The sequence below is a fragment of the Microtus oregoni genome, unplaced genomic scaffold, assembly GCF_018167655.1.
Source record: "Microtus oregoni isolate MIOR12 unplaced genomic scaffold, Mior012 000016F_ref0000370, whole genome shotgun sequence".
Taxonomy (NCBI): domain Eukaryota; kingdom Metazoa; phylum Chordata; class Mammalia; order Rodentia; family Cricetidae; genus Microtus; species Microtus oregoni.
The window spans coordinates 14,264,403-14,497,122 of NW_024543075.1; the positions used below are offsets into that span (position 1 = coordinate 14,264,403).

Here is a 232,720-nt window from a genome sequence, read left to right on the forward strand (position 1 = left end):
AGCATCTTTAGTTGCCTGAGTAGCTCCTGGGGGCACATTCTTTTCTGGGGTGCTCCTTGGATTGGGAGCCTGGGAGTGCAGTAAAAGAGGATCCAAGGCCGCTCACAGCTGATCCTGTCAGTTATGGCTCAGCTGGGCAGGAGCTGGTGCTCCGTGGTTTGTGCTTTATGGGAGGTTATAGCTGCTCACAAAGCCCTCCACAGACCCAAGTGCTCTGTAGAGTGGGTGGAGGCAGAATCCAGAGGGCGGGGGTCGAGGAGGCAGGCAGATTCAGAGACGCCGCCGGTGTGCTCAGATGCGTAGAATTAAAAGAAGCACGGATTTGAAGTGGGGTCCAAAAATCTTCTGTTGCTTTCTGTCATCCAAGCTTATGAGAACAGGTCAGGGAGTAATGCTCAGTGGCAGAGCTTAGTGACAGAGGACACAGGCTGAGGGCACAGGCAGGGGTTATGAGCCCAGCTCAGGATCTGCCCACTCTCCTAGTGTGTGGCCAGGTGGAAGCAGGCTTCAAGTGGACGTGCAGGGCTTACAGGGGCCGGAGGAGAGTCTGTGCTCCTGGCTAGGATGTGGCTTTCTCTACACTCCAGAAGCAAAGCATTATTGGATTAATTTTTCTTTTATAAATCCAATACACAGAGGAGACAAATTCAGAGGCAGGAAAACTCGGAGGGAAAGGAATTGAGACCAGAGCCCTAGACAGCCTCAGGCTCGCTGCATAGCTCAGCTAGGCCTGGACTCCTCCTGTTCCTACCTCTCAAGTTTGGGGGTGGGTTATAGGTATGTACCACCATGCCTGGCTGCCAAATTACTTTGACAGTAAAAGTAATTTGAATTCCATGGCCAAAAGTAACCTTTATTAATACTACATCAATAGCCATGTTATGTATACACATTTTCCCTCACATTCCTGTGTATTATTGATAATGGTGACACTGTTTCTTTCTTTTTCTTTTTTCCTTTTTTTTTTTTTTTTTTTTTTTTTTTTTTGGTTTTCTGAGACAGGGTTTCTCTGTAGCTTTGGAGCCTGTCCTGGAACTTGCTCTTGTAGACCAAGCTGGCCTCAAACTCACAGAGATCCACCTGCCTCTGCCTCCTGTGTTGGGATTAAAGGCATGTGCCTCCACTGTCCAGCTGATACTGTGTTTCTTGATGTGGGGGAAAGTGATGGATAGTGTAACCAGGCACTCCGACAAGACATTAGTGTCTCCGAGTGCAAGACCTACAACCAGGCCGTGTTCTTTTGCCGGGGAACAAGCTACACGGCCTCTTCTGGAGCCTTACCTACTCCCCCATCACAGTTCACAGTCTGCTCTCTGACCTTGAGTCCTTCGGCTGCTTCCCTCCCAGCCCAGGGCCAAGGTCACGGTGTGACTGAGTGATCTCTGTGTGTGTAAGGAAGTGCCTCACAAAAGCTCTGAAGGACTGATCTGCCCTCTTTATGTTACTTCTTCCCCTTTGCCCCAAATTTTCCCACATGTAAGTTTTCTCTGGAATGGAGAGTATTATTGGAAATAAAGGAACCCGAACTCTCCTGACAATCTCACCTATCCTCTGGGTACCTACCACTTCTGGGACATTACTGGCTAAGAGAAAAAAATCCTTGAGCACCTCCTAGTGGCCACACCGGGGAAGTGTCCCATGGCACAATCCCTCACCACCCCTGAGCGCTCAACCTTTGGCCTTGGCTGTGTCGATCACTTTCTGTAACAACTAAACTCAAGGACTCAGAGCCTTCAGCTCACCCCTAGAGTCCTCAGTGTGCATATTCCACAGATTTCTCAGGAGCTGAGCAGCACGTACGCCAACAACAAAAACAAACGCACATAAATGGAAAAAGCTCTAATGCCCCTCCCTGGAAATTCTTTTTGGTGGTATCCACTTTCTGGGGATGACAACGACCCACCCCTAGGAGAGGGAAAAAGAAGAGCAGGATGCATAACTAGCATTCCAGCTTTGGGCAAATGTCCAGGGGCTGCTTTTTGTCTCACCTGGCATATCCTAGCTCCTGAGGGATTGATGGCAAAGAGCCAGCGCACCTGCCATGCTGCAGAGACACAGGTGAGCGGCTACTACAGAGAGCAGGGCAGCTCCCATGATGGGGGTGATGGGGAAGCTGTGTGCACACGCTCAGGCAAAGGTACATCACTAGAAACAGGCAGTGAGGCCCGAGAACTACTGCTGAAGCTTGTTGGTGAAGGATTTCCCACATAGAGCCAGTCTATGAAGACAGAGAGGTGGCTGTTCATGCAAGTGAATACACATGTGCTGTGCATACACCCCTCCACCCTCCACATATGTGAAATACACATGTACATACACACCCTCTGCATCCCAAATGATACATATATGAATACACATGTGCTGTGCACACACCCTCTCCACCCCCACATATATGATTACACATGTACATACACATCCTCTGCATCCCACACAATATATATATGAATACACATGTGCTGTGCACACACCCTCTCCATCCCCACATATATGAATACACATGTACATACACACCCTCTGCATCCCACACAATACATATATGAATACACATGTGCTGTGCACACGCCCCTCTCCACCCCCACATATATGAATACACATGTGCTGTGCACACACCCTCTCTACCCCCACATATATGAATACACATGTGCTGTGCACACACCCTCTCCACCCCCACATATATGAATACACACGTGCTGTGCACATGCCCCTCTCCACCCCCACATATATGAATACACATGTGCTGTGCACACACCCCCTCTCCACCCCCACATATGTGAATACACATGTACATACACACCCTCTCCACCCCCACATATATGAATACACATGTGCTGTGCACACACCCTCTCCATCCCCACATATATGAATACACATGTATATACACACCCTCTGCATCCCACACAATACATATATGAATACACATGTGCTGTGCACACATTCCCTCTCCACTCCCCCACACATACATATATGAATAAACATGTATGCACACACATACCCTTTCCACCCCCCCCCCAACATATATGCACCTAAACTAAAACATGGAGAGGGAAGCACAGCCCCGTCAAAGCAGTAAATAAACCTCCAACGACACCATAAAAAAAGTCAGATGAATTATCTCATAAGAAATTAAAAAGAATCCTCTTAGAACAGGTGTGTCGGAGGCAGGCCTGTTCTCCCAACACTGGGAAGTAGAGGCAGTAGTTCAAGGCCATTCTTGATCATACAGGGAGCTTGAGACCAGTCTATCATAAACAAGCAATCAAGCAAGCGACTGACAGTAGCTCAATATGCCTCCAGGGAACACAGACAGCTGAGCTTGTAGAATAGCCTCTTATACCAGAAGACATGCTGAGGCAGGAGGATCATAAGTTCCCTCTAGGAAGCGGAGACAGAAGCAAGGTGGTGGTGGCCACCTTTGCCCCTATCTTCAGTCTCATTCCTCTGGGTTGTCTTGACGCAGTCCTTCAGCATGGCAAAGGAGAAGACAGGTGGCTGGAAGCATGCCGTTCAGTCCCGCAGGCAGGTAGGGGAGGAGCAAGCACAGCTGTTTCCTGCAGCCTCTCTCGGTCAGCTCAGCATCCCAGCAGGCAACCCCAGTGAAGAGAGGTGACCAAGTGCAAAATAAGCCTGGAGCAAGGAGCAGTCCAGGGGTTGGCCCATATGCCCCATAGGGTGTATTATGCACTGAAGGCCAGGGAGCAGTTAGGTATGGTACTGTCCTAGTTAGGGGTTTCTACTGCTCTGACGAAACACCATGAGCAAAGCAAACCAAAGAGAAAAGGGTTTATTTGGCTTACACGTCACATCATAGTCTTTCATTGAAGGAAATCAAGACTTGGACTCAAACAAGGCAGGAACCTGGAGGCAAGAACTGATGCAGAGATCATGGAGGGGTACTGCTTACTGGCTTGCTCCTCACGGTTTGCTCAGCCTGCTTTCCTATAGAACCCGGGACCACCAGCCCAGGGATGGCACCACCTACGATAGACTGGGCACTCCCACATCAATCACTAAGAAAATGCTCTACACACTTGCCTGCAGCTGGATCTCGTGGAGGCATTTTCTTAATTGTGCTTCCCTCCTCCCAGATGACTCCAGCTTGTGTCAAGTTGACGTAAAACTAAGCAGCACAGGCACCAACTCTGGGAGGTTTCTAAGCAATAAACCTCCTGCACTTTCAAAGGTACAGACCAGAGTCCAGTCTCCAGCACCGCATAGAACAGGGCACTGTGGTACATGTAACCCAGCACTTGGAAGGTAGACACTGGAAGATCAGAAGTCAAGGTCATCCTTGGCTACACAATAAATCTGAGGCTAACCTGAACTATATGAGACTGTCTCAAAAAAAAAAAAAAGAAAAATAATAAAAAGGAAGGAATGGGGGGGGGGAGCAATTTCAATGTGGTTTCTTGGCTGTTGGGAGAAGCAACAGGACAGCCCTAGATCTCACAAGTAGACCTTGGCTATAAACAATGCCACAGGACATCAACATTGGACAGGCCCCCTGGATTGTGGTGAATCAAAAAGAACCGAGAACACTCTGTAAGCATGCCTGACACAGGCAAACCTGAAACTCATCTGAACCACAGCAAGGATCAAATGTCTCAGTCCTGGCTTCTGCCTCCCTCTTCCTATGTCTTCTGTGTCTTTTAAAAGATGCCTTGCAGCTCCTCCTGGTGGACTTCCTACTCCACTGCAAGCACAATCAATTTGCCCAACCCCACTCAATTGGGCAGAGGAGGCCCTGTGTATACGGGCATATAAATGGTATACAAATCAGACATTCACCAGCAAGAAATCACGAAGAAGTTTATTTTGAAACACTTGTTTGTTAGACATAGTTCACCGTTTATTAAGGATGAAAGCAAGTTTGCACACTGGTGAGAAGGCACACTTACTTATTTTCACATAAAAATGAGATCTTGGTTTAATACTTGATACTGCACGATTTAAAGTATCTCCAATGTTTTTCAGAGTTGGCCAATATTTAGATTTTATAATCACCAATGCGGAGAACACACCTTCACATGAATACACAGTATAAAATGTCAAAAGGTACAATGGCCTTTACAAGAAATTGTTGGAAATTCTGCCCATCCCCAGTTAGACACTTCCTCCAACAAGGCCACACCTCCTAAGAGTGGCACTCCCTGTGGGCCAATGCAGGTTATTTTCATTCAAACCGTACCACCATAGACTTTCTGTGTAAGCTTATCTGAAAGAACACAGAATCACACAGTGGCCTCCATCAGCTCCCAGAGTTTCAAAGCAGGGCTCAAAAGTAGAGCGGGTCTACTAAAAGGAAGAGGAAATAAAATACAAAGACGTAGGAAGCTAGACAAGGCATGATGACCTCAGCACTCAAGAGGTTAAGGTCAAGGAGTTCAAGGTCATGTTAATCTATGCGGCGAGTGGGATGTTAGCCACACCCTGTCTCCAAAATAAGATCTTGCAGCAAAGAAAAAAAAAAGCCCCTCTGGAAAAATGAACACATAGCTCCCATCTACAGGGGAAGCAAAAGACAAGCTCAAGAATGAACCTGTTTTTTCTGTCCGAGGTATCACTCCAAAGCAAAGGAGATCATGGTCTGTTATTTGATGTTCCAAGGGCCCCAGAAGAGATGTACCAACCCTATATCGGTGATAAACAATCCTAGGAAAAGGATGGAGATAAAGGAAAACACGAGAAGGAGACACTGTCCACAAGCTACAGAGAAACCTGATGCAACGGAGACTTGCCCATCCAAGAAGAGGAAAGAACAAGGAAGATGAACAGGCAGAAGAAGAAGCTGATTTTGGTGATGTGTTTTTCTTATCTGTAAAATACGGACTCTCCTTGCATATCCTTTTGGAGAAAAAAAAAGTGAGGCTGTCAGGAACACACGAATCAGTAGCTTTTCTGTTGCTGCGATGAAGCACCATGACCAAAATGAACTTAAGAGTTTATCCTGGTTTACCATTCCAGGGGGATGAGCATCCATCATGGTGGGAGACACAGATACAAGCAGCAGGCACAGGGAGCTGAGAAACACATCTTGAAGCCACAAGCACAGGGCAGAGAGTGAAACTGAAGTGGGCTAAGGTTTACCTGAAGCTCATTCCCAGGATGAACTTCCTCCAGGAAGACTGAATTTTATCATAACCTCTTCAAGCAGCGCCACCAGCTGGGGACCAAGTATTCAGATGCCTGAGCCTATGGGGGACGTTTTTCATTCAAAACACATCCACGCTCTGTCCTGATACTGACCTGGCTGTCCAGTGTAGGGCCATAAACCCCACAAAGTTTCCAGCAGGCTCCTGTCCACACACAGCAACACTGTCAGTCATCTCGGATGAAGCTCCTATGGAAGGATCATTCCGTGACTTGAACAACACCGTGTCATCATCCACACCGAAGGAGGCCACTGTTCCGGTGACATTCTAGACCAGTGGTTCTCAACCTGGGGGTTGCAACCCCTTCCCAGGGGTGGCCTAAGACCATCGGAAAACACAGATATATATATTATGATTCACCATATGGTGAATGGAAATAATTTAATGGTTGGGGTCACCACAATGTGAGAAACTGTATTAAAGGGTGACAGCATTAGTAAGCTTGAGAACCACTGTTCTAGACAGCTTGGTATTATATAATTATATTATTACACATATTATACTATCTATATTATATATAATGCCGAGCTGTCTAGAACAGCATATATATATATATATATATAATCAAAAAATATTTTACTAAGAAAAAAGAGTTTACATGAGAGTCACATCACAGTATTACATGGAAAAAAGTTAATAAGCTGGAACATAGACCCCTGAGGCTGGGTGGATAATGGATAAACACATAAACAGGTGAAGTATCTTAAAAGTAGCACAGTGAAAAAAAAAACTAGGTAAATATTTCATATGCCAAGAAAGAAAATCACAACACGTGTAGTTTCTTGGTTTGGGGATGAGGATGCTTTCCTTGCCTGTATTAGACATCTTTTTAGATGAAAATATTTTATTAAATGGTGCAAATAGAAGAGAAAGCAGGAGAGGTGAGGATCCTGGAAAGGAACAGATATATGTGACCAGAGCAAGCGAGGACTCTGGGTCCTCCCTGGCAGGGTCGGGCAGTAAGCGCTGGGCAGTTCCCTGTCCTTACTCCGTGACGCCAGAGCTCTGCCAATGGAGCCTGCATACAGAGGAAATGAAATAAAAACTCAGAGGGACCTAAAGATGTGGTTGGTCCATTGCTACCAGGCCCACGGCCCACCAGGCAAATGGACCAACCATGAGTGAGTCTGTGTCCCTCTCCTGCTCCTGGGAGGCCGAGTTTCATCCACCTTATAAGTCACAGTGGAGACTTCTACTCCATCTTCTCTGCCAGACACTCTGACAGCAATGGGGACCTCTACAATGAGTGACTCATAGCTACTGTGCCTGAGGGAGAAGGGGGACAGTTAAGCTGAGACACAGGCGCTCGGGTCTGTCTTTTACACTCAACTCACACCACACATTCTGCCGGTGCATATGTCCCAGTGGGTACCGGCTCTTACGGTCAGTCCCAATGACCTACCTGCGTCTGACCCCCGGGACCCCCACAGTGAAAGGAGAGAACTGATACCTGCAGGTCATCCCTAAGCCTCCACGTGTGACGCAGTGAGTACCCAAAGATGTCCTCTGGCCTCACCTACACACTGATACATGGCGTAATAAAGAAAATTAATCCATGCATACTCTCTAGTCCCCGCTCCCTGTGAATACGGCCTTCCCTAGATATGGCTTTTGCGGATGTAACTGTGGATCCCAAGATGAGATCACCCTGGATTGGCAATAGGTTCTCAGTCTAACCATGGTATCCTTACACAGGACTGGACATGGAGGCACAGACTGTAAGCCCAGCTAAGTCTGAGGCTCAAGCGGAAGAACTGTAAATTCAAGAGCTGCCTGGACTGCAGAATGCGTCCAAGGCCAGTTTGAGCAACCTTGTCTCAAAATAAGAAAAAGGCCTGGAGTGAGAACACTTACTACAATGGAGTCTTTGAGACATAGAAACACAAAAGGTCGAGAAGGTGATGTGAACTGAGGGGTTGGAGTGTTGCCAAGGATACGGCAAGCTGGGGGAGGAATGGAATGGGTCCTCCTCACGGGCCCCGACCTCATCTTGACTTGGAACCTCTGTAGTTCTCAGCTGCTATGTTTGTAGGAATTTGTGCCAGCAGCCCAGAAAACCAACTCCTTTCCACCTCCTCCATATCTCCCCATCTTATCCTTTACCATAGGTCTCCTTGTAGGTCACAGGTCGAGGTTGGGGCATCCGGGAACCTGGCTGCGACTAGTCGGGTTGCTAAGTGGCGAATTACCTCTCTCCCACCAGGGAGGAGTGGGTCGTGTTTCAGGGTTGGTCATGCACCCAGGGGCGGGGAAGAAAGTCTGGCAGCTTTCCACTTCCTTCACACAATAATAAAAGGAAACAGATTTTTGCCTAATGGCTGAGGCTTTGTAAAAATGAAATCTAAGCTAATCCAATAAATCCACTTAATTATTTAAGCCCAAGTCAATATTTCTCATTTGCTTCCTCTTACAAACCCAGACATGATAATGAAGGAAACGCTATTTAAATCAGCGGAGAAAGGAAGGGGGCCCAGACAGAGGCAGAGACCAAACCTAATATGACTTAATGGAGGCAAGAAAGGACTCAGCCACTCCCAGAAAATAATTCACAGCCACACTTGCTGCTAAGACTCAAAGAAAAAAATTTATTTACAATAGAGAATTTTATTTGAAACATGCATTTTTTTTTAAAAAAAAAAAAACAAAAAAACCAACCAGCAAATGTGGATCAATTGTACACTCTTTAAGGCAAGAGTCCCTATGCAGGCTGCATATGTTCATGTCACATCAGATGCTGCTCACCAAAGGACAAGGCCAAGGTCAGCAATTTGTCTTTTTTATAAGAGAATCTGACACTCTCCCTGATACAGGAACTCTGAGGTCAACTTGCTATGAATTATACTAGAAAATGCAAACAGATAGCAAGGAATCCCGGTAGGTCTCGGCACTGCATACGGTCAAACCAACCTTACTTAGAAAGGAACACAGTAGTGCATATAAAGTGAGAAGAGAGCCTGTCCACGGAATCGGAAGGGCGACAGTGTGCCGACGGTCGTATTGCACGCAACGGCCAAGTCCAAGCACTTGGTTCCAAGTTAGCTTTTCCCCATTTTGGCAATCAGTTCGTCACAAATCTTGGTGAGTTCTTCTATCTCTTTGTTCTGAAAATGAAAGATGAGAGAGGGGTTCTGAAATAATACACGCGCAAGCAACAGAAATGGACATATGCATACCAGAAAGGAAAAGAAGACAACCAGGTGTGATGGCGCACACCTTTAATCCCAGCACTTGTTAAAGAGAGGCAAGCGGATCTCTGTGAGTTTGAGACCAGCCGGATCTACTTGGTGAGTCCCAGGCTACCAAGCCAGTCACGGGGCTGGGGCTATGACTCGGTCGTCAAAGTGCTTGTGTTCTAAACTGAAGGGTCTGAATTCAAACCCCAGGACCCATTTTTTAAAAATATTTATTTATTTTTATGCATACAATATTCTGTCTGCATGTCTGCACGCCAGAAGAGGGCACCAGACCTCATTACAGATGGTTGTGAGCCACCATGTGGTTGCTGGGAATTGAACTCAGGACCTTTGGAAGAGCAGGCAATGCTCTTTAACCTCTCAGCCATCTCTCCAGCCCCAGGGACCCATTTTTTTTTTTTTTAAAGCAAGCCAGGTGTGGCAGTGCACACCTATAAACCCAGCACATGAGAGGCAGACAGAGGAGGATCCCCTAGGCCAATGATCAACCCTGTCTCAAAAGGAGAGGTGGAGAGAGTAACTAGAGAAACCAGGAAAGTAAAAAGGGATCGTGGTTGAGGGGGCCTGGAGAGGGGAACAGCAGGGTTCAGAGGTCCCTCAGAGGTTGAAGGTGAATTCCTATCCTGAAGACACCACTCGCTTCAGACACAGGTCTCGTGAGATTCGAGGTGATCTAACTTGAGAGCCTCCTTGCTGCTTGGTCTGGTTTCCCTAGCACCAGAGAGTGCTGCGTAAGCCACCAAGGGAGGGGGGTAATCAATAGTTCTTTCCGGCTATGACACCTATGAATCACAATGATCAGTTGAGCAAGATGTCCCTTGGGCTGCAGCAGTGGCACTCATCTTGATAGTAACCAACAGTTCTCTAAATGGACTAAGGTCTCAATAGGAGTGACATCATGCCTGGTACTGGAAACCTAGCCAATGACAAGGGAGCTACACCCATGATACCCCAACTATGTGGCCAATAAAACTCAAACAATGACAATATCAGACATTTTAACACGAAAGGGGGATGTCTCAAGGGGCCCACCCCTCGACAAACATCTACAGGAACTCACAACTGCTGAAAAAAGAATTAGCTTCTCCCATGGATAAGCCCCCTTAACTGGTTACCCAATACAAAGTACATACAAGCAACAAAAAGAAAGTACATATATACACCAAAAAGAAAAGAAAAGAAGGCCAGGAGTAGTGGTGCAGATTCCTTCTGTAACACATTGTTCCCATTGGTTGATAATTAATGCTGCTTTGACCTATATATAGCTAGGCAGGAAATCCAAACAGATATAGAGGGGAAGAAGGGTGGGGGCCAAGAGGAATGCGAGACCCAAGAAAAGAGATGCCAGCAGCAGCTAAGGAGGAAGATGCTAGAACAGAGGTAACACCATGGCCACATGGCGATACACAGATTAGTAAAAAACAAAGAGCTAGCCAGTAACAAGCCTGAACCATTGGCAAAGCAATTATATTTAATATTAGCCTCTGATTATTTCATAAGTGGCTGTGGGGACTGATGGGCGGGAGAGAAACCAGTCCCGCAGGACTAGGCAGGACCAGGCGAGACAGAGAAAAACATTTAGCTACAAGGTGTGGCGGGGCATGCCTTTACTCCCAGCACTCGCCAAGCAGAGGCAAGAGGATCTTGATGAATCTGAGGCCAGCCTGACCTACATAGTGAGTCCCAGGTCACCAAGGTCACACTGAGACCTTGCCCCAACAACAACTATTACCAGTCAATCAGAGGCAACACTGGTCTCCTCGTGGGGGACAGCACCTACCCAGTCTCTCGGTCTCCCTTAAGGCTACCTAAAGTAATCAGAGGAAATAACTGGAAGCGGACAGAGTTTACAACCTAGCTATGATGTAGCTGGGGAGCTTGGGCAAGTTGCACAGCCATCCTGAACCCTGGCTTCCTTATCTTTAATACGTAGGTGAGGATGAGAGGAGGTAAAAAGTGTGGAGTTGTGTAAATGGGAAGACTCAGTGAGTAGACCACAGTGGAGGGTGGCTGAGGTCTAGGGTGAGAAAGAACTGGCATTGGTTCACCGCTTTCCTGACAAAGACCAACTTGGAAGAACACTAACGTTACTTAAAAGATGCCCAGTAGGTGGTGTGGTGGTACAGGTGTCCTGGAGGAGTCAGGGCAGAGGAAGGCAACTTCTTCCCTGCAGAAGCCACCCTTGGCCCGTCCTTGAAGCTCAATCAAAGGCAGCTACACACATGGGCACAGATATCAGGGCAGCAGTTCCTGTCCTGTAGGAAGGGGATCCAGCTGGGAGACAGCCCGCAGATATGGCTCTCCATGAAGGCTGGAGCTACCAGCAGCCCAAGGCTGTCTTTGCTCATGCACAAGTGCCCAGTGGCCCTCCCTGAGGACGGAAAACCTGCATCTAATGCAGCTAGTTTTCTTTTGAGAAGCTGAGGAAGGCTGGCCTCCACCAGCCCATTTCTTAGAACCTCCTGCAGCACTGTCCCAGCTCAGTTCATGGCTGTCCCTGGGTTAGGACTCCAGCATTCCACACCACAGTCTGTGCTTATGCAGGGGAGAAACCTGAGCTGCCGGGAAGGGGGGGGCGGTAAGGAGAGGGAGGAAGCCCTGTCTTCCAGCAGCCAGGCCATGGCCCACCTCCTGCCAAAAAAGTAAACCTTAGGCCTCAGCCCACACAAGTGCTGAAAGCCCTGGCCACTACCTCCCACCCTGATGGTCACGAATGCCTATCTTCATCTTGTGAATATCACATGCCAATCACCAAGCTAAAACCATCCCAGATACCATGGCACCCCTCAGTTCTCACACTGGCCCTTCAAAGGAAGACATTGTCATGCCATTTTTCAGAGAGGAAACTGAGCTTCAGAGAGGTTAAGTGCTGTGCATAAGAGATTACACAGCCAGTCAAACAGAAACAGATGTGGCCAGCCTGGAACACAGATTCAAGTTGTGTTTGCAGCTGTGTAGCTTTGTTGTCATGTCCATTAGACTTAAAGGGCAGCAGTTCACGGCGGAAGCCCTGGAGATCTTCAGCTACCCCTGGGGCAAACTGCCCCCTCATGGGGCCCAGCATCTTCACCCCCACCTGCCCTGGTGAATGTTTTTGAGACTCTTGTTTTGTTACATGTATCTATAAGCCTTGTTTGTTACATGTATCTGCTGCCCTTTAGGTGCAAACACCATGATTAATGCCTTCCTCCAGGAGCTTAGTTCAGAATGTAATTACATTTGCAGATATATCTTGTCTTTGCTGTTATCCAAAACCACGCCATTCCCTTGTTTGCATCTGTGTATTTCTACCAGAAAACACAGCACCACCACTTTCGTTTGCAGTTCTGATCAGGCCAAGGGCCTTGGAGACATCCACCCTGGCGTCTGCCTCAGGAACTAACACAATGTGGCGATCTAAAAGCATCTCAAATGGATTCTATACAGTGGGAACACCCATAACTTCCCGGACACACAGACTGGCTGGGGAATGCGGTCTTTATTTTAAAGGAACATTCCGCTTCTGTAAAAACATCCAAAGACTCATCGGTAACCCCACAATGATGCTCGGTTGATTGTCGAAGAGTGAACCGATGCGTGGGTTTGCAGCTGTGTCCTGTCTTTATGGTGACTGCTGTGGACAACCAGCAGAGCCCAGAAGTCCCAGGCGGCTGCAGGAGCTGGCATACGGCACTGGTCTAGCATTTTCTTTCTAAAACATAATTCTTGTGGTTGACAGCCAGTAGTTCTCTGCATCCTCTAGAGATGGGGCTAAATAGGATTTCACAAGTGTGTTCTCTTTCTTTTTTTTAAGTGGGGTAGGGTTAGTATCACACTTGACGTCAGGGGAATTCTCTCATCTAAAGCATTCTCAGGACTAAAGGGGACCAAGGAAATGAGATGGCGAGCGAGGCTCGCCAAGGTTGTACGGCTGGTGGGAGTGTGCGAGCAGCTGGCCTACTTCATCACCAGGCTCTCTCTCTGACAGCACCTAGCAGGACAGAGCCAGTACTTACCAGGGCAAAGGTTACTGAAATTCACCTAGACACCCTGCCCCCTTTGGACCACATGGAACTGGAATGTTCCTGGGATGGCAGAGGTCTTCACCGGGATATCTGGGGAAACTCATCCAGTAGGCTAAGCACCAACACTGGAAAACAGGAAACCTAGGCACAGTGGCCTCAGGAGGCCCACCCACTGATCACACACCCAGAGGACATCTGAACATGCCTGGCCCTGCTGTTGCCCATCCTGTCAGGGGACTAGTGGGCTCCTCACCTACTCCCTAGGAAGAATGATAGTTGAAGAGATTCAAGGGCAATAGGGCAATGCCTGGCTTGCCAACAGTGTTTGACAAATACTTCACAATGCCGTGGAAGAATGAGACGTGGAAAAACACCATATGGGCTGCCATCCCAGAAAGGAAAAAAAAAAAAAAAAAAACTGGACCTAATACAGGTATGGTCATAGGCATGAGTTTACAGAAAGGAAAAAAAAAAAAAACTGGACCTAATACAGGTATGGTCATAGGCATGAGTTTACATGGAAGCTGCTCTGGCTTTGCTTTGGTTGCTCCCAACTTCCCAGCCTTCATTACCAGATAGACTGGCAAGAGCCAGCGAGTGGACTCACAGCTATGGGTACCTGACCCGGACCCTCTTACCTTCTGCTCCAGCGTCCTTTCTAACGCGTCCACTCGCAGCTGCTCCTTCCGCAGGCTGGCCTGGTAGGCTGCTTGTTCTTGCTGGGCTTTGCCTCGAACCTGGGCAATCTCTGCATTGGCCCTGTTAGAACAAGGAGCACTGTAGGTGATTTTTTTCATGGACCCCTCTCTCCTCCTACGTCCGAATAGAGACCTAGGTCTGAGTCCAGCCCCGCTAAATAGAGCCTGAAACATAGGCACACTAAGAATCCCACCCTTGTCATGATGTGTAAGAGCTTTGGGTGCCCCCGACATTACAACAGAATCCTTCGCTTATCTCAGCGGGCAGTGGTTGAATGAGTGCTTAGCCCAAGTCATAACGATTAGCTACCCCTTTGCCAGCCAATGTCAGAGTGCTGCTGGAGCGCCTGGCCTACGTGAATAGTGAGTTACCTGTCCAGCTTCTCCTCCGCGTGCACCTTCAGGGCCTGGTACCTCTGCTCTTCTTTCTTCACTCGGGATAGATACTCCTGTGCGCATTTCTTCAGCACCTCTTCATTCTGGTATTGGCAGGGCCACAAGAAGAAACACTGAGGGGCACACCAGAGCATCCCCAACAGCCAAATCTGACTCCTTAAACCTCCGCAGAGGTCCTGTTCACATCCTGGCTCAGGATGGGCTTCCTGGATTCTCACCCCTCCTGCCACCCCCTCGCACCCTCAACCGTTGTTGCTTCCCCACCCCTACCCCTACTCTGCCTGGCTCGGCAGACCTACCTTGCGGAAGCCTTCCAGGACCTCCTTCATCTTCTCGTATCTCCTGAAGAGGTCAGCCAGAGACTTTTCCACAGAGTTCAGGTCAGCCAGGGCTTGCTCCTTCTCGAGGACCAGCTGCTGCACAGTTTGGTGGGAGACCGATTTCTCTCTCTGTTCATCCTCTGGCAGGAGAGACAGAAGTCAGACAGTGCAAACTACGTCTACTCAAGCACAATGTAAGTGTTTCCTTGGAAGGAGCCCTCCCTCCCAGAGGGTTCCAATGGGACAAAACTCACAGACCTGATAACAAAGACTTGGGGCTGTGGTACATCGTGTGGGGTAGGTCAAAGTCAATCTTTAACCTGCTCAGTGTGGCCTCTTGCACATCTACAATGGAGACCCTGCCAGTCTACTTTTCCTCCACGAAGCCGATCCACACTGAGTCAGACAGAACACATTACTAACTGTATTTCTGGGAAGATGATTGAAGGGGCTGTGGTGGACCCTAGGGGTAACTCTCCCTAAATGGTATCAAGGCCTGGACTCTCGGCAAACCAAAGCAGTATCTGCAAAGTTCATTTCTCAGCAAGGCAGAGCAGTTCCACTTGGGTCCAGTTCAGTTACTGGTACCAGCCTGAGCAACAGCTGTTCCCGCCCATCCCTCTGGCCCTCAGCCACCCCACAATGACGTCAGATGTCTCTACACTATGGGACAAACCGTCTCTGACATGAATGCGGCTTCCAACCTGTGTACCAGCCTTTAGCCTGGGTGCAGATAGAGTAGGCAAGGCACGCCTCACTTTCCTGGTGACAGCTGACTTTATGACACCCCCTAGCCTCCACCCGCAGCACCAAGAGCTCCCAGGAGAAAACAGGCAGCCTAGCAGATCTTTGTCACTCCCAGGTCACCTGGGAGGGTGCTACCTACTGCCCAGGAATGGCTGAGAGCTGGCTATACAGCTGCAGCAGCTGCCGGCGCTAACTGCAGGTGAGGCTATCGCCCTCTGCTCAGAATCCGTCTGTAAAAACCTCCTATTGGATCGAGAATAAAACCTAGGCTGCACTCCACATGCCTACTCTGGCCCTGACAGCCCTACTACCTCAGGCAGCTACTGCCCCGGAGCGCAGGAGTCCTGGGAAACTCCCAAGGGTTCCCCATTCACTGGTCTCGGATTTCTCACCACTTCCTGTCCATCTGTCATGTGAAAAGACATGCCTGTGTCTGCATGTGTGCTTGGGCCTCTTGTGGGTTCTGGTTCTGTTATACTCCAACTTTCCCCACTGCAGGCTTGGGACACAAGGCTTCCCGCTGCCTCTTACAATGGTAATTTTGGCAGGTTGGTCAGACTGAGAAATACACAGATGAGCACAGCTGGATGTGCTTGTGAATGAATCTGAAGGACACTTGGATCATGAGGACCTTGACCTTGCAAATGCATTCATGATGTGGCGGTGTTAGACGTGGCAGAAAGTAGGAGGTGGGGGCAAGGCTGGGGGAAGTAGGTCACGGAGGCTAAGTCCAGGACTGGTCATGCCCTTGCTTCTTCCTGTCTGCCAAAATATGAACTGCATGCCCTCACCACCACGATGGATGGATTGTTCGGAAACTGTTAGGCAAACAGCAAAATCTTCCCTTCAGTTGAGCCTGCCTGTCAGGTGTCTGGGAGAAGCAATGACAAAGGAACACAGCCTCCGAAAGTAACCTGGCCACTCTCCTCAGGCGCTGACAGTGGGAGCACACAAAAGCCCTCCATACAAGTGATGCCGCCACATGATCCACATGGGGTACAAACAAGGCTAGCCGCACAGTGACCTGTACAAGGTTTTCTTGTCTCCATCTTACAGCAGGCGAAAAGAGGGTTTGGACAACAGTGTCGGTTCACGGAGACACAGCATAGCCCAGGCTCAGATCCAAAGACAAAAGCATAACCATGACTCAATTCCACCTGAACCTCCTGCAACAATGGACCTGGACGGTTCCCACCCGGACCAGCAAGTGCAGATTTGAGCTATTTGCCCTTCCGTTTCTGATAGGTCAGCATCTTGCTGTGTCTTAAGTTTGGCATAGCACTGCTGTGTGTATTGGTAGGGTCACGGGCTGAATTTTAGCTCCAAGCCTGACAGAAACATGTTGGAAAGCTCTGCTATTTTGTGGTTCCCAAGCCTTGCATACAAATCAAGGTGGCTGTCAGATGCGAGCATGCATTAACACCAGCAGGAGGACTATTCAAACAGACGTGTCCATACTGCTTTTGGACCCAGCAGGTCAGAGCAGGGCCTGGAGTCTGCACAAGTAACAAGAGACTCAGATGTAGCTGGCCCAGGGCCCTGCCTGGAAAACCACTGGCCTACGAGATGCCTAACGTTCCTCCAGCCCACCCCAGTCACCCCAGGGTTCTTAGTATTTGCAGCAGCAGCCCGAAGCTACCAAGGGAAGTGGCTTTGGAATCTAACAGACCAGATTTGAACCCCAACTCTAATACTTCTTTGCTGTGTGACCTTGGGTGGGGTTTTCAAACTCACTGAGTCTCCTAGCCAGAATCAGGAGATGCATTTGGGGAGACTAAAAAAGAGAAGGAATACAAAGATCTTGGCACCCAGGAATTGTCTGGAATCAGTGACCTGTTATCAATAGCATATCCCTGTCCCTAGAAACATCACCCCCGACTCGGTGGGACAGTGTGTCACAATGACCTGGGAAGCACTGCCTTTTAAATACAGAGAACTTTCTAACGCGAGTGATCTACTTGCTACATCCACACTCCTAAAAGAGAGCATTTGCGAGTGCCACTAGCTTTTCCCGTCCGGATTTTAGCTGTTTCCTTTATTCCCAGCATGGCGTACAGTGTCCATTCTGAGCTGATCTGTGGTCACGGATACATTTCACCAGATGGGCTGAAGGAGCCATTTATCAGAGTCCATCCGATTTCCTGCATCTAAGATGTCGCCTAACCTCAGCTTTCCTTCTGTCACTTTTAAAAATAGAATTGCCCAGTTCCCAGGAGAGCCAGGCAATGGCAACGCAGCACAAATCTTCTGCGTGACCAATGAAGCTAGGCTCTTAAAGTCAGGAAATCAGGGTCAGCCCAAGACACACTGCACTCACAACCCTGCTACGGCTTTCTGGCATTTGCAGGCAAATCCCTAGTAAATCGGATGGGGGATGCAGCGAGTAAACAAAGCAAAAATAACCAAACCAGAAAAACAAAACACAAAGGGTCGCGGTGGGTAGGGGTCAGACGGGGTGGGGATGGGGAGCATTTACTTACCGGGCTTGCCTGCTTGTTTTGCAAGCAAAGGGGAAGAAGCAACAGAAAATGGAAGCAAAACAGATAATCAGGGCAGTTGTTAGGAAAGCAGAAACAAAAAAATCGCAACAATCTGGAATGCAGAAAGCACAGGGGTTCCTTTTGGTCCTAAATTCCAAGGCACCAGTACTGAGTTTTTAACAAGGCACACTTTCTTCAGAGGAGCTGGTGAGGCGGGATGAGGAGGGAGGGCTTAGCATGGCTCAGAGGAACCGCGGTCTACTTCGGAACACTTCCACATTCACTCTGGCCCTACACTGCTGAGCTCTCAGGCCCGGGTTCTCCTTGCTAGGCAGATGGAATGAAAACAGGATGGAAACACGGGATCCAGATGAGACCCGGGGGTGTTTCTTTAAGTGAAGACATTCGCTTTCCTAGACTGCAAGCTGGTCCACTCACCTTCCTAGTCACGTCACACAGGCTGTCTATGTGGACCCGGAAATATCTAGTGGTCTCACCCAGTGATCCTCCATAGTAACTGACATACAATGTTTCCCGACTAGAAGCTTTGGAAAGTCGATGAGGAAGAGGCTGGCAAGTAGAGCTAGTGACTACACACAGTAGGGCTGTTCTCCAAGTGAAGATGCTCCCAAGCTGGGGATGTGGACAGCAGTCTCTTTGAGCCATTCTGAGGGTTCTCTTGGGAAAACTGTTCTAGAGTCTAAATAGGAAATACACCATGCCCCTGATACCCACTTCTCTGATTGTCGAAGGCAGAAATGTTCTAACTTCTGACAGCTGCAGTTTACCCAAGAAGCAGGCACTGGCATCTAGTAACCTATTACCACAAAGGCAGACTGCCCTGGGGTCAGCCAGAGAAGCCCTTTAAGCTTGTAGTCCCCCAGGGTGGACTCCTGCTTCTCTCCAAGTCCCCAGCTGCATGCAACAAGCTGGCTGTGGCAGCATTCCCTCAGGAGCCAAAGCTCCTCAACACCACACCTGCATCTCAAGGACACTCGCGCCCCAAGGGTCTGATAACCCTTTCAGCGCTGAGATAAACAGGCTTCCTCTCTGGTGCTTTTGTCAGCACTTGCAGACCCCAGAGTTTATCTCTCATCCATGTGCTCACACATTTCCTTCTGATGTAATGCACCCACATCGACAGGGCTGCATGAGCCTCGGGGCTCCAGGTGAAGTCTTCACTAATGTGAGCCACAGCTGCACTCCTGAGAGTGGGAGCCACCCAGCCACTGGCCTTCCTGGTACTTCAAGGATGACTGTGCTGTTTATTTTGAAATAAGTTACAGAAGGAACTCAGAAAGCCAAACATTTGCTAGGGGTTCTCCTAGGGGACCTGTCCATGCATGTCCAGCATGAGCACTGGGTTGACAGTGATTTGAGTGTTTACCCCATAAATCCTTAGGCGGGTAAAATTATTTTAAAAAATGGATTATCACGAATCTAAGCAAATAAACAGATAGCTAGACATAAATCAACATGAACACCAGTTCCCCAAGACTATTACTATAAAAAAACTGGACTTTGGATTGTCTCCAAGATATTCATTACAGAGAGAGAGGGTAGGAGGAAGGGTGGAAGAAAGGGAAGGAGGGAGGGAGGAAAAAGGGGAGGAAGGAAAGGAGGAAGGGGGGGAGGAAGGAAGGAAAGAGGAAGGGAGGGAGGGAAGGAGAAAGAAAGCAAACTCAGTCATTGTGTATCACTTGCTAATGGGGGTCTTTCTTTCTTTGCAGACCTAAGCATCTGTCAGCTCTGGCTGCCAGGGATGCAGTGTTCTGATGGAGGTGTCCTATCTCAGCGAGAGCTGGGATTGGCTAACAGGGTTCGCCAGCCACAGAGGAAGGGTATTGGGTAGGGAGTTGCCACAGGTTCCATTCTAGCCCTAAATCCGTTAGTTAATGTATATGGATATTTAATCATTTGATTCTAAGCTAAGTTAGGGTTTAGGGGTTTTAATTCTATGCTTTTCTGCAAGCAAAATCCAAAACTTCCACCCATCCCAGGGGCCAAACTGAGACTCTGTCCTGACATGGTAGAGTACCCCGGCTGGGCAAGTGAGGGCTACGGAGACACTGGGTAGCATGAAGCCCATTTTTGTGGGTATCTTCAGGGTACAGTCATAAGTACAGCTGCTTTTAGAGGAGCTGGCCCTGAGCCTTGCACCACCCAATCCCCACCCCCACTGTCCTCCCCGCTCCCCACAGTTGGGCCTGATCACCCCGGTCCCGACACCCACCGATCATCTGTGCGATGGTCTTCTCATATTCAGCCACGATTTTCCTGGAAGAAAGGCAGAGGCACGCTGAGCTGTGGTAACGGGACGGTGCCGATCTCCACCCCACAGGTAAGGCTCGCACCCTCTGTACTCTTCCTTTCACTCATCAGGTTTGCTCTCCTGGCACACAGCCCTCAATCCAGCACACTGCTCAAGCCCTGCAGCATCTCCACGGCCCACTAAGTGGAACAAAGGCCCCACCTTCCACCTCATGACTGGAGCCTTCAACACCCAGGTCTCACTGCCTCCACCAGCTTGATCACCTTCTAGGCAGCTCACGGACAGTGGCTTAACATGGACAGACAAGCTCTTCCTTGATCTCAGGTCAAGTGTAGCCCAGGTTGTCTACTTCCTTCTTCTATTTCAGCCACACAGAATCTGTTTCTCAGGGTCTAATTCAAATGTTTTCCTCTTCAGGAAGCTGTTCCTGATTTCTCTGGGTGTTCCCTCTTGAAGTTCCCTAACATTCTCTCTGTATTGTCTCTTCTGATGGAGTGCGTGTGCTCCCCAAAGTAAAAATGATGCTACTTGTTATTCCCTTGTGTTTTTAAATTAAAAATAATAATAATAATTTTTTTTGAAAGGTGGATTGGTGAGACGGATCTGCACTATAACGCTGGCTGGCCTGGAACGCATATGGATCAGGCTGACCCTGAACGCACAGATATCTGCTTGCCTCTGCCTTCCAAGTGCTGGGATTAAAAGTGTGAGCCACCACGCCTGGCAACTTCCCCGGATGAATAGTGAGGAGGCGAAAGCAGCCCTCTGCAAGAACAGTCCTCTGAGGACACAGGGTTCACCTGGTCAATCTAGTCATCAGGAAAGTGGAAGCAGGAAGCAGGGGGGAGAGTGGGAGAGTGGGAAGAAGTACCGGGAAGTAACAGGAAACAGTGGGAAGTACCGGGAAGGAGTGGGAAGTACTAGGAAGTACTGGGAAGTAGAAAACAGCAGGAAGTACTGGGAAGCTGCAGGAAGCAGCGGGAAGTACTGGGAAGCAGCGGGAAGTACTGGGAAGCTGCAGGAAGTACTGGGAAGCAGCAGGAAGCAGTGGGAAGTACTGGGAAGCAGCGGGAAGTACCGGGAAGCAGCGGGAAGTACTGAGAAGCAGCAGGAAGCAGCAGGAAGCAGCAGGAAGCAGCGGGAAGAACTAGAGTTAGAATGAGGTTTCAGGAAGATGTGATGATGACCTGGAAACAGGCTGTGATCATCCAGGTTAGTGGTTCTCAATCTGTGAGTCACCACCTGTTTGGGGTTCGTGTATCAGATATTTATTACTATTCACAACAGTAGCAAAATTACAGTTATGAAGTAGCAATGAAATAACTTTACGGTTGGGGTCAGCACCACATGAGGCGCTGTATTGAAGGGCTGCAGCTTTAGGAAGGCTGAGAACCACTGCTCTGTGTGTTTTGCTTGCTGCTGGAAAGGTACACAGGAACGCAAGCTGACTGGAATCAGGGGAGACACTTTCACTGTCTACACACTTATCTGACTGGATTCTTTATCTCATGAACAGTGTTATTCTAAAAACATGTGTAGAAGCTAAAGAGACAGCTCAGCAGTTAGGAGCTTATGTTACTCCAGAAGAGCCAAGTTCAGTTTCTAGAACCCATATCGGGTAGTTCTCAGCTATGCGCCAACTTTGGGGAGGGATTTGATTCCTCTGCTTCCAAGGGCATCTGTATTCATAGGCACAAACACCACACAGAGATACACATAATTATGAATAATGAGTTGGGCATCGGCGGTGAACACCTTTAATCCCAGCACTTGGGAGGCAGAGGTAGGCAGATCTCTGTGACTTCAAGGCCAGCCTGATCTACAGAGTGAGTTCCAGGACAGCCAGGCCTACACAGAGAAACCCAGTCTCAATAAAATAAAATAAAATAAAATAATTAAAAGAAAATCTCTTAAAAACTCCCATGTGAAAATATGAGCCTTGAATAATAACAAAAAATTAGATTCTTCTATAGGAGACCCTGCCGGAGGTGGGGACACCTCAGCATTAATTATCATGAAGTCACAGCAGGAAGTTGCGCTCCACTGACCTCATTTCCATCACTTCCCGCCTGCTTTCTTCATATTTGTCCCTCCACTCGGAGACTTCTCTCTCCTTGGAGATAACCTAAGATCAGGGAGAGAAGACAGGCAGAGCCCAGATGAGCGTATTCAGTTCCGACCAAATCCAGGACACATCATACACACACGGGATGAAAATATCTCACATAGATCCAAGATTCCATCCAGGGAATTCTCCAAGCAGGAGAAATAAAGATTACCTAAGGACCACGGGGACGGGGTACCATGATGAGGTATCGTTTACAGCACCTGTTAGCATGGTAACCAGGCAGACCGGAACCCACGTGTGCTACCTAGCCAGCTTGCGGTGTTTAGAGGACGGTCTGTCTCCAAAGGGCAGCTTCATGGGTAAATACAGCTATTGACAGATAGTAGACTCAGGCCCTGTCCCAGCGTCAAGAATATGGATGGCGGGGGCTGGAGAGATGGCTCAGAGGTTAAGGGCACTGACTGCTCTTCCTGAGGTCCTGAGTTCAATTCCCAGCAACCACGTGGCGGCTCACAGCCATCTGTAATGAGATCTGGTGCCCTCTCTGGCGAGTAAGCATATATGAAGACAGAACACTGTATACATAAAAAAAAAAAAAAAAAAAGAATATGGATGGCCCTTGACACCACCAGTCTCATACCTCTGCTCTGGCAACTTGGAGTGCAGAGTCCAGGTCTGGCTGCTGGAACAGAAGGCCCGGAGGTTTTTCCACCTCGGTGGGCCCGATGCGAGAGTACAAGGCAGTTTTGGAGATGGAGACATCCGGTGGGTGAGCAGCTTCCCTCTGTGGGTGGTTTTGGTTTTCATTAAAGAGAGAAAGAAACAGGACAGTCACCACTAACGGCACGACAGACAGGGTTGCACGCACGCAACCGCTCGGCTGTATGGTTTTGAAACAAAGGGCGTTGGAGGCATGAGAAAATGCAAAGACTCACGGATGGGGGTAATGCCAGGCCCAGGGGATGGAAAGCCTTCATGTTGCACATATGCAGGCACACAACGGGGCTAATGAGATGGCAGCCTCTGTAACTAGGAGCCCTGGGGGCTCAGTCTGTCTGTGGTCTGCTTATCGCAACCATTTATCAGATGCCGAGCCAACTAGGCACTGTAAGCAAAGACCAGCCATTGTTCTGTGGGCCCCACTTCCAAAATAAAGTCTTGCTGGAGACTGATTCTGAATGCTGCTGGTCCATATTGCCTGGTTTTGAATAGCTGAAGATTAGATCATTTTTGTGACCTGCCCACATTTAAATTTGGTTTTCATATGGCTCAGTTTACAAAGATGTTATCTGCCCAAAATTTGAAGCCTACTAGTGTATCAGTTTTGTCTGGGTTTGGGAGATGCTGCCATTAGGTCTGCTCTATAACGGCGAAGGGGAAAGCTGGGGTCAACGACAATATCTATCTGTGTTTCCTAACGAAGTCTACAGCAAACAATGTGATCGATGCCCTACCCCACCACCCAATTGATAAAAAGGGGTACATGGCTATTCTTCCTTTATGTAGAACATTAACCAAGTTGCAACACAGTGTTAGGAGCATTGTCAACCAGCATGGCCAGGCTTCTCAGCCTATCTCCACGCAACAAAAACATCCAATCAACCACTCAGTCCTATGCATTAACCTCCTGGTGCTGGCATGGCTCCTGAAGCTTCCGCCCTTGTTACAATACAGATCAGTGTTGCAATGGGAGGCGAAGGTGGCCTAATGGGCAGAGCGGGACAGCTCCATCCTTGGAGAACCGGGAGGAAGAACTGAGCACTAAACATAACACCTCAGTTTTATAGACAGGGGCGAGGAGACAGGAGGGTGAGGGCTGAAGTGCACAGAGAAGACGAGCACTTCAGTGGGCATGGGAAGGGGTGGAGCTGAAGGTCCAGCGGCAGAATGCTCATAAACACAGGAATTGCTAGCCCTACCGCTCCTCACTAGAGTACCAGGGCTAAGGGCCTAAAAAGGGAGATAGAAAAGGCAGGTAGAAGAGCAATGGATAGGACTGGAGGTGACAATTTAGAACCATTAGTGTTCACATGCAAGGTGCACACAACAGTTTAGTTATCCTGGAAAAACACCTGCTGGGCCTGCTCATCATCCCTGCCTGCCCTGGAGATCTTGAGCTAACCCTCAAGTGACTCACTGACCCGCCCTACCCTCAAGACTTTGGGCTTATCCTCAAATGGCACTCACGGACCACCTGATTCTCACTGCTCATGACTGTCCTGAAATCCCTGGACTCACGGTCAAGTGAGTCACATGATCAGCCGTCAGAGCTAGCACACAGACCTGGTCAACCAGAACAGATTCCGTTCACATGTCAGATGGGATGCCACAAATGCCTTTCTCAGTTTCTGGCCCCACAGAAGTCTGTTTCTAGGACATCTACCTAGAGCACAAGCTACCAGCCCCTGGCGGCAGGGCAGAGGCTCTGCGTGAAGGGTTTAGCTCTGTTCTTGGAAAGATGCTGCTTCACTGAGGGAAACGTCCCAGTAGTAACCAGAAAAGCACAGCCCAAAACCACCACTCAGTAATTGCAGTTAGAAAGCTCACAAACACAAGATTATACAGAGAACTTGAAAAGAAAAAACAAACTCTATTCTCTTCACTTTTAAATGTGCTCTTTAAAAAAATGGAGCTAGGAGGAGGCTAAAGAGATGGCTCAGTGGTAAAGAGCACTAGCTGCTCTTCCAGAGGATTCAGGTTCAATTCCCAGCACCCGTATGTTGGTTCACTTTGTAATTCCAATCCCAGAGGATTTGACACCCTCTTCTGGCCTCTATGGGCACTAGGTATACACATGGTGCACATACAATCAGGCAGATGAAAAACCCATAAAGTACATTTTTTAAAATCTGAGAAAAAAATAAATAAAATTTCAAAGTGAATAGGATGTTGGAGCTGTTAAACTCAGTCTGGAACTTCTGAAGACAGATGTGAGAGGCTGGGCCTAAAGATTTTTCCAAATGAGATTCAATTCTACCTCAGAGCAAAGCAGCTCCTAGCAGTGCAAGAGAAAAAGAATTAAATAATGAAAATGAATTTCATATCACACAGGGCAGGAGCTAAATATGACCAAGGGGCACATTAGAGACGGTCAACATGCCTGATGTCCTTTGTAAAACAAGGAAGGGGTGAACAAATAAACAGATTTCTAAACGGGTGCAGGAGTCAGAACCCAGGCGCCACCCTTCATCCACAACCACTCGGCCTCTTCAAGCAGGGAGTGAACAGTTTCGGGACCACCTCGACTCCCCGCCTCCTCCAGTTATCTGTGGGATGATGAACTCCAGGACCCACACCTCGGGTCTTCCTTTCAAGCCACACATGTTTCCAAGTGAAAGTAAAGGTTTGCCTCTCGCTAATATTTTAGGATCAGTTATTTTTATACCCAGCGCCGTTTCTCTCGCAGTTAGACCTGCTGCTTCACGCAGCCCCAAACGCCAGCAGTTCCAAAGGCACAGATCTTCACTACCACCTTCAACCCTCTATGCTGCCTTGAGTGCTGGAAACGGTGAAGTTCCTCAGGCCACTATCTCCCTTTCAGATTCCTGTGCCACACGCTCAGGCCTATGGTCCTTGCCTTAGGGTTTGGGGGCAGGACATCGTCATCATGGCACTGTCCCCAGAGGAGCAGGAGGCAAGCTCGGGTCTGAGACTTCAGGGCCACATAGGTGAAGTCAGGCACCAGGAAAGCCAAGCTAAGACTTGAGGTCTCAAGGAGGTATCTGGGCCATGCGGCACCATCCAAGCAGGAGAAGGACCTCGGCCGGATGTTAGGCATCCAAATCAGACAGCAGGCGGTTTCCAAGTGCAGGCGTTGCAAGCCCAGATGAGACCCTTGAAGACTTGGCCACACACTTCAGTCCCGCTTCGTGGAAGGCATCATCACTAGATACCACGTAGCTGTGCCTGCCCATCACGTCACGACTCAGCCCCCCAGGCTAAAGTACAGGCTCCAACCACAGATTCTGAAGATGGAGAGCAAACCAAAGCCCCTCGACTAGTCCTCTGTCTTCTTTGGACTATTTTGTGGCTTCCCGGGATGTGTCCCAACTTTGGACTAAGCATCGAATGGTGGAGGAAGGAGTGACTTCTGTGAGATGAGATGCCCGTGAATGATGCTGGTATCCTTGACAACAATACACGCCCCACTCTTGCTCCAGCTCCTATCAACCCTAGGCACCTGCTCACCTAAGCCACGCCCTCCGTGTGGGGACTGTTCCCAATCTAAAGCTTGCCGTTTGGATGATCATGTTCCTAAGTTGCCTGAACACATCTTTCCGTCTTCCAACTCCATCTTGGCCCCCTTATCCAGGCCAACTGGTCTAGAGCTTATAATCAGTTTGTCATGCATGCAAAATTTGCTAGTATGCCTGCCTACCCATACCTTGGAAGGCCAGAGACAGGACTTGCTGGGCATTGAACTCAGGGCTGCTGCATTACGTACTGAGAGGGCTTACTACTCAGACTCATTCCTTGGAAGACTAATAGACACAAGTGGGAGAAACAGAATAAGAAAACCACAGCCCTGAGAAAGTGGGAGGGGGAGTTACTGTGTGAAAATAATTTTTTTTTTTCAATCATAAAGTAGGACGGGGTGTGTGAACATGACTTTGAGAAGGGGAGAGAGGCAATCCAGGAGGCGCTGGAAGGGCAAACATATTCAAAATACATTGTATGCATGTGTGACATTCTCAAAGAATATTTTTAAAATAATAAAAAGTAAAAAGAAAGCAAGCCACGGCCCGACACCATCCCCAGCTCCTAGGGACATTACCCCGTTTCTCACTGATTCTGAGCAGGACATAGACTGCTCGCTGCAGTTCTATGGAGGCTGACCCAGCACCATCTACCTCAAAGATGCTCTCAATTTTCATCCCCTCGAAATTATGCCCTTCCTCCTAAGTGATTCCATTTTTTGTGATCCATGATTTTTTTTGGGGGGGGTGGGTGGGTGTCTTTTGTTTGTTTTGTTTTTCGAGACAGGGTTTCTCTGTGTTGCCGTGGGTGTCCTGGAACTTGCTCTGCAGACCAGGCTGGCCTCGAACTCAGAGTGAGTAATGGTTTAGAGAGGTGTGCCAGGAAAATGGGACTTCATCACCCATGTCTGAGACTCCAGGGCAGAGAGGGGCCACCAAGCAGACACCGGAAAGAAGGTCACAAGGGAAATCCCCAGAGTGAGGTCAACAGATCCCCCAGGGGGCTGGCTGGTTCCAGTCAGAGCATCTATTTTCCATGTTCTGTGATCTCCAGGTGTTTTCCAAAAGTGATACATATTATTATAGGAAATGTCCCCGCCCCCAAGGTGGCGCCAGCTCTCACTTCTGAAGGACAGCAGGGTGGAAAGGGCTTTCTTCCTCTCAGCCTGCAGTCTGTGTGGCGGTGCCATCTAAAGCAAAACCAGAACACACGTTCTGAGGCTGCCAGAGACAGGACGTCAGCTCTTAGCTTCTGAAAGCCAGCTCTGGCATCTTCGTAGGAGGCAGGGTACTCTCCTTCTAGAAGGTTTTGTACTTGGCCGGAACTACTTATCAGAATATGTCCAATTCTACTTTAATATTCTCCGGGGCATACACCGTATGTACAATGGTCAAACTTTTTTTAAATTTATTTATTTTTATTTTATGTGTATTGGTGTTTTGCCTGCATGTGTGTCTCTGTGAGGGTGTCAGATCTTGGAGTTACAAACAGTTGTGAGCTGCCCTGTGGATGCTGGAAATTGAACCCCGGGTCGTCTGGAAGAACTGTTAATGCTTGCAACCTCTGAGCCATCTCTCCAGCCCCCACAGCAGCCAAACTTTAGGCAATTCACTTTATCCTAAAGTTATTCTGCAAAGATCAAGAAATAAATCTGGCAGGGCTGGGTTGTGGGCTGGTGGGGAGCAGGGTCCTTGGCGCTTGCTTTCTGAAAATCTCCCTTCCATGGCAGTTCAGCTCAAGTTTATACTTTGGCAACAAGAACAAAGACGCCTCTGAGTTTTGTTTCTTGTCCCTGCCCTGTGTTCCACTGTTCCCAGTCTGGACATCCACACTATGACCACCTCCAGTCTCCAGGAGGGGACCCAATTAGGGCTCTAGCTAGGGAGATCTATGTGTAGGCACTTGGGATTTCTGTTCCTATTCCACAGTTGGGAGAGCCTCACAAATGATCTGCTCTACGAGATAGAGATGAACAAGCCGGTCCATTGGTGACCCCGGTTCTGGCCCCCACAGGCTGGCGAACTCTGGACATGCGGCCCCGATTCTCAATCAGACTTAGCTCTGCTCTCCCAGGAGAAGCGCTGTGGAAGATCTGAACGGCAAACAGAAGCCAAGTGCTAGCTCATAGCAGCCCCTTTTGCTAACGGCACACCAGCATGTTGGATGTGCAGGTGCAAGGCTACCGTCCACAAACCTGGTCTTCCCCACCACAGGCAAACCAGCCTCATCTCAGAGACCGGAAAACTGAGGCTCAACAAGGTTCACTAACTCATTCAAGGCTCAAACTACAGAACAAAGAGGGATTCTGCTCTGGTCCAACATCAAATTCACCGGGCTGGTCAAACTCAGGGTGGGCAGAGAGTGGGACTGAGGTCACAGTTCACTGGCAGCTTGAGGGTGAGATGCCACCTACATGTCATCACCGTACTGCTAGGAATGATTACCCTAGGTCTAGAAGCAGAGGGAAGACCCTGAATGTTTCATCAACGTCACATTCCACACAAAAATCAAGGGCTGGCATGCTCAGGTCTGCAAACCAAACAGCCTGCTACCCCTTCTGTGAAGAAACATAAAAAGCATCTTCCTGGGATAGGCGGCTTCTCTGCGTGCTGCCATTCTGTATTAGCAACAGAGTGACGGGGAGGAGCCTCTGTGGAGAGGGTGTGCCCCGCAGCCCGAGATGTCAAAGAACTGCGTCTCTTTGTTCTCCATTCAATGTCTGGAGCAAGTCTTGCTCTCACTTCCTACTTATCACCTCTTAGTAAAGTTAGATAGAAACTTCCAGAAGACAGGAAAGTTACAAATTATCCCACAGAGACAAAGGGCATCGAATGTCGAGGGGGATTCTCTTCCGGTCCTGGTGAACTAACCAGTTTTACATATAACTAGCCTGCCATGTAACGTGCTCAAAGCCTTTTTTATTCTCTGTGCTCTCTAGGGGCTTCTCCCACTCTCCTCTGCCCGGCTGCACTCCCTCAGCTCCACACACAAGCTCAGGGTGTGTTTGCGCAAGAGTCACACTTCAGAGAAATCACACTCCACGGGACACCCACAATGCCCGCCTGGCCAGTGGTTAGCAAAGCAGCCCTGGGACCTGGCGGCACACACAGCATTCCCAGAAGGCAGTGCACTGCAGCGGCAAACGGATACCTTGGCGTCCTGGCGGCTGCGGGAAGCCAGGGCGATCTGCCTGGCCAGCTTCAGGGCTTCTATTCGCATGATGGCAAACTCTAACTCCTCCTGCCCGAGGGGTAGGGGGTGAGCAGACCATAGGGAAAGGCATCAAGACAGACAGAAGGTTTTCCACATCCAGGAATGAATGTGCCACATAAATGCATATGACAGCGATCGTGGGAAAACATACGCTCAGCTTTCTCTCACAACCAGCACCTCAGCAGATCATGAAACAGGGGTTTCATTTCCTTTTTGGGGAAAAAAAAAAAACCACCAACAACAAAACCCCACCCCTTTGAAGGTGTGTCAAGAAAAACCATGCAGTCGGATGTAAACCGATTTTCCAAACAGGATGGCAGTTTTTACTCTACGCCAGTTTTTGATTTCTTTCCTTTTGTTTTTTTTAAACGTTGACCAGCACTTGCTGTCAACAGCCAGGCATCTCTCAAGAGGCCTACTAACAATCTCTCTAGGTTGGCCTCACTTCCTAGGCCAAGGGGATTGCAAATTAAGCTGTTAAATTTCCGCAATAGAGATAATTATTTTGTATTCCAGAAATAAGATGGAGTCCAGATGTTGTCTCAATGGGAATCTGGGATTGTCTTATGTATTTAGACAGCTTGGCCTGACCTGATACCTTTGGTGTAGTGAATAAATCATAAACACGGCCTGTGGGGCTATCAATACATCAGAGAAATGACTATTGGGGCCAATTTCACAATAGAAATAGAAACAGTACGTTCAGTACGTAATCACACAATGTGTAGAATTCTGGCATCCCGGCTCTAACACACACATATACCAGTGTCTGAGATGAAATACTTCAACAGGACATTCCCAGTACCGCCTCATTAAGTTCTGCCTCAGCTCAGAATTTGGCTTGGGGGTTCATTTTCTACTGAGGTTTAGACAAACTCCCAAAAGGTCACATACGGGCTACAAACCTGAAGTTTCTGAGCAAATACTGGGGGGTTCTTTTCTGCTAAGTCAGGCTCCAGATAGTCAAGTGCACCACAGAGAGAGGCAGGATGGGCCAGCCTGCTGAGGAGGGCATCTGCAGACGCAAAGGCACCCTCCGGAGCTGTCTGAAGGCCGGCGGAGAGGAAGATGGAAAATAGAGGAGAGTAGAAAGATATTGATTTCAAGCAAGGACCACACACCCACACACTGCGCATTGCTGCATTAAAGCTAAAGAGAACATCAATTAGTGGCCAATACTCAGATTGCCATTTGGACTGAGACTGGCAGGCCCCGCTCCTCCTCCCAAAAGCTGAGCCTCAGGAGCCCTCCCCTGGTCAAAGTCACCTTGTGTCCGAGTCAGAGCAGTGGAAGTCGCATAACCATTGCTTTTTTTTTTTAATCTGAAAATCTCCACGAGTGGGGGGCAAACTAGTTGACGGGTTTTCCAATGCCAACATAGGTTCATCAAAGAAATAGCACCAAGGATAAATATCAAAGAAAGTAAAGTTTGAGGAAAAGGCCATTTTTAGTAGTGAAAAGATGATTTCAAACAAAAAGGTAACTCCACGTAGATTAGAAAAACTTCCAAATAGGAGGGCAACTTTGCAGGGGATGAACCACGGCCAAGTCTGCCACAGGATATATATGCGAGATCGATTCACATCTAGACCCTTTAGCTGTTCACTAATTGTGTTTCCAGTATTCAACCCAGCGTTCAACTGCCATAGGCATAGGAGGTGCTCTGGGAATGTCTGTAGCATGAGACAGATCAAATTGCCTAATATAGAACAATGCACCAAATCGAACAGTTTCAAACTTGCATGAAGATTGCTAGGAGGAAGGCAAAAGAAAAAAAAAATATAATCGAGCCAGCTTGGTTTGTTTAAGACACGTGGAAGACTCTCACACGGATATTACACACTCTAGGGAGAGCACACGTAACATGCAGGGACTGGGGACAATGAGGCCTCATCTCAGGGCCCAGGTCCTGCAAGGCTTCAGGAGGGTTTGGACGAGGAGACACTGAAGTCCCGGACCATGAGCAAGAGAAATTCGCCCAGGATACACGCAGCTGATCCCCAAAGGAGGATGATCCTTCCTCTACCCTTCCTTGTTTTTCTATACAAGCTAGAGAGGCTGAGCACAGCTTCAGCTTGTCTGTCAGACAAGTTCCAAGGAGGAAAAATGGAAAATACACCTGAGCAAAATAAAGCAGTTGACTGAGAACCGCACGGCCACCATGGGAAAAAATGAAGGCCTTTCCCTCGCTGTGAATGCAGGGTCTCACAGGCTGACTGACCACTGTGGTCCAGAGTCAGAGTAGGGCCCACAACCAAGTGAGGAGTGACCTCATCAGAGGGTGGAGCCACAGAGCCCCTCAGGCAACACTTACAATCTCAATGGCCTCTGTGGGGGTGCCCAAGGCCATGGCTTCCAGCTCCTTCTGGGAGGATTTCTCTGGCACCTGCAAGAGAGGCTCCTGGTTGGAGACCAGGCCTCGTGTGACAGGATGCTGGAGTTTTGTTGCAGCGTTCACAAGGGCTTCAGTCTCCTCAAAACTTGACCTGAGGAAAAGAAGTCAGTCATTAGAATCGTCTCCTTGGAGACTCACAGAAGTCTCTTAGGAAGCTCTCAACATCCCACAAAATCGTCCCTTCCAAGTCTATGTCCAAGGAAAGACAAAGGCCTGGACCTCAGTAGCCATCCACCTAGAGGCAGGCTATGGTCCAGCCATGTTTAAGGGCCAACTGACAAGGGAAGGACACAATATAGATGCCTTTGGCATGGGGACTGAGCTCTGGAGTTTAGGGACCAGCCACTTGTGTGTTCTGTTGGAAGGAGGCTGGGTATCCCTCCCGCTTTCCTTCTTTAGAAAATGGAGACAGGCACCTTTGAGAAGATAAAGTCAGATGCTACATGAATACAAAGCATTCCATACAGTGCCTGCCACACGGGGCCACTCCTGGAGAGATGGCATCACTGTCCTAACACCTGCCATCTGGACAGAGTTGGGTGTGCGAGGCCCACAGTAAGTCTGAGAGACCAAAGCATGAGCTTCCAGTCCTGCTCAGCACAGAGCAAGCATCCAGGGATGGATGGGATGACCTAAATAATGGAGCAATGCCGTATATTTTCCCAATCAAAGGTTATGCCATTCAGAATGTGGACACTGGCACAGGCAAACATTAATATCCGTGTCAATAAGAAATGTCTGCCATGCACGGTACATATGCTAGGCACTCTGATACCAGCTCTCCATACATCAGGCTCCTGGAAGCCAGGTTCTCCTTATGCCTGCCACTTAACCGCCCTGGGGACAGACAGTCCTTTTTAATCTCCCCAAATCCCTAGAGGTCACTTTATTCCCCTCACTTTACACAGGGAAACTGAGGCATAGGACACCCAAGAAACTCCCACCAGATACAGAGCTGGGACTTAAGTTTTCAGTGTTGTAGCAATATTGGAATATTGTAGAAATATTGGATAGATGACCAAGTGGAGTTGAATATATGAACATTGTGTGTGTGTGTCTGTCTGTCTGTCTACTAGAGGGTACTGCCAGTCAGCCGCTTCACCTTCATTCAAAGGGCCCTCAGAAATAGCAGCAATGCATCTGTGCCCTTGTGGACAGACCAAGTTAGGGGCTACCTGCAGACATGCAATGGAATAAAGTCAGACTAACAGTGGGAAGAGAGACAAGGACTTGGGGGCCTCTGGCCTAAGCCACAACTCTCTCATCATAGAAGTCATACCCCGAACATGGAGTTGGGGAATCCGACATCCGGACCGGAGGAGACTTGACGGGGCTCTCCTGCGAAGTGTCAAACATAAGGTACAAAGCCTGCTTCTTCGGAGTGTCATCTTCCTGCTGCAAGAAGCAAAGTCACACGTCCATTAGCTGGGCACAGTGGCCTAAGAATGCCACCCAAGTGAAGAGAGCACTCACTGACAAGAAACAAGCAAGCCTTCAGTTTTCTCTCACTCCCGGAAGAGAGAAGAAAGCAGGAAGTAACCAGGAGAGGGCCAGGAGGTTGGGAGAGTGGGACCTGTGGAGATCTAAGGTGGGAATAGCCCGCTGGTGCTGCTATGTGCCCTCTCCCAGCAGTGTTGAGGATGCAGAGTTACCCAGCCACGCTCTCAGTCCTCACAAAGGAGTGGGGGATGACAGCATGCTGACCCCAGTGATGAGCGCCACCACTGAGGCCCTGTGGTGGTCTGAATGAGATGTCCCCCATAGTCATGGGCACTTAAATCCTTGGCCTCCACATGATTTGTGTTTGGAAGGTTTAGGAGGTGTGGCCTTGCTGGAGGAAGCTGTGTTACTGGAGGCGGGCTCTAAGAGTTTAAACTCCTATATCCTCTTGCTTGTGGTTCAAGACGTGCCTCGGCTCTGCTAGTGCGGACTCTTACTCCTCTGGAACCATAAGCCCAAATTGCTCGTGGTGTTCCATCAAAGCAGCAGAAAAGCAACTAAGACAGACCTCAAAGAGACAAGGCAATGGGCTTGGCCACAAACGACAAAGAGTCATTCTTCTTGGCTGGTCAGGAGGGTCATGAACAGAGGCTATGGGGGCTGCGGCGGCCTCAGAACCTGAGAGCCCATCCATGATCAAGACCAAGAGGAGAGCGCAGGTGGATCTGGGCGCAGACTATACAATCAATGTGCGGCTCAAAGGGAGCAAGAGTTACCGGTAGGGTGGTCAGACTAGAGTCCCAAGACCTGGGGCGATGAGTCTAGGAACGGGGACTGGCGTTCCTATGTAATGGGACAAGTCTGAAGGACCCTGTGCAGCCTCGCTGGAAACCCCACAGAAGCTGCTAGGCCAGGGTAGAGGAGGAACTCACGGGTAAGGAGGAGCCAAGCTTTTCCATGTATTCGATTTCATAGGAGTTTCTGTAGTCCAGTTCTGCAAACGAAACGGCGAGATGAGTACCAGGGCGACTGAAGGACCTGGCAGGGGGTGTGCTGAGTTTCGGGGGACCCAGCCCCCCGCGAGACACAGCTCAGCTATCATCAGTCAGTCTGTGAGCATCCTCCTGGTGGGAGCTATTGCCCTTAGGAATATGAATGAGCCCCAAGGAAATGAAGCCACGTGTCCACAACACACAGGTCTGCAATGGGGGACCCATGCACTTCTATTGTGTTCAGACTGGAGGGGATAGGAGTTTGGGGGAATGTTTTTTCCCTAACTCTCAAGGGCTGCACACATAGGAGATGACAGAGCACAGTGACATCTTGGAACTGTATTGCACCCGTCCCTCTCTGTGAATTTAGTACCCCCAGGACAGGCAACACTTCTCCAGGGTTGCTTCATCAGCTGGTCATTTCCCTCAGTTCTACTGGTAGTTTCGGGGCTGAGATCTGATGTCTTTGAGGTTTTAGGGATCTCTCTTGAGGTCCTGTGATCACAGTTATTAAGGAGAGTACGTGGGTTCAATGCCTGCCTGAGTTATAGAGTTAGGTTCAAAGGTAGCCTGGGCAACATAATGAGGAGACTTTTGTCTAAAAGTGGGAAAAATTAAGAGGGGGGATGTCGTTTCAGTGGGAGCGCTTGACTGGAATGTACAGCGCCCTAGGTACCATTCCTAGTAGAGAGAGGGAGGAAGGGAGGAGGGAGGGAGGAATAAATACTTCTCATCTGCTTTAAATTCTGACCCCCTGAGAGCAGGCACGCAGATAAAGTCAGGTAGCACCCTCTCACACCAGGCCACATGCAGGTGGCAGGCTAGGAACAGTTCCACCATTAGCACCAAGTAGCACTTGTCTTCACAACTTCGGGGGGGGGGGGGCTGAGGCACTGAAGGATAGGGCTACTTCACACTGAAGAGGTCCACAGTTATGTTTAAAGGATCCTCTTGTATCCAAGGACCACTTGGGAGAATGATCTCATCCCGTGGCATCACAGAGCCAAGAGCAATGGACTGAACTGCTCTGTGCCTGCTGATTCAACAAAACGAAACTCGAGGCGCCACCCTGTCCTGGGTGACATGAGAGTGTGACGGGAAGCCCTGCAGTTGGTCATACACTCCGAAGAACGACGGCCAGACTTACTGTCGCTCAACCTAACATGTCTCTTTAAACCCAAGCGATGTTTAAGGGGAGATGGACAGAGAGCCCTGGAGGAGGACGAGGAGACTACGCTCACCTTCTCCTGCCCCCTTCTCAGTCTCTGTCATGAGACAGCCTTGGGCGCCCACCCAGGCAGACAGCCTGCTCGCTGCTGGATGTGGGCAGAAGGGGCAGATGCAGTTGTGTGTAGCGAGGCCAAGTGACTATGCAGATTTGTGGGTCTAAAAACAATTGTACAGGGCGGTAGAGATGGCTCAGGGGTTAAGAATAGGCACAGCTCTCCCAGAGGACGGGATTCAGTTCCCAGGACCTGCACAGAATGGCTCACAACCACCAGAAACTCCAGCTCTTTAGATCAAATGTCCTCTGGACTCTAAGGACACCCATAAACACATGATGCAGAGAAGCTCATGTAAGCACCCATGCACACGAGGGCAGGGAGCCTGGTCTCCTCTCATCAAACACCATGTAAAGAGGAAGCCAAGCAGGCGCCCACGCAGATCACCTCAGGCCTTCTCAGTGTGCAGCCTCTGTTTCCTGTCTTAAAGTGGGGAACTACAGGATCTGGCACAGAGCTCAGAGGAAATGAAGCCCTGTATGCAAAATGACAGTCCCCACTTTCCTCTCCTCTCCTATAGAATTACCACGGCTGTGCATGTGTGTTCAAATAGTAATTATGACGTCCAACCCAACGCTTCCTTTTCCTGTGGTAACTTCTGAGGGATGAAGTCTCGCCTGCAGCTGCAGCCCTGAGCTGACTCACTCTGAGGACCATATCAGCGCCCGCTGATGTCTGCTGTGCTGGACTTGTCCTTACTAAGAGAACAAGAGGGAAGACCCAACGAGAGGCTTCTCCATCCAGAGCGTTACAGAAGTGGTAATAGCAAAGCCAATGCCCCCTAAAGCCATAATGTCTTCATGTGGGTGGGTGGATTCTCCAACATTCAAATCTTTACTGTCATTTCCTAAGGAGGCAGATTTCAGAGTTTTGTCTCGAAGTTAAAACTATCATATGCCTATTTTCAGAATTCTCTCTCTCTCTCTCTGTGTGTGTGTGTGTGTGTGTATATATGTGTGTATGAATAGTCTACATGTATGAATGTGGGTGTTTGCACACCACAGTGCATGCACAGCTGTCAAAGGGCAACCTTGCCATTCTTTGCCCTCCACTTGTCTGAGATGGGCTTTCTTGTTTTGTCTTGTTTCTTCAGATAAATGTGGCAGGCTAGCTGGCCACGGAGCCTCTGGAGAGTCTCCTGTCCCTGCCCATAGCTCCCTGTACTGCACACGTCAGGCTTTTGACAGGGATTCTTGGGGTTCAACCTCAGGGTCTCACACTGGCACAGTAAGCACCTTTACTCCCCAAGTCAGCTCACTAAGCCCTCCCTATTTGCTGGATTTTTGCAGAAACAGTTGTCAGAAAGTTTAGTGACTGTGTTAGCACATGTCAACACACACATTCCCAGATCAAATGTGTTTAATTCTCAGTACAAGCCCAAGCTTGTTTCTATATGCTTTTTCTGGTGTTCAGATTTGTTTGTTTGGTTTTTAATCTAGCTTTGGACTCAAGAGAGGTGGGCCAGCAGGGAACTGGAAATGATATCAGGTGGGAAGTGAGATGCCTGTGTCCAAATGTCCTCGCTGCTTCTGGGACATTAGGCTTCTCTGGTCCCTACACTTTATGCAGTGATGGCTGCTGCATAGTTCAAACTGACTGAGCCGATGCTCAGCTGTTTATGTACCCTGGCCTTGCGTTCCTTTTATCTCAAACCCATCTTTAGCACCTACGATGTTCAAAGTAGTTAGTGTGGCATGGAAAGGAATCAGAATTGTTGCCTTCAGTAAACAAACAGCCCAGTAATGAACAAGAAATGCACACACATCTTCATCATGGTGCTAAGAGCCCCCAAATCAAGCATTAAAGGCAAGCAGGGAAAGGAGTGGATATCCAGGCAAAGGTTGAGACAGGCAAAGGTGGGAAAGGGAGAGTGAGCTTCTGGTTCTCCTGTTTCTATCTTCCAGACTGCTGGGATTATAGGTGTGTGCCACTTACACCTCGTACTTACACAGTGGGGAGTTTCATGCACGCACATGACCAACTGAGTACACCCCAGCCCTAAGATAGATGAATTACTCAAGTCAAACAACCAGAGAGGAAGCAGAAACTGAATACACAGCACAAAGGAAGACACTGAGATACAAGTGCTTGGGATCTTCCCAAATCAATCAAGTCCTCATTAGCAAGCCTGGGGAAAACCTCTGGCTCCAGGCTTGGTTAAACTGTGTGACCATATTGTCTGACCAATCTGTGGGGGATATGAACAGTGATGACACCAAAAGACCCACAGGCGGGTTGACCTACAGTCAAAGTTCTATGCGACCAACGTTCCTTTGGAGCTGTGTCTTTCAAAACTACAGAAGGTATCAGAAGTCATCAGCCAAGAACAAGCAAGTGAGGTTTCAGGATCTGGGTTAGAGGGGATTAGTCTGGTTCTCAGCAGGCATCATGTGGTCAAGGGGCAGCAGCTCTCAAGCCTTAGCTTTGCATACAGCAGGAGGAGTACAGGCTGTCACACGGTAATGGTTACCTGGCTGGCAAGTATCTTTCCTGGCTCTCTGCCCCCTAGCGACAGTATTCTCCAAGGCAAGGTGTGGGTCGGGCTGGCCACCGAGTTGCTTACCCTCCGAGGGCGAATTGAATTTGGTCTCATTTACAAAGTTAGACAGATCCGAGGGCTGTGGGAAGTCCTGTTTGTCAGCATCCAAGTCCACTGTCATACACGTCCACTTCTGGCTGGTGACGGCCAGTTTCTCCTCGTCTGTGGCATGGACCACCGCAGAGATTGCTGGGGCTGCTTCCGGCGTGGCAGCTGGAGTGGAGTCCTGCGAGGAGAGGGGACAGTCTCTTCTTTGATCCAGTCTCAGAATCCATGCCCCTCAAATCAGGGAAACCCCTCCACTTGTCTCCCCAGGACTCTGACCCACAGTGTCCCCAGAGGAAACATTCCCCTATTGATCTCCTTTATTGGTGATTGATTTTAGAGAGTGACCATGGCTTTACCAAAATTAATTAATTAAAAAGAAAGCTAGACATGGTAACTCCTGTCTGTAAACCCTAATTAGGCAGGAGGATTGCTGGGAGTGTGAGGCCAGAATGGGCAAGGATGTAAGACCCTTTCTCCAAGGACTGGGCATGTGGCTTAATGGTATGCTACTTCCTTAACTTGTATGTGCACAGTCCTGGGCTCAATACTCAGCACTGAAAAACAACAACAAAAAGCCTCAGTGTGGTGGTTCACCCCTGAGATCCCAACATTCAAGAGACTGAGGCCTGCCTGGGCTATGTAGTAAGTACCAGGCTAACCTGAACTAGTGTGAGACCCTGTCTCAAAACAAAACAATACAGGCTGGAGAGATGGCTCAGAAGTTAAGAGCCCTGGTTGCTCTTCCAGAGGTCCTAAATTTAATTCCCAGTACCCACCTGGTGGCTCATAACCATCTATAATGAGATCTGGTGTCCTCTTTTGGCATGCAGGCATATATGCAGGCAGAACACTTTATGAATAATAAATAAATCTGTTATAGGATAATGCTCTTGTACCCTGCAAAGATTTATCACTAATATTGGTTTAATAAAGTGCTGATTGGGCAGTAGCCAGGCAGGAAATATAGGGGGGGTCAACCAGACTAGGAGAATTCTGGGAAGAGGAAAGGCTCAGTCTACAGTTACCAGCCAGATGCAGAGGAAGCAAGATGAGAGTGCCTCACTGAGTAAGGTACCAAGCCACATGGCTAAACATAAATAAGAATTATGGGTTAATTTAAAATGTAAGAGCTAGTTCATAATAAGCCTGAGCTAACAAGCCAAGCAGTTTATTATTTTTCTAAGCCTCTATGTGTTTTGTTGGGACTGGGCAGGACAAAAACTTTTGTCTACATAAATCTTTTAAAAAACAAACAAAAACAATAAATAAGTCTCTGTCTTGATTATCTGAGACACCCCAGTCAGTTTTACAGTTGTGCCATCAGCACTATCTAACAGTCCTCCCACCAGTTCTTATGAGAAGAAGGGGGTTTTACTGACACTATACAGTGAGAACCCAGGAGAGAGTTACAGCTGGACCTGAAGTCTCCTATTCCTGGAGCTAAGGTCCTAGTATGTTCTTTCACTTCCACCTGGTCAGCAACTGAAGCTGGTTTGAATATGAAGATCAACTTGTCTTATAACCCAGAATGGCAAGCCTACCTGAGGATTACCTTCCTCAGGAAGGATGAGGGTTATAAGGCATGGTATGAGCGTGTTAGAAATACCACTAAGAGGGAGATAGACTCATAATGAATTCAAGCCCCCACTTCTTTTTCTTAGAGATTTATTTTGTGTATATAAGGGTTTTGCCTGTGTGTCTATATGTGCATCATGTTGTACAGTACCCACAGAGGCCAGAAGAGGGTGCTAGAATCCTCGTACAAACAGTTGTGAACCACCATGTGGGTGCTGGGAACTGAACTTGGATCCTCAGCAAGAGCAGCAAATACCTTTAATCACTGAACCAGCTCTCTAAGCCCAAGCTTCTTAAGAGTAAACGTCCCTCAGCTTCCTACTGTATGGCATAATTTGGTGCTCTTTATACATAATGAGTCTCCACCCCTTTTCTCACTCTGTGTCCATTGATCTCAACTTGATGCAAGTTCTCAGCAGGTTAAATGGTCAGAAAAGACAAAAGAATTCCCGCTATAAAATCTAGCCCTCATTTTCAATTAATTCCTCTCAGCACACACCTTGATCTCTATCAAAGTGATGTGGATCAAAACACTCCATGCCATAAAGAGAAAAAAAGGAAAACTCTTTCTCCCTGTTTTTTGGTTTGCATGTATGCATGTGTGCATGGCTCATGTGCATCTGTGCAGGAGTGTGTGTGTGTGTGTGTACAGACAAAGCAGCATAAACTTCCTGGTTAGCAGTGTAATACTCAAGGGATCAAGGGAGTGCTGTACCTGAGAAGGCGGATCAGACAGAGGGGACCTCTTTGGTGACTTCTTCACCCTAAAAGTGTCACTGTAAATAAAACGGAAAATGTAAACACGGGGTCACAGATCATTCCCAAGCACCCGGCAACCACCCAGCCCTCCCGCCTACCCAAAAGCTCATTCTGACTTTTTAGCCGGTATTATTTTTGCCCCATCAAGCCAGAGACCTTTAACAAGAAGCCACTTTGGAGAGCTGACCCAGAAAAATGCAGCTAAATTTAACTAACCGTTCTTACTATCACGCAGCAAAGTTGTGGTGAGGAGAATCATTTCTGAGCCAGCTAAGGCTGGGGGAAGGGCTGCAGGCTCATGACTAATTAACAGATTCAATTTTCACATGGGCAAGGAGACACGGCTCTTAATGAACAGCCAGCCGAGCCTACATGGAAACAGAAAGTTCTGGATCCTGTGGGGATGCAGGAGCCCTTTGTGCTCACAGGAACACGGAGCCCAGTGGGTTCTTCTGCTCTGGAAGCCTGAGTGGGGTTCTGACTGAGGAGGAGTCTTCCCTGGCTGTGGGTAACGGACACAACTCCATCCTCTTGTCTCCCCTTCACGTAAGGTGATGGAGGTGGGGACGAGTTTGAGCATAAATAGTACTATTTGGTCCATTAGTCAGCATATTCTTGGGGTCATAATCAAAAGTGAAAGCCCTCAACCTGCAAACTGGTGTCCAGCTCTCCCCACTACGGTTTTAGAACCAGGCAAAGCTAAAGCTTAGGTGTGGAAGAGGCAGGGTCCCTCAATTAAAATCCCACCACCCTCCTCTGTTTTCCCTGTTAACTGAGTGGATAGAGAAATCTGATACCCAAGTTCCTTCCTTGTGCTCTCAAATACAACACTCCAACAATGGCATTTGATCATAAAAAAAGTACCATAAATGGTTTTTTATAGCATTTATGGCATTTGCCATCAAAAACAGTCCAGTCCCAACATAAGGCATATATTTATTCATGCATATAAATATATAGTTGTTTTATAGTTGCTAAATGACTTGAAAATACTAAAAGCGGCTGCTTGGGTAAGACAGAATTGGGAGCCTCCATGCTCTCCTGAAGGCTGCCAGAAGCCTGGGTCCAGGTCAGCTTCCCCGTTAAAAGCAGGGAGAAGGCACCATAGATTCAGAGCCCCGAGCTGTGCCCTGGCTAGGGTACGGAGCACCAGAGGCATACGGGTGACCAGTGCATTGATGCATGGCAGAGATGCCCATGGATAAGACATGTTGGCATCCAGTCTAGACGTAAGTAACCGAGAATATGAACCAAAGCACTCTGGCAACGGTTCTCAGCCATGAGTTCCACTCTGAGTGGATCCCACATTCCCTCCGGTTTCTACAAGCACGGATTTGGAAGAGCCCAAATGGTAGTGCCTCGCCATAACAAGAAACAGCCTCAGCAGTCTCTGCCCCAGGCTTCAACGCAACGCTAAATATGAAAGCATCCTGCTACTGAATGGATCACCCACCAGCCCAATTGGTAACAAAAGAATGGAATCGGGTGTTAAAAACCAATATATGGGTTTCAGAAGAAGATACAGGGCGTGGGGTGGGGGGGCGACAGGCAGGGGAAGGCTTCCATTTCAGACAGACAAGCAGGCAGCTGTTGGCTAACCAAGCAGTCTCGTGCTAATCATGATGAAACAGATAAGTAACCTTGACTGCAGGGGAGCCCTGACCCATCACTGCCAAGATCTACACAGAAATACAGCAGCCACCACAGAGAAGAAAGGAAAAGGGTTGCGAGCAGAAGCCCCACATTGGATGCAAGAGGCAGATTGTATTAAATTTACTTACAACAGAGAACACACAGACATCACATCTTCAACCATCCTAAGACAAAAAGACAAAGAAGAGAGACAGACAGAAGGAACTGACAAAAAGATAAAAAGATAAATCTGCAGACACCGGGCACTAGTGGGTTAGGATGTGGCAACCATCCATAGCGGATTCTGCTCCAGGGTGCACAGTCCAGCCTTCTGGGAAAGGGTTGTTGCCTTCCTCTCTAGCTTCTAACCACCCAGAGGGTTGGTACCTAAAAGCTCTGCCTCCACAGGAGAGTCTTCCAAACCAACAGACCCATATGTACTAAGGGTGACAGCGAGACACAGGGTCAGCTTCCCCAACCTTCTTAGCTCTGATGAACAAAGGGGAAAAAAAAAAAACGACTAGGGATGTACTATACTATCTTGGGTCAGAAGAAGGGAGTGCCTACCAGGTGACTCTTTCTAAAGATGAGAAGTTATGGCTTTGAAGTGTAAGCATTGCTGGGTCTTAGTCCACTCTCCCCACCCCTATACAGGGTTTCTCTGTGTAATAGCCCTGGCTGTTCTGGAACTCACTCTGTAGACCAGGCTGATCTCAAATTTAAAGATCTGCCTGCCTCTGCCTCCCAAGTGCTGGGATTGAAGGCGCGCACTACCATCACCTGGTTAATACTCCACTCTTAAAATAAATTTCTACATGGATTTGGGTGAGTGGGTAGGTAGGGAGGACCTGGGAAGAGTTGGGGGAGAGGAACCGTGAACAGAATATATTGTACGAGGAGAAAAAAAAAATCTATTTTCAGTAAAAGTTAAAATTAGTTTTAAAAATAAGGTTCTAGGGCTGGAGAGATGGCTCAGTGGTTAAGAGCATTGCCTGCTCTTCCAAAGGTTCTGAGTTCAATTCCCAGCAACCACATGGTGGCTCACAACCATCTGTAATGAGGTCTGGTGCCCTCTTCTGGCCTGCAGACATACACACAGAATATTGTATACATAATAAATAAATAAATATTTAAAAAAAATAAGGTTCTAATATGAATCTTATAGAATCTCTATGAAGGGTCTGGTTGGGGAACAGAGCTAAAAACAAGTTCATGTTTGGAGCCAGACTGGCCTTCAGTTACTGTAAGATAGTGACCGAACAACTTAAGGCCAAAGCAGAACCTGGATTATTCTCAGATAGCCAATGCAGGTGGGTCACCCTGTGTTAGTAGACCCAGAGGGTCCAGCCTGGCATGGGAGGCTGAGTCTCCCAACTGATTAAATCACACTGATGTTTCCCAAGAGAGCCAGGATGTCTGTAGCAACTGGACACATGGTCCTTGGCTTATAGATCCTCAGGAATGGACCTATAGTTGACAAAGTTGGACTTCTCAGGATGAGTGCTGGGCACCAACACAAAACAGCTAGGGACAATCGTTGGCAAGTGTTTGTGGGCAAAAGCCATTCTTCCTAGGGATTATAGGGCTTACTTCCCCCATCCAGGTCCCACCAATCTCTTCAGGTCTTATAGATACTTTCAAGTCTTATTTGAAAAAGATGTCCAACGGAAAGGCAACAAAGGGCCCATTTTTAAAAATAGGCTCATTGGAGGGCAAGCAGCAGCTCTCCTTCTGGGGCCTCCTGCAGCCTGTTGCCCTATGTGGCCCCTGAGTTAAAGAGACATCAGCAGGTAGAAACAAATGCTGTAGATTCAGAAGGGTGTATATCCCAACTAATCCAAAGGCAACGCCTATGCTAACCAGGGAAGAGTTCAGCCACCAACAGGAGGGTAGCCAGGCCTGCTGCTTCTCTACGGAATTTCCCATATTCCCCTGGAGTTGAAAGGTCAGCATTAGCTAAACATAAAACTTCAAGTCCCTGATTTATTAAGGTGAAAGATCAAGGACTTCGTGGGTTCAGGGATAAGGAGATGATACAGCCACAGAGGCTACAGAAAGGAAGTGTGTATCCTGCCTGCTTGGAGAAACAGCCACAAAAAATGGTGTCATCACAGCGACAAGGGGCAGGATGAGGGCAGCTGGGGCTTTCCCAGGCACAGACAGGACCAGAAGTCACAGCAATGCACACCCACTCTGAATCCTTGCCACCTCCCTCCTTGAACTTACGTCTTCAGGGGCGTCTTCTTCTTCTTGGCGGGCTTATTCAACCCATCCCCGTCCACTTCAGCGGTGCTGGCTGGGATCTCAAAAGAGGCTGGGGATTTAGAAGGTGAGCTGGGGGTCTTAGAGGATGTCTTAAAGGGGTCAAGGGACTCTTCACAGGCATCAGGGTCAAAGTTGTACGACTGTTGGGGTAGTTTGGGAGAGTCTTGCATTTTTGAGGTGGAGGAGAAAGGGTTAAAGTTGGGGTCATCCCACTTGTCTATATCAAAGGTGTAGGTACCTTTCGCAATAGGGATGTCATTGGGTTCAGTAGGGGACCTTGGAGGTGAGGCAGGAGTGTTGTCAAGTTTCTCAGGGGTCTTTTTCATCTTTGGCCTCCTTAGGGGCATTTTGGCAGCTGGCTTCTTGCCTATCTTTTTGGTGGGAGGGGCGTTTTCCTGCTGACTGTCCCAGTTACTCTTGTCCTCAGAGTAGTCAAACTCCAGCCTCACTGAGAGTCCTTTGGCAGGGAAGTCCCCCTGCCCCCCACTTTCTGATAGGGTCACCTCCACTGCCTCAGGGGCTGTGGTAAGAGGCACTGATTTCCTCCCCACAGGGGGTGAGTTCTGCACTCTGCCACCTCCAGAAACCGGAGGGTTGACGTCTTCTTCTGCCCTCTCCAAAGTCAAAGGACAGGTGGCTGTGGGCACAGGGGTGGGCTCCAGGGGTGTCTCTTCTGACAAGGTACACCCAGTGCTCTCGGGTGTGGCCGGCTCCGTCTTTGTCTCTGGCGCAAGGTGTTCCTCACTGGGGACTGGACTCTCTTCACCTGGCTCCTGCTGGGTCTCCTTCACTGGAGGGGTGTCTGTGGGTTTCTTAGCGGCCTGCTTCTTTTTCAAGGAAGGCGGCCGTGTTTTTTTAGTTCTCTTAAGGGTGCTGGACGCACTGTTGGATCCAGTACCACACACATCTGTGGCAAGGGCCCCAGCTTCGGGGCTGCCCGGGCAGGAAGCACCGTCAAAATCGCTGGCTTGCAGGCTGAGCGAGCGGGACAGCGTGGACTTGGAAGGGGGCACGGATTCGGTGGATTTCCTCCGCGTGCTCACCTTACACTCCTGACCCTTGTAGTCGGCAGAGCATGGCTCCAGGCTCTGAAAGTTGTCCACCAGCTCGATGCTGTCGAAGTCTAAGTTGTAAGTTCCGCTGCTGGCTATCGGCTTGTCTTCATCGAACACCGCCGAGGAGGAGTGCGGAGGACGGAAAGGGCTTCCTTCCACGGACTCGCTGCGAGGGCCATCGGGAACCACAGGCGGCTCAGAACTGCATCCTGAGGAAACAGAGACAAAGCGGTCACCTAAAGACATGGGACACTTGAGGGCACTTCTCACACTGTACCAGATGCCCACTCTGCGGAGCAGAGGTTGATAAACTCCGAAAACGGGCATCCCGTATGGGCAACAAATCCTGGTTTCATTGCAGCACTGACTCCAGACCCTGGGCAGGTTTCCCTGGGTTCCCTCATTGGTATAATGGGAGCCAATCAGAAAAGAGATAAAGGCTTGCTGTAGGTCATTGTCCTCATAGCCTATCAGCCATTACCATGGCCACCAAAGCATCTGTTGACTCCTACTTACAAGAGACTCTCAAGATCAAGCCTGATGACAGTCCTCATGAAGAAGGGTGTGCAGAGGGTCACTAGACCCTAACTTGAGAGTCCCATCACTCCTTCCTATAAACACTCAAGCTGGGTATGGTCTCATTGTACAGTGTGGAACGCCAGCAGAAGGGAGGACTATCTGTGTAGCTATGCAGAAACTGTCAGCCTTGCTGAGGTGACTTTCTGCGATGTGGCTGTTTTGGGGTTACCCACGCTCTGTAAGTAAGGCCATGCTGGATGCTAGAGGAATGGTACTTTAGTCTGTCATCAGCATCCTATCAGGTTTGTTTGTAATCTTACCAGGAAAGTCACGAAACAAAGAGAAAGTGTCTTAGACAGAAAGGGCTGTGTGTGCAAAGGCCCTGGGGTAGGAGAACCCTGGGGTATTATAAAAAATAATGATGGGGCTGATGCTGTTGAAGTCAGATAGGAGCAAGACAGGAAACAGAGAAGGCGAGCAAAAAATAGTCAACCTTTGGTATGTAAATTAAATATGGCCACAGTCAACTCTGATCCTGATTGCTTAGGCGCTGAGAAGAATGTGCAAGGCTTTATGTGACGTGCATTATGCAGGACTGAGCTAGCCCTTCACCACCTGCCCCCCAAGACACGACCTGGACGCTCTCCCACCAACCTGCCTGCCTGGCTCTGGCTTTGCCTACTGTCCATTCTCCATCCTCTCCTCCCAGCTTTTTACCTCCTCCAACCCTGTCAGCCAATGGGGTTGCTCCTTATCTTCCAACATGCTCATGGACAGCAATGTCAGCCAAAGGAACGCCCAACGATCTCACTGCCCCACTGCTCCCAGGAAACCCACCAGCCCTTGCATAAATTTATTATGTATGCAGTATTCTGTCTGCTTGTATGCCTGCAGGCCAGAAGAGGGCACCAGACCTCATTACAGATGGTTGTGAGCCACCATGTGGTTGCTGGGAATTGAACTCAGGACCTTTGGAAGAGGAGGCAATGCTCTTAACCGCTGAGCCATCTCTCCAACCCCATCTTTGCTTTCTCAATAGCTGTTTTATCCTTTGTCCCAACAGTCAAATAAGCCAGTCTGTTTCTGTAGACTGCACCCTACCTCCCCAACCCTGAGCTGTGGATGCCCTCTGCTGTCGGTGTGGGGGGGGTCCTCTCACGGTGCTTCCTAACTTTGCTCACAGGCAAGTCCTGCAGCTGGATCCCCTGCTGAAGAAGTGGGAGACAGAGCACAAGGAAACGGTAAGCCCCCCAGGTTCAGAAAAGGGCTTGCTTACCTGTCTCCAACCCAGGAAACTTTCCCTCAGAAAGCTTAATAAACATTTCTTCTACTATGAGTACCTGGTGAAGCCTGCCTGTCACTCTCAGAGCCAGCGCTAGCGCCAGGCCCTTTCCCTCTCTCCCCTAACCCTAAACTAGGCACACACGCCCTGAGCATTTGCAGCCTTCGTTCCCAGTTCCCTACCACCTCCAAACACACTTGCTTCCTTCCCATCTCAGAACAGGTCTCCACCTTTCTTCCTTCTGAGGTCACTTCCCTTCTCCTCTGAGGCCCTTGGGCCTTCAAGCACAGCTTCTTCCTGTCAGCAGCAACCTCTTCTTCCTGCCCTGTGGATGCTCTGGGGATACTTGGTTCGGAAGGCGGAAGACCAGAGATACTGGGGGGTGGGGAGAGGTACTCTCACATGGACTTTGGCAGCAGGGAGAGGGGCCTCAGTCAGTCCTTCACTCTGTAGACAGACACTCTAGTGCCAAGTTTTCCCTGTGAATCTGCTCCACAGTCTCGGCAGCCTTCAAAGGTCAGTAGTTTTCCTGCATCACGCAACAGTCAGCAGATACTCAGCCTCACATCTGCTCTGTCCTCGCGCCTACTCAGCCTGGCTTTCCTAGTCAGAAGTGCTGGTCCCTAATTAAGGCACAGGCAAAGAACCCAGTTTTGCTGCAGTTTCTTATCCCCAGCCCCAAAGATGCTTGGGGACAATCCCTCATTGTGGGGAGCCAACCTGTTAGGTGTAACAATCCTCACCTCATCCTTAGCTCTGACCTACTAGACATCAGTAGCATCTCCTATCCTAGTGCTGACAAAATGTCTCCAGACATGGTCTCCTGTCCCCAGGAGGACAACACTCTCCCTAGTCGGGAGTTGCTTTTTTACTGAATGGTTCTCAGAGCAGGCAGCTCTCTCTCCCCATGGTCCTTTACAAGGTTGGGATGGCCTCTCCATGTCATTGCCATGGGCAAGCCCAGACTTGGAGGGCAAGCAAGTCTAGTTGGGTTCCCACTAGATTGCTACACAGCCACAAAGACTTCATTCTGCATAAAGACTCCATTCTTTCTAAACCTGGGGTGTCTCCATCTCAAGACTGGGTGACTTCAACAACAGAGAAGAAATGTGTTTCTCATTGTCCTGAGTTCTGAGGCCAAAGTTCACAAAGGAGGTGTCAGCAAGTCTGGCCTCTCCTAGGGCTTTTATCCTTGGCTCTCAAGTGGTCAAGTCTGGCTCTGTTGTCCTTACATGGCCTTTCCTCTAAGTAGATATAGCTTTGATGTCTCTCTTTTTTCTTTTCTTTTGTTTTGTTTCTTGAGACAGGATTTCTCTGTGTAGCTTTTGAGCTTGTCTTGAAACTCACCAGGCTGGTCTCGAACTCACAAACATCCACCTCCCTCTGTTAAAGGCCACCATCGCTGGCCTAAAGTCTCCTCTTGTTACGGGCTCCACCACCCTAAGACTCCACAAACCTTAATCACCACCTGAAAGGCCCTATCTCTCACACATCACTTCAGGGGTGAGGACTTTAATGTGGGGATTTAACAGGTACACAGTCCAGTCTACAACACCGGAGCTGAGAAACACAACAGATATGCAATCCAGCCTGTGCTGGGTAAAATATTTTAAGCTAAACAAATGTGTTCAGAAACCAGAGAGAAGTAGAGGAAAAAGTGTCCTGACAACTGACGTCACCCACCTGAAGTCTCCCTACCTTCAGCGGAGGCCACATTTCTTAGCCTGCTGGAGTATTTTCTAAGTGACACTTGAGATAGCTAGAGCTGTCCCTCCTGCACGGTGAGCTCTCTCAGGGATAGGGATGTAAAGGCTAGAGGGAACCCTTGGCGTCCTGACATGCTCAGATTCTCAGCTGACCAATAAATCAAGCCCATAGGAAGCACAGCGACCACCTAAGCACACTAATAAGAAAAAGGTCTCCTCTTTCAGCAGGCTAATGGAGATCAACAGAGCATTCCTTGGTCCTCTTGTGGCATTTTGCCAGTGGTTGTATGCTGTGGGACAATGGTCTTCTACCCTATCACTTATATTGTACTGTTTTAATAAAACGCTGGTTGGCCAGTAGCCAGGCAGGAAGTATAGGCAAGGCGACCAAGGCAGGAAGTAGAGGTGGGGCAATGAGAACAGGAGAATTCTGGCAAGAGATAAGACTCAGTCTGCAGTTGTCATCCAGACACAGAGGAAGCAAGATGAGAATGCCTTGCTGATAAAAGGTACCAAGTCATGTGGCTAACACACACAAGAATTATGGGCTAATGTAAGTTATTAAGAGTTAATAAGAGAAAAAAAAAGAGTTAATAAGAAGCCTGAGCTAATATGCCGACCAGTTTATAATTGACATAGACCTCTGTGTATTTCTTTGGGACTGAACGGCTGCAGGACCAGGTGGGCAGAAACTTCTATGGATAAGGAGCTGCATCAGGACTCCCCAGCAGGGTCACAAAGGGAAGTAACCGGTATGTAGAGAACCAGGGCCTGGCTAGATTCTTGGTTTCCCCACCTAAGTTTCCCTGGGTGAACACGACCACAGTGGGTCACTGAGATCACTGCGCTCTGGTTCCCTCACCTGTCTATGCAGCCACAACCTCCTACCATCTTTCTGACATGAGCTGAGTGGGGCTTTGGACTGGCTGCAGTGGGCTCACGTACCTCCTGCTCAACGATATCCTCTATCTGCGTAACACCTACCGCAGGACAAGAGACCAACACATTCCAACCTGGGCTCCTCACCTTACACATGGGGAACATGTGTGAGGCTACACATCAGAGTCCCCAACAGCTCCACTTATTCCAGAAAGCTGGGTACATATTCACATTTACATCAGGAAGAGTAGGAAAGTTACCTGGCCCAAGTGCTGTGGTACCCAGACCCAGCTCTGAAAAGCCCTGATCCTCAACTTATGTGTCCTCAGCCTAAACATCCATGACCCTTCAAATTCCCATGCAGAAATCTCATTCTCAAGGCAAGACCTCTGAGAGGGGATTAGGTCACAGGAAAGAGTGTTCACGGGATTGATTAATACCTTGAAGGAGCTTGTTGGTCCTATCCACCATGTCCTGGCACGGCAGGGTGAGTGCCGTGGGTTAACCTGACCTCCTCCAGACACCAAATCTGAACCCCAGCCTCAGAATCAAAGCAACAGACTTCTGTTAGCCACCATCTACTCTGTCTACAGGTAGGCTGGCCAAGGCTGAGGCTGTGCGTTTGGGCAAGCTATTTCATAAATCTGTTGCTGTTGCAAGCCAGGGGTTCTTGTGAGGGTGGGACGGAAGGCCCATGAATGCCCAGCATAGGGCACAGTTGGTGCCAGGAAAAAAACAGCCACGGCCCCTCAGATCCTGCCCACACCAATGACAGCGGCTCCCTGTTCTGCAATCCCAGGTGAACATCTCATTACCAGGGACTTGAGTCACACCAGGGTTTGTCAGAGATGAGAGCAAATGTCAGTGTATATATAGAAACAAGCCTCCTATGGTGGACCCAGTGATGGCAGAAACACCACTGGCAGCTAACGCTGAGAGACACGCTCTAAAATCAGAGACCAGAGAGACGTCTCTTTCCTACAAGAGGAAATGTGTAGGCACATGGGCCACTGAGCAGCTCCAAACACCATCAAGACTTCTCCAGGCTAAGAGGGCTGCCAGCAAGAATGCGCAGACAACTTTGTTACTACAAGAAGATGGCCCAGAAAGGACGGTAAGGAGCTCACCTCAGCTCTTCCACCATGTACCTGGTTGATCATCTGCTTCCTGCTACCTGACCATCCTGTGGGGCTCAGCTTGGGCTGCAGGTCTCGGGACCAGCTGACAGAGCTGTTCAGCACACGGCTGAGTGCCAGTGGGCACAGCAACAACTCAGCACCTATGAGGCCAGAAGCACCGAGCAGCCAGGACACAGAGGAGCTGCATGGGAGGGCAGGAAGCTAGAGTTCCCATCCCAGAGTCTGTCACATGCTGCAGGACGAAGGGAAGGTCACGACCTCAAAGGAAGGGAATGTTATTCAAATAAAGGATACTTAGCTCTCCAAGATAAAGCAAAGGTCCTATTACGAGCCTAACACAGGGAAAGTTCATAATCCAAAACTATTATTTAATCAGGTGAAAGACAAGTATGTCTCCCACTGCTGACATTGCCTAGTGTTTTACAGAGTCTAGAGGGGAGAGATTTCAGCACATGCAGGCTGCTGCCTTCATTTATACACAGAAAACTGGACTCCTCAGTCGGGGACAGACACAAGGTGGGCATTCCGCATTGTGTCCTTCTGTGCCATGGAGCACAAAAATGCTCATAGGATCCAGCATACAGTAAGAGACTGTTTTGTTAAACAGGTTTCCAGGAGGAAAACCATGTTTGTATTCAACAGTCAAAGGTCTTGCCTATTATTTCCTGTGGTTCCTGGGGTTCCTTTAGTGACATTCCAGGAATTCTGCAGAGGAAAACTATAAACAATAGATTTTCCCCTCCTGCCCTTTCTTTCCCATGGTTTTCAGAACAAACCCTCTCTCCCCAGGGTGACCCACGCAAGCAGCACAGGGCCTTCTCATGCCTTTGCGGTGCCCCCCCACAGGTCTGCAGAATGGATGGGAAGTTGGGGGGGGCAGCTTCCAACATGTGCAAAGAATCAGATGATCCTTTGTACAGCCTAAACCAAGGAGGTGGGTGCTTTCTGGAGGCTCAGTCCCCAGTTCAGGTCTCCTGACTGTAATCTCCATGCTGACTGGCTCTCCACAATTTTCAAAGACTCCAAAAGGCGTAGTCAAAGGTTCTAAGGGATTGTGACTCAGCAGCAATCAACATCTCCAACCCCCTGTCCACACAGGCTATCTCTTAAGCCTCTATAATGGTCATTCTTTTATGAACTGTCATTTAAGTAAGAGATGGGGTTGTGTGTGTTATTTTTCTGCTTCATTGAAAAAGAAGTTAAGGAGTGGCGGGTGCTGCCATCCCTGTCCTGGGGCAGCTACTGCTCCTTAACAGTTTGCACACCACCGTGACGAAGACTGAGAAGCCAGAGCCTGGCAAACTGGAGCTTTTCATTGACATCTGACCACCAGGGAGCTCCTGCACCACTGTGCCCTGCGCGTCCATCTTGCTCTAATGTTTACTATTTCAGACCGGACTCAACTCATTCACAGCATGGGCTACATTCAGACTAAATGATGAGGCTCCAAAGCATCATGGCCAGACCTATGGATGTCCCAAAACCAGTGGTGCACTGGGATATACACATAGCGTGCACTAGGATAGACATCGAGTGTGCACTGGGATAGAAATCGAGTGTGCACTGGGATATACACATAGCGTGCCCTGGGATAGACATCGAGTGTGCCCTGGGATAGACATCGAGTGTGCCCTGGGATAGACATCGAGTGTGCACTGGGATATACACATAGCGTGCACTAGGATAGACATCGAGTGTGCCCTGGGATAGACATCGAGTGTGCACTATGAGAGACATCGAGTGTGCCCTGGGACAGACATCGAGTGTGCCCTGGGACAGACATCGAGTGTGCCCTGGGATAGACATCGAGTGTGCCCTGGGATAGACATCGAGTGTGCCCTGGGACAGACATCGAGTGTGCCCTGGGATAGACAGAGTGTGCCCTGGGATAGACATCGAGTGTGCACTGGGATATACACATAGCGTGCACTAGGATAGACATCAAGTGTGCACTGGGATAGACATCGAGTGTGCCCTGGGATAGACATCGAGTGTGCCCTGGGATAGACATCGAGTGTGCCCTGGGACAGACATCGAGTGTGCCCTGGGATAGACATCGAGTGTGCACTGGGATAGACATCGAGTGTGCACTGGGATAGACATCGAGTGAGCCCTGGGATAGACATCGAGTGTGCCCTGGGATAGACATCGAGTGTGCCCTGGGATAGACATCGAGTGTGCCCTGGGACAGACATCGAGTGTGCCCTGGGACAGACATCGAGTGTGCCCTGGGATAGACATCGAGTGTGCACTGGGATAGACATCGAGTGTGCACTGGGATATACACATAGCGTGCACTAGGATAGACATCAAGTGTGCACTGGGATAGACATCGAGTGTGCCCTGGGATAGACATCGAGTGTGCCCTGGGATAGACATCGAGTGTGCACTGGGATAGACATCGAGTGTGCCCTGGGACAGACATCGAGTGTGCCCTGGGACAGACATCGAGTGTGCCCTGGGACAGACATCGAGTGTGCACTGGGATAGACATCGAGTGAGCCCTGGGATAGACATCGAGTGTGCCCTGGGATAGACATCGAGTGTGCCCTGGGATAGACATCGAGTGTGCACTGGAACACACATCGAGTGTGCCCTGGGATAGACATCTAGTGTGCACTGGGATAGACAACGAGTGTGCACTGGGATAGACATTGAGTGTGCACTGGGATAGACATCGAGTGTGCACTGGGATATACACATAGCGTGCACTAGGATAGACATCGAGTGTGCCCTGGGATAGACATTGAGTGTGCACTGGGATATACACATAGCGTGCACTAGGATAGACATCGAGTGTGCCCTGGGATAGACATCGAGTGTGCACTGGGATAGACATTGAGTGTGCACTGGCATAGACATCGAGTGTGCCCTGGGATAGACATCGAGTGTGTGCACTGGGATAGACATCGAGTGTGCACTGGCATAGACATCGAGTGTGCCCTGGGATAGACATCGAGTGTGCCCTGGGATAGACATCGAGTGTGCCCTGGGATAGACATCGAGTGTGCACTGGGATAGACATTGAGTGTGCACTGGGATAGACATCGAGTGTGCCCTGGGATAGACATCGAGTGTGCCCTGGGATACACATCTAGTGTGTATAACCCAAGCTCCTTTTCACAGTCTGTTAGAGACCTCAGAGCTTTCCCAAGTCATTCTCCAGAACAGAAGAAGCCCAAGTCAGTCCTGATGGAGCCCATCTGAACACATGGATCCACTTATGCATCATGCCACTGTCGGTCTCCTCGCTTCAAGCATGGGTGGTATGGAATGGTTCTGATTTTGGTTATCCTGAAGATAGCCTTGAAGGGGATGCAAGGATACGGCATGTTTCAAAGGATGAAAACAGCAAGTGTCTCCACTTATCCCAATAATGGAATTACTGACTTATAGCATTCTCTATACGAGGGACCCAGGGGGCCCTTAGTTCTTGTCTGGGTCACCTTTGGATCTAACCAACTAGGGAGGAAGCAACAGCAAAGTACAAAATCAATGGGTCATACAACCTGAAAAATGCAGATGATCATAAGAAGCAAATTTACAGTGCCAGTTGGATATCTCCTCAGAAGAGATGCTATGTCACTGTCTAATCTTGTCTCAGCTGGAACAGCCGTTCTAAGATGTGAAACCATCTTGGAGGAAGTTGAGATGATGAAGAAGGGGTACCATAACATTCTTCCAGGTCAGGGTGTTTAGCATCCTCCAAAGTCCGTTGCCTCTACTGCCCTTTGAATACGTGTACAGTTGCCAGTACGGACCACTGAACGCCTGATTCCAAGCAGATGGAATGGAGGTTGTGTCTGTTTTTGTGTGGTATAATTACTCAACTGTCTAATGTTTAAGATGGGGCAAGACAGATGGTTCAGTGGTGGTAAATAGCTCCAAGCAGCAGTCAGAGCACTGGGCAGGAAATCCCGGAAGATGCACCGAGGGTCACAAAAGAGACCTCCCCCTATGCATGCCTTGATGATGTGTTTGAGATATAGGTTTACAAAGTGTTTGTTATTCAGCTACTTTCCACTGAGAACTAGGGGTGAATTTATAAACATGATGTGGAAAGTATTTTTTCATTTTGTGTTAGGACACAAAACAGAGGGAGGGACACTAAGTCTCAGAACTGCAAGCAGGTCTCTGGCTCCGCCAGTCCTGTTGGCCCTCAGTGTGAAGCCCCCATCCGTGAAAACTGCTCTGCTCTGCTCCCCAGAACAAAGCATCCCAGTTGTTCAACCAAACCTTGGGCCTTGAATACTTTCTAAATCAGTGGCCTGCATAAACCTTCAGCAGGAAAAATAATCCCATCCTTTTTTTTTTTTTTCAACAACGTCAACATCAAGACCAAAATGTTATTTTCGGTTACAAAGCACTTGCTTCCTAACCAGGGCAAGGGTGGAGCCCAGACTTAGGCCTGTCTTCCTTCACTACCAGCTCCATCCCTGCTAGGGATGCCTCCAGCCAGTCTGTGGGTGCTCAGCCTGAAGGTCCACATTCTATTCTTGGTTCCTCTGAAGACAAAGTAGGCCATCAGGAAGATAGGGTTAGGCCAGGAGAAGAGGTGGACCTTAGAAGTGACTGCCCACAGAACCTAACGCATGGTCTGCAGGGAGCTGACTCTGTGTATACTCACCATGGGGGAGGGCTGAGGCCTAGAGGAGGTCAGAGCGGGGTCTAAGGATAGAACCATGTGGTTCTCATGGGGTCATTTCTACCTGGCTAAGTCTCTTTCCAGACCTTAAACTTCCCATCAGAGGTGGCGCCAGCTTCTCTGGTATAATGGGGAAGTGTGCAGAACAGCATCCATCGGAGATGATCTGTTCCGACCCCAGTAATGGCCACATCTAAATTGTACTTGAAGGTACTAATTAACTCCTACGAGGAGACAAGAGATGTGGGCAAGTGTCAAGCCATCAGGAGACCCAAATGTCCAAGGGGTCATCCTCTACTGACTGACTCTTCTTACTCATGGGCTGGCAAGCACTCCCCCGCCTGGGAGAGTTGTCCTTAGAATTCAAGTGTAGAGTGAACTGAGCTGTCTCGTGTCAAGATTCACACCGGAGAAGGGGTCTATCAGATTCTGCCTCAAATGTCCATCACCCAGTTACCTCAACCCTCAAACCTCCCCAAGCCCGCAAGAGCTCAATCAACAGAAACACTTCTAGTACGCACCCAGCACAACTCACTCTATGTTTACCCTTAGATGCCCTAAAAAAACAGTGAAGCGTAAAACATAGCCAAGAGAACAGGCATCAACCACTGTGGGCTGTGGACTGTCTAAGTGCCAACTCTGTCCCCTAGAGCCAGTGGCTCCTCATATCTGGTTACCTGGTTCTTCTGGGGCTGGTGGAGTGCTGACCTCAGGCTCTGGGGTGACTTCGGGGGGTGGTGGGGGTGGGGCTGGCGGTGCTTTGACAGGGGTCGTTGATTCAGGGGTCTCAAAGGCTTCCTCCGAGTCGGAACTCCTGGAAGAGAGAGATAAGAAACATAGTTAAGACTGCCAAGTAGACATTCTGCTGAGAAGGCATGGCCTTCTTACTCTCCGACAAGTAGATATGGGGCCGACATTCAATTCAACTGTTGAGACAGGTGTGGAGGTCACACCTCAAAGCATGATTCCCAGGAATTCTGCCACTGGCATTAAGATCAAATGATAGGTTCTTTGAATGTAGCTTGAAAGACACATGTCCATCTAGTGACAAATTCACACCCAGTGGGCTCTGTGGATACATTTTGGTGTGTGTTACCTGGCACACTGAGTCAGACTAAAAGATGGACAGTTTTTAATGTTCACCACGATGGCGCCAGCCCACCTCCAGGATCCTCATCTCGTAAATTCTATTTGCATTCACTCTCTCCCCACCCCAGTCTGCCATTCTTTCTACCCTCTGCCTTCCCTGTGCTTCTAGATATTTACTGGTCTCTTCTCCTGGGCTGAAATCACCATGCAGATGGCTGGCCTTGTTTTGCACAATACCCAGGGCCTAAAACGGAAGGCAATGAATGACCATCTGTAGAGTGAATGAGTGAGAGTCAGAAAGCCTGCCAGCGGAGGGCATGCCAGACCAAGTCACAAAGCACAGCCAGCCACTCCTCAGTGGTGTGGCGACAGCCCTTGGTGGTCCCTAGGGAAGTCTACCCGCAAGGAAGCCTCTTTATGCAGAGACCTGGGCCAAAAGCCCACCAAAGAAAGTTTCTCTTAGTAACAAGAAGTCAGTGGACAAGCCTTCTCCCTTCCTTCTGCCCCAAGCTACTTGACCTTAGCCAGAGGAATGGGCAACCCAGTTATAAGTTCTCTTGCTGCCTCTAAGACACAGGGAAGCAGTTCACTGGCTCAGGATGGCCACAGGACTAAGGCCAACCTTACCTGGAAGGACAGACTCTGTGGGGAGCAGCAGCGTGCGGCCCCCATTTCAGAACAGTTCCAATGCACTGATCCCCAGCAAGGAAGGAGGAATCTAACTACCAGGAGGGTGGCCACATAGGATGGTTGAAGATTTATAATCAGGTCATGTCACAGCACACTAGATCACACGGGTATCAGTGAACAGGAGCCTCCCCCAACACTGTGAGAGGCTCCCAACTGCTCAGCTCCACAGGGTCACAGAATTCGTGACCTTGGAAGAGGTCACCATCTTCTAAAGACCATCAGCTGACCAGCAGAGTGTCAGCAAGCAACAAACCCCTCTGCAGACCATTAGGACCTAGGAAATGAGCCGTTTGATTGAGTTCTCTTTAGAACATCTACATCAGGGCTGGAGATGGGGCTCACTAGGAAGTCATTGTCTAACACACGCAAAACCACAGGCTTAACTCTTAACACAAACCAGGCATAGGGGTCTGAGTCTGTATAATATTAGCACTTGAGGTTGAGGCAGGAGGATCAGAAGTTCAAGGTCATCCTCAACTACTATCATGTTTGGGACTCAAAGAAATCAACAAACACATCAGAACTGTTTTTATGGAACCCAACTGAGCTAAAGCCAACTTTGTATCAGATTTCACTAGCAAACACTTAATTCTCACAAACACAACAGGGAGGCCACTGATTTCTTTTCCACTCACATATCCATGCTAACAGAGCTAGCTTTTGTCTATGGGGAAAATTTAAGCTCCGCCCACACTTGGACAGCAGCAGATTGGTAGGTGAGGTTTCACAAATGAACAGCAGAGAGAAATGAATGTCCTGATCCAGGCCTGGGGTGTAGTCCTGGGAACCAGCGTCCTCACCCTAGTGTAAACATCAGGGACAACCACAACAAAACACAGAGTTAACTTGCCTCTTTCTGGAGCTTCCCTGGGCAGCTAGCAGCCTGGAATCCCCACGGCTGCTCACCGCTGCCCACATCCAATGGGTCTATTCCACTGGGGACATCATCTGCCAGGAGCCAAAAGCCATCTCCACGGAAAAACAGCCCCAGTTCCCGCCTATATGTTCTTGCTAGCATCTCTTGAGATCTAAACCTTTTTCATGGCATCAACAGAAAAGGATGCTGCTCTAATTCCCCAGCAAGGTATGCTGTGAGCATCTCCTGAGTTCAGAGGCCCCAGGCTGCCTACTAAAGCCGAGATGCAGGGGAGGGGAGGACCAAAAGCTTGTCCTGTTGCTTCTGCACCCCTGGGCACTGGCAACTCAAGGCTTTGGAACACAAAGGGCCCTGGTCTTTTTCAGTAGCACAAGTGACAAGGAGGAACCGGATGCTCTTGCATCCTAGCTGTGAATTCCAATGCGGTTCCTACTGCAGCAGCTGCCAGCCTGCACACCTGCTCAGAGAACCACCATTCACCCGGGGCCTCAGGTGGGCAGGGCATGAGGACACCGCACTCATTGTGCCTCATCATCTTTTTACTATGAACTGTGTGCATCAAAACACCACGGGCCGCCGTGGGCCACTTCTGGTGCTGCTGGCCTTCTGTGCATATTTCCACACTGCCTCCCAGGAGCAGAGAGCAAGTTAATTAGAGGAGGCAGACGGCAGCTTTTAAAATTCGCTCTTTCCTCCCTGTTCAGCTTCCCTGGGGCTTAAAAAACTCTTCCAAGAGCGAGAATTTCTGCAGTCCGCCCACCACCACGAGTCTGTGCACAAGAATAAAGCAGCTGGGTAGAGTCCCACTGCTCGAGTCCCACCGCGGTGTTCCTGTTTGTTTTTTTTTTTTTTCACTAGCAAAGCACAAATAATTACACAGCTGAGACTCCACACATTTTCATAATGGAAAAAAGAGAGGAAATTAATTTGTCACAAATATGTATCAGAAACAGAAACGGTGTTGCAGTTTGCTAAAACCCCTCCAAATTTCAAGAAAATGTTTTGTTTACCAAGACGTGAAAATGTTTACCATGTAAGAAAATACAAGAGTTATTATATATATATATATATATATATGTGCATGTGCAATATATGTGTAAATACAAGACATTAAGCACAAAGCTATAATCAAGACTGTAATATACACATACATATAGCACACACACATGCATGCACACACAGACACTTCTATATGAAAAGTACAACAGCCAGTATTTGTGGAACATTCGGTTATGCATCGGACACCAGTCTATTGTGTATGTACATCTGTCATCTTCAGAACTACAGGCTGGGGATATAGCTCACTTGGTAGAGTGCTCATCTATCGTGCATAAGGCCCTGCGTCCAATTCCCAATTCCCACCACTGCACATACTAGGCAGGTGGTGTACAAAAACCAAAACAAAGTAATACAACAACGGACAACTAGCCGGCCTGATGGAGAACAGGCATGTTTCACAGACGACACAAGCACAGTCTAGAGAAGCAAGCGGGGGCTGGAGAGATGGTTCAGCGGTTAAGAGCATTGCCTGCTCTTCCAAAGGTCCTGAATTCAATTCCCAGCAACCACATGGTGGCTCACAACCATCTGTAATGAGGTCTGGTGCCCTCTTCTGGCCTGCAGGCATACACACAGACAGAATATTGTATACATAATAAATAAATAAATATTTTTTAAAAAAAAAGAAAAGAGAAGCAAGCGGTTTTGCAAGGCTGTGCAGCTAGGAAATAAGAACAATGCTCAAATCCCAAACTGCCGACCTCTATAGTGTACCTTCGCTACATCTATGGCTTCCCAACATCTTTAGCAAGCTCAACGTTTATGTTCTTATTAAATAAAGTCTATCCTAGAGAACAAGCAGGCCATTTAAATGAACTTGTGAACGTGACGCGGGGATTGGGGCACACCAGCCGCAGCACTATCCCTGCTGATCTTTCTCCTGTCTACACAATGTTAGGGAAAGTCCCATATATCCAAAAGAGGGATTACTAACAGCTCTGCATGTTTAAGGGTCTATCCTGTGATCACCGATTCTCTGCGAGGCAGACAGGGCAGAGCAGCCATCTAACTGCACAAGGCAATTCCTCCACCAGTACCAGGCAGTATTTGGGGAATACGCAACATCACAATGAGATTGATAGATGAGAAGATAGAAATGATAGGTTGGCCTAGTCGTGGAAACCGGGGCCTGTAGGGCTCCCCAGCTGTGTTAGTACAGTTTAAAAACAATTCTCAGCATAGGGAGCATAGTTCGGTGGTAGCACCTTTACTTGCCTGGCACACTCAATGCTTGGAGTTCAAGTCCTAGCTACAAGAACACACACACATGCACACATGTACTAAATATGAACCTCTACAGTGCTCTGAGCAGTCTACAGATGCCTGTTCCACACAGGATGAAATAAGTGACTCCAATGACACGCTTCTGGAACTGTCCCTCCAAACAAAGAGTCAGGTAGAGGGAGAAATGTGAACTTAAGTTCAAAGGCTTGTTTCCCTACACTTGTGGCTTAGCTTCAACCTCATGGTTTCACTTGTCAAATTATAACAAAATAGTCCAATATCAGGAGCCAAAGATACATGACACACACACATTAATTACAAATGTATCCATGACACATGAACATGTGTGCACATAACCGAAAAATGAGTGTCTTTAAATGAAGAGGTACTATAGTTTTCCCACATGCCATTAACTGCTTACGTTTTGCTCGAGTTTTACTGGCGAGAATCCAAGGGGCTTGATAGACAGGGGCCTGGTGTCCCAAGGAAACAACCGTGCAATGCAATGTCTCAACAACACAGAGCATTTTACTTCTGCAGAAGGCTGCACAGCTGCTTTAAATGCACCAGGCAAGCACACCTGAGCACACCCATGGTCGCGCTGGGCTTCTAGTCAAAGTGCAAAGGGTCCTTCCTGTGCCTCACACTCTTCTCCAGTTGGCTACCTCTACACCTGGCGGGTAAGCCGAGAGTAGCTTCTGAGACCAGGACGCAGCATGGAGGACATACTTCTATCTTAGAAAACTGTTGACTGGGGAAGGAACTTGTGGCAGGTGGTGTCTTTATTAAAGTCTTTTACTGTTTGAGACACCAGGCTGGCGTCAGATTTGAAGAGAGGTGGCATTAAAGGCATGTGCCACCACACCCAGCCCTACTAATTATTTTATTCAGTTCTTTGATAGAAAAGATGGGACATTTAATTGACATTTCCCATACAGACCATACAGTGCTCTAACTCTAAATCTGAATGAAAAATCAGGACACAGTTACTCTGTCTTCTCAAACAGGTAAAGAAAGATGCAGGGAGCTGAGTTATTTAACCCAGTCCCTAGCCCGTTCATAGTAGCCATGGTGTAGCAATAGCTGGGCTTGCCCTCAGTAAGCCCTGCCTCCCAGCAGGAGACTCCAAATAATACCTGCCCTGGAAACCTAAGGTTCCCCCATCTGGTTACTAAAAATTAGTTCAAAAAGCACTGCTCTTGAGGAAGGGGGTTCATCTGCACGTATCTAGGCCAACTCCTCACAATACTAGATTGCAGTTCCCAACATGACAGCGACCAGGGACTGGATGGAGGGCCCTGGGAACACATATCTGCAAGGAAATGACATGGGGCAAGGCCGCAAGATCCTCACATCAGCCCCACCTTCTGCTCGAAATGGAGCGCTACCATGACATAAACCTTAGCTTCTTGCTGCTGCGTTCACTGAGCGTGGAGCCCGTGAGCTCCCCAAGGTCTCCCTTTTCTGATTCCCTATTCCCTCAAGACCAAGCTCAAGTTAAAACCATGGCTTTAGCCAAAACCCCCGCTTCAGGGAAGATTAGCCTGGCGAGTCTAGTCCAAAAAACCATCTGCTGTCCCTGGAGAGAGAGGGAACCCTTCCAGAAGCAAGGCTGAGCCCTCAGCAGACCAGTCTCTTGCCTTTGCATCTCATGTGGGTAAGCATTTGACGGGTTGGTGTGTGTTTCTAAAACTGCTGCATCCTGGTGTCTATTCATCGAAGGATTCCACTGAGTGACAACTTTAGACAGCCCTGTCAACAAAAACAATCCTGGCCAACACACACCCACCCACCCATATGGGCACACACAAAGACACACACATAGAGGCACGCCCAGAGGCAAGCATGCACACTCCTCTTCCTCCTGCCTAAGACAACTGGGCCAGATGAATAACTTTCCAGGGAATGACAGACAGGAGATTTCACTTCAATCTGAGTCTGGGCAAGTCATTTGCTCTGCAACATCATCTTACACAGACAGTGAAGGTGGGACATGACTCCAACATCGCCAAATACTAAGATCCATCTTAGACAGTGCAGTGACTGAGGGACAGAAGGTCAGGAGCTGTGGTCCATGAACAAAAGCTGTCACTGGCAGGCCAGACTGCTAGAATTTTCCAAGCTGACACCTACGGTCACCCAGAGAAAAATCATGCAGCTGGTGGCATATGTACCTCAAGATTCCCAGCACCAGGGGCCTGTTGGGCTCACGGAGTTGGCGGCTATGTGGAGAGGTCAGGAGGTTCAAAAAAGGGAGAGAGCACAGACAGGTGGGGTGGGGCATCCCTCAGCTCTGGCTCGAGCCAGTGATAAACTGAACACAGCTGAGAGACAGACTCGGCTTCGGGTGGACCAAGGCAAAGGTGGAATTTATAACAACATTACAGAACTTGTTACATGCAGAGAGAAATGCGAGCTCCAGCCATTTTTTGGATGTTTCAGCCCTCAACTCAAGGCTTACATTCTAGGAAGGTAGTTTCAATTGGTCCATCTTCGGTCGTATGTCTATGTCTTAGCTAAGAGAAGGCAGTGGACCTTAGCTAAACAACTCCAAGAGATGAGGAAAACAGAATTCCTCAAAAGGCAGTCAGAAAGAAGAGGGGATAACAGTCTGCCCAAACACACAACCCCTCCCGGACTCACCAATGAACAACTGTGCAGCCTTAATTAAGTGAAGCTCTGAATTGTCTGTCCGTCAAACGGGGATTGTAAGAACTCTAAGGAAAAGTCTCCCCATAATTGCTGTTTAGAGACAGGAGTGGTGAAGCTGGAAGGAAGTTGGCGGGGGGGGGGGTGGCGGGGGGGATCCCCCACCCCCCCGAAGCCCTGTTCCTATTTGTGCACCTGATATACTATTGTAAAAACCCTGGCCTCAACTTTCTTGATAAAGTCTCAATTTAATATAACAGAATGGCTGGGCAGCGGTGGTGGGGCACACCTTTAATTCCAGCAGGGAGACAGAGACAGGTGACCTCTGTGAGTTCAAGGTCAGTCTGTTCTACAAGAGCTAGTTCCAAGACAGGCTCCAAAGCTACAGAGAAACTCTGTCTCAAAAAACCAAAAAAAAAGAATGCTTTAAGCCTGAAAGGAGAGACTATCCTAACCCACAGTCAAGGGATGAATCATGGGACCCTGAACAGCTTCACAAAGGCATGATAAGAGGTAGCTGTGTCTCCTGAGTTTAAATATCCCTGTGGTGGCAGCAGATAAGTTGTTCCCGCTTCACCAGAAATGAGGTCACTAGATCATTTCTCACATGTACACAGATCTGCTTCTGCAAACACCTCATGACATCACTTACACGGGAATTCCGACACACATACATACACATATACACACACACACACTTAACTTTGTGGGCTTGAAAGGAGCAGGGGAAGAGATATCCAAATTCCGGAAGTAGTTGGGGTACCCCATGAACACGCATTCACCTCATAAATAGTCATAAAAACTCACTAGGATCCACAGCGAAGCACCCACCAAGCTGCTGCCCTCCTTTGGAACAGTCGTTCTTTACTAGATAAATTTCTGCTTGAACGGGCTGGATTTTTTCCCCCTAGGAAGACAGTAACTGAGAGCCCCCAGCAATGCAGTTGTAACTCTGACGCTGCAAGCTCTGGGAACTTGGGGAATGTTCTGTGCGAGCCAGCTGGGCACCTCTTCTATTTTATTTGGCTAAGGCTACTCAGTTGGTCTTGAAAGAAAATCGGGAGGCTAGAGAAAATGTGGCCAGTGCTTTGGCAGGACAACTGTGGAGAGAAGGGGGGCAAAGCTGAATCACAGGAGCTCAGCCTTTCTGCCTGGGAGACACAACTCAGCCTCCAGAGAAAGGCAGTGTTTCCAGAATGAAGGTCCGTGTGGCAACGGGCACAGGCGGGCATGTACAAGTGCGCATGCTCAAGCGTCCTTTGCAGACACTCCTTTGTTACCACTCTAGGGACCTCTCAAAAGACACCACCATTCTGGTGGCCCCATGACTGGAGACACAGAATGTCAGAGTTTGGCTCCCAGGCTCGTGGTCCCATCATTGGTAGCTGCATCTCGTTAGGACTGGCAGAAAAGCCAGATGGTGAATCAAGACTTGGGGGAGGAGGGCTGTCAGATGGCTCAGCAGGTATAGGTGCTTGTCGCCAAGGCTGAAGACTTGAGTTCCATCTCTGAAACTCACATGGTGGAAATAGAAAACAGACTCTTACAAGTTGTCTTCTGATCTCTACATGTGCACTGTGGATACACGCATGTGCACACACACATTTTAATAAAAAAAAGAAACAGAGAAAAAGGCACTCAGACTGCCCTTTATTTCCTTGCCTTCATACAATATAGTCTAGAAATCTCATTTTGTTGCTGAACTCCTTGCTGAAGTAAATTTACATTGGAATCTTTATTTTTGCCTTGAAGAAGTCACTATTAAACCCAGGGCCTTGTACATATCAAGCAAATGCCTAATCACTGATCTATATTCCCAGTACCTCAGTCAGAATTTTTTACTTTAAATTTAGATTTGCTAAAAATTTAACCAGAGGGGCTGAATGGCTCAATGGTTAGGAGTGCTTCCTGTTCTAGAGGCCTGGAGTTCATTTCCCAACACCAAACATCAGACAGCTCCCAACTTCCTAAACTCTAGCTCCAGGGCATCTGGTGCCCTCTTCAGGCCTCTGTGGGCATCAGCACAAACATGTGTATATACACATGCAGACAACACACACACACACACATAAATAAAAAAGTAAAAAACTGGAAACAAGACACGGACACGAGCAAAAAATGGATATATCACACTGAACTCAGGAAGACAGAAGTTTCTCACAGGCTGTCACCAGTCACAGTTTTCTCAGGGACAAAGGCAGTAATGTCCCACCTGATCAGAAGCCACCCAAGTAGACAGGTGTTTTCACCCACCCACAACGTCATTGAGCCCAGAAAACCTCTCGGCTTAGCTGAGCCATGCGCAGGGAGCTCACACTGAAAGTGCTTCTGTCCCCTAGGCTTGCCTGGTCTCTGGGAACAAACCAAGCTTTCTTTACACATTAAGTCTGAGAGGTTTGACATCTAGATCGTAAACCGTAATCAAATGAGAAGAGACAAGGTTGTGCTGGCGACCAGCACACGACAGCATGATGAGATCAGGAACCAGGTCCCGTTGTCAGATTTACACTTAACTTCTTTCTCAAGCAGCCGAGTGCTGCTGGCAGGCCAGCTGGGAGTGTCTGTTTGACTCACATGGGTTACTGTCACAAAGGCCCTTGGCCTTGAGACAGTGATGCTTGGGGAATTATATTTGTTTATTGGAGTTTACTACATGTAATTGAAATCCAAGGTGACTTATCAGCCATCATACCTAAATCACTGGCTATGGCGCTGATGGTTTTGTTGTATTAAAACAAACTAGCATATAAGGAACTGAGAATACCTTAGAATTATGAAAATATGTTCTTACTGTATCAATTATATAGCCAATAAAAATAAATTATTTTAGTCAAAACTTGCCCGAAATATAACCTGGGATCACTGCCCTCCCTCTGGCACCTTTAACCTTCACTTCCGTGGGTCTGACATCCAGTGGTTTCTCACCTTCGTGGTCACTGTTCCCACATCAGCACCCACTCCTGTCCCTGCTGATCATCTCAGAGCAGTTAGCATGAATGGACTAAAGCTGTCTGAACTCTCAGGGCGAGCCACCCTCACCCCGGACAAGGTCAAGTCCTCCAGCTGCTTCATGACCCTCGCTTGTCCCAACATTACTGCCACCCACGACCCAGGCCTCCAGGAGGACTTTATTCTCTCTGTCTACCTGGTTCTCCCAAGTATAGGAACCAGCCTGTGCACTTGGCCAGCCTCCATCCCACCATCATGGCTCTTCATAGCTCCCTCGGCCTGGAACCGACCCCTAGCTCTGTGATGGATGGCCACTCCTCTGCTCTCCAGGTCTGAGCTCCAGTGGGCCGTCCTATCTCAAGAAATACACAGCAGTGCCAGCGCATCCATCCGATTACCTGATTACAGTTCTTACTAAATATTCAAGTGGGATTTGGTGCTTAATTTTACGATTCTTAACCCACACCTGCTTTAGCGCTCTGTGTGTGTGTGTGTGTGTGTGTGTGTGTGTGTGTGTGTGTGTCAAGAGTTCAGTAAACTCAGGAATCATAGGTCCAGGTTTTTAAAGAAACTGGAAGCACAAGCTTGCTTTAGGTATCCCCAGTGTGTTAACAGGAAGGATACGCTAATTCTAATTACACAGTGTTAACACTGTAAGGGCTGCTGGTGTGAGTGGGTGAACACTAGCCCTCCACCTAGCAGTGTGTAGAGTACACTATAGCTACAAACACAGCACCATGGCCACTCCAAGCATCGATTACTTTTTCTCCTGCCCCTGATACAACAGGAAACGAAGGCCCAAGGCTGGTAACAGCCTGTCCATATTGAGAGCCAAATCTGCAGATGCTCAATTCTATAATTAATAAGCATTGTACGGCTGCATTCCTTAAGCCGTCAGGATTAATATGTGTAATATACACAAGGAAAGTAATTTAATTTATACTTTTATCAGTTCAGAATTTGTAATAAGGGGTCAGAGGTTGAGCTGACTAAGCTGCATTCTGTATGAGAGAAGAAGGTGAAACTACTCCATGATGGGCAATGCCTTAAGAGAAATGTGCATTTCCAGGCATGGGGCAAAACCCATGGGCTGCTTCATGTGCTGCTTTTGCAAGCCATCTCTTCATTTTCATAATATGCAAAAATAGGAAGGCAAGGGGAAAGGGATTTAACTCCTGCTTCTTCTTACTGATCAAGGGAACTATTTGCAGACTGCCATAAAATAGGCTCTAACTTTTTCACATTTATTTATTCATGAGTGAGGTATGGGGACACATACCATGGCTCACACACAGAGATCAGAGGATAACTTGAAGACGTCACATCTCCTCTCTGGGTCTCTGGCTTAGAGGAGGTACCATCATTACCCATGGGGCCCTGTCACCAGGCTGCCTGGAATCACCAAGGGCACTCAGACAGAAGCTGACCCTGTTGTACACTCCTTAGGATGCAGGGGTTCTCCCTCTTGTGTTCCCAAGATTACAAATTGTTCCTGCTCCTCATTCCAGGGAGGTGCTTGGAAGGTTCTGGAACTATCTTCTCTCCGGGGCTAGCTTTGGACGCACCTGTAGGTTATGCCAGGCTCAGGAGGACACTGTCGTCCAGCTCCATCCCACTCCTACAGACTTCCTTTTTCACTTTTTTTTAAAAAAACAGAAATCATTTTCATCTCACAAGAAGCATGTCATTTGTCCAAAAACCTCTTAGATTTCTCACCCTGACTCACGGGGACTCCGGTGGTCCTTTTAATCGTCTCTCTGCAACATGCAATTTGCTAAAAACCACAGTTTTGGGCAGACTGTCTCATTTGGCAAGCTTAAAGAGGACATCCTTCCCATTGGGGAAATAGCTGAGATTACAGATTCATACCCTCGAGGAAAATGGATGGGTAGTTTATTTGGGGTTAAAGATGACTAGCTTGGGTCCAGTCTCTCCACTGAGTCTCACCTTTAGCTGTTGTCAGACTCTATTTTTCCCTTTGTATGTCTCTTCAGGATACTGGGGCAAAGGTTCTAAGGGAGGTGGGCATGTATCAGCGGGTGCGGGTGTGTGTGTGTGTGGGGGGGGGCTGAGCTAGACTAGAAGACCCCAGACTGAGCTTTGTCCCTGCTCAGGGAGTGCGTCCAACAGGAGGCGACCACAGGAGCTGCTCTCTGTCCTGCTGGCCACTGACATGAATTCAGTCTTCAGCAGGGTCTCCTTAATAGGGAGCAGATGTGCGTCTCTGCAGCTTCAGAAACAGCTGTATCAAAGGCTCCACCCTACCACTGTCATTTGTGGGAGCCATCGTGGGAACTGCTCTTTCTGCATTACAGGGAGGTACCTAGAATGGTCTGGAAGAAAATACTTCTTTCATCCAGAGGCTAGTTTTGCATTAGGGAGAGCATGTGCACACCTGTAGGCCATGGCAGATTCTTCCAGAAGAGATTCCTTGAAGAGTGACCTTAAGCTTTTCTGAGGTACAGGAACACTGGCAGAGTAAGCATTAGTCTCTTGGGGAGCTGTGACGGGCAGAAATGCAGAGGGCATGCACTGGGGGGTGATGCAGGGTGGGTATGAGGATCAGGCACCCTTTTGTATTTGTATCTGGGCATGCTCAGCTTTAACCATCAGTTCCAGTGGTTCAATCATGTGCTCTAAGCAAGGCTGGCCACATGACCAGGTGCATAAGTATAGTGTGTGGGTTTGGTGGTGTCTAAAGAGGTATATCTGGGTTTCGCCTGTGGCTGTGGCTTTGGCTGCAAGTAGAAGATGAAATAAAAGGGACTTAAAGAAAAAAAAAAGCAAAAAGAATTAGGTCTTCTGTGATTGGTGGGTGGGGCTCCACCAGATTAAATGTCACAGTGGCTTTAGAAAACTGGATCTCCCACAGAGAAACCCCAAACACTCCAGCCGTGTGGTGTGTGTGTGTGTGTGTGTGTGTGTGTGTGTGTGTGTGTCTGTGTGTTTAGCCTCACCGCCTTTGTCTTCCAGAGCTGATTTTTCTGACTCCTCTGAGTCGCCTCTCCCTCTCTGTGACCCCTGACCCCTCTTAACAGGCTCCTAGCTGCTGCAGGAATTCTGAGCTTCAATTTCAGAGCTGTCTGCTCCACCAAGACCTGGAACCCAGGTAGGAGATGGGAACACCCTAGGGAGGGCAGGCATCAAGTCTTGGGCTTCTGCTTGGTCCACAAATGCCAGCGAACATCCCAGCACCTGTCTCCTGCCCTAAGTGGAGGACAACAGGAAGCCTGGGACAACTCCCAGAGTGAGTATCTTCAGGTGCCAGAGCAAAGCTGCAGAGAAGCCAGCAAGAGGCAGGGAGAGGTAAGGAAGAGCTTGGAGGATGGGAGCGTCTAGGAGTTTCCCAGAGCCTTTGAGTCCCTGGGGCTGAGGCCAGAAGGGCCATCTACGGGTAAGAAAGGAAGGGGTGTTCCATGGAAGGTGGCACCTCAGTGCTCAGCTGCTGAGAGATGACAGTGTGCTGTACAATGACTAGATGTAAGAGTTTCCCAGGTCTCTCCTGTCCAGACATGCAAGGAAAAAAGGAAAAGAAAGACGGGAAGGGAGGGAGGAAGGGAAAGAGGGAAGAAGAGAGGGATGAATGTGTCTGAGTGGTGCTTGCTGACTACTTCCAAAGCGTTCTTTCTGCAGCTGGCTGCACCGTCTGGAGCTGCCCCCAAACTCCAAGGCCCTGTGCTGCCAGCTGCCTGCTTCCACAGACAGGACAGAGGCCGTGGCCAGGTGGTGGCTGTAGCCAGTGAGTTTTCTCTGGCCCTATTCCCAGTGTGGGGCCATGTGGTTATCGTCACCATGTTTGTGTGACAGTGGGTAGAACAGGTATCCTTTCCTTCTGACTGGAAGTTCTGAGTTTTCTCTCTGTTTCTCCAACAAGTTGCCACTCTGGTTCATATCTGTGACCTGCATGTTCCCCCTGGATCAGCATGGTAGGCCGTACAGAGTCCAGGGTGTTCAGACAGACTGACCCACTGCTCCCAAGACAAGGAGGGGAGAGCACACCCAGAGAACGCTACCCAGTCTGTCTACTGTCAGGGGCACTGCGGGGCTTTGACAAGTCCCTCAGCGGACACTAGCTCCAGGCAGATTTTCCTACGTGGGGACCCAGCAGACAAAATTATTCAGGAAATCTTGCCCCACAGTTGGTTTTTATTATATTCTTTGGGAGCAGTTAAAATAATATCTATCGGGCTGGAGAAATGGCTCAGTGGTTAAAAGCACTGGCTACTCTTCCAGGGGTGCTGAGTTCAATTCCAGTAACCACATGGAGGCTCACAACCATCTGTAACAGGATCTGATTCCCTCTTCTGGTGTGTGTGTAAAGACAGGTCACTCATGTACATAAAATAAATATTTATTTAAAAATGATATCTATCAATATCTGCAGCTGTATCATCTATAACTGGAGTTACAGATGATTGTGAGCCGCTGTGCAGGTGATGGGAACCAAACCCTGGTCCTCTGCAAGAGCAACAGTGCCCTTAACTGCTGAGCCATCTTCAGCCCTTACTCTTAATAATCTTCAAGAGTCTATAGTCACCAAGCCAAACAGATGTCCTCAACATAATCACCCAGTCTAACTGAAGGTCTAGGTCCTTCTTTCAATATCTCCTATCCCCTTTCTCTCTTAGCCCTTGGCAATCATGTTTCTGAGCCCTGTTTCCCCCTGTTACTTAACATTAATTTGCAGAGAACGCAGAGTATTTTTAAAGTCAGGCCCAAAGCTACAGTATTACATTGAGAACTCAAAAGCGGCCCCTTGCAGGATAACTGCTTCCTCACACATAGCCACACAAGTCTAGTGCACGAATGGGCTTTTGCAAATTCATTAATGTGATTGCCAAATTCATACAAATATACAAAACAGTTAAACATCCTCAGGCACACTCGTGTGTTGCATTGTTTACAGCTTCCAGTCTAGAAGGAAGGCAGCATTTTTATCTGAGTGGGATTCTGGGAGATGGTGACTTTTAATACAGTTGAAAGATAGCAGCACAGACTTGCTGACGGACTGGGAGAAGACACCATTGGGGGTCCCCTCCCATAGTGGGGTGGGGGTGAGGAGTGGAAAGACCATGGGGCTGTCTGGGCTCACCCAGGCTTTCCTGGAGGTGGTTAAAGTTGTCCATGTGTCAGAAGTGTGAGAACTCTGCTGCTACCCTCAGATGTAGCATTGCTACTGGCCAGAAATGTGGGACGATGACAATGGCAGTCGCGTGAGAGAGGAAGCCCTGGGTGGCTGGATGAGGGCAGCAGCCAAGAGCGAAGACCATGGAGTCTTCAATCAGTGAGAGCAGATTAGAGCAGGCTAGGAGGGCTGTGTGGAAGAAGTGATGCTTCCACAGACCTTGCTGGCCAGGGGGAGGCAGGAGGAAGGAATAAGGACAGGACCTTGAAGGGACCTGTGGGGCCAGGGAAGTCAGTCAGCACTGAGCTTTGCTCAAGCAATGGGAATGCAAGATGTGTGCGTTGGGTTGGGATGAGGCGTGGCAGGGGACTGAGTCAAGGCAATGTGAGGCACAGGGCCAGATCTAGGTTTATGTTCAAATCAAAAAGAAAGAAAAAATCAGGTAGGAGAGGAAGAGTCTAAATGTGTTCCTTGCCTTGCAATGTCACTGAGTGGCCCTGTTCATTTGGAGTTCCACATTCTTCTCATGGGAGATTTGGGGGGTGGGCATAGATTTGAGAGCTGCCTGTGCTTTTTACGACTGTGTGGCATCCCTGAATCCCTCAACATCTCCCTAGCTAATGAGGTAGGAACTGCATTTCAAGATGGACAGTGGTTGGTGGCAGAAGATGCCTCCTAACAGAGGACTTGCTGGAGCAGGCTGGGCTGTGGTTCGAGGGGGACTCAAGGGCCTATGGCATGTGTACAGCTCACCCCGACTCAAGAAGAAATTGTCTCATCATGTTGCTTTGCGTCCCACTTACTGGAAACAGAGTAAAGATGCTAGCCACCAAAGCCTGATGACTTTAAACTTGATCCTTAGGCCCCATGGGGTGAAAGAAGAGAACCGACTCCCACAAGCTGGCCTCTGACCTTCACTCACTTTTACACAGCCACAGAGAGAGAATAAAAACCAAAAGACCAGAGTGACCTGGATTGCCAAATATACATGAAGTTAGCTACACAAGTTAGCAAGCAGGACTTCAGAATTATAGGGAAAGAAAGCAGGCTCCATCTAGAAGAAGCTGGGGAGGGGAGATGAGGCAGGGCAGAGAGGAAGGGCCATAGGAGATGCAGCTAGATGAGGCAGCTGTGTTTGAGCACACAACCTTCTACAGTTTATAATGGTGGCCCAGAGAGTGAGGAGCCAATGAGGCCTGGCCAAAATGACTGGGATCTGCTCTGGCACACAGGGAAAGATACCTCACAAATAGTCTGTCTGATCTGTGGGGTTAAAGGTATATAGTGGCCAAGACTGGGCATGATCCTCCAAAACCACCTGGGAGCTCCAGACTCAGGGAGGAAGGGCACCCAGATACCCTGGATAGTGAATGAGGAATCTTTCCTCCTTGGAGATGCCTCAAAACCCTTAGTTCTCCATGAGTCCTGGTGACAAGAAGCTGCAAGGTGGACAGCACTGGCACACGATGGTGGGTGTGGACGTTCACCCCAGGATGTCTGTCTTAGTCTGTCTGATGCTAAAACAAAACACCACAAGATGAGCGGTAAAAATACTCCCATGGCCTTGGAGCCTGAGAGCCAAGCCTAATTCAGGGTAGGTGTGGGCTCCCTGCCTGCCTCACAAGTGGCAGAACTTCTTGATGTGCCTCACAACTGCAGGAGTGAGCCGCAAGCCCCCCACCCAGGTCCTTGTCATCTCCCTAAGGCCCCAACTGACCCCATCTGTGCGGAGACCAGGATCTCTATAAGTTCTTCCCCGCAGAACCCTCTCCAATACTATTCTTTCTGTGTGCATTAGGAGGTGCTCAGGCTAGGCAGGTCCCCAATCTCTGAGCAGCAGGCACCCAGCCCTGTCTTGCTCTTGAGAGGAGAAAGAAGTCAAAGTTCTTGGACCCAGGAAACCTGAGCTCTCCACGAGGAACCCAAGAGGGGATATGAAGATGGACAAGAATGGTGCCCAGGGGGAAGGGTGTGCACGAGGGAGCCATCAGCACATCCTGGACCGAGGGCTCAAAGATCCTGGGCAAGGCAAGAAACTCAGGTCTGAGCCTTGAGTCAATCATCTTTACAATGAAACACTAGCAAACTATAACCCATTGCCTGCTTGTTATGAATAAAGTTTATTGGAACAGTAAGTTACGTATCATCTATGGCAGCTTTTGCCCTGTAGGAGCAGAGGTGTTTACTATCTGACCCCCCTAACAGTTTCTAACCTTGTGATTTAACCACTCAGAGGATTCAGTTTCCTTATATAGAAAATTTGCCTACAAGGTTAATATATTTATATAACAAACAAAACAGCCCTGCAGAGATTGGCCATGCAGCTCAGTTAGGAGAGCGCTTGCCTAGCAGGCAGAAGGACCAAATACCCAGCACGCCATAAACAGGGTGGTGCACACCTGTGATCCCAGCACTCTGAAGGTAGAGCCAGGAAGATCCTGGCTATGTAGCAAATTGGAAGCCAGTCTGGAATACACGAGACACTGTCTTTAAAAAGGCCAGACAGAGAGTGCACAAAAGTTTCTGTTGAATCTGGATCTCCTCAGCGAAGCTAAGTAAAGAGCTCTTCCCTCCTGGCATGGAGTCTGCCTCATCCAGCTCTGTTCCCACGTCTGGCACCGACAAACTGCACCCACCTGCCCTGCAGACACAACCGCTAAGAGAATTCACAAATATAAACAGAGCGAAGTCATCTGAGCAAGCGCAACCGACACAGGATGGGCGTGTGAGAGCAGGCCTGACTTAGTCGGTGCTTTGTGTTCAATGGGTCTCCCCTTTCTGAAACAAAAGCAGGGGCCTGTGAACAATTGGTTTTCAAGGGACAACGGTTCTCAATGCCAAGTCCACCCCGTGAAGCTTTAGGGGCGATGGACGGAATTGATCCACACCCTTTGCTGACCTGCAGTGCTGCCCCGGCTCCAGTAATCCATCTGACAAGAGGAGCCAATCATATTTCAGGCTAATGTAGTTTCCTAGGCAACCAAGAATATAGTCACAGAAACAGACTGTAAGATAGTAGAAAGAAACACAGAGCTTGGAGAGGCACTGACCCATAATCTCCTGACTTTGATGTAAAGCTCGCCTGCAGAGTTGTTCATACTGGATCAATACCTGAAACCCCAGGCTATGAGCAACATGGTACCCCAACCCAAGACCCCAGCAGAATGGGCTGGCATGACCCCTTGCAAGCTCAGGAGTTACTGGGAAGGCTTTGGAATGTTACTGCCTTTAGGGACCCCAAGGAGCAAGCCTCCAAGATGGGGCAGGGCCAGAATCCTGTGGATGTGGGCACGAGGCCATAGAGCCAGGGTGCAGCTATCTAGGAATGATGCCAGAAGAGATGACACCCACAAGGAGCCTTTGGGACTTCAGCTTACACCCCACTCAACAGATAACTTGCAGCTTATTCAGTGTGTGGGAACTGGGGGGGGGGGGGCAGGGAACGACTCCTAGTGCACCCAGTAATAATATCCAAAGTAAAATCTACTTCAACATGTAGGCTCTAGGGATCCAACAAGTCTGCAGAGGCTTGGTGGGGAGCATTTTGACAGCCCCTAAACCTCTGCTTTTTCTTTGTCCCTCTGTACCCCTTCCTCTGCCAATTTTTGTAACAGCCTCCCTCCTTCTTGCTTCTGTGGCTCCTCGGGGACTAGAGTCCTATGACTTCCCACATTTGCAGCCTGTTTCCTAGAGTCCGCCAACAGCCTGCCCTGTAAGAGAACCCTGCCCACTGTCTCAGGTTGCATTGGTGCCTCAGTTGATTGGGGGGGAGGGGGCTAAGCTGGGGAAGTCCTTGGAACTGATGACAAAGTGCCTGGTGCTGCTTCACTTAGAGGAAGCTACATCCCCAGGGGTTCCCCTTAGAGAGGAGGAGGAATACAAGGCTCATCAACAGGGCTCATTCATCTTTGATGAGAAATAAGTACTTCGGGGTGGGAGTCTCCCCCTCCTCACAACCCATTTCTCGTTTGGAAGTGGTTATTGCTGCCCTGAGTCCTTCCCAGACAGAGAGGAGCATCTAAAGCAGCAGCCACGGGTTTCACAAAGACCTGGACAGAGGAGATATGAGCGACTCAGGGCTTCTCAAACTCTACCCCAAACCTCGCAGGAATCTTTAATAAGCACTGGTTAAAAAGGAGATTGGGATCTGGGTGGAGCCTGAGATCCTGCACCTCCGCCAGGGGCCACTGCTCCGGCGTGTGTCCCACTGTGGGACTGCATGGGTTACCTTAAACCTTAGCTCTCTGCTTTACTCCCTTCATCCCATATGCCTTTGGGTTCCCCAGTTTCCCTCCCCCACCCTGGCCCCACTGCTCTCTGAGACAGACAAACCTGTCGACTGGGACTAAGAACACCACCTAGAGGCACCCACACTCGAATCTAAGAAAGTCCTTGGGTCACGTCCCAGTTCTCTCTCTTTCACCTTTATGTGCGGTCCCCTGTGAACCCAGCTCTCACCTAAGTAGGAATGTTGGCTCTAGACTCCTGCAGCCATGGCCTGTGACTGGCAGCGGGTGAGCGCAGCCTGCACCCCCTGCACACCCGACCCATCATCTCACAGTGGAGGCCCGTCTCTGCCGCTTCTGTATTATTCGTGGGCATGTGTTCTCACACACACTAAGTACTACGAAAAGGCCATGACTGTACAGGGAAGGGCTGCTTTCTTAACATAGTTTTCGTTCTTTCTTTCCTTTCTTACTTTCTTTTTTTCTGGTTGGACAGAGCACATCTGTAGGGGAAACAAGTGTCCCCATTACTCAGAGATGGGTTGCAGAGGAACAACCTCCCCCAGACTATTTCCCTCCTTCTGGTTCTCCATTACGCTTATGCTGGGGAACGGAGGGTGGGATTTTTGTGAATGAGCAAATAAAACATCTTAACTGTACCCAAAGACATTTCCGAAGTCTCCCGTGGTAAAAACAAGACTGAGTGGACCATGGAAACATTGGAGGAGCAGCTTCCCTCTGAAAGTGGCCACTGGGCCTCAAGTTTTACTCTACTGTCACTGTCCCCTTGGAACAAACTCTTAAAGCCTATTGTCTAAAAGGACTACATCTACCTAACAGAGACTCTCCAGACTCGGCTCTCAGCTTTCCAGAACACAAGGCAGTAACTCAACCAGGAAAGAAGGTAGGGAGAGTAGCGACCAGGGGACTTAATGGCTGAAGAGCACTCAAATCTGGAGTCGCATTATCCTTTTTGGTCCCTCCAGTGCTCTGGTGGGTGTCAGCTGTGCCAGCGACAGAGCTGGTGTCCTTCGCCAATTTCCAGTTCAGGGACTTCGAAAACTGAGGCCGCACTGGGCCCCTCTTGAGTCCCACCAGGCCCCTAACAATACTGCCCCTGAATGGACAGGACAGCAGGGCGCGGGTTCGCATCATAAAACTCCCAAGCCCAGCACACCTCCACTGTAAGATTCTGCATTCTCGAGTTAGGGATAAAGACAAACAATGCTTCCACACCTGCTCCTCGGAGTGACTAGCTGCTCAAAAGCCAGGGCCTGGAAAACCACGCGGTTTATCCCAGCATGACATCACCACAGGAGTCCAGCTTCTCACTGAAGACCAGTGAAGGGCGGAATCCCCACACTCACCCATCATGGGGCCCAAACCCTACTCCACAAAGCATACCGGTCCCTGCTATCTTTCAATCTACATATCAACTATAGGAACTCACAGTACTCTGCCACCCCCACCCCTCAAGCCTCTAGAAATAGTCTCCTCTTTGGAAAAGAGGAGCAGACCTTGGAGTGAACTGGCAGGCCCACTTTGGACAGCAGCCTTACTTGTCGAATTGGAACCTGGCAGGCCGACCTCCAAACAAGCCTGGGTTCCCAATAAAGCAAACCATAACAGAAACAGCAACTGTAATAGACGCACATCGGCGTAAAGGCCACTTGTGATCACATTAGCACTGTGGCTTAGAGAAAAGATCGGATTCCTGGATCGATGCATAGTCAGGCATTGCCTCCACCAACGACAAGGCTGTTTGGCTGTCTATACTAATAATAGCAAGCGGCCTTGTCCTCCGTGTTAGCAGGAGTACAGGGTGATGCCTGGACTAGACCGGCTGTGCATGCACTCTAAGCTCCACGCCATCTGTCCTGCCACGCCAATAGCTAACCCAGACCTGTTCCCAGGGTAGAAAGATGCCAGCATGCACAATATTTCTCCTAGGAGGAGGCCCTCTCTCCTTGATGCCTCCCGTTCCCTAGCAGGAAATACCAGGGGAAGTGAGTGCAGAGAAAAAGATGCCGATAGCACTGAAGCCCCCCCGCCCCATGTACCCTGCTGCTGAACAACCAAAACCGAATTCCAGACGGCTATTTCTGCTTCCTGGGGCTGCAAGATACTCAGTCCAGCTAGGACACAAAACACTACAAACAGCAGCCACCAGGTAAAGCTTTGTAAGGCTACCCAGGCTAGCCTAGGCTTCACGCTGCACCGCATGGGGGAGAGAAGCATTAACAAAGCAGGGCAGCCTCTCCTCCCCCCCCCCCCGGGGGGCTCTGGGCAGCAGAGCACTGCACTTACATGGCCTCAGAAACCTCCAGGTTCAGGTCACTGGCTGGGGCTGGCTGCAGGGACTGCGACCCTCCCATCCTCGCTGAGCCCTGGCGTGCAGGCTAGCCGCGGGCAGGGCCAGCGTCCTGGTGCGGTTCCTCCAGCCCGGGGCGGGCCGGCGGGCGGCCGGGGCTGCTGCACTGCAGATGGGAGCAGCTGCTGGCATCCGTGGTGGTGGCGGCGACTGGGAGCTGCGGCTCGAGGCCGGAGCCGGCCCAGGGGGCGAGCACCGAGGAAGTGTGCACGCGCAAGTGCAGCTGGCGGGCACGCGCCTAGGTGTGCGCGTGAGCGTGGCCGGTGTGCGTGGAACTGCCTGAGAGGAGGCAGTGTGAGCCCAAGCACTGGAGTGATCGGAAAGGATCTTCCCCTCTTAAAGACCCTGCTCAGCCTGTGTGTTGGGACTTGATGATGTCACCACCACCAAGTGGCCAGACGCCTGCATCTTCACAAAGCTCCAACATTGGCTCCGGAAAACGCCGGGAGGAGGCGAAGACCCTCCCTCTACTCACACACCGAGCCGCAGCCTCCAAGACCAGCCCAGAACGCCGGCTAGTGCAGTGTGTCTTTTGAGATGTAAATGTACCGCTCACAGGCAACTTGAGGCCCTCGTCTAGCGTAGACAGAGTTGGGGACAGGTCCCTTCTCGCTCCAGCTCCCACCCCCAGACTGGAGGAGGACTTCAGGAACCAGTAAAACAGGCTGCAGTGGAAACAGGACTGCACACCTGAAAGAACTTTCTTCAGATAGCACAGCTGGGGAAGAACCAAAGTCTGTCCCAGGGCAGCGACCTGGCATGGCTCTCCGGCTCCCAGCTCACCAAGACCAGGCCTCCCTCCAGGTACACTTTCTTAATTTGACCAAAGTCTGAGGAGGTTAAGGCAAATTGGAGAGAAAGAAGCATATAGGGCCACCTTCAGGGACTGGGTCTGCAGTCTGGTCTTTGGCCACCAGAAGAATTTTCTACAGACAAGCCTATGCCATGAAGGCTGTGCTTTGGAGTCAGGACCTCCGTATAACAAGAATATACAGGCAAAAGGTGACTGTGAGGGACATATAAAGTTTCACCTCTGACAGGAAACACAGGCTGGCTTAGGTGCTGGTGACACCCAGTGCCAGACCCCATTTGCCTGTTGGGAAGCAGCCAGGTCTCTAGCTCTGAACGTTTGATTGATCTCTGGACCTTCTCTCACTGGAGGCTACTTGAAAAATATTCTCTTTCCCTGTAAGTGGTTTGAGGACCCCCTTCACCCCTGCCTGCCTCACATTTGGTGGGCTGGCATTCTGAGCCCTGAACAACTGAATTCAAACACAACTAATTATGGGAAAGCGGAAAGACTCATGTGTCTTTTTCCACAATTCCTCTGCTTAAAAGGCAGTTAGTTCTTGAGAAATATATGCATTACGGCCCAAAATAATGAGATGAACATAAAACCAATCAACCATACAATAAAACCAAAATAAAGCTACCCAACACATTTTAAGATTTCCTCCAATATACTGTTTTCCTCAAGTGTGGCTAAAGATGTCGGCACAGGTTAGCACGTACAGAATTTGCTACTTGCTACAAGCTCCGGAGCTCCAGGCCAGTGGAATTCCCTGGCTCACATTTCTTCCCTGTGTCAAAACACCCTCCCATCAAAACTGCTTCCAGGAATCAGTGACATGAAATCTCCAGGAAACACCGAGGTTTCCTTCTGTATTTAAATGAAAATAGCGAACAATGATGCCAGTCTTGTGGGGTAGGTGACTCTCAGCATGGCCACACCTCCCAGGGAGGCCACCACTCATTGTCAACAGTGATGTCATCTGGTGACAGGGATTCTGCAACTTATTTATCCAATCATATTCATAGGGAGGGGAAGGGGGTCTTTATTTTTTTTTAAAAAAATCTTTTTGGTTCTTTCTGCAGTTAAGGAGCCAAAAGAACCTTCCAGTGTGTAGCTAGTGCAGATTCTTCGGAGAAGTGTGTGGCAGACAGATTTCAGTCAGATTACACGGTGGTAAAATGGGTCATGCTCGGCCTGCACTAGCCGCATTTTGACCCCCAAAGGCTTTATTTTTGCCTCTTTAACTTTCTGCTTCTAGAATCCCTCTTCCACAATGGCCTTGCATTCTGGGCTGACTGACTGGTAAACACCTTAACGACAAAGGACCAACAGGAAGGGCCACCAAGCAGTGGTGTGGCATGCAGAACACAACCCCTTCTAAAGGAGGAGTCTGTCCTTCGTGGTGAGGTTCGTCAGGAATGGGAGAACCACCTCATGGGACCCAGACTGTCCCCCTCAGAGTGGCAGGGAAGCACCTCGTGGGAGCTAGACAGTCCCCCCTCAAGGGATGCCAGTTACAGCAACTTCTTCAGACCCTCAGGCAAAAGCAGAACTGAGATAATGGTCTCTTGGCCTGGCCAGGATCGCAGGCTCTCTCAGCCCCCCACTTCTGCCCACTCCCCATTTTTTTCCTTATAAAATATCAAAGCTTCTGTCAGCGCACGGAAGACAGACCTGGAGTCACTGAACCTTTTATCTGTTCTTCCCAACAGAGTCACATTAATTAACTCTGCCCTACACCACTCCTTGTCTCTGACTGGTTTACTGGGACTCCCAGGGCTGGGGTGACAGAGCCACAACCAGAACCTGGTTTGTGCATGGCATGCGGAATCACAGGGCTGTCAGAACGTCCCAAAGGCTTTGAAATGAACCAGAGTTCAAATCCTGCTATCCACCCTTGAGCCAAATGCCTAGGCAAGCAGCCCGCAAGTACTGACACAGAAAAAATGAACATACTCTGGAAGGGTTTGGGAGAAATTATGCTAAATAAAATCCATAGACTCTTGGGACCAGGTCCTCCTTTCCCTGCGTAGAATAACAATAAGGCATCATTACAGTCAAGTGCTTCTACCTTAGACTCCTAACAACCCCACAGCTACAATATAGTAACATATTATATAGTGGATAATATCACCTCGCTGATATTAAAACTATGCCCCCAAACCATGGTAGAAACAGGGAGCACTGGGCACCTTGGAAGTTACTGACAGCTAAACTTGTGCTGTGTGCTTCCCTATTGAAGAGCCACTTGGACCCGTAGTTAATCTCTGATGCTGACCATGCCCACCATTTGAACTAAACTTGATTCTTTGGAAATTTAGCCCACAGGGAATGCAAAGCTGAAGAAATGGGGAGGGAAAAGGTTGTGCAATGGCCTCCAGGTGTCTCCTGAAATTCCCACAGAAGCCCTAAGCCCTGTTATACTGGAACTCAGAGGAAGGGTCTATGGCAGGTGAATAGGGTTAGATAACATCATTACGGGTCCCCTCATAAAGGAATTAGTGCCCTTATAAGAAGAAAGAGGGGCTAGAGAGATGGCTCAGCAGTTAAGAGCATTGCCTGCTCTTCCAAAGGTCCTGAGTTCAATTCCCAGCAACCACATGGTGGCTCACAACCATCTGTAATGCGGTCTGGTGCCCTCTTCTGGCCTGCAGGCATACATGTAGACAGAATATTGTATACATAATAAATAATAAATAAATAAATAAACTGGAAAAATCATTATAAAAAAAAGAAGAAAGAGTCATGTAATCTCCTACACTCCCATAAAAATATGCCAAGAAGAAGGCTATTTGTAAGTCATACAAAGCCTCAAAGAGTTTGCTCATGTGCACACCCTGATCAGAGACACCCAGCCCCCTGGACTATGAGAAAAAGATGTTAGCTGTTTGATCTTGAGTCCATGTTGCTTTTGTTATAGCAGCCAGGCATCCAGAGGCCTGTAGACACAGGCTGGACCCAGGTCCAGTTCCCTCAATGGCTGTGACTCCGTACTCTACTCCGGTTCCCCTTCCTACCTCCCTCATCTTCCCCAAATCACACAAGGTCAAGATCTGTATGTATTTGCACGGTAGGAAATTCACCAGAGCTTACCAAGAAGCAATAAAACGCCACAGACAGTCTCCCAGTCACTTGTTCCCCCATTTATTCAAGCATGCTCCAAGGCCCTGGCCAGGCCCAGGTCAACGCTGAGGCTGCAGAGGAGTTCCAGTTCCTAGTCCTTCCCTGTACCTTCAGTTATCCAGAGAATGCACAGGTGACTCAGCACTCTGTTTTCCTGACTTTCACATGCTGGCCGTTCCTCCTATCCTTCCCACCCTGACACCGGTCCAGTCTCCATCCTGGCCTCCCTCTGAAGAACAGCAGAGCATCTCCTCTCTAGGACACATCAATTATGCCAATCACTTTCAAACACCGATAAGACCCGGCCTCAAACAGCCCTTGCACAGGGCTTTGGCCCTTATTTACATGCAGCGACCAAGGCCCTGAAGGTAGGCCAAACACACATAGGCAAGCCAAGCACACATGGGCAGGCTCCGCTGCCACCTAGCCTACTGATGTCCCACGAGAGTCTAGAAAGCCAGATAAACCAGGAAATGCCTCTATCATTTCTAAAATAATTAGCAATCTACTGTATATTAACACCCCTATAATATTATAGGCCTGGTCTATGTATAGTCATTCAGATAACTCATTCTCACGTTACTAATTGTCAGTAAGCCAGACAAAGATCTGTAACCACAAGATGAACCATGTGATCCAGGCTCCACATTTCACAGCAAGGGTCTGGGGCCCCGTTAGGGCTAGAGACATGGCTTGGTGGTCCTTCTACTTGTGCAGAAGACGGGGGTTTAATTCCTAACATCCACATGGCAGCTCACAACCAATTATAACTACACTTCCAGGGAATCTGGTGCTCTCTTGGCTTCCTTGGGCTCCTGCACACATGTGGTACACATAGATTCAGGCAGACTCACACACATACATATAAAATAACATGTGTGTTTATATATGTATATATATTTTATATACGCACACACATATATGTATGTATATGTATACATACATATATATATATTTGTTTTTCAAGATAGGGTTTCTCTGTGTAGCCCTGGCTGTCTTAGAACTTGCTTTGTAGATCAGACCTAGAACTCAGGGATCCACCTGCCTCTGCCTCCCAAATGTGGGGATTAAAGATGTGCACCAACATGCCCAAAATAAATAATTAAAAAAAAAAAAAGACAGCTAAGTCAGGCTATCCAGTGCCTATCATCTCAGCACTCAGGTGTGGTACAGGAGTGAGGATTAGGAATTCAACATCAGCTTCATCTGCACATTACGTTCAAGACCAGTCTGGACTATAGGAGGCCCTGTCTCAAACATTATTTGTTTGCTTGTTTTCAAAGAGTGTTTAAAGTACCTCTGACACTTTGAGAAATAAACCTAAGTGGAAGACTACATCTGTCCTAACAGCATTCCTTACCCAGCCACGCTGTGGACCCCTGAGATGCTCCTGAGATGCTAATTGCCCAAGCATGTGGGAAAGGAAAGTAGGTCAGAGAATGCTAAGGATGTAAACACAGCTACAGAACAGGCTAGGCAAGGTTCTGTTTTTTTTTTTTTTTTTTTTTTTTTTTGGTTTTTCGAGACAGGGTTTCTCTGTGGCTTTGGAGCCTGTCCTGGAACTAGCTCTTGTAAACCAGGCTGGTCTTGAACTCACAGAGATCCGCCTGCCTCTGCCTCCCGAGTGCTGGGATTAAAGGCGTGCGCCACCACCGCCCGGCAAGGTTCTGTTTCTTTTAGCCCAACCTGCAACATCCAACAAACTAGCCAAAATGGTGAGCTCTTGGCTCACTGGAGTCTCAGTCTCAATCCAACAGGTGGAGAGTAACTGGGGAAGACACTCAAGATCAGTCTCCGCCCCACCCCAAGGCTGGGTGCACGTGTGCCCCCACACACGTGAACACACACATACACAGCGCATGCATGCATACCACACACACCAACATACACAATGAATATGTAAAAAATTTAAATAGTAACAAAAAAAATCATTCCATGTCTTGTTATGACATCACTGACATATTCTCTCCTACGTCTTCTACAGGGGACTGAATGTATACGGTGGACAATGGCTTCTACAATAGTCTACCACCAATACGGTATTCAGCAGGCACACCAGGAGCTACTGAGCTGCCCCCTGGAAACCAGCATCAGAAAACTAGGACGTTTCCTAGGGAGGTAGGTCTGGTTGCTCCATCCTCTACTGAGAGCTCCACCTGTCATGTCTCCATAGCAACAAAGTATGATGTTTGACTAGTTGAGCCACCATGTCTCCATGGCAACAAGGTTACATACAAGGAAGCAAAGGGTACCACCAGGACCACATTTTTGTCTGCAAAGCCCCTAATAAACATGATCACTTCTCAACTACTCAGTCTTTCTAGTTAGCCTCTTGCTGACTGTCAGGGAGATGCTCAATGCCACCGACCACAAGGCAGAGCCACAGGCTGGCCCAAGAGGCATTACGTTGTGAAGTACACAGAAGAAAGCCTGGCCAAAGATTCAAAGCTTACCAACGTCCCTGAGAAACAGCAACTGGCACAAGCAGGCCTTGTGTGAAGAGCGGAACCTGGCTAGGGTGACGACCAAAGGCAGCTTCAGAGAGAAGACAGGCGCATGAAAGAACCAAAGACTTCCAGGAAATTGTAAAAAAATCACCTACGTGCACAGCAAAAGTCAGGATAAGGTAAGGGACAGGCAGCTCTGACACCAGCAGAAAAACACAGTCCAAATCTCCATCCACTGTCAGCACTAACAGATGGACGTCATCAAAAGCCACAGTAGTGGTTCTCAACCTGTGGGCCATGACCCTCACAGGGGTCGCATATCATATATCCTGCATATCAGATGCTTACATTACAACTCATAGCAGTAGCAAAATTACAGTTGTGAAGAAGCAACAAAATAATGTTATGATTGGGGGTCACCACCAAATGAGGAACTGTATCAAAGGAAGGCTGAGGACCACTGCTCTAGAGTGTGTTAAATTGAGTCCCCTTCGGTCTTTTCACTTCCTTTTTCAAAGTAAAGTTTCAGACATTTCCCTAACTCCTGAGGGTAGAATCTGGATTCCTTCAGCGGATCCATCTTAAAGCAGCTTCTCTCGGGTAACAATCTTCTTTGGGCTTTGCCAGACACCCTTCCTAGAACCAACTTTACCATCTGATCATAAATGACAAACAAACACGGTGTCCCAAGACAGGCGTTTGGTTCAGTAAAACCCCACCCTCCAAAGTTCAGGCTCCTTATTAGAAATAAAGTCAAGGTTCTCTCTGTGCCAATGGACTCACCTGGGCCAGGTGATTGCTTCTGTCTAGGATCAAACAGACAACCAGTGCTGGCCATCTTTCTCCTTAGTAGCCTTCTACAGAAAGAACGGAAAGTTTCATAGGCACGCTAAGAAAGAAGGTCTGGGTTCTCAAGAGAGTTTTAGTATGTCTGCTGTGTGTGGGGCTCCTCTGAGTTCCTCTGGCGCTGATGCCTCCTGGTCTGCAAGACTACTTTGTATTAGGAATAAAAGGCCTTTTAAGGAAAACATTAGGGTGTAAGCAGAGATGAGAGAGGACACGGCTAGAATGGATGCAAGGCTGGTTTCCCCAGCCAGACTGGAAAAACAGGCTGAGCATGATCACCTGCCCGGCTCCAGGAATTCTTAGGGGCTGCGAGAAAGCCACTCGGGATAGAAAGGCCTGAGCACAGTAACCAGCCAATCCAGAAGCCCCAAGTCTCCAGTGAGAGAGCAAAGAGGAGGCAGCCTGTTCACCCTGAGGTAGATTCCTTTCCAAGCCCCACCAGCTATCAACACAGCCCGGCACACTGCACCCCCCCCCGCCCCCCACCATGAGCAGTGCCGCAGAAACCAGGCAAAGCAGCTCAGAACTGCTGACTCAAGGCAGAAACCCAGAGCACTGGGCCAGAAATAGCCATGAGAACCGACGGAGAGAGAGAGCATGTCTGCGGGCAGAGTGAGTGAATGAGCGTGTCAGCGTGTGTGTCTGTGGTGTGTATGGGGGTGTGTGTGTTACCAAGCCCTAAAAATATCACCTTCTTTACATAAAACATCCCAGAAGCTCAATCTGTAATTCTCCCCATGCCCCATGTCCTAGCCGCACCAGCACACAGCTGTCTGGAGATGCAGGAGATTTGCCCTCTCGAATACTTAGCTCCTTAGGGATTGAACTGTACACATGGAGACAACTGTCCTGTGACCTCAGACTGACTTGAGTCTTGACCTATCTTGCTGACCTTACAGAGATGTTGGGAGAGACCCCGGGGCATAGACATGACTAATGGTTTGCAGAGTCTCAGGAGTGCACAGAAACCACTGGCAGGGTCACCACGACTTCACCACACCTTGATGCAGGCTTGGCCAGAGGAGACACTCCCCAGACATAAGAGTGGATGAAGACGATGAAAAGACAAGCCACAAGGCAAACTCGGACTCCCTAGTACACGGTTATCACAGCAGTTCAGGCTGCTACTGTCTCTTGCCTGGACCACGATGACAGCCATATGATGCTCAGACCTCTGGCCTCTCCCTTGCCCCCACCCTCCCCTCCTACCAGAAATCACCCCAAATTAAATTCCTTTTTTTAAATTAAATCTGAACTCTCCCTTGCTTGAAAAGAATAGATGGGTTTCCTTTCTCAATGCCTTGGATCCCAGTGACCCACCAGGCCCAGCTGCAAGTCTCCTGCCATTCTGGAACTAACCTGCAACTATGCCCATGGTCTATGTACCCTCACTCACGCCTCTCTGGCTTCTCCCTGATCTGTTGCCTGGGTCTGAGGACTGCTCCACGCCCTCATGGCTGGCACATGAGCTGACCTTTTTCTACTCTTTGCCATCACCAAGAACCTATCCACACTGCAAACCTCTCTGAGCTATTTGGCTCATATATATTCACTGATCACATTAAGCCCACAAGGTGGTTGCTACTATCCTCATTGCAAAGACAAGTGAACTAAGGGCTGGAGAGATGGCTCAGAGGTTAACTGACTGCTCTTCCGGAGGTCCTGAGTTCAATTCCCAGCAACCCACATGGTGGCTCACAACCATCTGTAATGAGATCTGGTACCCTCTTCTGGCCTCCAGGCATACATGGAGGCTGAACACTGTGTACATAATAAATAAATAAATCTTTAAAAAAAAAAAAAAGACAAGTGAACTAAGACCTAAGACTGAGTGGTCAGGAGTCCAATGTCACATAGCTCATAAACAGGCCAAGTGACATATCTCCCTACCTTTATACCCCCTCCCTGTACCACATCGCAGTGGCTGGAACCTGGCTTACAAAACACTGGAGTAGACCTCAGTCTGGTCTACAGGGTCTAGCCTACAGAGACTCTCATCCCCAACAATTCATCCCTTCCCCCTGGCATGAGAGCATCATGTAGCTGTGCTATGGTTCATGTATAGTTCATCCCCACAAAGCCACACAGGAGTTTAATCCCCGAAGCCACGAGTTAATGGCATAAACAAAGTGAAAACAAAATGAGAGGTAAGGCCTTTGGGAGGTACTTAGGTTCAGATAAGTGTGTGTGTGTGTGTGTGTGTATGTATATTCATTCATTCTGAGTAAGTCTAGGTAGTTTTATAAGAGGGACAGAGACCAGACAGACAAACAGGTTCCATGTCTCTTGTATGCAATGCTCTATGGGAAAGCAGCAAGCGGGTGGGAGATCCGCTTCTTTTGAATCCTTTACGCGGTATTTGGACAGTCAGCCTCCCAAACGGTTAATGAAATACACGTCTCCTCTTTATACAGTTACCCTGCCTTGTTCATTTCATTATAATAACCACCAGCAACAAAACCTAATCAAGACTCTGCCTACAAAATTGGATTGCTGTTGTGGGGAGCTGGCAAAAGGCTAAGCATGAAACCGTGCTGTGCAGTGAGTGCTTCCGAGGAAACTCCGGTATCAGGAGAGAAGCTAAGACATCCCTGCTCTCCTCTTGCCCAGGAAAAGCTCTTGGGTCTTGGAGGAGCTTTGGTAGAGGGATGGAAGCTATCTGGGCCATGTGGGAACAGTTTATCAGAAAGCTTGGCAAGCCCACTTCACAAGCCCACAGGCCGTGTGCTTCAGGGGCAGTGTTTCCCATGTCTGCTGCTCTCTGGGCCTCCTGCATTGACACCAAGAAATCAGCTTCTTCACTGGAGAGCCAAGCTGCCTTCCCAGACTGCTATCTCTAGGCCTGTTCAGAAAGGTAGCCCTAGGCGTAGGTTTTAAAGACATCAATTCTTAAGAGATAGCTATCCCTAGAAGGGACAGTGAGCGGTCAGGTCTGAGGTCAGGGAGGACCTCAGTGGGGTCTATGTGCCAGCACACTAAGCTCTTGGCCTCACGTTCTGCAAGGCTGGCTCAGGCAGCGCTAGCCCGAGCGAGGGCTTCTAACTTGTATTCCTGAAGATTCTGACGGTCAGGCTCCCAACCTAGCCTCTGTTTCTAAGTGGCTTTACCAACAGCATGAAAGATGAGGGGAAAGCCTCAAGAGGTCAATGCTGGAGCAGACAGGAGCGTGGCTAGAATTGTGACATAGCAATCACCCGTCATCTCTTTCCCAGGAGAAGCTTGTGGCTTTGGGAGGGTTTGCTCAGCAGAACGCCAAGTCCTCTCTACGTGGTTTTCCCTTCCTCTCTCTTCAGGGCGCATCTGTTCTGCACAAACATGTGGCCAGATGATTAGCAGTGGGCACGAAGAAGTGGGGAAGCTCCTGTAGGAAGCCATTTAGCCCAGAGTGTGGGATTGTGACAGCATGCCCCCAGAAGCGGGAGGCTGCAGAAGGTGCCCGGCAGGCTTGCAAGAACAGAGCATCCACAGAGCAAAGGAGATGTACCTTTCCAGGCCCTGACACAGAGAACAAAGCCACAGATGTGAGGCCTGTGGCTGCCTGTGCATCACGAAGACACAGGAGGCAGCCGGCTCTAGCGGAAGACGCTACAGGAAAAATGTAGAACAGGGCTACAACCCCCACACTGTGGCCCAGGGAACCTCAGACTCTGGCCAGGCTGGTGAATCAAGACTTGCATTTCAGTGAGATGAAGGGCTAATTTGTATATTGTTGAAACCAGAGCTGAGCCATTCAAAAGCCCATGTGATGGGGAAAGACATGATTTACATGGACCCCTGAATCCAGGCCCTGGCCTTGTGACTAACGACATGGAGACAAGAGAGATGGAGGACACACTTACACAGGGGATGGATGGAAACACAGACGACCATGTCTGGTGCAGCTGAGCCAGGATATGGAGCCTCAGGGCACATCAGCCATCAGTCCTCGAGCGACTGCTGCCTTGACAGGCAGCTACCAAGGCCTTTTAAAAATGCAAATATGATCACATCACTGTCCTGCCCGGGGGCTTCTGGACACACTTAAAAGAAAGGCAAGGAAGCCCAGGGCTAAAGCTGTGTGCAACAAAATATAGCAGCTTTGGATTAGAGCCCAAAGGATAAAATAAATACCCACGAGTCCACACTGACATTAATAAGTGATTGAATACATTAGGAAACGGGGGAGAAGAGAGTAACCTCTTGAACAAAAGGATTATAAATAACTTATGCACCCTCCCCTCTTGACAGAAGGGAGCACAGCCCCCTACACTGCAGAGGGGGCTGCACAGAACGACTTCTTTGCAGAAGCTACAGGATAGGCGAGGCAAGCCATTCAGCCAAGGAGCCAAGTCAACTGACACTGGGACCCACCATTTTATAAAAAAACGATACCTTTAGGACAGAGAGTTGGCTTAACAGGCAAATGTGCAGATGGCATAAATCCAGCGACTGACTTTAACCCCTGGAACCCATGCGAAGGTGGAGAGAGAAAAACCAGTGTCACAAAGCTGTCCTCTGACTTCCAAGGAAACACAGTGGCACAGCTTTATTTTATAAAAATGAAAACAAGGGGCTGGAGAGATGGCTCAGAGGTTAAGAGCCCTGGTTGCTCTTCCAGAGGTCCTGAGTTCACTTCCCAGCAACCACATGGTGGCTCACAACCATCTGTAATGGGATCAGGTGCCCTCTTCTGGCCTGCAGGCATACATGCAGGCAGAACAATGTATACATAATAAAAACATCAATCTTTTAAATAATAAAAACAAAAGATTTATTTTTCTTTTTGTGTGAGTGTTTTGCCAGCATGCAAATGAACCGTGTGCATGCAATGCCAACAGAGGCCAGAGGAGGGCTGTGGGTGTCTTGGAACTAGCAGCATTACAGACAGTTATGGACTAGCACGTGGGTTGCAGGGAACTGAACCGCAGAACTCTGAAGAAGCAGCCAGTGCTCTTAACTGCTCAGCCATCTCTCCAGCCTCAGTTCAAGAGAGAGAGAGAGAGAGAGAGAGAGAGAGAGAGAGAGAAGGAGGGAGAGAGGGAGGAAGGGAGGGAGGGAGGGAGGGAGGGAGGGAGGAAGGAAGGGAGGAAGGAAGGAAGAAAGGAAATATGATACTTCAACTCCTTTGTCTTCTTCCTCCAAAACTCACGGCTACAGTCTAAGTGTAAGAAAGATAGCGGCCAAGTTCCAGTTGATGGCACTCTGACCAGAACCGCTCAAACTCTCAAGGTCACCAAAACAGACAGGTCTGATAGCTGCCACAGCTAAGGAGCACCCGGTGAGACTGAAGGCAACAATGCTCTGAGTGGTCTCTGGGACCAAGAAAGGACCTTAAAGAAAAACTACGGAACTCTGAATAAGGAAGCCCTCAGCTAACAAGACCGCATCAATATGGGGTCAGTGATGGCCACGTTAGCACACTGCTGTTAGGATGTAGCAGAGGGGATTATGGAGCTGGGTTAGCTAAAAGGAATGTCTCTTTATATCTTCTAGAATTTTCTGTAAATCAAAACACTAAAAATAAAACTCTTATTACCAAAGGAAGAAAAGAGAAAGACCCCAGTTATGGCCTGTGGTGGTAACCACCTGGCCCTGCCTGCTGAAACACAAGTCCCTCCCCTTCCCACCTACCCGCCCCCCAGAGGCTCCAGCCAGTTGGGCTCCCTTGTCCTGCCTTCTCTGCCCCCAGGGTCCTCACACATGCAGACACTCCCCAGGCAATGTCTATTCCTTCCCCAGTAACCCACACAGAATTAAACCTGCTGGGCTTTCATGTCCCAGGAGAACATCTTAATCTAAAGGCTCATTCTGTCTCCAGAAAACTCAAGGCTCCACTGGGCCAGGCAGCATGTGTCTTCTAGATTTGGGTCCTGTCTCTGGCATGGTGCCTGGCCAAAGCAGCTTTAGTCCATGCCGCTGGCCCTCAGATGCATAAATGAAGAAGACTTAACCAGTGCTGGAATACAGTATCCAGAAAATAACCACGTGGGGGACCGGCACAGTCAGCTTAGCGTGACTTGGTGAGAGGCTTGGGAGCCTCCTCTGTGGAATAAACAGGTAGCACTCACAGATACCTACTGGACCCAGGAAGCAGAAGGCAAGCTCTACGACCTTCAGACTGTGCATCAGAGAGCAGTCACCCTAGGACAAACTTGACATAGTCACATAACCACCACCGCACCCGAGACGCAAGACAGGCTATGTATGATCTTAGAGCCGAGATCTTCCATTCCCACCTTGGCCACCACACTTGCCATTCCTTGTAGTTCTGCGTTTCCCACAGTCTCCTGTGGAAACCCGCCCAGGGAACGTCCTCCCTCACAGGCTATCGGTTCTGCCGCTTGGAAGTCCCTGCCTGACACACTGTGCCCCCTGCTACGGAAGAACTAGCTGCTTCGGGAAGACAAGCTTGAAGCCAAGCAATTACAGACATGGCGTCAGTGCCTTGTGGGGCGCCATCCTAAACACAGCTCACCCCAGGGCAGGGGGAGAGACCACCAGCCCTGCTCTCTTTGGGCAGTAGCTGCAGGGGGGTTCCTGCAGATTACCTGCTTATGTTATCAGCCAGGCGTTGGCAGGAGGTCGTGGGGGCTTCGACTCCGCGGCTAGCTGTGGCGGAAGATAAGACTTTCAGTTCTGAGGCCAGAGGAGCAAGACTTGCCTGGGCAGCAGATGGGGAGGCCCGGGGGAAACAATGGGACACTTATTCCAAAAGGAACTCGGCTCATTAATGGCACATTCATCAGTCCTTTCTTACCCCACCCAACCCACCCACACTTGTGGAGTGGACTATTTAAAGACGCAGCATACTGTTCCCCGGGCTGCCACCGCCACCATCACATATATACGGTCGGGGCCACAGTCTCTAGTACTTTCTGGTTCCTTCCTCATTTGACTCCAGAGAAACTGGGGATTCGTTAACTGCTCAAGGGTTAGGGACTTTTCCTGCCTGAGGTTTGCTTGAAGAAGATTTTTATAGAGAGGGAATTCTAACATAAGGGGCACGCATTGACATCCTGAGTTGAAAACTAATACACAATTCTGAAAGTTCTTCACAATTTGGCCCCAAATTTCAAGAGAGAGAGAGAGAGAGAGAGAGAGAGAGAGAGAGAGGAATGAAAAAGATGTTGGGTCACCAGGAACCTGTGAAACGGCCCTGTCTAGTGCCAGGATTACAAAACAAAGTCAAGTAGCCTTCATGTGGTAGATGTCGCCCCCTCCTGGACGGCCAGAGAACCTGTCAATATGCCGGGGTCTCGCAGGATGCACCTAGAACCACAAGCCCAAAGCCAAAAGCTTGGAGACTAAGAGGTTCTAACCATCCCCCATTGGCAAAAGGCATGGCATCTACAGCCTGGGAAGCAGTTTTCAAATCAAGGGACCCTCCATCCTCTGCAGCTAGCCACACTGCTGTCAGTGGGGAGCTGATTGGCTGAGGGCCTCTCAGAGCCAGGCTGGAATTCATGACTCAGACAGGGCCTGAGACCCAGCCTGCAGTGGAGCTGGGGTTTGAGGGTTTGTAGTCTGCGGTGCAGGACGCCTTCCCTGGGGGACAAACAGCCATAGGAGCATGGGTTTCTGAGTCACCATGCCCCTCTCAGTGCCAGCCTCGCGGGCTCTGCCTCCAGATGAGACCTGACCCTGAAAGACAGCACCCACCACATGAGGTGCCTGACCCTCAGGCCCAGGTAAGGGAATTCTCACTCCCACTAAAAGATCTGTGGAGATTTAGTAGGCTCCCCAGAAGCAACCCCAGCTGTGCCCCTCCCTCCCTTCATGGCTCTGCCCACCCTTTTCTGTACCCTTAAGAGGCCTTCCTCCTGGGCAGACAACTCCATCCTTGGTGGGGCAGCAGCACCTCACCCTCCAGTATCTAGCCCACTTCCTAACAGGCTCCTCTAAGCACCTCCATGCCTTACTGTGGCTGGCACTCGTCCCATCTCTCTACCCTGACACCAGGAGTAAAGACAGCGGTGTTAACTAAAGTCCCCAGAAAGAAGCCCCACCCATATACAGAGTCTACATGACTGATCAGAACTTCAACAATTACGGAGGGTTAGAATACTTCAGGTCTAGAACCAAATTATCTTGAACTATCTGAGCCTCCTAAATAGACATTCACTACCGACTTCTATGTGTGACTTAACATCCTTTGGACTGTGAGGTAAATAAATCTTGTTGGAATATATAAACAGACCCCCTCAGATTCCTTCCACCAATCGGAAGCATAGATAGCATCCGAGGCCTATAACAGATTTCCCTAGTTTGCTGGGGAAACTATCTGATGTTTCCATCAACGTATTATGACTTTCTTTGTTCTGTTACTATATAGAAACATCATGAGACTACATCCATGCTGAAATAATGGAATTTGGGGGAACCTAAATAAACTGTCTCTTATTCCCTTTGATGTGAGAGCTATGCTGCTTTATCTTGGGGTGTGTGTGTGTGTGTGTCATGGCATACATTGTGGATGTCAGTGGACAGCTAACTCAGATGGCCAGGCTTGACAGAAAGTGCCTTTACCTGCTGAGTCACCCATCTCTTCAGCCCCAAGATCTGTGTTTCCACATTAATAGCACCCACATCTGCCTTGTGCTCCACAGTGACCCATTACCCAGCCTCATTACCAACAGGAGGCATCGGCCGTCACACAGGTGAATGGAGCCCACAATGCCCACTGGCTACGGCAGAGTGTCAGGAGTTCAATCTGAGCTGGACCACATTGCCAGTTCCTCAAGCGCCCCATAGAGGCCAGGAGAAAAACAAGGGCCCAGAAAGTTATGGATCCCTGTAGGCTGGATGAGAGGTAAGTCAGGCCTGGGGGAAATGCCTGTAACCCCAGTACTTGGGAAGTGGAGGTCTAAGAATCATGAGGTCTAAGCCAACCTAGGCTACATAGTAAGACCTTGTCTCCAAACAAAATACAAAGAATGACTGCAAAGGAGCAAAGCCAACTGCTGGGGGCTGTTTATCTCCTTCGGGGAGTTTGGCTCTGGACAGCCTTTAGCATGCTTACAATCTGTAAAAAGCCAACTGCATGGTGGCATACAGCTTAAATTCCAGCATTCGGAAAGGCAGGAGGAACTTTGAGTGTGAGGCAAGGCTGGTCCACAAAGAGTTCTAGGACAGCCAGGGCCACATTGAGAGATTCTGTCTCAAAGAAAAACAAAAAAGCAAACTGCTAGTCTAAATTTTAGCTTTCTCGAGAGACTCCGCTGGCTGAGCTCCCACCACTTCATGCATCCTAAGAAGATTTAATTTAAGGCACACTGAGAAAGGGGTGCTGCCTGCAATTCTGTTACTCTATGGGTACTCTCTGTTGGATTAGGAGGGAAGTTATCAGAAGGGTAGGGAAGATGGCCTCAGATCTGTGGTTCCAGGACAGTTCACGGCCGAGGATCTAACAAGGATGCCCTTAGATTATAACTAAAACTGTCCCTCCCAAGAATGTCACAGAGCATTTTCCAGGGTCACCCAGTACCAATTTTCCCTCTGCTCAGTGGCCTGCACAACCCACTTGTCTTTAAGCCAGCCATGTTTCCAAAGGGTCACCAGGCAGCTCCCTCCTCTCCCCCCCCCCCATCCTCCATAGCCACACCCTTCCTGGCCTGGCCAGTTCCCATTAGCTAAAGGCACCAAACAAATGACTCAACCGCTCAATTAAGACTGGGGCTTCCCTCCCACTGAAGCTAGTTCTTGGCCCGTCCAGTGACTGAGACAGTCAGGCCCCAGCAGGGAAACCGCGTGACTCACTACCACGTACGGGCAGGCACTGCGAGCCCCTTGCTTCTGTGTGCTCTTGGCACCCTACCCGCCGGAAGTCAGGACTATGGGATTTTTCCTGTTCTCAGAGGCTCGGGAACCCTGATCACCTCTTCCCACTGAGTCACCTCCTTCTTCCGGATCAGTCCTTTCTGTCAGGCCACCCTTCCTCCTCTCAGAGCAGAACTCCTGGGGTATCCAAGGGTGTGTGCCTCTGGGTTTATCCCCTTGGGTTCACAGCTACTGGAATGACCCAACTCAAGCCTTACCTAATACCACTCCCAGTCCCATCTCCACAGCTCCCTGCTCCACACAGCAGATAAGTCCCTTGAGTCTCCCAAGCAGTGCCTTTGCTTGTCTGGGCCCTGCATCTAGAAGGCCCTTGCGCCTTTACGTAGTCACCAAGCAATGACGTCCTCATTTGAAGTACTGACAGTGGCCACCAGGCCTTCTGAGCATGGTCCTGCTAGGTCAGGAACCCAGAGGAGGCAGGAGTCTCTGCCACCATGGGTGGGACACACTCAAAAACATTCCACAAGCAGCAGGTCCTCCGCTCCCTCACTTGGCTTCCCAACCTCTCGGACCATTGAAAGTAGGACAAGTGTTCTACATTCTGGGAACGGCAGAGCAGACCATGGAATCTGCAGGCAAAATGGATGCAACCCAAGGCAGCATGAACATCCCACCATGTTCCAACAAGCATCAGGGATTCGAGAAGCAGCCAGGCACAGGGCCTTCTGTGACAGCTCAGGTCTCACCTGGAGAGCCTTCCCTGGGTCTAGATCTAGAGCTTAAGTGCAGGCCCTGCTCCCCTCCCCGCTTCCTGCAGAGAACTTTGGCTGCTACATCAGGGACAGGAAGGACGTAGGAGTTCCTGGTCAGCAGCCTTGGCCAGCTCCTGTCTCTGTTAGTCCCACATGACCAGCAGTGACCATCTTAAAGACATCTTAAAGTCTCAGGAAGGCAAGGACTTCATAGCTGAGAGTTGCTGCCCAGGACCACTCCCAGCCTGTGTTGGGTCCCATGGGGTGCCTGCCAAATTCAGCACAAGAAGGGCAGAGCAAATTCAAAATGGACTCATGTCACCTCTAGAGCAGTCCCACTGTCCTCTGAAAGCCAGTGAGTGGGTGGAGGCATGCAGAGTCCCTTCTGCTTGTGAATATCCATGACCCCTTCCTTCCTGTGTAAGGGATTCATTAGTGTTTTGCAAACTGTAGTAGAGTTATAATGAAGCCAAATTCAGATTCGTGCAGGGTGTTTATAAATTTTGGAAGGCAAAGAGAAATGCTATTTTCATTTAATTTTTTTTATTAACTGACAACTAGAGAAGATCTAAACAACCATGATTTAGTAGGCAGAGAGGATTTTATCAAACTAGGTGTTGCTAAGCCCTTCCAGACAAGATCTTTGCCTGGCTAGGATCCACTGCCTACAGGGGTTGGTTTGCAGTCCCAGAACTGGTTCTGAGCCAAGGTCCCATGCAACGTTTGGTTCCGTTAGCGGTTCGGCAGCAGTCAGTGTCCACCCACCCACAACAGCGAATTCAACCTCGCGACTGGCATGCAGTCCCACAGCCAGAGAGCCCAGCTACGAAGAGAGGCGGTCCACAACAGTTCTCCTTTGATTCCCTGTTCAGGGCTTTTGAGTCCTTCTTGGCAGAGTTCCTACGGAACTGATAGCAAATTTCATTTCAAAAATCAGCTGGGGCTGCCAAATGAAGCCCCTGTCCAAGGACAAAGACCAGAGTGACTCCGGCTGTCACAAGAGGGTGATAACATTTCCCAAGGTGCAAGCTGAACACATCATGTCCTACTGCGCCAGATGGGCATCTTATCTCCCAGCTCATATCACCATCTGGAACACATTTAGCACGCAGCCCTTCCTTACAGGCGCTTGGCTCTTTATTCATCCTCGAATCTCCAAGCGCACATGATCGCTCCCAGACCCGGGCAGGCCTTCCTGAAGGCTGAAGACTCAGCTCAAACTGAAAGTGGGGACCGAGCGACCCAAAGGAAACGGCTCTGAAATTGCTGCTGTGGTAAACACTGCCTGTGGTGTGACAGACGGAATGGGAACTGTGTGGGGCCGGGAGCATGATTCTGAGCTGCGACTTCTGGAAATGTCCAAAGCCCAACTCAAAAGGTACTGAGAAAGGCCACATATCCAGATATTTTCAGCCGCTAATGAGAGCTACCAGCACATGGACACCAGTCCCCTGGGCGTGCGTGTAAACATCCCTGACATGCTGAGCTGCGAATTTCAGAGACCGGGTGGTAGGGCAGGGGAATGGCACGTCAATTCCCCCGCCCCCGCTTCGTTTTAGCCACACCCCCTTCACAGAGCTAAGTTGGAGGAAGGGAGGTATCCTCAAGCTTGACCCAAGCACAACTTCAGCAGAAAAATATTAACTGGGCGAAAAGTCATCAACAACAATCATGCGCAAACTACAGGAGGGACTTTGAGCCGTGCCGGAAGAGGTCTCCGAGTCTCACCTTGGTGGCGCCTGTTCATGTGTGAAGTTTCCTTCTATGCCTCGAGCACCTGACTTGGAAGACACAGATGAGATGCAGAGAACAAAGGGAGGCTGGTCTCCGATGTCAAAGGCATTGGAGCACAAAGCCCAAGGGTACCAACCCAGATTGAAGTGGCTCACTAACCTCAAAACTGTTTGTTAGTATAAACCATTCAAAACGGTCATGATTTGACAATTGCCAATATTATGGTATCTCATGATCTCATGGTCACCAGCTGGGAGCCGGGAACACAAAGATTCTAAACCATCATACAAGCGGACCTCACCTAGTGCAACAGGCAGAGAGCGTGTGGACCCGAAAGTCAAAGGAGCTGTTAACGGAATTCTGTTCTTCAACTGGTAATGCCTTTTCTAAATTAAAAAAAAATACTTCCTCCATTTTCTGATTCAGTTATTAACTGTTCGATTATTATTACCCTTGAATTCACAGAGTTCCTCCTGCCTGTCTTCCGAGTGCAGGGATTAATGGCGTGCGCCACCACCGCCTGGCAACTGCCTGATTATTAAAGATTACCTTTGGGAGACAGGTGAATCCACTCAAGACAAAAAATTGTATTGTGCAAACAGATAAGAACAAAATCACTATAAGATTTGGGAACAAAAGGAATAAGAGAAGCAGGATCCTGGGTTTCTGCCTAAACTCCACAGAGGTTTCTGCAGACATTCTACCAGGGCCACCATGCCTCCCCAATGCCAGATGCTTTGGACAGATGTCAGAGGCAGCTTCGGCCACCAACTACTGGCCCAGGAGTCTCCAGTCCTGAATTGCTGTGACCAGGACAATATTGTCTCCACCTAGTGTGTACCACATGTGGACCCCAGCACAGCAGCAGGGACATCCCTGGGGACAGAACCCTTCAGATTTCTAAGTAGAGACTTGGGTGGGGCAAGTCTGATTCCCACCAGCTCTTCTGATGCAACCTAAAGTCTGGCGTGAAGCAGGTAGGTGACTAGTTTTCCAACGGTATCCAAGGACTCCTCGGGATCCGTCTGGGTTCCAGACCAGGAAGAACACAGTCCAGTGATTACTGACGTGACCTTAATAGCCGGTTCTACTGCCTGCTAAGTGACATAACCAGAAGGCTTCACTTGGAAAACCATCCTGGCTTGCTAGCTATTTATTTATTTGGGAAAATATAGAACAAATGAGAACGCAGATGGCTGTGGGCAATCTAGTCATTTGTAAAATGTTCTAGAGGACTTGAGCCCAGGTTTCTGGGTCACCTAAAGATGTCAAAACCAAAACAGAACCAAAACCACAGGAGCAAGTGTGCTACCCACACAGAGGACATGAAGAGGTGCTTTCCTTTCTTCTGAGGAATACCTCCCAGAGAGCAACAGCTCTTCCCATGGAGAGCACAAGAAACTTGAGGATTTGACACCAGAGCATCAGCAAGCAATCCTGAGTGGGGTTCTCTTCTCTCCCTCTCTGGAGGTTTACACAAGCTCCTACTCTGATTTTTGTTACTTTGTTGTTAAATCTTTGAGACAGCCTCACAGAGCAGGCAAGCATCCCTTGCAGTATAGGCAAGGCTGACTTGTTCTGCCTCCCTAGTGCTGGGACCTCAGACATGAGCCACAGTGCCTGGCTCCATTTTCATTAAATACCTTTTTGACTTTTTTCTAATTTTTATTGCATTTGTGTGTGTGTGTGTGTGTGTGTGTGTGTGTGTGTGTGTACATGCGTGCACACACTTCTGCAAGCAGATGCACACATATGGCATGGCATGAGTGTGGAAGTCTAAGGACAATTTGTAGGAGTTCTAGGGATTGAAAGGTCATCAGGCTTGGCAGCAAGCACCTTTATTTACTGAGCCATCTTGCTGGTCCTTTAAATACCTTTATAAAGACATTTTTAAAATTTGACTTGAATTGGAGAGGTGACTGACAGCTAAGAGTGCTTGCTGCTTTTGCAAAGGACTTAAGTTTAGTTCCCAGCATCCATATCAGGTGGCTGACAACTTCCTGTAACCCCAGCTCTAGGGGATACAAAACTTTCTTCAGGTCTCTGAGGGAACCTGCACACATGTAGCACACACAACGGATACATACAAATAATTTCTTAAAATTAAAAATCTAAAAAACTACTTGTGAGTTAAAAGGAACTTTTTTTTAATATTTATTTATTTATTACGTATACAATATTCTGTGTGTGTGTGTCCGCAGGCCAGAAGAGGGCACTAAATCTCATTACAGATGGTTGTGAGCCACCATGTGGTTGCTGGGAATTGAACTCATGACCTTTGGAAGAGCAGGCAATGCTCTTAACCAGTGAGCCATCTCTCCAGCCCCAAAAGGAACTTTTTTTTTCAGCTGAGCATGGTGGTGCACACCTTTAATCCCAGCATTCAGGAGGCAGAGACAGATCTCTGCGCTTAAGGACAACCTGGTCTAAATCAATAGTTCCAGGATAGCCAGGGCTATATAGTGAGATCTTGTCCCCAAAATTAAAATACACTTTTAAAAAAGTTTTTTATTTTAAATTTCATTATTTAGCAATCTCCTCAAAGATAAAACAATTGTGACTGGAATGTTCTAGAGCCATAGTTCTCACCCTTCCTAACTCTGTGACCCTTTAACACAGTTCCTCATGTTGTGATCCCAACTGTAAAGTTATTTTTGTTGGTCTTCATAACTATAATTTCTCTACAGTTATAAATAGTAATATAAACATTTCATATGCAGGATATCTGATATATGACCCCTAAGGAAGGGTCATTTAACTTCCAATGGGATCACAACCCACAGGTTGAGAACACGGTCATTCTAAAGGAAGATGAAACATTCCATCCTGCAGGGAAGCACCTTAAAACTCAGGAAGTAAACGACTCAAAAGCTTCAGAAGCCCCTGAAAATGGCCAGAATCACTAGGCTCCTCGGTCCTCTAAGCCGTAAGGACGGCTGAAAGATGCTCAGAAGAGACGGTCTTCAACCCGCTGAGCCGCCTGCAGGCTGTGCAGTGTACTCCAGGGTCCCAGCTTTCATGAGCTGTCACCCACACTGGGTGGGGCTTTGGTGACACCGCTGTCTTCGAGTCATTTCTGATCCTGTAGCCCCTCACCCATACTCCTGAAAGTTACCCCAGGAAAACTCAGTGATTCACCAGTTTGGACTCTGGTCATATCCTTACTTTGGTCTGTCACTGGTACTCTGAGGACAGAAAAGTTTGCTTGCATCTCTCCACAAATATTGTCACACAAATTGAACAAACAGCAGGCCTTGTTTTTGCAGGAAGGCAAGCCATGCCCCCATCCCACATCTTCCTTTATCTCCTTCCTACTCTAAGCGGGAAGGGGAAGACAGTCACTTTTGAGGTTGAAGTCACTACCGCACCCTCCAGGATACGCTTCTTAGTCACTCCAACAGGTGAGCAGGGGTGAGTCCATTTGCTGCTTGCCATTCACAGCAATGGTCTATGAAATTCACAGATATGAGTCAGCCAACATCAAACCACTTGGATGAGGTGGGGGATATGCTCTAGGTTTCCGAGAGCCCCTGGGAAGACTTTGATCAATCAATCTATCAAAATGCAACCTTCAGTGTGTGTATTCCTATTTAAAAGCATCCTAGGTCACACTCTTGATTTACTAGCACCCTCCTCACACAATGGCATTAACTCATGCCAGACAGAGCAACGTTTCAGTGACCCCCATATTTTCTTCACTGGGCACATTCAGGCTCCTCTGAACTTCAACGTTGTACATAGGGGTCATTCCCAACAGCAAGATCAGCAACAAAAGCACCAAAGGTTCCCAGTGCACCATGAAAAGGTCCCATGTTCTTAGCACGAGAGACGAAATGTCAAGAAAGCATAAGGTCAGGGGCTGGAGAGATGGCTCAGAGGTTAAGAGCATTGCCTGCTCTTCCAAAGGTCCTGAGTTCAATTCCCAGCAACCACATGGTGGCTCATAACCATCTGTAATGGGGTCTGGTTCCCTCTTCTGGCCTGAAGGCATACACACAGGCAGAATATTGTATATGTAATTAATTAATTAAAAAAGAAAGCATAAGGTCACTGCATCTTCCAGCTGAAAACGCTCATGTTGAGCGATTGCCATGTTTTCACTGCTCTGGATGCATCTGCAAAGGACTGGGGAGGAGCCATGAAAATTGACTCTGGGGTTATCAGCAAGTCTTGTAGAAGAATCAAATTCACAAATATGGGCCGAATAATGAGACTTGGTTGTATTTTATGACAATACAATTTTAATCACCTTGGGTGACCAAAGTGAAACCGACCAATGGCAGTTCCAACAGGGACTGCCTTGTTCCCACCAACCTAGTGATACCCTCCTGCACAAATGTTCCGGGTTCCCGCTGGCTTCTCTTTAGTTGAATGCTTCCCTGATTTTGGCTCCTGCCTCAGCCTTAGCTGTCCTTCCTCTGGGAGACAAAGACAGGAAGATGGCCTAGTCCTCGGTACTAAGAGCATTTACGCTGGCCTCCCTTCTCATCCTGCATCCTGTGGTCACTCCTGGGTAATGATGTAGGTGACATCTGCCAGGAATGAGGTTAGGAGGGTGGCTGAGTAGCCCAATGCACCTGCCTCGACATGGCTGCTGTATGGCCTGAGCCAGTGCATCTGTGAGATGCAGCCAGAAGAGCACCCCATCATCCATGGGCCCTGTGAGAGTCCACAGATCCACTCAAGATGGTGCACACAGTCATCCTACTGTGTCCCAGGACAAGTGTTCAAAAGGATGGTCCCAGGGTAGAGAGAGGGGACCTCAGAAGGGCAGACCATACCCCCAGCTGGACTTCAGTTCTCCTGTATGCCATCTAGCCATGTCCTTGTTCACCTTCTGACCTTGGTGGTCCCATATCCCCCTTGTCCCAACTGTAAGACAGAAACACCAATGGAGTAAGGAAAATCCCTTTCCTGGCTTCTCAAGGGAGGTAATCCCACTCATGGCTAGAGGATGCTGGGTCTTCCTAAAACTCTGGGGGTCAGAAAGTTGGAGCATCACTGAGACAAGGAAGCGGAGGAGGGGAAAGGAGAAGGTGACCTGTTACTCACAGGCACCTTCCATACACTTGAGTTAAATTATATTTAAGAACCTCAGCTGAGTCCCATGAAGAGGGGAACATTGAAATCCCTGGCCGGTGCTCACCTGCCAGGGCATCTCTGGTTCTGGGCTATGGTTTCCTGTCATCTCCCTCTGCTCCTGTTTTCCCCACACCAGGCAGACTCCCCCATGAGAGGACTTCTCTACTGCTGCCAGCTGCCTGCCCATCACCAGTAACCTGAGAGAAGTAGCCAGGGAAGGGTCAGTGCAAACATGACACAGGAGCATCCCTGTCCTCTCCTCTAATCTATGATCGAGTCCCAGTACCCCCTTCTCCCATTCCAGATCAGGGGCTGCAGTTCCAAGAGTCATGAACACCAGTTCTTCCCTTGGAAGAACCCCAGACTAGTGGGGGAGACAGACTTAGATGCAGGGAACTTACAGGCTTCTAGTGAGGGCAGTGACACAGGGACAGTGGCCGCTGAGTTTAAAGGAGGAAGAGACCTGAGGCACACGCTCCAGGATGCAAAGTCCCTTTTCTGTCCCTGCTCACCTAGGCTACCTCAGTGCTACAAAGGATCTGGCAAAACCCAGTGGTTTTTCTGATGAAAGTGTAAGTTAAAATATGTAAACAGAGACTGCACATTGGCTTCGTGGCCACATTGACCCGAATAATCACACAGAAAAAAAACTATATTAATTACAACACTGGCCAATAGCTTAGGCATATTCCCAGCTGGCTCTTATATCTTAAATTAACCCATTTCTATTAATCTATGTATCATCACAAGGCTGTGCCTACTGGTAAGGTTCCAGCATCTGTCTCCTTCAGCAGCTACATGGCATCTTTTTGACTCTGCCTCCTCTCTCTATATATATCTCTGCTCGAATTTCCTGCCTGGCTTTATTCTGCCCTGCCATTGGCTGAAGCAGCTTTTTTATTAACCAATGGTAATAGAACATATTCTACAAAATGTGTACAGATGGAGACTATGGATATAAACTAAGATGCGGACAGCCAGAGACTATGTCAGTTAATACTGTCAACTTGGCAGGATCTAGAACCACAGAGGAGACAAGTCTCTGGGCAGGTCTAGGAGGAACTTTCTAGATGGGTTAACTGAGAAGGGAAGGCCGACCCTAACTGGGTGGTCCTGTGCCATTAGAGGAAGCGGCAGAGTGCCGGAGTTCATCCCCCTCTGCTTCCTGGCTATGGGCACTAAGTAAGTAGACAGCTGCTGTACAGTCCTGTGACTGTGCCTTCTGTGCCGTGATGGATGGACCCTCAAACTGTGAGCCAAAACAAATCCTCTGCCCCGCAAGTTGCTTTTGTTGGGCATTTGTCATGGCAACAAGTAACTAATCCAGAGATCCAAGTGTTGATGTGAATGTACACTGTGTAATTATTTATATAGACGTGTGTGTGTGTGTGTGTGTGTGTGTGTATGTGTGTATGTGCGCATGCGTGTGTTAGCCCAGTCTCAAGGCCGCTGCAAACCAAGTCTTGTCTAAATGCAAAGGCTGCAGGAAAAGGGGAGGTGAAGCTGAATCCATGCCAAGTAGGAGGTAGCAAAGAACTGGGGTGTGAAGGGCAAGGAAGACGGAAGGACTGTAGGAGGCAACAGGACAGAAGACGGAGCCGAGAGTCCAGATCTCTGTGCTTGGCAAAGGCCCAAGAACCTGGCTCCTCTTCCCACACCCTGCTGACTCCTCTGTTCTCTGATCATTGCCCAAAGACAGAGGAAAACAAGCAGCTGGACAAGCTGATGTCCCAGCAGCCAGCAGGTAGCCAGTTCCCTAAACCAGGCCCTGAAACAGCAATACACTCTCTGGAGGGCTTCCAGTGTCCTTTCAGAGTATAACTGAGGCCAGAAGAAGCTAAGCCCTGCCACAACCTACTGTGCTTAGAACAGGTAGGCACTGTGAGAAATGGGTGGGGGGGGGGGGGATGAGGGAAGAGAAGAAGGGAGAACTCATGGGACCTTGCCTCAGGCAGCCCCAGCCATGTTTCTACTGTACCTCTGGACTGTCAGATGTGTAGAGACTGGGCTGGCATTGTCACCATGATGGGAAGAGTCAGCTAAGGGTGGGTGTCCCAGGTCTGCAGGAGCAGCTGGCTGGATGACATCATATGGAGGGGGGAAAAAAAAAAGAATCAAGAAACTCAGGAAGTTCCCAGGAGATGCAGATGTATTTTAACATCTGACCCTAGGCAGGGCTCACACTCCCTTTCTATAACAGGAAGAAGATATCTGGGCTTCCTACAGATAGTCCAAAGATATGCTGGTCCAGGAAGAAGGGTGCTCTCTATCCACGGCTAAGCACAAGCAAGTACAGAAACCTGTAGGAGGAGGTTAGCATTTACAGATTCCACATACAGTAGTCAAGCAGCCCCTTTGGGGTGTTGTTTTTATTACCACTTAGAAATAAAGGCACAGGCAGGTTGAGTAACTCAAGCCTGACCTCAGCAGCCACCTTCTCCATCACCACACCTGGCTGGGCCCTCAAGATGGAGGATTAAGAGAAAGGTAAGCAGCCCCCAGTGCAAGGCCATTCCTATCTTTGAAAACAATGATTAGGAAGGAGTTTGACATTCTGCAGAACAGGAAAAGGTCACTGTAATTAGAGCGTAGGCAAAGTGGGGGCTATGGAGGGGAGAAAGGGACAGGAGGTAGGTTACAAGATCAGGTGGAGAAACTAGGACTTGGTCATAAGCCAAAGGATTGACCTGAAGCTTCTAACTGGTCAGGCACCAATCAGGGCCCCTGGCATGTGTATGAGAGAGAGTGGGTGGGCCCAGGAAACTTTTTAAACTACATTCTAAATACCAGGGGGTAGGTCCATATGTATGCCCATGCATTACTATTCCCTGTGGGTCCTACCCACAATTCCAATTCCTCTGGGGCAGCCGCTGGAGCCCCATGGCTACACATGGGGGTCAGGAAGGTCATACAAGGAAAGGGGGGGGGGGTAAAGGAGCCAGCTGGGAGGGGGAGGAAGGGCCAGGATAGGTCTTTGGTGGATTACAACTTGGAGACTCCGAAATTATGGACATGATCAACTTTCTAAATATCACAAAGTCAGAGGAGAAAAACAGCCCTGGAGTTTTGGCAGCACACGCAGCACATCATAAAAGATTCAGCTTCCTTCAACACACCGTGGGCTTTCCAAGATACTATTTTAGGAGATGATAACGGCTGGGAGTAAGGAGGCGGTGGTCACAGAAGGTGACCAAAATGTCCAACGGTGGGGAACGGTTCATCAGATTAAGGCACAGCCACACAACAGATTTATTTGCAGCTGTTTAAGAATGTTGGTAGAGCTTGGGGCATCTAGGTGAAAATATTCTCATGATTAACTGAAAACTGGAAAAGTAAACTATGGGCCACATAATCGAGCCTCGTTGTGGCTGTGCGCAGCAACGAAGCAACAGCAACAGCACAAATGGGCCAGCAAGCAAGGTAAACCCTACACCAAGGTGTTATCAGCCTAATTCTTTGGCTCAAGCTAAGCATTTTTCTTCATAGACTGGGCATCTATTTTCTAATTCTTTAAAAGATAATTTAATTGTATTCTAATTTACTGTGTGCAACTTCCAATATGGGTCTTGGGAATTGAACTCAGGGCCCTGGGCCTGGCAGCTGATACCATTTCTGGCTGAGTCATCCCATGAGCCCTGTTTTCTGGTTCTGTGCTGAATGAATACCACGAGTATAGTCAACATAAACAAGAAAATATATTTTTTTCTTTTTTATTTATTTATTATGTATACAACATTCTGCCTCCATGTGTGCCCGCACGCCAGAGGAGGGCGCCAGATCTCATTACAGATGGTTGTGAGCCACCATGTGGTTGCTGGGAATTGAACTCAGGACCTCTGGAAGAGCAGACAGTGCTCTAAACAACTGAGCCATCTCTCCAGCCCGAGAAAATATATTTAAGAGAGATTTTAGGCGTCAGGGAACAACTCGGCTCCCTGTCCTCGTGACTGCTTTGTGACACAGGTGCCATCAGAGCAACGCCACTTCTGAGCTCTCGCCATCCCTGTGAAGACTTGCCCACCTCATTCTGAGGCAGAAACACACCCACACTCATTCATTAGGCATCGCCCGAGAAAATGAAGGTACAAGAGAGAAGTTTCCAAAAACATACATCCTTCTCTCAGATGGAATAGCAGAGGATGGAATGGCGCTTTTCAAAGACCACTGACACTTCCCCAAGTTTTCTGAACAGAAATAGTTTCTGGGTGACAGTTTGACTAATATCCTGATCAGTTATGACGTTAGTGCGCAAGCATGCTATTACATTCGAAAACTGTCGATGATGTCAGGAGGGCTGGCTTCCAGAGCAGCCCCACCTTGGGATGTCTGCCAGGTGACTGCTTGGGACTTTAGCTTTTCCATATGTACGAGTGAAGGCCTGGGCTGCACCGTAACTGCAGGGCTCCTTGCTCCAGTCAAGCTCCTTACTCTGCTTACTAACTTACCTCGCTCCTCCTGCTGCTTACATAGCTCTCTGTGTTGACAGGCTACAGGCTGGAGCATTAATAAGCTTCCAGTAATGGTCTGGCAGCCTCTTGTATAAAACACAAAATTATGATTTGAAATACACATGTATGTGCATCTCGAGTAAGCTGAACTAATTGCTAAATATCTGGGCTTACATAGAGGTGTACCCTATACCAAATCCACACTGTACCACCAGCTCGGAGACCTTCCTGATTTCTGGACAGTTAGAACTTTTTTTTTTTCTTTTTTTTTCTTTTTTGGTTTTTCGAGACAGGGTTTCTTCTGTGGCTTTGGAGCCTGTCCTGGAACTAGCTCTTGTAGACCAGGCTGGTCTCGAACTCACAGAGATCCTCCTGCCTCTGCCTCCCGAGTGCTGGGATTAAAGGCATGCGCCACCATCGCCCGGCTAAAAATTCTCTATTCTTTTTTTTTTTAATTCATTTATTTATTTATTTATTTATTATGTATACAATATTTTGTCTATGTGTGCCTGCAGGCCAGAAGAGGGCACCAGACCTCATTACAGATGGTTGTGAGCCACCATGTGGTTGCTGGGAATTGAACTCAGGACCTTTGGAAGAGCAGGCAATGCTCTTAACCTCTGAGCCATCTCTCCAGCCCCCAGTTAGAACTTCTTATGAAACATTTCTTCAGGGGCTGAAGAGATGGCTCAGTGGTTCAGCACACCGGCTGCTCTTGCAGAGGACCTGGGTTTGGTTCCTAGTACCTGCCTAGTGGCTTGCAACCATCTGTAACTCCAATTCTGGGGGATTCAATACCCTCTTCTGACTTCTATGGGCACCAGGCACAAATGTGGTACACACACATGCATGCAGACAGAACACTCACGCACATAAAAGTAAAATCTATAAGAATTTCTTCAGCAAATCTTTGTGAGTTCAAGGCCAACCTGGACTATACAGTGAGTTCCAGGAGAGTTGGGGAGATCCTACATAAGGAGATTCTGTTTCAAAAACTATTTAAAAAGCCGGGCGGTGGTGGCGCACGCCTTTAATCCCAGCACTTGGGAGGCAGAGGCAGGCGGATCTCTGTGAGTTCGAGACCAGCCTGGTCTACAAGAGCTAGTTCCAGGACAGGCTCCAAAACCACAGAGAAACCCTGTCTCGAAAAACCAAAAAACTATTTAAAAAAAAATATTTATTAAAAAAGCCCCACATTTCTTCACAGATCTAATGACTGAAACGATAAAAGCTTTCTAAATTCTGCTAGTGGATAACGCTGAATCTAGAATGACTGAAACATTTTTCAGGGGGGCAAATTTTGGTTAGAGATTTCAACCACCAGCTGCTACCATCAGCAGCCAGGCCTCCTGCAAACCTAGGCAGCAGAGGTGGAGTGGTCGCTGCATGTGTGGGGAACTTGTGCCAACACGAGCTTTTCTACAAGTCTGTGCATCGCTACGACAGACCGAGGCAGCAAGGGCCTTCCCTTCAAGAGGAAGGTATTGTGAGATAGTTAACTCTTTTGGGGGCCCACCACCCAGTTTCCAAATAAATCACAGATGGAGGCTAATTCATAGTTACAAATGCCTGGTGTTAGCTTGGCTTGTTTCTTGCCAGCCTTTCTTACCTTAAATTATCTTGACTGCCTTTTGCCTCTGGGTTTCTTTCCTTCTTTCCCCCTGGCTGGCTGGGTGATGGGAATGGCTGGCCCCTGACGTCTTCCTCTCTCTGTTCTCTGGCTCCTCTTTCTCTCTCCTCCCAGATTTCTCCTTCTATTTATTCTCTCTGCCTCCCAGTCCCGCCTATCTTCGTGCCTGTCTGGCTATTGGGCATCCAGCTCTTTATTAGGACCACCAGGTGTTTTAGACAGGCAAAGAACCACAGTTTTGCAGAGTTAAACAAATGTGGCATAAACAAAAGTCACACACCTGAAATTAACATTCCAATAATAGCCCCAACAGGAATGCGTCCACGTGCTAGTGCAAAAGGGCCAGCTGACACCGCAGGCTCCACACACTTAGTACGCCCCTGCCCCATCAGCATCCTGGGGGCACCTGGGTGAATAGCATGCAGCCATACCTGCAAGCTGGTAGGCTAACCCAGAGTAAGGTGAATTCAAAATCCAAGGGATAGCTTCTCAGGTGTGGTATCTTAGTGCGTCAGGGCGATGTAGCAATGCCACGAGACTGATGGCCTAGAAACCAATGCTGCATCTCTCGACTTTCTAGAGGCTGGGATTTCATAATCAAAGCCAGCAGGTCTGCGGGCTGCTGGGAGTCCTCTTCTGGTGGAAGGGCACAGGGAGAACACTAATCCCATCCATGAAAGCTCGCCCTCACGCCTAGCCACGTCCCCAAGTCCCCACCTCCCCACCTCTTAACATCTCCACCTGAGCCTTCAAGTCGGTTCTAGCTAGTTTTATGTCGTCTTGACCCAAGCTAGAGTCAGGGAGAGGAAGGAGTCTCAATGGGGGGGGGGGGGGGGGATGCCTCCAGAAGACAAGACAGCAGGCAAGCCTGTAGGGCTTTTCTTAATCAGTGATTGATGTGGGAGGGCTCAGACCTTTATAGATGGGGCCACCACTGGGCTGATGGTCCTGTGTTGACAATAACAAACAAACAACACGTGGAGCAAGCCAATAAGCAGCACCACTCCACACACAGCCTCTGCATCAGCTCCTTCCTCCAGGTTCCCTCCTGGTTTGAGCTCCTGTCATAGCTTCCCTCAAAGGACTATGACTTCAAATATGTAAGACACATTAACCTTTTCCTCCCAAGTTGCTTTTGGACATAGTGTTTCGTCAAAGCAATGGTAACAATTACTAAAACAAGGTCTTAGCCTATGAATTTGGGAGGACACTGTAAGACCCTAACAAGGGGTACCCGACGAACAAGCTGTCACAGAAACCCAGGATTCTTCAGGCCAAAAGGATCTGGTGAGGATCTCAGAACACTCTAGGAGCAGCTGAAACATGTAAAGGGCATCATTAGTCCAATGTGTGCAAAGAGCCTTGCAAATTAAAGACGGTTCCTCAGGCTGGAGCACAGCTCCGTGTCGGGTTCCATCCTCAGCACCATACAACAAAATGAAAGCTCCTTCCCCCTCTCCCTACTGTTTGGTTCTAAAACCACTGGCTTTCCTTCTCCTTTCTCTGGTGGACAAGAGTGATGTGGAGGAGCGAGGGCAAGGGTAGCAATGGCATAGGGAAGTCACCAGCACAGGGAGGACAGTCAAGAAACAGCAACAGCAAGATCCAAGGTAGAACAACCCAGGCTCTCGTGAGAAGAGGATCTGCAAGTATGAAATGTGATAGGGCTGGAGAAAAAAGGCACGGGGTTAGGCAGCGGCAATCTCCTGCAATCAGAGATTATCAATTAATCTGGGATAGAGGCAGAGAGACGTGTGTGCATGTGCGTGCCTGTGTGTGCCTGTGTGTGCATGTGTGTGCCGGTGTGTGCCTGTGTGTGGACAGAGGGCCTCAAAAAGGAAAATAAGGGGCTAGAGAGATGGTTCATCAGTTAAGAGCACCGATTGTTCCTCCTGGAAAGTGGGGTTCGATCCCCAGCACCCACATGGCAGCTCACAATGAACTCTAGTCTCGTAGGATCCAAAGACCTCTGAGGGCACTGCATATACACAGTGCACAGACATACATGCAGGGAAAACACCCATACACACAGAATAAAAATAAAGGTTAAAGAATTAATAAAAGAAAATACAGAAAGTGCTGGATCACAATCCATCGAATTGAAGTAATAACCCATGCATCCGTATGGACTGAAATGATAACAAGGACAGATGAATGAACAAGGAGGAAGGAAAGCATCTTATTTGTATGAAGAATAGTGGAAATAAAGATGCCACCACTAAGGGCCCATCATGGAAGAAGTGAGTACAGGCCAGGCAGGGGACATGGGAGGATACTAAGGTAGGTGGGTGGTGGCGCAAAGAAGCAAATGGTAGCAAGGTCTCTAGGGCTCCTCCAACAAATGCCAACTGATCACAAAATGAAAAGTGACAGCTCCATGGTGGAGATGTCTGGTAGGTTCCAGCCTTGCCAGGTATTGACCAGGGCCGCCTGCCACCACTGGGAAGGCCCAGCTTCACTGCTGTGGAATCAATCCCTGCTCCAAAAGGGCAGTCAGTCTCCCCACAGTGCAGACAGACTGAAGGACTTTCTCCATCAGAAAACAACTATGCTCTTCGAGGTCACGGGAAGCTGGGAAGAGGTAAGCCAGGACCCTAGACTAAGAGAGCGTGGGCGAGTACCACACAGAGCCCAGCATAGGACTGTGCCCTGGATCTGATGGGGGAATGAACAGTGGTAACGATACTGAGTAGATTCTGAGGATTGGTGAGGACTCCCCATTGGGTGGCTGCATTGGCACCACGCCGGAGGATGCTCCTGTTGGGAAAATGCATGCTGGAGCTCTGGAGGGCTAGGGGGTTTGGTTTGGAGGGGGGCAACTTTATGCAACTTGTTCTTGAATGGTGCATGGAGTTATAGTAAAAGATACACAGAGCGAGGGGGTGACGGGCAGAGCCTGCATGGGAAGCGATCAGCAATTGGAGAATTCGGGTGAATAGAGGGTGGGCGTTCTTTGCTCTATTCTCACAGTTTTCTTGGAACGGCAGTGTGTGCAGCAACACTTAAACAAGGCCTTCCTGAGCAAGGCCTGCAGGCAGCTGCCCAGACCTCCGTCTGGCTCTGGAGGGCAGCACGGGCTGTGGGGAGGGCAAGATGGGGGCCTACACTGGATGGCTGGGGCTAGAGCCAGCTCTGAGCAGCCTCAGAGTGTCAGGGGAGCAGGACAGGAACCTCTCGTCTCGGGGTGACGGATGCGTCACAGAACTATTTGCAGGCAAGTGGCGGGACTTTTGAAAACTGACGGTCATGTTGCTGTAGAGATAACAAAGAGAAGAAGAGAGGGAGCCCAGAATGAGCTCTGGGACTATCCAGGAGCCAGGTCAGGCTGGAGAGGACACAAGCCACTGCAGAGGAGGGGGCTCAAGATGTCCTAGGGTTGGGGGAGCGGCAGAGGGAACAATCAGGGACTATTTGTGATCTGAGCATCTAATGACTTGGCAAGTTCCTAACTGCAAGCCTCAGACATAAAAACTTAGGACTTCCTGTGTCATTAGGGACTTATCTCTAACAAGGGTTAAAGATTATTTACTTAGCTCTAAAGGAAGTCCGGTTCAACTTAAATAAGTTTACATCATTCTGACTAATAGCATGGTTCCCTGGAGTTTTTCACTTTGTTGTTGACATTGCTATATTTAAAATTTTTTTCTTTCTATTTTGAGGATCTCATGTAGCCCAGGCTGGCCTTAAATTGCCCATGTGGGCGAGAATGATCTTACTTTGAACTCCTGACCTCCTGCCTCCGCCCCCATTGTGCTGGGATTACAATTTAGGTACTATGGAGCCAGGTTTCCGAAGCTGGGGATTTGACTGAAGCCTTTGTGTACACCAGGCAAGCACCAACTGAGCGCCACTCTTCCCTGGCTGTTCCTTCTTCTTTCTCCTAACGTAAATTGAGAATCTTACTTTGTTTTTGCAGTGGGGTCTCACCATGTTGCCCACACCAGTCCATTCTCATGCCAAGGCCTCTCGACTAGCCGGGAGTGTGGGCGTGCATCACAGAGTCAGCTAAAGTAGAACACCAACCTCAGGGCTGGGCTCCCCAGAAACTGGGCTGCACTGAAGAGAACTGGATGAGTTCTTGCAGTCAGAGCCTGGCAGCCCAGGGCAGCTCACCTCTGCTGTCTGGGTTTTGGAAGGCATGCCAAAGATTGGCAGAATGGAAGCTTCTCTGACTGCGAATCTCCTGCAGAAACCATAGGCCAGTTGTGAGCTAGTATAATACAGGAGGGGGAGAGGAGACTGCGTGACACCTGGGACACACCTAGGGAGTGGCCTGCGCATCCTGGGCAAATATCTGTCCTCTGTGGAGTGAAGAGGACAGAACCCTTGCTCTGCTTCTCCCGGGATTCACTAATGTACGACTCTGGGCAAACCAAGCTGGGCTTTCTTTGTCCAGATCTGGCAGGTGAAATTGGGACAAATTTGGCCTGGCATTCCTGTAGCCCAGGCAGAAGCGGAACTAAGATTCCTAGACCAGCAAGACAACTTGCCTAGGGTCAGGCGTGAAACTCAAGGCTGTGATGGTCCTTGACCATAATCTAGGAACGCTCGTTTTATTGTTACCAACACTCTGATGTACACGAACTTGGAAAAAGACCAACATAAACATAGCAGCTTCATTCAGAAGAACAGCTACTCGCTAGGCCTGTGTGAGGGGCATCATCCTCCCTTGGCAAGCCTGTAGAATACGACCAAGCTGAGGCCAAGGGCACGGGAGTCAGGAAATCTCACAGCCAGCTAGGAGGGAGGGACCAGGAAGATGCCTCCCACGGGGCTCTAAGGAAAGGGGTTTGTGGGAATGATTCTGAGGCAGAGACAGACAAACAGATAAGCAAGTCTAGCAAGGTGAAGACTTGGCTTTTGGTTAAAAAAGAAAAGAAAAGAAAAATAAACACTTTTTTTTAGAGAAAATTTGCACAATATCTCAGGGCTTTGCTAGCTGCTGTCTGTGATCCCTCAGGACTCCTGACAAGAGGGCAGCCATGTTGCTTTACAGCGGTGGAGACCAGGTCTTGGGAATGCAATGACTTGGCAAGGGAATACCAGTGAGAATTTGGGCCTCCCAGCAGTGACATCCTTCAGGAGCCCTGAAAGGCGCACAGTCCTAACTGGAGCACAAGCAGTCATGAGACTTCCCAGGAAACAGCAGGTCCAGAGGGGAACTTGGGACCCGAGCGACAAAAGCAAGAATATTTCTCTCTGCTGACAAACCTCAGCTCGGTGCTCAAAAGCAAGTTTATGGGAACGTATGAACATGTGAACAAATGAACCAACCAGCGATGGTTGTACAGCCATAAGGAGCCATAGCCACAGAGGATGATATACTACAGCGTCTCATTTCAAGCTGAACTTCTGCTCAATTCAGCTATGACCTGTGCTTTTCACATCTTGTAAGGACTCAATTTTTTTTTTTTTTAAGCCTCTTGAGAAGCAAGTGACTGCAAAGACTGTGAGGGCAGACTACCTCAGTCGGAACCATCCCTCTGCAATGAAGAGCGGGTTTGCTCAAAGCTCAGCCTCCCCATTTGTTACCCCGGCAACAGCAGTGGACAGACTCATAATGCCAGTCCCGAGAGCATCTATCTCTCCAACAGGGTGCCTGGCCAGTGGGATGTGTTTCAAAGAAAAGGGTGCCGTCAGCACAAACACAGCAGGTCCTCCTTCACGCCTGCCTTCCCTGCCAGGCGTGCCTCCTCGGGTGGACACACTCCTCCTTCTCCCAGGCTGTGTGAGCACCAGGAGAGTGAGGATCAAGAATGGGCAGATGGCAGCAAGAGATGGGTCTAAGGCTCACAGGCACACAGGACGTGCTCAACACAGTGCAGACCTGTCTTCACAAAGAGCAACAGCGTATACTCCTGGTGGCTTGAATATGGTTTGTTTCTGCCAACCTCAGCTGGAGTGCAGTCCCCACCCAGGCATGTTAAAAGGTGGCACCAGGTGGCACCTGTAAGGTAATTAAGGCTCTGCCCTCAGGAGTGGATTAACCCATTTAGGCCTCTAATGGATTAGTGGATTATCTTGAGAGTGGATCTGTTATAAAAGTCAGTCTGGCTGGGCCTCTCACATACTCCCAGTCTCTTGTCATGGGATGCCCTGCACTGGTTTGTTGCCGTGGTATCACCTGATGCATCCCTTTGACCTCGGATAGAGCCACCAATCAAAACAAACTTTTTTTTTTCCTGTGTAACTCAGTGTGCGTCATTAACTGTGACACATTACTGTGTCACCAACATAAAATGAACTAAGGCATCCTTCCACCCTAGACACTCGACAGATCTGAGATCTCAGATCGGTCTCAGCAGCATCTAGTAACAGGAAGTGCAGAAGAGCCAATGGGGAGCTACCTCCAGGAAGTCTGAGCAGTGAGCCACAGAGGCCTTCCTCTCCAGGGCCCCAGGCATCGTCCCACAATATGAAGATTTGGCCTGTTTAGTCTTACGGATCCCACCTAATCCAAAGAAAGCTGATCAGAAACCCAAAGCTCTAGCAGGACAGCTCCCTGGTTGGGCTGAAAAATGACAGGGAAAAAAAAAATGACAGGGGAGCAGGTCCACATTTTGGAGCAACCTCAAGGGTGAGGACTAGGAACGGGAGACAGGGTGTGACCTGCTGACCCCAGCCTTTGGCCACCCAGGAGACCCTGGAAAGGAAGGCAGGACAGCAGATGGCAGGAAGCCTTCGAATCTACAACTTAACCATCCCTCCAAACCAAGCTGTTTTGTTCCCATACCTTCCTGGTTAATGAACTCAGGTCTGGGTTTCATGAGGAGCTCAGGGGAGGAGATATTCTCAGGACGAGCAGAGAGCAGCCGCCACGTTTCTCAAAAGACTAAGACATAAACCCTTCTAGGTCAGGCGGATAATGACACAGTTGTTCCCTAACCAAAGCAGCACAGAGCCAAGGCTCATTTAGCACCTGCAGGTCCTTCAAGTTAGGAGTCCCCACCCCCACCCCACCCCCGCCGCTGGGGGCTACTGTCCCACAGCACCAAATACACAGGTGCATTGCTTCTCCCAGGATACAGCACGGAATTCAAACAACGGAGGAATCGCTGGGAATTGGGTAGAGTTGGCAAGGCCCTCAAGTGGAGCCCAGAGTAAAGCTCTGACCCAGCTGGACAGTTTACTAGCCATTCGTAATCTTAAGCAAGCTCATTAAACTATTATGACCTTGTTTCTGAAGCTGTGGCCTAAGGACGAAATGCACTATACCTGAAAAATCATGAAAGGACAGTGAGCATGGAGCTCAGCTGCGAGAGTGTCTGCCTAGCTCGCCTAGGCTGCGGGATCCGTCCCAGCACAGAATAAAACAAGCCAGTGGTGCAGGCTAGCCCTCAGGAGATGGAGGCAGGAGGAAGAAGGGCTCAAAGTTAGCCTCTGCTACACAGTGAGTTAGAGGTTAGAGGCCAGCCTGAGCTACTTGACTCTCTCTCTCAAAAAAAAAAAAAAGGAAAAAGAAATAACAACAAAAATATTAAAATTGATAGAAGCAAAAATAGAATGGTGGCTACCACGTAGTGATAGACATGATTGTCTGAGAGAGAGAGAAAGAGGATTAGACTGATACGGAAAGTCAGTACTGGGGATCTGACCACACAACAATATCACTACATCAACACTGTTGAGCTGAACACTTAGCTGTATAGTTAAGATGCAAAACTTTACGCCAAATGATTTGGCCAAATGATTTGTTTAAGCCAAATGATTTGTTTAAGCGCGGTTTAAAAACATAGTTTAGCCAGGTGTGGGAACTTACACCAGTAACCTTAGCATTAGGAAGTTAGAAACAGGAAGACTGAGAGTCAGAGGCCAGCCTGGACTACAAGGCTACATACTGAGTTCCAGGTTAGCCTGGTCTATGCAATAAAATCCCCAAGTAAGGGATGGCACTCTCTTCACCATGGGTTATCAGGAGGCAGGATTGGGTCATAAATATCATTCGGATACAGGGAAGTGGCCCAAGCGAGATGATGTTCATAACTGTCTGCTCTGGCTCTTTCTGGCCACCACTTTATTCAGGCCAGAACCAACACCCCCTAACATGTTTGAACTGAGAACAGGCATTCAACGCATAAGCAATGAGCTGAAGGCGGGGCAGAGGCCTCCAGTATTTTTATGCAGACAGGAGACAACTTTGAAATTAACAACAAAATAAAACTGTATCAGAATCACAGATTTTTCTCTGGTTCTAAAACCACACAAGCAGTAAAATTACTCAGTATTTTCTCTGTCACACAAGAAGGCTGAGTTCTTGACTGAAGTAAATCCTTCCCTCACAAGTCAAGAGAGGAGTGGATCTAGTCCCTGAGCCAGTGAGGAACTTCTAGAGAAACATTCTACACAGCTCTGATGAGCACAGAGGAAAATGAGGCAGGGTCTGGTCAGACCTCAAGGAGACAGACTTTGAGATATGGCAGACCACAGGACAACCTGGGAAATGGAAGGGGAACGGAGACTTAGAAGCAGCTTCGGCTAAAAGCACTGACTTTTCGCTTGGGCCTACAGCTGTCTGTCTTGGCTGCTGTAACCTCTGGATCAGATTCCTGTTCAACTCTGCAGGTAAACAGCAACTCACTTAAGGGGCACCTGTCTGAAAATTACTAATACAAAGTTGATTGGTCCTAAGTTTACTGACCCTTTCCTGGCCTCTTTCGGTGCTGAAGACACCAAGAAAGACATACAACCTTTTCCAAATGCCAGAACGAACAGTGAGCCTGAAAGGCAATCACCCCATGATGAATTGAAATGCCTCCCTCAAGGACAAGCAATCATCCCTTCCAAAACTGAACTTTCCTCCACCCCACATAGGAGTCTCCCAGAGCCAGCAGGACCTCCCAGAACCAGATCCGACTTAAGGTTCTGGGAACATGAGCAGGTTTGTCTAGAAACACTCCTAGGCCAGGTACCTCAAGGAATGAACACAGTTCAGTCAAGGTGGAAGAGCTAGCATGGGGAAAAGGGAGCTGGACACCAAAAGCCACAGGAAGCCTGGGGCTAAGGAAGGGCCGTGTGCACAATACCAGGAAGCAGGGAGAAGATGCTACTGAGCTGACCAGACAGATCTTCTTACTGTGTGCTCCCCAGGAACAGGTATGATTGACGTCCCCATGCTCTCAGGGACTTATATGCAAGAATGGTGAGTGGGTGCTTTTAAGTCTAAATGGCACAGACACGGAGATGACTCATAGACCTTGGGGGATTTAGTATGGACTGGACAAGACCCCAAATGAGAGAAATGATGGAGCTGAAGACAGCAGAGACGTGAGCCAGGGGAGCAATGGCTTTCTCTTCCCAGCTCCTTCTGCCTAGATTTGTCCTCTGTGAGCAGAATCAGGTTACACATCCATTACTTGTGCCAGATCCAGGGAAATCATGAAGGAGTCCCCATAATTTGGGCCTAGATAGTAAGGTTAGTTAGTAGCTTCTAATGTGTGTAGCCCCCTTTGATGTGGGATGGCTCTCTGTATGCTGTGAATGTGTTTTATAGCTAGGCAGGAAATCCAAGCAGAGAGATAGGGAAAAATAAGACAGAGTCAGAGAGATGCCAGCAGCTGCCAGGAGAAGTAAAATGTGAGGTAATGCCACGGCTATGTGGCAATACACAGATGAGCAGAAATGGGTTAATTTAGTTGTAAGAGCTAGTTAAGATTAAGCCTGTGCTAATAGACCAAACAGTTTGTAATTAATAGTAAGCCTCAGAGTGATTATTCAGGAATTGGCAGGCAGGAGAGAAACCTCCAGTTACACCCCTTGCTCACATTTTCAGTAATAACTAACAAGAAGAAGAAGAAGAAGAAGAAGAAGAAGAAGAAGAAGAAGAAGAAGAAGAAGAAGAAGAAGAAGAAACACAGAGTACAGGAGACACCAGGAAATCTCCAATAAACAATAAACAGGTACCTTTAACTATAAGGTAAAAATATTAAGACAAATGGCTGTCCCTTTGCAAAGCACTCTACGGTATGCCAGTATCTTCACATATGTGGCTTCACCAGCATCCACCAGCATCCACCAGCATCCACAGCATCCACAGCATCACAGAGGGGTCTACTTCACATTACCCCTACCATTAATTAAAGAGAAGAAAAAAAGACTCTTAGATGGTTCACGACTCCTTCAAGGTCACACAGCTTGTAAGAGGAGAGACAGAGCTCGTAAGATTGGTCTACAACTCTAAATCCTAGGCAGTCTCTACACTGCCACTCCCCAGCCTAGGGGTAACGAGTCTTGGGAACATTGCTCTCTCTTAACTGGCAGTCCTGAATCCATTAGTTAAATGAGAAGCTGAAATCCTATAACACAGTACCCAGGGGCGGCAGAGAGGGGGGCAGTGCTGAGCATCCCCATATCTGGAGTGGAACCTCCACCGCAGTCAATCGCTGTATTTTCTTGAGGTCATTGCTCTATTTTTAGAGGCTTTGCCTTGCAATCTTTTGTTTCCCCGGGTCTTTGTTTTCACACCTCTCATGTCTCTCAAATGATTTCATAATCTGTGGGATGTTTTGTCATCCCAGGGAGTTGCTGCGGCAGTGATTATTAAGGTTATAAACCAAGGACTGTGGCCTCAGTGGGGCAGAGGCAGAAAAATCTCTATCACCCGGTCGGATTTCACAGACCTGAATCTCAATGGGAGCGATCAGGGGATCTGGCCCTGAAGCCTTCTCTTTCTTAGGTGTATTCCATTGGACAGCCTCAACCATTGGCGCTGCCGGCTTCTCAAACCTTCTGATAATCGGTGCACATGAACAAGAGTCTGCCAGACCAACCCCAACCATCCAAGGACCAAATTCCAGGAAACACACACAATCAGGTATATATCCGCATGCAAATGCTCTCCACCAAGCTCTTCTTGCAGGCTGCCCTCGTCTGCACCTATGACTTGAAGCCTGGCAACCATAGGCTCTTTTCCTCGCCCTCCTAAAGATTCTCTCTTGAATTCCTGTGACCTTGGCAGAGCCCTCTATGTAGGTCACTACTGGTATTCTGAGTAGCAATTCCAGGTTGTGCAGGACCCTGACTCTCACCCACCAGATGCCTACAGTGCACTCAATCACCAAGACAACCAGATATAGCCGTCTGTGTTGCTAGATATCCCTTCCAGGGAGCGTCAGCCTTAACCAAAGTCTGCCTATCAGATACAGATACTCTTGCCACCCCACCCCAATATACACACCCTTGGAGTCTTGAAGGCCAAATTAGCATCTTATTTAATTCAACTGCCATCAACCACCCAGGGCCCTGTCACTTTATTGGAGTGGTTCTGTGAACTGGATGTGTCTTTCCTCATTCGGAGTCTGTCTCCATGGAAACAACAAACAAATAACACCAATGCAATACCAAATAAAACCAGTGAGGCTGCCTGCGGGACCTGGCACCAACAGCACCAGGTCAGGTGTCTGGGGTCCTGCACTGGAACCCCACTTTGAAGTGTGACCCTGGATAAGACCCTGGACTCCTTTGACAATTCTTTTTCAAAACTGAAAAGGGAAACTTTGATCTTCAAGCTTCCTTCCAGTTTAAATAGTCCAAGCATTCAAGCACCAGAAACAGGGATGAGGTGGACTAATTCCGTCTAGGTCTCACAGGGGCCCAACATTTGACCTGCAGACTCCCGTAAGCAAAAATGCCTGTATATGAATGACTGGAATATACGCAGGCCGTATTCCACAGACCTAGTCTGAGGCTTGAGCTAACCTCAGAGTTCTTTTTAAGACGGGTCTTGTTATGCCTTGCCAGCCGACGTCCAACACGCCATCCCAAATAGCTGTGATTACAGGCACACAGCAATGCACTCAACTCGGGACCTAACATCTGAGAGAGAGCCGAAGGAGGAGGAGGAGGCCTGGAGACCGAATCCACTCTGGTGACTGTATAAGGGGGCAGCTGCTGGCCTATTTCCTGCTCCAAGTTTCCTTACAGGGAAATGCCTAGGACAGGGCTGGGTCTGTGAAGAGGAGACCCATGGGAATCCTTCCACTCACTGCCCAGCCCAGCCCAGCCCAGCCCAGTCCAGCCCTGCCCAGCCCTAGCCTCCCTTCTAATTTCCAACTGTCAGCCTAAAAGCATGAGAGAAGATTCACCTCTGACAGCTACATGTGGTTCTGAATGGAAGTCAAAGTCATTGCTTCCTATGAAAGAATGTACTTTAGAAACCTGGCCTCCATAAGGAGATCAGAGAAAATGAATGGGGGAGTCCTGTCTGCTTCCTAAGAGAATTGTACTTTTCCCTGGGCTAAATGAGGCCCAGGGAAAAGTACAATTCTCTTAGGAAGCAGACAGTACTCTGCCCTGGGACCCTCAGTTTTCCATGTGCTGTTCAGTGGGGACCTGGGGTGGTCACAGGTGCACATGTAAGCCCATTCAGCAAGCCCCTCCTCTCTTCCCTCTTCAGTAGGCTTCTACCACCTCCCATAATGTTTCAGTTCTGTTTCAACCAGCTACCCACAAACTTCTGTCTCTGTATCTGACCCCAGAAGACAGCAGTGCCCCATGGCCGATTTTTAAGAAAAGACTGGACAAAGTTAGGAGAACAGCAGGCAAACAAAGGGATGTTCCGCGACAATCACAACACTCCCCCGAGGCTGTGTGTGCAGGACACCCAGAGTCAGAGAACCCTGTGGCAGCCCAGCTGAGCCAAAGGACGCCTAGGGGGAAGCGAGGCTGGGTCACGTGCCGCGCTGGAGCCCAGAAGTGCACTCGGCTGTGCTGACGTAACTGTTCGAGAATTTAAAAGTCTCAAACTCGGAGGAAATCCTGTGCAGATCTTTAAGACTCATACACACGCACCTAAGTGGCTGCCAAAGGTGCCCCCAAGAGACCCGGTGTGGCCAACACGAATAGGAAAAAAGAGGCCAGCGGAGACGGCATAGAGGCAGCCCCCGGACAAGGACACCCCACCCCCGCCCCAAACCTGGAGGACCCCAACACTCCGCCCACAGACGTTGACTCCTGGTGGCCCACTCAGGGGAACCAACCTCTGGGACTGACGCTTGGGTCCCGCTAGTTCCCTGACTGACACACGACTCGCCGGCGGGGAACACAATGTGTACTTTGCTACTTTCAGCTCCTACACAAGTCCCTCTTAGGAAAGCTGAAAGGAGCTTCTAGCACGGCTTTGTCTGGCGGCCAAGGTCCTAGGGTCGTCTGTCTCCTCCCTGACCCCACGTGCGCCCACCGTGGCCACTGCGCACTTACCGGATGATTGGGGCTGGCCCTCGCGTAGCTGCCTTCCTCCGGGGACGGGGACGCAACTCTCAAAGAGTCCCCCAGACAGGCTGAGTCCTCCGAGCCTGGCGCGGTCCCCACCGGGTGAACCCAGGAAACGCAAACTTTCCCGGGGCAACGGCGCGAGGCGGGCGCAGGCTCCCTGAAGGGCTCGGGAAAAGTTGCAGCACAAAAGGCCAATGACTGGGAGAGCGCCGGCGACCGGGCCAGGCTCCTCCCCCAGCTCCGAGCGCTCGCGGCCAGCGCAGCCAGCTGCTCGTAGGGGCGCCCGCCGCGCTCTCCTCCCCGGCCAGGAATGTGCAGCCCGGCGCGCCCACACGCACCCAGGGACCCGCCCGAAGCGCACCGGCAGGCAAGGGACCCAGGGACAAGCCCGCTCCCGAACGCCCTGCCGACTTCTTCCAGGAGGTTTTGAGTCACAACAACTTGTTACTGTTAGTCTTTTTTCCACGGCGCTTTCCCCTGTGTGAAGGAAGGATTGGGGCGGAGTTGGTTCCTGCCTCCTTAGCGGGAGAAACCTTAGCAAGAAATTGGAACTGGGTGGGGTGGAGACACTACCTGGAACCACACTCTGGCCTTGTCTTCTGCCTGCCTTCCGGATGCTTAGCCACAGAAACTTTTAGTAAACCTCGTACAGCTGCTGTCCTGCCTGCTTGTTGGCTGTTGCAGCTTCAAAAGAAGGCTTATTTCTAGGAACTGTGTACGTTTCTAGTTGCTTTTTTGTTGTTTTGTTTTTCCTTTTAGAGTCTGAAGCGAACTCTTTCGCTCGCATCCCCTTTACACACAGAAGTGGTACTTCCCTGCCCACACCATACCTTTTCTTTGGAAATGACTGCCTCTAGACCCCACTGAGAAGAGAATGTGGCTGTATGTGGGTGTTAGGCTTCCTATTTTAAGGTTTGTGTCCAAGAAACCATTGCTCTATTTTATAGACTCAGGGACCAAAGGGCAGAAGACTCGCTGTGACTCAACACTTCCTTTCCTCCCCTTAAAGAAACAGACCCTAGGATGGAGCGCCCAGGTGAGAATCCCCTGGTAGGATTTGTAGACTTCGCAGCCACAAAAATATTTTCTGTATTTTAAAAAACACTACTACTGCTGGCCAGGCAGTGGTGGCACACACCTTTAATCCCAGCACTTGGGAGGCAGAGGCAGGTGGATCTCTGTTTGAGACCAGGGAGTTCCAGGATAGGCACAAAGCTACACAGAGGAACCCAAAGCTACACACACACACACACACACACACACACACACACCCAAACAAACAAACAAAGCACTACTTCTAAGAGTCACATTTTGAGGACCATTTAATAGATTCTGGGTTCACTCCCTTGTTGTGAGTGTATTGGACCGGTTTATTTGTTGTTGTTGGTTTTTTTTTTTTTGTTTTGTTTTTTTAGACAGGGTTTCTCTGTGTAGTCTTGGCTGTCTTGGAACTCACTGTGTACACCAAACTCACAGAGATCCACCTGCCTCGGCCTCCTGAGTGCTGGAATTAAAGGTGTGTGCCACCATCGCCCAGCTGGTCTTGTATTATTGTGCTCATTTCACAAGCTAGGACCCCAATCTACTGATTTGCTTAAGTGCGCCATCAGCTGTTTCTGAAGGATCCTAGTTCAAGTTTCTGCTGCTTCATAATAGAGGCAGGTTCCTCTGCTATCCATGCCCCCACCTCCCAACCCCTCACCCTGCCAAGGATGTCCCTGTCCTAGTCCCAGTCTGTGACTATATTCTGTGAACCAGGATGTGCTGGCTAGTTTTAACTGTCCACCTGACAGGACCTGAAATCACCTAGGAAGCGCCTCAACCCAGAAATTATCTAGCTCAGGCTGGCCTGTGGGCATGTATACAGGGGATTATCTTGACAGTTAATTTGTGTAAAAAGATCCAGGCTGCCGTGGGTGGCACCATTTCCTTGTTTGAGGTACTGGACTGTTAAGAGTAGGGTGGCTCACTGAGTACTGCCCCAAACAGGCCACGTTCATTTCCTCTCTTCCCCCCAACTGTGGATGTGGCATGATTAGCTCCTTGAATTTCAGCCTTAGCGTCACCCCACGATGGAGCGTGACCTGGAACGGTCAACTAAAACAAACCCCTCCTCCCCTGAGTTACTTTTGGCAGGTGGAATTAAGCTGCTAATCATCTGATCTTACAATAAGGAGATTCATTTGGGTAATCTGGGTGTCCCAGTGAACCCAGTTAAAGGGCAGAGATCCTTGTAAATGCAAGAGGGAGACAGACTGAGAGGGGGCAGTCTTCTGAAATACAAGGCCTGGTCCTGTCTACCAAGGAGGTTTTGCTCTGTTTACAGCTTCTGTTAATATCCTGCTGTGGCAACAGTGCAGAGAAGGGACAAATCTGGTGGACTGAGGACACAGGCGGGAGGCAAGCTGGAAAACTGCACTCGGACTAGGCCAACAGAGAAGTCACCATTAACCAATGAAATCACCGAATATCTGCAGTCACCACCCCAAGTGCCCTTGCGGTCCTAAAGATGTCAAAGACAGGACCCTGCCTGGAAAGACAAGCTCCATCCCAAGTGGAAAGACAGGAAGCAGGAGTGTGATACCAGAATACCAACAGACGTCAGTGCCTGGCATTGCCCTGTGAGCAACATTAGAATCTGCCAGAAGCTGGAAAGAATTTCCACTCTATCCAAGGACTTGCTTCTTCCCATTGGACCAAGGGCCCCTCATTGGTTTCTGTACTCCTGAGCTAGTTTTATACGCAGAGAAATCCTTGTAATGAGAACTACATCAGCAAACATGGAAGGCCAGCTATAACTGACAGGAAAGACAGACACAAGGCAGGACAGAGGCCAAGCCTCCCTAGACAAAGAAGACACTCCTTGCTACTCCTTGCTAGAGGGCTGAGTGTTCACAAAGTCTATCTTTTTGATATGCTAATGAACACAAAGGGACACTTAGGCACAGGGACCCAAAGTTTCGGCCTATTATTTTCAAAGAGTCACAGGCCTCAGAGTTGGGCATACAGACATGCCAGCTATCATAAGCTCTGCTCCACTGAAGGAGCTCTGATGGAACCTCACTGTCCTTTGTGAAGGGACCAGGCAAAAGCACCTTGGCCCCAGTACTGCAATTTTGACGTCAGACTCCATGTTATCAGCAGGGCGAAATAAAGTTCAGGTCCCCAAGCCCTAGGGAGGCTGAGAACTCTCCAATGGCTGATCACCCTCCTCCCTAAACCATAGAAAGTGTCATTATGCATCTTTAGCCTTCTCTAGCAACCTTATGGCTGTTCCTAACCTCAGAAGGAACAAATGAATCTGTTTGGCTGGACTGAAAGACTAGCATTGTATGTCAGCTGACAGTGATGGGGCCCTCAAGGAAAGTCCCTCATCTTTGATTTCTGATTGGTGAAAATTGTAACTTGGCAACAAATGTTTATGAATTTTATGCTATGAACCCCACTTTTACCCCTGCTTGGGGCTGTCAGGAGGAAAAAGTCTCCCGAGTCCCTGCCCTGCAACCCTGCTTAGGTGGCGATTTACTAAACCTTTGGAACCCGTAAGTGTTGTCTCTGTCTTTCCTCGTGGCACATGGCGGGCTAGGTGTAACACTCTGGGGCCTGAAAAAGCACTAGGATTGAAGTTATATGCGTGGAGGCCTCTGTGCTCAATCCTACCTCCAGGAGAGGATGGCTGCTACCCAACACAGATGGAAAGAGAATCTTTAACCCAGTGTTGGGTATGGGGAGATTTTCCAGAAGAGGGAAGGCATTGGCTGAGTTTCAGATAACTGACGGGAATTACTTGAAGACTTCTCAGAGCTCCCCCCACTAATAATCAGTTAAATAAAACTAAAAACACAATAGAAGTTCTTATTTTTGAAACGGTGTTTGGCTTTCTCTGCTTCCTGTGTACAGAAAAAAATGTGAACAGTCAGTGTCCAGCTCCTGCCACCTGCCACCGTACCTTCCCACCATCATGGCCTCGCTCTCTGGTCCAACAGGAAGTGACTAACACAGGAACCAAGAAATAGGACAGTGATACGGCCACCGATAACCATGAAGTCGAGAAGTCTTTGAAGCCACTGCTTACAGCTAAGGGTTTGCCTTGGGTCTTAAAGGAGACTTTGAACATGGGTTTTGAGCATTGCTGGAACTCTTAAGATTTTGGCAGCTCAGACAGGCAAACTGAATGCATGTTACATTGGGAAGGGGTGAGAGCCTTTCAGGGCCAGGCTTCACCAGCACCAGCTGTCCGTCAACCCTCTGCAGCACTGTTTCTAACAAGCAAGTTACTCCTTAGCCGTGAAGCGAGCAGTTTTGCTCCATTGTGTGTTTTTACTATACTCCCTTGCCGGAGGCCTGAAAGTACGGAGCCTGACAATCACAGACTGAAGCTTCAAAGGCTGGGGGACCATCTGGACAGGTTGATCTTCAGGAGGTGAAGCTCCCTTGAGAGAAGTCAGTCATTGAGAATGGGAGGCTTTATAGCTGGGCCCCACTTTCTGTTCACCCTCTGTTTCCTACGTGTGATAAGCCAGTCTCCTGCTCCTGCCACCAGGCCTTCTCTGCCTGCTGTTATGTATTCCCCACCACAATGGAACCAAAGCACACCTTTTCTCCCTTCAAAAGTGCACTGTATATCAGGTAAGCTTGTGTGCATGTGTGTGTGCGCGTGCGTGCCTGTGTGTGTGTGTGTATGTGTGTGTGTGCATGTGTGTGCACTTATGTATGGAGGTCAGAAGTTCAAGCATCTTCCCTAGTCACTCTCTACCTTGTTTTCTGAGTGAGGGTCTCTCACTGGACTTGAACTTCATGGATTTTGCTAGAATGGCTGGCTAGCCACCTTCAGGGATTGACCTGTCTCCACCCACAAGTACCAGGGCTACACCACCTTGTCTGGCTTCCATATGAGTAATGGAGGTTCCAACTTAGGTCTTCATGCCTACACAGCCAGAACTCCACTGACTGAGACGTCTTCCGGGCCCTGATCCCAGGTGAGCTCCGTGAGAACTGATGTGTGGCCAGCGCTCTGTGGGAGTTGCTATGTTACTTCTTTCCTCCTTTAATCCTTACAGTGAACCTTGTGGTAGGAATGGCCTTAACCCATACTTGACATGGGAGGACCCAGGTTTAGAGTGATGACATTACAAGGCCATACAGAACAAGGTTGTGTGTCTGCAGAGCCCAAATTCCTCTGCAGCCCACAATTGTAAGTTTTCTGTATATTCTGCAGACCTGGAGAGGACATCATAGCACACCCAGCACCAGCGTGCGCTGCCTCAGCCCTCACACTCACAACACAGCATCCATCTCACTGTGCACTTGAAGGAACTTTTTATTATTTTCCCTAGAAAGAACCTCTGTGAGCTAACCCCTCACAGTCTGCGCAGTGTTGTTAAGCCGCAAGACACATTCTTCAACTGCTACCCAGAAACATATGGCTGTAGGACAGAAAGACAGATGTCTTCAGGCCTTCTAAGACATTTAGCCATTGCCTCCACCCACGTTAAAATGAAATATCAGCCTTGAACCCAAAGTACACAGGAGCGACACCCTTGAAGGCAGCTTTCTGTCCAAAAGTTCTAGGTGTGGTCACTGGGTTTTCCTCATAGGCACATGAAGTGCACCCCACATGCTTCAGACCTGTATTGCTCCAACATGCGTATAGCACCAAGGTGTTGACCCAGCTCCCACAAGGTCAAGGTGCTCTTGTTCTTGAACTCAGCCCAGTGTAAACTTTAACTATATCTTGAGTAAATAGAAGGCAGAAGCCATACTGTCTGCCTTGGCAGGAAAAAGGCTTTCTCCAGGGAACAGAATCATACGTTCACGTGGTATCAGGGCAAGGGTGGAAAAGAAAACATCTGAGGAGCAGCAATGGCAGTGCTTCCGGGGCTGGCAGGACTGAGGTGAGGGAGGTTCCGATGCGTTCTCCATAGTGGCAATGCGTACATGTCATCTTCAACTAAACAATAAACATCTAAAGATTTTTTTTTTTTTGTATCGGGAATTGACACTAGGGCCTTGGGCTTGCTAGGCAAATACTGTATCACAGAGCTCTGCCATCCACAGTATTCAGAGTTCCTGAGAATATCTCAGTGTGCAGCCAAGATGGGGGGGCACATGAGTAGCAGTGTTCTGTGGGTGAAAAGTCACGGAGTAGGTTGCTAAAATACAGATGCCCACTAAGGAGGCCTGGGGTGGTGCCTGAAACACTGAATTTCTACAAGCTCCAGAAGATGCTCCTAATCTAAGGGGCCATGTCTCAGGCTTCAGAATCCTGGCCGGTGGCTCTGCAGGGACTTTTGGGGGGATATGCACACATATGTACAGTTATTGTGCATGTGGAGACCAAAGATCTCCTCATTCCCTAAGTGCTGTTCGCTTTCTATGTTTTTAATTTATTATTATTATTATTTATTTATTTTTTTTTTTGCTTTTTCGAGACAGGGTTTCTGTGTAACTATGGAGCCTGTCCTGGAACTAGCTCTGTAGACCAGGCTGGTCTCGAACTCACAGAGATCCGCCTGCCTCTGCCTCCCGAGTGCTGGGATTAAAGGCGTGCGCCACCACCGCCCGGCTATTATTATTATTATTATTATTATTATTATTATTATTATCATTTTGTTTTTTCAAGACAGGTTTCTTTGTGTAGCCTTGGCTGTCCAGGAGCCTGCTCTGCAGACCAGGCTGGTCTTGAACTCAGAGATTCACCTGCCTCTGCTTCCCAAGTGCTGGGATTAAAGATGTGTGCCACCAGTGCCTGGATATTCTTATTATTTTTAATACGTGTGTGTGTGTGTGTGTGTGTGTGTGTGTGTGTGTGTAGGTCTGTGCACATGAGTGCAGGTAACCTTGAAAGCCAGAGGCAGCAGACCCTCTCAGAACTGGAGTTATAGGTTGTGGTAGTTTGAATGTAATTTGGCCCCCATAATCTCATAGGGAGTGCACAATTAGGAGGTGTGGCTTTTTTGGAGTGGGTATGGCCTTGTTGGAGAAAAGGTGTGACTGTGGGGGCAGACTTTGAGGTTTCCCATGCTCAGAATGCTGTTCGGTGTCTCAGTTGACTTCCTGCAAGATGATGTAGGACTCTCCACTCTCTCTCCTGTACTATGTCTGCCTGTATGCTGCCATGCTCCCTACCATGGTAATAATGAACTAAACCTCTAAAACTGTAAGCGAGTCCCAAGTAAATGTTTTCATTTCTAAGAGTTGCTGTGATCGTGGTGTCTCTTCACAGCAATAAAAATCCCTAAAACATAGGTGATTGTGAGCCGCCTGATGTGGGTGTTAGGAACTGAACTTAGGTTCCCTAGAAGAATATTAAGTGTTTTAGCCACTTGGCCATCTTTCTAATCCTGCCCATTTTGCTTTGGGGCCTGGAGATCACCAATTAGTCCAGGTTGGCTGGCCAATTAGCTCTAGGAATCAGTGTTAATTAGACTCTCTCGGCCCTTCCAGTGCTGGGATCACAGTGTTTTCGCATGGGAGCTGGGGACCAGACTTAGGTCTTCAGGCTTTCACAGTTTGCTCTCGCCCTTGGAAACATTTTGCCTGTCATGATTTGGGGGATGGTACTGACATCTAATACTGCGACCACCCTTCTATGCCTAAGAGCGCCTCTCGCCACAGTTAGCCAGTCCAAAATGTCAGCAGTGTTAAAGGTGAGAGACTTAGCCCAGAGGGCTCGGACTAAGCCCTTTGTGCAGGAAGCCCCCAGTGTGAATGGTTAGATAAAGAGTGAGTGAACAGCTTCTAGTGATAATGACCTTGCTGTTTGATGAACTAGCTTGGTCAACTGTTTTCTTCTTCTTCTTCTTCTTCTTCTTCTTCTTCTTCTTCTTCTTTAAAATATTTATTTATTATGTATATAATATTCTGTCTGTGTGTCTGCCTGCAGGCCAGAAGAGGGCATCAGATCTCATTTCAGATGGTTGTGAGCCACCATGTGGTTGCTAGGAATTGAACTCAGGACCTTTGGAAGAGCAGGCAATGCTCTTAACCACTGAGCCATCTCTCCAGCCCCCGTTTTCTGCTTGATGGAAGATCCAGACACACCTGTGTCTGCTAGGCGAGTCACGCCATCCTAAAAGCATCAGTTGAGGGTCGGTTGTGTGTAATTGATTGTACTAAAGGTTAGGGGTCCAGCATGGCCCTTGCCCCTGCAAGGCTCACTCTCCCACACTAGCGTACATCCCCAGAACCTGTGCCCAGGTCAGCCCTGAGCAAGCCCTTCCCACACGCCATGACACTGAATCCTCACAAGGTAGGGACCAATGTTATACCCATTTTAGAGCTTAGGAAACTGATCAAGAGAGACTGAGTAAGAGACAACTACCCTACTGTGACTAAGCGACAGATATGAACCCGTATCTGTCCAGCTCAGATCACCCCAGCTCTTTGGCAGAGGATGAAAGGCCAGTCAACAAACCAGGGCACCCTTGTTCTTGCCTTCAAATGGAGCCAAGCTGCAGAAAAGACTCTCTCTACTTGGACAAGGACTGAATGGATTTCTGGGTAGCTGGAGAAAGGGGAAGGCTGCGTGGGAGCCTCACCTGTCTTAAATCAGGCCCAGGAGTAGGGGGAGGGGCAAGGCAGGCTGAAGGGTCAGCAGAATCTGAGAGCAGAGGGATGGAGAGATGGTTTGATGGCTGAGAGCACTTGCCGTACAACCATAAGGACCAGTGTGCATCCCAGCACCCATGTAACAAGCCAGGAGTAGGCACACATGTATTTATAACCCCAGCTCTGTGGGAGGCAAAGACAGGAAGATTTCCAGGGCTTGCTGCCTGTGAGCTCCAGGGTCAGAGAGAGACCCTGTCTCAAAGGAATAGGGAGAGTGACAGAGGACACCTCTGGCTTCCACATATATATATACACCACAATCTGTGTCTCTCTCTCTCTAAATACACACACACACACACACACACACACACACTCACTCACTCGATGAAAGTGTGTAGCTCTGGCCCGCTAGAGCTCAGACCCGCTAGAGCTTCTTCTAAGTGTCTTCAAGTCTGAGCCTACCTCTGCGTTTGCACATTTCTCGACATGGTTATAACAAAGGGAGAGAGTCTTAGAAGAAAGGACCTGCATGACCTTGTGATAGGCTTTAAACCCAGTGGCCCGTTTTCCTATTTGCATCATCCCTAGACCCCACATACAAAAATGCAAAGGAAAAACAATTTCCAAAAGCAAAGACTTGCCCCATCTGGGCCATTTCTAGACCTCCTTTGTCCAGAGTCCCAGCCACTGGCAGGAAACTAATAGGTGTGAACGCTGGTTCCAGGTCGGGGTGCGGCTTGGTGGTTTCTCACAGACGCGTTTCTCATCTTCAGGCAAAACCAAATCAAGCCCTGCAATGACCTTTGAGAAACAGCACAGTATCTCCGAGGGATCCATGGCCCCGCTGCTCACAGGGAAACTTGAGCCAGCCAGTCCTGTCCTCTGAGGTTTCCTCAATGGGCTGCTTGCCAACTCACAGCCCAGGAGAGGAAGCTCAGGTTTCGGCAGATCTTTTCCCTGATGGGCTCTAAGTGAGATTCGCCTCCCCTGTTAACATTCCATATATTCCCCGCGTCACTGTAAATTAGAGAATCTGCATGCGTGTCAACCCTCTCCCACAAAAGCTCCTAGACACCGTCGAGAGCCAGCTGCTCGGGCATGGAGATTCCAGCCTACTTAGTTTACGAAAAGGCCAGAGTGAACCTGCAGGAGCAGCTTCCTTGGAAACAACCCAAGGTCGAGATTACCTTGGATAAACTACCAGTCCGTTCATAAAACAATCCAGAATACCAGCTCCTAAGATGCTCCCCGGGGGTGCTCCTTCTGCTGCAGAGGGGCAGCCTGCTTGCTTGCTGTAAGGCCTGCAGGGCTGAAGCTGACCAACCACGTTCAATAGCGGTGGTACCCTGAAAGGCCCAGAGAAGTCACATACCCTCTCTGGGCTTCAGGTCTCTTATCTGCAAAATGAGGAGGCTGAATGTCCCTGGAGATCCTTCTAGCTCTACTGTGAATGGTTGAGCTAGTCCCAGAGTGGTTTCCATCACAAAGGCCAGCATCCTTACTGCCAGATACAGGAGACAGAGAGGAATCCTCAAGATCTCCTCCATAGGTGGCCTGGTAAGGCAGTCAAGCCCAGGCTTGGCACTCCCACCCTCCCCCAAAACCTGTCTGCCAGCTCCAGACGTATTTACTACCCATTGCTTGATCATCTGCCAGGTGTCCAGCAGGCAGGGCCAGATACTTTCCACTTCCCCCTCTCTAGGAGGCCTGGGTGGGTTGGCAGCCCTGAACATCCTGCCAAGACAGTTAAGGCGCTCAGGGCTCACTAGTGGGCTCACCCACTAATGTTAGCTTGTAGCCTTTTGCAGCCACCCTTGGTATGAGGTTAACCCCAAAGCCCTGGTTTCCACAAGGAAGAGAATGCTTTCTCTGTGAGTGCAGGCAGACCTGACCTTGCCTCCAGTACAATATTGCAACACTGAGGGTTGCGACTGCAGGATGGAGGAGTAGGGGGAGTGAAAGGGAACTGGCACATTCCAGGGAACGCAGAGCAGACTCGTGTGAACGTCAGCAAGTTCCCAGTGCCCGCTGTGTAAAAATAGTCTTTACTGCTTCGTTCGTGTGCCTGGATAGTATTAGTGTCGATCCAAATGATGATGACAATAAAAAAAAAATATTATCAATGAAAATAACCCCTAATATTTAGGTGTTTATTGCAGTTCACACAGGGACTCTGATAGGCTTTTTATACATGTTGTTTTTCATTCTGTTTTATTCATTGTGTGTGTGTGTGTGTGTGAGTGTGTGTGTGTGTGTGTGTGTGTGTGTGTATGCATGTGTGAAGATCACAGGTCAGTCTGCAGGTGTCATTCTTCCCTTGAACCACGTAGGTCCAGATGAGTAGGTTTGGCATCAGGAGCCTTTACCCTCTGGTCCGGCTCACTAGCCCCAGTGCTTGTCTATTTTTATATAACCCCCATAGTAGTTCTCCGAGGCTGCAAGTATTACACATGGTTCTAGATGAAGAAACCGGCCTTAAGAGAGTGTGTAAGGTTGAAGAGGTAGCAGCAGGCCTGACTACCTTTAAATTCACCTGAGAGCTGGTTGTGTTTAATTATTCAGTAGACACGTAGGGAGTCACATAGTATCAGGTACTAGGTAACGAAGAGCTAGGCCCCGCAAGCCTAATTTCCTGAAGAAACATGGATGTGGGATATCCTTTTGGCTAGAGGCCAACACCTACTATCTGTCCAGGTTACCATGGCTAGACCAAGAGCTAAGGACACTGACATCCAGCTTCTCAACCTGTGCAGAAGGTCAACCTGCAGCTCAGGCAGGTAGAGGGTATGTTATTGCTTTTAAAGGGCACCAGGGGAACAGACAGATTCCCAGAGACAGCCTGACTTCTCAGCTGAGCCCTAGGCTAGGCACCAGCAAAACACATGCACCATGTCAGGCAAGACAACTTGCCTGATCTGGGATTCCCCTCTGTATGCTGTGAATACCATTGGTTAATAAAGTAACTGCCTTGGCCTATAGGGTAGAACTTAGCTAGGTGGGGAAAACTAAACTGAATGCGGGGAGGAAGAAGGCAGAGTCAGAGAGAAGCCATGGAGCTGCCGGAGACAGATACAATGAAACTTTGCTGGTAGGCCACGACCTCATGATGATGCATTGATTAATGGAGATGGGTTAAATTCTAGATGTAAGAGTTAGCTAATAATAAGCTGGAGCTAATGGTCAAGCAGTACTTTAAATAATATAGTTTCTGTGTAATTAGTTCAGGAATCTGGGCGGCCGGGAAACGAACAAGCTGCCCCTTACAACACTTGCCTATGTGTTTGATCCCACATCCTTCTAAGGGGAGGAGCCTGTGCCCAATGTATGTGAATGCCCATCATAGTGCTTTCCCTGATGAGACAGATGCTGGTCTCTTGTTCTCAGCATGCACCCTGGTGCACACTCCTTAGGTAACTGCTGAGTCAGCTCTGGGAATGCTGCAGTCCACAGATGCTCACAACCCAGGGTTCTTGTCCACATAGCCTGCAGGAGCTGATGGCCTCTGTTCTGTTATAGCTACAGTCACCGTTTGCTGTGAGCTGATACTGGACAGTGTGCTTTGTGTCTTGCTCACTTGCTTCCCACCTGGACACTCCTTTCTTACCAAGAGAGACAACCAGTCCTGTTCACCTGCACAATCATTGCGATTTGGTGCATTCTTGTTACCTCCCAACGTGAGGGCTGGAAGCTGAGAGTGGGAGCTGAGCTTGCCTCTGAGCCTGACGTCCTCCAAAGCTTCATGTCCTGGACCTTCCCCTGCACTCTCCCTACTACCTGGAGCACCTGCATTATCTCGCTGTGCTCCTCAGAGATGGGGAATCTGGCCCAAGAAGCCAGTGCTGACCCAAACCACCATGTGCCTTCTGTAGAGGATGGCTGCACCCTTCTTCTGATATTTTTATCCCAACCCCCTCACACTGACCTTAAAAAATGAGAGACATTAAGCAAAGCAGTAACCAGACCCATTCCAGCACCTTCTCTGCAAACAGAAAAATGTGTTCAGTATCTATGTGCAACTCAATGGACTGCTAAAGTATTTAACACCAGATAACCAAGAAGCATAAGAAAGAAAGGGCATGGCTGATCATTTCTGTAATGCAAGCACTTAGATTGCTGAGGTGATAGGAGTCCCATGAGTTTGAGAATAGCCTGGGACATACAGTGAGTCCTGAGAGGATGAGATCTGTCAGGAAGGAAGGGAGTGAGGGAGGGAGGGAGGGAGGGAGGGAGGGAGGGAGGGAGGGAAGGAGGAGAAGTAAAAGAAAGGGAAGGGAGAAAGAAAGAGAAAGACAGAAAGAAAGAAAGAAAGAAAGAAAGAAAGAGAGGAGGAAAAGGAAGACAGGATGGAGGGAGGGAGCAAGAACTGGAAGGGTGTAGGGGGAAGGAGGGAATGAGAAAAAAGGAAACAAGAGTCAAAATGAAGATGCAGTGATCTGGGGTCTATTGATACTGCACATCAGGCCTTTTAAGCCTTTTCTGGACCCTTCCAGGTTCTCAGGACAAGAACAACACAGAATCAGTAACTCAAAGTCAGCATGGTTGCCTGGTTCTCTCAGGAACGAGCAAGAAGGGCCCTGGCGGATGCAGCCCCCTGGAGATGTGTAGGCAGAGAGGGTTCCTTCTGAGTGCACTAACTGCTCCTGATGACCTGGGGCTGTCTTACAATGCAGACAATCCAGAGACAAATAGTTCTGCAGGTCCGAGTGTGTAGTCAGCAAGCAAAGCCAAGCTCTCGGGACCAGCATATTTCTTAGATGAGTGGACTAGCACCCTTCCGGCTGGCCTGCATGACTGGGTAGCAGTACCGTTAACACACTGTGTACCTCATAGCCACACATCCCCAGGGTGAGATGTGGCTCAGAGGGAGGTCACCTGCCTAGCATGCGTGAGGAGGCCCTGGTCTTCACGGCTCACAGAACTAGGCAACAGGAGGGAAGTAGTGGTGAGGGGTAGTGAGGAAGAAGGATCTATTACCTGAGCACCAGCAGGTGTGTTAGAAAGTTCCAGAACGTCACTCACAGAACCCACTCTAGCTCCAGTGAAGACTGAGCTCTTTTTATAGCTGTTGCAAAACAATGGACTCCAGGCTGCCTCAGACAGAAGCCTCCAGCCCCATTAAACTAAGATAGCAATTTGGGTCCTCAGTGGCACTACCCTCAATTTTTTTCCTTTGTTTTTTTGGGACAGGGTTTCTCTGTGTAACTGGCTGTCCTGGAATTCATTTTGTAGACCAGGCTGGCCTTGAACTCACAGAGAATCTATCTGCCTCTGCCTCCCGAGTGCTGGAATTAAAGACGTGAACCACCACTGCCCAGCCTAGCCCCAGTTTTGACGGTTTATTTATTTCTATTTTGTGTGGATGAGTGTTTTACCAGGGTGTATATATGAGCACTATGTCCATGCATGGTACCCAACTGGAGCTAGAAGGAGGAGTCAAATCCCATGGAACTGGAGTTACGGGTGATTGTGAGCCACCTCATGGCTGCGGGGAACCAACCCAGCAAGTTCTCTTAGCCACTGAGTCAGCTCCCTAGCTCCCAACACTCGCCTTATTACAAGTACACAAAACCATAAGGCTAGTGGCTACTGTATTGGTAGGGAGCTACCGAACATTCCATCACTACAGATGTCTTCAATGGACATGCTGATTCTAAGACTCTCACCTCCCAAAGAATCCAATGGGTGATGGCCAGCGTTTTAAAATACACTCTCGAGATGTAAAGAGCTTTCCTAGAAGAAAGGTTCTAGTCTGAGCTCTCCGACCAGGTTACCTATTGGAGCCTCCATTTTTTCTCTAAAAAAACAGAGGGACACACAGAACCTCACTGTGGGTTGAGAAGACACACGGGACAAAGCTAGGTTTGAAGGCACGGAAATAAAGGAATAGATTTGACATAGAGAACTTAGCATCAGCTGTCATTGATATGGTGTCTCGCTTCATCCTAACCACATGACAGATCTCACTGTGTGGCCCTGTGGCACAGTCACTAAACAGGTTCAGAAAGGGTGACAACAGCTCCTATGGCCACAGAGCTTGAACCTGACCTAGAACTTGAATTCAGCCAATATCTGTGCCTATGTGTCCTAATCTTGACCTTACTCATGCAGTCTTATTCTGGAAAGTCTAGAAGGGATGTCGAGGTGACTGGTATTAGCAGGAAGAGTAAGTTCAGCCCCTGCATGCAGGAGAAACACCATGTTAAGTGCTAACATGGCCAGAGGCCAGTTCTAGCTCTATGCCACAGGCTCTCCCTATTTGGAGCCTCAGTTTTTCTCTATTAATCTGAGGCCTGAAAAGAAGTCACCGAGTTTTACTCCAGGTGGTATGTAAGATGTCGATTCCCCCGACCTTCCTCCTGAGTCAGGCCCGAGTTCCAGCCCGAGTGTAGCTTCCCTGTTGATGATAATGAAAGGCTGCCAGAGGAGCTATGTCAGCCTGGCCTTATGCAATTTGGAAAATGACTACCTTGCTCTGGGACCAGTCGTGGCCTTTCCAATGGAGGAGGTGGGTTCAGGGAGAGTGTGGGCAGAGGCCAGAGCAGAGGGGCTACCAAGAGGGAACAGCTGTTAGTCAAGGTAATTGCGTTCCCACCACATCCCCCACGGACAGAAGCCAGTCTCTGAGGAGACTGGGCACCTCATAAAGAAACTTGGCACCATTTCAAAAGACACATTCATCTCTTAGGAAATCGGTCTCCATTGTGAAACACAAAAGCTTCAGAATGTGAAGGCTACATGTTAAAGGGCTTCTGGTCTCTTTTATAGGGCTGTTCGCAGTGACTGAGGGGCTGCTGTAACACCAACCCATCTTGACTCTTTGGTTTCCTAAAGACATTTTGATCTGTGTTCTAAGTCCATGAAGGAACTCCTTATGGGCAGAATGGGGTGAGTGGAAGCCCACTGGCAGACAGCAATGGGGCTTATGACTACACGTGGATTTGGTTTCTACTCTAGTGGGCCCTGTTCCTCCTGGGGAGCAGCAGCTGCCGTTTGTAAGAAAGTTCTTGCTGCATACCAGGCCTGGTCCCAAGATCACCCCACTCCGACCAGAAAGGTGTGATTTTTCACTGCCCTACCTTAGAGCTATGGAAATGGGGGGGGGCGGTTTACAAAATCAGGAAGCTCGTCTAAGGCTGACAGCAAGACGTGAGTAGGTGTGTCTTCCGAGCAGTTCATCAGGTTAGAAGAACGTGATACTGCTATAAAATCAAAGCCAGGAGGCTGCGTGTGCACACGTGCGCTATTTGTTGTCCTTGCTCTCAGCTGAGCAAACGGTGCTGGGAAGCCGTTTTCCTTTTCCTTAATTTGCACAGCTGTGGCCTCCTCTAACCGTATTCTTAAACTTGAAAACCCGGTGTCACTGTACCGCTGGTAATTTTAGAAGGGACGGAGAGAGAAGGAAGAATCAGAGACCATGTGGGAACATAGTGTGGGAGGAAGAGCAAATGCCTGGTGTGGCCTATTAGGTCCCGCCAGGGCTTCTGTGGCAAGCAGTCAGCTGTCTCTCTTCCATCAGCTTTTCAACCCACTGCCCTTTGTGGTTAGCCTCAGTCTATGCAGGGCCTAAGCATCTGGGAACATGCTTAGATTCTTTTAAAACACACTAATAATTGAGTCAGGCATGGTAGCGCACACCTTTAGTCCCAGCACTCCAGACCCTGAGACAATTGGATCTCTGTGAGTTCAAGGACATACCAGTTAGTTAGTTCCAGGTCAGCCAGGGCTACACAAATGAGACCCTGTCTCAACAAGAAAATGCAGTAAATAATTGGGCAAGATGCCTTGCCAACCATTTTCCCATGTGGAATTGAAGATACCTCCCTTACATTAAGTAAAAATTCAGTGTCCAAGACTTACTCAGAGCCTCTTGCCTAAACATTCACAATCAAAATGCCAAACCCAAGCTCTTCCACCAACACAGAAGATGATCTCACAATGGGGAGATGAAATCAGTGCTCCACATGGAACGTCTTGACTCCATGACTTCTATCCGGATTGGGATTGCACTAAGTACAGAAAGATTCCGCAAACGATGTATCTGAACTGACTTCTCAGAATGAGTGAAGAGATGCAAAGCCACAGGCTACCTGTGGCTTGTCACCAGAAGTGCCAGTCAGATGCTGTAAGCTGGAAGGTAGGTAGGTGATAGATAGATGGATAGACAGATAGACAGATAGATAGATAGATAGATAGACAGACAGACAGACAGACAGATAGATAGATGATAGATAGATAGATAGACAGACAGACAGACAGATAGATAGATGTAGGTAGGTAGCACCCACTTCTACATGAGTGTGGGAGATCAGGCTATCAACTTGTCCTTTTGTTTCAAAAAAGAAAAAAGTATCAATTCTAAGACACTGAGGGTAGCACTATGGCTGTGCTGTAGCTGAAGGGAAGCACACTTGTCTAAGATACCGAAGAAGACAGGTGCTGCCATCCCAAGTCAGCAAGATTTCTGAGTTCAGTAGATTCCATGGGAGCAGCTTCCCACCACCGACCAACAAGAGAGTAGAAATTTGGGGGTAACTGGATGTGCATCTTGAATCATTATTTTGATGCCGGAATACAATGGGGCACACACAAAAACAAAGATACATAAAGCATCCCAGTAAAAAAACCATCTCAAGAAATATTAGCTTATGTCAGGCAAGATCTGTGGGCTCTGGGTGGGAGTAAGAAAGGGGTCTTTCTCAGCCCATATCATATTTTAGGGTGGTGTGTGGTAGTGTATTTTTGGATGGCATGGTGTTGATGGCATAGTAGTGAGCTCTGCTGCCTTCCAAAATATTTTAGCTTGCAAAAATTTCATTTCTGGGAAACAGAAATTGGCAGGTTGGAGCCTCAACTCGGATGCATATATGGAGATCCCAGGAATCATTTCCACACTGGAGAGAGATGTTTGGTGACTGAGCTCATCCTACTAGGAAAGCCGGTCACAAAGCTGCAGGAGCTTAACCGACACAGGGACACCAGTGTGGCACTTGAGCCAGTGATCTCTTTCAACCCTCTGGCGAAGCAGGTACACTTGCTGCCACTACCATGCTACAGACAAACTGAGGTTTCCTGTGTAAGCCATGAGGAGCAGAGAAGGGTGTGGATTCAGAGTTTTGGCCTTGACTTTTAGCACACAGCTTCTGTCAGCATCCATCCACTGTCTCCCAGAGACAGCTGCCCGTTTGGACCTTTACATCCAATGCCTATTGCTCCAGTCAATGCCTATTGCCCCAGTCAATGCCTGTTGCCTCGACAGAAGTTTGTCAGGGTCATATATACTCCCTGAGGCACACACTTTCTCAGGAAGAAGCATCCTCCTCATTTGTGGTAGATCCATAGACATGAGTTTGCTAGGCAGAGAGACGGGGGCTTTTAGGGTCGTGGTGAAAGGTGCAGCCTTCTGAATCAAGCATGAAAATTGTTAGAATGGTATCTAAGAGCATCCAAGACTGCAGCCACTGGACCTCTGTGGCTGCTCAAGGGTGGACAGTTTCAGGTCCCTATTGAGATATTCTGTGAGCATCTACTAAGTAAAAACTCAATATGAGAAAACAAGAGAGCTGGGTGGTGATGGCGCACACCTTTAATCCCAGCACTCAGGAGGCAGAGGCAGGCAGATCTCTGTGAGTTCGAGGCCAGCCTGGTCTACAAGAGCTAGTTCCAGGACAGGAACCAAAGCTACAGAGAAACCCTGTCTCGAAAAACCAGAAAACAAAAACAAAACCAGAATCCAGCATATCAATAAAATAGTGAGGTAAGCGTCCCCTGTGTGTATTTAGTTTTTTAATGTGGCTATTGGGAAATTTAAGATTACCTTTGAAGTTTGTATCACATTTCTATTGGGCAGAGCTGGTCCGTGTCCTTCCAGAGACCTCTGCTAGTCCCCTAAGCCTATAGGGTCTTTTTTACTCAAATGCTGTCTTCCCTGAAATTCTCTTCAAGGGAGAGGTGTCGAAAGTCACACACACACACACACCCCCCCCCGCTTGGCAGGCTGGAGAGTTCTTTCCAGGGGGCTTCAGCTGATAGCAGGCTGTATTGGAATCTTTCCCCCCAAGAGAACAAAGCACAGATCAGGCCAACTCTCAACCATCCTGTCTTCTTTCAAGGGCCAAAGAAAAAGGGTCAAAAAGCCAAATGATCTGCAAAGGGATGTACTCCATGCATGCGAAGTCCACAAATGTAATCGTTTTACTTTAGTTTAATATTTTATTTTATATGTGTGAGTGTTTTGTCTGCATCTATGTATGTGCACTGCCTGGGTGCTTGAAGAAGTCAGAAGAAGGTGCCAGATGCCCTGGAACTGGAGTGAAGTCAGCTGGAAGACATCATGCAGGTGCTAGGAGTCAAACCTGGGTCCTCTGCAAGAGCATCAAATGCTCTCAGCCACTGAACCATCTCTCTCCAGGCCTCCTACACATGTGACTTTTAAAATTTGGGGAGCGTCATAAAAGATGCAGAAAATAAATGAAACTAGTTTTGATAACAGATTTTGACATGCCTCAAAATTCTAGATATTATTATTTCACAGATAAGCAGCATAAAAGCAATTATTAATGACATATTTTGCACTCTCTTTTAAAAATATTAGATCATCAACATGTGATGTGTGCTACCTTAAACACGCACATGCACACATACACACACAGAGACAGATACACACATTCACACATCACATGGTAGATGGCAGCTGCCACATTGGATCAAGAAGGTCCAGAGCATGCAGAAGTCTTTAATGGGAGGACAACAGCGTCTGAGATTCATGGCTGTGAAGACTGGAATTGATCATCCTGTGCTGACTACAAGGGCCTAGGTCTGCAAAGAGTTTTGATGAGCTGGCGGGGGGCCTAAATATTCCAATAGGTGAAATTATTCTACAACCTTAAATAACAGTAACAAGTGGTGTGATTATAATTATTCTTTTTTCTTTCTCTTTCTTTTTTTAATTTTTTATTATGCATACAGTGTTCTGCCTGCACATATACCTACACACCAGAAGAGGACACCTGATTTTATTATAGATGCTGGGAATTGAACTCAGGGCCTCTGGGAAAGTAGTTAGTGCTCTTAATCCCTGAGCCATCTCTCTAGCCCCTCTTTTTCTTTCTATTTTTCTGGGTTTTTGAGACAGGGCCTCTCTGTGTAGCCTAAACTGTTCTGGAACTTACCCTATAGACAGACCAGGCTGGCCTCGAACTCACGGAGCTTTGCCTGCCTCTGCCTCCCGAGTGCTGGGCTTAAGATCATGAGTTACCAATGCTCATCAATTATAATTTTTCTTAAGATTTATTTTTACTTCTAATTATGTATATGTGGGGTGTTTTGAGTATGGTGTGGGTGTGTGTATGGGTGCCGGTACACGTGGAGGCCAGCAGAGGGAGTTAGAGCTCTTAGAGCTGGGTTTACAGGTGGTTGTGAGCCACACACGCCTCTCCAGGTTGTGTTCTGGGAACAGAATTCAGGTCCTGTGTAAGAGCAGTAGGACGGGCTCTAACTGTGGAGCCACCTCTCCATCTCTCTCTTTTCTTTTCTTTTTCTCATGCTTTACAGATGTGGTAGAAAAGAAATCCTAATTTCTTATATTTACTTAGAAAATACAATTTTTAATTCTGAAGTGATGAAAAGCAATGAGCCATCAACTATTTATGGGACTACTCTACGTCTGGCCCCGGGCTTGCCCAGGAAGACGATCACATGCCTCTGGATGCTGAGAAGGAAGGTGTTGATACTGTTTTTCAAGGGGCAGAAGAGATTTTCTGGCTACAGTTATTTTTCCTATACCTAAAGTTGGAATGCACGCGATACATGCCAGCGAGTGCCGCAGGCAAATGTTCCCGGAAGATCTGTTTGGGCAGCTCAGACCACATGTGCTGGCCCAGAGTCATGGGAGTTGTCCTTGTGGGGCAGCAGAGGCAGCTGGGGGAAGTGTTGAGACTCGAAAAACAGGTGACCATGCATTCTTCCAGCATGTGAAAATATGAATCAAATAATTTGCAAAACACCCACAGCTGTTGGTAGGAGGCATAGCACAGGTACTAATTTAGACTCCTAAGACACCCTCCCCCTCTCTCTCTCTCTCTCTCTCTCTCTCTCTCTCTCTCTCTCACACACACACACACACACACACACACACACACACAGCACTTCAACAACAACCAAAGGTCTAAGAATTCAGCAAAGTTTATGTACAAAGTCATGTCCACAGTGCCTCCCTATCCACTAAGGATAAATTTAAGCAGCAGCTTCTGCAGGACCACAGGTGACACTCACTCACTTGGGGTAGAGCAGGGGGTAAGGTCTGAGTGACATGGTTCCATCTGTCATCCACCCTCCTAATCTGACGATCTCTGTAGTGTGGCTTCCGCTGTGATGAGCTGCTCTTGCTTCATAGATTAAAGCAGTGTTGACCAGTGTTGGCCTCCAAAGGCATCAGCTAGATTAGTGAGTGTCTGTGCCAAAGCTTTAGGGGACCTGGGTGTGACATCTAGGGGTTATCTGAGGTGTGTGTGTGTGTATGTGTGACAGAGTACTGAAATTGATTATGGTCTTCACCATAGATCTCTAAGCACACTAAGTCTTGCTCTCTCTCTCTCTCTCTCTCTCTCTCTCTCTCTCTCTCTCTCTGTGTGTGTGTGTGTGTGTTGTGTGTGTGTGTGTGTGTGTGTGTGTGTGTGTGGGCATGTGTATCTAGACTTTAAATGAGTGAATTATATGTTGTGTGAATTGTAGCTTAGTGAACTTGTTTGGCACGGAAGCAAACACCCCTTTGGGCAACAATGCTGCCCTGTGTCACCGCCCACTACTAAAAGTGCACATAGCAGAGAAATGGAATCTGCCCCATCTCCCCACACACACCTGAGGCAGGGTCTTAAACAAAGCTCAGACCCAACTCACGATTCTCCTGCCTCAGCTTCCTAAATGTTGGGACTACAGGTGTGTCACACCAGCCCTGGCTGCCTCTCACACATGACAGCTCACACACAAACAACTGATCTCAGCCTGGCATGGTAGTGTACGCCTACAAGTCCAGCACTCAGGCAGTGGAGGCAGAGGATTAGGAATTCAAACACGTCCTCGACTTCTGACATGGATTACTTGAGACACTCTCAAATAGACAAACATTACTGTCCTTTGTGAAATCAACAAGGCTTCTGAGGAAGGTGCCATAGACTCAAAAAAGCCTATGTGTCACTGACCTTTCTGGTCCTCCTGACTCTCCGGCCTCTGCTGAAAAGGCTTGCGGAGCACATGCCTCAGGAATTGAAGGTAAGGTGGCTGAGCCGGGCCCTGGGCTCTTTCTGAGATGAGGAAAGAAATTGATGGCTAGGATCAGAGAGTTGGAGAGTGCTGCCTCTTCCCCAAATCCTATTTTCCAAAGCACATTGCCCAATAAACACTAAGTGGCCACCATACCAATATCCCCAGGGAGAAGAGACCCTTAGGCAGCGATAGGCTGGGAGCTGTTTTGAATCACACAAGGCCCCTTCACCTAAACAATTCCACGTTTGAAAGCAGTCGTGTCTGCACTCCAGAGAACATGACTGCCCGAAGCCTATCACCCAATCACGCTTTTCCAGTGGTTTTAGAAGAATTAAAGCACAAAGAAAAGGAACAAGACATGTCAACTACATAGATCCCGTGCCTCCGACCTCCCCTCTCCTGCCTCTCAGAATCCCAGCACATCCAGAGAGGGTAAGTGGGGCCACTTAACCCCTGAGACAGAGACGAAGCTAGCCTCCTATTAGATAACCTGACATCAGGGTCAGGATAGTATTGGATCTGAACCTATTGGGGCATTGCATCTAAGTACCTGCCAGTGTAGAGTTCTTCTGGAGCTAACAGGTCCAGCTTCACGTCTTTGCTTCCATCGGGCTCTGGAGGTGAAGAGACACTCGTCTTCGCATGCCCTACAGGAGCAGGGAGCTGAGGGCCCAGTTGTTCCTGGTCCTGCTGGTGTCTGGCCTGGTTGTCCCCTTGAAGGGTGGCTGTGCCTTCCATTGTCTGAGTCCTGTTGGCACATCCTGGATCCTGACAGCTCCCAGGCAGTGCTGAGTCACCTGCCACAGCGGGAAGCATCCTTGCAGTACCTGTTTCAAGGAGGTCACCAGACACACATGCCCACGTCTCAGCTGTGCTTGGTGTGATGTCACCTTCTGCTGCCTCAGCAGCTCCCGCCATTTTGCTAGGCCTCAGAGGAGTATCCAACACTTCTCCAGCCAGAGGTTTGGGGGTATCCTGGTAGGCCAGCACATTTTGCATTTCTGCAGTACTGACAGCAGCTTTGGGGCTTCTTTCACCCCCAGGTGTGGCAGGGATCCACGGCTCACGGTTAGATTCAGGCACAGTCAAAAGACTTCCGCGAGGAGAAGAGCCCTCCAGGGCACTGGTGGACCCTTGTAGATTACTTGAACACTTGGTGTGAACAGGGGCCCCGGTACCGGCTCCTCTGGGCTGACTATCGCTGGCCAGTGTTTTTAAGTTCTCTTTTCCAGAAGGACTGCTGTCCCCTCGAACAGAAGCCTCTTCTGTGTGGCTCTGAGGAGCCACAGGGAAGCCAGGAGCTCTTTCTGCTGGTACCCCCTGAACAGCTGCAGAGGAGGGAAGGCCCAATGCTGACTCCTGCCTGCTTCTTCCCTGCTGCAAATGAGCCTGAGCTCCCTGGTCAAATTCCCCAGTCCCTTCTAGCCTCTCCCTGGTCACCATCAATGGGTCACAGGTCACTTCCCCCTCAACCCTGGCACCTGGAAGGTTCTCCTCCAAGGCTGTCTTGGCCAGAACCCCCAGCTTCTCGGATGCTGGATCCTGGGGAAGCAGATGAGAAATCTCAGCCTCCATGATCGACTCTTGCTTCTTCTCCACCTGGAGTCCAGCAGGAGGTACAGGGAGATGGGCAGCAGCCACTCCTTGAGCCCCATCTAGAAGCTTCTCTGGGTTCGGTGATATGCCGGGTCCCTCAACCAGAAAATTCCTTGATGCTCCTGCCTTTTCACCAGGTAAACTCTGGGGCCGGTCGGCAGCCAGGGCTCCGAGCACAGACTGCTCAAAGATCTTGGTGATGTGCTCTCTGAAGTCAGGAAGACCCGTAATTATGCTGGTCTGTTTGGAGCTCGCACCCTCGCTACCCGATGCACCAGCCCTCAGATCTGGGGTAAGTTCTACTGCACTCTCCCTGTGACCACCTGTCTCTTCTGCTGCATCCTCACTGGCAGCGGGTGCTGCAACCTCAGAGGGCCTGGTATTTGCTTCTGGAGCTGTAGTCACATGCAGCTCTCTTGTCGTCTGCTCATCTTTGGCCAGGGATGTCATTCTGTCCAAGTAGGGCATGAGACTCACTGGTCCCTCAGTAGTTCCAGCTTGAGGGCCACCACTAACAGCCCTGGCTGCAGAGATTTCCCCTGGTTGCAAGAGTGTGGTGAAGGAGATAGCTGATACCTTTCCAGGAGTGTCATTTTCCAAAGCAGGTGGGAACTCCTTTGTGGGACAGGAATGTTCATGAGGTGCTCTGGGGTCTTCAGAGGAAACGGGTCTCAGGCTACCATCTCCTGCATCCTCCCCTGCAGTGCCATTGATATGTAGGTAAGGGACGCCAGGCACAGTCTCTTCAGGTGGTCGAGCCGGCAGGAGCCTCTGTGGATCTGAAACAGCGCTGTGTGCCAGAACGTCCACTGTACTTTCGGGAATCCTATCTGATTCTCCAGCTGGCCCCAAGGAATCCCCACAGCTGGGCTCAAGCTGTTCAAGTTGGCACGGCTCAGTCAGGGTGGAGGTGTAACCTTCTTTCCCAGACGTGAGGTGCTGATCAGTCTGAAAGAAGCCACTGTGCAGAGCCACATCTGGTCCCTCGGAAGCCTGCTGCATCCCAGGGTCTCCTTCCCGGGCATCAACATTCGCCTCCACAGATCCACCGATACCATCTTGCTCTGCCCCTCTGGGGAAACTGCCAAGAAGACCCTGTGCTTCTACACCGAAGGTGGCCAGTTGCTCCATTTCCAGCTGTGGGGCCGACTCTTCCTGACTCTCATCACGGGCCTCACTCTCTAGGGCATCCTGGGTGGGCGTGACTCTGGTAGGCACTGGGACCGGAGCACAGTGCGCGGTATCCAGGAGAGCTACTGAGTCAGGTGGACAAGGCGGGGCCTCCACTGTGTTTGTACTTGCCACCTCTGTCTTACCCAAGCCTTGAGGCAGGGGCAGTCCATCACTTGCTTCAGAAATACCTGAGTCCCCACAACGTGCTTCTTCACGCTGGCTGCCTGCTTTCAAAGTATCACCCAGCTCCTGTTGGGACTTGCTCTGCCCCTGCCCGATCCAGCAACTCTCTTTTCCACCCAAGTTTCCTGTAAGAGCAGTGTCTTCTGCAGGATGCAGGATCTCCGAGGGCTGACCGCCACTGCCCACGCCCCCTTGCTCATTTTCTCCTAATGCAGGCAGCTTCTGTCCCAGTGGGGTTGGCGGTTCTGATTCCTCTGATGGTGCCTTTCCCAGATCTGTATCCTCGAGTGCTGAACTTGGAGTGTTGCAAGGACTGCCTTTGGGGGGAAGTTCTGAAGCCTGCTCCTTTCCTTCATGAGTGGGCAAGCTCGCACCTACGCAAGGCTTCCCTTCCGTGGGTAATAGGATTGGGGAAGGATTTGTACCCCCCTTCTTCAGACCTGGACCTGGACCACTTGGACAAGCCCCTTGCACGTTTGTAGGTGACTGGGCCTTCTCACAGAGAACAGCAAAGACAGATGCTTCTGGGTCCAGTTTGGATGACTGGAGCAGGTTCTCTGGAGGTAGTGGGAGGCTGTCCTCTGGACAGGACAGTTTTCCCTGACAGTCTAGATCCAAACCAAGCATAGTGTGTCCATGTCCCACTACTGAGTTCTTCCCACTGAGGGGAGGTAACACATTGGTATGAACTTCCTGTCCAGGTTCGGCCTTCTCCAGCCTCTGCAAGGGTGAGTGGCTCTTTTTTATTTCCAATATGTTCTCCGCCTCCCCAGCTTTGGGTTCCTCCTCCACTGCTGGAACAGACAGGAAACCTGATTTCTCAGAGTCTAAAGCGGGAAGTAACTGTGTTGTTCCCAATCCTGCACTGCCCTGAAGCATGCTGGGGCTTTTGGTCTGAGATCCTGAACTTGCCCAGGTGGCTTCTTGGGGAGGAGATGGCTCAGCAGTTCCAGCCGATGCTGAGGACAGGATGGGGTCCTCCTCATGGTGTTTGTACAGTGGGGTGGGTATGCCAGTTATATGAGATTCAGCACCTACCTGCCTCACTGCCTCTGCTGATCCAGAGAGGGGCCCATCCTTGTGGCCAGCAACCGCCTGTCTGGGTGGCTGTGTTGAGTCTAAGTTGGGAGAGTCACTGTGTGGCCTTGCAACCTCATCTTTGTCAGACTCCAGATGAAGCTCACTGTGAAAGGCTTGGGACCTCTCTTCCCCTTGATTCCCAGACTCCATACCATCAAGGACACTGATGGCTTCTTGTCCCTTAGGCTTGTCTCCCAGTGATTTGCTTTCTTCTCGAGCCACAACTCTGGTTTCAGTATTCTCGGGAGCCTTAGGACCATCACCTGATCCCACTGACTTTCCAGAACTTTCATTTGAAGCCCCATGGGAGAAAGTTGGTAGCAACAGCCCTTCTAGGACTGTATCATTTTGCCCCTGCAAGAAAGGGGCAAAGGCCCCTCGGAGGCTGCCTTCCGGTTGTTCTTCTGGTGTTCTTCCCAGATCTGATGCTGGCTTCAGTTCCACCACCCCCGTATCAACCTGTTCTGTGGCCAGATCTGTAGAAAGTGGCATCTCAGCCTCAGAATCTGTCTCCTTAGACAAGCTGGGCTCCTCTACAGCGGGAGAATTCCAAGTAGCAGGCTGTGCAGCGGGACTGGAGGCTGTATGTGTTTCCTCTGTTCTAGTAAATGGAGAGGCCTTAGTACTCCCAAGCAAGCTAGCATCCAGCTGGTTACCTGATGCCACATAGACAACCTGTTGGGACCCAGTTCCTGATGTCCCTGTCTGTGGTTGGCTTTGAACATCTCTGGTGTCTCCTCGAGTCTCCTTCCAGAGGTCACTATCTCTCGGAGCTGTGGCAAAATCTAGTGGGTCTGAGGGCCGTTCTGCCTGCGGCAGCTGCTTTTCCACCTTCTGCTGGCAGCTTTCCTGGACGGCAGTGATCGCTCCAACTCCAGGCTCAGCCCCCAAGTTGCTTTTAGAAGGATGGTGGCCTCCAAGAGACTCCAAGTTCTTGACTGAATGCGTAGGTAGCACCTCCACTCCCCCTCTTTCTTTATCAGACGATCTTAGGACTGGATCTTGTGGGAACATGGTCTCAAGTTTTGCGGGGGACTCCTCTGGGACATCTGAGCTCTCCATCCTCAGCCCAGTGGCAGCAGGGGCCTTAGTGGCAGACGCTGGGGGAGAGAAGTCATCTACATCCGCTTTCTCTTGGGACTCAAAACCACCAGGCCAGTCACTCTCTCCACACAGCAGTTCTGTCCTTGACTCCTGGGGAGGCACTAGGGAAATTCCTGGCAATTGGCCAGTGCCTCTGGAGGATGAGTTTGGTCCCTCTCCCTTCGGTTCTGTGTCTTCTGCAGCACTGGGGGTTGTGGTGGCCATCGTGTGCTGTGTGGAGCCATCCCCTTTAGGAGTAAGCGTTGCTAAGGCGTCCCCTTGGATACTAGAGGAAGCTTCCTTCCTAGGGTGATGGGTAAGGGTACCATCTTCAGGTGCTGCTTCTGAGCTTGCCAAGCAACCTTCTGGGGGACACTCCGTGAAGGGCATGGGGGCCGAGGGATACGCCTGTTCCCAGGACAGTGATGAGCTGGGCACTGGAGAACCTTCTGGCCCCCTGGATTCCTGGGGGTGCTTCCCTGGCTCGGTCACCTCTGGGGACACACTACATGGATCCAGGCTGGCTGCACTCTCAGAAGCAGAGCAGGAGCCTCCTAGCCCAGTGCTGCCAACAATGAAAACATGAGTTGTCTCATTGGTCCTCACAGATACCCAAAGCGGAGCCATATACAGGCAGAATGACCCCCAACCTGACTCCCATAGAAAGTTACCAGGAGCCTCCACCAAAAACATACTGACCCCCATGCATGGAGTACCACAGGGAGCCCCAGATCCCTCCTCCCGTAATCATTATCCATGCCCTTGCTTCTTCAAAAGCCAATGCAGGAAGTCTCAGACATCCAGGCGCGGGGCTTCCCGTGCGGGTCAGTAGTGAGCAGGGAAATATGGAAACTCATTGAAAATAATAAAGAATGCAGGCAACCCAGGAAAAGTGTGTGTGTGTGTGTATGTGTGTGTGTGTGCGTGTGCGTGTGTGTGTGTGTGTGTGTGTGAGTGTGTGTGTGTAGGTGCATGCATGTGGAGGCCAGAGGACAACCTTGAGAGTCGATCCAGAATCTTTTGTCAGTTTTTCTGCAGTGTACACCAGGAGGAATTTCCTGTCTTTGTTTCCCATCTTCCTTTCTAGCATGGACTTACAGATGTGTGTACTACATCTCTGGCTTTTGGGGGCTTGGGGGTTTGAACTCATGCTTGATCAGCAAGTACTCTTCTATCTACTGAACGATCTCTCTAGCTCCAATGTCTCATTTTCCTGAGAAAAAATATCACAGGCCTGGAGCTTGCTGAGCAGGCTAGGCTGGCTGGCCACGGAGCCCCAGGGATCTGTCTCTCTCCGGGAGCCTTTTACATGGATTATAAGCATACTCCACATACTCTATTATCCTGCCTTTTAAAAATGTGGATTCTTGGAATTGAATTCAGGCCCTCATTCTTGACAGTCAAACACTTTCCTCAGCTTCCCAGGGAGCCTTTGAATCAATCAATCAGTAAAAACGTACAGTAGGGCTGGGCAGTGGTGGCGCACACCTTTAATCCCAATACTCAGGAGGCAGAAGCAGGCAGATCTCTGTGAGTTCGAGGCCAGCCTGGTTTATAAGAGCTAGTTCCAGGACAGGCTCCAAAGCTACAGAGCAACCCTGTCTTCAGAAACCAAAATCCAAACCATCACCGCCCTCAAAATGTAGAGTACAGTAGGGCAGGGTGAACAAGTTCTGGATAATTACAAGATGGTCTCAAGTATTTCTTGGGTCATTTTGTATTTGGGGAAAGGGCATAAATTAGAAAAGCTGTGATTTTGAAATTGAGGGCTATTCTTTTTGGTTTGGTTGGTTTTTCAGACAGGGTCTTAATATGTAGCTCTGGCTGTCCTGGAACTCACTCCGTAGACCAGGCTGACCTCGATCTCAGAGAACCGCCTGCCTCTGCCTCTGCCTCTGCCTCCCGAGTGCTGGGATTAAAGGCGTGCACCACCACCACCCGGCTTGAATATATTCTTTTTTTTTTTTTTTTTTTTTTTTTGGTTTTTCGAGACAGGGTTTCTCTGTGGTTTTGGAGCCTGTCCTGGAACTAGCTCTTGTAGACCAGGCTGGTCTCGAACTCACAGAGATCCGCCTGCCTCTGCCTCCCGAGTGCTGGGATTAAAGGAGTGCGCCACCACCGCCCGGCTGAGGCTATATTTCAATACGTTGCTCGGTTCCCTACTGTTTTAAGTGCATTTTTAAATTTTATTTTTACAATTTTGAGGCAGGGTCTCAGGTAGTCTAGCTGGGTTGGAACTTGATACCTTAAGGCTGACATTAAATTTCTGATCTTCCTGCCTCCACCTCCCAAACACTGGGATTACAGGTGTGCACCACTACACCCAGCTGCCTTTTAATTTTATAACCCAAGTATGACTGACACAGAACCGTGAAAACATGCTCGTGAGCTTTCCCTTGCAGTAGTCCAGTCACCCCCTTCCTGGTTTCCTGTGCTGTGCTGTAGGATGTGAGCTTTGTTATTTCTATAGCTGTGATTCTATGTATTTGCCATGACTCTATATTTTCTAGTATCAAGAGAAGTTATGACGTAAGTCAAAGTTAACAGAAATACAATTTTTCTAAAGCTTTACATTTTTATTGTCAGTGTTTTATTTTCTTTTTAATTAGGTGTGGGGGGGTCGGGGGTGTATATGTATGTAGTGCTTGTGGAGGCTGAAAGAAGCTGCTAGATGTTCTCAGCTGGAGCGGCAGGTGGTTGTGAGCCACCTGACATGGGTGTAGGGAACCAAATTCAGGTCCTCTGCAAAAGCCGTATGCATATTTGATTGCTGAGCTATCTCTCCAGCTCCATCTAGGACTTTAAAAAGTCATTTTCTTTTAAGATATTTTATGGCAAGAATAGGAAAGGAAGCTTCTAGAACCGTTGATAACTGTTACATACACACATCTACAGACCCACTGTGATGTGGGAGTGTCATATATCAATCTGTTGATTTCATTGGTTAAGCAATAAAGAAACTGCTTGGCCCTCATAGGTTAAAACATAGGTGGGAGGAGTAAACAGAACAGAATGCTGGGAGAAAGAAGCTGAGTCAAGGAGTCGCCATGATTCTCCCACTCCAGGCAGACACAGGTTAAGATCATTCTTGGTAAGCCAGCTCGTGGGCTACACAGATTATAAGAAATGGGCTAGTCCAGGTGTGAGAGTTAGCCGAGAAAAGGCTAGATATAATGGGCCAAGCGGTGTTTAAAAGAATACAGTTTCCGTATAATTATTTCGGGGCATAAGCCAGAGCTAGCCATGTGGGCGGCCAGGTGCCGGGGACGCAGCCCCGCCGCTCTTATTACTACACCACTGTATTCAGAGGGTGGTTTCTAGTCTCCATACCCACCAAAAAAATCTCCCGCTCTTGCTTTCATACTTGCAGGAAGCCTAGGATGGAAGGAGAGGTGGAGTGTATTCCTATTAAACGTGATGAGATCAGAGATGGGGCTCAGTGGGGAGCTTGTTTGCTAAGGACCCGAGTCTGGATCCCCAGCATCCACATGGAGCCACATGTTGTGGTGCAACCCCAACACTGGAAGAGGGGTGAGAATCATGTAGATCTCAAGGGCTCCTGGCCCACCAGTCTAGTCAAAACAGCCATTCCAAGTCCAATGAGAGACCTGGTCCCCCAAAACAAGGTGGGCCCTATCTGGTCTCCATCACATCATCATCTGGAAGAAAGCCAGGCATACAAGCTTTGTAATGATTTGAGTGTTAATTTTGTTTTTATTGTATCTGATATGATAGATAGTTATCTAATTGTTCTTCAATTATGTTATTTTAATAAAATAAATTAAATAAAAAGAAATAAAGTGGAAAGCAATAGAAAAAAGACTCTCAATGCCAACATCTACCCTCCACACTTATCCAGGTGAACATACACACATGCATATGCACACACATGCATATGCACACACATACATGTGCACACACAACAAACATACTACTCACTAGCTCCCCCCAGTTATACATACATGCTCTAGACTGATCCATATGTCTCCCCATATCTGTGTTGAAGCCCTAGGCTCCAGAATAACTCTTTTGAGATTAGGAGGAAAAGTTAAATGAGATCATGGGATGGGTGCCTAATCCAGAAGGACTGGTGTCCGTATGTAGAAAGACAGACAGCAGGGGTGCACATGCAGAGGAGGGTCATATGAGGACACAGTGAGCAGATGACTTCTGCAAGCCAGGAAGAGAGGCCTCCCCAGAAGCCAGCCCTATGGCACCTTGCCCTGGACTTCAGCAGCCAGCACTATGAGAAAAACATGTCTGTCCATTAAATTGGTAGTCTGTGGTGGTCTTTGAGGGCAACCCAAGCATGAATAAAACAAGCATATGGGCATCTATTGTACGTGTGGGCATCTATTGTATGTATGGGCATCTATTGTATGTATGGGCATCTATTGTATGTACGGGAATCTATTGTATGTATGGGCGTCTATTATATGTATGGGCGTCTATTGTACGTACGGGCATCTATTGTACGTATGGGCATCTATTGTATATACGGGCATCTATTGTATGTATGGGCATCTATTGTATGTACGGGCATCTATTATACGTATGGGCATCTATTGTATGTATGAGCATCTATTGTATGAATGGGCATCTATCGTCCTTTCTTTTCGATGTTTTGGGGTTTCAGTCTTTCCCACATAACAAGCTGAGAAGTGAGAATGGATGCCATGGTGTCAGAGCTTGGCATAGGCCATCTCATTAAACCCAGTAAGCAGTAGATGTGATGGGTGTTACCACTCCTATTTGCAGATGAGAACACAGAACAGGGAGGCTGAGCTTGGATCTTGGTTGGACATCTTCCTGCTCTCTCGACACACTGCCTGGAAGAACAAAACCTCCCAGGCAGAGAGGAGGCTCTGTCCTCCACCCAGTGCAGCCTCTCTGCCAAGCCAGTCACCCCTGCATGGGACATCATCTAAAGCCTTTAGGGAGGTGTATACATCCCATTGCCACGGCAGCCATCTTTGCCTAAATGCCAGTTCCTGCACATAAGAGGAGGGATGGGTACCTGAGGACCCACGAGGGAGCTGGCTACAGTTTCAAGCAAACTCAGCATTTTCTCACCCAAAAGCAATGCGGGCAAAGGCAGAGTAGAGAAAAATGAAGGAGAGAGAGATATATACATCACTCCAGTGTCCATGTGGTCACCCAGACAACCATGGAGACACCCAGCCCAGCCCTGGCAGGTATGTGCAAAACTGCCTAGAATTTGAGTAAAGCATGTGCACTTGGCCTTCCAGAAAGTACCCAGCAGGGATCCAGAACTGTGATGATCTATCAGCCAGATGGCCTGTTCCCAGCACTGCTGTGATTCCACCTGGAGGCTCTTCCTTTCAGCAAGGACTTTATATATTGGTGTGTTCTATCTGTGAACGGGGTCAAAAAGTTTAGCGGAGGATGAGATTACTAGAGCGTTCCTATATATGTCATCTGGCTTGAGAACTGCAGGAGCAGCCCCTTCTTGTCCCCTGTATCCCACTGGAAATGACACAAACAAAGCCATGTCCGCAGCTGCCTTCCAACAGCAATGGCCAGTGAAGCATAGCCCATGATTTCCCTTAGACTGATGGAAGTCATTGCTATCTGAGACAGACTACTAAATGTACCATTTTGGCACCCTGTAAACTTGCTCATTCTTATCAGAGAGCAACTAGGAATGAATCTTCCACGGAGTGGGGGACACACAGCAACTCCCTCTGAATCCGAGACCAAAGGTTGGTCTCTTCCGCAGAAGGCCAGAACCAGGGATCTCTTTGATTACCCATCAGAAGCAATTCTTAACGTCAGATGACAGGCACTCACCAGAAGCAGATTTGCCTAAGGGCTGGAGAAATGCTAGGAACTGGTCTGCTGAGGGCTCTAGTTAATTAAGCTGACATAAGTCCTTTTATGCCTCAAGATTGAGTAGAGACGTGCGGGACACAGCTGTACTCACAATCAGTTGGGGCCACAAGTGTCCTTAGCGGAGCTCTGGGATGAGGTCTGAAGGACAAAGGACCCCAGCTTCTTTCTGAGGCAGACTCTGCCTACAGCACCCCGAAGGAGCAACCTAAGGGTGTTGGCCCAAGAGCAGCAGCAATCTGCTAAGCAAGTGTTGTGGGGCACAGAAAAGGTGTCCCCACGACCTTGGTATGAACAAACCTATCAATGTAGGTTCATAAATGCACACAGGTCTGAAGACATGCAGCAATGCTTCTCCACAAGGAGGCTGACTGGAAGATGTATATCCCTGGCCATCAAGACCAACAAACTGCAAAGCAAAATAGCAGTGGGGGAGAGTGGCCACACTCTGAGCGTTTACTTGGGCCAAGTCTGTGTTAACAACTCTGAGTTACAATTTCATTTAACCCACACAGCAGCTTGGCAGAGGGGATGCCCCCCATGGTATACATGAAAAATTGTTCCCAGAAAAGGTCTAGCCCAGAAGAAGGGGATGAACTGCAGATGTAAGGCAAGATCAAGGCCCTGGCACTGCCTGGCTCCAGAGCTGTTTTCTTTGCATGCTGTCTACACCAGCCTCTTGCCTGGGCAGGTAAAGCTCTCTTTCTCCCATGCACCCTAGCCCCCTTCTTTTTGAACTCCAGGAGGCAGACAAAGCAACAGCTTAGAGATGTCATCTGTGTGGATTTTTCTGACATCTGTGGCCTGGCCTTCATCTCCTGCTCTATCCTATATAAAGCTACCTGGAACCTGGAGCCTTTCTGCCCCTCCCCAGAAATCTCCGTGAAGTCCCTCTGGCCCTGACTCCCAAATTACAGCTCTTTTACAGGGTCACCTAGTATTAGACACAGTAACCATCCCTGGGATTGATGATAATTTCCCTCCCTGGAAGCTGTGTGGACCCTTGCCTGCTTTCAACACTGTACTTACAATGCCTGGTATATTGCCATACTCAGTAGATAATACTGTGAAAGAGATGGACATATGAGTGGATGGACAGACGGATGGATAAACAGATGGATGGATGGATGGATGGATGGATGGATGGATGAATGGATAGATGGATAAATGGGTGGATGGGTGGATGGATGAATGGATGGATGGATGGACGGACGTAGATGAATGGGCAGATAGACATATGGGTGGATAGAGGGATAAGTGGATAAATGGGAAGATGGATAGGTAGACAGATGGACAGATAGATGGATGGATATGAGCGAACTCAAATCAGGGTAGTAAATATTTAATAATGTTCTCAAATCAGTATTTGAAGATTAGGGAAGTGTTTTTCTCCCCTAGAGCCACAGTATTTTTATAACCTACTAGCCTAAGCCTCTTGTTTTATAAATGGGGAAGGCACAAAGGCAAAGTATTTTTTTAAATGCTTCTTGGAAAAGTCCTGGTGAGGCAGTATGCCTGAGCCCCAGGCCCTGTGTCTCCCGGCAGGTTACATCCGTTATAGGTGTATAGCAAATAACTTATTAGCCCAGATGTCTGTGAATGACTTCTATTCATAAATCAACCTAATTCAAAAGATGAAAAGATCTCCCCATATAGCATCGTTACCATTACTCACGGCATTCCAATGCTCTCTCTGGAAAAGAGAAGCCAGGGGCAGAGCGGAAGCAAGTGAGTTAAAACAGGCCTGAGAGTTGCCAGCCCTGATTCTTGTCCAGAGATTGGGTGCCATAGTGAGGCGGGCATGAGGGCTGTTGCCCAGGTCCCCGCATTCCTGCATTAATCATCAAACTAGAGACTGCCTCTTATCAGTTCTTTCTTACAAAGTCCAATGTGTAGCTCAGGTTGGCCTTGAACTTGCAGTCCTTCTGCTTAGTCTCCCTAGTTCTTGGATCATGGGTGAGTACCACCATTTATATCAAAGTGAATTTTTATATCATTTCGAGATCAAGGTGTCATTTGACTCATTCACCAGCTAGCTTACTGCAGAGGAGGGAAAGAAGAAAAGAAAATTGAAAAACTAAAACTTAGCCAAATATTTTCAGCAACTCTCCCACTGGCACCTAAAAGATAGAAGAGTGACCCAGTTTCATGACTTGGGCTAGAACTTCAAAGAGGCTGAATTGTTGCACACAAGAGCTACCCACTGCTGGGACCATCAATGTCTCTGCCATCTCTCACATACTGTTCTTCACAAGCACACAGATCCAAACTTCCAGGGATCGAATCAAGAAACAAAGTGAACCACCCCCTTAGAGAAGCCATCTGTTTTGGGTTATGAGCCTTGGTCTTTGGCAGCCCACAGCATCCATTTTTATTTATATCAAAGAAAAGTCCTTAAAGGTCAGATAAACCCAAATCAAGGAATGTGGCAGAATATTCATCTAAATGTGAGCATGTCATCCATTCAAAGGTAAACCCCGCCAGTCATTCATGGAAAAGTGTGATTGGCTCCTAGAATTGGATTTTTTTTTTATCTTGTTACTTCAAGAGAGGAATATAAGATGGGAGGAGACAGCTCTCAGGGAGTCTCATTCTGAGGATTCCTATAGGCAGGATCACCATTTGGAACTGAGGTAGAGGTAAGAGCCAGTGGCTGGATGTCTTGCTTTTCTAATGATGATAAAGGACTACACTACTAAAATTGTAAGGCACCCCAATTAAACGTTTTCATTTAAAAAAAAAAGAAGAAGAAATTCTGGTGAGTGCATTGTTGCCCTGTGCCTTTTGATAGGACTTTCAGGGTGTATTAAAACAATTTGTATGCTGCAGGAAATGCAGTGCAAAACAGGGAACACAACAGAAGCAACCCTCAGTGACTGAAAATCTTGTGTGCATGTGTGTTTATGTGTATATGGCTACAGATGAGGACATACGTGTGTGCACAGGTTTGTGTGGAAGCCAGAGAGAACCACAAGTACTTTCTCTGGGTGCCTTCCATGTTGTTTTGGCTTGGGGTTTGGTTTGGTTTTCTTGGAGAGAGTTGCTTGTTTCAGTTGTTGTTCTGAGACAGGCTCTCTCAGTGGCCTGGAACTCACAAAGCAGGCTGGCCGAGTGGCTGGTGAGTCCCAGAGATCCTCTTGTCTTGGTATTGGAATTAAAAGCATGCACCACTCCATCCAGTTTTTTCCAGTGTGCATTCTGGGGTAGAATTTAGGTCTTCATGCTCGCCTGGTAAATAACTTGCCAACTGTACTCTGTGTGTGTTTGTTTGTTTTTATAGTGCTAGGGCTCAAGCCCAGGCAGGTGCTCATCTACTGAGTATGCAGAGAATTCGCTGCCTTCTCTGAAGCAGACGACACTTGTGTACTTGTTTACTGAGCTCAAAATGTGACGAAGGGATTCCTCCTTATACTAAACCTCAGTCCCATCTATTGTGCTGTTCGCCACCTTGTACTATGTGGTGGGAGAGTGGGAGGCCACGAGTCCACATCACTGGGAGCCAAGCTGCTTTGATATCAAAGTCATAAAGACATCCCAGCCTCCTTCCGGGGCTGCCACAGCTGCGGGGCTGATCTTGAAAAGATTAACTGCTGTCGTGGTTGGCATCTGAGACCGTAAACAGACCTAGGGGACTGCACATGCCTGTGACACAAGGAACCTTTTAGAGGGAAGAGAGAGACAACCTTTGTACTCCAAACCACCCTTGTTCTTTTTTCTTTTCTCTTCTTTCTTTTTTCTTTTTCTTCTCTCTCTCTCTTTTTTTTTTTGCCTAGAAGGATCTCCTCACTCTTTCCAGAACAAGTGCCAGGAGTTTTGCTCATCTCTAGTTACAAACCAAGTCTCTTTCTTTCTTAGAAACTGGACAGGCTGTTTCAACGTTTTCAGAGTGCCTGAGCTGCTGCAAAATATCATAGCAAGAATTACTAATTAGAAAAGAGTTCTCTCCTGCACAACAAAGCTCTGAAGTTCACTGACAAAATAAATAGATAAATAAATAAATAAGAGTTCCCAGTCACAGGAACGGAACTGCTAAAGGTGATGGGGAAGAGAGATGGCAAGGCCCGCAGAGAAGGAAAAACTGTCCTGCTGTCCCCAGCCTAGGGCTGGAGATGGTGATGTGGAGGCTAGGGGTGAGTAAAGACTGACAGTCTCCCTTTCTTGAGGAGACAGAGGTAGGTGTTTAGAGAGACCAAGGCAGCTAGAATTCCCAGGCCAGAGTGAATACTAGCACGGAGAAGGCTGGACAGAGAGAAAGTTCTAGAAATAGAGAGGTCCCGACTGGCATGTGCCCATACAGAGATCATCTGAAAGGAGATACATGGAGCAGACCTCAGAGTCACACAGAGCTGGGAATGGTTCTGGTTCTCACCATCCAGAGTGGAAAATGTCTAAGGCTCACAGGGCATCTGTCAGGGGACCAAAAAGGGCTTGGTCTCCATGGTGGGAAATGAACCCGCACACAAACATGGCAGTGGCCCCACCTTCCAAAGCGAGATTTGAAAAGATTGAGCTATTCCAAATAACTGCCCCACAGCAGAGTTCAGGAATATTTATAGAAATATAAAAATATCTACTCCCCAAAAGCTTAAAGCTCTCAATGCCTGGCATGCGAAGAATCAGGGACAGATGAGCCACGATGAAAAGAAAGTGTATCTTGTCAAAAACCGACCCGGAGTTCACAAAAGCTATCACAGGGCTGGGGGCATAGCCTAGTAGGAGTGCTTGCTTAGCATGTATGGGGCCTGGAGTTAATCTTCAGCTGCATGGAAATAAGAAAACTGTATTTGATATGTCCACTGGATTAAAGGAAAGCCTGGGCCTCTCAAACACAGACATGAGAGGTATAAAAAAAAAAAAAGACCCAGCTCTGATTTTCAGGGGCAAAAGCAGTCACATGAATGAAGAATGCACTGGTTGAGAATGGTGGGTTCGATGCTCAGAGGCAAAGGCCAGTGTCCTTGCAGGGGCTGCAATAGAAATGTCCAAACAGAGGACAGAGACTAAAGGAGACGCACAGAATCATGGGTGAGGTGTGGCGTGGCTGCTCATGGGTCAATACGTGTGTCACTGGAGTCCTCAGAGGAAGACAGTACATAGAAGACATTTTTGAGGAAATAAACTCCAAAAAGTTTCAGAATTCACTTAAACTGTAAATCCATGTCATGGCCAAGAATACCTGTTGTATGTGCAGGAAACAACGAGAAACTGCACCAAGGTATATCACTGTCAAGTTGTTTAGCGCTAGTGAGAAATAAAATAAGAAAAGCAACTAGATTAAACAAAAGAACGAAGTTAAGGATGATAGCAGATTTAGAATCAGAAATAACGTAAGCGGAAATAGAGTGGGTTAACGTTTGATAGGGAAACAACCACAGCCCCAGCAATAAATCTGTCTACTGAGAGTTCTTTGCTCAGAGAAATATCTTTCTGGAATATAAACGGGATAGAGATATTTTTTAGACACGTTAAAGCTAAAAGAATTAACCAGCCACGTACGATGGTACAATGTTTTTCATTCCAGCATTCAGGAGGCAGAAGGAGGTGGATCTCTGTGAGTCCAGGATAGCCAGAGCTACACAATGAGATCCTGTCTCAAAAGAAGAAGAAGAAGAAAAAGGAGAAGGAGAAGAAGGCCAAAGTACCAATAGATTTACTGTTGTTTTTATTGTTGCTGAGAGAGGGTAGTCCTGACTGACCTGGAGCTCAGAGATCTACCTGCCTCTGCCTCCTGCTGGGGTTAAAGGTGAGCTCTACCTCCCCATGCCAGATTTATCTTTCAAGAAATATTAAAGGAAGCCCTTCACCAGGAGGGAAAGAATACCAGATGATGACCAGACCCTACACCAAAGCACAACAAACGGGCATTGTGCACATACTCTTTTCCCCTTTATAGTCTAAATCTCATTTAAAACATAAAAAACTAGTTGCTTGAAGCAAAAGAATCTATTGCCACATTTGTAACTTACACAGGAATAAAATGTGCAATAACAATAGAAAAAAGGCTGAAAGAGGCAAAGTGGGAGTTTGTTCTTTTATGAGATCTATTTTTATGTTGTATGCTAAATTTCTGCACCTTTGTGTGTGCACCATGTGCATGCAGTACCCATGGAGGCCAGAAGGGGGCATCTGGTTCCCCTGAAACTAGAACTACAGGCAGTTGTGAGAACAGGCCCTTGTGAACTGACCCTGGGTCCTCTGTAGGAGCTAAGGATCTTAAGCACTGAGCTGTCTCTCCAGCCCCTGGAAGCTTACTCTTGCAAGCTGCTCCTAATGTGTATGTGATGCTATCCCCTCACTTCAAAGGAGATCCTGATATGCTAACAATACATATGCTACATCCTAAAGCCACCATGAAAAACAAGATTTGTGGTCACTAAGTCAAAAGGAAAAAAAATCACAAATATAATCAAAACAAAAGAGATGGATGACTAGAAAACAACTCAGATTATTTATTGTAGACTACAGAGTCAAGCCAATCATTTTATAATCACATTAAATACCACTAAGCCTCTAATTAAAAGGCTTAAATTTTTCAAAGTGGACTAATGACCTAGACCCAACTATACCTTGCCTACGTACAACAGTGACAGTTAACCACTGATTTTTTTAAGTACCAATAAGTTAAAAGTAAGGATGGGAGGCTGGATGTGGTGGTACACACCTTTAATCCCAGTATTTAGAAGACAAGCAAGCAGGTCTCTGTGAGTTTAAGGCCAGCCTGCTCCACATAGTGAGTTCCAGAATAGCAAGGGCTACATAGTGTGACCCTGTCTCCAAAAGGAGGAAGAGGAGGAGGAAGGGTATAAGAAAGAAAGAAAAAAAAATCTATGTTTATCTTCTGTCAAACAAAATAGATCTTTGTGCAGAGAACACAATAGCCATAAAGATCACTTCATAATAAAATGGTTCAATTCATCAAGAAGATATTAAAATTTTCTAAAACTCTATGTACCTAATAACAACAGAGCTTCAAAATACAAAAAAAAAAAAAAATCAAAATTTGACAGAACAGAAAGGAGAATGGGGTACCAGAGCAATGGCTTAGTAGTTAGGAGTCCTTGCTGCTCCTGCCGAAGACCTGAATTTGGTTCCCAGAACCCACGTCAGGCAGCTCACCGCTACCTGCAACTCCAGCTCCAGGGTATCTGACCCCCTCTTCTGGTCTCTGTGGGCACCCACATAACCAAATGCGTGCATGCACACTCATGCGTGCACACACACACACAAATAAAAATAAAATAAATATTCTAAAAGAAAGAAAAGGAGAAGTTGCCTCTTGTGGCAATTGTGCCGCCCGCCTAGAATCGCAGCCTTTGGAGGTGAAGTAGGAGCATCAGGAGTTCAAGTTCATTCTTGGCTGAGTACGGAGCTCAAAACCAGCCTGGGCTAGTTGAGACTGTCTCAAGACCAAAAAAAAAAAAAAAAAAGTGGGCAAACGAAAAACAGGGTGGGGTGATGGAGAAACGGACAAGGCTGTATTGTAGTCTGATGTGTCTACTCCGCCTACTTTCTCAATAACCGAGTAAAGAAGTAGGTGGAAAATCGTTCTGCTTGATCAGGCACTGACATCACCATCATCCTGCCTGACTCAATCGGCACTGATTGTTATAGTATGATTATTATAGTGTCTGTATTTCTTTGTTTGTGTGGATGTGTATGCCAGGGGATGGTATGAAGGGGTCAGTTCCTTCCACCATGCGGGTTCTGAGGATTCAGCTCAGATTGTCAAGCTGGGCAGCAAGAGCTGTTACCCTCTGAGGCATTGCGCTAGCCCAAATGTAGCCCAAGCTGGCTTTGAATTCATGGTCCTCTCATCTGTGTCTCTTCATATCCTAGGGCATGTGCTACTACAATGGCTTAAATAGTACCTGTATTCTTACTACAAGGAAATAATATTAAAAAAATAATCAAAAAATGGCAGAGCACAAAAATCAAGTACGAAGCCACCCCACCACCACCCATTACTAGGAAGTTAAGAATTAACAAAACCGCCAGGCCATGGTGATACACTCCTTTAATCCCAGCTTGGGAAGAAGGCAGATTTGTGTGAGTTCGAGGCCAGCCTGGTCTACAGAGTGAGTTCCAGGACAAGCAAAACTACACTGAGAAACCCTGTCTTGAGCCCACCCCCCCCCAAAAAAAAAAGAATTAGCAAAACCAACCAACCAACCAGTGATGACAGAAGTCAGGAGAACTGTCACTCTTGGGCAGGAAACTAACTGGGAATGAAAGAGAGAACATTCCGGTGACAGACAAGATCTCAGCCTAGGTTTGGATATGATTACACAGGTATGGAGCGGTGTGTGTGTTCACCAAATTCTCAGGGCTAGATATCTGCCAGTATGCATTCTATACCAAATCTTTTCTTTTCTTTTCTTTCATTTATTTATTTATTTATTTTTGAGACAGAGTTTCACTGTGCAGTCCTAGTTGGCTAGCCTGGATCTCACTGTGTCACTGTGTAGACCCAAGCTGGTCTTGAACGCACAGAGATCCACCAGTCTCCAAGTGCTGGGATTAAAGGTATGTGCTACCACAACTGGCTACCAATTTAAAAATTATACAAAAAGAAACTTTAGGGGTTCCTGAAAGAGGATTAGCAATTGCCAGGGTCTGGGATGGGGGACAGAGAAGGAAGCGATGACTAGGCGGAGCCCAGGGGACTGTCAAGGCAGGGAACTATTCTATATGACATCGCCATGAAGGGCACGTGACATGACAGACCTGTCAAACCCGTAGCACGTGTGTCACAGTGAGCCTTAGCGTGTGTGCTGAACAACAGTGTTCCAGCATAAGCTCCATGATGAGAACAAACACGCCAGTTAATTCAAGATATTCACAAAGGCAGAAACCATATAGAGGGAGAGCAAGGTGCCAGGGGACTTTCTATTCAGTCTTTCTCCTCCTCTTCCTCCTTGTCGTCCTCTTTATCCTCCTTCTTTTTTTTTTTTTTTTTAGTTTTTAAAACCAGACACTGTGGCCCGTGCCTATAATTTTAAAACTATTGTTTGTATGTATGTGTGTATATGTATGTATATGTGTGTGTGTGTGTGTGTGTGTGTGTGTGTGTATGGGGGTGCACATGAGAGCACTGTACCGAACTCAAGTCCTTTGCTCTTAACTGCTGGTCCATCTCTTCAGCCCTTACATTGTCTTCAAAACTTTTCTGTACATCTAAAACTATTTTTAAAATAGCCTATTATTTTAAAAGGATATATGTGTGTGTATGTGTATTTGTGAATATGTGAAGTGTATTTAGATCTACATACACACACAGATTATATATATAGATAGATAGATAGATATGCAAAAAATGTAGCTTTCTCACAGTTAAGAAAAGAGCTAGAAAGCAAACCCCAAAAAGCATGAGAGACGCTAGCATTTTGAGTGTCGTTATCTGTAGATAGGAAAAACAGGAGAGGTTTTCTGCTCTCCACTCCCCTCTGTGTTCCCAGCTGTCCCAGTGAATGGGTATTGTTTCACGAAGGAAAAATACTCCCTTTCCTCTTTTCAAAACTTAAAATGGCCTGTTGCCCCAAAAGGGGAGAGAGCAGACCCAAGGCTCCTTTCCAGCCAGCAGCTGAGACCTGCTTAGCCACTTCCAGCCAGCGGCTAAGGCCTCCAGGTTTCTAGCCTCCCTTCCACTCCCCTCAGGGTGCCTTCTGGCCAGAGGTAAACAATGAGTCAGAAGTCAGACAAAGGTTGGCTGACTCTTCCCTTAGGCAGAAGCCAGGAGGTTGCAGAGGTGGCTGGCAAGAGAGTGCAGTGTGCTGCCAGGGACCTGGGACCTGAAGAACTGACCACGCAGCCGCTCATAACTCAGATCAAATCTCCTTAAGTTTTCTCTAAGATCCGACTGTTTACAGGAAAATTAGACACTAAGGGTTGACTGGGTCTTCTGCTCTAATTACGAAAACCAAAATACACTTTCAGGCCTATAGGAAAGCAGTCTGTGGTTATGGGTCTGGGTTTAGGGCGGCATCGACCAGGAGCGCTTCTGATTCCATCGTGTTCCCTCCTGTCTGTGTGAGCCTGGGTAGGCTGTCCAGCCTCTCTGAGCCTTGTTTTCATCCCAGGGTTCCCTCGGGTCATCTATAAGCATGTATACAGAACTGCTTTGCATGGGGATGTGGTCTACCACAAACCTCATGTCTAGCACACAGCAGCCATGTTTGCAGAGAGCAACAGGACACACCCTTGCCTTTCAGTGAAGTCCATTAATTTTATATATATTTTTTAAAACTCCTGGGCACCTATCTCTACACAGCTTTTACTCAAACATGAAGGATTTTCACTTGAAGCAGGAGGCTGTCTTATGAAAAGCAGCCAGGAAAAGGATGGTTTATCCAGTGCCCATATGATTCTGTCCTGCTCAGAGGAAGCACCTAGGTGATGATGCTGCAGAACTGACGGGGGCATGGGTCTTGCTCCTTTTACCCAACACACAGGGAAATCTTATAATCAGGGAGACTGGAGACTACCACTCCCCATCCTGTGAGTCCGTCTACTGTGGTCCAGAACAGGCCTGCTCCATTCCCTGTTCCACAGTATGGTTTAAAGTCACTGGAATGAGAATGTGGGGATGAGCTGGCCTATCTGGGAATAGCTATATAAATTATAGAAACCACAGCAAGGACCTCATAGGATTTGGGCCTTAATTGCCCCATTAAATTGTCACTCTTCTGATATGGTATTCCCCTCTGTATGCTAAAAAAAAAAAATGTTTTATTACCATTGGTTAATAAAGAAACTGCTTTGGCCTATAGCAAGGCAGAATAGAGCTAGGTGGGTGGGGGAGAGGCACAGAGGACTAAACTGAATGCAGGGAGAAAGAAGTCAGGGAGATGCCATGTAGCTGCCTAAGGAGGAGAATGCTACCTTACCAGGAAGCCACAGCATTGTGACGATACACAGATGAATAGAAATGAAGGGGTTAATTTAAGATGTAAGAGCTAGTAGGAATACACCTGAGCCATTGGCCAAACAGTGTTGTAATTAATATAGTTTCTGTGTGATTATTCAGTTCTGGGTGGCCAGGAAACTAACATGCAGCCTCTGCTTACACTCTTTCCTACTGCCAGGGCCTGCTTAGACAAAGACCAGCCCAGGAGTCTGCCCAGCTAGTATGTCCTTCTCATACAGTCTTTCCTCCACCATGTCTAAGTTGATCCGTTTTTCCACACTTGCTCACAAACATACTACAGGGTTGCTTTGGGGATTCTTGGTCCCAAACCTTAGCATCTTTGACTCACCATTTCCACCTACCCCTAGGGAGCACTATGAGATCATAGGGTTGTATCTCAGATACCTTGGACAGGATTATAGACTGGCCCAGAATTTATGTCATACAGACCAGGCTGGCTTCGGATTCATGAATGCTCAGAGTCTCTGCTGATGGCATTAAAGGCATGTGCCATCACACCCCCACAATAATTTGTTTTACAGGGCTCTCAAATGAGAATGTAAAATTAGCAATCAATCATACTTGAGGCCTGAGCACAGGTGACCCCACCCTTGCCAGCTGTAAACAGTAATTTGCTGAGATTATGAGCCTTGTCTACGGTCAAAACAAACACTTTACCTTCCTAGTAGCCTTCTTACAACAGAGTCCTTTGACCTTTTGACTTATTTTTTTAACCAGACTGTAATCCTGGCCAATGTATCTGAAAAGCTACCCTACAATCTCATTCTAGAAGAAGAAGAAGAAGGAGGAGGAGGAGGAGGAGGAGGAGGAGGAGGAGGAGGAGGAGGAGAAGAAGAAGAAGAAGAAGAAGAAGAAGAAGAAGAAGAAGAAGAAGAAGAAGTTCCTTAGGAATGCTATGAACAGAGCCAGGAAGGTGGCACAGCAGGTAAAGGCACTTGCCACCAAGCCCGATGCTATGAGTGAGTTTGATCCCTGAGAACCACATTGATGGAGGAAGGTCATTGGCTAATAAAGGAACTGCCTTGGCCCATTTTATTGGTTAGAGGATAGGTGGGAGGAGTAAACAGAACAGAACGCTGGGAGGAAGAGGAAGTGAGGTCAGAGTCTCGACAGCTTTCCTCTCTGGAGCAGACGCCTGAGAGAGACGCCATGCCCTGCTCCCGGGATGAAGCTCCGACCCAGGATGGACTAGGCTAGAATCTCCCAGGTAAGCGCACCTTGGGGTGCCATACACAGATGATTAGAGATGGGTTGATCGGGATGTGAGAATTAGCCTGTAAGGGCTAGGGCTAAAGGGCCAAGCAGTGATTAAAAGAATACAGTGTCTGTGTAATTATTTTGGGCATAAGCTAGCTGGGCAGGCGGCCGGGGGTGCTGAGAACGCAGCCCTGCTGCCCCTATTACTTCATATGGCGCCCACGTGGACAACTGCTTCCACATAAAGCCTGAGACAGCTTGGGAAGTAATTCTAGAACAAAATGAAAGCATTGTGCCTGGTTTCTTGGTAGCAGCAATTTCTCGGTTCTACTCTGCTTGCTAGAGGCAAGCAAGGGCCTCATCTAAGAGAGGCTTCCTGACTCAGCTTTAGCTGCAAAGCCTGCAGATCATTAAGAGGTGCTGCCACGAAACACTTAAACGGTGTTGACGAAAAGCTGAACGCAACGCATGCTTTTTGGTTTTCAGCCTTAGCAGAAAAAAAGCTGCACCATTTAAAAACACAAGCTTTCTGGGCTGTCCTGCCAGGGCAAACGTGACTCTTTTACACAGGCGGTTTGTGCGGTTTGTAAGCACAGGCTGCTGAAGCTCGCATTCTGGCTACAGCCAGTACCTCAGCCATGAGGCTGGAAAGCTAAGAAATGGGCTGGATCCAGCCGACAAAGCCACGCCTTTAATCCTACTGATATTGCTTGGTAAATTAAAGACTCGTGTGGTCAGAAAAAGAGAGATATAGAGTAAAGAGAGATTCAAAGACAAAGAAAATTTCTAAATGGTTTGAAGTGTGTTAAAAATATATGCAGACTAAAAGTTGAAGTTCTTAAAGTAAAAAACAAAAAAAGGAAGAGAGTTGTTGTGTGTGGTAGCACACGCCTTTAATCCCAGTGCCTAGAAGGCAGAGACAAACAGATCTCTGTGAGTTCAAGGTGTAGTAGTGTACACCTTTAATCCCGAATGCCTGGGAGGCAGAGACAGGCGGATCTCTGAGAGTTCAAAGACAGCCTGGTCTACAGAGTTACTTCAGGTCAAAGATACAGAGAACCTGCCTCAAAAAGCAAAGAGTTAAAAGTAAAAATAAATGAAATAGAGGTTAAAACAAAGCTGTACAAAGATGGAAAATAGACAGAGAATTTTGACACTGTATGCTATTATGCTCTCTTTGAATTATTTGAATGCTGAGGAAGGAGCAACAGCTGCTAAAAGATATTTGTTTATAAACGCTGCTGAACTAATCCAACATAGATATTTTGAATTTGTATCTAAGGATATGATACTTTGGAAAAGAGATTCTTATTTTGTTTTCACAGAGGATGAGACGCTGTTCATTTCTTCTATTCTGATTTGGTATGATGGACCACGTCCTCCTGAATGGTTCCTGTGCACGCCTTCAAAAAATTGCTTTGCTCAACTGCTAACTGAGATGAAACTAGCACACAGGTTATGCCATGAAAGACCTAATTAACGACGCCCCCATTCAGCAGGAAGCAGTTTGGAGAGAAAAAACTGCGTCCATGTTCCCAAATATAGTTTATAAACGTCCTTTTACATTGAAAGGGGGATATGATATAGATATGAATAATTTACATTAGTATAGATTTTGCTTTATTGATAGAGATTTAAGGTCAATTTTGTTATATGTATAAGTGTTTCTGATTTTGATTAAGGTATTGTGATAGTGTAGTTCATTTAAATATGTACTGTATAATTAAGAAGTATAGGTTGTTGATGGATAATCATCGATAATAGTAAAGTTTGTAGTCATGTTAGTTAGATTTTCTAGATATATAAAGATATATTTTAGATAGACATTCTTCATGTCTTTCAAAGATTACAGAATAGGACATTTAATGTTTTAATAACTGAGGACTTTTTATGACAATGAGACACTCTGCTCCTGGCAGCACCAATGTACTTCAAGAGGAAGATGGGCATCGAAGAGGCACCTTATGGAGTTTGATAGTCATTTGGGCAAGAAACTGCTCTTGCCTGGACTATTGCATAAACTGGACACAGAGAACCTGCAGAGAGAGGACTACTGAACTTGCCTAAGGTGAGATGATCTTTCGGTGTTCCTGATTCATGAAAGAGTCTGCGAGACATTCTGCAGGACACAACAGATAGTGACTGAACTGACTTTGAATTTTCCTGCTTTATGGAAATGTCTGCTGGATACCATGGGCCTGAAGGCTGAAGATGGATGCCCCAACGGTACAGAGGAACTTTGGGTGACTGTCCAGGCAGCGAGATGTCTCTGTCATTTCTAGAATTTTAAAAGTTGCTTTTTTTCTTGTTTGCTTAGGTAGTATTGTATCTTTCTGGAGTCTTTGATGGAGTTAAGACTAGTTAGTTATAGTTTTCCTTAGTTATGATAAAGATTATTGTAACTTTTACTTGATAACTGTTTTGTTATATATAATTTTGCTATGTTAAAGTTAAAGCCTTTTTTTTTCTTTGTTTAAACCGAAAAAGGGGAAATGATGGAGGAAGGTCATTGGCTAATAAAGGAACTGCCTTGGCCCATTTTATTGGTTAGAGGATAGGTGGGAGGAGTAAACAGAACAGAACACTGGGAGGAAGAGGAAGTGAGGTCAGAGTCTCGACAGCTTTCCTCTCTGGAGCAGACGCCTGAGAGAGACGCCATGCCCTGCTCCCGGGATGAAGCTCCGACCCAGGATGGACTAGGCTAGAATCTCCCAGGTAAGCGCACCTTGGGGTGCCATACACAGATGATTAGAGATGGGTTGATCGGGATGTGAGAATTAGCCTGTAAGGGCTAGGGCTAAAGGGCCAAGCAGTGATTAAAAGAATACAGTGTCTGTGTAATTATTTTGGGCATAAGCTAGCTGGGCAGGCGGCCGGGGGTGCTGAGAACGCAGCCCTGCTGCCCCTATTACTTCACCACATGGTCAGAGAGAACCAGCTACCACAAATTGTTCTCAGGCCTTCCTAAGTGCGCCATGGCACATCTACACCTCTATAAATAAGTGCAATTGTAAAAGAAACACTGAACAATGACTTCAGGAGCCACCAATATCGCGCCATATAACTAGTTATATGACTAGTGTTAAGAAAGTCACATATACACATGTCCTTCCTGAGGTTCCTGTCTTTGTGTCTTGAGTGTGTGTTGTTTCTCTCATGAGCATCTTTCTGATCTATAACACACATGATTCAATCTAGTTTATTTAATCTTTAAAATGATTTATTTTGGGACACGGGCGCGCAGACGCAGCAGTCACCGGTGCGCAGATACGGGATAGTCCAAGCATGAAACAGTGAAGCCCACGCTGAGAGCAGATCGCCACACTACAACTAAATCAAGTAGGTTTTTGGGGGCCTGGCCTGCAGAGTGGTAGACCTTTTATTGGCGAGGTCCACGGGCGAACGGGGAGCCTGGTCCTGTCCCTGAAGACCACCCTAAGTAGGGAGAGTGTTCTTGGCCCCTGGCGGGACACAGGAAACGGAACAGGGGCATTCCCCGATTCCCTTGACCTCCCCCCCCCCAGTTAGCCTGCAAGGGCTGGCCCCCTCTGCTGGGGCTGCTCCTCCTAGCGAGGTCCCTGGTGAACAGGGAGCCTGGTCCTGGTCCTGAAGACCCTTCTGAGTGGTGAAAGAGATCTTGGCCAGCTGCGGGACCCAGGAAACGGAAAGAAGGCATTTTGTAAGTGGGGCCCCTGGCCAGCAGGAAAACCTGTTCCTGTTTTAAAAGACCCATTATATAGCATCGATAGGAGGAGATGGGCAGGCGCCAAGGCAAGAATTTACCCAACAATCTGAAAAACAACATGAAAACACCAGAACCCAGTGATCTTACAACACAAGGACTTGAACACCCTAACACAGAAGAAGTGGGAAAAAATTACTTTATGAAAGCAATAGAGTCCCTTAAACAACATGTAAAAAAATGCCCTTATAGAAATGGATGAGAAGTATAACAAAAAGTTTGAAGAAATGAGTAAATGCGTAAATGATACCCTGGGAAACCAAGAAAAAACCATCAAACAGGTAATGGAAACAGTTCAAGAATTGAAAACTGAAATGGGAACAAGGAAGAAAACACAAACTGAGGACCAGCTGGATATGGAAAATCTAGGTCAACGAGCAGAGACTACAGAAACAAGCATAATCAATAGAATACAAGAGATAGAAGAAAGAATCTCAGATTCTGAAGACACCATAGAAAAAAATAAATGCACTGATCAAAGAAAACAGCAAAGCCAACAAATTCTCATCACAAAACATTCAGGAAATATGGGACACAATAAAAAACCAAACCTAAGCATAATAGGGATAGAAGAAGGAGAAGAGTCACAGCTCAAAGGCCCAGAAAATATTTTTAACAAAATTATGGAAGAAAACTTTCCCAACATAAAGAAAGATATTCCTTTGAATATTCAAGAAGCATACAGAACACCAAACAGACTGGATCAAAAAAAAATCCCCTCGCCATATAATAACCAAAACACAAAATAAACAGATTAAAGAAAGAATATTAAGAGCTGCAAAGGAAAAAGGGCAAGTAACTTATAAAGGTAAACCAATCAGACATACACCTGACTTCTCTATGGAAACCATGAAAGCCAGAAGATCCTGGATAGAGGTACTTCAGAAACTAAGAGACCATGGATGCAAACCCAAACTACTATACCCAGCCAAGCTATCCTTCACTATCAATGGAGAAAACAAGACATTCCAGGATAAGAACAAATTTAAACAATACGTAGCCACAAATCCAGCACTACAGAAAGTAATAGAAGGAAAATCACAACCCAAGGAATCCAACATAGCTAACACTGCCTACAATAACTCAGGCATCTAGCAACCCTTCACCAGCATAACTCAAAGAAGGGAGACACACAAACTCTACTATCAAAAACAATAAGAATAACTGGAATAAACAACCACTGGTCATTAATATCACTTAATATTAATGGTCTCAATTCACCTATAAAAAGTCACAGGCTAAGAGATTGGATACGAAAACAGGATCCAACATTCTGCAGTTTGCAAGAAACACATTTCAACCACAAAGACAGGCATCTACTCAGAGTAAAGGGTTGGGGAAAGGTTTTTCAAGCAAATGGTCCTAAGAAAAAAGCAGGTGTGTCCATACTAATTTCTAACAAAACTGACTTCAAATTAAAATCAATCAGAAGAGATCGAGATAAACACATTATACTCATAACAGGAACAATTCATCAAGATGAAGTCTCAATCCTGAATATCTACACCCCTAATATAAAAGCACCCACTTATGTAAAAGAAATATTACTAAAACTCAAGGCAGACATCAAACCTCACATACTAGTAGTAGGAGACTTCAACACACCTCTCTCACCAATGGACAGGTCAATCAGACAGAAATCTAACAGAGAATTAAGAGAATTGTTGGAGGTAATGAAGCAAATGGACTTAACAGACATCTATAGAACACTCCACCCAAATAGGAAAGAATATACCTTCTTCTCTGCAGCTCATGGAACCTTCTCGAAAATTGACCACATACTCGGAAACAAAGGAAACCTCCACAGATACAAAAAAATATCAGTGTCCACCTGTGTCTTATCAGATCACCACAGACTAAAGTTAGAAGGCAACAACAATGCTACCCCCAGAAAGCCGACAAACTCATGGAAACTGAAAAGTCAACTACTGAACCACACCTGGGTCAAGGAAGAAATTAAGAAAGAAATTAAAGTCTTCCTTGAATTTAATGAAAATAAAGAGACAACATACTCAAACCTATGGGACACGATGAAAGCAGTGCTAAGAGGAAAGTTCATAGCACTAAGTGCCCACTGAAAGAAAATGGAGAATGCATACATTGGCGACTTAATAGCACACCTGAAAGCTTTAGAAAAAAAAAAAGAAGCAGACGCACCCAGGAGGAGTAGAAGACTGGAAATAATCAAACTGAGGGTGGAAATCAACAAAATAGAAACACAGAAAACAGTCCAAAGAATCAATGAAACAAAAAGTTGGTTCTTGGAGAAAATCAACAAGATCGACAAACCCCTATCCAAACTAATTAAACGACAGAGAGAGAACACGCAAATAAATAAGATCAGAAATGAAAAGGGGGACATAACCACAGACACAGAGGAAATTCAGAGAATCATTAGATCTTACTACAAAAGCCTGTATGCCACAAAACTGGAAATGCAAAAGAATTGGACATTTTTTTTAGATAAGTACCATATACCAAAGCTAAACCAAGACCAGGCGAACGATCTAAATAGACCTGTTAGTCGCAAAGAATTAGAAACTGTTATCAAAAAATCTCCCTTCCAAAAAAAGCCCAGGACCAGATGGTTTCAATGCAGAATTCTACCAGAACTTCCAAGAAGAGCTAATACCTATACTCCTTAATGTGTTTCTGTATGACAGAAGAGTCATTGCCAAATTCCTTTTATGAAGCTACAGTTACCCTGATACCAAAACCACACAAAGACCCAACCAAGAAAGAGAATTACAGGCCTATCTCACTCATGAATATCGACGCAAAAATTCTCAATAAAATACTGGCAAACCGAATCCAAGAACACATTTAGAAAAATTATCCATTATGATCAAGTAGCCTTCATCCCAGAGATGCAGGGCTGGTTCAACATATGCAAATCTATCAATGTAATCCACCATATAAATAAACTGAAAGAAAAAAAACCATATGATCATTTCATTAGATGCTGGGAAAACATTCGACAAAATTCAACACCCCTTTATGATAAAGGTCTTGGAGAGATTAGGGATACAAGGGTCATACCTAAATATAATAAAAGCTATTTACAGCAAGCCAACAGCTAACATTAAATTAAATGGAGAAAATCTCAAAGCCATCCCACTAAAATCAGGAACACGACAAGGATGTCCACTCTCTCCATACCTCTTCAATATAATGCTTGAAGTTCTAGCAATAGCAATAAGACAACATAAGGGGATTCGTATTGGAAAGGAAGAAGTTAAGCTTTCGTTATTTGCAGATGATATGATAGTATACATAAGCGACCCCAAAAACTCTACCAAAGAACTCCTACAGCTGATAAACACCTTTAGTAATGTGGCAGGATACAAGATCAACTCCAAAAAAATCAGTTGCCTTCCTATACACTAAGGATATGGAAGCAGAGAGGGAAATCAGAGAAGCATCACCTTTCACAATAGCCACAAATAGCATAAAATATCTTGGGGTAACTCTGACCAAGGAAGTGAAAGATCTATTTGACAAGAACTTTAAGTCTTTGAAGAAAGAAATTGAAGAGGACACCAGAAAATGGAAGGATCTCCCTTGCTCTTGGATTGGGAGGATCAACATAGTAAAAATGGCAATTCTACCAAAAGCAATCTATAGATTCAATGCAATCCCCATCAAAATCCCATCAAAATTCTTCACAGATCTGGAGAAGACAATAATCAACTTTATATGGAAAAACAAAAAACCCAGGATAGCCAAAACAATCTTATACAATAAAGGATTGTCTGGAGGCATTACAATCCCTGACTTCAAACTTTGTTACAGAACCACAGTATTGAAAACAGCTTGGTATTGGCATAAAAACAGAGAAGTCGACCAATGGAATCGAATAGAAGACCCTGACTTTAACCCACAAACCTATGAACACCTGATTTTCTATAAAGGAGCAAAAAGTATACAATGGGAAAAAAGAGAGCATCTTCTACAAACTATGCTGGCAAAACTGGATGTCAATCTGTAGAAGAATGAAAATAGATCCATATCTATCACCATGCACAAAACTCAAGTTCAAATGGATTAAAGACCTCAATATCAGTCTAAACACTCTGAACCTGATAGAAGAGAAAGTGGGAAGTACTCTACAACACATGGGCATAGGAGACCACTTCCTACGTATAACCCCAGAAGCACAGACATTAAGGGCCTCATTGAATAAATGGGACCTCCTGAGACTGAGAAGCTTCTGTAAAGCAAAGGACACTGTCACTAAGACAAAAAGGCAACACACTTACTGGGAGAAGATCTTCACCAACCCCGCAACTGACAAAGGTCTGATCTCCAAAATATATAAAGAACTCAAGAAACTAGACCGTAAAAAGCTAATCAACCCAATTATAAAATCGGGCACTGAGCTGAACAGAGAATTCTCAACAGAAGAAGTTCAAATGGCCAAAAGACACCTTAGGTCATGCTCAACTTCCTTAGCAATCAGGGAAATGCAAATCAAGACAACTTTAAGATACCATTTTACACCTGTCAGAATGGCTAAAATAAAAAACACCAATGATAGCCTTTGCTGGAGAGGTTGTGGAGAAAGGGGTACACTCATCCATTGCTGGTGGGAATGCAAACTTGTGCAACCACTCTGGAAAGCATTGTGGCGGTTTCTCGGGAAATTCGGGATCAACCTACCCCTGGACCCAGCAATACCACTCTTGGGAATATACCCAAGAGAGGCCCTATCATACAACAAAAGTATATGCTCAACTATGTTCATAGCAGCAATGTTTGCAATAGCCAGAACCTGGAAACAACCTAGATGCCCTTTAATGGAAGAATGGATGAAGAAAGTATGGAATATATACATATTAGAGTACTACTCAGCAGTAAAAAACAAGGACTTCTTGAATTTTGCATACAAATGGATGGAAATAGAAAACACTATCCTGAGTGAGGTAAGCCAGACCCAAAAAAAGGAACATGGGATGTACTCACTCATATTTGGTTTCTAGCCATAAATAAAGGACATTGAGCCTATAATTCGCGATCCTAGAGAAGCTAAATAAGAAGGTGAACCCAAAGACAAACATATAGGCATCCTCCTGAATATTAACCTTCATCAGGCGATGAAAGGAGACAGAGACAGAGACCCACATTGGAGCACCAGACTGAAATCTCAAGGTAGAAGGAGAGAGAGCACGAGCAAGGAACTCAGGACCGCGAGGGGTGCACCCACACACTGAGACAATGGGGATGTTCTATCGGAAACCCACCAAGGCCAGCTGGCCTGGGTCTGAAAAAGCATGGGATAAAACCGGACTTGCTGAACATAGTGGACAATGAGGACTACTGAGAACTCAAGAACAATGGCAACGGGTTTTTGATCCTACTGCACGTACTGGCTTTGTGGGCGCCTAGGCAGTTTGGATGCTCACCTTACTAGACCTGGATGGAGGTCCTTGGACTTCCTACAGGTCAGGGAACCCTGATTGCTCTTCGAGCTGATGAGGGAGGGGGACTTGATCTGGGGAGGGGGAGGGAAATGGGAGGCGGTGGCGGGGAGGAGGCAGGAATCTTTAATAAATAAATAAATTTAAAAAACAAGGATTTATTTTTACTTATTTATATATGTACGTATGCATGCATGCATGTATGTATGTATGTAAAATGTCATGCATGTATGTATGTGTGTCTTCAAAAGACAGACTGGCATGCTGGATACCTTGGAGCTAGAGATACAGGCAGTTGTGAGACACCTGATCTGGATGCTGGGACCTGAACTCTGGTCTTCTGCGAGAGCAGTAAGCACATCTAACTGCCGAGTCACCTCTCCAGCCCCTTGAATTTATTTTAAAATCTTTTATCACTAAACTCTGACTTTGAAATCATATTGTATTTTCTGTGGCATAGTCAAAGATCCTGGCTTCATCTGAGTGGCAGTTTCTCCAAAGATGCTCCGGGACTCCTGCCCTGCTTCCTCCACTGAGGCCCCATAGCTCTGCTCTTCTATGACGGTTATGTGACAAGGTCAGCTGCACTTTGTAGGGCTACCACTCTTTGCTGTTGGTACCAGTCCAGATGCAGACATCTGGGCCGGCTGTATTGGGTAGACAGGGGGCAGGCAGGGGTGTTACCTGGATTAAGATAGCTTTACTCTGGGGGGCCCAGGACTGACTTCCCTCAAGAACCCAAATCCAGGCAGGGATGGACACTTAATGAGTTTGGACTATGTAAGGTCAAGTTATAACAGTGACACCGTGTGGCAATCAGGAAGAAGGCAGTTGGACAAGCTCCTCTCTAGGTGAGGAACCTACCCGGGGAGGCCATGTAAGTCCCTGGATCTACTATAATTCCAAGAGGGGGGTGGGTCTTTGTTTTCATATTATTTTGTTAAAAAAATTTACTTTTCATTTTACATACCAACCTCAGTTCCCCCTCCCTCCCCTTTTCCCACCCCCACTCCCGTTTTTCATACCCCCCCCATCCACTCCTCAGAGGGGGTAAGGTCTTCCTTGGGGAGTTGTCAAGGTCTGGGATACCAGCTTGAGGCAGGGCCAAGCCCCTCCCCCAGTATCTAGGCTGAGCAAGGTATCCCACAGCAGGGAATGGGCTCCAAAATGCCAGTTCATGCGCCCGCCCGGAGGTGCCACTGCCAGGGCTGAGAGGGGCCGTTCTTGAGGCAAATCAGTGTACTTTCTACTGTTAACGAAGATCAGGCAGTGCTTCAAGTCTATGTCCTTGTCTGTGGTGTGGCGATAAAGTCTGAGCTGAGAGAATCTTTGGTGATATTAATTTGTGTCTTTTTTTTCTACATTCTCCATATTTCCTGAGGATATAGGGAATATGGAGAATATTTGCTGGCTCTACCCCCCCCCAAATCAAAGGGTGTTCAGGTTTCCTCTACCCAAATCCACGGTATATTATCCCAAATACTTTAAATCATCTTGATTCTTTTAAAAATCTGTCTGTTGTTTTTGAACAATGTCTGGCTGTATGCTTTGTTGTAGCCTACACTGGCCTCTAACTCATGGTGCTCTTTCTGCCTCGGCTCCAAGTGCTGGATTCAGAGTGAGTTCCACTCCACTATGACTTGCTAGATTACTTATATCTAACAATAAAAGTAGATATCCCACTATATTGTTTAGGGGACAATTTTAAATCTGTGTGTGTTCATTAAGAGTGCATTTCCCCTGTCCGCAGGGCACTGTGTTCATAGATGCAGAGGCCAAAGGATAAAAAGGGCAACTGTTTTCCTCCCACACCCCAGCCGCTGCAGATCTTCCTGCATTTCTCATCTCTGCAGCTTTGGCAAGGAGAAAACACAGTCCGACATTCATGGCTGTGCCTAGCTTCTGTAAAACCCTGTAGACTTTCAGGGTGAGTACCGGTTGTTCAGTTAGGGCCATCAACGAAGGCAAATGGATTTAAAGATGAGAGTGCAAAGTCCTGGATAGGGGTGGGGATGGAGGCGGGGTGGGGTGGGGTAGGTTGGTAGGCATCGGCGGGGGGGGGGGGGGGGGGGGGGGGGGGGGTAATGGTGAAAATCCCTCCCCTGGCTTCCTGACCATGTTCTGAGGCTCAGAGGTGTTTTGTGGGATATTTGTACACTGTGTGAAGATGTATTGCTGTAACTGGTATAATAGAGAGCTGAATGGCCAATAGCAAGGCGGGAGAAGATAGGCAGGATTTCCAGGGAGAGAAAGAGAAGAGGAGGAGAAATCTAGGCATACGGATTTCACCAGAGCAAATTGGACACAGCATCCTGAGGAGAGGTAGCTGAGCCATGTGGCAGAGTGTAGATTAAAAATACGGGTTAATGGGCTGGAGAGATGGCTCAGAGGTTAAGAGCATTGCCTGCTCTTCCAAAGGTCCTGAGTTCAATTCCCGGCAACCACGTGGTGGCTCACAACCATCTGTAACGGGGTCTGGTGCCCTCTTCTGGCCTGCAGGCACACACACAGGCAGAATATTGTTTACATAATAAATAAATAAATATTTAAGAAAACAACGTTAAAAAAATGCGGGTTAATTAAGTTATAAGAGCTAGTTGGAAACAAGTCTAACCTAAAGGTCAAGCTTTAATAATTAATAATAAGTCTCTGTGTCATTATTTGGGGGCTGGCAATCCAAAGATAGTCAGTCTTACAAGAAAGCTTACTGCAAAGGTGGATGAACATTGAGGAAGCAGCCCCAAGAGAATGGTCATGTGGCAAAGGTCACAGGGAGACAGTATAGTCATGGGGTCGGTGGATAATGTGGCTGGACCAATAGGTATCTTAGTGGTGGTATGGGGGAGTAGAGGTCATGTGACAACCTCAATACACCAGACTTTAGAAAAGGGATATCAGTCTGGGTGTGGTGGTGCATACCCTTAATCCCAGCACTTGAGAGGCAGAAGCAGTGGAATCCCTATATGTTCAAGGCCAACCCGGCTTGGACAACCAGAACTATGTAGAGAGGGGCTGTATCTTAACAGATAAATAAATAAATAAATAAATAGAAAAGGAGTGTCCCAAGGACAGCAGTTGTGGGAATTCCTGCCAGCCTGGCAGAATTAAGGATTCAGAATCAAAGCTGAATTGGTACAAAGAGAACAAAATTTCATTTTGTAGCCATAGCTGATTTGGCATGGTGTCTGGCACCCGTGTGCAAGTGAGTATCACACTGCCATCCTTCTGAGTGATGCCAAGGCTGCTGTGACCCACACAGAGCCTAACCCCTTCTTGTCTCCTATAAACATCCTGAGTGTATGAAGGATACAGGGGCAGGGTGGCTTTGGGATGAGTCTCAGCTCTGCATGGGGACAAGCATTCATTTAACGAGGTCTGCCCTGTTTTTACTTGTGACGAGGATGTTGCCTGTTCCTAGACACCCACCATCTTTTCATACCCAGGTCACATGCCCACGAGAGACTGTTCTTCAAGGGAAAAATAATAATTGACTAGCACCGAGGAGCAAGCAACAGAAGAACCTTGAGGTACAGTTACTCAGAAATCCATTTGTGATGCAAATTGGAAACATGTCCCCTAGTCTCCTTAGAGACCCCAGGACTCCCTGAGGATGAGACAGGAAGACCTGGGCCTTGAGTCTCAGCCAGCAGTGGGTTCCCGGGTATGGAATCCCACAAAAAAATAACTCTATTAGTCTCGTGTCATTGGAATCAACCTAGAAGTCTGGATAGCTCCAACTACTAAAAGCTTTGCCTTGTTACTTGGATAAAAAGTTTATGAACATGGAACAGCTGATAGAGATATGGGGGGGAGGACAAAGGAGGCCCCCATGCTGAGACAACAAAGGTCAGAGGTGCAGTGCAAAGTATCACTCCTGTGCCCAGCCTAGAGGTGTATGCCTTTAATCCCAGTTCCCCAGAAGCAGAGGTGGGTGGATTCTGAGTTTAAGGGCAGTCTGGTCTAATATAGAGTTCTAGGCCAGTCAAGGCTACATAGTGAGACTCATGTATCCAAAAAAAAAAAAAAAAAATCACCCCTGTGACCCAATAAAATACTATGCCCCATCTGACCATTCCCCTAAAGAAGCGAATATTCATGCCAAGAAGAAGCAAGAATTTCCTCTGGGCACCACTGCCCAAGCTGCCCAGAAACATTCACTTTCTCAGCATGGCAGTTCCTGCCACCAGGGGCCACTTTCACATATCTGAAGTAAAACATTGTCACTTTTTACATGGAGGCTTAAAAATGCCTATGACGAAACATGCCGTGACCTAGTTTCACTGTCTGTGACAGGGACTGATCGCTTGGTTTCAAAGTCTTGGTCCTAGGAACTCCTGTTTTTTTCCATCAAAGCCTGAAATTACAGGCTCTGGGAGCTGTCCGAGAGAGTTACAGCAACCAGATCCAAGGCCTGTTCATGACTTGAACCCACAAGTTGTCCCTAATGGACTCCACTGTGCTGGGCCTGTGTCCCTGCTGGGGACCAAATATTCACATCCACTGGCTTTCAGCTTGTGAATACATCTAGAACACTGGGTAGAAAAAGATTTCTTAGGGAGGTATGAAAACCAGGCTTGGCCGTGGTCACAATGAGGGGCCAGTGACCAACGGGCTACACTTGAACTGGTCACATGCCATGGCCACAATGTGGCCGTGTTGGCTTCTGGAATCTATCCACCAGCCTCCCTGGGTGGCCTGAGGAAAGGCCTTCTGGATCTTGTATCTGTGGCCGAGTGCCACACCTCCCTCTACGGCCTCCACCCTGGATTACAGACTGCACATAACCACATATTAAGCCCCTTGGAAGCCTCACTCTTTCTCATTTTTAGCTCTGATCATGAAGCTAAACTACTTGAAACATTGCTGGAATAAAAATGTCTGGTTACTAACTTCATCTTTGAGCAGAAAAACTATGAATTTTCCAATCCCTGCAGGCTTAAGTCAAGCTCAGAGTGTTCCATGAATCATTGGTCTGAAAGTGCACCCCTGAGACTTCTCACGTGTCTGAATTTCCCAGCACAGATGCAGTAAAGCAGGGGCTGGGACAAGCAGTGAGTGGATCATGCTGCAGGCTGCATCTCCCCATGCTCCAGAGCCAGCTCCCTACCTGCGAGCCCCAGGTCCAGGTGAGTCCCCTTGCTTCTTCTGTAGAGACTGACTCTTCCCAGGTGGTTGCAATGATCTTGAACTCTGAACTGGTGAAGTACTCTGAACCAGAAGGAAAAGATATTAGGAATGAAGTTAGGAATCTGCAAAAACAGCAATATTTTTCAATGAGCCACTGACCCAAGACATGCATGGTATAGCCTGTGGTCCACAGACGCGCTGCCATCAGACAGACAAGTAAGCAAGGCTGAGAGGATATAGAGGACACGTGGAAAGCTAAGATGAGGTGGTGTAGCTGTCTTCAGACGCACAGTTCCAGTCTAGCAGGATAACTGCTTCAGTATCCCCCAAGAGTGGGGGCTGGAGAGATGGCTCAGTGGTTAAGAGCATTGCCTGCTCTTCCAGTTATCCAGGTTTGATTCCCAGCATCCACAGGGCAGCTCACAACCATTTGTAACTCCAATATCCTCTTTTGGCCTTATGGGCACTAGGCATGCATGTGATGTATGTACATACATGTAGACATGAAAGGAAGGAAGGAAGAAATGAAAGCAAGCCAAGACTGGTGATAGCTATCAAATTCTGGAGGGTTCCTGGAGAAAGAAGGTGTACTTTCTTTATTTTTCTTTCTTCCTTCTTTTTTTATTTTTGGCAGAGTTTCTCTGTGTAGACCTGGCTATCCTGGAACTTGCTCTGTAAACTGGGTTGGCCTCAGACTAAGAGATCTGCCTGAGCCTCTGCCTCCCCAGTACTGGGACTAAAGATGTTTGCCACTACTGTAATCTCTCTCTCTCTCTCTCTCTCTCTCTCTCTCTCTCTCTCTCTGTCCCAGTACTAGGGGTTGAGCCTGGGACCATGTATATGCTAGGCAAATGTTCTACCTCTATTGCCATATCTCTGTTCCCAGTCACTGTTAGTTTTTAAAAACAAATTATACAAGTATCAGGTTAAGAATTGAAGTCACAGAACAGAACAATGAAATGTTTTTCCCAACACTCGATTTAAGTGATACTTGCTGAGACATAGTTCAGAAGTCAGGAAAGGGCAAGGCTCCTGTAAACTCCAAGCCATACTTCCAAAGGCAGTCATTGTGTTTTGTCTTCCCAGGAATGGCCTTGCACCCCCATCTCCCCACTAAACAGCATACCCTTTGGGGAATGATCTGCCTCTGTTAAGTGTTTCACCTATGCCCTCTGACCCTAGGGTCTCTTAGAAAATTGTAAAGCACGATGCCCCTCGCCCACCCACTAGAGTGTGAACAGGCATAGATATGGCCTGGCCCTTCCACAGGATTCCTTGAAGGAACAGAGATGTTCGGGTCTGGTGGTGGATGGATTTCTGAGCACCTTGAGCTTAATCATGGTGGAGAAGGCATCCTACAAGCAAGGGAGGGAGGACCATGTAGAACAAGACTAGGGTAACGCCAAGGAGGGTGCTCTGGTGTGGCTGGACCCATGGACCCATGCTTACTGGCCCACTTAACTAGAAGTGATTGGAAAAGGTGTTGAATACAATATTTTACCTTTCTGGTACAAGTTGGACATTTCCCACACATCTATTACTTGGTCATCTTGGAAGGAAGCAATGCTTTCTGTGGACAAATGAATCTAAGGAGCTATATTTCATAGCCCTCTTTCAGAAATCCACAGAGCATGTTAACATCTTAAAGGTTCTGGGGGGGGGGATCCCACATGAAATAACTTATTGGATTTTACTTTTTTTTTGAGGCAATCTTCTTATGTAAGCCAAAGAGGCCTGAAATTTGTGATTTTCTCTCTCTGTCTCCCCAGTGCTAGGTTTACAGGCATGTACCACCATGACCAGATTAATTCGTTGAGTTTTTGACTCAGAGTACCCAAAACTTCCTGACTAGCCCGTGTTTATGACCCACGTGTTTGTGGTAATGTCTCATAGAACTGATGTTACTAGCAGATACTTTAGAAGGCTGTTATCACATGGCCTCCTTCATTCTGCCCTTGCTTGTTCAATCTGGAAAATGATCCAAATCCTCAGAATAAGATGTCCTGGTGCCTTTGCCTTTATGACTGGGAAGTTGACATTCTTCAGGGTCAGAGGAATGGTTTGAGAGTTGACTATGCCTCTTTGAAGTGTTCTCACCATCATGAGGGAGTGGTGAGGATGGGCACTAGAATCTGGACAAGAAAAAAATACTACAGTCCCTGATTCTGACTGTCGACCACCTTTCTCATCTCGGTGGCACTGTTTCTTCACATGACTCAGACAGAGAGACTTCCTCTGTCCATGGACTTCTCTGGGACAACTGGAGACACAGAAGTCCTCTCATGGACCAATAAATTCATCAATTCAAACCATGGACCCTGCTGTAGCAGAGCATGTGACGAGCATCTCCTCTCAAATATTCTTGGGGAAGAATTGTTTTCGCTGGTTGCTGATTTATTCAACCACCCCAAAAAACATTTGTCAAAAGCCTGCCTAGAAAGTGGGCTTGAAAGTGGGCATGAAAGTGGGCAGGGGAATGTCTGTGTCTCTCCTGAGCTGCTCACAGATTAGGATGACACACACCAAAAGCATGGTTGGAGAGTATAATATGAGGGACGCCGAAGAATGGATCCCACTGTAGGAATGGCACACAGTCTTGTGAGACCTGTGCATGGGCATTCCCCCCAACTCCCCTCCCCCTAAAAAACAAAACAAGTAACAACCTCTAGGCATGGGATTTTGAAAGTTAATTTTGGAGTTTTGAAGGACAGAACATGAACCTTCTACCCTCTCTGAACCTGGGGCTCTTTTTGAGTTCTCGAATCTCCTGTGACATGGCCATTGCCTTTCCCTGACTTTCCCTGCTTCCTTATCTGGGTTTATTCGATTGTGTCCAAAGCCAAACCATAAAGAATACATCACTAGCCAAGAGCCTGGATGGTCTGGAGTGAACATGAATACTACAATGTGAAATCTCCCTTTGCTTTAGCTGACAGATGGTAAGATGAGGAAGGAATGCCTGCCTATAACCCTAGCCCTCGAGAGACTGAGACAGGGGGATGGTGATCTTGAAACTATAGAGCAAGGTCCTCTTTCTTTCTTTCTTTCTTTCCTTTATTTATTTATTGAAAAAAATTTCTGCCTCCTCCCAGCCTCCCATTTCCCTCCCCCTCCCTGCAAGGTCCTTTTTCAAAAGCAAACAGATACAGGCAAGAGGAACAACAATGGCTCCTGTTCATGAAACACTAAGAGAAGCACTGCGCTGGTGTCTTCTCATAATCTCTCAGCAAACCATCTCTGTTTATAGAAAGATGCTGTCTACATCCTTGCTTTAGAGCCAGGGCTTTCAGAGGTTCAATAACGTGGACCATAGAAAGGGGGCCTGGGTCTATACTATGTGATTTTTTTTTTTTGCACACTTTGTGAAGGTGTAGTGCTGTGAGTGGCTTAATAAAAAGCTAAACAGCAATAGTTAGGCAGGAGAGAATAGGAGGGGCTTCAGGGGACAGAGGCACATGGGAGATGCCAGGGAGGCATGGAGCAAGTCAGATGTACAGAATAGAAGAGAGGTAACAACACATGGCAGGATGTAGATTATTATCTCCGTGTCATTACTGGGGAGACGGCAGCCCAAGGAAAGTACAACTACAGGGGCCCAAGTGGACCTGCATCTCTCTGATCCCAGAGCTGGGACAGGAGCATTTCTTTTCCTGGCCACCTCAACAAGGGAATGAAGAAGGAAGCAGAGAAAGCTGCAACCTGGTCCCCACCTTAGGGGAGGTCCCTGCTGCAGTGCTGGGAGTTGACAGAGTCCCCTACCCTGCTTGTAGGGCTCAGCCTCCCAATTGAGCATCTAGGAAGCACCCATCACTAGGGCAGTAGCAAGACAGTGCACCATGTACTCTTCAGAGGAAGGCTCCTCACCCATTTGATATCTCTACGCTTTCATGAGTGGTTTTCTACAGTAACTCAAGAATCACAGTTCAAAAGGAGTGACATTTTTATACCGGGGTCTTGAATTTATGAAGATTTATTTTATTACTTTTAATTATGTGTGTGCACACGCACATGTGGATATGGGTGCCCATGGAGGGATCTGATTCCTCTGGAGTTGGAGTTACAGGCAGTTGTGAGTCATGCAATGTGGTTGCTGGGGACTAGACTTGGGCCCTCTAGAAGAGTACTCTTAACTGCTGAGCCATCTATCCGGCCCCAGGGTCTTAAATTTTTAAAATCACTATGTAGTTTTTGCTGGTCTGCCGTGCAAGTGTCAACCTTTAACACCCGCAGCCGGCTCCCTTCTCATTACTATGGAATCCATGCTGAATACTCTGCAAGTAGTTGGCAGATAAATCCCCTACCCCAGGGTCCTTGATCAAGTAACTCTGGAAATACATCAATTCATCTAGCAGCTCAGGCAGATACAACTGACAGAAGGAAAGGGGGCCGATTGCAGATCTCTGTTCTAGCTAGAGGCAAAGTGGGCAGAACAAGGGCTCAGTCTCTGGAGGAATCAAAGGGTTGGGCCCATTTCATCAGCGCAGCTTTCACAGCCCAGCTCTCATAGCAGAAACCGGTCTGGTCAGGATTCAAAGAAAAGCCGCAGGACAGAGGCATAGCTCAGTGATGGCGCACAGGCTGACGTGGGTTTAACTCTCCCTTTATCAAAATAGCAGTAATTGCTGTCATGGTCCTCGTTGTTGTCGTCATCATAAAATAAAAGCAACAAAACAATCCACATATGTGGTATACAAGCTTTTCAAAGACACCCCCGTGACTCTTCGGGATCCCTATTTACTAAACAAAGAGTAAAAAATGTTTTCCGTTTTCTAGAAAAGAAATGGGGACCTAAGGGGCTTGTCCAGGTCTTCTGAGTGGAAGTCTGCTCATTCCCCAACAGTATTAACAAATGCCACTTTGAGAACACCATGCTATGGTGGAAAACAGCAAATGCATTATTAGATATGTCCTCTTAACGATTCCACATATTTAAAATCATGTAATCCTGGTAAATAAACACACAGATGAACAGAGAGGTTAAGTCACTTGCCAAAGATCACCATGGAAGTGCTGGATTTGGACCTGGCAGGTCTGTGCTCTTTTTTTATTTTAGAGACAGGGTCTCTCTGTAGCCCTGACTGGCCTGGAACACACAGAGATCCATCTACCTCTGCCCCAGGTGCTGGGATTAAAGGCCTGTAATGCCACGCTCAACTCAGTTTTACCACGCAGTGGGAACAGCTGCTTTACGGTCTCTGCCATGTTGCCATGCTCCATCATGCTCCAGAACAACTGGACCATCACGACTGATGCAGCCCAAGACCTAGATCTGATGCCTAGAGTCGCGCCTGGCATGGAAGAGGCCGTTCAGATTGTTTGCTAAATACATGAAGCACACACATCTTATACCTATTCAATCTGGTAGCTACTTCCACAAGATGCCTTTGTTGCTGTTTCCAATGGTGCCTTTGAATCCCCCTTTCCAGTTTCCCTTTCTTAGCAATGGTCCTAAGACGACCTGTGTGAGGGATTCCTGCTGTGTCAACAGGCATCACTGTAAAAACCCATGTCCTTCTAACCTTACCCCACCACCACTTCCAAAATGCAGGCTGGAAAGGTCGGAAGCAGCACTCACGTGACAAGCCAGCTGCCCAGTTGCTTCTTCACATCCCCTCTGAGCTGTCACTGTTCGAGTAAAGAAACAGCCTTCCTTGGCCCGGAAATACTCAGAGCCCTCCGTATATCTTAAAGCAATCTTTAGACAATGACAGCGACTTTCCAGTCCTAAAAGCATCCTCCGTCAAGAGTAAAGTGGTTACCATTAAACATTTCTCCACTGCTCTTACCTTTTAAATGTGCTCCATCTCTCTAGACCATGCCAATCAAATTAATTAAAGCATGCTTAATCAATAAGGCTAGATCATCCCAGAGTGTCTACCTACACCGTCCGCTCCTTGGATGAACGTCTAGGGAGCAGGATAAGTGCAGGTGAATGCTGGGAAGTAGACCATAGGTCATCCCCATGGTGCTAAGAGTCAGATTTCAGAAATAACTGCCAGGCTGGCCAAATATGGGAGATGAGCACACGTTCATGCTCTAGCCAGGAGGCTGCCCGTCTGCTTGTCAGACAAAGGCTGCTGTGCACACCAGTTCTGATCAGCCGAGTCCTTCCCCCGAGGGGGAACACAGGAAAGAAGACTCCCCAACACAGGCTGAGAGGACACCCCAAAGTCAGGCAGGAGACACCAAGGGAGAAGCCCTCAGGGTGGGCTCTCAGCCCATTAATTGCTAGTCTCTCGTGTGGATCAGCATGATGGCCCAGGAGGGATTCACAAGCTCTGGGGACAGCGAAGAGGTCTGGGTCCTTGCCCTTCCTTGAATTGATGGTGAGCATAAATGTATAGCGCCTGCATGCACAGGTGTGCGTGTATGTGTGTACATATGCATGTGTGTGCTTGTGTATGTAGGTGTACATGTGTACATGCCTGTGTATGTGTGCGTGTGTACATGTGTATGTGTGCACATGTGTGTGTGCTTGTGTATGTATGTGTACATGTGTACATGCCTTGTGTGTGCATGTGTACGTGTATATGTGCACATGTGTGTATGTGTGTGTGTTTGTGTATGTGTATGTATGTGTACATGTGTACATGCCTGTGTATGTGTGCGTGTCTGTGCACATGTGTGTATGCGTGTGTGCTTGTGCGTGTGTATGTATGTGTACATGTGTACATGCCTGTGTATGTGTGCATGTGTGTGCACATGTGTGTATGCGTGTGTGCTTGTGTATGTGTTTGTATGTGTACGTGTGTACATGCCTGTGTATGTGTGTATGTGCACACACACGCGCACACCTGTTGGGCAGCAAGAGCCCCAGTTCTCAGTAGCTATAAATGAAAGGTATCAGGTGAGGTGGTAGTTGTTGTAGAAGCTGGTAAGAGTTGCCACGTGAGAGACTGCATTATCTGAAACTTTTCAATAAGTCTGAAGTACTCTAAAAAGTTAATTTAAAAAAGACATAAGGCTGAGTGTGGTGGTATACACCTTTAATCTTGGGACTCAGAAGGCAGAGACAAACAGATCTTTGTGGATTCAAAGACAGCTTGGTGTACCAAGTGAGTTCCAGGCCAGCCAAGCTATTTAGTGAGACCCTGTCTTAAGATAGATAATTAATAAGTAGACGCAAGATTTGACCTATAAACATTCTACGTGGAGCAGGAGAGGGACTCCTGGAGCCCAGTGCCTTCCTGAGGATCTCTGGGCAGCTAATGGTAGAGGAGGAAGGGAGAAACATTTTCTTGAGTGCTGTAAGCTGTAAGGGTAGAGTACTCAAGTGCCTGTAAACTATACCTCATCCGCGCTTCTGTAAGTAACTCTAAATCCAGAGGCTCACCAAAAGAAAAAAGACATGGAAACGGGAGGGGACTAGTTGGGGAGAGAAAGGGAATCAGTAGGATTAGGAGGGGGAAAACAAAGGGTATTGAAGGGTAAACATAAAAATACTATATATACATGAAAATAAAATCAAAGCCATTATTATATGTAATTAATAGATATTAATAAAAAATTTAAAGACATATTTCTTTTTTATCAAAGGATTTATTTTTAACTTTTATTTATGTATATGTGTGTCTATCTGTATGTATGTTACATACATGTAGGTACATGAGGAGACCAGAAGAGGGGGTTGGATTCCCTTAAGCTAGAGGTCTAGGCTATTGGTGAGTTGCCTGATGTGGGTGCTGGGAGCTGAACTCTGATCCCCTGCAAGAGCAGGATGTGCTCCTGACGGAGACACCTCTCCAATCCCAGTGAAAACCTTCAAGAGCCCTTCCTTCTCACTTGTCAACAATTACAATACATAATAGTTACTTATGGTCACAGAGCCGCTCACTCTGGCTCGCTGGAACCTGGCTCACTGGCCACCCTAGTCTCCCCTGCCCCCTCCCCCAGCCTCCTCAGTCTCTGGTAACCTCCAGCGGACTCTTGATTTCTGTGATATCAACCTTTGCTGAGCCCATGAGAGTAATATCACAAAGCATTGTCTTTGTGCGCCTGACTCACGTCTATTATCCAAAAGCTGGCCAGTTCTCTTCATTCATTCACCGCTGATATTTATTTGTTCATTCACTTGCCTGGTTTGCAGGTGCGTCCCACGAGGCAAAGGTTCACCTGCCTCTGCTTTGGTTTGGATGGGGGTGGAGGTGGGGATGGTCTCCACAAATCACCATTGAACAGGAGTCTGTGCCTGCAAAGCGTCCCAAGCCAGAAGACCATACTGCTCCTAGCCTGGCAGAGGTACCCTTAGGAGCCTAGACCTGGGACCCCAGGACAGCCTGTTTGTCCTGAATCTGTCACAGATTTATGGAAGTGGGCAAATGCCTTGACCTTCTGATCAAACACGTAAAACTAAAAAACAATGGAGATGGACATGTGAAGTGGGGGCTTTCTTCCAGCCTTGACTCCGAGCCTTAGAGATGGCCATATCAGACAAGCTGCGCGAGCTGGTGACCTGGATTCTCCACAGCAACTTCCTCTTTGACCTTGGGCCAGTCCTCAAGGATAGAAGAACTCCACTTGGAAACCAACTGGCCCTGGAATTTTTTTTTTTTTCAACTTGCTGGAGGCCAGGGTTGTAATTCTCACTCCTCCACTCATTCAAATGGCCGAGCTGATTAACAGCTAAGTCCCCCATTTTCTGCAAAATGTGAGCAATGCACACGGGCTGCTCACTCACGGGACTGTGAAGAAGCCAAAGGACACAGCTCGTGCAAACAGCCTTCACCATGGGCAAGCTGGGATACCATGCGACTTCAGAACCGCCAGGTTGTGTGAGACAAATGCCCGGGGTACGCCTACCTGGCAGCCTCCTTCAGGGTGGAGTGGCTTTTAAAAGCAAATCACAACATCACCTGATGATAGATGCACCTGTGCAGGCAGGATCGGGATTGTAGAACAGGCCTCACCACGGCCACACCCAGAGGCACACCCCCCCCACAACCCCTCCAGAAAGCTCCCCTTTCTTTCAGCTGCAAACACCCTGAGCTGAGGCTATTACCGTGCGATGACACCCACAGCCGACGCTGAACTGACTCTTTATAATGACAAATCATTCTGCCCACTGGCATGGAAGGTGGGGCCACCATGCCATTCCCCAGCCTCCGTTGAGGACAAAAGGCATCAAAGTCAAAGCCTTTGGAAGGATTAGCGCTGGTTCCCAGTGTCTGCATTCTCTCTTGCTGACAACACAGACCTCATTCAGCGGCTCACAGCCCATCCGGCAAGCCAGTTCTCAAAGAGCCACATTCAACACGGTATTTCTAAAATTCTAAGGCCATGTTGCCTATTTCTAGTGTGGTTTGCAGCTTAACAGGGATGGATAGGACTAGGCATTAGAGAGGGAGGGACGAGCTAAATATTTCTATGCCCGTGCTATGCCCATGCTATGCCCATTGTCAGTAGCCACCTAGATGATAGACAACTGAGAGGCCAGGCATGCAAAGTACACACATCTGTACCTGTGGAGGGGCAGGGCTTGGAGGCCACAGGATGGTGTTGTGGGAGCCAGTGTCCTCCTGTTGGAAGCAAAGGGTCTTCCTGTTAGGGCACAGGGTGAGAAAGAAACATCTTCCAGGACCTTTAGTTTCTACACCTGCCCAGCTTGTGGTTGCTGTAGCCCAAGGTGACATCACCTACTGTGGCTTGGGCCCTCCCTTGTCAATAATAATATAAAAAATGCCCCACAGGCTTGCTCACAGGCCAGTCTGGTGGGGACTTTCAATTGAGGTTTTCTCTTTCAAAATGACTAGCTTGTCTCAAATTGATGTAAAACTAGCCAGCACAGATACCCAAGGGAAGTCAGACACCAGACGGAGGGGAATCTATAGCATGAAGATGTGGGAGACAGTCAGGGCCAGGACTCAGCACACTTTCCCCTCATCCTTTGCGCTGGTGACAAAGCTGATCTTTAATCTAGACAGAGGAGGATCACCAAAACTCACGACCTTTCTTCTAAGGACCCACTTTTAGGCAGACTATAGAGGGACCTCTGCCAAGTGTATCTTCATAGATGAAGAATCTAAGAAATGGACACTTGGGCAGGGCAGGAGAGTGTGGGAGGCAGAGAACCCAGTGAGAAGCATTACCAATGCGGCAGGTGTGAAATAAAAGGGACATGGACTTGTCAAGGGAGAAAGTGGCTGGACAAGAGAACAGGATGGCTCTGTCTTCCCTTCTCCTTTAAGAAATGGCTCCAAGCAATGCTGAAGGCTGCCATTGTGCCCTGCAGAGTAGATATAAGACTTGGGGTGGACCACTTCACATGCAGACACAGTATCTGACCCCAGAGTGGGAATACAACACACTTAGAATGGGTCTGATTCTTTACAGGGGTCAGGTCAGGATGGACCACTAGCTGGGGAAAACATGACCACTTATCTACTGTCAGCACCTCTTTTCACCCCACTAGACTAGAGGTATCTCCTGAACATTTAGAAGGGGGGAAATAGAGCAAGATCCAAAGGGGAAAGCTCCTGCATGATCTGCTGGAGCCCTGGACTCAGTCAACACTGTAAATAGAGCCATGGCCTTCTCAGTTCTGTAAGCCAGCCCCCCTTCTCTGCTTGTGATCATTTGTAGAAATGGGGTACCTGTCTCTTAGAATCCTCTAAAGGCCTAAACAGAAATTCACAAGGCTAAACGGCCAGACCACCCACTAACGCACTGACCAACCATAGGATGTTGTATTAGGCGTGTAAAGAGACAGCGGGTAGAGTCAGGGTGACCTTCAGATTGTGGTTTTTAAATGGCAGGAGAGTTCGTGCTACCCAGGAGGAGAAATGCAGGATGAGAAGCAGAATGATGAGAAAGGTTGAGTTGGGTTTGAGGAATTCAGGAGGGTGTGGTTGTACCAATAAAGGTCTCTAGAAGATTTAAAAAGATGAACCCGGGGCCTCATCTCCATGAGGAACCCCAACCTACAGCCAAACACTCCCACACTTTATCCCTGTGCTTCTCTGTGGAAGGCAAACCTCATCCTGTTCCTGGAATCCTAAGACAACTGTACAAAGGCCCACCGGCTTGTGCCTGGTTTGACTAGAGATGTGGAAACTCCCAGAGCCATGAAGGATTCCCTGTCTACTCTCAGAAGGCAGAGCTAGAGGATAGAGGATGGGAATGGAGCTGGTAGGAGGTGGGAACTGAGGGAAAGAGTGGGAGGAAGGTATTTCACTTCTAGAACATCTTTACTTTGAACTAGCAAAGCCTTGGAGCATTAAAATAGACGTTGTTGGTGAGAATACAGTGAGAGGACCGAAGAGCAAGATAGCATCTTTTTGGAAAGCATTTTGCAACATATATAGTAAGAGCCTTGCAAAAGTCCTTGCCCTAGGACCCAGAAGTTCCATCTCTATGGAATCTGTGCTTGATAAAGAAAAGTATCTCATTCTGGACAGCATGATTTGTGAGAATAATGGGGAGAAAATGTAAGTCATCCTAAACTGTTGATATTCAGATTGAAGTTCATCTTGAGTAAGGCAGGTGTGGTAGTTTGAATGAGAAAGGCCTCCACAGGTGTATGTGTGTGTGTATGCCTTGTGGTTGTGTCTCAAGATGTGAGCTCTCAGTTACTGCTCCAGTGCTGTGTCTGCTTACCTGATGCCATGATCCCCACCATGATGGCCATGGACTGTTCAATGAAACCGTAAGTCTCAAATAAATCCTTTCTTCTACAGGTTGCCTTGGCCATGGTGTTTTGTCCCAGCGGGTTTGCTCATCATCCCTAGGGTTGTGTTAAAGTAGCTAAAGCAAATATTTCTTTAGTCTAGGGACGTTCCTCAATGCTGATGGCTTGTGTTAGATAATTCTTTTGGAGACTGTAGAGTATTTTGCAGAATTATGACTTCTTCCAACTACAGACCGATAACACCCTTTGTCACTGTGGTGACAACCAAGACTATAGCTAGATATTGCCACATGACCCTTTCCCATGGAAGACAGCATGGCCCCAGGGTAAGAACTACTGCTCCACCCTGTTTGTAGCTAGCAGCAGGGCCTATGAGGAGCTTGGAGCTTAGACGGATCTGTAAACCTCAGAAGGGAAGGGAAGCTAGCTGGTATATGAGGAGGAATAGGGGCCAAAGTATGTCTAGTGCCCCTCAAGGGCTCTCGTCTGATGGCCATGCCCGCCTCCACTCTAGCTCATGATGGAATGTTCCTGTAAGGGACAAGTTCAAGAAGGCTGACCAGCCAACAGGCACCTTTATTGACTCCCAGGGTATTTTTAAATAATTGAAATTAGCTTCTAACATGTTTTATGATTTTGAGGGTGTTTTTGTTTGTTTGTATGTTTTGCTTTTGAGACTGAGTCTTCTACTTCATAGACCAGGCTGGCCTTGAACTCTGAGGAGAGCCACATGCCTCTGCTTCCTATTAAGGTTGTGTGCCACCATGCCCAGCTGTGAACATGTTTTTAAATGTAAGACTTCTTTCTACAATCTTTGAGAATCACAGGTGTAATAAGTTCCCGACACATTTTGTGAGGTTAATAATAAACCAGCCCCCCCCCAGAGTATCTTCTTTATGAACTTGGACACAAAAGTCCAAACAATATATTAACAACAAAACAAAATAAAAACAAAAACACTGTAACATAGTATTAAAATATTTATATGCAATGGCCACATGAGGTTTATTCCAGTTATGCAAGAAGGAAATAATATAATAACATCAATTGATGCAAAGAAATCCCTAACAAAATTCAACTGAATGATTTTAAAACATCCTAAATAAACTAGATGTCTCAACTTGATAAACCATGTTTGTTTAAAAAAACAAACCTAACCAGGCAGTGGTGACACATGTCTTTAATCCCAGGACTCAAGAAGCAGAGGCAGGCAGATCACTATGAGTTAGAGGCCAGCCTGGTCTACAGAGCAAGTTCCAGGACAGCCAAGGTTTAACAGAGAAACCCTGTCTTGCAAAACCAAAACCATACAAACCAACAAAACAAACCTTATAGTTATTAGCTTCCTTAACATTAGAAAACTCAACGATCTCCCCTTGAGAGTAGGAATAAGGGCAAAGTATTCATTCTTTCTACCCTTAGTTAACAAAGCAATGGGCATCCCTGTCACTATGAAATAAGAAAAAGAAGAAGAAATTAAAACTGCTCAGAGGTTGTGGAGGGAGTAAAACTGTCTCTATTTACAAATTACATAATTTCATAGTAATTCTCAAAGAATTACAATAAAAACAGCAACACCAAAAAAATCATTGCAACTAATAACTGAGTTAACCACAGAATACAACAACACACAAAACCCAGTTCCCTAAATATAAATATGTGGACCCTGAAGTGATTCTCTATGTTTGTTTGTTTGTTTGTTTCGAGACAAGGTTTCTCTGTAGCTTTGGAGCCTGTCCTGGAACTAGCTCTTATAGACTAGGCTGACCTGGAATTTCCAGAGATCCGCCTGCCTCTGCCTCCTAAGTGCTGGGATTAAAGGCGCACGCCACCACCGCCTAGCTGATTCTTTACTATTTATAGTCACTCTAAAGAAAAATGTAGTACTTAGGTAAAAACTTGACAACACATAGACAGATCTGTTTGCTAAGGATTATCAAATGATTTTAAGAAAAAGAAAGAAACGAAGGAAGGAAGGAAGGAAGGAAGGAAAAGAAAGAAAGAAAGAAAGGCCCTATAAATGGAGCCAGAAAACAACCTAACTGATCAAAGAAATCAATTCTTCTCTACTTTATCTACTCCTTAATGTGATTCTTTTTTTTTAAAGATTTATTTATTTATTAAGCATACAATGTACTGCTGGCAAGTAAGGTACCAGGTCTCATTACAGATGGTTGTGAGCCACCATGTGGTTGCTGGGAACTGAACTCGGGACCTCTGGAAGAGCAGCCAGTGCTCTTACCCTCTGAGCCATCTCTCCAGCCCCCCTTAATGTGATTCTTATCAAAATCCCAGCAACTCTTTTGTAGACATAGTTTTATTCTAGCATTTATATGGGAAACCCACAGATCATGGCGAAGACTCACTCTATTTGACCTTAGGACTTAACACACAACTGCCACGACCAAGAGAGCCATCACAGCTTCCATTCTGTGTGCCTGTTCTAAGTGTATAGAAGTTCATTGAGGTTCTAGACTTTGGATCTGGATTATGTTGGTGTGATTTTTTTATTTATTTGCAAGATTTTTAAAAATAAAGTTTATAAATTCTTTTTTAAGAATCTAACTATAAAGAGTATCAGTGTTGTAGAACAGAGGACCTAGGCTAAACCTACACAAATATACCTAACCGGTTTGTGAAAAAGGTGCAAGATCCATTCGATGGGAATAAAAACAGTCTCTTTTCAACAATAAAGCTGGGACATGGGCATTCATGGCCAAAACAATAAATGTCAAAATTACAAACAAACAAAACCTTCATCTTCAAGGGAATGAGAACATAAACCAGAGATCAGAAGACAGTATTTGCAAAAGAAACATCTAAAAGAGAACTGCTATTCAAAATATATTTAAAATGAACCCTTAACATTCAGTAGTAAGATGCGGACCATGGTGGGGGTGTGCCTTTAATCCCAACACTTTGCAAGTTTGAGACCAGCATGATCTACATAGGAAGGCCCAGATCATTCAAAGCTACATATCCTGTCTCAAAAAGAAAATTCAACAAACTTATTAAAAATGGGTCCAAGTCTTTGAAGACTCAGCAAAGGAGACAAGCAGAGGTAAATAGCACAGGATAGAATGCTTTTTACCATATATCATCTGGGAAGAGCAAGCTAAAGGAACAGTGGGACACCACTAGGTCCCTGTGAGGATGACTACAATCCAGATCACTGCCAATGCTCAGCCCTGGGGAGGATGGGAACCAAGAGGAAGTCCATTTGTCAACAGGAGGAACGTGAGATGGAGGAACAATCGGAGCAGGTAGCTGGATGGGTTCTTACAAAGCTAAACCTTCCCTTACCACAGGATAGGGCAACCACATCCCTTCATATCTACTCAAAGAGGGCTACAGCTTATGTTCACACAAGACATAAACATGGATATCCACTGCATTTTTGTGCAACACTTGGGAGCATCCAGGATAGTGCTGGGTAGTTAAGCAAACTATATCTAGAAAATAGGATGTTATTCAGGGAAAAAAAAAAGATGAACTATCAATCCACAAAAAGAAAGAGGAGTTTCAGATAGATTTTGCTAAATCAAAGAAGTTGATCAGAAAAGACTGCACACTAAGTAATTCTAATCATAAGACATTGTGGAGAAACAATACAGAGATCTGTGGTTGGACCGGCAAGATGGCTCTGAGGTAAAGATACCTGTCATGCATGCCTGGCAGCCTGGATTCTATCCACAGAATCCATACAATGGTGGAAGGTGTGAACTGACTCCACAGAGGCGTCCTGTGGCACATGGACTCACACACACAGACACACACACAGACACACACACACACACACACACACACACTGAAGAGCTGTGGTTGTCAGGGCCTGAAGGATGGGGAGAAGTCAAGCATAGAGGATTTTAGGAACAGGATACTGTTGTGTAAACTGCATGTGATTACGTATGTCAAAGTGTGCAGAATGCATGCCATCAAGAATGAATGAATCTTCACATAATGTATGGACAGTGAGGGATAAAATGTGTCAATTTGAGTCTGCGTCAGTTCTATCAAATGCACCACTGTGGTGGAGGAAGCTCATAATGAGGATGACTATGAAACGAAAATTAACCTAGGAAAAGAGATCAAAAGTCAGGTGTGGTGGTGCAGACCTGTAATTGTCGCGCTTGGAAAGTGAAGACAGGAAGATCAAGAGTTCAAGGCCAACCTCAGCAACATAGGGAGCTCGAGGCCAGCCTGGGTATGTGAGACCCTGTTAACTGTGTGTGTGTATGTGTGTGTGAGAGAGAGAGACGGGCAGAGAGACAGACAGAGACAGAGATAGAGATAGAGACAGAGAGACAGAGAACAGAGAGAAAGAGAGACAGAGAACAGAGAGATAGACAGAGACAGACAGACAGGAAAGAAGAAAAAAACAGATGAGCCTCAAACCTAGATCTTGTACCATATAAAAGTTAATTCATGGATCACGGACTTAAATATAAAATGTCAAACTTTAAAGATTTTAGGAAAAAATAAAATCTCCAGGAAGTGGAGCTAGGCAGATTTAACAGTAGAAGTATCCATAAGAAAAATGAATGTACTCTACCTCACTAACATTAAAATACTCTGTTTTACACAAGACATTATTCAGAGGATGGAAAGATAAGTTGCAGGGCAAGAAGTCATCTACAAATTACAGTCTGACTTCTAGACTATGTAAAGAACTCCCAAAATACAACACTAATGATAATAACAGAAAATGAGCAAAAGATATTTTACCAAAGAGATTTGTTGTCTCTTATCCACATTCCCTCCTAGAGCAGGAGGCCACAGGTGGGAAGAAATGGTGGGCAGCTCTGTACCTGCACTGAGTCTGCTTTTGCTGTCTATACAGACCTCTGATGAAGTTTGCTTTCAAAGTGCTCAACTAAGAAAATAACAACGATAACTAATAAAAAAAAGACAGTATATTGCAGTAAATGTTATGACTGATTTATTTTTCTCCTTCAAGTATCTTTTTAAAAATTTACTTGTATGTATGTGTATGTGAGTGTGTATGTGTGTGTCTGTATGTCTCTATCTGTGAATGTGGGTGCAGATGTCCAAAGAAGCCAGAAGAGGGCACTGGGATACCCTGAAGATGGAATTACAAGGCATTTGTAAACCACTTGACACGGGTGCTGGGAACTAAGTTCTCATCCTCTGTAAGAGCAGCAAGTGTTCTTCGCCTCTCTCCAGGCCTCAATTTTTTTTAATATTTATTTTTATTTCATGTGCATTTATGGGGGGTGTCAGATCCCCCGGAACTGGAGTTACAGACAGTTGTGAACTGCCATGTGGGTGCTGGGTATTGAACCCGGGTCCTATTGGAAGAGCAGCCAGGTGCTCTTAACCACTGAGCCATCTCCCCAGCAACCGGCCTCAAACATCTTATTGTGCTGTGTGCACCCTGTAAGATAGTGTAAGATTGCCTATGGGATGATGGGAGAGAGATAAGATGCATGGTGGGCACTGAGATGTAGATCTGGGCTGCTGTGGACAGGTAGCTTGAAGACAAACATTACAGTACAGTTGGTCTGGAACCTGAGACTGCTAAGTGACTCGTGGATAGTGGCCTGTATAGCATGCATTGTGTCTTCAGTGACTGATTCCCACCTCCTGCAGATCAGAGCAAGGAATTCTAAGAGAGTTCTACTGATGCTTCTCAGATGCAGGGAAACTGATCTTTTATAGTGTATTGTGGGAAGAAGGGAAGAAGGCATAGTGACCAGGAAACATGGTGACTGGGGACCACAGAGACTGGGAAACAGTTTGACAATGAAACTAAGCATACAATCATTATAGGAGCCAAAAATTGAACACTTGGGTACTTATCTTGGAGAAATGAAAATGAATATACACAAACACACACATGCACACACCACACACTTGAGTGTGTGCTTGTGCATTTGTGCCTGTACATAAATGCACATGACAACTTCATTTGGAATAGCTAAAAACTAGAAGCAAAGCAGACATGCTTTGATGGGGAAATGACCTGAAAAGTGTATTGCACCTCCATGGAACAACTCCATAGTGACAGGGAACAGACTTTGCTGCACAGCAGTGTGGACATATGTCAAGAGCATTCTGCCCACTGAAAAAAGTCAGTTCTAAAAGATAACATGCTGTCTGACCCTGTCCTAGCTAGGGTTTCTATTGCTGTGAAGAGACACCATGACTATGGCAAGTCTTATAAAGGAAAACATGTAATTGAGGTGGCAGCTTACAGCTTCAAAGGTTTTAGTTCATTATCATCATGGTGGGGAGCATGGCAGTGTGAAGGCAGACATGGCACTGGATAAGGAACTGTTACATGTTGGCTGGAAGGCAACAGGAAGTGGTCTTCTACATTGGGTGGTATCTTGAGCATAGGAAACCTCAAAGCCTGCTGTCCCCATAGGGATACACTTCTTCCAACAAGGCATACCTACTCCAATTAAGTCATACCTCCTAATAGTGCCACTTCCTGTGAGATTATGAGGGCCAATTTCATTCAGACTATCACAGACCTTCTTTCTATAATATTCCTGAAATAATAAAACTGTACTATTGTCAGTAGCCAGAGTTACGGGTGGTAGACAGGAGAGAATTAGGTGTGGCTATAAGGGGCAAAAAGAAGAATCTGGCTATGGAAGGGCTCTTTGACCTTGGCATCTCAATGTCTAGACTGTGAAACTATAGAATAATTTTGTAAGATGCCACCCTTTAAGCTCTCTCTGTGTTTTTTGACTATATATAGATGTATCATTATCTTAAATTAAAAAAACTAAAGGGAAATGTAAGAGCCAACAAGATGGCTCAGTAAGCAAGGACACTTGCTAAGTTTGAAGAAAGGCCTGAGTTTGGTCTCCAGGACCCACATGGTAGAAGGAGAGAACTGACTCCCATTAGGTGTCCTTTGACCTCCCCACATGTGCTGTGACATGTGTGTGCCTCCACACAGACACACAAACAGACACGCGCACTAAATAAATAAAATGCATTAAAAAAACAACACTAAAGACTTTGTCGATAACCATAGTCTTCTGACTTCTTTGGAACAAATAAAATCCTGCTGCTCTGGGCCCACTTTTGCCCACGACCACAGTCGGCTGGAGTGGGTAGTGGCCGCCTCCATTAGGTCAGACCCCGTCTGCCACAGTTCTTGCCACTCCCTAGAGTCTCACACCCACAGTCATTGCTTCTTGCCTGTCCTCTAAAATCCCTCGTTCGACACTTTTTTCTTTTCACGTTATTTCCCTGACTGAGAAAAGACTGTTGAAGAGGAAGTGAGAAAACAATTGGCAATAGATTGCCTTGTGTTTATTTTTAAGTGTGTGTGTGTGCGCGCGCGTGCGTGCGCACTCAGGTGTGTGCAGGGTACTCAGTTCTGAACGTCATTCCTCAGGTACCATCCACTTTGGTTTTTGAGACAGGGTCTCTCACTGAAACTGAAACTTTTCCATCCTACCAAGTTGGCTGGCTAGTGAGCTCCAGGGAATCCTCCTGTCTCTACCTCACCAGTGCTGGGATTAAACCTGCATGCCACTGAACCTGGCTTTATGTGTAGGTTCTGCAGGGTTGAACTCAGGTTCACATACTTGGGTAGTACACACTTCCAACAACAAAAATATTTCCCAGCCCCAGGCTGCTTTTTAAATCCGATGACTTCAATCAAAGAGGCCCATAACCATTAATCCAAAATGTTCGCACTGTGGGAGTCAATGAGAAAGTCTCTGACTTTGTTCACCAGGGCATTAAGCTAATATTCTCAAAATGGATAATGGCAACATTTGGATATGTACTATTCAATAAAATAGTCAAAAGTTCATTCTTCGACTGTGAAAGCCTTTTCTGACTTGAAAACACCTTTTTTTTGGGGGGGGGGTTTAAATCAGCTCTGCATTCAAACATGTGCCGTGTCCATGGGAGCTGCTGAGTAGATGCAATCGGGATAAAATGCGCTCAGCTCTCATGACATCAATTTTAAAAGCACAGGATAAACAGTAGTGGTCATGACTTGTGAAGTGGGGCCAGCTGTCGTGCTAAAGGACAGCTGAGGATGTGGTGACGAAATGGCCCCACAGGTACAAACACATCACACGGGTCCAGGGGGCTGTGTCTTCCCTTGCCTCTCGCTGGACACAGATGTTGGGGGGCCAGTGTAATCAAGAGAGCTGCGCAGCAGGAGGCAGAGAAGCTTCCTGAACCCACCTGGTGGTCCGAGGTGCTGTTCTCGTTGCCCATGGTGACTCGGGGTGCCCAGCGTCCCTCAGAAGGGTGTCAGAGCGACTGGAAAAAATGAAAGGGCATAAACAACTGGGAAGTGGGAGGAGAGCTGAGGTCTCTCTCTCTTCTGCGCATCTCCCCAGACTCAGAGCCAGACGATGGTAAATGTTTATCTCTTCAGCCACATCATGGAAAATCACTTTGGGTTCTCTTTTGCAACATGCCACCCAGACTTCTTTCCCAGCGCGGGCTGCCGCTTTCACTCCCCACCCAGGCTTGGCAGCAGCTTCTGACAGGCAAGTTTGTTCCTGAGTCTGAATTAACGCCAGCGTGCACACATATGCACATACACAAACGAGTGACAAAAGGCTCCCCCTAATGCCAGGAAGCCTGGGGAACCCCGCTCCCAGGAGGATTTTCTGTTTCCAATTGTACACAATTTGGAAAGTCAGTGCGGCTGTTTTCTCGCTGTGGAGGACAGTGCAGCCCGCTGCCAAACATTAGGAGGTGGGAAATCTACTTCTCTCCCACAACATGGTTGGGTTGCTGTTGTTCTTCCCTCTGAACACTTGGCTCATGAACTCAGCTTCACTTCTGTGTATGTCTTTAAAGAAAGCAGAGCGGGCTCCTTGATGAGGAAAATAGGGATCTCGGGGCCAGGCTAGGAATAAATACTCTTATGAAGCTGCCGAGACTAACAGAACCATGCTGTGGGGCATTCAGGGACAATTCTGACAATCCTCCCAGCTAAAATGTGCCCTGCACAGAGAGGCCCTGCCCTTTGCCTGGTATCACTCACTAGAATTCAGGGACCAAGCTGGCACCTTCCCTTTATTTTCTTCATGGAAAAATTAAACCACAGAAACTTTGAGGGGGAAAAAAATCAGATGCATTTTAAAGCCAGTGCCTCGGAGAACACCAATCTCAAGCAGTGTGGAGGACCAGAGTTCAAACCCCAAAAGCCAAGTAGGAAGCCAGATGGGGTTGTCTGCATTTGTAATCCCACCATTCCTACCGCAAGATGGGAGGCAGAGGCAGAAGAATGGCAGGGAGTTTGCAGGCCTGGAGGACGCAGCCCAGAAAGCAGACCTTGTTGGCCTTGATTAGTAGGTGGTGAGGATTCCTGAAAGTTGCCCTCTGACCTCTGCAAGTGAGCTACAGCAAGAGTCTGACTCCCGACTCCCGGCATGGTTGTGTGCATGTGCGCACATACATACAAATTAAAATGAATTAATTTAAAAACACAACTTAAAATTAGCCAATTGGTTTGCTTAGTTATTCAACCAGCATTGATGGAGTAACCTGTCCATGCTATGTGTACTGAACAATCGCGGATCAATAAAATATAAGTATTATGAGCAGGCCCAATTAAATGAACCTGGGAATGCGGCTCAGCGAGGAAGTCCTTGTCTAGAATACACAAGACTTTGGTCCAATCCCAGTACTGAAAAAATAAAATACCTCAAAACTGATGAAATGGAAATAATGTCACCCTCACGCACAAGACTCTTGTTCCTAACTTTTAAATTAAGAGAATACAGTTTAACAATAGCTTTAGACAATTTGTTTTGAATATTCACCCCACATACTAAAAGTTGTAGAATGAAAAAAGTCATTTATTTAAAATTGATCTGTACCATTTATTTTCCTTTTGTTCATTCTAAAAGATTCCTCATAAGCAAATAATGTTGCTAGAATCAATATTCCTTAATCAGTTGTTAAGTTCCTTGTATGTACCAGGCTAAAATATATGACATTAAATTTCACATGGTCCATTGTAATTTTAATTTTTTCCTTTTTAGCCTTTCAACTAGTGAAGTCATAAAAAAAGGTACTGTGTGACTGGATTTGCTGATAGGCAGGCCGCCTGCCCTCTGGGGTGAAGGAGACCTGTAGGTCTCTCTACACATCACTAGCTGTCCTGGAACTCACTATGTAGACCAGGCTGGCCATAAACTTGCAGAGATTTGCTTGTTTCTGGAATTAAAGGCATACACCACCATGCCCAGGTATAATATTAATTTTTGATACTCATTCACTAAATAAATTTAATAATTTTATTAAAAACCATAAGCTTTTTCCCCCCAAAGTCTCAAACTCAGTGTTGCTAAGGATGGCCCAATCCTCCTGCCTCCACCTTCCAAGTGCTGAGCTGGCTTTTGAACAGGCAAAAGCAAGCGGCAAAACTTCTGACACAGCGTGACTCTGAGATGGCGAAGAAGACGGCGGAGTCACATCAGAGCCCTCCTCTGGGGACTACAGGACAGGCATCCTTCAGCTGCCCCAGGCCAGAAAGGCAGGTGCCCTACCTCTGCTTCCACTTACCTTCGGGGATAGTCTGAACTTTGGAGGTTTCAGCCCACAGAAAGTTTGCTTTTCAACAACTGGACTTTCTCCTGATCCTTTCAAAAACCAGTGAGGTCTAAGCTGCGCCCTGCTCCAGTTGGACAAACGACCGTTCCCCACCCAGGTGCTGTCACAGACAGACCAGCTGGCTTCATACCTGGACTGTGGCTGAGCTTATCCAAGCCTTCCTGCCTGGGACTCCGCACCTTCCTGCCTGGGACTCTGCACCTCCCAGCTGGTCCCTCCCAGGGCCTCTCCGCCAAGCATTTTCCCCTTGGTGACGTTAGCAGAGGCTCCTTTCAGAGCCGGCTTATTCTAACCAAAGCTGCCCCTGCCCTCTCATTGGTCACGCCTAGCCTTGCTTGCTTTGGTGCCCGAGATCAGGGAACAGATCTCTTTCTAGAAAGAAGTCACGTGTTCACAGAGCTTCTTGTGTGCACCTGGGGAAATTCCACCGCAGATACTACGGGAAGACAGAAAACTCGTGGAAAGCAGATGACGTGGCAGTCTGGCACGGTTGGTGTGTGCAGAATGAACTTAGCCAGGCGTGGCTTGCGTTTCAACTAGTGAAGTCATTAAAAAAAAAAAAAAAGTACTGTGTGACTGGATTTGCTGATAGGCAGGCCGCCTGCCCTCTGGGGTGAAGGAGACCTGCAGACCTAATAGAGCCCCAGGCACCCAGACAAATATTCTCCCGCCCATTGGCTTCTTCTCCCATGATTCCTTCACTTTTTACTTCCAGTGAAAGAAAGTACCTCCAGAAGGCTCTGACCCTGTGACCAGACAGAACCCATTCAGGGAAACAAATCAGCATTTTGTTCAAGGATCCCTGGGTACCAGGCAAACACTACACACTCCCTGGAGGTGTTTAAGGCTCCTCTTGGGGAAAACTGAGGGCAAAAGAGCTCAAGTCCACTTTGCATTTGAATAGAGCAGAATTGTGTATGTGTGGGCATGTGCCCAGATCACCAACTTTCTAACTGCACAATGGAATATTATTCAGCCATAAAAAGAAAGCATTGGTTCATGATACCACTCTGGTAAGTGTCCAAAGTGTTGAGACAGACATAATAGGCCACACATCAGGTGACTCCATTTGTCCTGACAGAACTGACAAATCCACAGGGACAGAAAGAAAAGTTGTGGTTCCCAGGAGCTAGGGAAAGACTAGAACAGCTGAATGGTTGGGTGCAGGGATTTATTTTGGTGTGATAAAAGTATTCTAGAGGGGCTGGAGAGATGGTTCAGTGATTAAGAGCACCGACTGCTCTTCCAAAGGACCCAGGTTCAATTCCCAGCACCCAAATGAAGGCTCACAACTGTCTGTAACTCCAGGATCCAACACTATCACACAGACATACACACAGGTAAAACACAAATAATTTTTAAAAAAAGGGTTCTAGAATTAGAGGTAGCAACTCTCCCAGTGACACCCTGGAACAGTATGCATACAGACGGTTACTGAGTTGCTTGTTTAAAAATTAAATATGTAAATTTATGTTACCTGAATTTCATCACAACTGTTTCCTTGAGTTTTTGAGATCTGTAGTCCCGGGTGGTTATGTAGCCCAGGCTGGCCTTGAACTCCTGATTCTTCCGCCTCCACCTTCCAAGCACTGGCATCAAAGGTGCACACTGCCATGCCTGCCTAGAGTTCTTGTAAAGCTGAGTTTCACATTTGGGGTTCTGTGTGATGTATAGTTGGGGCGGGGTAGGAATTCTGGCAGTGAGGGGGAAAGGTTTGAAGATTGTTTCTGTTGTGTTTATCAAATGGCAAGGTTTAGAGAAATGGGAAAAAGAACTCTTAAATCACGGGATTTTTTTCTAGGCTAGAGAAAAACCCTATGAAGCAAAGGTCTTGGATGAGCAGTGGCGGATGAAGAAGGGGATCTTGAACAGACATAAAACCCAGTGAAAGCTAGACAACGGGAAGTGGAAGGAGAGGGAGACTGCTCCTGAAGGAAGGGGGAAACATGAAACTAGCCAGCTCTGAGGTACACAGGGCTCTGAAGAGGGGGCCATGCGCAGCGCCCAGTTTTCGGTTCCATGTATTTCGGTGACATGATTCTTGTCACTGACCCCCAGCTCTACAGCTCATACTCAAAAGGTGTGAGTGTCCAAGATTTCTCCAAGAATGTGAGTGGGTTCAGGGCCCAGAGCCATGAAGGGTCAGCTCTGGGCAGAGAACCATGGCTGAGTGACTGAGGCGAACGTAGGGAACGCCATGGATGGAGAGGTAAACACAGCAGTGCATTACCCTCTCTTGGTACGGGTGCCTTGCTTGGGATGCCTCTCTCGGCCCTGGAGACGTCTGTCCTCTTCGAATGCCTTTCTATGATCGTCTCTCAGTTGCTGCTTATGAGAATATCAGTCAAGTTGTGGATTAAGGCCTACCAGTATGGCCACATTTTACTATGATCCCCTCTTCAGGACTGTGTTTCCAAATATGGCCATATCCCCAGCACTGGACCTTATGAGCTCAACATACAAACAGAATTTGGAATCCATCAAAAGAAGAAATTTGAAGACACTTGGGAAAAAAAAGCCAAAGAATGATTTTAAAAGAAAAAAAAAGCCGTAGAGAAGACCTGCAGGGCTCAGAGTGGGGCAGATCGGACATCTGATCTCACTGGCTTCAGTAGTCTAGAGGTCTCCGGATACACTGCTAACTGCTTACGGGGGCTGCTAGGGTATAAAGTGCCAGGCGTTTAACTGGTGAGGACACAGAGGGCCTGGCCTGGAACAGAGAAGCTAGGAGAAAGAGTAGAGGAGGGTTTGCAGGGAAGAGTGGAATAATTGTCTGGGCCAGCTTGGTCCTGGTGCTGGAAGATTAAAGGGACAGAGAAGAGGCTGAGGAGGACAAGACAGACGTGCAAAAAATGAAAAAATACCCCTAGGCACTTTGCCCAGAACCATGCTGCCGGCAATTGCTCTTGAGAAATGAACGCCAGCCCCAAATCTGGACCTGCATCCTGTACTCAGGCAGCACCTAGGTCTTTGACACAATGTTCTAGTTTCATTTCTGTTGCTATGATAAACAACCCTGACTAAAAGCAGCTAAGGAGAAGAATTTATTTGGTTTACAATCCCTGGCTCCACTCCATTAGCCAAGGGAAGGGAAGGCAGGAAAGAAGTCAAAGTGTCACATCCGGTGAAGAGGAGAGAGAGAGGAGAGAGAGAGAGAGAGAGAGAGAGAGAGAGAGAGAACGTGGATCCTTGCTGCTCTCCTCTCAGTTCCTCCTGGTGGAGCTTTGTTCAGGGTTCAGGGTTCGCTGTCTAGGGAGCAGCACCACCCACATTCAGGGGGGTCTCCCCACCTCAGTTAAACATCAAGACCATCCCACACAGACATGCCAGCAGCCAACCTCATGTAGTAATTCCTCATTTCCAGGTGATTCTAGGTTGTGTCAAGCAGCTAAAACTAATCAATAAGAATGTTTTGCCCAGGGCTGGCGAGATGGCTCAGTGGTTAAGAGCATTGCCTGCTCTTCCAAAGGTCCTGAGTTCAATTCCCAGCAACCACATGGTGGTTCACAACCACCTGTAATGAGATCTGGTACCCTCTTCTGGCCTGCAGGCATATATGCAGACAGAATATTGTATACTTAATAAATAAATAAATACTAAAAAAAAAAAAAAAAAGAATGTAGTGCCCATGTGAAGACTCAGGTCTAAGAACCAGTCCCAGTCAGACACTCTTCCTCTTGGTTTAGTTACCCTGGAGCTAAAAACCCCAGGCACCCCAGGACCAGAGGCTTTTTATTGTGGAGTATTCCTTTACACTGTGTGAATATATGTCACTGTGATTGGTTTAATAAAGAAGCAGACTGGCCAATAACTGGACAGGATAAGGTTAGGTGGGAAAACTAGACTAAGGATACTGGGAAGAAGAGGGTGGAGTCAGAGGAGTTGCCAGCCGGACACTGGAGGAAGAGAGATGATGCCATGTGGCAGAATATAGGTTAATATAAAGGAGATAGATAGATAGATAGATAGATAGATATGTGTGTGTTGTAAGAGTTAGCTATTAACAAGCCTGAGCTATTGGTCGAGCATTTATAATTAATAAGACATTTCTGTGTGGTTATTTGGGAGCAGATGCTGAAACACAGAGAAGCTCTGCCAACATTTTATCATTATGACTGTTATTGAAGGGAGGTAGCTCTTTTTGAGTAAATATTATTTGCTGAGGGCTCACCATAGTCCTGGTACTATGCTTGGTTCGTGTATAATCTTTGTAGCCAACCTATTGGTCAGAACTATTATTGCTCTTCAGCAGGTGAGAAACCAGAAACTCACTAAGGTCAGATGTGGCCAAAGGGTAGGTACCCTACTGAAAGGTGGGACTAGAATTCCAGGTGGGACTTTTTTTTTCTTTTTCAAATTGTTTTTATTGAGCTATATATTTTTCTCCACTTCCCACCCTTCCTCCCCCTCTCCTTCTACCCTTTCCCATGATCCTCACGCTCCCAATTGACTCAGAAGATCTTTTTTTTTCTACTTCCCCTGTAGATTAGATCCATGTATATCTCTCTTAGGGTCCTCTTTGTTGTTTAGGTTCTCTGGGGCAGGCAGGACTTTTTGATCCTCCCCTATGTCCCTTTCTTCTCAGGGAGTGAGCATGGGAGGTATTTCTTCAATGTTTCTCAATCATACATGAGACAGTTGCCCACAGGGGCATATGCTTCTATAGATTCATCCCAAGACAGAATTTACTGACATGCTGTATCTCAGGGAAAAACAAAACAAAAAAACAAAACAATCACATTACCTGGGCCTCATAGGCTGGCACACGCAGGGTTGTTTCCATAAAGCCAAGTGTCTACTGTTAGCATGGAATAAGAAAGCCGGTTGTCAAGCAGATCAGGGTATTCAGCTTGACCAGACCTGCAGTTGTTCCCCTTGGACACAAAATGTGGCTACTCTATCTGAGGAGGCCCGTGAGCGGGTCACCAGGTAACAGGCATCAGCTCCTGATAACTGCACCTGGCTCCTGGGTAAGGCACCTGGGTTCTGTCTTACTCCAGCAATGCAGACAGCTGGCATGTTCAGACAAGGGAATCTTGGTGAGCAAAATGGGCCACACTCATTGACCTGAGCCACTGTCCATTACTAAGGTCACACCAAGAACAGACCTGATTGGACATTTACTTTTGTTAACTTAGTGGTGGCTGCTGTAACCACGGTTGGTGCCACCATTCCCCTGGGACACAGTGAATTAATATCATTTTTATATATATCAAAAAATTCTTTTTCCTTGGCACATTTCAAACACTTGATAAATTCTGGAGTTTCTCCAGATACAGATGGAAATGTTGGGAAAATATGAAGGAGAAGAACATCTTCTCTACTACTTCCTTTCATCTGTGAAGAACCGAGGCCTGGAAGGTGTCAATGATTTCCCCCAGCATCTCTTAGCATGAAGGAGCTGGACCAAGGGCTAGCCACACACAGGCTTGTTCCAGGCAGTCTCATCCGGCTCATCCCTCATGCCTGCAAGGTGCTTCTCTGGGGCAAGAGCCGAGAAGCCAGTACAGATGAGTGGTTCATGTCCTGCCTGCTATGACCCCTGGTCATCAGTCCACCGGCTGCACCAGCAGAAAGTGGCGCCCAGGTCATATTACTCACCATGAGAAGATCAGGGTAGTCTCCAGCAGCTTGGTCAGTCCAGTTGCCCACACCAGCTTGGTCCTCCAGCCAGCCAGCCAGCCCTCTTCCTAGGCAGCCAGGAAGCTCAGCTTCTCCCTCCTGGGATCCAGTTCAGTTGCTCTGACACCCTACCTTGCCCAGCTAAGCACAGGGCTACTTATAGCTCTGTTATCATGTTCCCACTTCAATACAAACAAACAGCTGTCGCCAGGGAGAGAGATTTACGAAGAGACATTGCCTGGTTGTCACTCTGGCAGGAGACTTTCATGAGTACCAGGGACCTGTTTGTTCCCTGAGGTTTGAGTGAAATGACAGCTCTTCCTTCACACCCTCCCTTGTGGGTCTTGTACCTTTCCCTTTCTCCGTTTCTCAGGCCTCTGAGAAATTTGGACATAAACAGTTCATTCCCACAGAACTTTAGAGCGTGGACAATGTAGGACCTCCTGCTCCCAGGACTCTGATCAGAGGCAACATTGACATATTCACTCCTGCTGGGACATGTAGCCAGCCTGGACTAGCTGCTCCAAGGCTAGCTCCGCACGACTGTGACATTTCTACCAATCAGCTCACATCAGGAGCACTCAGGATAGTTCCACTACACAGGCCGGTTATGGGGATCTGCACCAGTGGGGAGAGGCTTCCTGATGTTGCCCCCCACCCTCCTACACACATACTCACTCTGTCTTGCTTTAATAGGTCTTGGTAGGAGTGATTGGGGATGAACTGGAAGCAGCAGCTAAACTTGGCTCACGCTGATAAATAGAGCAAAGAGAAGCAAAAGGCTGAAGGCACAGGAGGCCAGAGAGGGAGAGCCCTTGGGGCTGCATGATCTCAGATAGACTTCACAGATCTGCTGCTTATGTAGATTTGAGTTTGAGTCTAAGGGACAGGGAAACCCCAGATGACATCTGTCAGGAGCCGTTCCCCCCCCCCCCAAAAAAAGGAAGGGGGATATGTCAGGAGCCATTTTCCCCCAAAATTATTACAGGAACCATCGCCCTGGGGAGTCTGCAGAGAACCCCACACCCCCGATTATTGAGAACTATTGTATTGAGAACTGTTCTATTGACAAAGCCTACCCCACACCCAATTATCTGTTAATAGAGAGCTATCTGTTAGCAGAACCCGCCCCACACTCCAATTATCTAGAGAACTAGGTGTGTCAACTTGTGACTTCCTGGCCGAGGAATCGTGACCTGACCTTTCATAACCTCCTGGACCGTGGACCACGTGGCAAGAGTCCACGCCCCTGCCCCCATCCCAAGCCAAACTCCTCATCCTATATAAGCTGTACCCCATCTCTAATAAATGGAGGCTCTGACAAACCTAGCATGGCATCTTCCTCTCTCTCGCCCATATCTTCCAGATAGCGCCTCTCCGGGACCCTGGAATTACTAAACTGCCAGGCGGGTTACAACCCCTAGACTGAGTAACCCGCCGAGGCGGTCTACAGACATCTGAGGAGATTTCTATGTATATACCTACTTCTCCCAGGGCCTCATGAATGTAGGCAACATATCTACCAAAAACCTACACTCTCAGTATAAACACATTTATAAGCAGAAAACCCACAAAAGACAAAATTGGGTTTTCGAAACTCCCTTTGAAAAAACTTAGCAGTAATCTAACAAGACTTTCCCATGCCCACAGAAGAATGTTTCCCAACTGTAGTGGACACCAAGTTGCTTCCCAGACTTCTCTGTTTACAAACATGTCCCCTCTTCTCCATAGCTTGTCTCTGTCTGGGATGTTGAGGAGGTTATAAAAAGGAAGCCTAGGCCTGCCGTTGGTTAGATCAAGCGAGAAGATTGCTGAAACAAGAGAACTGTGAACAGGGGCCAGAGCTGAGGCAAGTCCCAGCTGATAGGGTCGGAAGTGGACAAGGACTGAGTGGGTCCATGTAACTGGGGCAGAGAGCAGTCCAAGTCTGGTGAAAAGGGACACAGAGTACTTGGTGAGATGGGAAGAGAGGCTGTAACCAAACTTAGGACATAGGCTAGCTTAGGAGGCAGAGTTTCTAGAAGCAGGAGCGCTCTGCCCTGAACCCCTGTGCTGTTTTTAGTGAGGAGAAAGAGAGTGACATCACAGGATGTTTGAGGTATGTCTTGGTGGCCCAGCCCATCAGCACCATTTTGTTTTTTGAGGGCTGGAGGCCCATGAACTTTTGGCATCATTGTCTGTCAAGCCGTCCCTCTTTAAAGTAGAACCTGGGTTAGTTATAGACTCTCTAGTGCTGTCTGGATATTGCTAGTAGTGGGAAATTCACTACCTCCTGAGGAAATAGACATTCCAGCTGGAGAAGGTCACTCTGGATCCCTGGGAACTTACTTCCATTGTTCCATTATCTGCATCCCATCAGGATTTGGAAGTACTCTCCCAGGGATCTCGGAACCATGATTACATCACTGGGCACTGGCTGGGTGGCAGTCAGTGATGCAGCCAGCAGGCTGATGAGAGCCATCCCATTGAATTTCTGCACCACCATCCTAACAAGCTGCAGGCCCAACTTCAATTTACCTCGTTCTGGGATTACACTGAGCCAGCATGTTTCTCTGTCTCTACTGCTGGTGAGTGGTGACTGAAAGCGAGCCAGCCCACAACAGACCACAGACACAGCCCAACAGCAACCAAGAGAACCACCCAGAAAAGTAGCTGGCCTACCTGAAAGTGTTAGCACACAGAATAAAAGCTAAAGAGGTCTCTCTTGTTTTAGATCCTCAAGTGTTTGGGGGTAGTTTGTGATGTCGCATAAGTTAACCAATCAGATTTCACCACAGGTCCTGTTAAATCCCTTTCACGGCAGCCCATGCCCAGCCCTGGTTGGCACTGGGACCTGTGCATCTGATTACAAAGAACGCCGCACATAGGAGGTCTGAGCAATGGGTCCCTCGGTTCAGATGGTAATCGACAAGCATGGCCTGTGCCTGACGGCCGCTGGTGTGAGTCTGTGGCAAACAGACTTCTGGGATGAGGCTCAGAGGATCCTGTTCTGAAATAGCAATATGATATTAGCTCTGCAGAGCCCCTGGGCTCTGACTGAAAACACGAGCTCGCATCTGGATTTGCTGCAGAGGGTCTCTGCTCCTGCTGCACAGATATGTGACGACGCGCTCCAGGATGTGGTTCTCTTATTCACCCTTTCCACATGCCCCGCTCTGCCGATGAGATTAGCAGAAACCGCACGGCTTATGAAAACAAGCTGAAGCAACCCACAAGGAATTCAGACATCAATCTGAACCCAAAAGCTGAGCTGCGCGGTCACATTTGGGAATCGACTGCAGTATCGATATAATTGGGAACTGTGGGCTGAGGAAGGGGTGAGGCGGGATAGAGTGAGGACAGAGACTGCTCCAGGCCAAACCACATGACAGCCATCTAAAGTGGAGGAGGGATGGCAAGCGAGTCAATTACAGCAGAGCCAAAGGTATCAGTAGCAACAAGACATCTGTTAAGGCCCAGCAGAGAAACTGAACACATCTGCCCTCCACATGACATTGTAGGACTTCGTAAATACTGTTATTAGACTCTACAATTATTTAAATAGAAAGGTTTTTTTTATTTTTAAAGGATTTATTCTTCTAATTAATGTATGTTTGAATGTGGGTATGTGCATATGAACGTGGGTGCCCTTAGAGGCCAGAAGTGTCAGGTCCTTCAGGAACTGGAGTTGTGAGCTGCCCAACATGGATGCTAGGATCAGCAGGTAAGAATGCTTGCTGCTGCTGGGTGGTGGTGATAAACACCAGCCCTTGGGAGACAGAGTCAGGCAGATCTCTGTGAGTTCGAGGCCGGCCTGGTCTACAGAACAAGTTCTAGGACAGCTAGGGCTACACGGAGAAACCCTGTTTTGAGGGGTGGGTGGGGGGCACAAGAGAACTTGCTGTTCTTCCAAAGGACTTAGGCTCAATTCCCAGCACCTACACAGCCAATCACAACCATCAGTAATTCCACTTCCAGGAGACCTGATACCCTTGTCTGGCCTCTGCAGGTGCCAGGCACACAAGAGGCATACAGACACACATGCAGACAAAATATCCATACATAGTTTTTTTTTTAAAAAAAATCAACTAGAAATTTAAGTATTCAATATAATCTGAAGGGTTTCTGACCTAAAGCCTGAGGTGCCTGAGAAGCTCTGGAAGGAAAGTTACCTTGACTGATAAAACTCATGGAAGCCTCTGGTCAGGAGATGCACATATTAAACCTGCTGGTATCTGCCACGCCCTGACTGCATGGGAGCTGACCCGCAGGCGGGACTCTTCCGTCCCCAAACGTCCCCCTTTCCCATCCTATGAAACCCCAAACTCCCCACATCACGTGAGCACAGTGTTCCTTCTGCAGAGGCACCGTGTCCCTTCAGTTTTTAGGATTAAAGAACACATCTGCCTCTGTCAACATCTGCCTACTGTCTTTCATCTTCATGTCACTCCACCAATCCCAATCTTCTAACGTAATCTAAGAACTCTGAAGTCAAGGGAGAGTTTGGTAAGTACTGTTCGAGGTTATTAACGCCCCTGGGGGAGGGCTCAGAGCCTCTGCCTCTTTATATTAGCTTTCCGGGTAGCTGGATATAATAGAGGCACCTTAGTTCCCTGCCTCCAAACCTCCTTTCCCATGTGATGACAAGCAACGAGGAGCGTATACACATAAACAAGTCTCTCTGCCTTCAGGGAATGAAAACTATAAACATTCTTTGAAACAGCTGTGAAAAAAGAGTGCAGTCATAAAACCTTAGTACAATTTGTCAGGTTTTGCCTTCCACACTCCTACAAATGTCTCCAGGCAGCAGACTGACTGACCTCCCAAGGAAAGTGTACGGAAACAGAAGCAGGTAATAATGGATCCTGGGTGGAAATAGAGTTCATGTCAGGATGAACTGGCCATAGTAGGATTAAGGGGGCAAATTTAAAAACACAGGGGTGTAAGATAAAAAGGGCCAGTGAAAGAACACCCTGGCCCTGAGACCAGAGCCAAGGAAAAACACCCTGCCCCTAACCAAGCTCTGGCCACAAAATCTCACCAATCCCTAAGCACAAAATCCAACCAATCCCTGAGCTTGGCCCAGAGTCTGACCATAGAATCCCACCAAGCTCTGGAATTGAAATCCCACCAATCTCTTACTTGTCCCAAGCTCTTGACTTGAGAGCCCACCAATCCCCACCCTGGAAAGCTCTGCCCCTAAGAAACCCTATATAGGCCCTGTATTTGGTTCAGTTTCCTGCTGTTTCTCTCCTGAACAGAGACAGCCACTCTCCCAGGTTTTCCCTCCCAATAAATCTCTTGTGTGATGTTTGTTGTGTGGTGTGACTTTGTGGTATTCGTTGGCTCCCAACTGCCAGGATAGCTTTCCATCTGAGCTGTAACGCTTACAAGGGAACTTAAAGGGGCAGACAGAAGTTAAAGGCAGTCTTCAAAATGCATGGACTCTGGGGAAGGGGAGTGATGAGCAGAAACAACAGAAGCACCCTATGTGTTGAAAGAAGGAAGAACATTTAGAGTTCTCCAAGAAAGAAACAGAAACACAGAATCAGAAGCCTGGGAAATGTTCCTGGCACCTGATCATAGAAAGCATGGCCTCCCTGTGGAGTCAGAACTAGGACTGACAAGCGGGAATCCTGAGATAGACCAGCCTGGCAAAGATGTACAAAACTGCGAACAGATCCACACAGAGCCACTGAAAAGAGAAGTCAGGAGAAAATTCTTCACACACATCCATTCAGAAACTCTTTTATACACACTAAAACTAGCCTTGAAGCAGGAAGAAACTGTAAGTCAGCACTCTCACCAAAATGAAATATCATCAAACATTTGACTATATGGAAAGAACCCTGGATAAGAAACTTAACAGTGCAAATGGAAATAAACAAAGCTAGTCTAGAGGACTGTTCACTTTTAACTTGAAAATCAAAGATTAAAAACTGGCAATTAACTGTAACAGAACAAGATTCAGAAATAATTAAGAGAAAAAAGAAAGGAAGGATAGAAAGAAGGAAGGATGACTAGACACAAACAAAAAGATTATTGATTAAACTCAGCAAAGAAATAGAGAAAAAGGCAAAGCTACCTGGAAACAATAAATTATAAGATACTCATAGAGAAACACATTCAACTACAAACTTAATAAAGGTCATTGAAGAACACAAGGAAATGAAAAGAATTAAGGACTATTCGAAAGTAAATAAAAAGAGTCAGGGTGAAAGGAAGACAGGAACCAGGCAAGCAAAGAAGGAGGAATATAGGTAGCACTTGTACACCTGAGATAAAAGCAAAATAATAGGGGCTGTTTTATATATACATGTATATGCATGTGTATTTTATATATCCATACATATCCACACATAAAGCAAGATAACAGTTGCTCCGGTTTCTAGAACACCCAGGGGTTAGGGGTATAGCTCTAACAGAGACCGTGAAGGAACCCTGCTTACTGGCTTGTTCCCAGGTCATGAAGAGGGCCCAGTGCTGACGGCAATGTTTTAGGAGGATGGCATCCTTCCTATCTGAGCTGGGCTTTCCCAAGAAACAGAAACCTTACGTGTTTCTCCAAAGCTCTAAAGGCTGACTGAGTGCTCCTAACCGCAACTGCTGTTTATTTGTTTTAAAGTAAACTGCTTTGTATCCAAGGAGTGACTTTGATGGGTGGTTTCTTGCTGGACCTACTTACATTTGGTGCCAAAACCTGGAGGGAAGGAACACTGGGTCCTCCTTTGGGGGTATGGTCTCTTCTTTAACGTAACCAAAACAGCAAACTTAGCCCTCCTGTGGTATGGATCATTTGCTTCTGCTGGCCTCTGCCATCCACCATATCTGACTCCAAATTTTAGAGTTTGTCTCTTTGGCTATTTCTCTCTGCCACCTACTCTACCCATTAGTCTCTTCTCATTTACTTGGGTAAGGGTTGTCTCAGGGCTGCCTGGTCTCCTCTGTCTGTCTCTGTCTGTCTCTCTCCTCTTCAGTAGAGACAGATAAAAAGCTGTGCTGGTAAGCTAGGCAGCCTCCTTTTGACCTTTGGGTGCCCATCACATGAAGGAGGGACATCTCTCTGCTCTTCCCAGGCATCACATGAAGGAGGGACATCTCTCTGCTCTTCCCAGGCATCACATGAAGGAGGGACATCTCTCTGCTCTTCCCAGGCATCTCTCTCACAGACCTTGATCCTCTGCCATGCCCTCAGATTGTGGCTCCGTCTTAGGTCTTACAATGTTTCCACTTTCCTCCCTGCAGCTCCAATCCTACATTGTTGGAATCTTCCCTCTGGCAAAATTTCCACTTATAGCCCCCTTTCTAAGTCTCTCTCCCCTCCACCTCCTGGAAATTCTTTACTTTCACCCTTTTTAGGATGCCCTCCTTTTCCACCTTCTCGGTCTCTCAGTCTCTCTTGCTGGCTTACTGGAGCCTGAGCTGACCATGGGCTCTTATTATATGTGTCAAGTCCTCACCTACCAGACTCTCTTTCCCTCCTTGGACTCATATGCCAGTAAGCCACTTTGTCTTACTACAAATGGCTTGGCCTCAATACAAACTAGATAAGTCAGTCTCAATGACCAGAAAATGACACAGTCAATTTTTAAATTCTCAAAGATTGTGACAAACTTCTACCCCCACACAGGCAAATTATCCCCAAATCCCTTCTCTCTAAGCTTTCTTTACTCTCTGTTCTCAAAAGTATCTTCTAAGTCTTTTTTTTTTCTTTAAAAAGATTATTTACTCCAAAGCCACAGAGAAACCATGTCTCGAAAAACCAAAAATAAATAAATAAATATAAAGACTGTTTATTTCTTGTGTATAGTGTTCTGTCTGCATGTATGCCTGCTCTGCCAGAAGAGGGCATCAGATTTCACTATAGTTGATTGTGAGCCACCATGTAGTTGCTGGGAATTGAACTCAGGACCTTTAGAAGAACAGCCAGTGCTCTTAACCTCTGAGCCACCTCACCAGCCCTCTCTAAGTCTTTTTATTCTCTGCTGTTGTCCTTCCCTCTGACCACTGGGTTCAGTCTTTCAGAAGTTCAAATGTCTTTTAGGTACGGATAATATAGAAATCTTGTTACATACTGTTCTAAGCTGTGAAAGGCTGGCTCTGGAGAGGGGATTTGGTGTGCCTGAGTCAGACCCAGGTATGTTTATTCAAAAGCTTCCCCCACAGTCTTTGTCCTGGGTCAGGGTAACCACCTGACTCTGTGATAGGGAGGAGAACACAACAGAACATCCCAGGAAAAGACACTCTGTGCTTGAGAACAGCTAAGAGGTAAGTTATTGCCAACAGAGGTTACAAATGACAAAGTGTAATTTCAGAAGTTTAGCTTTCTGAATACCACCCCCTTTTCCTTGGTTTTGTTTACTGAAACTTTTTTCGAAATGTAAACTTTTTTTATCTCAGGGTCTGTGAGAATAGTGAGATTGTGGTTTTAAAAAGATCTCTATAGTCTGCAACAGAAAAAGTTATCTTAAAACTTGTAACAAGAACACTCCTGCATTGCTGGTGGGAGTGCAAGCTGGTAAAGCCCCTTTGGATATCAGTGTGGCGATTTCTCAGAAAATTAGGAAACAACCTTCCTCAAGACCCAGTAATAACACTTTTGGGTATATATCCAAAGAATGCTCAACCATGCCACAAGGACATGTGCTCAACTATGTTCATAGCAGCATTATTTGTCATAGCCAGAACCTGGAAACAACTTAAATGTCCCTCAACCAAAGAATGGATAAGGAAAACGTGGTACATTTACACAGCAGAAAAAAATAATGACATCTTGAATTTTGCAGGCAAATGGATGGAGCTAGAAAACACCATTTTGAGGGAGGTAACTCAGACCCAGAAAGACAATTATCACGTGTACTCACTCATAAATGGTTTTTAAACATCAAGCAAAGAAAATCAGCCTACAAATCACAATCCCAGAGAACCTAGACAACAATGAGGACTCTAAGAGAGACAGACATACATGGATCTAATCTATATGGGAAGTAGAAAAAAACAAGATCTCCTGAGTAAATTGGGAGCATGGGGACCTTGGGAGAGGGTTGAAGGGGAGGGGAGAGACAGGAATGGGAGCAGAGAAAAATGTAGAGCTCAATAGAAATCAATAAAAAATATATATACATGTATAAAAACTTGTAGCAAATGGGTTGATAGTTTAAAGTCTATGAATAGGTAATCTTAATTTGCTACACCATACTAAAATAGATTTGCTACAGCATACAATATGTGTAACTTGGATTCAACTTTTGCTTGTAAAAAATAGAATCTGGTGTACACCTTTTATCCCAGCACTCAGAGGACTAGACAGGCAGATCTCTGTGAGTTTGAAGCCAGCATGGTCTACAAAGTGAGTTCTGGAACTAGGGCTGTTACAGAGAGAAGCTATGTCTTGAAAAGACAATGAAAGAAAGAAAGAAAGAAAGAAAGAAAGAAAGAAAGAAAGGAAAAATAAAAGAATCTATCTATTTGTATCTATCATTTTGCTAACAACATATGTTTAATAATTAACATTTAACGTTTATGAATTCCCACTGTTATAAAGGTTTATTCTAGCTAACAGAAACTGACTTAAACATTTACATCTAAACTCTTTGTGTTTGGTAACGTTGCTAAGCTTTAGTTATTTGGAAAAATTGAGTAATAGAAGAAACTGTGATATTTTGTAAAGGTACACTATGAAAGGATCAAGAAAACGAAGTTCTAGTCTCTCTGTGGACTGAATTTAAAGTTTAGTCTGATACTAAAGAAAACTTCAAATTCAAAAGCATATATTTTAAGTCTCAAACTTAACAGGGACAAAATTGTGAAATTCTAACCTTATGAAAGCTACTAATTTAGCCGGGCGGTGGTGGCGCACGTCTTTAATCCCAGCACTCGGGAGGCAGAGGCAGGTGGATCTCTGGGAGTTCGAGGCCAGCCTGGTCTACAAGAGCTAGTTCCAGGACAGGAACCAAAAGCTACAGAGAAACCCTGTCTCAAAAAAAAAAAAAAAGCTACTAATCTGTTATAAACTGCTAAAAGATAATTAAGGTATGCAAGGTACTGGTACGTCACCTCTCAAATGTTCAAACTCTGTAATGTGCTCAGAATTATGTTTCTAGTCATGCTAATTACAAATGTGATTCATTTACAGGAAACATGTTTTAGCCTTCTGTTTATCTTGTCAAAGCTCAGCCTAAAGCAAGTAACTGAAAAAAAGAAAAGTTTAATATAGAATAATATTCAAAATTGAGTATAATTTATAAAAGAACTTAAGAGGCCTCAAATCCCTTTGGAGAGATCTGCTAAATATGGCCTTTGAGGTGTCTGGTGAAAGGGAGGGGCAGGCCCATAGACCTCCTGTGCTAGAGATACGGCTTCTGGTGGCAGCCCTGAGGTGACCTGTAAGAAGACGGGACAATGGACTGCACTCCAAACCTGTTCAGATTTGGCAACACTGATCATTGGACGAAGAACTGCCTCTCACCTCACCTGCTGCCAAGACCCTGCCCAAAGTGTAGACAGTCAGGACACTAGAGGGTTGGCTGCCCCTCTTTGCCACGCCAAGATAGGTCAGTCCCTCAAGTTCCTTGTCCTCCCCAGGGAAACCCAGTGCTGCCTTGGGACCTCAGCCCCAGCAACACCACCATCAAGAGCCACAGAGGATGCCGGGCGGTAGTGGTGGCGCACGCATTTAATCCCAGCACTCGGGAGGCAGAGGCAGGCAGATCTCTGTGAGTTCGAGGCCAGCCTGGTCTACAAGAGCTAGTTCCGGGACTGGCACCAAAAGCTACAGAGAAACCCTGTCTCGAAAAACACCCCCCCCAAAAAAACCCAAAAAAAAACCAAACAAACCAAAAAAGAAGAGCCACGGAGGAGCCAAGGGTAACTCCCAGATAGTAAGTCTTTGTTATTGTCAAGAGATCTGGGAGTTACTTGGTCTACACTTCTTGCTTACTCCAGTAAGACCTATCCTTCTCAGAGTTCTGTGACAGGAGCTGATGCTGAGCCCCACCAGCCTAGGGCCACAGGTCTTCTTTTGTTTCCTCTGGGGCCACCTGATGGCTTGCTCACACCTTCCATGTTATGCCTAGTTGCCTAACCTGGTTATTAGGGAGGGATATCATGGCCAAATTACACTTTCCCTTTTCTTTTCATCCAAGTCCTTCTGGAACTTTCCTTCTTTTCTTAGCCTCAGAGGAGAAACCCCCTGCAGTTTAGCTTTCTTTTAAATACAAATTGAGTATATTTCTTATTTAATATCAAGTAAATAATAAATCATGCTGGTCAAATGGAAGAACTAGGGAAACGCCTTGGTAGTCTTTTGGTGCTGCATCTGGTCAAAGTTTAATCTGCTTTCACCTTAAAAGCATTCTGGCTTTACAAAAACTGTGCATACAAAAAATAGACATGTTGTTTACAGATGATAAAAATTTCAGAGCTTTAAAAGAAAGTTTAAATTACCTGAGTCTCTTAAATAAGAAAGCTTCAAAACTGAAGCGCAGTTACCTGCCAGGCTAAATGGGTTTTAAATGTAAAAGTCAGGCCTTGTTTTTTTCCTAGAACTAACAGGTTTCTACTAAAATGGGTAATCTCACAAATAGGCTTCATGAAAAGACACATACACACACGTTTACGAAGCAAACCTTAAAACTACCATGCTGTAGTTACTGACTTTAAAAAACGCTTTTTATTGTTTCCCTGCTCCAATGATTTAAAAAGGACTTCCTTTATCAATGACTACTCTCAATAATCAAGCACCTATGTTTGTTTTATGTTATTAAAAAAGATCAATGTTAAACCTCTAGTTAAATCAATAGAGTTTTTATAAGTAATTATATATATATATATATAAGTACTGGCTACTAAAACTTAAAAAAAATTAAAATCATTATAGTCACAGGCTCAAAAATGTGAATTTCCTTTGATCATTTAAAACTTCTTCATGGTTATGTTGTTAACTTTCAGATTTTATTTTTGCTATGGCTCAAAAACATGAGTCTGCTCAGTGATTTAAAGTCCTGTCTAGTTTTCCAGAGGACCTGTGTTTGATTCCCAGCATCCACATAGTGGCTCACAGGCATCTCTAATTCCAGCTCCAAGGAATCCATTTCCCCCATCTAGCCTCTGTGGGCCCTGTACACACATGGTACACAAGCATACATTCAGGGAAAACACCTATGTACATAAAGAATAAAATAAAAGCAATTTATGAATCCTGTTTGGATCATGTTTTGGGTTTTTTTAGGATTATTTTTATCTTATATGTGTGACTATTTGCATGTGTGTCGGATGCCTGTAGAAGCCAGAAGAGGACATTAAATCCCTTGGAACTGGAGTGACAGATGGTTGTGAGCTAGCATGTGGGTGCTGGTAACTGAATTCAGGTCCTCTTATAAGAGCAACAGAATTAGAAAGTGAGACAATCAGGGATATTTGAACAAAAACTGGATTTTGAATATTAAGGAATTATGTGGATAAGTTCTCTGTGGCAATGCATATATAAAAAGTCCTAATCTTTTTTTTAAGTTTTAATTACCTTTTGATTTATTACTGTGCGTGCATGTGGGGGGGCTGTGCATGTTTAATAGCACATGTGGAGGTCAGAGGACAGTTTTTGAATGTCAGTTCTCTATGCTCACCATGTGGGTCCCAGGGGTTGGACTCTGGTTGTCAATCTCGGTGACAGGCACCTTTCCTCACCGAGCCATGGAGTTCTTGTCTTATGGACACATACTAAAATATTACTAATCGAATAGTGGGCTTATTTGCATTAGGCCAGTCTGTAGTGAGGACAGAGCAGTAGATGTTAGTAGAAAGTTGGTTGATAAACAAAGTAAGATTAATTGGGTGTGGACAGTTGTTGGAATTAAGCAATGGGCACATCGGGAGGTTTCCTCCACTCTCTTATTTTTGTATGTGCTTAAACATTCATCATAAAAATTAAAACATAAAAAAGGGAGGGAAAGAAGAAATTCTCCCTCTCTCATTCCAGTTCCTGAGATAATCCTGGCTGGGCCAGATCACTTTCTGTCTGTGGAAGGTTCCATGGCTTAGCTCGCCCTTTGCTGCCATCAGGCAAGACAGTAATGCAAACTACTAAAACAAACTAGTCTTAATTTCCTTCTTTCCTTCCTGCTGCTTTTTTTTTATTTTAATTTTAGTTTTGAGATAAGGTCATATAAGGTAGCTTTGGCTGTCCTGGAACTCTCTATGTAGACCAGGCTGGCCTCAAACTCAAAGAGATCCACCTGTCTCTAGTTCCCAAGTGCTGAGATTAAAGCTACCAGCCTCACAGCTTTAAGACAAGGGCTCACTGTGTAGCTTTGGCAGGTCAGATTGGCCTTAAACTTGAATTATCCTCTGACCTCTGTTTCCTGAATGCTTTGGTTGCAGGTTTATGCCAGAAAACCTGACTTGATTCTTATTTTCCCAACTGAATTTCTCTGTTGTATTTGAGCAAAGGGAACTAGGGCCTCCAATGAACTCATGGCCCAAGTGTTGCTTGCGAGGCTTTAGCTTAGCCTTCCTCCCTTTGATGTGGGTTTGGGACAGTGTGTCTGATCACGATCCTCTGCTAGAACTTGGACCTGAGGACTGTTCTAACCACGTATGAATGAATCTCCAAGGGATGACTCTTTGATTTCCCCCATGCTCTACCTATCCATCTGACAGGAGCTATGCTGCCAATCACTGATCCCTGTGGGCATGCACCGTTCCTTCTCCAGCTGCTTCTCTACAGTTAGCATCTGTAGACCGAGCTACATCAACCTGATTCCCTTTATGCTAAATGAAAGGAAGATGCAAGCAAACATTAGAAAATCCCCGGGGCAGTAGAGCAAGCAGGAGCTGGGAAAGGAGAGGCACTCCTGACAGACACTCCATCAGGAACGTCCCAACAGCAATGCAAGTACTTCATCACCAGGCGCTCTTCAGAGAACTGGAACACATGACACCATGATCTTATGACAGATCAAAATTCAAGACGTTGTTGTTTCTTCTGTTTGCTATGAAATATGACACACGAAATCACTGTCAATCCTACCTCACACCTCACTATCCACCTCAGCAGAAGCATACGCCCGGGAATGGTTTTCTGAATGACTGAAACCTAATATAGAACCACGGTTTTTTGGCTTTTTTTTGTTTTTGTTTGGTTGGTTTTTGTTTTTTGAGACAGGGTTTCTCAAACCTGGCTATCCTGGAACTCACTTTGTAGACCAGGCTGGTCTTAAACTCACCAATATCCACCCGCCTTTGACTCCCAAAAGCTGGGATTCCAAAAGCTTGTGCCTCCACTGCCCGGCAGAACCATGTTTGTTTGTTGTTGTTTTTTGTCCCTGTTTTGTTTGTTTGCTTTTATTTTGTTTTCGAAGTGGGATCTTATTATGGAGAGCACCTGGCCTCCAACTAACAATTCTGATGTCTCTGCCTCCAGAGTGCTGGCACTAACGGCATGTGCCACCATGCTCAGCTAGAGCCACATTGGTTTTCAAGTTCACGGGTTCATTTATAAAATTATGTCCCCTCAAAATGAAAATCTTGGTTCTACTTATAAATAAATGACCAGTCTGGTTACACACATACCTAATGCCTTTTAAATTCCTTTCGCTCCGTCTGTTTCTTCATCTACAGCCAGTTTCCAACTTGCCTCCTTAAATTCCTTCTTTCATTGCCTCCCTCCTTCCTTTCCCCCTCTCCTTCACTTGGGCCAGATCCCTCTCAGAGTCACCAGAGAAGCACATGCTATGTCTGGCCAGCATACAGAGTTCTCCGGAGACAGTGACAGCAGGGATCTTTTTAAACTGCCCAAGTCCTCCCTGCTATACCTGCAGAGTAACAAGATGCAAAACTGGAAACCAAGGGCCATATTTACAGCAGAACTAGCTAAGACGTTCTCCTCCACACCTAGCTCTATATGAAGAAGGTGAGAGGAGCCAACAGGGCTCTTGCCAGACCTGAGAACAGAACCCCAAATACGAAGGACAGTGGGGCTGATCTGAAAAGCAGCAACCAAACCTAGGAATGCTGTGTAGCATTTTTTTTTCCTTTTCTTTTCTTTTATAATTTTTTAGACACCAGAATGCATGACCTAAGTCTTGCAGCTTGATTCTGGGAAGTACAAAGGCGGCTTACTCTGGGAAAGGCCAGACCTTGGGAGAGCCAGGATATTTCTTTGCAGGTTGTGAACACCTAGACACGGGTTCTTTCAGTTTTGAACTTTGCACAGATGCAGGAGCTCGACTGCCTAACACGGATCTCTGTGTTGAACATCCTTTCTTGTTGCTGGGTTTAATCTTGTCATGATTCTTTGGTACCAGTTCTGGCACAGAGCTCCACCAATGCTGTTCCCTGACTTGAGTGCAGAGAGAATTTCCCCTTTTTAGGTCACAAACTCAGAGCCTTCACTCATCACAGCCTCTCTCCACTGTGTCAATTTTAAACACCCACATTAATAACATTCGCAAAACACTGGCGAGTGCAGTGATTTTGAGTCTCAGCTGCTATACACAGGCATCTCATTGGATTAAAACACAGGGACAAGTCTGTGTCTTCAGGGTAGGAGTATAAAAATACCTCTTCTAAACACAGATTAAAAACCCAGGGATAAGAGTCTCAATAGGCTGTCGGTGACCCACAAAAGATGCCAATGACAAGCTTGTACCCAGCTTTTAACTCTAGTGCCATGAACCACACACTTGGACAGTAATGTTTGGAGGCTCGTATTTTGTACTTTACTCTGAAAATTCCCATCCATCACCCTTCCATCTGCTACTTCCCTATTCCTTTTCTCATCTTCTTACTGATTGAGTAGCCTTGGGCCACTACATGTACCTACTTCTGGGTACTACTATTGGTACCAGAACTAGATTCAGGCTCAAAATGGGTCAATCATATATTCTCTCTTTGTATAACTGATAGGGTCCCTGAAAGTCAATCAAAAGAGCCCCCTAGTAATAAGGAATTGAGATCAGTGATGGAGAATCCTCCTCTATACTTACTGAAATTAGGGAGGAGCAGGACAAGGGACCCCACAGAGACTAGTCTTTCTCTGAGAGCTAAAGGAAGCCATGGCTTGTTTGCAAGCTGGTGTGGACATTGCTGCAGGCCCGTGGTCTCCCTACACAACAAATACTGCCTTCTCCCTCTTCAGAGTAAGTTTCTGCTTCTTGCATCCAAATGATATTGATTGACACGACACTCAGAACTCAGAAGTTGCTCATGACCCCAAACTCACACCTCAGCTTAGATCCCCTCTCAGTACCAGTACAGCACTGGCCACTGGCAGCTCTACCCTCACCTCTCTCCCTGAGTTAACTTTTTTCTCCCTATTGGGCATCCCTACTTGATGACTGCAGTGGGCTGCTCTATTTAAAAGTAAATTCCTCCATCTTTCCCCCAAAGCTGATCCCTCTTCCTCACCTTTCCGTTTCTATTTAAAAGACCCAGTCTTTCAGTCACGTGGCCTGACACCATCATGGTAACTTTCTGCCTTACGGTGGTGGTCGGCTTAGTGCCTAGGGGGAGCTCTGTGTGGGCAGAGATTACGCCAGTGCACGACACGACGGACCACAGCCTGTCTGGTTGAGAGCATCAGAGGAAGGGAGGAATGGATGTCTGACCACCGCTTGCCCCATGCTTCATTTCTCTTCCTTTTCCCTAGACAACCAGTCTCTGGGCTCTCTGGATGCTTACCTTCTCAATTTCTGCCACCGCCTCCTTTCTTTTCCTCTCCTTTTCCTGGGCAAGAGCCCTACCAGAACCACCACCCCAGGAGCAAGCTCCTTCTCCTGTCTAGCAAGTAGCATCTCCAGGAGACAAAGGCAACAGGGATCTTTTTGAACTGCCCAAGTTCCTTTTGATACAGACGCAGAGCAGCGAGATGCAAAACCGGAAACCCAGGGCCATAATTACAGCAGAACTAGCTAAGTGGTTCTCCTCCACACCTAGCTACACATGAAGGTGAGGGAAGCCAACAAGGCCCTTGCCGCACCTGAGACAGAACTCCAAATACAAAGGACAATGGGCTGATTTGAACTGCTGTTTTTGTCTTTTGGGTTTTTGTTTGTTTATTTGTTTTGTTTTGTTTTGTTTTGTTTTTTTGGTTTTTTTGAGACAGGGTTTCTCTGTGGTTTTGGAGCCTGTCCTGGACCTAGCTCTTCTAGACCAGGCTGGTCTCGAACTCACAGAGATCCGCCTGCCTCTGCCTCCCGAGTGCTGGGATTAAAGGCGTGCGCCACCACCGCCCAGCTTGTTTTGTTTTTTGACACAGGGTTTCTCTGTGTAACCCTGACTGTCCTGGAACTCACTCTGTGGACCAGGCTGACCTTGAACTCACAGGAGGTTTGCCTGCCTCTGCCTTTCAGGTGCTGGGATTAAAGGTGTATGCCACCAACGCCCAGCAAAATTTTTGGTTTTGAGACCAAGTCTAGACTGGCCTTGAATTTTGTGTAAACACGGAAAGAGAGATGACCTTCACCTTTTGATCCTTCTTTCTCTAGTACTAGGATTACACCTGTGAACCACCCACTCCCCCCTCCACCCCCATCCCCCGTTTAATCATTGTTGGGGAGGTGCTAGGAATTGAAGCAAGGGCTCTGCGCGTGTTAGGAAACACTCTTTCTATTGGGCTCCACCCTGCCTGAGTCCAGGCCTCTGTGCAAATCTACCATTTGCATGATAGATCATAGGTGATGTAATCTGCATAAGGAATTTCAGTCTTGTTGCCCTTCAGGCTTGGGGAACAAGGGGGAAAGACAGTGTGTACACACACACATACACACACACACACACACACACACACACACCTTTGAGTAACTGAACAGGATTTTGCCTAACTCCAGCCCTGATGTAACTGATATCAAGTTAAACTCAGAAAGGCAGCCTTGTTGAGATCAGAAGGCAGCTCACAGAGTTGGCGACCCACAACATCAACAAAAGGTCTGAAAATGAGGGTTGACAGAAATATAGTCTCAGATACTTCAAGGCCGACAGCAACAATGAGTTTTTAGATAACCTTTCCCCTCCTGTATTAGCCTGGGCCTTAGGGGGTCTCAAGTGAATATTCTACACAATTACCAACACCGGGAACACAACTGCAAAGAACAGAACCCCAGAGTCCAGAAGAAATTACTGCAGTTATCTACTGCTCCAATCACTCATTTTATAACCAAAGGGACCAAGGTCCGGGTTAATGGGGTTGTATCCTATCCAAAAGAACCAGTGATACATTAGTAGGAAAGGTGGCCCAGTTAGTTTAGGAGGCAATGCGGGGAGGAGGGGAAGAAGCAGAGATCTGCTTTGATTTCTCTTTCTGAAGAGAAAATTGTGAAACCCTCCAACCTCCGCAACCAAACCAGGTCAAAGGCATGCATCAAAGGAATGAAGCTGTCAATCTGAGACACACTTACCCAGTCTCCCCTTAGTGCGGAGAGAAGCAAGGAGGTACGAGGCCTGTCTCCGAGGTCACATCTGAGCCCTGTCCTCTGGCCGTGGTCTGCCTTCCTCAGGATCACATGGAGTTGTTCTATAAATGTGCACTGGCTTAAGGTTGGGAACACTGGCTTGTGAGGCAGCGGTGTGTAAGCAATCTGACCCGGGCCAGGTGGCAGCCTTCCAGAAGGCTCTCGCAGCCCAGTGGGGAGTATAACAAGGAGCAAGGGAGCTTGCAGGTGCTGCCTGCCAGCCGCCTTGTTCCCTCCAAGTTCACCTGGAAGAGTTAACGTCTCCTCCGGCCATGGGCTGCAATTGGATCCACGGGGAACAGTGCTACATTTGGACGGGGACAGCTGCTTTCCAAAACAAAGCACCTTAAAGAAAAACCAAAACCCAAAAATGAAAAGTAAATTACTAGGAAACGGGACAGGTCCTCGTCAGCCGTCAGCTTCCACTGACCTTTTCAATATCAAGTTGCCCTTTCTGAAATGCCGAAAGGAATCCTTGAGAAAAGAATAATTACTAGTGCACCAATTCTGAACCAGATGCCTACAATTCCACCAGTCCTTGATGGAGCAAAGAAGACACCGTATAATGGGCAGACTTGAAAAGGATATGGCGATTTAGTGGACCAACCCTTAAAATTCTCCAATCCGTAAGTGGCAAGTGTAAGGGGCAGAGAAGTATCTAGAACTGGCTGTCACTGGCACGACAGAAAGGAAAGCAGGGCTAGCTTTAATTTTATGTTGATCCGCTTGCCTCAGCCCCTCTCGCCCAAATACTAAGAAAAAACATTTTTCAAAGAGTTTCTTAGAACCTGGAGAGGCCATCTGTTTCTATGAGTTTATATCTCCGTCTGGGGACAGAGGCAAGCCGGGCAAATGTGGGGTGGCACCGCCTAGAGTCGGGGTGGCACCGAGGTGGAAGGGACCCAACCAAACAAGATCCAGTTCCCGCCTCGACCTCTTCACAATAATAGAGTGTAACCTTAAATTTAAGCAAGTAAACCCTGCTTTCCCTAAGCTGCTCTTGGTCCGTGTGCTTCATCACAATAGAAGCATGGCTAGAACACTACTGATAGATAAAAGCTACTTTCCCTGGGAAGCAGAGCAGGGAGGGACACAGAAAATAACCGATTGGTTGGCATTCAGGTTAGGGCGATGGATGCTCTGTTTGTCTCGTTTTAAAAGAGAGAAAACTTTATCACATGCTGCAAAACTGGCCTGCTTGGAAATTCGGGTGTTAATCTCTTGACCTCTTGTTCTCTCAGGTCAGATAAACACCTTGGTTCCACCTGGATGATGTGGGGCTTTAGCACGAGTGACTCTGTTTTATTCTAGTCTCTTGAGCCTAGTGCAGTGTAACCCGCCCAGCAGGTCAGTTAGTCTAGGGTTGTAACCCGCCTGGCAGGTCAGTTATTCCAGGGTCCCTAAGAGGCGCTATCTGAAAAGACTTGGGCTGGAAAGAGGGACAAGGGCAAGCAAGATCTGTTGTCAAAGCCTCCCTTTATTAGCATAATGGTTGTGGCTTATATAGCTACTGGATGAGGAATTTGGCTTGGGATGGGGGCAGGGAGCAGGGACTTGGGATCTTGCCGGGGCAGCAGCGGTCACAAACGGTCACAAGTGGGTCGCGAGGTCACGAGTCCTTGGTCAGGAGGTCACGAGTCGACACACCTAGTGTTCTCTATGCCAGTGGAATCATTCCTTTTGTGATTCCAACCACAAACAGTTCTCTAGATAGTTGGAATGTGGGGCAGGTTCCACTAACAGATAGCTCTCAAGATAGTTGGGTGTGGGTGGGCTCTGCCAACAAACACTTCTCAATACAGTTGGGGTGTGGGACTCTCTGCAAACATCCCCAGGACAATGGTCCCTGCAATACTTTTTGGGGGGAAATGGCTCCTGACAACCATCCAGAAATATGGGCCTCCACTACATCTCCTAAACATCTACAGAATAAAAAAAATTAAAACAAGCAAGTCCCTTGTCCAAAGGGGTCCAGATGGATCAAAGTGGCCAAAAGATCAATTAAAACAAGCAAGTCCCTTGTCCGAAGGGGTCCAGGTGGACCAAAGTGGCCAACAGATCAATTAAAACAAGCAAGTCCCTTGTCCAAAGGGGTCCAGATGGATCAAAGTGGCCAAAAGATCATTTTGATCTGAAGATATCTGAGATTCAACAAACGGAGAGGGGAAATGTTCTGAACTCCCACTGTGGACTGAAAAGCAGACCCTCCAAAAGAATTCACCCATGTTCACGTCTCGCTCCCTGGTTTCCATCAGCAAGGGAAGACTGGCTCGAGAGACCTGTCAGCACTCCATTCAGACAGAACCACAGACAGATGGACAGACCACTGCTAACTGTTATCTCTCATAGAGCTCCTTAAGTTTTTAAAGACAAGGAATTACTGGCTGAAATTACTACTTTCTAACCAATTAGAAAAAAAATCAATCTAAAACTCTGCCCCATAAAGTAATCAAAAGATGAAAACAGTTGTTTAAACCAAATCAGAGCGACCCTATCCAAACAAAGAAAAAGACTCTCGGGGGGCTGGAGAGATGGCTCAGTGGTTAAGAGCACTGATTATTCTTCCAGAGGACCCAGGTTCAATTCCCAGCACCCACATGGCAGCTCACAACTGTCTGAAGATCCAGTTGCAGGGGATCTGACACCTTCACACCAATGCACATAAAATAAAGTTAAATAAAGCATAAAAATATTTAAAAAAAACAAGAAAAAGAAAAAGACTCTCCTTACACAGCCTTGACTGGCCTAGATCCATCCGACTTGGCTTCAAGCGTGCTGGGATTAAAGATGTGTGCCACCACACCCAACAATTTAAAGGAGCTTTTTAAAGTCGTTTTGTTTCATTGGAGACGGGGTCTCTTGTGTCTAGGCAGGCCTGGAACTCATTTGTAACTTATGATCCTCCTGCCTCCTCTCCTTAGTGATGGGATCATAGGTGTGCACCATCATACCTGGTTTGACAAAACGTGGAAGATTGAAATCGGGACTTTCTGCCTGGTAGACAGGCACTCCGCCAACTTAGCCACAAACCCAACCCAGCACCAGCCTCATTTTAATGCTGAGGAATTGCCTTTGCTATGGCTTTCTTTTTTTTTCTTTCTTTTTTTTTTTTTTTTTGGTTTTTCGAGACAGGGTTTCTCTGTGGCTTTGGAGCCTGTCCTGGAGCTAGCTCGGTAGACCAGGCTGGTCTCGAACTCACAGAGATCCGCCTGCCTCTGCCTCCCGAGTGCTGGGATTAAAGGCGTGCGCCACCATCGCCCGGCATGCTATGGCTTTCTAGTACAATATGGTTTTGTAGTTCTCCACAGCCCTCGGAGTTAGAAAATAATATTTTGTGCTTTACTTTATTTATTTATTTATTTATTATGTATACAATATTCTGTCTATATGTATGCCTGAAGGCCAGAAGAGGCAACCAGACCTCACTACAGATGGTTGTGAGCCACCATGTGGTTGCTGGGAATTGAACTCAGGACCTTTGGAAGTGTAGGCAATGCTTTTAACCACTGAGCCATCTCTCCAGCCCTTGTGCTTTATTTTTTTAAAATATATTTTTGGAAGAGTCCTATACAGTATGTCACACTGGCCTGAAGCTTACTGTGCACGCCAGGCTGGCCCTCAGGTGATCCTCCTGCCTCGAACTCTTCAGCGCTGGGTTTTACTCAGCATGGGTGTGAGCATGCTTGGCTTTCTCTTGCTAATTCTCTGTCTTATTCTCTAGAGCTTAAAGTATACCTGGAATATGTGTCAAGTGAGTATTGTTTGAAAAGTTATTTCAAGAAGACAATGGAAGTACATAATTAATAAATAAATCTTAAAAAAAAAAAAGACCACAAGCTAATGGCCACGTGTGCTTCTGGAGAGAGGCCTGCTTGCGTACTTACCTCGCCTTGCTGTTTTAGAGTATAAAATGAGAACATAACTGGACTCGGACCGAAGACTTTCAGGAGCTAGCCTGACTTCAGTCCACCTGCGAATAAACCTCTCTCTTTCACTGTCATTAGCGCCGGCGATATTCCAGAGAGATGCCCACAACGAGTGTGCGTGCCTGGTGTGTACGTGCGCGTGCTCATGCTGCGTCAATCATGTGCAAATCAATCGGAGAACAACTCTGCAGATTCTTCTCTCTGTGCGTTCCAGGGCATCAGGAACCTTTATTGGCTGAGCCATATTGCTTGCCCTTCCTTTAGATTTCTTGTTCATTGAACTAACCTGAGTTTTTATTACTAAAAAAAGGCTTCATGTTTATTTTGCTTTTTGCTTGTGTCTTCCACACTTTCACAAAGACTTTCTGGTTGTTAGTATTCAGGCATCTGTATTGGCCTGTCCTTGGGGTCCTGAACGGAAGTCTTCAGCTGCAGCCACTGAGAGCACCCCCTGTGCGCGCATTCTCTTTTAAGAGGTGTGTTATCATTTTGCTGACCTTCCCTGTCTCCTGGATACCCTGTCCCTTTAAGTCACAAGCTCTGCCCACCCCCAGTCCAGCCCCTTCCAGCCTAGGCAAATTGATCTCCCACCCCTCCCTCCCTCCCTCTTTCCCTCCCTCCCTCCCTCCCTCCCTCCCTCCCTCCTCCCTCCCCCCTCTCTCTTCTCTCTTCACTCCATAGTCTCGTTACCCATTAAATAAACTCTATACCTGCTCTCTCTTCCATGGCGTATCTGTCTCCCTCCCTCCAGACCGGGTCTCCCACTCAGGGGACCTCCCAGGATCGTGCCTCTGTGAACCTTTCAGGTGGGCCTTGCCCCCCCTCCTGTCTGTCTGTCTCTCTCTCTCTCTCTCTCTCTCTCTCTCTCTCTCTCTCTCTCTCTCTCATTTCCAGGGATGGATCTCAGCCCCCACCCTGTCTGCCCCCCCCCCCCCCCCCCCCCCCCCGTCTTTGCCCCTTCTACCCCTTTTTCATCTCTTTCTCTCTCAATAAAGCTGTGGGAGCCTTGTTGCATGGTGTGACTTCCGAGGTGTTTTTAAATAAATTGCAGCACTGGTAATAATGACATTATGGAGATAAGGAAAGCTCCCAGTGATCTCGTAGTGGATTGACTTTAACACACCCGATATCACTGACTTGCCTTTTTATTTTAGATAATCTCATAAAGATTTTAGGTCTCACAGCACCACCCCCTCCCCACACCTGGGAACATACCATATGCAGACTTTCGGTGTTTTCCCCCAACCTTCTTGCTCTAAAGGTAAAAAAAGATCCAATTTCCAGGGGTTCCCTACCTAGTTTTGCTAGAGGCTGTATTGGAGGAGAGCCTGTGAAAGAATGTCCCACACTGACTATCCTGAATATCTTTAGCACCGTCCTCTAAAGAGAGGCCTCCTTTAAGT

The 232,720-nt window shown here is 47.5% G+C and overlaps 1 protein-coding gene across 17 annotated transcripts; it reads right to left on the minus strand.

The window, feature by feature from the left end:
* Positions 1-8,714: 8,714 nt before the first annotated feature.
* Positions 8,715-209,081, minus strand: Tacc2 (transforming acidic coiled-coil containing protein 2). Of its 17 annotated transcripts, XM_041665991.1 has the most exons (25): positions 208,946-209,081; positions 200,957-201,034; positions 190,611-190,667; positions 181,133-181,233; positions 146,432-149,460; positions 144,331-146,398; positions 143,717-143,818; positions 56,569-56,705; positions 44,628-45,930; positions 42,551-42,586; positions 40,726-40,786; positions 38,319-38,613; positions 34,506-34,567; positions 33,413-33,528; positions 32,053-32,224; positions 30,644-30,784; positions 29,676-29,765; positions 22,969-23,112; positions 22,309-22,385; positions 20,222-20,265; positions 17,989-17,997; positions 14,741-14,901; positions 14,418-14,524; positions 13,986-14,106; positions 8,715-9,250 (listed from the first exon to the last, which is right to left on the minus strand). In XM_041665991.1, the coding sequence occupies exons 2-25, from the start codon at positions 200,987-200,989 to the stop codon at positions 9,185-9,187; spliced, it is 8,532 nt and encodes a 2,843-aa protein (XP_041521925.1). In that variant the 5' UTR covers positions 200,990-201,034; positions 208,946-209,081; the 3' UTR covers positions 8,715-9,184. The 17 variants fall into 17 exon arrangements, with proteins under 17 accessions (XP_041521925.1, XP_041521932.1, XP_041521923.1 ...); XM_041665998.1 differs by having other exon boundaries at positions 38,412-38,613; positions 144,331-149,460; XM_041665989.1 differs by having other exon boundaries at positions 144,331-149,460.
* Positions 209,082-232,720: the final 23,639 nt, after the last annotated feature.

Coding starts and splice junctions, on each gene's coding strand:
- Tacc2 (XM_041665989.1), bottom strand. CDS start 200,989: ATGGGCAACGAGAACAGCACCTCGGACCACCAG. Junction 143,819..144,330: donor GAAGAACTCTACACTGGCAG/GTACTTAGATGC, acceptor TCCTCATCTCAG/AAAGAGCCCAGGGCCCGGCT. Junction 23,113..29,675: donor GCAGCCGCCAGGACGCCAAG/GTATCCGTTTGC, acceptor AACCACCCACAG/AGGGAAGCTGCTCACCCACC.